We start from the raw sequence: 249,257 nt of genomic DNA on the forward strand, positions 1-249,257 counted from the left end.
CCTTGTCCCTCCATCCTCATTTATGTCTATGCCTTTTAATCTGAAATTGCAAGCTGAGGTAGATGTTTCACAGAGTCCGAGGGCTGTCTGTGCCCCCTAAGCCACATATGCAAGGCTTGCACAGCCTACTTTGTGCTCTGGAAATGGCCTCTGGGGGCCTGGTTCTCATTTGTGAATCAAAGCTTTTTAAGCCTCTGCAATTTCAAATGACTGTCAATAGCATGGGCTGAAGGGAACAACTGTGCTCGCAACGCTTGATGCGTGCACAAGCAACTCGGCACAGGTGCCAGTGGCTGGACTCGGTGGTCTGGCCTGTGTCGCTTCAACAGGAGGATTTCTGATGGCTGTTTCAGGGAAGCAGTTAGTTGGGTTTATGTTTCCAAATTGATCTGTGAGAGACAAGCAGGCTGTACAGAGGTACTGACTCATTTCTTGATCTGAAGGAACATTCTTCACAGACAAAAATAAGTTTCAAAATCGTCAGGCAACAGATGTCATGTTACAGGCAGAAGCATAAGGGATAGAAATCTCCTGTTTGGTATAGTAAAAGGTAACAATTTTACTTTTACCTTTCTCCAGGTGATGGTCTTGGAGCTGGCCCCATGCAGGAGAGGAACGCTGAGCAGGTACGCTCAGAGCAGCACCTTCCTCTGGAAGCAATGGCTCCAAGAGGTCAGCCCTCTGCCATCGTGCTTGCAGTGGCAGCAAGCCTCGAGTTAAAAGATGCTTCAGTTCTGTTTCCGCTGTTTTTTGCCTTTGCAAGAGAATACAAAACCTGAAGCAGCTTTGTTGTTGGGTTCATATTTGATTTCTCATTGCAGAGGGGAACTGTTGTACAGAGCCTGAGCAAAAGCTGTTTCCTTGACACTGCTGCTGACTCCTTGAAAAGGAAATAGGGAGAGACCAAGGAGCCAGGTAACGGCAAAGGCTGAGGGCTGCACTGCAGCTGCTGAAAGACATAGAGAGAAGGGGATGTGTGCCCTGTTATGTTAAATGACTGCCCAAACCAGCAGCCTCAGAGGAGAACCACAGCTGCAAAGGAGCTGCCAAAGAAAGGATGAAAAAAGGTAGGGGACAAATGCAACCCTGGCTGTGCCCTCATCCCCACCAGCCATCCAGACTTGGCAGGCAGCAAGGAATATGTCAGAGCCATTCAAGGGGTATGATGTGTCCTCTGGGGAGTGGAGTAACACCAAGGCTTCACACCTCCGAGGCCTGGTGGCACCGCTGCCACCACTCAGATGTTTGGGGAGCGGTTACATGCATGGCTGATTTGCCATTAAAATTTGTCATTTAAAATAACAAGTAACAATTGCATTTTGTAGACATTGCTTCTCTCCTTTAGATGAATGTCTGATACTTGTCAAGCTGGCGTGGAGTTGAAGGATGGCCGGCAATGAGCGCACATAAAGGCTGCTTCCTCCAGACCTCCGCCATGCCAAACTGAGTGCAGGTCCACCGGGAATTTATCGGACGCTTTAATTTTGTTCTCAAAGGGCATTTTTATTAGCTTTCTGCTAGAAGTATTGAGCTGATTGGAGAAATATTTTTAGGTCTAATTGTCTGTGAGAAATTAAAGAGCAAAAAGGAAAAGGTGGCTTTTGAAAACCACACTGGCTTGCGCTGCCAACTAGCTTGTGTAGTGAGTGATTAAAAAAACCCCAAACAGCAGCAAAAAAACGCCCGCCCAAAAACCAGCAGGAAAAAGGGAGGTAACAGTAGGAGGAGAGTGTGTTGGAGATTCCGTGAGCTCTGTTCCCAGCCGCATGTCGTGAGTGTGAGAAGGCTCAGGTAGCTCACAGGAATGAAACCCTACAGGTCTGTAGCGATGACATACCCCTCTGCTACAGACCAGAAGGTGATTCTGACACAACTCATTACATTTCTATTTCTGACTAAGTCCATTGTTGGATTTAATGAGTAAGTGATGTTTTGAACTGATAAACACCCTGCAGCAAATTTCCCATTTTATGTTGTGACGAACAAGCCAAGAGATTCAGGCAAGCTGTAAAGGGCCTTTAACATACGATTTCAGACTTAATTCAAAGTGGGAGGCACTTCTCACAGCTAGCTTGAAAGTTTCTCTCACCTCCACCCCCAAAATGGAGATAAAGTTTCCACAGACTAAGCAGTGTTATCTCTAAAACAAGACAGCAACTGCTACGAACATTGTTGGTAGTTCATTATCACAGGGAAATAGTGTGTATTAAGAAATAAAAAAATGTCTATTAACTATTTCACTGCTAATCCTTTCAGATAAAAAAATATTCCCTTTGTGTGTTTATCCCACAGTGTGCGCCTTCCTCCTCCTTTTCCCAGAGTACTGAAGGCTTACCTGTCCCACACCCACCTGCTTACGTATCCAGGCTTGACCCTCGCATCTTTGATCATGCAATTATGGGCTCCCCATAGGAAACCACTCGCTATACCAAAACCAGGGAATGTGAGACCAGCATAAAAGAAAAGAAGTTTAATATCAAAATAAATCTTTCCAGGGACTGCCACAAAAGTAGTGCAATTAAGTTTTGCATTAAATTAATTAAAAGTCTCCTGTCAAAAGGTAAACAAAGCTGCCACAAAACTTCTCTTCCAATGTAGGATGATAATGTCAAAGGCTGTTGTGACTTTGTTGCAGAGTATGGTTCACCTTGCAGTACATTACACAGCAGCATGGTAGAGTTAGAAAAACCCAGGTCTGAAAACACTTACTAGTTCATACTCGCAAATATTTTTCTTTTTCCAAAGGCTTGACAGTTGGTGCTTTTCTGTACTTCAGAGACAAAGAAAAATGAAGTCATAACAGCCTTCAGATGGACTTTTATGAGTCTAAAGGCCAAAAGTAATGTCTGGCACAGATTATTTAGCTAGACTGAAGGGGAAACGAATTCCCTCCGAGGCAGGGAATTCGATTTACTATTTCCTTAAGGCTGTCGGTAGAATTGTGAACATGAAAGCCTGCTCTGGTATGTGATGCCACAGGAGGTTTTGCCAGTCTCGCATCTTGGCAGGGCAGACTGACCGTCATGGATAGTGGTCTTCCTGCCTGTCAGAAAGAACAGAAAGGAATTGACTTTTCCCCACAAATTACTTTTCCGGGACTTCGGTCACAGCTTGGTGTCTCTCTGTCCCTCTTTTGTGGAAACTCTTTTCCCAAGATGAAGCCAAGCCCTGGAAAAGGAGCAGAAACTGACAATAATTCCGACTAGGTGAAAGTGATGCTGGTAGGTTGCAGGAAGGCTCTGAAGGGCAGGGTGCCTTTTTGTATTCCCAAGGAAACGAGTCCACGCTGAAGAAAGGTACTTCTGGGTCCAGGTTGCTTCTAAAGTCCCCGGAAGATTCACTGTTTTTCTTTCTGCATATCATGTGCCCGCTTCCCTGTAACTATCGTCTTCCCACAGCCACCCTTGCTATCCTGACCTCTAACTCCAAGGGCACTTACGGGGGTGCGTTAATGCCTCTGTGCAACGCCCCGGATTGGACATTGATGGGAAAATCTATATAAAATAAGTAACTGAATACTTCCGAGGATAATGATGTCTGCGTGTGATTACTTGTTTGGTTGCATTGGCTGAAGCTTTAGCTGCTAACTCAGCAGACTGTAAGTAGACAGTATTGTCTTTTCAGTTCGTTCTGGCTGCAATTCAGGATGTTAATAATAATCTAGACAGCTATATAAGGCTTGGATCCTGGCTATCAGAAACCACCTCTCTCACCACTTACTGTTACAGGAGGTGAGATTGGGGAGATGATCTTGCTGACAGTTCCCTAATTTAGCAGTGATTGGCAGGCATTCATGGTGGAACCTGTACCAAATCCATTATTTATTAAGCTATTACTTGGGATCCAGAATGGGTGTATTTATTTGTAGAAAAGTCTGTGAACATCTTGATTGCTGTTCTAACATATGTTTATGCATCAGAGTCAATGCTATGGGGATGCTTTGTTTTTCAATTAGGAACAAAATATCCCCTAAAAGCTAAACATCAGGCCATGTTATTATCCTCTTTCCCCGACACTTAAGACAGCACTGAGAACACTTTGGCCAAGCCAATGGGCAGCCAAATATAATTTATGGCTTGTTTTAAACTGATTTGTTGACTTCATGAAAGGCCCTGTCAAAAAGAACAGTCCCCTGTGTCCTAACGATGATAACAGTTATGTTGCGTCAGCGCTGAAAAACTCTTGGATAACTGTGAACCTATCCTGAGAAATCTTTTTAAAGTGCCTGAACATCACATTTTCTAAAAAGAAATATGGCTAAAGCTATTGTTTGGTAGTTCATTTTGGTTTTCTTCATCCTTTGTTCGTTTTACTTTCCACTGATTGGAATACTCTCTTGGAAGCATGAAAATAGTTTTCCATATTCCAGGTAATTAAAAATAAAGATGTGCGTTGTTTAAAGGAGATGCTGCTAACAAGGACATGTTTAATTCCACTTATGTACAGTGATAAATTTGCAAGTGATAGCAACATGTTTGCGTCTGCATCAGTATGACTGACAGCGGGAAATATCTGAGATGCGTATCAGCCTTATTTCTCATCTCAGTGTCTCACTTAAGCATAGGGGCAGCCCCGGTGTGCTGCCTGTGGCTCTGTCATTCAAAGCTCCCACACGCAAGGGCAAGACACATGTGCCCTGCCGTGGACTTGGTGCACATCAGACTGATATCTTGGGGAGCTTGCGATCATCATACCCCGGCTCCTTTGCCGCTGTCCTCCTTGCCCCCTGCCCCATGACTGCCCTCCTGGCACAGCCTTTCCCTTGCCTGGCTGCAAGAACAGCGAACACAGTTGCAAAAGAACATCTACTTCATAAGATCTTTTCTCCTCATTCTATTTTTTAACAGTCTTGTCTCTGTTAGTTCAAGATTGTTGTTTCATTGGGTGAAGTTCTTCCTGGTGGAAATACAGTGCTTCAGTCACAATACTTTCTTTCAAATCTTGGTAAGTTTTACAAGTTTTCTCTTGTCTCCCCCCTACCCTTACCTGAACCCGCACCACAGATTTACTGTGTTGCAGCTCTGCAAGTTTTCATTATCCTGAGTATTTTTCTGTGGGTCTTACTTGATGTTGCTGAATATTAGGCTAGCGAAATCCTAGCTTACAGATAAAACAATATCACAGAATTATAAATATGTTCTTGTCCAAGCACATAACAATGAATGAGTCTGAGTGTGACAGTTTAGATCTCTGGTTTCCTCCCATCACCGTGGGAAAAGGAAGCTGCTTCTGTGCTTAGACAGCAGTGATTACTTCCTACATCTGTGTGGTGAAGCAAGGGTCAGCCCCTCCTCGGCCCTGCCAGCTCCAGACAAACAGGGGTGCGGTGGCTCCAGCTCTGCAGGCTGGTATCGGTGTGTGGCCAGGGGCCCTTTGCAGACTTCGCAGTCACACTGGACTAGGAGGGACCTGGCCTTTGGGGAGAAGGGCCTTTGCAAAATTCAAAATAGGTTAGGGAAGGAGGAAAAAATCTTGCAAACTGCTGGGATTGCAAGTCTGGGTGATTAGTCGAAGGACCCCATATAAGCTCAGGTGAAGCAGATCCACAGCCCCATGGCCTTCACAAGGGTGTTTTCTTCATCAGGGTCTGGGTTTTTGCGAAACTGAGAGGAAATAATTGTATTAAAAACGGCACATCTTATTCCTTCTTTCTAGGAAAACACAGAACAAAAATCCAGTCCATTTTGCGGAGCAAAAAAATTAAAGTAAATATTTTAAGGCAGAATATCTGTTTCATGCAATTTCTTGTGGAGAAGAACTCCCAGTATTAATTAATGAGCCAAAACTAGAAGCATTAAAACAAGCAAGACTTCTGTCATTTACTTCAGGCTGAGCAGGTTTTGATACACGTCATAAACAATTACAGTAATTTTCTTTTACCATCTAGACAGTGAAAGTGCTGTGCAACCCACACAGTTAAGTTCTTGTTTTCTCTGAACGAAGTAGATCTCGCTTCTTTTATTGGTAGGTACAGCTGGGCAGAAGGTATGTTGCAGAATTTGGTGTCTTTGTTGAACCAGAACAGAATGCTGGATTTTGGGCCCACAAAAAATACTCAGTGTTGTTTTTTTTTTAATCTCCCTTGGAGGTAAAACTATTCTGTTTGTTGTTGGGTGGGTTGGGGGGAGGGGGGAGTGGGTTTTTTTTGTTTTTTTTTCATGTAAAGGTTATTTCTTGACAGATCGCATTCCACAAATAACAGGAAGGATACTGTGGTTAACATGTGGTTGCAGTTCTGGAAAGTGGCAATACATATTACAATCTGGGATTCTGTATTTTATTGTCTCTCACCAATATCCATGTTAGATCTGCATAGATTGGAAGTAAAGATATTTTAACAAACTTTTTAAACATGTTTATAACTATCAGCCACATAAACTCAGCTTGACCCTAGGAATGTCAAACTGTGTCTCTGGCCAAAGCATCACAATGATAAAAATCCTATTAGAATTTATTTAATAATTCTCTTGATGATGCAAGAATCGGATTACATCTATTTCACCTGTTACGGCTTGTGAAGAGGCTTGGAGTTATGCAGAAGCCTTTTATTATCATTAAAATCATAATTCTGATTTCCAACTACACCATTTCATGCAGTAGCATTTAGTATTTTGAGGCGTGGGATTGGATTTTTGAATGTATTCCTTGCACCTCGTTCTTGAAACCAGTGTAGGCATTTAGGCACAGGAAGGCACTTCCCATAATCGACCCTCTGGAGAAGGCCGGACATGAAGGTGCCTTCTGTGTGCAGGATATTTTTAAGAACCTTTTTCTACGTTACACCCAGTAAAACTGGTTTGAAAGAGCCTTGCTAGGCCAGACCATCAGACGCTACATTCCAGTCGCAGTTCTCCCATCAGCTGCTGGCCTCGATTATCTCCTTGGTCCTGTGCAATATTGCAAAGGTTAAAGCATACGAACCGCTCAGTGGGCTAACTTTATCTTTTTGGGATTTCAAAACAATCTCTTTAAGAGGCAGATAATGGTTTTGCTTGGGAGAGTGAGGTGGCTGAAGCCACGCGAGCTGGGTGGACTAAGGGAGACAGAAGCAGGTCCCCTCGGCAGTGCTTGTAGCGGGGCTCGGCGGAGAGGACAAGGCAGAAGCTTCGGGGTTTTTGAAAGGAAGGCCACGGAGTTCAAAGCTGACGCAACCTCAGGGCGAGCAAAAGGCTTTTTGTTAAAGGCGGTTTTGTGAGTCTTGAGCTCACGCTTCCCTGCCGACAGGCTCTCAGACGTTTTTCCCGCCGGCTGCCCGGGGGTGGCCGCTGGCCGCCCGCGGCCTTCCCGGGAAGGTCCGCCGCAGCCTTCACCCGCGCCAGGCGGGGCGAGGCCCGGGCCTACCTCACAAAGCCACCCCCTGCCGCCAGCTCTCCTACTCGTGACGGTGCCCTTTGCCTTACCAGCCCCAGCCGACACCGGGGCGGCCGCTGCCACCTCCCACAACATGGCGGGGCGGGTCGCTGGCCCGCCCTCTGCCCGATAGGGCCCTTCTCTACCTACCTGGAGGCCCACCTCTATGGTCGGGGCGCGGCGGGCAGGGGGCGGGGCGCCGCCCGGCCCCGCCACTGACGGCGGGCACGGGGCGTGGCCTGGCCGGCGGGGGGGCGTGGCGCGGCGCGGCGGGCCGGGCGCCCAGACTGGCAGTTGGAGCGACTCCCCTTTGTGTCTGGAGCCGGGAGAGCCGTTGGTGCCGTTGGGGCGGGCGGGAGGGAGGGGGCGCGAGCCGCGGCGGGGGCGGACCTCCGGCCCTCGGCTCCCGCCCGCAGCCGGCGGCGGGCACGGGAAGGAGGCGGAGCGGCGCGGAGCTGCCCCTCGCCGGCGAGCCCGGCGCGGGGCGGGCGGGGGGGGGGAAGGCGCTGGCAGCGCGGAGGGGCTGAGCCGTTCCCCGGGCGAGCTGCGCCTCGCTCGGCCGCCGGCCGCGAGCGGAGACCTGAGGGAGGAGGCCGGGCCGGGGGCTTGTTTGGCGCTGTGGAAAGCCGGGGAGGGAGGTGGAGGAGGGGGACCGCGTTCCCCCGGCGCGGGGAAGGGCCTCCGCCGCGCTCTCGTCCGCGGAGGGGAGCCGGCTGCCTTCGCAGCTGGAGCCGCCGAGGAGGGGCCTCGCCTCCCGCCGCCCCGCGCTCCGGGCCCCACCTTTGTCGGGGTGGCCGGGGGTGGCGTCGCTTCTGTGGTGGGGGGCGGGGGGCCGGGGGTGCGCGGTGGAGCCCGCCCGGCGGGGGAGACAGATGGGCCGAGATGCAGCCGCAGCCCTCGCCGTGAGAGCAGAGGGGGTCGCGCCTCTCCGCGGAGGGACTGAGGGGATCGCCGCCGCCTTCCCGGGCGTGTGAGGCAGCGAGAAGACAGAGACCTTTAACGGGATGGGACGCGGCTCTGCCGTAAGCCCGTAGAGCTTGCTCTCCGCGCCTCGGTCAGCCTACGGGGGCTGCCCTGACTGACATTGCTGTAGGCGCGGGCTCGCGTCTGGATTATGTTTCCTTCTCAACCGGGCTCTTTCTTCGATATTGTGAAGCTGCGTGGGAAATAAGCTCGGTTCCCAGCTCGGTGGGGAGCGTGCCGCCGTTCCTCGGCGGGGGGAGATGCCTCGGGGCTGGGAGGCAGAAGCAGGCGCTTCCCCAGCGTCCGCGGAGCGGTGCCGACTCCCGAGGCATGAAGGCGGGCGGGTGTAATGGAGTAAGAGCGAAGACGGCTCCTCTCATCTGCCATTTGCCTTTCCACACGGGATTGTAAACCGAGACAGTTGAGGAAGGCTGTGCGAAAGAAGGAGGAAATTCCTCTCGGCGGGGTTTTTTTCGCCTTTTCTTTTTTTTTTTTTTTTCTTCCCTCCTTCTGCCTCGATCCTTGGCTTCCCCAGGTATGACTGCCTCACTGCAGCACCTTGTGCTGGTGCTCTTGCTCTCCAGTGCCACCCTGCTGCTCAGCACTGCGGCTGGTAAGTAGCCAGTGGGTGTAACGAACTAGCCATTTTGGCAGAGGGAAGGGGGGTGGGGTCCGCTGGTATTTGGGCACATCTGTGTCTCCTTAAAAAGTGGTCTGCATCTATTTCAGCGGCGAAGCCCGATAAAGTTTTGAAATCCCGATACGTTAGGTGTTTCGGAGAATAAAATCTGCTTTATTGTGTAAATGAACTCGACCTGCATTCAAGACGTATGCTTTGCCTAGATCTGCATCTCTTGTCTAATAACTTGGTTCAGTTTTGGAAAAATATATAATCTTTTTGTTTTGCATACCTTGCCCTTTGTAAGGTAATGCAGGAATTTTTAATATATATTTTAATCGTTAGCAGAGCTGTGCCTGTTTTGCTGTGGGATCTTTGGGCACAGCCATTTTTAATTTTATCAGCGTCAGTGCTTTTAGGGGCCTTAAACATGTGTTGCAGTTTTATAACAGACTTAATGTAATGTATATATATTTTTTTTGGAGGAGAGATCTGAAGCAAAAATTTAGCTACTTCTGTTGTCACTTGTGATTATAGAACAGTAACAAAAAACACTGTTGACAAATGCTGAAAGATCTTGAAGAGTACTCTTTTTTTTAACAAGAAGTTGCAAGCATATATGCTAAGAGCATCCTTGTTCATATTTTTGGACACTCTAGACCTATTTTTAATTTTGCTCGGAACCTCAGTGTCAGATATGTAGGATGTTTGGTTGTGACATTGCAAGAGAGGTGTGTGTTGGTCTGGCATCCTTCGGTTTTCTGTCATGATGACAGATCAGCATGTTGGAGCATTCTGAGTGTTACCCAGCTTTGTTAGGCACTAATACCAATTCTTGCAGTATGCATTTCCCAGCGTTTTTGGAAGACTCCTAGGACTTTGGTGTCTTTTTAGTAATTGGGATCCAATTTGCAGTGCTTGCTTTTTTTAGTGTTATTTTGTAGTCTGATCTGTATAATTCATAAATGAATCTTTGTAAGAAAATTGCTGTATCTTGCTAAGATGACCCAACAAGCTGATGGTAGGTTCCATATTACATTTCAGCGAAGTTTTAAAATTGGATTATTTGTCAAAGTTGAAGATACTTGGTGTTATTATTAGGAAAATCCTGGAAATTATACATGTTTAGGGAGTTTCTTCATCACTCTGACTGGATAGTCCCTGATTTTCTTGCTTCTGCTTTTTAAGAGGTCTCTTTTGAGAAAATATTTAAATGAAAAGATTGATGTTGTCTATATCATCCTGACCTTTGACTGCCATTATTTTAGATTGATGTCTGCAGCGTCTCTCTGTGGTAGTTTGAGGAGTGTTTTTCTTTTCTTTTTTCTTCTTTTTTTTCTGGAAGAAGGGACTTCTGAAGGTCAAAAGTCCTGGTATTAAAGCACATATGAATCAAGAATGCCTAGCTCTCAACTTTTCTTTCAAATATAATTTTTAAAAAACATAGGCTTTTTTTTCCCTATTGTGAAAGCTTCAGTGGAATTGTAATTCTTCTGCCCTGATGAGAGAGAAGGGTTACTGAAGGAGCGAGTATGGATTTGAACCAGGCCAAGGGCTGGGCAGGTGCAGTACAAGCCCATTTGCATGGTTTTGCCAATTCACCTCAATATTGACCTGGCAACAGCATTCCCAGTATTTCAGTTCTGGTTTTGCCTTGTTAAAAGGGTATTAATGATGCTAGCTTGTTTGGTTGTTTTGTGAATAGGAACCTATTTTCCCATTGTGATTTATTTCTTAATTGTGAAATTTCAACAATCCACATTTTAAAAAAACCTTGGTCATAATCCTCTGTAAAAGTAATTACATGGATGATTTGAGTTTTAGTTAAAGTAACTAATAGTTGGTTTTAAGTTCACACTGCATTTCAGGAAAAAAAAAGTCTATACATGGGGAAGCTACACTTATGTGTAATTCTGCCCTTTTATGTTCATGAAAGAGCCAACACTCTTTCTTCTCTTCCCCTCCCCCAAAGTATGAATTGTATGCTCCCATCAGAGTGAAAACGCTGCCTTTGTAGCTTTGAAAATCCCTATTAATTCTTACTTCTGATTAGCCAATGGATACTATAGCTCAGCATTGTATAGAACTGAGTGTTTCTAAATGCAAAATCATGGTGTCAGAGGGAAAGTATTTTCATAACAGATTTGTAAGTTTCTGTGTGGAGGAGACTATCTGGACCTCCTTGGGGAGAGCTCCACAAAGACCTGGGCTTAGTATGGGCAGGAAAGGAAAGATGTGAAGATGCATAAAGGAGACAACAAAAAAAATCTTACAGTGGCGTTGTAGATGACAGTTTCACTCGTCATCTGGAATATGAATGAAGAATGAAGGTGGCTCTTCCTTCACCTTTGTAATTGAAGATACAATAAAGAACTAGCTCTAGAGGCAGAATTATTTGCTGATTACTCGGGGGAAAATACTACCGGCTTGCTCCATAAAATCCAGTTCTGCACAGGTGTCTGGTAAATTTGTATTTAAATCATATATTAGTCCTTGTAAAGAGAAATGCTACAGTAAGGACAATTTACCGATACTAGTCTTAGGTAAAAATTTGAGGGGTTTAAGAAGTTATATTGGAAAAAAATGGTTTGTGCCATTTTGTTCTTTATTTCTGAAATGACTTGAAATACCTCTTTCTAAATCTTTTGTTTAGAACTGAGACATATTTATATGCCCATATATTTTAGAGGATTTGGATGTGTTAGTTGTGAGGGTTGTGCCTGAAGAGGTGGTTGGTGAACCTTTGAGCTGTTCCCCAGTATTGCTAAAGAATTTTATTTGGGTGTTCACATGGACTTGATATTAAAGATACAATCTTTCCTCGTTTCACTTGCTTGCTGTCTGTGATATGCAATACTAAACCACTCTTCCTTCTTTATACGTATCCAGGGTAGACAGCATTCCATTGTCTAATGTGTAAATTATTTGCGGAAAGTATGAAGTGAAAATTAAAGCAAACAGAATATCCTTTTATCTTTGGGAATCTTTCCATAAGTCTGTATCTGTGCGGTTCAACAGGGCTGCAAAATTTTCACTGTGAACAGAATTTGGATAGAGATTGAAGTATTTTTTTTTAATGATCATTTTAATTATTAATTAAAATGAGTGAACTGAAGCATCTTTATCCAATTCTGTCTTGCCAGTTAAAGTTACTTTAGTGTCTAAACATAATTTATTTGAAATATCAGTTGTTTGACATGAGGAAGAGCCTCCTTTGGCTATTCAGCTCAGTTCTTCTAATTCAGCGTTTTGAATTAGTAACTGACTCTATGTATCTTGCATATTAAACAGGTTTTTTTAAACCTATCTGCACCCCAATGTCTACTTCTTTATTTGAGCTATACCCATTGTTTATGGCTCATTCAGATGTCATCTAAAAATTAAATTTATTTTTCTGTTTGGCTTGGGAGCTGTCTCAGAAATATTAGCCTAGCAGATGGAAACAGACTGTTTGCTTGGGGGGCACGACTGGTACGCTTGATGGATGACTACACGAACAAGTGCAGCGTGTATGCCAGACTAGGGCTTCATTAACTGTCTAGTTGTGTGAAGAAATAGTGTAGCTGTGAAAGCTCAGGATGCTGCACTGAGCCATTCACCCTGCTGAGAAGAGCCTTTCTTCCATTAGGTAGATCAGCCTGTATGAACCTCTGTGATATCTCATATAAGCTGCTTCCAGTTTCCAAGCAAACTTCAGTACTTCTGTACTGCACTGTGCAGTGTAGGCATAGCCTGTGAGGAAATGGAAGCTGCACTCATCTGATGGCCAAGGAGCCCAAATTTCAAGCCCTGAGACATTACACAGATACCTTGCTTCAGTGTGAATAGTTCTACCCTCAAAGGAACCACATGTAAAAGGTTGGCTAGATTCTCTGCCTATCCTTCTCTAATGAAGGAAGGCAAACCTCGCTTCACCCTGGACAAAGAGGGAAGCATAACTGTATTTCTTGTAGTTATCCTTACGGTGAACTGTATATAAAGTGGTTGTTTTGATGACACCTCTCTAGCATATACTACGAACTTCTCTAAAAAAATCATTTGTTTGTTGACTTTTACATCATTGTCCCCCCTGCCTTTTTATATTCCATTATTTCTTAGTACCCTGTATAGTCAGTGGCATTGTTTCCTTGGCAGATACCACCTTCCTCTGCCTTTCTGACCAGAGGGACGAGAAAGTTGGTATGTTAGGTTCTTCAGAAATGTTTTATTCCTCACAATGGAGAGCATGGCTTACTGTCACTGGAGTTATCTTGTGTTTGGACTCAGTCTGTCTGCTCCATGAGCATGTGCTGTCATTTTCTGAGAAGAATCTAACTTTACCAGCCAGGGCTGTGTGTAAGCGGTGTGTAAAGTTTCATTCAGAACAAAATGTTTATGCCCTGAATAAAGCAGGCTTGGTGATGCTTTATGTTGGGGAGGACAGGAATCTGTGCATAGCTTACAGGCAGTTTTAAGTATTAATTTTATTAAGCCTATAGACTTAGTGGAACTGCTCACTGCTTGAATTTGAATTTAAAAATAAGTGAAATAGAAGAACTGTTCTCAAAAACACTGACATTTCAGTACTCAAACTGATTTTCTGTGGGTTGTTTGTTTGTTGGTGGGTTTTTTTTTTTCTTTCTTTGGAAGTTAAGTTCACAGAAGTGTAAGGCTGGAAGTGAATTCTGTTTCCTCCATGGTCTGGTTGCATAAGTACAGATAACAGTGTTTGTCTAACATCTCTAAAATCTCCAGTGAAGAGGGATTTCACAGCCTGTCTAGGTAGCCTGTCCTGTTACAGGGCTTAATTATCATGTTTTTCATAATGCAACAGGAGCAGTGTTTTCCCCTTCTGTTCTAATGCAAGATTGTTTAAGATATGCCTTGATTAATATGTGGCAATCCATCTGAACATACAGCATGGAGTACACACAGAGGAACATCATTGCCAGGGAACATCAGTCTTGGTAAGTTCGTATGTTGAAGCTTAATGTCCCAAACTTGGCTACGGTAATTTGCCACGGGAAGCTTGAGTTGACTATCAGTGTTTTAAAATGAAATTTTTGCAATTTTAAACTGCTTTTGAAAACTTAGGCTCTTCCTAAAATTTCCATTTCTGATGGTGCCCTCCTAACTTGAGGGGTGTCTGTTAATTGCAGAGCTGGGCTGAGTAGCAGGAGTGGAATCTGATAGGAGAGGTCAGTCTGGGTGTGTGACCAGGACGAAGAAAGTCTAGCAGGACAGGAGAGATTTGAAAGGATCAAGGATTCAGTCTGGTTTACAGTGGAATGAGAACCAAGGCATATTAGACAGCAAGACAGAGATGGTGTCTTATATTTGTCAGACTTGTTTGAAGAAGGACTGCCTGCACTTGTGTGGTGGGATGAAGTTTTTGTGCTGGGGGAGATAAAGAGAGCGCAGTTATAGGTAGCAGTTTTGAAGATATCTGTTCGCTCTTGTAAGAATGAATGAGAGACGTAGTCATTTAGATAATGCCTTTACCCTCCTCCCTTTCCCTCAGTCTCATAAGTTTGGAAACCACCAGGTTTTTGGGTGGTGATGGCATTTTATCCCAAGTCATTGGGGTGTGTCAGTTTTGTCAATTGCCTTCTTGGGTTTGCATCAAGTAATGTTTTTTGTTTTGAAGTCTAAAGCTGTCTACCTTCTGCATTGCTGAGTATATTGTATTTTCTCTTTTGTTTCTTATTTCTGAGAGAAAGGGAGGGAAAAATAGGCACGATGGACACAGAAGACTGTCATTGCTATCTGCAAACGCTTCCATCTCCACCATTAACTTCTGAATCTGATGGCCAATTTCAACCATATGTGAAAGATGCCAAAAGTCTCAAGGGATTAATTTGCTACTGTTTTCATGAAAATTAGGAACAGAATAGAGGAGACAATTCCTAGGTAGAGCTTTCCCAAGGGGAAAGCAGAGCAAAACTCAGCGCATGTAATTCTCTTTGCTTAAAACTGTCTGCCCAGTCAGTGCAGAGATGCTGGCAAGCGTGTTGGTGCATACACCTTTCTGGACTAAGTACAGTATATTTTGTCTTCTGTTAACTCGGCATGCCGTGGAGATCTGGGGGAGAACTGGGGATCCCATTTGTGGGAGGGGTGGGAGTTGGGTAAGAAGTGTGGGAGAAAGGGCATGTTTATAGGCAATTAGTCTGCTGCTTGTGGAACAACTTGTGTTTAACCTGAGACAATGTAGTAGGCAATTTTTTTAACTGGACTTCCAAAACAATGCCCAAATCACTTTACTGAATGGCTAGCATCCATTTACGACTTCACAGTGTGTATGAGTAACTTGCAGTTTATGGTATGCATTGTTTTTCACACTTTCAAAACTGGATGTAATTGACTATCCTGTGCATACACTTAGCTTTAGTTCGGATATCCCACACATTAAACTTCCTTATGATCTTTTTTTCAACGGTGCTGTAACTTAGCCTTTCCTGTGGTCCCTTTGAATGTTTTTGTTACGTATTATACTTGCTTAAACCTGTGAAGTGCATGAAAAACAGTTTTATTATTTGTGTTAAGCCAGAGTAATGGAAAGGCATGTACTGTCTGTCACCTTCTGGGTTGGAGTAAATGGCAGAAAATGACACAGCTAGTGGTATAGTGAACCTCTGAGCTGCTGTACTGACTTGTTTCCAGCAAGTGGGCTAGGTAATGCTAGCAGTGGTGCACAGCAGCTCTTGCTATTATGTTTAGCCAAAAGCTGATAATACATTTATGCTCCTTGTTCTACTATGTATACTTTTTCTATTTTGAGTTGTAAACAGAATGGGTGTAAGAAAATATGGGTAAGAGGCTTTTTTTTTTTTTTTTTTTTTTTTTTTTTTTTTTGAGATGACTGAAAGTATAATTGTAGGTCATGTATGGTAATTGGGCTCCTTAATTTATACATTAGAGAATGCAGCACTTAATTAATACCAAAGTATTGGGCGTTGGCAGTGTCATCTCTCAAGCTGATCATTCTTGGCGTGAAGTACATTTCCCTCTGCATAAGTCACAAAGGTCAGGTTCACCTGGTGTGAGAAGCTTTAACGTAGTTCAGTGACAAGAATGACTGTGTAAACATGCTCTGCTGCTCTTGCTTTTGCCTTATCAGACTTAGTCAGTTTGGCTTGGTTCCTGTTAAAAATAAAAAAAATTTCTTTCTGCAACCAAAGCAGCATGGGTACAGAAACTTGGAACAAAACTTCTGACCATCCATCTTAGAGAATCTTAATTAGGCTTTCCAAGAATTTAAGCTAATCCACAATCCTTTGCCATTCTGAAATTTGTTAGACTTGACAAACATGTATCAGGAAAAATAATGGGTCATGTTACTCTTCAAGCTATTTTCTATAGCAATGATTGTATTAAATAAATGATCTTGCAGGGGTATGTTTATTTGTCCATTGCTAAAAAGTGTTTTGCTTTTGTTGGTGAGGGAGTGGTTCTGTTGCAGTTAGTTTGTTGCTGAACCTACTTGAAAATTAATCCTTCCTTCTGGTGCTATCCTTCAGTCAGTAAAGCTGGTTTAGTTGGGCAGCTTTGTGTCCCTATACCTTCCAAGTTGCAAAAATCTTGACATGGACATACTGTACACTGTAGATATGTGCTAGTATGCTGTGAACTTTGCCAGTCCTTTTATTTGTTTAAAACCTGAAAACCAGAAGTTATTTTTCTGTATTTATTTGCAGACAAGGGACCTTCTTAGCTGAAGATTAGGTTTTCTTATGATTACCGGTTCTTAAATATAAATTTTCATTATATTCAGCTGTCTGAGATGTGAATGATAGGTAGAGCCAATATAGTAAGCTGAAGAAAACTAAGATTGTAGTAGGAAAATTGTAGCACGTATCTTCTTAGTTAGACTGTGGCACCACCATATATATGCAAAGCAGGCACTTAGGCCAAGAACAATCTTTCTGCATTAAAATAATTTCAGTTGCAATCAGAGAGGGATAAAAGGAATCCTGTAATGAAGTTCGTCTGGATGCCACCACGGTGTTGGTTTCCTACGTTAGCATGTTTAAGGTTCTTTTCCTTTACTTCTAGCTGTAATGGCCCAGGCCAGGGAGCTGTAGCTGGAGCAGTTGCCATGATGGAAATAGCCCCACACAGGCCTGGGCTCTGCCAGCTGTAACAGGAGACAAGCGCTGGGTCAGGGCGCACGCTCCTGTCTCGTCTCGCAGGGCTTGCTGCTGGTATTTGAGTAGGACTCGGCTGAGAAGTGGAAGAACTTGTTCCAGCGTTCTGTGCTATTCTTACTCTGCTTTGCAGGCTGGGATGAATGACTCCGTGAATCTAAATGAGTGAAAAAAAGACGTGGAAGCAGTAGGGTAAATAATTTCTCATGCCCACTGCTGCAGTATTTGGATCTCTCTGTAAACTTTTTTGTATAGAACATGCAAATCCCCGATTCTAGTGTGTATGGCATAGGTACAGTGAAGATGACTTGTAATACATGTATGTGTGTGTGTGTCTTTATGTGTATATATCTTTACGTACTCAGTATGTTACCAACATTTGAGCATACCGATCTGCTTCACTGCTAAAACATAATATTTTAATATTAGCAAAACCCTAATATTTTAATATTAGCAAATTAGCTGTTTGCTTGGTGTTCTTGATTTCCAAAAAGTCCTTATAAACAGCTTATTTTGCGTGACTGGTAAACTTTACACTTATTAATTACATCCAGATTCTACCAGGACCTGTTAAATAATTTCTCTTTTAGTCATACTAAGATGAATCTGGCCTAATTAAGTTTTAGTTAAATTTAGTCTATAGTAGTTAATGCTGTTGCAGCAGAACACAATTATTTGGCCACAGTTGTTTAATGTTGTTTTATCTAAGAATCTAGTAAATATTTTTTCGCGCATTTTTCAGTACAAACTTAGATATCTTAAATGGCAAATAGAGACTTTCTTTGCTTTTATTGTTTCCTGTCAGAGAAGTAGTACCATTAATGAAGCTGTCAGCAAATTTAGCTTCCCTTATTTTAAGAAGTAGTGGAATAGAATGTTTGTGTGCAAAACAAATAAACCCCTGACTATTATTTTACTAATTTGTATGCAGACTGTATAATGCTACTTGAAGCTGTGGCCTTTGGGCACAGGAATATGCAGTCCAAATATGACACAATGTAGCAAATGAATTTAAGAAATGGGGAGAAGGTGTGTAAAATAAGGAAGACTAGTGATACAATAATAATATAATAACTCAAACAACTTCATGGTTTCACTTTGAGAATGCAAGAATATTTTCTTTTCCCTTTCCCATGTGCAGGGAAAAAAAGCAGTGAGTCCCTAAGACACTTGAATAATAAGTAGTGCCATAATATATGAGACTGGCAAGCATATTCTGAGCAGAAGTCACTTCACTGAGGAAGCCTAGAGTGTTTAAGAGGGAATGTAGTAAAAGGGATGTTGAAATGGGTCCTGCTGAGGAATGGAAGAGTTAAATGTGAAAGCAACTATTCAGGTAATGTCCTTTGAAGCAGTCACCAAAACGAAGTCCTTCATCTTCAAGCAAGTGAAGTTCTGCAAAAGGAGGCAGATATTGTCAGAGTGATATTGTGGACAACAACTTGATTTTCTCGACTGATTTTGGAAGGGTGGCAGAAGGGTTAGTAACAAAAGAGCTGAGCTGAGAACATAATAAGGCATGCAGAGGAATAAAGAATGGGCTTTTAACGTGGTGTAAACAAAACTGTGAATGGAGTTGGTGATCCAATAACAAGGGAAGAAGATAGGCGGAAAAAGTCAAAAAGCTCCACAGTTAATTAAGGTTATCATTAAAAATTGGGCTACCAGTTGGGAAAAATTGTGAATTGTGTGTAGCACACAGGGCAGTGTGTGTTACACTCTTACTCCTATATGTCCTGTTACAGAAGGAAGCTTGCACTAGCTGAGTGAGAAAGCACCTGGAATTGCCAGTAAGTCCAGAATATGTCCCCCAGAATTGTGTCTGAACTGCATTGTGTGTAGCCAGTACCCATCAAAATAGTAGCAATGGGTTTTTGTTTGAACTGGTAGGAGTGTAAAGGAACAGATGAAAACTAAAATTTTAACTTTTAAAAAACGTTTTTATGTGGCAATAGTGCAGAACTTTACTGAGCATATTTTTATACAAAGAACCTGAATAATCCACAGTTGTACTAACGGAAGTGAGAATTTGCATAGAATCTCAATCCTTTTTATGACTTTACCTCCTTGCATTTGGTTAGGATTAATCTTCCATAAAATTGTAGTTAAATATTTGTGAAAATCAGTGCAGTGTCTTAAGTAATGCTTAATTTAAACAATTGAATGGCTGTGGAGTTTTACAAATAGTACCTATGTTTTAATGTTGCTTTACTACCAACAAGAAGAGATATGGCTCCTCGTTGGTGGCAGGTTTCATGTATTTGTTGTGCATGTGGTATCTTTTCTGCCAACTTCAAATCTTAAAATGTACTTAAATCCATAGTTTTCAGACACCAGGATTCGATGTATATTTAATGACGCTGTTATATATCACTTCCAGTCTTCTGCAATACGTTCATGCATATAATGCAAAATAATAACCAAGCTAAAGATGTCAACAGCCTTTAGCCAGGCTTCTAATTGAAGTTAATCAAGATAATTCTAAATACTGAACTTATTACTGTATCAGCTAACTTGTCTTCTGTATCTGATTACTGAGGGGAAAATGAAAATTTATGTGAATGTTCTGCATTTAAATGGAAATTTAAGTAAGTCACTTTTCTGTGCTGACGTGATGCCAGTTATGAGCCTCTCAATGTTGCTTTTTTCACATATTTTTGTGTTCATGCTATAAGCTTAACACCAGAATCACTTTGGGATGATGAAGTTCAGTACAGTTATATTCTATTTTCAAATGCTTATTATACAAGATGCTGGTGTAATCCCCGTAGCCTTTTTAGTATTCCAATGTTCTGAATACTTTATTAATTTGAAAAATGTACAAATTTACAGTTAATTCTTTGAACTTGACAGAGATTTTGGAGATCAGGCATTTTAGTGAGGAAACACTGAGAAGTAAGCCTATTGCAATATTCTTGCTTCTCCAGATAAAACTAGACATCCTGGCTGGATGTTTATCAGTGTTATTACAGGACAAGGTATTTGTGTCTTGACTCTTTCCCTAGATTTGCCCACCCTTCTCCGCCCTTGGTTTTATTCTTTTTAGGATGGTTAGAATAAGCATGTAATCAATTTACCTTTATGTTACTGACATGTGCTTTCAACATATAATTGCAACTAAATAGTTTAAAATAATCTAGGAATGCCACATACAAAGAGTTATTACTTTTAGCTGAAATATATAATAACAAATGAGGATGACGTGTGCGATGGAATCTCATAGTAAATTCCTTTGTGGCAATTACATAAAGCGGTTAGTTTCAGTGCTTAATTGATAACAGCGGGGCTTGCTTAACTTCCGTGAAGTGTGGGAATACGAGGTGCAGAGGTTACTGCATTCCATCAAGTTTCAGTCTAGACAGAGCATCATTCATCCTGTAACAAACAAGGAGGGCTAGTCACCTTCTCAAAAGTGACCTTGCAGCTAAAGTATGTGCTGTGGTGGGCACACAGAAAGGCAAGTCAAGAGCTCCGTGTGATCACCAGCAATACTCTTCCTAGAGTTAAGGGTCTTGACTTGAAAGGATGCTGCCTGGATTGCAGAATGTTGGTTTCTTCTCGTTTCATAGGGGTGGTGCTTTTTGAAAGATGGTTTAATGAAGTGCTGGACAGTTAATTACATTTGACTGAAGGAAAAGCTTGTTATCTAGTTGAGGTGGGAGGAAGTTTGAAGTACACTTTTATTGCAAAAAGTATTAAGAAACACTATTAGAGGCTCATTTCCCTCCTTTAATTGAGGAGTAGTAGAGTGGGCTTTGACTTTTTCAAACCAGGTTTCCAAGGAAAGGGCTGCTTTTCTTTTTTCTTCTTTTTTTTTTTTTTTAGAGGGCATGTGTCTACTTCTAAGGCATATAAAAATTCAAAGGTAAAATGTGATGTAGCACAAGTTGAGCCCAGTTTTATTAGTTCTGGTGGATTTGTTAGCTTGATTTCTACGTAGACAGTACCAGAATTGGTTGGGGAGGACTGCTGAGGGGAAAAATGGTGGAGCTATTGAGGAAAGTGTGGAAAGGTATTTTCAAGTTTTCTTGGTGATCTGAGGACAAACAGTGAGTAGCAGATGCCCCTGATAGCATAAGAGGCACAAGCAGTGAGATACACCTTGACAGCTTGAGGATAAATGTTAGGAAGTCATGAGCAAAGACATGCAAAGGAACATGATCAGTTCAGATAGAAACTAAATAGTTTGCCAACTGCTTTGCTTTGATTGCCTGTGTGCGTGCTCCTAACCTGCAGTAAGTGTAAGATGGCTCTTGGAAGGAAGTTGTGAGCGTCCACATGCAAAGTTGCTGCAGGGTAAAGTAACTAAATTCCCACTGTAATTTTGTATTTTATCTTATCTGACTTTGTGGACATCATTGCTTCTCCCTCGCCAATTGTTCTGCTTGAGTAGGAGATGATAATCCTTCCGCAGTTTAAGATCCAAGTGGAGCACTTAAAGAAGGGAAGCTGCAAATGTATTTAGCAGAGGATGAGCATAATTCTATAGTTTTGTTTTCACCAGCAAAAGTCACCTAAAAAGTTACCTAAAAGCAGAGCGTTGAAAACAAACATGAAATCAGTCATATAAAACCAAAAAATGTCATTATTATAACTGTCTGTCTGACCTTAATTCAGCTGCTTTGTACATAATTGTGACAGTTTTTATAAAGTATTTTTCCCTGCAGGATCTCTGCCTCATTTGATGGAAAATGGAGTAATTTCAAGTTCTTGCAGAGAATAGACTTTGGCAGTTGCAGACCTTCCTGCTTCTCTCTTCCCCTTGGATACTATATCCCCCAGTTTGGAGGTGGTTCTTCATGTGTGCTTCTTTCTTGATACTCTCCCTTTTTCATTTTCACTTATTCCCCTTTTTTCAGTTATTTTAAAAAGGCATTTTTATTTCAACTTGAACATTGCTGTTTTATGCATTTCTTTGCTTTAATGAAAAGAAATGAGTTGTGTCATGTAACTAAAAAGAGATCTTTGATAAGTGTTCAGATCAACTGGGATGCATAAAGGAAGTGCAAAAGACTGAACTTTATTCTTCCCTAAAGGAATGTTTAGCTTTCCTGACTCTTCTGGTATGCTTTCTAAAAGTGGGACTCTTTTATTTTTCTACTTTTTTTGTCTTGCAGAACACAAACTCTGAGAATCTTGATTGACAGATGACAGATCCTCTGTGAATGTATAATTTGTTCTGGGGCAAATGCAGTGGGGTGAGATTAGAGGCAGTATAGGACAGTCATTGCCTACATAAACTTGTCTCAGTATAGCCCATGAGAGGTGGCTCATCTACTACACTTCTTTTAAACATGCATGAGCTTGAGTAATTAAGGAAGCGATTTCAGATATATGTTTAAATAATGCTTTTGGAAGAATTATATGAAGCTTTGGTTAGGATTTGAGGAGGGGGGCAGTTAGGGTAAAATTGTGTAAAGGGCTATTCTAGTCCTTGGGGAATGTACAGGTTCTATGCCACATATTTCCAAACTATTTCTCCTATAGTGCATTTTATTAGAGGGTTCCAGGACTTTTGAAAGGCAAGCTGGTAATGTATTTTTTCACTATGTGTAGAAGAAAACCAAAATTATTCTCAATGTTGTCAACTACTGCATGGCAGGGGAGGGAGGGTGTGACAGTTGAAAAAGAAAGTCATCATGCTCTCTTGGAGATCTGTATCTAGTCATTAGTGTGGTAGCGGATACCTTTCCTTGTAGTTTTGCTAGCATTTTGAATTCTTGTCTTTGTTTTTAGAGTTGTATTGTGCAAGACTGATGAGATCAGGCTTTGGAAGTTAGCTTAGAACCACTGTAGCCTTTGCTTGCTCTGCCCTTCCTATCCTTCCGGTTTTTATTCACCAAATGTATACAAATGTGAATACAAAGACTGTCCTCGTCTCAAATGTCTCCGTTTGAGGAAGAAGATAAGAGTTCTTCTCTCCTGTCCCATACCTGCCATATGGTAGCATTTATCCAGTTCTGTTAAGGAGTGCAGAAGACTTGTTTTAGCATATGATAATAAACCTCTCATAGCTTTAAAATAAACAGAATTAAACTAGAGTCAGAGTTAACTAGGTCTTTAGCAGTGATAGTCCTAAAGAGAAGCTCTTAAATTCCTCTTTAATGATCCACCTAATATTTGCTTTTGGTCATCAGGAGCTGACAAATCATACAGTGCTGTCGGTCTCTACAGATTCCCGCGCTTGAGTTAAATTGTCTCAAGTGCAAATGATCACACCAAGTAGTGGTGCTTAAGCAGCACAATCAAAATACATTTGTGTGAGAGCTGCATCCCCTTTGCACTTACTAGTGGGAGCACCAGCAGCATTAAACACCAGCAGCTTAAAACTGGATCCCCTGCCTGGCCTGCTGGTTCATGTTCAGCGCCTTACCTAATTCAGGCTTGCTATTTTTGTATGGAACAGAAATAGATGCATTCAAAGGTAAAGTTGCCTGCTGCCCTTCAGGGCAGAAGTTGGTTTGGAAGCAGTATTCAGCTTTCGCTTTGAACCTGTGACAGTATTGAAGACAGTGCATTGTTGCAAGCTGCAAGCTCACGTATTTTGTAAAAGCAGCTGAGGGAAAAGGAAATAGTAGTTATGGCTACATAAGATGAAGAAAGGAAATGGGAGCCTCCCTCAAGTGCAGCCACTAAGCAAGATAGTTAAAAATAGCTGCTTTTTCCCTCTGAGCAATTGTCTAAGTTGCCATAAATGTTGTTGGGAGCTGGAGACAAGTCTCATTCCCTGGATTTTCTGTTCTGAGACACCAGTTGTGTTTTGAGAACTTGTGCTGCGCACACCACTGATTATTGCAGTACAGATGTTTAAAAGAAAAAAAGAAAAAAAAAATCCATTGAGGCCTAACTGTGATTGTAATGAGAAAAAGCATCAGAGTACTTAAAACTATATAGACAATGGATGGAAGGAGGACGATAGTGAGATGAAGTATCTCGCTGTTGCTTAGCATGCCACCAGCAAAGAGGAACAGATATCTGGTTTGCTGGCTTCTGTCCATTGTTGTCCACTTCACCATTTTGGGTTTCTTTCATTACGATCCCAAGCTGATGTTTTTTTGAGACATCTCATAATTGAAAGTTGGTTGTGAAAGCAATGTACTTATTAAAACTACAGTTACAGAGAAAAGTTGTGAAAGGTGGTGATTTTATTGCAAAACATACAACTATTAGATACCATATTTTTCATGAAATTTTGTTTTCAGAAGGTTTAGAAATGCATTTATTAATTTCTTACCACTGTTAACTGCTCTGTTTCAATTCTATACCAATAGTTCAAAAGAAAAAACATTTTAATTTGAAATATATTTTGGAGTGTTTTAACTTACTGCTGTTTGAATTCTGCTTAGTTAAACTGAATTTTTTATAATCATTCCTGACCTCTCAATTTCTTCAACTTGTTACCCCAAGCAGGCCACAGATTCCAAATAGCTGTTGTTTTATATCATCCACTCATCCTCTTTGCCTGTTTGAGCTGCTCCTGTGAAGTTTAATAAACAGCTAAGACAGCTGAACAAATGACTAAATAGGTTTTTTTGGTAGTGTGTACAATTGCCCAAGTATGTGAATATATTTTAATGGTTCAGCAAAGATGTGGTGCTTATTTGGTAGGCACATAGTGGATGTTCCTTATTTTAGATGAAAGTGAATTTTTAATCTTTAGCTGTATCTATATCTAAAGTACCAAATCCAGGTGTCTCTGACATGCTTTCACTGCATTTCTTAGAAGCAGCAGTAAACTATAACATTCCCTATGTAACCTTTTTTTTTCCTTTTCTTTCTACAGTGAGTATCCTTGGTTTTTTATTGCAAGAAAAAACAAAGTGTAGAGACATGAACACATTGCTGAAATTTCATTACTCTTATTTCCTTTTTTCATCTTCGTGTATTTCCTTTGTGTTTTTTCACTTTTTTTCTCTCTTCTGTCAAATGTTGTCCAAGTGCCTGTTCTGCCTATGTAGGAGAAAGAAGAGGTAATTTGAGACTTAGCATTATCCAATTATGTTGCTGGAATGTTTTGGTGTCTAATACTAGTATATATAAAATTACTCTGAGCCCTGCTTTCCCTGTAGATTTTAAGAAACTCCTAGACACAAAGGACATTTGAACGAGCACATGAAACCCTAAGAATGTTTTCTGTTAACCTTTTCTGAAGCTGTTAATTTTTCACACCTCACGTAGTAAGTTTAGCGTGAGGGAATCCAGTGGGCTACTATCTGAGAATAAAAGTGGATTTACTCAGATATTGCCAATTTCTCAGTGCAGTTTGGTGAATTTTAAGCTATACATACTATGACAAAACTTTAAGGTAGTTGTGGCTATTTTTTTCTTGTAACCAACTGATTTCCATTCCTTTCCTATTTGTAATAGCTGTTATTTTTGCTAATGGTGAGCCTTGTAAATTTTCTTCAGGCTTGTTCTGTGAGAGAGAGCAGGATGATTATGGTCTTAATATTAGTGACTTTGGAATTAGGAGACAACATTTTAGGTCATCTTTGGACAGTTGGAACTTCTAGCATTCAAGTTCAAAAAATGAGGATGTAGTGTTATTAAATTCCTGAACTAAAATACGCTAGTTGCCAAACCTTACACTATTGCTGTGTTAAAACCGTAATGAATGGACCGTGAACACTGACCTATAGTTTCTTTACGGGGGGAGAAAGATGCTAACTAGGTGCAGATTTCAAACTGTATTAATGAAAAAGTGCAGTAGAATTAAAAGTGTTGAAATCTGTTGTGTCATACAGATGAATAGTGGATGAAAATAGAAGAAGGTATGCTATAGTATGGGTTCATAGATGAAAAGATAAGAGATCTGTAGCAGAAAAGGTTATTTCAATAATTTACTGCTTTGGAAGCACAAGAAATGCTAGTGAGGTGCAAGAATGCTGATAATATAATTGCGGATAAACTTTTTTCCTTCCTAATTTTCCTCTGTGGCTGAATGGCTGAAGCTTTAGGCACTAGACTGGTGTGAAGAATGAATCCTCCTCACAAGAGCTATGTAATAAAGACCTCTTTAAGCATATGAAAAAAAATATTAAATTTGAGTTAGTCTCTGGAAGAGGTTGGACAGAGGGGAATTGTTTCCTGCTTAAAGTCTTTGTAGATTTCGTAATAAATCTAAGTAGTTGACTTCTGATGTTAGCCTGACACATGCACACAGTTTGTGTGTAATTACCTGTCTGCCATAATATGAAAATGTTCCTTCTCTCAGCTCTGTTTTCCTTGCATGTAGTTTTGTTTGGTACCATACAGAAGAATCTGCAGTGAACCAATTAATTAAAAATACATTGTATCTTAACATTTTTGTTTGTTGATGTAATTCTCTAAATAATACTGAATACAAATATAAGCTGGCTGTTGAAGTAGCTGAATTGTCTCTTAAAACCAGACATGTGAAGCATTTGAATCTCTCTGTTCAGTTAAATATTAGAACTACACATCTTCCTTTCTCATGTGAAAAATTAAGCCTTGCCAGTGATGGGCACTTTCTTTAATGAAACATCTGTAAGCTTTTATTTTCTTTAAAACAAATATTTCCTGCTACTGCTATCCTCATGAATGCTAAAGAATAATAGAATTCTTAGTCTGTGTTATTCTGAGTGCCAGATAACAAGCAGGGAATATATTCTGGTGAGATAGGGCTGTGTTATCTGCTCATTTTTCTGATGAGGAATTGAGGCACAAAGAGTGGCTTGCTTCAAATCATCTTTGGTTGAATGCTGCTTGAGTTCACCACTTGTAGGCTTGTCCTGTAGCCACTGGATAATTCTAGTATCCTCAGTTCTGCCCAAATGATTTCTTCCTATGGGATAAGACCTTATTTTAGTTTCAATTTGGAAATTGTTGCTTGTTTTGTTGGGAGATTTTTTGTTTCCGTAAATGTGCACTGCTAGAAACTTTAGTCTATATACGTTTGCAAAGACTTTCTCCCCTGAAGTGTTACACCTTCTTCTGTAATGCTGATTCTTCTTACACCACATTTCATATCTTATCAGTGTCTTTGGATTAATTAGAGGAGCATTTAATGATCTTAAAATTTTGAGATTTAACTCCAGTGATTACCAGGAAAGAGACTACAAAGAGTCCTAAGGAAGAAGAGAGAAGACTGAAAAATCAGTCTTACAGGCTGTCTTGCATCCAGATACCCTGGTGAGATCTGCCTGCAATAAGGATATGGAAGCAATTAAAAAAAAAAGAAGGAAAAAAACCCCAATGCCAAACCCAAAATTTTATATATTGAAAGCAAGATGTCATTAAAAAAATCTCTTGCTGTATACTTTGAACCTAGCAGTTTACTTCCTACTGTTTCTTACTGCAATAATATTTTTTTTTCCTAAGCACAACATTGTGACCAGAATCAGAATAAATGCCAGGTACCTAGAGGGTGAGAAAGAATCTGGGGGCGGGGTGGGGGGAAGCTGCATCTGCAAGACAGTTGCTCTTTATTGGAGACTGTAAGCATTTCCAGTCTCTTTTCTCTGTTTCAGTTGCATCTTCTCCCTGGCTTTTGATCTTTCATTTGGTTTTGACCTCCTTTGCATTTGTCTACTTCTCTGAGCGGTGGCACCACTGCTGCTTTCTCCACTGGCCTGTGTTGTGTCTTCTCTCTGCTTTTCACACGTTAGCATTCTTAGTATTTTGGTTTCTTCCTATTTTGTGTGCTTCCCTGGCAAGAGCAAGGAGCTTAGGATAGAGTTGTGCTTTTAGTTCCAGTTTTACCAGAGTAGGTTCTTGGCTGCTGGAGGAGGAACTGAAGGCAAGTTCACCTCAGCTCGTTCATAAAGGAGCCGAGCGTATTTTTACCTGCCTATGGAAGCAGCATGTGCAACAATCCAATGTCCTACAGAGACTGTAGAGCATGTCCAGTGCTGCTGGTCTGTGAAAAACTGAGTTTCCAAACTAACGTCTTCTGAAGTTTTTCAGAGGCCTATAATTTTGGTACTTTGTCAAGAAAATGAGCAATCCTCCCTCTATTCCCCTTCCACTCCCCCCCCCCCCCCCCCCCAAAAAAAAAAAAAAAAAAGAGCTAGCCACAAACCAGCCGAAAGCCACACCCTTGGTATGATGCAGCCTGTCTGCCACATCTTAAATTCAGCTTCTTCCAGTTTTAGGGTTTGTCAACAGAATACTTTCAAAAGGTATTTTAATATGGACTTCACAAACTATTTTTTCTAGTCTTACTGTGAGGCATGACAGCATCATTTTAACAGAATCTGTTTTTCACTTCTAAGTAAAATAGTAGAAAAACACTTGCTGTATGAAATCTGTGACCACACTGATAGTTTGGCATATGTTTTAAGCAACCGAAAATAGAGTTCTTCTAAGATGTGTCAGATCCTTAATTACAGGTATAGTTCTAGCCTTGGTTATAATAAATGTAATTATTCCCTCCCCTCTCAATTTAAATTAAAAGTAAGTAAATATAAATAATGTCAACCCAACTGTCCCTCAATGCTGTCCTTAATTGGCTAACATTGAAAACATGGTTAACAGTGCAATTAGTTTAGAAGAAGTCCCAAAACTTGAATTTCAGGTTATGTATGTGAACATACTGAGCTGAAATAATGTGAAGATAAACTAGAACAGGAATACTTGTGGTGGTGGTCAGTTTAACAAAACCAAGTAATGATAAAAAGCCAATGACAAATCAGACCTAGTGTGTTAATGCAAATATTTATAACCTGTTTGACCTGAATTGCCATCATGTCTTCCACTGTTCTGCAATTTTGATGAAAGCTTTCCTTCTGCTTGAATTTATTTTGTAACATTACTAATAAATTTAAAAAAATAAATACAATACTCAGTAAAACAATTTCATGGAGTTTGCAGGGTGAAATCTGTAACTCCTAGTAAAATTTTTTTGAAGATTAGCACTACATTATCTAATGGTGGAGAATTCACATCACTGCTATTGTGCAGCTTGTCCCCACTCCTGATGCTTCTCAAAGAAGTTGCTGGCTGTGGAGTATTCTAGTGACTGCTCTGCGTTGCTTTCTGCTCTGTAAGCAGGACTTGTATTCAGATGAGTGTTTTTAATGGATCCATTCACAAGTTACACGTCTTCATGGAGAGCATAAACTGCTTCAGAGCTGCATGTGCTCCGAGTTTTACAGTCATGCTTTCAAATAACAGCACCTTACATCCCTGTGGAGAGACATTTTTGCGTTCTCTCTGAGACTGCCCCAGTGACACAAACTGTGCATCTGACAACTGGTTTTAATATGAAAGATTGTTCTAAAGGCCTTTACAGGAGGAGTAAAAGTTTGTCATCATTCCTCTTGTGAGGACAATGGTACAGCTTTTAATGGCCTTATGCAGGTGAAGAGGTGCAGCTGGCTGGTGTGGATGAGGTATCTCCTTGCTCCCTCCATATTTTTAAGAGCCTGCATGAGGCAGCTTAGTTTTCCAAGGGAGCCAGCAAGAGATTTGATGTTTCTTAATTGTCTTGAGACTGTTTTCTCTGGGCATGAGACATGATGAATCTTAAAAGCAATGTGAGAGACTGGCTCAAAGATGCAGTGCGGGGAACTGGTGTGGAGCGCCCCCTCCCCTTTCTTTATCAGTGTACTCCATTTGAAGCTTACAGTTGCTGTCTTGAAGTAGTTACCTTTCTTGGAGGGGAGTTTCTTCCTCATCTTGATGAAACATATTTGGTGGTTCCCACAGCAAGCAGAGACCTGCTCCAGGTGTGCCAGACGTTGCCTAAGGGCCACTGATAGGGCGCTGGCTGTTGGGGGGGATTCTGACACTCGTGTTTTAAATTCTGCCATGCTGCAGTTCCAGTCACTGCTTATGATGAAATCATGTAACCAGTAAATTATTTACAGAGGCAGGGCTAGATTGGCAGAGGTGTCCTCATTGTGAAGTGAAAGCTCCCTAAAGCAATGAAACAATAGAGAGTAGAATTGGAGCAGAATTTAAATGAAGTAAAGATTTTATGGCAGGCAGCCAGAAGGCCAGATTGGGTTTTCTGAAGTACTGGCTGGGTTTGTCTTCATAGTCTGATACTGCAGCCCTGGAAGCTTGTAGAGCTTTCTGGTTTTGTGTACAATGTGACTAAAATGTGTGATTGTCATAGCATCTTCTGCTTCTAATAATTGCTACTATGGTTTTGCTTATCAAGAACTTGGAAGAGACTCACAGATCCTCTTATCAAGTATTATTAGCAAGGCTAGGCAAGGCCACTTCCGTTCAAGTCGAGCTCAATTAGAAACTGGGTATGCTGACCACTCTTGGTATGGTTGAAATACTACATTTAAAACAACAATGGCAACAAAACTACAGTCCTCCGTCTCCACCTCCAAACCTACTCCCAGCCTCCACACCACAGGCAAAAACCTGACTGGGAACAAACTTGTTAGCAGATTAAAAGTTCTGTTGTGACTCTCATGCATGGATTACATAGGCCTCCCAGGTCCCTGTGCAGTCCATGTCCTTGTCTGAACAGAACATGGGGCAGAGGTAGCTAGCTGTCTTGGATGGGTATAAGGAAAAAAACCCAGCAGAAAGAAACAACTGTATTTTAAGGGAAATTTCAGAAGAACTTAAATTTCAGTATCTCATGTATATTTGCTCCTTTCAAATTCAGTTACCACAAACTTCAATTTATTATCTAGTATTATCCTTACTGGCTTTAGGTTATGTCAGTAGGTCTCTAAAAACACTCTGTGGAAGTTTTTAGGTATGCAATTGAAGTTAATTTCAAATATTTAACAGTATTTATTGGTATAACTTACTTGCCTATTTTTACAGGGTTTATGGTGATTATGGGTATGATACATTTTCAAAAGTTCCCCCTTTCTAAAATGGCTACTGAAGCATGCAAACTCTTCAGGACCTCTCTAAATATTCTTCATAAACAGTAATGGATACCTTGCCTTGTTTTTCTAATTCTTAACTCTTTGCTGTGATTTCTTTATGATTTCATTAAAAGCAAGTCATTATCCCACAGGAAACAGTTGGTTTCAGAGCTAATATATACCACTGAAAGGAATAATATTAATTTTTTTCTGACTTGTCATGGCTCATGTTTTAGGTAAGACTAGATAGTCAATTTTTGAACAATTCCATGTAACCCTTTAATGAATGAATTAGCTATCTTTGTTATTCTTAACAGCTGCAACTGAGCATTGTTAATTGAATAAACACACAAGTAGTGCATCATAGCTAGAAAATACTTTAAATCCTTTCAGCTACAGATAGTCATCTGGTGGGACAGAATCTGCATTTCAGTGGTCAAGAAATGTAATCTCTGTTTCTGATGGTCTTGTAGCTAGGGCAAAGTGAAAGCTTCAGGACTGGTATGTAAGCTAGGCAATTAACTGGAAGCAAAGGTTAATTTTCACTTGTCATTAATTTAATGCAGAATGGTGCTTGCCAGGGTCAATGCTAGCATTGTGATTTGCAAATGGTGTTACACTGTCACCATTCATACTGTTTTTGTTTTAGTGAGCAGTTTGTGTTGGTAGAATAGGTTCATTGTTACCTTGAAAATCAAGTAGCCCATGAGATAGTCTGTTATTCTATTCCAAAAAGTTTAATATACAATTCTAGCTGCACTTCTTTTTTGGTAGATCAGTTTTATCCAGAAATAGATTTCTCTCTTCCTTTTCCCCCTGCCCATTTTTTTCATTTCAGGGAAAATAGAAGTAATTTCTCTATGGAGATGGTATTTAATGTGGTTTTAAAGGTGCCATATAAATATGTAACTGTGAATACAGAATTTGATTTTTGCACAGGATTGCTTTTTAGGAAGTGTCTGCAAGCAATGATAGCTGAGGTTTGGTCGGTAGGTGCCCTTTGAGGTAGGGAAAGGCAGAAGAGTATTTACAGTTCTTTTCTTACTTGTCCCTAGTTATTTGTTGCATTCTGGCAAGGGTCTTCAGGCACCAGGCAGGAGACTGCAGTTCCTGGAGCTGATGATTTAGTCATCCTTCTACAGCAGCAATCCATGACGAGATCTCTCTCTTCCAGCTTCTATCCTGCTCCTAGCTATGTATTCCTTCCTCTCCCTTGCACTCATCTGGAACCCCTCATTAAGCAGCTTTAAGTCACTAACCTGGCAGAAATTTAAGTAGTGTGTTTGTGTGGCTACTGACCTAGTTTTCTGCCAGACTGGAGAGTTACAGCAGCTCATGGGGGCTCCTGCTGTGGGTCTGCTCCAACACTTGTTAAATAGCAGGAGTATGCAGCGCTTTTGTACCGTGCTTTGAAATTTTCAATGTTACTGGCAATTATTCCAAGAAGGAAATATAGCTCTGCCTGCTCACTGTATTTATTTAGGCACTTCAGGGCTGTTAGATGTTGAAACAGTATCTGTGTATGTACTTAGATTCTGCAAGTGGCTAGGTTCCTTAATACCATGCATCTATAGCCTATTTTAAATTTAAAGAGCCTGTGACACTTCCCTCTGCTGCGGAATGGGCTGTATTTCTTCTTTCATGTTCTTGGACCGAAGTTTCATAGGTGGCTATCTAAACTCACCCCTTAAAACAGACATCAGACTGATGGACATAATTTATGTCTGTTTGTAAAGCATAATTCTTCTGGATATGAGATGAATGATTGTAACAATGTAGAATATTATAATGTTACAACTGAATGCTTCAAATATGAAACTTACTGTAGAATTTTGTAGAATAATTTAGTATTTATGTGATGTGCAAAATGGCTTACAAGGTGTAAGCAGATGAAAGAAATGCTTAGTAATGCAAGATCTGGGTGATTAACTAGGTAAGTTCATAAGATACAAATTTTTAAGACTTGCAGAAAAAAGTGTATCAGTTGCTGTGTATTTTTCGTGTAACAGCTAATCTTCAAATCTGAATTTCCTTCATCTACAGATAAATATATCTGCCTTACAAGCTGAAATATTTGCTTGCTTGTATTTCCATATTTTAGTAACCATTTACGTTAAGTAGATTGAAAAGATGTTCTTAGTGATCAAACACCTTTTTATCTTTCATTATTGTCAAAATTCATTCTCATAAAACTAATTCAGGGTCGTTTTGTTGTGATACAGTGCAGTTGTCTTGCTTTGTAATCTGTCTTTATACATCAGCTCTGTTTGAAACTCTCCCTCTTCACAGTGCCTTTACCTTATCTTAGAGAAAGACCTGAGATGTTTGCATTGGACTACAGCACAAGTAGTCTTGAATTTCATGGATGCTTGTGTATAAGGAAAGGCAAGTCTGATTATTGGCAACGCTTGAAATTCCAAAGTCCACTGGTATTTGTCCAGGTCATTAGGAGTGAAGTTACTCCAGGTCAGCACAAAGAAGGAAGTAACAGATTTACTACTAAGAAATGGCTCGGAAATCTCTGTGCAAAGTAATTACATGCAGGAAGCTGGATGGGAATAGGAAGTCCGAAAAGGCCAAAACTGGTGAGTTACAAGATTTGGGGAGAATCCAGGCACCTGTCACTAGCAGGCCCATCGCTGATTTTTCTCTTCAACTTGAGTGTTGATTGCCCAACAATCCGGATCTGGTTTTGGGTATTTTGGTGTGGGTTTGTTTTTGTTTTTGTTTTTGTTTTTTTTCCCCACAAATAAATTTTTGTTTTCAAACACGTAATTATGGTAAATTTCTCTACTTTTTGCTTGGCTTCTAGGGGTTTCTAGAGGCTTGTCAGAGATGAGTGTAAAATGGTTTTCAGGAAGGAAATCACACTGCTAGTAAATAATCCAATTAAATTTTAATGCAGAGAGTGTGTGGGTGTCTAATTTCTCTGGGACAGCTTCTGTCATTCATAGTTACTGAAATAATGAATGTTTCTCTGTAGTTTGTTTAAAGGGATCTTCAGAGAACCTCTTTGCATATTCTATCAAAATACATGCAAATTGACTACCCACAAGTCCATTCACTGAGCTATCAAAAATGTATTGAAGCACTTCAAAAAAATCTAGCCAAGTGAAGATTTTGTGTCCTGGAGTGGTACCAGTAACATAGCAGATTATTCCTATTTCTCATTTCTTTAAGAGGAAATTTGGAATTTCTTCATGTATTGGTAGACATACTTGATAATAGGTTGCTGTGAAATAGGAGGTGTTGCCTTTCAGCTCCACAGAGGTCAAAGAATGAAGTGCTGTGGAATTTACCCTGCAAAGGTTTAGTAGTTTACTCTTCTTCGTACAATTCTATACTGTAATTACTCAATACAGGGCAAGGGCTTAAACTTCTATGAAAGTCCCATAAAACCAGTATGACAATCAAGTAAATGATTTTAAGAATAATTTCCCCATGAAAAAGTCTTGGTTTTAATTCTTGGAAGTGTGGATAGTATCACACAGTGGGATACTGAAACGATCAGCTGACAATGACGATTCACTCTGTTTCCGAACACTCCTCCAGTCAGCATTTGGTGAGCACAAATTTATGTTTCAGTGATCTGACCATTGACTCCAAAGTATTGGTTTCTCTGCATTTGTAGAATTGTTACATGTTTGATTTGCTTTGAAGGAAGCAGTGAAGCCTAGGGTGCAGTTCTGTGGCAGTTGAAGTTGATCTAAACCTTGAGCTGCCAGGGACCACCTTTCTTGACTTCCACCTGCCTCCCATATGCCCTGCTAGCCAGTTGGCCTTGGCTTCTCTCACGTTGCCAGCACCAGTGCTTCAGTATGCAGTGAGACCCTTCGGAGAGCTGACTTTTCAAAACTAACCTCCCCCTGCTCCCCCAGTTTGTTTTTTTCCCCAGATTGTGTCTCTGAATTGGTTCACTGTGCAGTTTCATGAGTGTCAGCTCTGGCTCAAGAGAAACAGCAGTAAGTAGGGGAGGGGAAAAGGCAAAATGGTGCTAATCCCACTTCAGTTTGGTTTAAGAGGCAGTGTAATGGCCCTGGGGGGGCGGGGGGAGAGAGAGAGAGAGAGAGAGAGAGAGAGAGAGAATTATTCTTGGATTACTGAATAACAGGGTTGTCTACAGTTATTGAGCAGCTGATTAGGAAAAAACCTTTGTCTAACCACAAGTGGTCCATGGAGCACAAGAGAGTTGGTAGTTCACAACGGGTGTGTAAAAAACTGCATTTCCTCAATTAAAAGCTTGGCTTAAGGGTTGATGTTTTGGGAACTTCTTGTCTGAAGAGAGAGAAATTTGGTTTTTTCATCCTCTATTCCCATTGGTAGTTTCCTTGATTTATAGGAGAAGGAGGCTTGTTTAGGGCTTGACTATATTGTGCTTTTTAGTGAGCTTTGGGGCAGACCTTTTCTGCAAGGAAAAAGGAACTGAATAGGTTTGAGCTGGTTGTGTGTGATACACTGACTTCTGTTATCATCTTTTGAATTTCTGCAGTGTTGTTTTTTTTTTTTTTTTTTTAAACTCTGTTTCTGTCACTGGGCAAATAGCAAGTGGTGTGAATGCATAAGTGTTGGGGTTTTTTCGTTTTTTTTTCTTTTGTTTTATTTTAAAGGAACCATTTCTATTTGAGAAGCATTGCTTTGTGGTGCTTCCCAGCCCTTCTCTTTTGTTTCATGTGAGCCTCCCTAGAATGCTTAAATATGCTAATCCCTGGCAGCAGGAGGGTAAAGGCTTTTTAAACTTTTTGGTTTTGTGAGCCTTTGGTTACTTAAGATAATAAGAAATGTAAATAATAAAGATATGTAAATGATGTGCATAATTATTTGCTAAGTGTACTGCAGACATAGATTGCTTTTGTAAGACTTCTGGAATAAAATGGGAGTGATAGTAAGAGATAGTAGGAGACATTTAAACAGCAAACTTGCAGAGCTCTGACAAACTGTTTCTACTACTGAGCTCTACTACTGAATCGTATTTGATGTCTTTTAAAGTGATAAGTGATGAAAAAAGCTAATACCGTTGCTGTTTTAAAAAAAGTACTTGTTTAAATCAAATGGTCAGTACAATTTTATATGAGCTTATACTTAACCTATTTATAATTTAAAGATTTCCTACTGAAGAGTTGATTGAGATGACTTTTTTTTTCCTTTTTTTTTTTTCTCTCTCCTCCCATTTAATCTGTTGCTCCTTTTTGGATTATTTGGTAAAGTGAGAGCTGCCTTATGGACACAAGCTGTTACTCTGTGGTTTTGCATCATGTTTGGATAAGCTGTAAGTGTTACATACAGAAGAATGTGCAAGTAATATCTTAAAAACTTGAGATTTTAAGAAAGTCATTTGCATTTAAGACGAAAATAAGGGACTGATACAAACATACTTGATGCTAGACAGCTCTATGATTTTTAGAGATATTACTGTGAGATACAAGAAAGTGAAGGAAATAAAGACTATTGACTTTATCACTGTATGATCTATTGCAAACTTGCTAAGTGTCAGGTTCAAAATCATAATTCCTTGGGGCACATACAATGGAAAATTAACGAATCCTTAATGTTAAGCACAAAGTTAAGGAAATGCTTATGTTCTGCTGAATACTGGTCTTGAATGTTAAGCCAAACCAAGACATTTATCTTGTGTTCATAATAAATGGCTGGGATTTGCATAAAGTCAGGTTTTTCTTGGTGCTTAATTGCCTTTGTATAAAGTAATGTTTTATAATGGACTTTTATACAGTTGGATAATTCTTTTTTTTTTTTATGTGACCTGGTAAACAAATGTTTTTGGTAGTGAATTATGGACATATTTAACAGGAGCTTGCATGTACTAAGGCTATAATTGTCTATTCCAACCCTAGAGAAAGATGTCAATCTTTTCAAGATTGAAGGAGATCATTGCTAGCAAAATGTTTTGTTGTTGTTGTTTTTAATGCAAGCTATTTCATGCCATTACCTTCCTGAAAAGAATATCGATTAATGACATTAAAGGGTATTGAATTGCATTTAAAATTTCAAATTGCTTGACATCCATATTTGCATTTTAGTTGGGTAAAGCCCATTGTTGCTTTTCTATGAAAGCTGTGATTTGATACAGTTGATTTCTTTTTAAAGGTGGTTGATACACATGTGCAGGGTAGAGTAGAATGATGAAAAGGAGTAATACGCAATACATCTCTGTGGAAGAAAAATTTCTAGAGTTTTTTTTACACAAAATGCTATAATCTCTGACTTGGAGAGTGCTAAGCTGCTGATGCTTAGAAGCCAGAGAAGTGTACTGGAAAATACTATGTGTTTGTGTGTTTAACATCTGAAACTGGTCAGTATTGGAAATCATCCAAAAAACATATGCACTGTAAGTGTAGGGTTTCAGAAATACTCTACTCTGTTACTGGCACCGAGTGAATAGCTGGAGGGAAACTAATATAACAGCCTGAAACCTATACATACCCTGAGCAGTCAGCTAGCTGAAATGCCTTTTCACCAGCAGGATAATCCTTGTAAATGATGTGTGTTAGGTCATTGGGAAAACCCTTTTGTCTCATACTGAAAATGAAGGTCTTCTGATCATTTTGCCCATACATTAAGAATGCCGAGAGGTCAGTGTTGTGCATTTTCCCTGTCTACTCCATGTTAAACATTACACAACGGATTTGTGCTACAGAAGAGTGGCGGTTCAAATAAATAAGTAGTGCAATTTTTGAAAGCACACAGTTGCCCTGTGAAGAAGGAAGACGTGGAAGATGAATGGCCTTAACCTGAAGCCTCACCCATACAGTGTGTTTTTTTGCCATGTTGTCACGTAGGCACTGGGTGCCATCCTGCCTACAGTGGGGGAGGTCCAGTTTCCTCCCAGCTCCTTCCCTCTGCTGCTGCTGCTGATCCTGCTGCTTTTCTGCTTCGTTAGCCTGATGTGGGCATTGTTGATGCCTTTTCACTCTCAGTCTCTCAGTCTGATTCAAAGGCTACTTTAGTGTATCTAAAGGAGAAGGTCTTTCACCTCCTTCTCTCTCAAAATACGGCCTGCATAGCAAATATTCAGTGGTGTGATTATGTTCAGCTGCACTGTTACAAAGGGAGATTTAAATGAAATCCAGACTAAAATTTTAGTCCAGTTTGGTGAGAAAATGATAAATGGAATAACAGGTTTTTCATGATAGCAGCTTGCTAAATTACAGGTTGCTGGATATTGTTGAGAAGAGCAAACATTTCCATCTCCTCCATGCTGTTTTAAGTATGCAGAATCAGTGTCTCTTCTCAAAGATCCTCACATACAGATCCTTATTTTTGCATTTCACAGGTGTTAATTTGTATATATTTCATAGTCTGAAATTAACAAAGTGAGATGATGATGTTAATGCAAACCTTTTCTTCAATTCCATACGGTGGGTTGCTAATTCAATTTAAAATTAGTGATATCAAATACACAAAATCATTATTTAGGTATAAATGTGCTTTTACATTTCAGCTGATAGCAGTGTTATGGACAAATTGAAATATAATTTGTGATTAATGTAGGAATGGATTGTCACAGCAACAGCAACTTAGTGCTTTACCACTTTTGGGTGGATGGAGTTCTTATTTGCTGCCTTTTGGCATTTTTTCTCTCGAACCTTTGCCCTTCTTTCTTGTACTCTTGTCCATGCTCCTTTGTTTGCTGTTCAGATTTCCCACACCCTGTTTGTGCTGTTACTACTGTATTTAATTAAATGTTTTGCTTTTGCAAAATTATCCAAATGCAGTGCTTCGTTGAATAACGTGCTATGAAATGCCTTTCATAGGAAGCAAAGTCTTCTTGCCAAGTGTCAGCTGGAGAGACCTGCACCCTCTTTCCGTCTCTCCCAGCACTGGGGAGATGTTAGGTGTTACCTATAGCATTTATTACAACTCCACTTTGTGCTTGTTAAAGCTCATGCCCATCTTTTATTACGTACAGTCTCTTGCTATATTTATGTAATAACAATGTGAAACACATGAATCTGGTTCCCCTGTTCAGTCATACATGATCAAGCAGTAACCTTCTTCTCCCTTACCTTTGGGAAAAGCTTGCTCCATTTAGACAAGGCTTGCCTGGGTGGAGAGAACAAGTGCTGGTCCTAACCTAGGATTTACTTGGTACGTTCATTAGATATTACAAACAGAATGTCTTTTAATGTAAGCTTTGAAGAATAAGTGTCTTCGCTAAATACTGTATACTTACTGTGTATATATAATTTATGTGTGTAAAAGAAAAGGCTTGGGCTGAGAACTGCTTTCAGCATGTGATGGTAAAGGGAAGTATCAGCAGTAAAGGGAGTAAACTTTCTACACATTAGTTTTGAGCTCGGACAGTGCTGGCATTGAGCCTGAGGAGATGAGGTTCTTCATTGGTTCATTGCTGATAATATACCGAAGTTACACTTTACCGATGGAACTTGGCTGCAAGTGGGATCTCAATGTATGGTTTCGTGCAGGGTGTCTCCCATGTGCAAGTGTCCTTTTTGAAAGGAGATGTTTTGGGCCTTGTTAGCAATGGTTTGGGTTATACCCTGTAATATGATAGTAGGTCAAACTCAGTGAAATTATAATTTTAATAAAGTTTGCAAATTATTGTAGAGAAAAGTGTATTTCTTTCCAAATAAATAAACCCTTAACCCAAATGGGAAAATCCCACTCCATAACTAGGTAAGAGAGAGCACTTTCTGTGCACAATTCATTATATTCTGGCTAATTTTTTTTTTTTTTTTTAACTTGAAACTAAATGTAGAGCAGCTTGGGAGCAGAGAAACTGCTGTCTATTATATAGTTAGGTTGTACCGCATTTTTTTTGTTTTTAAAAACGATCTTGTCAGAAAAGGAAATCTAAAATACAGATATGAAGCATGAAAATTGTTGTAATTTAAAAATGTGGAAGTATGAGTATGAGTGGTCATATATATATTCTCAAGCAAATATATATATGACTGAGTAGTGTGACTAATGTATTATTGTGGTGTTTCTTTAGCTGAGAACTTCAATACTTGTTTAAAGGAAGAATCTCCTCCTGTCTTGTAGAACATGGTTCCTGTTGTAGTGATTTGGGCTATCAGTGATGCTTAGAAAAGAAATCGGAACTCGACTACTGCTGATTGATATTTTTTTTTTTTCCCCCCAAATATTAAATAGGTAGCTGGATTTCTAACTATTTAAATTAGAAGGGTTAAGGGTGTCTTTTGCATCAAATGTTAGCTGACTTGAATAGCACTATATGTGAACTTTGGTAATTGTTATAATGTATTAGCGCTCGCTTTTCTTGGAGAAGAGTTGAAGTGACATTGGATTAGCTCAGATAAAGTCTGGGGCATACGATATTCTAGCATGTCTGTTTGTCTCTTTATTTTGGAAGTAAAAGCCCTGCTGTCAGGCACAGCTTTGCCCGCGGTTCTTGTCTATTTGATGAAGGCTGTTTGCGGTGCTGGAGAGGCGTCTGCAGTGCCGGGGAGTTGCCAGGACCTCATTAAGTGCAGCTTGGACCAGAGCCAGGCATTCAGGGCAGGGGAGCCTCAGCGTTTTCTCTCCCAGCGACGAGAAGCAGTTCAAAAAGGGAGGGGAAGAAAGAACAGACTGCTTCACCCATCAACTGCTGTGTTTTATTGTGCTAAAGGGGGTTAGCTAAGTTCTTGGAAATAAACGTAGGCTGTAACTTCTGCTAGCTGTTGTCAAAGTTGAATGTGTTCCCTCCTGTCCCTTGCCTTTTTCCTTTGCGTTAGTGAGACACAATAACTGTAACAGGACGTTCAAAGGTCTTCCCGTACTCTTAGTAAAATCGACTTCTCTTGTGCGATATTCTAAATCAAATGAGAAATAATGTATGTTAAAGATGTAAACATTGCCACCTTAGAAAAATATGGTCTAGTTTTCACATTTCCTGTTCTTTGTGAGCTGTAAATTATTTCCTAAAAATAAATATTTTAATCCATTCCTTTTCTTAAACTATAAATGATTGAAATCATAATTTCTATAAGGCATAAAGCTTTTCTTTTGCTAATATTAAAAGTATATTGTATATATCAGTTATGGGGAAAACTTCAGATAATTTGTAACTTTTCTGAAATACTCAGTAACTGGGGCAACTGTGTTTTAATAGATCAAAAAAGAATGCTTTCTGAAGTGAAGTTCTGCTAGGCAGAAGGATTTTCAACTCTGATGCCACTTTTTTCCTTCTGTATTTAACCTGTGATTTATCCTAACTGGCTAAGATTTAAGACTTTCTAAAAAACACAGTATCTGAGCAGCACCAATATAAAAAGCTTTTCATTTAAGTGCTACCCTGCTGAATGTTTTGAACAACTAAGATGCAAAACTGTGCCCTGAGATACCTGTGCAAAGACAACCCAGAATAATGTAGTGTAGCTGAGCAATTGTAAGGTGAATTGGTTTTAGCAATGGATTGGATGAGTGTGTTACATGGATGTGTCTGGATCTGTCTCATCTGTCTTTCTTTTGTATTTTTACCCAAAAGTGCCCAGAAAGATTGCAGGGGGAACAGGGGGAAGCATGAAAATGAGTTACAACCTGCTGCCAGCCAGGGCTGTCAGCTGTGAGAAGTACTATTTGCTCATGTTAGCTGACTTGTTTTGCAAATTTGCAAAACCAACTCTTTTTCCAGACTTTTCTTTAGAAATTACAGTCTCCTCATCAGTTTAATAGTTTATTTAGGAAAATGTTGGCATTCTTAGCACAGCTGGGAAACCTCTTCTACCTGAAGAAATAAATGGTGGCTTTTGTTGATGGTTGTACTGGGTATATGGCAAAATTTATACAGTGCTGTTTTCTGTTTTGAGAACAGAACCTGATAATGAGTCAGAATATTCATAAAACTAACACATGGCCCCTCAGACTTCCCAGGACTTGCAATTTCAGCAGAACTCCTTTGTGGAGATGCAGTAGACAGACTGTCATGCAATTTACTTTTTGAGACCTGTAGTTATCTTTTTGTATAGCAGGGAGTATGTCTTGAAGGTATCTGTTACTGTTCTTCAGATGCTGGGCTTATTTAAGCTCATGGAAGTGCTATTGAATGAGATAAATTGTAGTGAAGGAGACTGTACGCTGGTGAAACACTGCTGTTTGTACAGCTGCAGATCAGTTAATAGAGACATAAAGAAGCAGGCCAGAATGGGGATCTGAATAGTCCTATATTGTCTGAAAACTGTACACATCCTTGGTTCGCTGGGTTGACTATGAAGGAGGGAAGCAGCCCGTCCCATACTATGTTGTTAATCATTTTCTGGGAGAGGGGCAATGCAAGTGGCAGTACTGCTGAGTGGTTACAGTTAGCTTTTAAAGCAACATTTGTTTTACAATGCAGATAAATTGTCTGTGTTGTCTGAAAGAAAATGTGCTTCTTGTTTGCTCTTTCAAAGGGATTTAGAATTACTGTAAGGATTGCATAAACTGATGTTGAATCAGTGCAATGGTACTGTCTTTTGCTAGTAAGTTTTAGGAATATGGGGAGAAAGAAGAGTAGAGTGAGATGAACACTGAGCAGTTGGCTGGCACATCAACATATAGTCGATACTTGAGCTAGAGGGAGTTGATTACAATTTCTTGTAGAATATCAGTTTAATTCTTAGGGGGTGCTAGCCTCAGAGAGGGGAGCGTGTACTGATGGCTATTACTCTCTGTAGATTTCTTCTACAAGAAATGGTAGTTCTGCAAGTATTTAAAACAACATAGTCAAAACCTAAAAATTGGAAATATTGCTGACCAAGCTGAAAACCTCAGATTTTTCCCTCCAGTCTAAAAAGGTAAGTTGCTTTGACTATTTCATATGTTAATACTATAGATGTTCAACAGTTACTGATAATGGTATGTAGGAAGAGTATCACTGACCACTGCAGCTTACTTGTTTAGTAACACTAGAATGGGTGAAGTACAAAATAAAATTAAAAATCATCGTGGAAGCTTTTGTTGTTGACTTCTTATTTTTATTAAGCTTGAAAATGACATATATCTTCCACATAGTATATATATCTTCTGAGGTAGTCAGAAGGAGGTAATTTCATTAAAGTTCTGCTTTTTTCATAAAATATCCACAAGTGGGAATTGATTTACTTGAACTTGTTTAGATCACAAAAAAAAAAAAGTTTTAAAGATTCTGAATAATTATGAGCTGAGTCATCTCTAGTTAAAGTTAGGCAGACAAGTACATGTGTCATTTTTCTGTGCCTTGATGGCGTGCCAGAAATGTGTAATCAAATTTGCATGTCTGGATTTGCATTTAGTAACTAAAGCTCCATGTATATAATTTAGAAAATAATTTTTGTTTAGATACTTGATTTAAGAATTTAGACAACAGTTTAAGAAATGTTTCTGGTTGTTATTGCTGTTGATGCTAGTCTCTCTTAGTTGCTTGCAGATTAGATATTGATACTGCTTGAACTTTTTCTCAGACCTGAACTTCATATCATAGGACATCCATCAGAAATTGAAGACACTTCCTCACTTACGATGTTTAAAAATGAAACGTTATTATTCAAGAAAAAGAATTAAAGTTACTTCTTGGACATTTGTCAAACGACAGTGGCAACTTAAGCCTTTTCACTGCACGTTCCTCACTAGTGACTGTCAGATCCCTCACTGCAATAGGTGGACTTTATGGGGACTCCAGATAATTGGCAGCTGAGGTTATCTTGAATGTTAAGGCCCAGGGCTCTAGAAGGGAAATACAGATGTGCATTCTATCTAGTATTTTTCAAATATGGCCTGGACAATACTAATTAATTACTTGACCTGTATGTTTCCCTCCATTATTTATTTTCTTTTCAGAAAGAGAATTCATGCTGTCCCCATTTTCCTATTCTTGAATTCTTTGAGAGGTGTGCCAAGGAAGCCCAAGTGTTTGGGGTCAGCTAGGAAACGGTTTTTCTTTCACTCCTAAGAACTGAGCCATCTGTTAGCTGTGGCAGAAACTTGCGATAAGAACTAGAGACAGTATGCTTTGATGTATTGGTACTTGTCCTCCAGTTCACATAAATGAAAACAAGGGGCTGAATCTTCAGGGCATAACGATGTTACTAGTACATAACCATATTGCTATTTGAAAATCAAGGCTTGTAGGAATCCTGTAAATGCTGGCATCTGTGCCTGCCGGAAGCAATGGTAAACTGCCCGTCTTTCCTTGCACCATACTCCTGCTACTTCATTCAGGCCAGGAAGGTGCAAAAAGGAAGGTGCAATAAACATCAGAAGTTCACCTTGGAACTGAGGGGTGGCTTCTGCAAACTCAAAAAGGGATTAGACAAGAGCCGGATGAATGTTGTCTTAATTATTTTTCAGAGTAGGGGCCAAGCCAGAGAATCTATCAGGAATTTTCATTGTATTCTCTTCCATGTGTTTTTGGCAATGGGAATACAATGGAGAACTGATGCATTGTGATGGAGTGTTATTTTTTACTTGAATATTGTAATGGCAGTTATAGTTCGTAGTGGCACCTGAAATGATCTTTTGGTTGTTCTTGCTTCCATAATGCTGAATTTCTTGCAGAACAGTGGAACCAATCAACAAAATTCACAATGATCTGTCATTCATCCCTGGATGGCTGTATAAAAGATATAAGCCAATGGTGCCTTTACTCCAGTCTTCTGTCTTTTCCTAGAGGTAAAACAACCCTGGATTAATTTACAATCTCCATAGTACTTTCTTTTTTTATTATTATTACTATTTTCTAAGATTTTGATTCAAGGATACACAGCCATTTCTACAAATTGCATCCAGGTAGTTAGGCAGAGTTGATAGGCAGCAGATACAGTGAAATGTTACAAAATACTTTAGATGCAGTGTAGCGAGTCAAAGAGCTGGGCTACCAGAGAAATCTCCTGTGAAGGGTGGAATTCTGGCTCTGCTGAAATAATGTGGCAAAATTGTCGCTGACTTTAATGAGGTCAACCCTTGGGTTGTAAAGGGACTTGAATAAATACCTTGCATAATTCTTTTCTTCTTCTAGTGACATTTCACACAGGCATTTGGGTGCATATGTCATGATATTGATTGTTTTATTTGTTTTCAGAACTGCAAAAATAGGTGACTTTATCTGCGTCTGTGTGGTCTTTGCAAGAGCAAATTCTGCGGCAGATGTCCCTGTTAGTCTTTGGAGGCTTTTTAGGAGAGAGAGGCACCTTATAAAAAGCAAGATAGACATGGCATTTTGTTCCATCTGGAATCTGAGTGTGTTGCATCAAGGAAGCTTCAAGAGCTGCAGTTGCTATAGTGATGCTTGCAGTGATGTTTTTCAGTACTTATTTTCTTTGAATAGAAAAAGTAAAGCTTAAGAAAATAAAAATTGACAGCCTCAGACTCATTTAGTTTTAAATGGTGGCTTGTGTGGACTCTTTTAAATCAGTGTATGCATATGAAGAAAACTGTATAAAATGAAAAGAATGTCTGTTCATCCTACTGCCAAGAGTAAGTTTTGTTTTTTAATAGAGAAAATTCTTTTAAGATACTGCTTGTGCCAGCGTAGGATTAGTATTAGTGTATGCTTCAGCAGAAGGTGATGGGGATGTGCATGCGTAGATCCAACAGGATTCAATTGTTTGTAATGCTTTATAAACAGACACTGCTGTGAGGAGCTTATGTCTGATTTTAGATTAAAACACAGCAAGACATTGCATGTTGCACTTTTTCCATTTCCTCCTCTGTTCCATTGCAACTGGTCTTGATTGGGAAGCCGGTCAGCTGTGCTGAAGAGGAGCAGAGAGACCTCTGCAGTGTTTTTCAGCTTCTGCCTTGACATCATCTCTGACTCTAACACTGCTATTTGGCACTTGACTGGAATTTAACAACTTTAGTACAATTTAAGTGAAGTGTAAATGGTTACATGTGTATACTAAAAAGTTATAGAAGTGAGAAATGTGGATTAGATCTGGTGATGGGACAAGCTCTGGCAGAATTGGGAGCATCGTGCTTGCCAGAGGTCCTCTGGGAGCTGCTGTGCTGGTATTAAGCAGGAAGCACTTTTAAGTAATCTTTCTTTCAGCTGTAAAATCTCTCATGTCTAATAAGCACCTTTTCTTTCCATTGGAGTGGTTCTGGTGTGTCTAGCCTCTACCCAGCATGCTTTCATTGAACTGTTAAGAAATTAGTATCCGTGAGGTCTTTACTCTTCTGTCAAATTTGGTTGAAAATAGCAAGTGGGTAGTGTTTTATGATGGGCAGGAGCAGAGGACAGAGCCTAAAAAAAGAACTTTTGTGCTCTCACCGTCTGGTGTCTCTGGGTTATACAGCAGACCTGGTTAAGGAGGGGACTGCCAAATTTTTGTGCGGGTAGGAGCAAACCAACACGGGAGAAGTCTCCACTGCTGTCATTCTTACTGCAGCGCCGTGCCCGGTCTGTGTTACCGTTCTGTTTGTGGGTTTGGCTGGCAGGCTCACCAGGGGTCACCAACAGGATTCTTCCATAGCGGGTGCTCGTGCCAGTCGTGTTAGTAGCCCTGAGAGGTCTCTAGAACGCCCTCGCCTTCCTTCCCCATAATTCTGGAGTTACACAAGTGTTACCCCATGAAATGAGAGAATGAATTACTTCCCCTGAATAGGGCCATTGATAAGCACTAAGTAATAGGCAACATGACAGTGACTAGGACAGTTTTGATCTTTCTTATTTTAATATTTTTGATACATACTTGGATGAAAGCATGAGTTGGTTCCTGTCTCAGTTTATTTATAGTCAGAATAAAGACACAGTGTAATGACTCAGGGCAAAAATGCCAAAGTGTGGAGGTCAGGTCACAGGCTGAAGAATGCCAAAGATAGTTGCAATGGAGCCGTGTAGTGCGTCAGCTTAATGTGTGTGTTAGTATGGGGGTTTTGTTGGTACTTTTTTAATGGTTAAAGTCCATTCATTATGGACTTACATTGTGGTAGAAATTAATTTCAGCACAAGCTTGGATGGAAAGGAGGAGAGTGACTTTGTGACTTGGCAGCTGCTCATAGGAACCGTGCTGTATGTATAGAGAATGACCTAGAAAAGGTGTATTGGTGCTTATGGGAGAAACTGGCATCTGCTAGCAAATGCATCACAGGGAGAGCAGGCAAGGAAATTATAAGCAGATTGAAAAAAGTCAGTGAGAGAGCGAATGCTGTAGGACTTTGAAAGGTAAGATGGGAAGTACAATGAAGTTCAGCATTAAGGGGAGAAATAGCAACACAGAGAACCTTACTGCTTGAGCGGTGCGAAAGGGATGTCGAAGGGAACATAATAATGAACTCTGTGCTGGGGAAAACCTACCTATGAGTTTAAATGTTGTGGGACGGATTCTGCACTCACTGTTTCAGTAGCTTTTAAAGTCCAAATACTACTAGTATAATGATGGTATTTTATGAGTAAACTCTTCTCAGTGCATTCAGAGATTGCTGAATTTCATCGTACTTATATTGTCTGTATTTGTCAGTTACAACTTAGTAATTTTGCAAAGCCTGCGAACTGTCATGTCTTTGTTAACATTCTTCTGTAATGTCAAAAATACCCTCAAACTTGATTTTCATATAGAAAAATCAATTCTTTTTGTTTAGGACTTTATTTACATTTTTCCTTTGCTTCCTTATTTGGCTTTCTATTGAATCGAAAGAGCTTCAGCTAGAAGGGAATGGTGGCTTTCTGCTGAAAGACTTACTTCTGTAGTTTATGTACTCATTCATTGGGTAGGGAAAGCTTAGTCATGACTGAATTAAATTCCTCTTTTTTCATCCACGGAATGCTTCTTTCCCTCCATAACTGGTGGACACTGGCTTGCTGTCACTGATGGGAACAGTTGCACATTTCCTCTGTTGGACTTTCTTCATTTTCCTTTGCTATTACCCTACAAAGATAACCTGGCCTGGATTTTTGTTTTCTAGTTTTGTGTTCTGTTCTCCTCTTTACAGAGGAGAGACTTGCGTATCTGCCAACATTTTCATTATTTTACTTCCAATTTTGCATCAATACCAGTGTCGTACATCCTTACAGTCCAGTGTTCTCAGAGAGCACTTGCGTCATACTAATTAGAGGGGCAGGAGTGGGGGAAAGGATTAATGAAGCTGAGCCTGAGCTGCTTTTTTCTTCCCCCTGTGAAATCTAACTGATTCTGTTGTTGGGAGCTTCTTTACTTTAATTTCTGTTAGTGTCTTCTGGTCCCTGAATAATCCAGTGACTGGGTAACGTTAAAACCCACATCAATCAAAGTATTTCCTGTTTTCTCATCCTCATTGTCCTCTGTGACGTGAAACTATGATTTAGAAAAAACAAGATGTAATGGAAAATACAGCTTTTATAAATAAAGAAGCCAAAGAGGGTGTGGATGAACTTATGACCCCCTCAGCAATCTTTACTTGGGTGGATGGATAGGGAGGAGGATTTCAAGAGTTTTTATATAAGGGTGAAAAAAGCTTGCAAACCTGAGAGGTTTACCTTTCAGTCTTATGGGATAGAGACAGCAAGCAAGGTTTGGAGAGTAACCACATTGTAAACAAAGAAGCTGAGGCTAAAACTATGGTAAGCTGCTTTTCTTTAACTACTCTGCCTCATTGAGAGCATTTGAAAACTGTGAATGTCTTTTGTTTCATCTCCTACAGAGGACATTCGAAGACCTTTAAATCCCCAGAAGGTGAGGGAAAGAAGACAAACTAGAGAAGAAGCAAGTAGGGGAGGAATAACCTATCTAATCTAAAAGCTTTCTGGAAAGCCATGCTTTGAATAACTGCCACATATTTTTACTTCTGTAGTTACCCCTAGTCAGTTGGTCCTCTCTTGACAGGCTGTGAAATTCTGATTTTAGCTTCCGCTTCTGAGATAGAGACCATATCAATAGCTAGAAACTGCCATCAAGATGATCCTGTTTTTCTCCCTGTACAGAAATCTTAGGATTCAGTGTATAATTCCAAATGACCTAGACCAAGCCAGTGTTAGTCAAAGCAAACCATATGCAACAAAAAATGCCACATCCGAACTTCTGATAACGAGATACAGCTCTATTCTGTCTGCTAAAATTATTTCTTGGTTTACCAGCTACCAGAGGGATGAACTCAATTGGTTACTATTCTTGGGTTTGCTTCAGTGTCATCTGAAAGGAGTGGTTTTACCAGATGAATGAATCACTACAATTTCCTTCCACATCTGAATTTTCTTTATAGTTAATAAATCTTGAATTTTCTTTATAGTTGTATCAAGTTGGAGTGATGCAAACATTCTCCCATTTCCAGTAGTGCAATTCATAAAGTTGTTGAAAGAACATGATTCTGAAGTGTTAGTAAGATGTTAGTAGAAAACTAAAGACTTTTCCTGTTTTTTGGTAAGCAATGCTGTGAGCACTTCAGGATCTTGTTAAATGCTGGGTTCTGCTGCTTTCCTGCTTGGTAGTAGTTCACTCTCCAGTCAGAACAATAATTCTTTCTCATAGCCTTAAGGAGGAAGGTGTTGGGGCATAACAAACTACTTGAACACTCTTTAATAACAAAGACACTTCTTTTATTGAGGGCTATTGGAATTTTATATTTTACAAATTTTTCTATACGTGAACTGAAAAGCTATTTGAAAATGTTTTGAAGATAAAGCTGTAACTTCCAAATTGTTCAATTTTCTCTTTCCATGATTTTATCCTAGCATCTGATAAGACATGAATTTTGGCATTGGTTTAGTTTTTAGTAGGATTTGGGGAGAAGATTGAAAAGTCAAACCTTCACTGGACAGCATCCTTAGCTCTGAATGGCAGTGTTCTATAATTTTCTTCACTTCTTGATTTTGTCAGGTTTTACTGTAAATGTAGTTTATAACTCAAGATTTTCTAAAACTGCATGCAATTTGTATTCCATAAGTTCCATTTTTTAATGTATAATAAATAAAATAATAAGTTAATATCACATTATCCCACTATACCCTTCTCCCTGGCAACAATGGAGTATTCCTGAAAGCACTTTCCAAGTAAGCTAGCTGTCTACAGTCTATGATAATCAGCTGTAATGGCACATAGGCAGCTGGTTTGCTAATCCTTTGATTGCAGTATTAGTTTGTCTCAGAGACTCTGAAAACCTGTCTGATCCTGTAAACGTGTTTAGTGAATATTGTAGAATAAATTATTTCTTGCCTTAAGACTCTAAAACACATATTGAGGTTATGCGTTGTCTATTTTCACTGTGCTTCTGGGTTTTTCCCTTTTTTGATAGCTGTGTTTATGTTAAAAGAAAAAAAAGACATGTCTGTTCTAAAACTTTAGCAAAAAAAAAAAAAAAAAGGACTTAAATTCATTTACCATTGGAAGGATTTGTATTTTAATCACCAGAAATTGTTCTTATCTGGCTTATTACCATGTCAAGTAATTCAGGCTTGGATCAGGATCTCTTATTTAGAAAGAGATTGCAAATAAGATTTCCATTATATAAATCTATTAAAAAGAATGGGAAACATACTTTGCATGTATGTGTGTCTTACTTACAATAGCCAGTACTCTGTACAGCACTATTTTTGATAAACATAGCTTTAGTAATGCATGTGCAAACATGAGTTTTTTTCCATGTTATACTTTCATTTTCATATATTAGAGCCAGTTTGCTAGAAAATAAGTACATGAATTAATAAACCTGATCTGAATTTCTTTAAAGCTGCTATTTAAATGTTTACTGCAAGTTATATTGCTTTCTAATGTTTCTAGTTCAAATTAAAGGAAAAACTTACTTTATTCACTTCATAAATGATAACATTCTCAGTAGTGGCTGACATAGTGCTTGATCGTAAGTTTTTCTTCTAGAGACACGTAAACCAACTAATATTTATTCAGTGTCCCTATAGTAAAAGTATATACCACTTTGTGCTTTTGAAAGACTGAGGTCTTTCAAAAAAGGTGAAAATGTAGAAGAAAAAGCCTCTTTACTGGTAAATTCTGCCATTGTGAAGCCTCTGAATTTATTTTCTTTGTCAGATGAGATTTGTCTTTGTTCCTTCCTTATTAGTCCAAATGCCAAGATGCTATTTGTGCTTATTTCCTGCCCTTAAAGCATGTATGATTCAGAAAAAATGTGAGCTCTAAAAATCATGGACCGAAGTGCTTTTGTGTCTATGTCTGTGGTAGAGAGCTACAGTGTGCATGGGGAAGCCCCCATGCAGTCTGGCTCTGTGCTCACCCCTGGAACAGCTGGTTGGTGGGTTAGGCTCGCTAGTGACCTGAAGAGCCTGATGTTTTCTGCTCACACTACCTGTTATGTCTTGTGAGATGTTTTAACCTGTGCTACCTGGGTGTATATATATAGGGTGAGGAGTTAAGATGGTCTTTTGAGCATAATTGTAGTCATTGTCCTCAAGTGTATAATGCAAAATGGTTAAGCAAGTTGATGACAGTCTTTTCTTTGAGTGTCTATATTTTGGGAGTGCCATTTTACATGTTTCCTGTCATTAGCATCAAGAAAGATTATTAAAGACAATCTTGTACTCTTCAAAATGATTTTTTTGTTTGTTTGTTTCCTTGTCCCCAGAAGTTTTTCTTTGGTGTGATGTACTGTATTTCAGTACATGAAAGCCAGTCCTTGAAACACAAGTGTGTTCAGTAATCTGGGCTTGTCTGCATGTACCAACCATACCCTTTTTAACTGCTCAAGTTTAGAAACCAGAAGTTAATGAAGAGCTTGTTTTGATTAGACACTGATTTTTCTGACTATAGTTTGCAAGAGTTAGCTTATATCCCCTTCTTAGCTGATGAAGTTGTTATTGGTACAACAAAGATTTAAATGGGAAAGAATAAGTGCATAAAGAAAATGTATGAATTGATTTTAAATAGTTCAGTGCTGTGCCCATAACTTTCTACCATTTTAAGCACTGTAACACCAAGAAATATAGGAACTGTGACCTCTGTTCAGTGAGCTGATAACCGTGAAGTCTAGCAGAAGCAAAAGTCAATATTTTCCAGTTTTTTCCAGTTCGACAAGCAGCCATAAATACCTTTAGCTCACAATTCTTTCCATACCTTTTCTCAGTTAAGGAACACAGAGTGTTTGAAGTAGGTCCCAAGTTCCTGCAGCAGCCCACAATCTCTTACTAGTCCTTGATAATACTCCATTCTCTGCATGAATTGCCTTTCACCTTGCATTGGCTAAATTAAGGTGCCTAGGGAGCTGTCATGTTGACTGTGCTCTTGACTCAAGATGGCGATGGTTTGTGGGATATTCTGGGGCATACCTTGAAGATAAAGGCTTGAGATGTTTTTGAACTTAAACATATATTCTTTGAGGAATTCTGAAAAGGTGAGAGGCTTGATACCCTCATAAAGCATGTCAGGGTGGAAGCTAGTTTTCTGCCTTTTGCTCCTCTTGTCATTTTTTTCAGAGTTTAAGATTTCAGATCCAAATAGATTATGCTTCTGTAGTCAGTCAAAACTTAATATAATATATATTACTGAGGGCAAAATATGATTACAGTTTTGGAACTTAATTTCCTTGTAGCTTCAGATCACAGAATGTTTCCCAGTTTTCAAATGTTTCGGTGTATTGCCAGTAGTGTAAGCTTCCTAAAAATGTTTATAGGAAAAATTTTTGTAATACACTGTAGAAGACAGGCTGTATGGTACTGTACTATCTTTCTCCACATTCAAGCTACTGAAAAGCTTTCAAGAAAATGTTTTAGAAATACATGCTTTAGAAATGGCAACCATGCTTGATAGAAAAGTGAGTATGGTACACGTGTTAGGGGAATATCTAGTAACAGACGTTTTTTCAAGGGAATCTGAAGTAGACTCTGAAATAATTGGTTTTGCTCTGGGACGTTAGTTGCATCTGAGTTTGAGGGAGAAATACCACATCATTAGTTTGCTTTACTGTTGCTTTTGCTGCAGAGTTTCCTGTGTTATTCCATGCAGATACTTCACTTTGACAGCCCAGATAAACAAAAGCCAGACACTCATACCCAGAAAAAAATCCCTGAACTCCAGTCTAGGGTAAAGATAAAGAATTCAGGCTTTTTCAGTTCTGTGAATAGACACTGGCCACTGGAAAAGATTATGTGTGACTAAGGCTGTGATGATTTCTGTTCTGACATAATTGCTAAACAGTAACATGAACATACTTTTCTCTGAATGGAGACATAGTCATTTAGGAAGTGAATAATATTTAAAAAAAAATTGGAAAAATGCTAGGTTTGTTTAAATCCTGTAATATACATATTCATGCTTTCAGAAGATTAAATGTAGGCTGGGATTTTTTCCAGGAGACCTGGAGAAGTTGGATGTCCAAAATCCCATCGAGTCAGTGAAAGCCAGCTACTTCCTTCCCTACGTTTTTCCAGAAATCTGGGCTTAAATGACCTTTAGCTTGAGTCAGAGTAATACTTAAATAAAGTGGAAGGTATACATTAAAGCTGGCCTACAAAATAGTTTTCGTTGAAAATGTATCACTTTCTTTTGCCCAACACCATGAGTCTGTGAGTAGGTTCTTTCTGAGCTGATTCAACTGTGTGTAATTGGAATTCCTGTTTGCTCATGGGGTAAAATAAGCAACCATTTCATCTTGAGACAAGAAGATGGTGCAAACTGGACAATGTGATTTGAAGCTACAGAGATGCTTTCTGCCATGTGAACTCCCACAGAAAATTGTCGTCTTCAACTTTATTAAAATTGTGGAAGCTCTAAGATTATTGCAAAACCCAAACATTCAGAGTCAAGAGTAAATGTTTTTATGCTTTGTGCTCCACTAATGTGTTTAGATTAGATTCTCCCTTAAGTGAGTGTTAAACATACTCCATGATTTGACACTTCTGCGGTATTTAATGGTTTAATTGTATAAGTTTTATGCTAATTTACCTCTGCTTTCCAGTATTGGAGCTTGACAGCTTTTTCAGAGGGCTTCTTGACTATGCTTGGACCCTTGCATTTCTACACAGGACACACTGACTGGATTTTGCTTTAATACGGAATGTGAAGTTTTTGGAAATGGGTATGAGCTGGCTATAAGTTGAAGTCGGATTACGAAGATGAGTACTTTAGAGCTAATAAAGTGAATGCTAAAATGCCATGATATTTTACTATTTTTACAACATTAAAAAACCCCCAAACCTGCTGTAATCTCTTGCTGCAAAGCCTTTAACTGTTTCTTAAGTGAAAAGTTGTGTGATAAATGTTGTCAGTCCTGCGTAATCGTTGAACTAAGATGATGTTATTGTTTTTTAACATGCCAGAGTGGGTTTTTCACTGGTAGCAGGTGATTTATTTAGAAATTTCATATTGGACAGATTGATAACCTTCCTCCACTACCTGTTTGTTACATACATTTTGTTTTAATTCTGTCTTGTTAAAAATCAATGGTAATTTAGCATAGGGGAGAAAGATGGAAGGAAGAAACCTGCTGAACTGGACAGACTTAGACAATAAAAACAAATGACCTAACTGCATACCAGCTGAACACAGCTATAAAACAATGTTAAGGAGAATGCTGAATCATTGAGGGAGGTAGATTCTTTTTCTGGTTTAGATGTATACATTCTGGAGGAAATCTTGTAAGGTGAGGGAAGCTCTGATTAGTGGCCAAAGTAGAGGTAGTCAAAGGTCAACTTGTTAGGGCTGTAGTTGGGACTTCAGGACACTTGGTTTTAATTCTGTAGTTTGTCCTTCTCTGACCCTGGCTGAGTAAATGAGATGTCCTCATTACAGATTCAGCTTGAATCTTTTCCCATAGCAGCTGAAAAACGCCTCAGCCTCTTAATGTAAACCGTGAACCAGTATTAACTCTGTTGGTTCAAATTTGCTTGAAATTCTTGAATTTTGTCCCAGCAGATTTTATGCCAAAACACAGGTGTTGCTAGCTTTCTTGCCACTGTATCTTGTGCTCTTACTAGATGGATGAAATTTTGATTCTGTGGTAATGCCCGATTCGGTTGAGGTTTGCACAGCGAGGTGGTCTGGTTGTCCTCAAACATTTAGAAGGTTGTGGAAATAAGGCAGTGATGCAGTTTATGGGCAGTAAGCTCAGGTATTTTTGCATAAAATCTGGCAGCTTTGGGGGACTACGTAATTTGTCAGCTGCTAGCAATAAATCTCTGCCATCCTGTTGCTCTCCTCCTGCATGGCTTCTCTCGCTTAAGATAGGTTCTAAGGTAACACTTCCTTTGAGAGTAAATTTGGGGGAAAGGAGAACAAGGCCTTCACTGAAGAATTTGAGTTGACTATTTACTTTCTGGCCACTCCATAGCTCTCTATTTACGTTAATTCCAATTCATGGAATTCCTGGTATGGTGAATGTAGCAGGGCAGAGACATACAACATCAGGGGGCTGCAAGGGGGGCACGTGTCGGTGGCCCTGTGGCTGTGAGGCTGTGCTAAGAGGGTCAGGACGTCCCAGACGGGGCTGAGAGGAGGCCACGGACCATGTACCGCAGTGGTGCAAGACAGCAGTAGTGCCTGGGTGGGAAGCGAAGCATGAACCTGGCGCACAACATGCGAGATATAACACAGCTGCCATGTGATCTAGTTCTGTTTTATTAATTTAGTGCTAACAGACCACTGGTACTTCAGAATGAAGCTGAAACACCAACATACCCACCTACTGTTGAAGAATACACAATAGGAAAAGGTTGGCGCCTCTGTTACTGCTAGTAGTGTTTATCAGCAGGCAACAATGTGTTAGAAAGGGAGTAAGGAGAGAAAAGAGACTTCAAATTTACTTGCTCAAAGGTTGAATTGAGGAGAAGGAAGGACTGAAGTATAGCCATGTACAGGAAAAAAAGGCACTTGAGTTTTCTAGTCGCATGCTATTTTGATGGAAAAGGGTCTTGTAATGAACATAAATGATTTAGTCATCTGCATGTGCAGTCACTCAATCATTTTGGAATGGATATCAGTACTAGTAATCATTTTAGTTTTGGCATTAGTTCTCAATCAGAGCCTGGCTCTGTGTAATTGCCAGCATTTGAAACTGCAATGTTACACAGCAAAAGCAGACAAAACCAAAATAATTTTCATCAATGAAGGCTAAGGATATGCAGTACTGTGAACAGATTATTCCAGATTTTAACATTGAGTATAAACTGTAAGGGGTTTGTCAAAATATATTTTGCAATATGTCTTGAGGTACATAGTATGTCCTATAAAATATAGGAGGAGCTTTAATAATTGTGATGTTTATTTCCTCTCCTCTTGTTGGAAGGAGAGGAAAGCTTATGACAACAGATGTAAATTTATGAAGCATTTTTCTTTACTCTCCTGCTTCTCTCCTGGAAGTTCCTGTATTTTCTCGTGTAAATTTCCATTCTTTCTTATTCATGTGTTTGAAATATTAATCTAGTGGTTGCATTTGTGGAGCCCACCTGGAGGACTTCTAGCATAAAAGTTTGCTGTAAAGCAATAGGCTGTGCTGTCTGCTCCCTGGCTGTGTGTTGCCTTGTGCTGCTCCTGACCTCTTGCTCAAAAAGTCCCCAGGCCATTTCTGGTTGGTTTAGACCCTCAAGCTCTCATGCCCAGTCCTTAAGCAGACTATTTCTCATCTTGAGCAGTGTAAATACATGGAAGATTACCAGCAGTTTAGCTTTTTTCTTCCCACTCTAAGTTAGTATTAAGGATGGTGTGTCTGTAGAAGAATGTCTTCTTTCAAAAGGCATCTGCTTGTGATATATTTTTACATAAGTGTATACACATTTAGAAATATCTGTAATTAAAACCTGTGAGGAGAAAAAGATGAAAAAAGCAGCAGTAGAGTGCTTGCTAAGTGATGATTTCTTCAGGATTCTGTTTCTCTGTACATCAAGCCAGAATTCAGCTATCAGTAGTTGAAAGGATATACTCAAAGGAGCCTCCTGATGTACATTACTTTAATCGCCTTCCTTTTAATAGTTTGCATTATGAGGACACGTGCTATCTCGTAACCCTGCCTTGAGGGTGATGATGTTTCCCTGTATTGTGTAAATAAAATAACTCCATAGAGAGCTGACAGGGCCAAAAGAAAACGGGTTTTGTGTCTATGGCTGTTCTGATGAAAATCTCACTAATTCAAAGGACAAGTTACAGAAAAAAACCTTAATTGTTTCAGAAAAATCTGTTGCAGCCTAATGAGGTTCCCAGTTGAATGTATGGTGGCCTGTATTTAAAGAAATCCCGTTACAGGCAAACAAATGCTCAGAAACCTTTTTAATTTTTTGTCTTTTCTCAAGTCTTCACCTATGTGGTCATGAAGGCAGTTGGACATAATTACCAACATGGTACCCCTCTATGTGGTCTGTGATGCTAGCAAGTCTAGTCTTGTAGGTTACGTGCAAGTTTGTTGTGACTGTTATCTCAGAGTCTTTTATTCATGACTGTTACATCACAAAAGGTATTGCCTGGCATTAATTGTAAAGTGGCAAATGTTTGTTAGTTTATTTATTCATTTATTTTTAATCCCAACAATTAGAACATGGAGTAGAGTAATTCTTTGTAGCATTTGAGTAACATTTGAGTCCTTTTTCCTTCCTTTCCCCCTCCCTTTGCACTTGATGCAAATTCCATGTACTGCATTGAATAGATGTAAGGTCAGGAAGTGTCAATTAAGTACTAATGGAACTGACTTCCTATGCTATTAATGAAAACATGACTCATGTTCTAAGGATTTGCAGTTGGATTCCTGTAACTTTTGGTATTTCTGTTGTAATTGTTTTCAGTAATTATGTTTTCCTAGAACACACAATGATCGTGGAAGAATTTGTATATTCAAAGCAATAACAGCATATTCATTTGTTTAAACTCATCCTAGTACGGATGAATCGTGTATTCATAGCACACAAGATTTCTGACACAGACAGTAGATGCTCTTGTAATTTTCTTTTGATCTTTGCTGTCCAGCAATATCTTCAGTGGGGAATGAATGCAAATATTCAAATAATAAACACATCTCAGGGTGTTTTTGTAGCGAACCATTACCAAGATCCAGAATTTACATATTTGTGTGAATCGCTTCTCTGTTCCTGAGCAGTTGGAAATTGCAGTATGGTTACAGGGAGAAAATACTGAAAACATCAGTATAGTGTTTTTCCTATAATAACTTGTTTTTTCAGCTTTTTTGTTGACGGTAGAACTGATAAATGCTAAGATTGTAATCGTATCAAAACCTGAGCCCTATGCCAAAAGGAAATTCTTGAAGCCCTGGTGCTTTTTCTTGAGGCTGTATAGTGGCATGGGGATGAACTCCATGCCCCCCAGAGCACTGCGGCAGTAAGAGTGAGCCACAGGATGGACTTAGGAAACTATGGGCAATTCCCAGTTCCTTTATGATTTCAGGAAAGTAATTTAACATAGTCTGTTTCCCCATTCTCCTTTCAGAATGTGACAATAAGGTTTCACAATCTGCTTCAAGTCAAGTCTGTTAATGTCCGTGTGGTGATCAGATACAGCAGTAATGGCAGCCAAGCAGGAAAGCAAAGAACATTTAATGTTTCTTAAATTACTTCTTGAAGCACCCATACTCAATTGTAATGCTGCTTGTGTTTTAAGCATATTTTTTTAAACTGAACAGTAAAGTGTATTTTTTTATAAATATAGGTGTGTAATGGGCTGGAGAGCAGCAGAACTCATTTTGGGTTTTTTCTGGTTTATGATAGGGAAGTGAAGAGCTTGTCCCTTTCTCGCTGGTTTTTCCCTTGGTAGGACTTCTGGGAATGGTGCCTTCCCTTCTTGTCTTTGTTGGAAATCTCTGCTGGATGAGAGAACGGAAGTTTTGAGTTCATTTTATTATTTTTTATGGAATTATTTTGACATAGTTTGTCTGGTACACAAATTCAAGAGGAATGGAAATTAGGCATTTCAGCCTATTTGTTGCTGCTACAGTTGTCTGTAGTAGCAAATTTTTCAGTGGCGTATGACATGTAAGCATTCAATTGCCGTTTGTTTGTTTCAAAATCTCTCTCATTGTCTTTTATTAAAGGTGAATTAGAAAAGACCTGAATGTATGAGTTCTGTGATGAACAAATATAGTTTACTGTGAAATTTACCTTATAAAGTTAATAAAAGTACCGAAAGTCCTTCTCTTGCTTCTTATATATTGTGAAAGAAATAATAAATAGCTGTTTTCCAGTTTTGGAGGTAGCCTTTAATGAGACTTTCTCCTTTTCATAGTTGTAATTTTAAAAATATGAAATTATACTTTTGTCACGTACTGATTTAATCAGATAATTGCGTTTAAGTACTGTGAACTCTCCAGAGCTGTCCACCCACACCTCCCGACCAAAAAGAAGTTGCTCATTTGATTCAATAGATTTATAATCTTTGGAGGAATACATGCATCGTTGGCAGTTTTTTTTCTGTTTGTTGTGCTTTAGACTTAATGATGGAAGAGTTATTATAGACTTACACATTTATAGAGAAACTGCAATCCAAATTAATTTTAATGATATTACTGCAGTTATTTTTGTAATGCTTAACTTGTGCAGGGGTAATGAGATGGATAGCTTGAAAGGACCTGTAAAAGAGTTGGAACAATGTGATTTCTTTTAGTAAGAGCAGGGCTCTGAAAGATGACTTCAGCCATGCTGCAGATGTCCTGTGAAATCTGTGCTGCCACTTATTTTTGTGCTAGGTCTTGGTTTTGTTTGTATGCCAGGACATTTCGTGTATAGCTTGATCTGTAAATGGCTTCTGCATTTTGCCGATTTGAGGATACACTGCTGGTGTATCTTGGGTCTGTGAAATCTGTAAGGAAAGGAGCACTGTACAGTGAACTGTTCATGGGTCCTTAGTATCTGGCGAGCGCATCTGTCTGCAGGGGCTTTGCCCTTCATTTTTCTGACATAGCTAGCAAATGAACTGGATATGTCAAATGGATCAGTTCAAGAGCTTCAGTCTTCATAGGGATATGTAAGTTGTTTATTTTAATTGCTCTTGTTGTTTAATAAAGATCTTAACATTAAGGTATTTCCTTGGGTTTGGATCTCCGTGAACTGAAGACAAACAAGAGAATCCAGTAGTTCTGGTCTTACCCTACCATTTCATCTCCTTGGAGACAAAAATAGCAGGTAGCCCAGCTAAGGAATATTGTTTTTATGTCTGGTTGCTGCACATTGAGTACCTTGAGACCTGTGTCCTGCAAGAATCACAGAATAGTTGAGGTTGGAACAGACCTCTGGAGGTCATCTTGTCCAACCCCCTGCTCAGGCAGGATCATCTAGAGCCGGTTGCCCAGGACCATGTCCAGATGGCTTTTGAATATCTCCAAGGATGGAGTTTTGGAAGGAGCAGCTTCGGAATTGTTTCCAGCTAAGCTGCTACGGAGACCGTTAGTGGCTGCCCTTCACATTGCAGGTGCTGAGCTCCCAAGGGCCAGGTAGATGTGTTTCAGCTCTGAATGTACCATGCATAGCTGTTGGCTTCCATGGTGACTGAAAACTGACGTAAATGGTCATCCATGAGGAACACATGTAAATCCAAATGAGCAACAGTATTTTACCTTGAAGGGTAAGATTTCTGTTGAAATAGGTAAAGTTTAGAACAGGCACCCCAGCACTTCTGTATGTTTTTGTAGTAGTATCTCCATTTCTTTTGGGGAAGGTTTAAGGCATACTCATCTAGGATGGAGGTTGCTTTCAAGGCTGGACTTAGAAGTATTCTAATACTAAAAGTTTTTAGAGCTGACTAGTTTCCACTGCCTGGAAGAAGGCAACCTTACTGCCAAATTCCCAGAGCAGGAATGTGCCAAAATCACACAAAGAAATTGAAGCGGCTCATCTATTCTGTTGTTCTTCAAGACAGTTTCTGGACATCTGAATGCCCTACCCAATTTTCTTCGGCATTACAGCTTCAACAATGAACCTACAGAGGCCATACAGAAAAATAAAGTAGCTTTTGTTAAGTGTCCCCCGTTCTCCAGATGTTCCATGCCATCAGGGAAGGGGCAGGGGTCAGCAGAGTATTGCAGTGGGTACTGCTCCCACAGGGGTTGTACTACTCTAAGTTATAATCGAAGCAGGAATGTGCAGTGATCAGCATGAAAACTCTAGTTGTTGGGTGAGTAACCTTTATTTTTCGTTGGAAAAGTTTCCCAGTGAGATCATCTGGCATTGAATTGTGGCAAGTTAACTTGCATTTTTATTAGTTTTCTAGAAAACTGATAAATGGACACTCAGGTTGCTAGCAGTGGGTGTTGTACTTTCTCATGCTTGTCCTTTCCTCCCCTCTGCAGGTATTTTTATAGGGCATTACTTTTCCTTAAATCAGAAAAGCCTTTGGTAGCAACCGTTGTTTTCTGTAGTGTATGGTTGGACAGCATCTAGCACGACGGTTAACAACTTTTCTTTTTTCAAGTATCTTCTGCATGTTCCTGCCTCTCAACCTTGATATTAAGAGATTTATGGAAAGATGAAGAGACCAGAAAAGTAGACAATTAAAGCTGTCTGTGTCTCTGGAGCACAGACATGATATATGTAACTATATTTCTGAGGAGAAAGCAGAAACAAAGGGGTTTTTTTCTTTTTCGTCTGTTAGTTCAGAAGTTAATTTATTTATTTTTTTTTAAACCTATCGAGGTATTATGAAAGTGGACTTTCCTGGAATTACTCTTTTTTTTTTTTTTTTTTTTAAACGACAGGTTTTTGATAAGGAAACCAAATCTGTGTGGCTGCTTTATAAATTCTGTTCTTTTAAATTTCTTTTTCACAATAAAGGCAAATTATGAAAGGGCTTATCTTGCAGCAAGTTGAGCATTCTGTAAACAACATCTTGGATGACCTTAGTCCCACTCAGCTACCACATGCAACTGATTTTAAAACGTTCGTGGTGTCCCTAGGAGCAGATATGTCGTGTTTCACAAGGCTGTATAATTCTGTCCTGTTCTGTCTTGAAAATTATAGTTTCGTGATAATTTTTTTCTCCTTTTGATTTTCAAAAATTAGTCAGCTCCAGTCTCATTATGGCAGTGAAGTACTGTCCTTTCATGCATTGTTTCTTGGCCAGTCCCATGTCATGGAGCAGAGAATGCAGGACAGATGCTTCACGCCTGGCATACTCAGCTGTTCCTGAGAATAAAACTACGTACGACTGGCAAGTACTGCTTGAGGCAGCATATGCTAGCTGTTAATGTGTGACCTTTTTGTCCTCAGTAACTTGACTAACTCTACTCATTTAGAAAGAAAAAAATTCTATATGAAATTTAGGCCACTGAGTTTCTGAATATGAAGCCACTGCTTTAAAATAAATGTATTTATCACTTTAAAACTCTAGTTCTAGATGTAAAGTGTTAATTGCACACTGATCAGTGTACAGAGAGGTGGGTGAGTAGCATGGACTACTGGCCAGGTTATTGGACTGTGGAGCTGCAAGTGATTGAATTACAGTGGCTTAAGGAGTTCCTGTCTTCTCAGCAGAGAGTTTTACTGGCACTGAGCTGACATGCAGCTCAACTGATCGTACACACCCTACCAGACTACTAAAATATAAGCTAAGTTGTGCTGTTTCAATTACTGCTGCCACAGAATAAACTGGGAGTCACTGACAGACTGCTTTTCTGGATGGTGCAGCTATTTATGGTTGTCTCAGCATAAGAGAATTATGAATTTTGACTCCTTAGTGAATAGTAACAGCCTTAGAAGTGAGACACGTATCTCGGTCTCTTGGTTTGTCTTTCTATTACCCAATTGTCTGTGCTGGTGACACAATGAAACAGCATTGTTGCAGTGAGTCTGCCTTGCTGAAACATGGCTGCTTTGGGGCCCGTGCTGTAGAACGATCAAATAAATAAATCCTCAGTGAGGAGGTACTTTATACAGTACCTTTAATAATTTACAATTACGTATGCTATAATTTTATTTTAAGTTCAAAATCTGTTTTCCCAAAAGACCAATCTACTCCACCTTGCATCTCTTTGCTACCAATGCTTTCGTGGGAGTTAAAGAACTGGATGAAATCTAGTTGTTGGGATACGTAGTACAAATTCTTACTGCGACTGGATGTTTGCTGAGCTGTACTACTGAATAATATTTAAGCACCTTGTAATTACACACCTAGCTTTCCATGCGTTTTATAAAATCATTCAAGGGAAGAACAAAAACATCTAAATATCATATTCACTACAAATGTAGGATTTATTTATCTTGGACTTGATGCCTTTCTGAAGAATTTATTGTTTGAATGTGTTTTCTCTTCTCTTCCTACTCATCTTTAGAAAAGATGACAGAGGCATATCAGTATGGCTGAGTCCTTTCATTGAGGTGATATAAACAAAAAAGCAGTAAATCATATGGGTAAAACATATGAGTTATTAAGATACTGAATTTTTGAAGTTTGTTGATTAAATATTCTTCTAAAAATCAGTATGCTTTTTGTGGGTGGTTTGGTTTTGTTTTTCTTCTAATAAAAAGCCCCAAAGATTTTTCAAGTGATCATGGGTATATATTTTTGTGATCTCTTTGTATGTTTTATCATGTTCCTGCTGGACATGCCACAGGGAGACTTTACATGCAGTGTTGCTCCTGTTTACAGGCAGTGTTTCCCAGAACTGCTGGACAATTGTATGGGTTTTACTCTGCTGTTAGTATTTCTGTTGGTGGTCATTAATGAAGTTGTGTGAAAAAGCCCAAACTGATACATTGCTGAGCAAAAAGAAGTAAATATCAGTGCAACAGCTGGATAACATGTAGAAAAAAGAGATAGGTCAGTAGAAAGAGAGTCGAAAAAACCCTCTGAATTACGTAGGCACTGGGTTGGATGACAGTCTGAAAAAGATCATCTTGGTTTAGGATCTGCAAACAATTAAGTAACGCATGCAGTTACTGAAGAAACCAGCTAACAGTTGCGTAACTTATGCTTGAGGACAAATGATACAGATGATGCAGACTATGCAATGAAATTTTTATTCTGCACCTGTGAACTTTAAACATTTGCACATTCATTTTGAAACATCTGCTGAGGTTTTTTTGTCCTCTTTATGAAAGTAACTTCGGGAGAGACCTAATTTTTATTTCTGACTGTTGGAGTACAGTTTAAAGAATGGACGTATATAATTCAGGATGGTTTTGAATGTAGGTTTCCAGAATACTGTAATAGTCCTTTTATTAAAGTTAATATTTCATGCATAAAATCACTGACAAAAAATATTTTTCTTTCTTTGTCTAAAGCTGCGCAGAGTGAGGAGCGGCTGTGTGCATTTAAGGACCCATATCAGCAGGACCATGGAATCAGTGAGAGCCGAATCTCCCAGGAAAATGGCACAATTTTGTGCATGAAAGGTAGTACCTGCTATGGACTTTGGGAAAAAACACGAGAAGGAGACATACATCTTGTAAAACAAGGTATGTAACATTTCAGTGTAAGCGCAGTAGTTTTGCTATTCTTTTCACTTTTGTGATCTAGCCAGCCAATACGAAGATGCACAGCTGCAAAGCTAGACATTTTGTTTATGCATTGTACAAATGCATAATTTTAAACTTCCCATTTAGCGATTTTAAATATGAACAGAAAGTTTGTTTGAAATAAATGACTTCTAAAAGAGACCAAAGAGATCAATCAATGAAAGAAAAAACACTCCACTTGCTTGTTACTTAGGATGTCCAGAGGAAGATGGCTTTCATGACTCTATCTCAGTAAATGTATTGATGTAATAATAAATTTAAAAATAAGTGTCTCATTAAATAAAAATGTATATTCATATTGATTGGGTGTTTGTTTACATAGAAAATTGCCACTATAGCGCAAAACTGTCACATGTCACTAACTGTCAATTCGCTGCTATTCTGCGGGGAGAGTGATGGGAGGGAGGGGTGAAGGGTTTCGCAGTTGCTGGAGACATGTTTTGATTACCATTCTCAAGGACTCTGCTTTTGGTTACTTGGATAAAAGTTAATGTAGTATAAGGCTGAATGAAAACTGGCATTTAGAAACATCCTGTGAAGTTGTACTCAATGTTGTTGTTTTATGTTTGATCTGGTAATCTGCTGAAAGAAGCAGTCTGACTGCTCACCTCTGCCCCCACGCTGCCTCTTTCCCTTTCAGGCATTTGTGCATAAATTACATTTAACTGCCATTGACCATACTTGGGAAGGAACAGTTGCTGCAGGGAGAAAGGGCCTGCATTAACCAAGAAATAAGTTGTGATCCTGTAGAAGAGTTCAGTGATGTTGACAATGAGGAAGGACAGAATTTTTAGAAATTATGCAAGAGGCATCAAACTATAGATGCAGCCTGTGGCCTAGCGCTAAGAAGGGGACTAGGTCACGATTTCATCTAGACTGTGGGCCAGAGGGTGGTAATATTGTCTGTGGTATCAGAGAAATGGGGAATGGCATACTTCTGCTTAGAAGGCTCAAGAATTCAGGTTTTGTCATACTGAGGTTGACAGCTGGATGCCTCTGATGTTGGCCTTCATTGCTGCCCATATTTCTTCTTGGCTGTGGTAAATTCTGAAAGAAATTCTTCAGGTTTTGGTTTAAAAGGTGATAGTGAAGTCAGACAAGCAAATTATGATAACTATTTTCACCCCACTGTAACGTTTAATTAGGTAATGTATGGATTTCTATAGGTGTGTTTAATTGTCCATGCAATATAATTAATTTTATGCCTTCTTTAAAAAGAATTCTTTAATTTGCCTCTTTTTACAGGTTGCTGGTCTCATATAGGAGACCCACAAGAGTGTCACTTTGAGGAGTGTATAGTTACAACCACCCCTTCCTTGATTCAGAATGGAACATATCGCTTCTGCTGCTGTAGTACAGACTTGTGTAATGTTAACTTCACAGAAAATTTTCCACCTCCTGACCCTACTGATACAACACCTTACAGTAAGTCAGGCATTTCCATCTCTGTCATTTAATGGTTTAAGTCATTTCGAGAAAGATCCTTATTTCATGGTACTGTAAAATGCAAAACCTGTGACCTTTCTATTTATATGCAACAGAAACAGCAAACAGAACAGAGCTTTTCCATGTGAAGTTTATCACATTTGTATATTCCACAGTGCTCTGCAAAGAATGAGTTAAATGCTTACAAGAGAATTGTTTGTATAGGCAACTGCTGAACACAGATTACATTTTCCAAAATGGTCTCTAATCTTGGGTGCTTTGGTATTTGGATGCCCAACTTCAGAAGCCTGTGGGGATATTGAGAAGGATTCAGACCTCTGTTAAAAACAGGCCAGTAAGTTCATTAATGTTATGGTACCTTTGAAAAGTCTGGCCTGCCTATTCAGTCGTGGTTCACAGACAGCTTTGAGCAGTAGAACCGGTCTTATATCAAGCTGTTGAGATTCTCTCCAACAGTCTTATAGTGCTTTGAAATCTGACTTTTCTTTTGCATATCTCTGGTAGATACTAACTTTGGTATAATGTTCAAAGAGCAGTGGTTTGAGCAATGTAGTTTTCTTCCAGATTAGATTATCTGTTATTTATTATAAAATCAACATAGCATATGGATCCAAATCCAGGGATCAGACCCCTTAACCTCCTATTACAGAAGCAAGATCATGACTAGCAGACACACTCTTATGCTGTGTTCCAAGAATTAAGAACCTGTAAAGAAGCTGAGTTAGTGGCCTAATCTAAACATTTGGATAGCCTTTTCTAAATAAGAATTGTGAAAGAGTAATTGAATAGAGGCAGGTATTTAAACGGAGGTACAACTGTTTCTGTATGTCGAGAGTTCTTTATCAATGAAAAGTGTTTTGTGAAATGAAGACGGCTTTAATTGGATAGTATTTACAGCTATAGAATGCAAAAAGAATAGTTTGTGTTTAGGAATGATATTATTTGAATTAAACATTAAGATAGTGAAGATACTGATGCTTTCAAAAGTAGCTGTAGGATGGAGTCTTTGTAAGCAATTTTGGTCAAAATGAGGACTTGGCACACTGAAAAAAAAAAAAAGCAACCTTTTACTGGGAAAGTGCCTACAGTATAAATGGGTAAAGAGAGTTGATAAGACATGGTGCCTTTTGGCTGATAATACTATTTGTAGAACCAGTAAACAGTCGCCATTTGGAATCAGTGTCCGAGCTCGGCACTGTGCAATGCAGAACAGACTCTGCTTGACTCTGGTAATAGTCATCTAATTGGGCTCCCCAAATGTGACTGGAGTTAGTGCTGTGCAGGGGATTTAGACAGGAGGGGAAAAAAGGTGTAAAGATAATTCCTTGTCCCTTTCTGTCCCCCCAAAATAGGAAGACAAGGTTCCTACAAAATTACTTGTGCTCGTGCTTCTCCAAGGGTAGAAAATTACAAGCTGAATTAATTCGGTTATTGGGTGATAAGATCTTCAAGTAATTTTTAAGGGGAATTTTTAATACTGAAAGATCTAGCTTGACTTGCAAAGTGAGGCGGGGGGGCGGAGATTAAATTTGTAACACAGTCCTTAATTCACCCATCTATAATTGAGTGCTGCAGCATACGTTTCTACTGACTCAAACTGTTTTGTGTTATTGTGTCACCTTCCATTTTCATAATATGCAAATTTGGCTTTAGGCATAAGCATAAGCAAAGTAGGATGCTGCCTAGCACAGTTGTCTGTCTGCTTCGACTAGGTTAAGGGATGGAGATGGGCCATTCCAGCAGCAAGGATGGCCTCATTTGCCACTCTGGTGTTTTATTTGTAAAGCTCTACTGCTGCTGCATCTGACAGAGATGGGGCTGCTCCTGGCAGTGTAAATCCCGTACACCTGCAGCACTGTGGAGGCAGAGGATGTTCTAGGAAGCTGGAAGAGTGAAAATAGAGGCAGGCTGTGGCACACAGACCCCTGCAGTATTACTGACCCCTGTTCCAGGCACTGGAGTCTCCATGGTCCCTTTCCCAGCCCTTCTGACTCCTTCTAGAACCCATTTTGGTGCTGTAAGATTTAGTTTTGCCACTTCAACATTGAGGACAGAAGTGTTGCTTTGGCAAAGTACAATTTTTATGGAATTGTTGGGAAGCTTTGAATTACCTACTAGATACCTTACTTGGGCACTCTTCCAGCCTTTCTGTTAAAGTTGTCAGAATGCTTTGAGGACATTAGTAAGCTTAGTTGCACAGGCTGTGGCAGTCTATATTACCATAACTTTTAGATTATTAAATTAAACAGGTTACAGTCATATGGGAAATCTTCTGCAGAAGAGTATAGCCCATGAACTGTAAGAGCATTCTTGCATCTGTATTTTTGATAAGGTATTAAGTATGTTGTACATTGAATAGTTCTTGAGTGACAGAAAGTGAGGTATGTGGCCTCCTAGAACTGTATTTATGGTTCTGTAAATTTCAAAGCAGGTGTGACTAGTGTATGGTTAATTATGTGAAGCCTGATGAATTCAGCCAACAGTTAACTAAGTATTTGTAAATGTTTTTCTGCTGATTTCCAGTAAAATCACCCAGAATAAAAAGTTCCTGAATAATAAGTGGAAATTCAGCTATAGTTTAAAAATGGAACTGAGCCTGAAAACACTGCTGATGAACCTAGTCAATTTAAAACTTCATTATTAAGGAAAATTGTAGGCATTCTTTTAAAAATGTTTCCTTGCAGCTATATGAAAGATCTGTGAAAACAGCAGAATACTGTTAGTCTCTTGAGCTAAATCCATCCAGAAAAATAATGGAGGAATAAAAAAGTTACTTTATACAATCTTTTGGTTGCACTTTTTTGTGGGACAATTAACAGTGGTATATTGAAAAACGTATCTAGACTATAAATGATTCAAGAAGACTAAAGGTAAGTTAATTAAGATCTTAATACATGTTAGATATAACAAATTATTGTTGTCATAAAATATAGCAATTCTTCTCTTTAATATTACACTTAATTTTTATGTCATTTTTGTCTTTTAGGATGTCAAAATATGTTTACCTCACAGCCATATCTGTGTAGAATGGAGTTTTGTTTTTTTTTTTTTTTTTTTTTTTTTTTGTTTGTTCATATTTGGTCAGGGCATAAATATAAGAAATCCAGCCTATCTTTAACAAAACTTTTATAAAAACGAAAAATAAGATTAAGGACAAAACAGCTTCTTGAAGCCTTAAATTTAATCCTTACTGCTTCATAATGTGCAGCTGGTAGTTTAAAACAATCACACATCTGAGTAGTGATAATAGTCTTCTCTTCTATCTTAAAGATAATCCAGACAGATTTGAGTAGTAGTTGGTTGCTAGTCCCTCCAGCTAGAATTTTGCAAATGCTTTAGGATCGGGTGTCGTCTAGAGCCCACAGTCTGGAGGTATTAAAAATGCAAAGATTCAGATATCTGTTTCCTGATGCCAGGAGAAGTAGAGGTTGGGGAATGGTGTTTATTTCAGATCTGAAGATTTGCCTGTGGAGTTTGGAGCTACTGAAATGCAGAAGTTCAAAAACAACTGCTCATTCTCAACCTAAGCTTGCACTTTTGGGGAAAAATATACTTTCTTATGCTTTGCTAAATCACTCATGGATAGATTCATTATTCTTCCATCTTCTATTTTCACAAAAAATTGACAAAGAAAAATCCATCTTAACTTCAGCCAGTATGTGTATATACCCCTTAACTGGACCTAAAAAGAGCCAACTATGGCTTCCTGGATAAATGTTTTGAGATGTGTGTTTACTCTATTGGCTTTGTCAAATATTTATTTTGAGACTTGTTAAATATCTGCCTCTTATATCTGCAAAATGCTTCCTGAATTCTGAGACTGTTTTGAAGATAAATTCATTAGTTCTACAATCACTCATAATGGCCATTTAAATAGAATTTAAGTAGCTGAAGAGGTAAATGATCCCTCTCATTGGTCGTAGATATATTGCTGTAATGAAACATTCACATTAAATAACATCAAGATGAAAGCAACAAAGCCATTTTTAATTATTTTTTTTCCTCAAGGCTGCATTCCTGGCACTGCAAATAAATTAATCTTACAGCAACTGAGTGTTAAGAATATATTTTTGTGTGACAGGTGATGTATTTGCAGGTTATATGGAAAAAATCCCTGGCAGTAACAGTTGAGCATTACTGGTACATACTATTGTTGAAATGATGTAGGGTTTTCTCCTCATAGCAACAAATGGTGGCTGCAATTTTTATTTAGGAACCTATATTAAATAAGAGCACTGGGATTTGGATATAAAGAAACTGTCTCACACAGCAAAGGAAGCTGGTTTTTCTTTATTGTAAAACACTGATAGATGGGTTTATCTTTCCAGGGTATCGTCCTGGCTTTTCTTTGGCAGCCCTCTTGCTACATATATAAAATATGTATATAAAAGTCTGTCTTTAAGTGCTCACAGAATTCTGTGGAAACTTTGAGGAAAGCTACCTAAAAAAAAAAAAAAAAGTAATTATTAATGTATGTGGCTGGGTTGGGTTAATTAAGGTAGTAATAGACAGTTTTTATTTAACTATGGCTTTTGAGAGGCAGCAGTTAGACTCATGTTGCTGTGAGCACATGGCCCAATCTAACTCCCACTGAAGTTGAATTAGGTCATGTCAGGCTAATTTTGGAAAGTTGTAACCCTGCTCACTCTCAGTTGTTATCTTGAACTGCTTTTTTCTGGAGAGCAGCATCTGATACTAGTTTATAATTGAAATGCATTTACTTCAGCTGGTTTCTGCTTGCAGTACCTGATCGGCTAAGTTTGTAGCCAGTGTTCGAGCTGGTCTTTCACTTCTGATCTGCCTAATCTAAGAAAATGGTCTGTAAATAAGCATTTTCCCTTACTTGCACTATATTTTTTTTCAGGTGATTTGGATGTATAGCAAAGGGGAAATTACAAACCTTTGCAAGGTGGCAGATCTTCTGTTTTGAAAGATGGAGGTGGGACTGATCCATATGAGGATTAAAACTTGTACCCTTGAAATGATAGGGAGTCAGTCAGGCACATCTTCCCTTCAGTGAAGAGATAAGGCATTATATGTTGTTAATGTACTTTCACTGTAGTATAAGGCAGGGGAGGAAATATTAAGACAGTAATTAAGGGTCTTAATAGCTCTTTTAAAAAAAAGTTTACTTTGAGACAGCTAAGCATTTGGTGCAAGAGGACAATACTGTGTCTCCCAGGAAGTTATTTTACGGCACTGTAGAAAATGAAGGTGCTGAACTGCTGAAGGAGGTAAAGATGAATGTGCATGGAGATTTCTAAATATGTATCTCTGTTAAAGAGGTTATATGTGGAGCAGGTAATAGAGGGGAAAAACGAAAAGTGGGTTTTTGTTGGGAATAATTCTTTAAGATACTGATATAATGATGAAATATTTTGGATTTTTAGCCAGCTATTGACAAATGTGTATTTTCTTGAACCTTCAGTTGCTTTCCTGTGTGAAATTTTATGCATGTTTAAAAGAAATTCTTGTATTACTTATTTTTTTGCTGTTTATTTGGTTACAGGAAATGAATTAACTGCAGAGGGGGTTGTGACACAGGGTGCATATTGCTACAAACACTTAGTGATAACATTTTCGAAACATGCTAATTAAGGCTATTTCTTGCGTTGTTGCAACTGAGGGAAAAGGTGATAGTAGTGTGGATTAATGTAAGGGAGAAAAAGTAGAAGTGAAAGTAGTTGCAGGGAGCAAAGAAAGTATTAAAGCAATTAGTATAGAAGGTTATGTAGAAATTCAAGTGAAAGCCTTAGTTTCTGTAGAATGAGTGGAACGTTTTGCAAGTCACCAAGATAACTGGTAATTCTCGTTAAGTAACTTCAGTTCAGTGATTCTCATTAGAAACTGATATATCAAAAGCAGAATCTCTTAAAGATTGTCGGTAGCAGCACGTAATGTTTTAACTTCTAAGACATCATAGTCTCCTGAGATTAAACTTGCATCTTTACTGAATTTAAAAGTAAAGCTTTGATGTGCAATTGGAGTCTGAATATGAAGTGTTAGCTGTGAAGGCAAAGCCTACTTAGACAGAAAACTGTACATGTACATTTTTTCTTTTACAGAAACATTTTATCAGGGAGATGAAATTGCAGTGTTTTACTTGCACTGAGATTGAAATGTTTGGAAATGTTTTAAAATTGCTGTTATGCACTAAACCCACAAAATGCTAACAACTGTGTTAAATAAAATAAGAAAAAACATGTTTATTTGAAAAAGGAGAAACATTTCAATTATTACTTTTACCAAAAAACCCGCTTGGTTTTTTATGAGTACGTTCCCTATTGCTTTATCAAACTGCTGTTTGACTTGATAGGAGAGCTGTACAAGGTAACTGCAGAGCTGTGCCAGCAGGAATTAGTACTGTTTTATGACCTGGCAGTCTGAGAACAAGGACCTTTGCAAAGTTCTGTTAAAAACCTGTTGGAATCTAAAAAAGAGCTTTTTTGGATGCAAGGTGGGATGTTATCTTTATCTTGACATTGCAATAGTGTGTTTGTGAAGTGCTAGAGCTATAACTGTGCTTTGTTTCAGAGAGCTAAAAATATTTTACTTTAGAGTCCTTAGAGATCTCAATTCTTCAAGTAGATGTGAACATAACTTTTAGCTTATTCGTTTGATATAATTATCTGATCTGCGTCTTTGTCATCTTTGAAGTGTCCATATTTCTAGTACTACACAGCACATATATTATCAAGATTAAGGTCTAGAATGAAGAAAGGAAACATAGATTTTTCTGAAATATAATCAGTGATTTTTGCTGCCTTCAATAATAGTGAAAACATACATTTTAAGCCAACTAGTATCTGTAAATAGGTGATTCACAGTTCTTGTATCATGTGCAGTTCTTGAGGCACTAATTTGCATCTGCTGGAAATTAGTTGCTTATAGTTAGTATGTTTTATGCACTTCAAAGAGTTTAAAGATCTGCAAATATCTTTGGGTAATACAAATACAGTAAACATTTTTTCCATTTACTGGTAATATTGAGTATTGTCTGACTTTCATATTGCTGTATAATAAATTCAGTATCATAATTAGCAGATAGCTGTTGTAACAATGCACATTGGGGCTTTATTGCGAATGCCTTAGAGACGCAAGGCAAAAGTAGATAAGGCTCGTAAGAATGGGACTCTTTCAGAATGCATTAGCAGAAAATTGGACTGTAAATAAAAAAGGTAGTAGATAAGGAATTGTCTTGCCTCTTCTCAAAGCAAAATGGAGAACAGACAAGGATGCTCTACTTTTTATGTCTTTTATTCAGATGCTGCACTGTGCAATGTAATACATGAACACAATGTGTACAATATCAACATTATTCTAAACAAATCCTGCACTGCTATTTAACGACCCAGATAATTTGAGAAATAGGTAGGAGCTCTCTGGAAAGCAGATTGACATATCGGTACCCTTTTGGGGGACATTCTAGATTGACGGGCTTTCTGAAGTAGTAGCAGTAATAGGCTTCTATAACTATTCCACCTACCCCCAAAATTTTAAGACTGTGTGCTGTAAATCTTAACACTTCAGAGTGAGTTAAGACTATGCCACCATGGAAGCATTTCTCCTTTGAAGACTTGCGAATGGGGTTAGGTAACTCTCCTCGACAAAGTATACTGACTGAATTAGCCAAGATACTGTACATTGTAGTCATTACCAAGCAAAATTAAAACACTATGTTTTATGAGTGTTCTACTTCTCTATGTCCCTGTGCTTTTTCAAACAACATTTATTTTCACATCGGCTTTGTTGATATTCCTCTCTCCCTGTCTTGTCATGCTAAAGGCTTCTTGCAGTGAGCAGAAGTGGCAGAAATGGCTGTGTGCAGGCCTCTCCGCTGCTGCAGCTCCTGACAGAGGGCATTAGCTTCAAAATGCTACAGCTGTATCTCCCTGGGGAGGCTGGAGCTGCTAGGCTTGCTGAGAACACTGCTCCTCATAATCCCCTTTCTCCTGCAATGTTATCCTAGTAGCGATCCTCATGTTTGATTTTTAGCATGGCTCTACTGTGGTTTTCTTTAACAACATTGAAATGAATGGAGTTAAGATTAAAAGGAACAAGAACTCTGCAAAGTTCAGTTATAAAGTACTGCTAGGTGCTGCCAGCTACTACTAATAAATACTCACCCTGTGACCGGTTTTGTCTGTCCCCAGTACAGTAATGGTGAGAAGGGTCTTTGTCCACAGACTACTGACATAGTAAAAGGCAGACTTGGGACTGGAACTGTTAAGCGCAAAACAGAAGATCGCTTACAAATGTTGGGTCTGTTACTGGCTGTTCAGTACTATTAAGCTCATTTGTGCAGAATAGCGTTTAGATCCTGGAAAACCTTTCATGTCTTTTTCTTGCTACTTAATTAGACATTTTCAATAAGCCTCACTTGCTTCTGTCCTACATGCTAAGCTTGCTGACAAAAATCTGATCCTATATCATGGTTTTGCCCAATATGTTTTACCCCCTTGATTTTGGAACTGATACAATTTAGAAAGCAAGCTTTAGGTTCTTGGCATTTGACATCCACTTAGAATAGTCCCGTTAGCCCAGCTGCTTTGCAGTCTTACCCGAGTGGAACTCAGCCTCCTCAGAGGAGACTGAAAGTCCAGACATACGATTAAAAGATGTTGGCTCTTCGGAGTTGGTCATTAATCACTGTTCCTTTTTGAGCCTTTTTCAGTAAAAATTTTTCTTTATCTGGAAAATATTGTGATCCTGAAAATCCAAGACATTACTTAACATTGATTTCTGACTCCTTTCTTTATGATATAGCATACAGCGCATCTTCAGAGAGGACACTATCTGGAGGTAAAACACTAATGATGTTTCAATTCGGTGCAATCTTAGGAGCTGTAGGTCAATAAAGTGTTTGGTTTTCAACAGTGTGATAAGTTCTTTCTAGGAACACTTGAATTACTTTTAGACAAAGCGATTAAACCAGCTGGAATTATGTCAGATGTCAGCGGCTCCTGCAGAGGCTGGTGCAGAGCAGTCTGTGGGCAGAGATAGCTGCATTCCCCCGAAGCCAGGGAGCAAAAGGTGCAGGGCAGCACCACACCAGCCTGGATGCTGGGTCGAGTCTGGCTTGCAGGCGCTGCAGTCAAAGCCTGAACTCAGGACTGTCTGTGCTTATCTTTGTATATATGCACTAGATGATTGTTCTTTATGTGATTTGATTTTCTTCTTATTGCTTTCACAGCTGTGCTATTGGAGCATCTTCTATGGGGAGTATTAAAAAGGTTAGGAGCTGTACTTGATACAAGCTATAGTTTGTCTCTTTCCCTCCACCATACCATACAAAATCTCTGCATGTGAATGGATACTGGGGATCAGGGTTTTAAATTTCCTGTTTTGTATTTAATAAATAAAATGAACAGTGCTGTGTTGCTATGGACACTAATACCTAAGCATTGGAGTTGGGAGACTGAGTGTTTATCTATTTTTGTATGCGACAGAGACTTCCCCTTGTTGCAGTTCTCATTAGGACTGAATTTGTGACAGAAAATCTGACTTTTAATGCCAGCTGTTAGAAATCTGCAGTTGTTTTTTTTTTTTTTTTTTTGAGTTTTAGTTTCTGTGCTTTCAATATCAGAATAGGTATGGATCTTTCTAAATACTGAATGTCATCAGATTTAGGTAGACAGTCCATACATTTCCTTCTCAGGAGTCTGTTTTGATTATCAGTATTTCATTTTGGTATACTAAGATATTTATTCTGTAACACATTTGATAATTTGAAAGAAATCAATCTATTCATTAGTCTTAAAATCTAACTTATACACATTTTACCTTACTTCAGTTCATTTGTATAGTATACTTCCATACAAAATTGATTAATGGAAGAACATTTGCTATACAGATAGGTCTAAAGGGGAGAAGTTAGAAATTCAATCTCTAAGGGCAACAAAAGATACTGAAAGAGGAAAGTGTGAAGACTTTCTATTGCCTTAGCTTTTTTTCTTGTGCCTCAGCTTTTTTTTTTTTCTTGTTTTAGGGTAGAAGGAGAGATTTGACATTTTCTGAGAGGTCTGAGGAAGGACTTCTTTTTCTAAGACATCCGACACCAAATTGCATTGAGACTGAACAGGAGTTTGTGATCCAGTTCTTTTAAATTCCTTTGAAGGTTCCAGTGAGGTGGATTCAGTGTTTCAGCACTACAGTTTTATGCATTTATTTTGAAGTTTGAGCCTACAAAACATTGCATGTATGTTTCTTGGCATTAGGCCAATTATTTTCTAAAAGTTTCTGACGTATTTGTGGATGACATTAGACAGCTTTCGACTTTGGCCTGGATTTTTGCCTTCCTTTAGACTGGCGGCATGAGGCTCATTTAGAAACTGCTTGCAGGCCTGTAAATATTTTCTTAGACTAGCAAAAAATTCCTTGTTCCAGACATTCATATTGACTTCAAAACTATATATACTTTGAGCCAAGGGTAAGGTATCCTTGCATCCTGTATAAAAGCACTTCTCACTTTTGTAACACTTGGACAAGAAATACAAGTGTTGGAGCTGTAGCAGTGAAAGTGACTTTTTTCCTATGCCAAATCAAAATATTCTCATTTCTCTTTGAGTGATGGTTCAGAGCCCTGTCTATTGATTTGTTCACAAACTGGATGCATGTATCTGAAGGAATACATGGCTGATACGTGCTCTAGACAGCTGGCCCATCTATATGGAGCCACTAAGATAATTGTTGCTTGATTGTAGTTCTGTTTCTCCCATTAAAGCATTAACTCACTCTGAAAGTAGTGGTGTAGGATGCAGAAATAGAACTTTAAACCTCAATGAATTAGTACAAATGTTAAAAACACAAGTACAGTTTATATACATATATATATATGTGTCCCTTTGACATTGAAGGTTTTACTGTTTAAAAAACCAAAACAACACACACACAAAACCTCAGAAAGAAACAAATACCAAACCCAGCCCCCCAGCAAAAAAAAAAAAAAAAACCAGAGAAAATAACCCCTAAGGGTGGAGAAAATACCCACATTCACACCAACATGAACTCCTGAAAGGTAGACATCTAAACTGCAGCAAATACAAATTGGTTATATTCTAACTGCTGTTCTGTTTTCCTCCATTTCTATTCTCTGAGGATGTAATTGCAGTGAGTAAGGTAAAATGGGTGATGGTAACTGAGCCACAGTGAATTACACTTAGCAATGTTCTTCCTTTGAATGCAGGTCCAGACACTGCTGCTCTGCACTGCTATGGGAAAGCAGAGAAAACTTGGTGATAACTTGTTGTGAAATAAAGCATGGAAAACCACCAGAAGTCAGTGATAGATGAACATATAGAAAATATTTGAACTGGTTTTTGAAGAAGTTTTTTAATGACCCTGAAGAGTAACTCGAGCTTCTCTGCCTTCATCAGTACTGTCAGCAGCAGATCAATTGTGCACTTGTTAGCTGTGCAGAGGAAGCTGGGAAGCGTCCACCACCACACGTAGGTTTGGGTGAGCGGAGCACTGTACACACCTACATTAGACACTCCCAGCTACAGAGCCATTCATAGCATTTTCAGTGCAAACTAAAAATGTGTGTGGGTGAAATAAACATAGACTGTAAACCAAAAGCATTACACATCTCCTGAGCGCTGCCAGGAGCTCTGGGAGGGATGCTGTCCACAGGCCTTGTGGCTCTTGCAAACAGTGCTTGTACAGGCACACCCGCAGTGAGAGTGCTGAGGAAGATGTGGGCTCACCCTGCTCAGCTTTGGAGGGTTAAATAGGAGACTTCATCTGTCCAGTACTAAGAGAATAGTTAGTGTGTAATGGCAGTGGGAGAGAGTGCATCAAGGGAAAGGTTTTAAACTAATCTGAGATTTCAACTGTATACCTCAGGTATGCTAACATTATTTTTCCTGGTTTTATACAGATCAGTTAAATGGGATTTTTTTTTTTTAATATTATTTTAATTAGAAAACATCAAGCTCTACTGTGGGGAGAAAGTTTTCATAATAGTCTTGGGGTGTTAGATATCTGTTACGAAGACAATAATAACTACATTTTGGTAATGGGGAAAACTCATAAATTGTGAATCCTTAATTTCACTGAATATTCCAGAATAGACCAAGTGAAATAAAGTACCAAATATAGTGGTCTGAATAGCTTCTCCCAACTCTGCTGATCTTGATCCTACATGGAGCTAGTGTGTAGTATTATAATCTAGAACAGACTGCACAGAGCAGGGAGTGGAGGTAAGCACAGTCCTGCATTTAGTAAGAGTCTGGCTGTGTGGTCACCATGTTATGTTTGCTGGGGAACAGAAGTTTCTTATAATATGGGGGAGTGCAGTGCTAAATATTTTATTAGCTGAGATCGTGTGTCACCTAAATGTTCATCAAAGACATGTTCATTTTATCCCTGCACACTTGCATACTAATGTACGAGTAAATGGGTGGGTGAGCATTAAACTGGTAAACTTGGAGATTTTTCTACCAGCCTGTATAAGAATTGAAATGATCACTTTTAGTCATTTATAGTTTCTGCTTAAGCAGGACCTGACAAATAGCCTAGCACATTCAGTGCCACAGTGATGCCAGAAGCATGTCATGAATTTCTTCACTGCCTTAATGTATCTGTAATCATTGTAACGGGTTATGTCAGTAGCAGTGTCTTATTCCCAAAAGTGCTATTGGCATGATGCTGGCTTGTGTTATGATGGAGCCCTTGAAATGAGATTGGAAGGCAGGCTTTTCCATTCATTCTAGATTATTATAAAATGAAATAGTTACCAGGTAGGTGCTGTTAGCTGCAATTTTTTTTCTTTTGGAGAAGCAAGTATGTACTTGCAAATGCCTTTCGAAGTTCGAATATTGGCGTACAGCTGTAATGTGGCTGTATTTTAATTATTTGGTAGAAATGTGCTCAAGTACTTGACAACTTGCTACATTATTGCAGTGAACTGGGCTCCTGACAGACCTTTCCTGGATTTGAAATCTTACAGCAAGTGGAAGTTCAGGAAGAAAAATAGAAAGTGTATTTTGTAAGCATCATAGTAACCATAGAACACTTGGATTTCCTTTTTGAAATGATAGATTGGGAAACAGAACTCTTGTCTAAAACATTAATAGGATGGTACCTGCTCAGAGGCATAACTGATGTGATTACCTGTGAATGGGATAAGCAAGGAAAACAAAAACCCAACCACCAAATCATAGTGCAGGCTGAAAGTGTAAAGTTGATTGAAGTCTTCTGTTTCAATTAGCAATCATAAACCCTCATTTTTGTCCTGGTTACGCGTTTTCACTTTAATGGAGTTTATAGAATTGCATGTTACCAAATCTGATTTCTTTTAAGAGTAGCGTGAGAATGATGGGCAAAAAAAAAATAATTCAGAAAACTAGTAATTCAGGGTGTCTTAAATTTGGGGTGACCAAAAAAGTATGTATTAAAAGTGGGCAAGTTTCACAGTGTCTTTGCTGAAATCTGGAAATGCTTTGATGGTGTCCAGCTGGGAACCAGAAGAGTAATTTGAAAGCCTTGGCTATGAGTTCTCATATTTTGTGATGTGTTTAAAGCAGAAACACCTGTCAGGAAGGAGTCAGTCTCAAGTTTAATTTTATTTTGTTGTTTCACAAAAAAGGTTTCTATTTGTTTAATGGGACTTGAGGTTTTCACCATTCAGTTAACAGGATTTCATGGTACACTCAGGATTTGAGTAAATCAGATTGACAGAAGCCTTCTTTGTATTAATTTTTTAAAAGGCTGCTTTTCCCATTCTAATTTCTACAGTATTTGTGTAAATAAGTGTGTTGTGAAGATACCGATCTCACTCTTACAGTTTAATTGTACAGCATCATTAAAACAGCCGAAACCAATACTCAGGGCTGTCACAACTTCAGGGATTATTTTAAGAACATTTTTAATTACATTGAAAATATGTTTAAAGTAGAACAGTTACAGAAGCTGTATCCTTCAATATGTAAAAGTTTTATTCAATCTGTGAACTTAATCTAGCAATCACGCAGATTCCAACATCGTTAGCAAATCCGTTCTATAGGATGATGAAATGTCTCTCCGTGACCTATTCAGATTTGTGTTGAAATATTTATACCTGGTTTGAAACAAGTTTGTTACTGTAGGGCAGACAGAACGTGTTATACAGGTAAGTCAGCTGTATTTCTCATATACCCGCGGTGTAACACGGATTGATAGCTTTGATACCAACCTTCGTACTTGACTGATGTATATTTGTTTTGGCAGGGGTGTTGTCTTAGATACTGTCCTTCCTCCCCTCCCATGGTGTCCCCTGTTGGCTTTCATACCCAGTTCCCTGCTCAGCATAACCGCAGTTGTACAGCACAGCTGTCAGGGCACTGCTGGGCTGGAACAGGCACCTGGGAGTAGGAGGCAAGGGATGCTTGAGCTGGTGCTTGTGCTGCGAGAAATGAACATCAAACAACGTCTGTATTTGATCTGAAATCAAGTACTTAGATCTGTAGAAGGATTTTGCATAAGTGCAAACTAAGGATTACTATTTATCATTATTGCCTTTTTCATCTTCATGTTATTTTAAAATAATCAGAATAGCCTTTGAAGTTAGGGAACGTACTGTTTTTCCCATTATATAACTAGCTAACATAAAGCACAAAGAAACAAAGTAACCTACCTAAGATCAGGCTATAATATATCAGAGCCAGAAACAGAACCCAAGTTTCTCTTTGCTTTGTATTTCAAGTTAGGGAAAATTTTTCTTTCCTTTAGGAAAAAAATGCATTCACACATATCTAATATATGCACTCGTGTGTCCTCATACACGATGCAGTTATCTGAAGAAGGTCACTCCAGCTGATGCCTTGGAAACAGAAGCTGTGTGTCAGTGGAGACTATTGATTTCATTGGGGTCCTCCTGAGGTTAAAGCTTTTCTCCTCACTGGGCTGTTCTCGCTGTTTCAGCTTCCACCCTGCTGAGTGCTGGCCATGCCTCTGCCTCCTCCTGACTGCTCTGTTGGGCTTGTCAGATTTCCAGAGCCTTTTCTGTCCTTAATTTCCTTCTGCTTTAGGATGTCCCCAAATAGCTGCGTCTCACATCTGTGAAGTATGTTTGAGAAGGAGTTTCTTCCTGCCTAGAAGCCAGCTGACTCTCCATTTAAGCAAGGATAGGGATAGAGGAAAATAGCCTTTGCTAAGGCCTCCCAGCTGGGGAGGAGAGACAGTCTTCAGCAGGAACCAGGAGAGGTTCCGCTGCTCCGCTGGCCTCCTCCGCTCACTGGCTTGGACACGGGATTGCAGCAGAGCGAGAGCAGTGTCTTCAGTGACGGCGCTGTGCTGGATGGGAGCTGATCGAGGAGTGGGAGTGAGAGAGAGAGACTGAGAGACGCTGATGCTGACTCAATGAGAGCGCCTAAGGTCTCGAGGAAAAGAAGGGAAGATACTCTTCACTGTGTTCCTCGGGGACCCTGGAGCGAGATAGGAGGGGGATTTTTGGCTGGCCCTAACTTCCTGGTTTCTGCTTCACCACTCAATTCCTTCTAACAATAATTTCATCTGGGACATACCTGGTAAGACCAACCGGTGCAATGTTAGAGGGTAGAGAAATGTAATGATTTTTCTTATCTTAAAGTTACAAAAGACTTTTAAAATATTTTTGAAGTCCTAAAAAGAGAATCTGGTAAAAGTTAGAAATTATATGGCCATGTAGAGAAGATGGTTGGGAAAAACAGGAGAGTAAGAGGGAGGATTAATGGGAAAATGGGACATGTACTTTCATGTTAGACTTTGTCCTTCTAAACCATGATAGGAAGAGCAGGATCAGATGCATACCTTTTGGAATACCACGGGTGTTATTTGAATTGGCGTTAGCCAGACAAACACAAGCTTTAGTAACCATGAATGTTTCTACAACGTCAGACAGATTTAACTCACAGCCCTGTAGCACATGCCTTCAAATTTAAAATTACAAAACCTTTTACGTGCAAGAATGTGTGCTATACTGAGTTGTGCTGAAAGCATAGAAAAATGTTCTCAAATTAAAGAAAATAGGAAGAGCTAAGTTTTAAAACTAAAATATTTGCTATACGTGTGGATTACCATTGAAGATTACAGTTTTAAGCTGATTTAGGACATTAGCTCTGAAGTACTAGGACATAAACCAGAAGTGTAATGAAAGGTTTTGTCAGTACTCATTCTCACCTTATCTGTTTGTATCGATCTTGGGTTTTTACTTGAACAGATTAGTTGCCTAAAACTGTGCTATAATTCAGATTTCGTTGCATGTTTAGGAAAACGATTTTGGAATAAACACCCCATACAATCATGTCCATTAAATCAGTTCATTTTTCATTGCCTGTTACTAAGGTTGACAGGAAAAAAATATTCCTGAACCTCAGTCAGGGGCGTGCAGCTTTATTGACAGGACGTTAATCCTCCGTGTACCTGCCTGCCCAGGAGCGCAGGAGCAGGCAGCGCAGAGCTGGCGGCAGGCGGAACCAGCGTTGGGCCTCTGCGCCGCAGCTGGCTCCACGGCCGTAAACGGAGACACCCGGCGCTCCTCCAGGGTGCACCCAGCAAGCGCCTGCTTGGACAGGCCCGGCTGCCCCACGCTGCTTGGGCTTGGCTCAGCCTTCCCTCTGAGGAAATTGCTGGCAAGGGGGGATGTGGGTTTGTAGGAGCGAGGGGAGCACGACTGATGGGTAGACAGCATTCCTGGGCTTCGGAGCTCTCGAAGACACAAAAAATGCAGGCACGCGGGATTAGAGCTGCCTTTTCTAAAAGATTTCGTGGTTTGTGGGGGTTGTTTGTTTGCTCACCCATATAAAAATAGGCATTTCAGTGTTTCGATGTCACTTTTTTGGCTGTATTTTTAGTGTCTGGGAACATTACAAACATGAAATACTTAGCTATTGAGCCTGTTGGATTTAAAATAGCTTCAAATAGCTTTAAAGAGGCTTTCTGAAGTACTCATTTTTTTCTGTTGCAGCACGTGCATTTTTTCATCCAGTGTTTTTACAGAAGCTGGAAGAATGCTGTTATGTTCAAGCCTGTGTTACCGTTCGGTTTGATAAAGAAGACCCTTTGGTCCAAGATCAATATAAAGGGACAATGTAGATGTTTTTTTGCAGCCTTTTAATTAAAGATTTTTCTGACTATTTTATTTCAATATAGAAGATGACCCCAGCATGTGGTTAAGTGCCCAAATTAGCTTTCCATTAAGCTTGAAGGCAAGGTTGAGGTGTACTCGAATGCAGTTTGCCTACAGAAGCAAGGTATTTTTTTATCTCTGTAGTAACCAAGTATTTATCGGTATATAGGGAACTTCAGAAAGATAATCTAAATTAGGTTTTGGTTTTTAATTGCTATTCATTTTACATGCATTGTGATTATAAGGGTCTGTTCAGTAGTGTTAGAAATTATGCTGAAGATGCCCAACCTCACAGAAGAAAAGGCAGAAAGAGAAGTTTTGCTGGGTTTTTATCAGCTCAGGAATTACTTCTGTACAAATGTGACAAGCTGCTAATTCACCTCTCTGTATGTAGTCATCAAAGAAAGAGCCATTAGGTAGGGATTGCATAACCCACTTCTCTGCCAAAGAAATTACCACACGTGCTTAATTTTTAAGTTTCGTGTATCAGCACAGCCTTCAGTTTTCAAAACAAAGAAAAAAGGTGAATCTAATACCCTCTGCCTAGCTCTGGATCAGGTGCTTGGTGGCAGCTGGTACCCCTGAGGAGGATGGAGGCACCAGAAGGGATTCCACCCCTTGGACCACCTGGCTGCAGGGGCAGCGACAGAGCCCTCCTCTTTGAGACAAAGCCCAGAAAGCTCAAATCTAAACTGCGTTTTCTGACAGCAGATTTTTAAAGAGATCTGCCTATTGAAACTCTGCCATCACGAATGACTGACTTCTAGTTGTAGCAGGATTCCTCTGGAGTGTGTTATGGAAAATAAATTTTACAGCCCAAGCTGTATGATGTTTTGAGGCGTTCTCTGAGGAAGCAGACGGGATGCATCACAATGCATCGCTGCCAGGTTGTGATGTTACTGCAAGTCTCATGAGAATCTGGTGCTTTCTTACAGCCCAGGTTCCATACAGTGATGTGATTATGTCAAAAATGAATTAAAATTTTAGCTCTCCTGATGTGGAGAAAAACATGAGGAGATGTGTTATAAAGGACACTTCATGACAATGATTATATAAGATTTTATATAAAAAGTTAAAATCAGTCAAATATGATGGTGCTAAGTGCAAAGTGGAAACATATTAGTGACTGTATAAATCTTTTCTTCAAATAATGGAATGATTGGAACTAAGTGCAAATTTTCTGCTTCATCTAAGTCAATAGACTAGAAACCAGGGATTTGCTCTTAAGTCCAGGGAAAACATCCGTTTTCAATTGTGAAGGAAAATTGCTTTAAGGTTAGTGCTTGGCAGGATTATTTTGTTAAAGAATGTTGCACCATCTCCCACAAAAAATTACGGTTCCTGTTGTGCTTTTCATTTGTGTGAGCACCGAGTGCTCAGTCCTCTTCCGTGAAAGTTTTCTTGCTAACTTGATTGTGCGTTCAGGTCCCTCCAAAAATTGTATGTGAAATAGTGTTCCTTAAGTTAACTTTGATTTAACTATTGAAGCTGGTCACATTGATAGGTATCAGGTATTTGCATTTTATACTATCTTATTACAAAATGTGGACATGGATTTTGATTTTATTAATAATTTGTCAAGCACTTAGAGAAGGATGCAGCCTCACTTCAAATGTATGGGCTCATAAATCAGAATTAGGATAATAGTAGTTTTAGAACATGGACCTATAAAAGCTTAGGTGAACAGGAAAAGTTGTTTAGGAAATGCTATTTTTTTCCTTTCATCATTCTCAGCTATACATAGGTTTAATGAAAAACAGGCGATAGCTGCTGCTGGAGTTCATTGTAAAGGTCTGTAGAATATAAGGTATTCCAACATTGTAGTTCCAGCTTAACTGAAAAAGTGAGTTTAAATGCATTTAGTTAAATTGGCGTAGAAGGCTATGTGATTGGGATTCTTGTTTGCATGTATGAAAGTCTGACCTATGTCCTTGTATGTAAAAGGCTGCTAACATATTTCTTCATGTATTTCTTCCTTACAAGTTCTCTGCTTATTTTTTTTCTTTCACATTTTCTTCCCTGTAGTGAATGAATTTAAGATTTACTTTAAATATTTTGAGTCGTTTTGGTATAGTGTTTATATTGGAGGCTTTCTTGTCATTTGCCTCTAGCATGGTGAAGACTGAACTCTTGCTGCGGGACAGTGGATCAGGAATGAGGTAGTGGTCAGTTGGTTGGAAAGAAATGTTGATTACTGTCCAGAAAAGAGGAGAAAAAAAGACCTGATGAGGTGTTTTGGTTTGGTTGGAAGGCACTGCTAGAATGCAGTAAGGGATGAGGGCTTATTTTACACTCTGCGGAAGATTGCTAGGACATGTTTGATATAAGCTACGTGTAGACGGAACAGATAAATTGATCTGTAGGCCCTTGGAAAAGATTGCTAATTGTATGTTTTTTCGAAGGGCCAAGATCTTATCATTGTCATGAAAGTTGTGCAGGGCTACTGTGAAAAGAAATGTGACTTTAAAAGCAAGTAGAATTAATTATACTTGAAAAGTCTCTTTTCCAATCTGCAGAGCATATTTGCAGTCATCTGCAGCTAAAGGCCATATTGCCCCCACACTTCAGCCTTCCATCGCGTGCTGCATTGGTGACTGAACTGTAAGGTTTCCCTCATGCTGCTTCTGATCTCATCCTCAGTATCATTAAGAGTCCTTAATAGAAAAGCAACTTCTACAACAGACTGGCAATGAACATACTGAATCTATCACATCAAAGAAATAGTTGTAGGATGGCGTGAAGACTCTGCTTCTTTTTAAAGTGATCTGTATGGGCAGATCTTTGAGTCCCTGTGTAGTTTTACTGACTTTGATCAGAGTCCATACAGCTGCAGTTGTCTTGAAGAATCAGATGTTACTGTGCTGTGAAGATTAAAGGATGGTGTTTTCCTTATGTGTTGGAGACTAACATTGCTACTTACTTGGTGATATGGCAATTTAAATAAATATTAATATTTTGGTACCTATCAGCTGTAAGACCACTTGGCTTCTGATAGAGGGATACCAGAAATTCTGTGGGAACTTAGGTAGTTATTTTTAAAACTGATTTTCGTTATATAGAATAATTGTATGTTTCTCTAAAATGTTTTTATACAATGCTTATCTAAACTTAAATACACACATATTTTATAGAATTATTTACTACTGTGTGACAAATACACAGCTGTGAGTCATTTACATGAAGAGTAGACAGATTTCTAAAAATGGAATGAAAAGCCTTAATAGCAATATAGAGATCTGGTGGAAACTTATGTGCAAATGTCCTTCATTATATGATCACCCTCATATAAATATATAGGATTGAAACAACATTTCAAAGCCTAAGGTTTCATATTCAAACATTTAAAGATTAGAAGGAAATAACGTCATTGCTTGCACAGTTTTAAGGCCATCTCCGTGTGTGTGTTGTGATACAGCCTTTAATTATACAATCAAATTTTTCCCCGTGGGATTCCTAGTTTTTCAACATGGCTACTAACACTGACTGCCTTTTCTCATGGCTGTCTTAAGATTTCTCTTCATAACAGTGATCTCTACAGTGTCCCAAGGAGCTCTTTGGCCATCATGGTGTAGTGCCTTTGGTATAGTGATAGAGAAGAGTTTTCAGGACAGCTTTCAGCTGCTATAAGGAGGAGACTATCCTTCCTTCTCCTCATTTCCTATTCCATTCACTTCGTACTTTGTAATTGTAGTAATAGTATCAGGGCCAACAATCTGCTGAAAGGTGAAGTAGGAAATGTGAAAACTCTGCATGGGTTCTTCACAGGTCGTCACCCAGGCTGGAATATTTTACCTTCACAGGACAGACTTGGGTGCTTGAACTGACGCAGTAACATTGGTGGCAGTGGGTTAGTTGATGCTTTATCTGCAGCGGCCACAGAGGGAAGATATATCAGAGTGGGGGGAACTAAGGGGATAGCTGTCTGCAGGTTTCACAGTATTTGCTGATGGGAAAGGAAGATACAGGAATTGCGCATCCTCTTTTAGGCTCCCAAGGAAGAGTTCTGTATGTTTACAGAGTCTTTTGCTGTTGGCCGTTATTAACTAGTTTTGTCTCAGTTTTCTCTGATTTCTCAAAGTGTTCTTTGGTAATAGGATAAATGCCGATTTTAAGGTATGGAAACAGGAAGCATATAAAAGAGCCTTTCATTTTTGAAAGTTAAATTACAGAGAAATAAAAGAAGAAGCTTTTTCAAGCATAGGCACAGATTGGAATACTTTTGCATTAATTAGTATTACAAGCTTATGTTTATAGTGGAAAAGTTAATTTGAAGGAAAAATATTATTCCTCCTCATGCCATTAGCACTGTCAGTGTTCTTCATTCTGCGTCATTCCTGAGGAAGGTTAGGAAGGCAGCAGTAGACAACCTCCATATGTGGCAATGTGGAAGCTTAATTTTAAAAAAATTAATTTACCAAAGATATTGTCTAAGTATTTGGAAACTGTTATGGCAGTGATGCCTGAGAGAAGAGAGAGAAATCCCTAATGTGGTAGAAGTGCCTGCAGGGAGTATCCGAAGTGCAGGGCTGGGTTCAGCCAGATGACTCACTTCTGAGTACTAGAAGCATTCTCCTTCACAGTTTGCTCTGAAATACGTTCTCAATTATTCGTGTGTACCTTTGACAAAATTCTCTCCATACACAGGAGCTGTTGTACTCGGGTTTTTGGAACCTGAAAACAAGCTCTTTGTTGATGGTGAGGTCAGGACGCTTCTGGGAACGGTGGCTTGTTGGTTACCAGCTGCTCCCCAGCCAGAAGGATGTTGTCTCTGTTTTAATGAGTTGTGCTTTGTTTCTTTTTCTTATTTAAAAAACAAAACAAAACAAAACAAAAAACCCCACAACACAACTGTCACACTATTTGCTGTGATATTTCTTTGTGATAGGTTTAGTGGACTTCAGAAAAGTGTTGACTATTATCAGAATTACTGGCAGTAATGTTTCAAGATAGAAGTGTATGCATGCTGGGTGCTTTCTAAATGGCATCCTCACACTGCTGCTTGAAGTCAGTAGCCCTGTCAGCAGTGCTCTCCCTTTCCCATCCAAGTGGGATAAGAAGTTGGCTCTTCAGGTGTTCTGGGCCTTACAACAGTTTCTGTTGGTTTTAATTTTTTGTTTTGGCAGATTTTGTTTTAGATCAGGGAGCCTAAGTGGAAGTTGGAAATAAAAACCTTACATATAAATAGCAGTGAAACAAGCAACTACACTAACCTCTGCTTTCAGTTACAGTAACATAAACTTGAAGAAGCTTTGCTGATATCTTCTGTGTACAAGTGTAGGTAGAATTTGGCTCAGCAGTCAGCTCCTTAATTAGTGGATTTTCTAGAGTCTGCAGCTAATTCTGCTCAACATATGCTATTGCTTTTTTTTATGCTATACATTGGTTTGGGAATAATACTGAGATACCAGTGCTCCCAGTCTGAAATTGGAAACCACTGTTGGACAGTTGGTTTTCGTTCGGTGATCCCCAAAACTCAAATGAGATTGTTGAATAGTAGTTATGCATGTTTAAAGTCAGTTCGTACTATGACATGACAAAAAAATACTGAAGCCGTAGGGCAGGAGTCTTGTCATTATAAATAAACTTTAAAAGCAGAGTCCACTGATTTGGGGATGGGATTGTTAACAGTTTCAGACCAACAAAGTCTTACTTCAGAAAGTGTTTATGCTCTGTGATGTATCTGGAGCTACTGATAGGAAGTGTAATATCAAATAAACTTTCATAATGAATTTCTTAATCTTAAGGACTTGTAGTTGTTTCAGACAGGACTATAAGTTCATGGAAGAAAACATGAAAAGAAATTTGTATACATGTGTATTTTACATTCTTATTTAAAAAGTGCCTTGCTTAAAGGTCAGTAATTACTTTCATTGACCCACACTGATGTGCCTTTTGGTGAGTTAGTTAAAATGCATCTCCACATAATACCAAGAGAAATATGGCTTGTGTGTGTATGTGTATGTATATACAAAATATGTATTATTTTACTTAAAAGTAGATAAAAGAGGAAATGTGGACCTCTGCAATGCCTTGAGAGGTCCTATCTGGTTTTGGCTTTGCCAGCATTTCTCATCTAGGCATTTAAAGTCAAGTCAGCAGCTGGTGTAAAAGGCTAAAGATGAAATATATCCAAAGAAAGAGATGGATTGAAAAAATTAATTAGTTAATAAGAGTCTTGTTAAGCTTTGGAAGGTTTTAAAACTGGGTCAATAAATGACATACCCTTTTTGTTCTGTTTAAGAAAGATTGATAATCTGACAACATCAAAAGTTATTAGTCATATGAAGCAGATAGAGGGCAGATAGAAATAATACTTATTGTGGGGGTTTTACAGCCATCTGGGTCTTCTGCCATAGTGTTTGTTTTGTGCTTTTCTTTTTACGTAGATTTACAAGTAAAAGATAGCGAAATTGTCCTTGCTGAGAAATGACTGGCTGTCATATGCAGCATTTTACTCATTCATATTGTTTTGAGCTGCACGTTCCCACTCCATTGAGATGTTCAGTTACCCTTAGTAAGAAATCTGTATTTATCCTTAAATTTATAAATGTTGCTCAACAACCTGACAATAGTAACTCACACTGTAGGACTGACTTGGCTATTGGAATGTTGACACCATCATTTTAAAATGTTTATAAGAATTAACAATTGGTTCAAGATAAGCCAATCTAAGAACTGTTAAGAAACAACTCTGCTTAAAAAAATTAAAACACTCCTGTTGAAGGGCAGGGAAGTTCTCTGAGGTTACTTGGTGGCTGCACAGCTACCTACTAAAGAGAAAAAGCCCCCAGAGGGAATGGTCCATCAAGGAACGAGAAAGCAACAATCCTTTTTCTCTGCGTGTTTTTCTACTGCTGATCGGCACAAAATGTTGTTATTTGGAGATTTTCTAGTAGCTCTCCAGCCTGCATAATGCCACCATTCACAGGTTTCTACCAGGAGAAAGAGCAAGTGTGCCAGTGCAGCCAGAGCTGCTAAATAACCCCTGTTGCTCAGGATGCCCTTGCCCTGGGCCATGCTAGGAGTGGAGTAACAGCAAAATCCTGTTCCAGGGTAGAGGAGGGCCCTCATGATGGAGGCAGGTTGTTAACCCTTTGATTATAAGAGGAAATAAAGTAGAGCAATCAAACTTAGGTATTAGATAACATTTGGCAGACAGTAGTGGAAATGATTACTGTATGTTTAGCAATGGGAAGGTTGTAAATGGCAGCTCCCTAGTTGCGTGGTCAAAGAAAATACAGCTGAGATTATAGCATAAAGCTCGGCCCCTCAAAACCTGCATTTTCTTAGTACATGCTAGGCACTATCTTGAACTGATGCAAAACCCACCACATTTAATATATATTTTAAAAGGTAAGCCAATAAAATGTAAATTCCATTCACAAAAATATGAAAGTCAAAATTAGATTTCCCTGCCAGCAATTACTCAGCTTCTTACACTTGTGTAATATTTCATATAGCTTTGTATGATGTAAGGTTCCTTTATGATGTTGTGTTTTTTAATATATATGTATTTATGTATGTATAAGTTTTGAATTTGAAATATACATTTGTATATGTAGTAATGGTATTTCTTTGGATGGAACAAATTTAATTTTGATGGTGTCATGATTATCGCAAGCTCCCCCTTATTTGAAGGGCTTACCAGATACAAGCTGCATGTTATTTTTGGTGGGTGATTTTTCACATACTTCTGTCATAGCTGAAACTCTCACTGGTATTTTGTTTTACCAGCTTTTTATTATTTCCTCTTACCATTATGGTTATGTAGAAATGGAAGCTGTTGTCTTTTAAATTTGCTTTCTCTTCTTACCTGGTTCTCTTGCATCTATCCACACTGGGAACTGGAATAAGTGAATCATGTTTAATTTCTTTTAAATGCAGTTCAAGCAAAGTGAATTTGTCAGTTTATTCAGCTAGTGTAGACTGGGATAGATTGTATTTCAGTCTCACCTTAAAATTTACCCAATGTTTAAGCCTTGTGTGCATTTTATATTTTGTGGTTTTAGCATCGTGAGGTCTCATTACAGTCTTTTAAGGAGTACTTTCAGCAATATATAAGACAAGTTTAAACATAGTTCCCAAACTTGGTTTTGAAGCCAAAGTAAATGAGGTCTTGTAGTGCCACATTCCAGTGATTCTGACATCAGAGGAATATCTGCAGTAATAAATTTTAATATAAAAGTGGCTGAATTTTTGTATGCCTACAAGAAGCAAGACTAGGATCTGACATGGAGAAGCATTAACTTTACCATTCAAGACACTAACAAATTTTTTCATGAAAACTTTTTCCCCTGCTCTGGAAGAAAAAAAAAAAAAGAAAAAGCAAGGTACTGACATTCTGACAAAAATCAAATGTTATTTTGAAAAAGGCTCAATAAAACTAGTTATTTAATTTTGTTTAGTGTTTTATTGTTGTTTCAGGTTTCCTGATACTCTGCTGCAGTCTGTGGAGATATTTCTTTTTGTGAATTAAGGAGTGAGAGTTATGCTAAAAACTATCTGAGCCCTGACAAAAACCAAATCAATACTCCAAAGTATTTTGAAATATTTCCACAAATGGACTTGTATCTAATGTACATTGTAGATATTTGATACAAAACATTCAGTATTCTTCACATTTGCAGCATTATTAGCAAACTTTTTTGAGATTTCCATTCTGGGAAAAATAATGGAAAAAAAACCTCAACTTGTAAAGGTTACAAACCTGGTTCATACCAGGAAGCTGGATTAAGGCAGAGATAGCAGAGCAGGACTGCATCAACTTGGCCTTGTATGGCTGGGCTGAACTTTGCCAGCTAGAAAGAAGATTGACTTTCTGCTGTTGGTGCTTCTCTCTGCAAGGGAAGACTGGGAAAAGCTGCTAATGAACGTGCGCTCAGCTGTATTTCTGCTGATCGGCTCTTTTGCCATCCCTAGATTTTAAGAGGAAAAAGAGTTTAGTGCAGTGTCTTACAATCCAGAGTACAATTTTTTTTCCTCGTTGTTGTAATAACAGTTACATGTTTTATAGTGCTGATTCTTTCAAATTTACAATTAAAGAGTCTTCATCTTGTTTTCTTTCAGATTCTTCTCATTCTTTTCATCGAGATGAGACTATAGTTATTGCCCTTGCATCTGTGTCGGTACTGGCTGTTTTGATTGCTGCTCTGTTCTTTGGATACAGGATGCTTGCAGGTAGGGTTTGACGATACTGGGTTTTTTTATTGTTCTTTTGACTATTTCTCAAAGTTATACTTATGTCTTCTGCTCTTCCCAGTCTCTACTATATGTTTGTACATAATGCTCCCCTTTCTCCTCTCTGACACTTTATGGTGATATGCCTTTCATAACAGTCCAGAGAGATCTATGATTTCTCCAAGCTGGCATTTTGGGACCCATTTTTCTTCAACAGATCCTCTGCTCAACACAGCTTAAGTGAGGTTGTGAACGTGCTTTATAGTTATTGCCAGTGACGTTCAATTATCAAAACAGTTGTGTAGCAGATAGCCTTAAGTTTGTAGCTGTCAGCACCTTCACTGCTGATTTTAGTGACTCTGAGAAGATTTTACAGGTTTCCTTTTTACTTGTTATGTCCTTGCCTACAATATGTGTTTCTGCCAAGTCCCAGGTAAGTTGTATTTTTTTCACTTGTAGCATGGCAAAAAAAGGAAACTCTCTGATTCCCTCCCCACCCCCTTCCACAGGAGACCGTAAACAAGGTTTGCACAGCATGAACATGATGGAGGCAGCAGCATCAGAGCCCTCGTTGGATCTGGATAATCTAAAGTTGTTGGAGGTAGATGTTCAACTCTGTTTCTTAATCTTCATTTTTATTCAATGTAACACTTGTGGTCATATCACCTCCCAGGTATAGTTACAGAAATAAATGTATCAGTGCTCCTGTAATGTTTTCTTCTAAATCACAGTTTAAAGAAGAAATGAAAAGAAAAAATTAAAAAAAAAAAAAAAAAAAGTTACCATAGTTACATTTTGCCTGGTTTTGTTAGTAATATTGTTGGTATTAGCTAGAACATGTTCTACTTTGAGAAGAAATACTAAACACTGGGAGGTAAGGGGGGAAATTGGAATGTGCTGTATTTCAGCATTGCATCAAAAGGTCCATCTTTTTGCTTGACACTGATCACTTGAAGTACAGTGTCCTACTATAGTAATTTGAAATGCTTTAGTAACACTATTGGAATATAGAATTTATTGCAGATAGAGCAGTGTGTTTCAGTAGTGGTGCATTTACGTATACTCATTCTTCACAGTGGGGTACTCTCTATCTCCATGGCAACTAAAGGCCAACCAGAACTTTCTACTCAGCTTGGTGTTAGACATGTCATCAGAAAACTGCAAAATGTTATGTTTTCAATTGGTATGCTTGATAGAACTTAGGGAATTTTTAAAAGCTTTTAGCCAGAAATAAATCAGTAGAATGACTGAGAGAATTTCAGAGTGGTACTTTTCTTCTTTTTGCCCATTAGAATTCACACCTAGAGATGCAGACTGCAGAGATGCAGTGTGGTCTGGGCTAATGGTGACAGCAGACTAATCGGCAAAGAAGCTTGGGAGCCTTCTGCCAACAAAAAAGTACTTGAGGCAGAGTTTACAAGAGTATAAGGATGTGTATTGTAGAAGCATGCAAAGCCCCAGATGAAATTACTCATACTGATAAGCAGTCTTGGAAAAAGCAGCAACTTCGTTGGTAGAGAGATCTGCTATGGCGTCTTCTGTCCTCTTTCTTAAATCCTAAGGAGCTGACTCCTCACCCCCAGTCACAGGGTGTTGCAGAACAAATTGTCTTAACCTGTGCTTGCCTTTTGACCTCTCTGTGGGTAGAATACATTCCAGGTTTGTACCTTGAAGTGACTCGCTGCTCTTTTGCAATCCACTGACATGGAAGGACTGAGAAATAGCAAGTCTGTCTGTTAAAGGATACTTTATTGTTGAAAACTTTCCTGTTAGACAATTTTATCATCTTTAGAAGCATTACTTTTGTAATCCCTTCTGCTTTCCATTCCTCCTCCAAGTGTAAGTATTTAAAAAGTAAAAAGATTCTGGTCTGTGAAATCCTTACTGTTTCATGTCTAGGTCTTCCTGAAAATTATTTAAATTAAATAGATACTTAAATTCTTATGTAGTTAGAATTTTTTGAGCTTTAGAAACTAGGACTCTTCCTGAAGGTGGTCCTACGTTTTGGTTTAGAGCAGAGATTGCATCTCTCTTTAGTTGCCATGGAGATGGGAAAGGCTGGTCTGTGAAGAATGTCTAACACAGTGGGGGCTAGAATAAAGATTCACAGGTAGTAAGGAATTAATTATTCCTTTCTGTTAAAACCTCTTTACCTCTTTTCGTATCTGTTTTGCACTACAAATGCATATATTGTTATTACTAACCTAAAAGGTACAGCTTATAAAGCTATCCTAAACCTAAAATGTTTAGCTTAATGTCTGTGATCTCTGGAGTTAATTAAAATTGATCACATAAAAGCCATAAATGTTTAGTAGGCAAAAGTTTAATAAGAGAATTAGCAGCACAAACCACATGGATTTTATTGATTCTGTATATATAACTGCTGAATAGGTTATTTATGATTTATTTACTGGGTATTCAGACCATGGATCAATTTAGTAAGATCTAAGTTGGCCTATGCTGAGGTTTCCAGCTCCAAAATAGCTTTTGTGACAGCATTCTAATTCTAGTTTTCAATACAAAATATTCACTATATTCACTATTTTTTATAGTGTAAGTCAGTGTAAAAGTTCACGTACAATCTTTGTAGAGTGAAAACTTGGGTTTTGTCTTCACTTATTATTTAGTGAACTAATTAGTTACATTTTTTCACAGTTGATTGGCCGGGGACGATATGGAGCAGTGTATAAAGGCTCCCTAGATGAACGTCCAGTTGCTGTGAAAGTATTTTCTTTTGCTAATCGTCAGAACTTTGTCAACGAGAGGAACATTTACAGGATTCCACTGATGGAACATGACAACATCGCGCGCTTCATTGTGGGGGATGAGAGATTCACTGCAGACGGCCGTATGGAATATTTATTGGTGATGGAGTATTACCCCAATGTAAGTGCTTCAAAGAAATCAATCAGATTGGTTTAGATTCCTAAGAATAGCCACATAAAAAGGATGTACTTTAGTATTTGCCAGGGTTTTTCATTGTTGCTTCTTGCACAGTAATGTAAAAGTAATCCATATAAATTACAATTTTAATGAACCTTAGTGTGGTTTACTGTAATACCCTTTAAGATTTCCCAGTTAGTGCTACCAAATAGTCTTACAAATTCTTAGCTGTAGTATTTGCTCTTGGTTACCATGCAGGTTTTTTTAGTCAACTGTGCAATATTCAAGGACAGAATTTGACGAGTTGTTTTTACTTAAAAATAATATAATAAATATAAAACTACTTAGTATTAAGACATTATATCTCTGTTATGGTAGTTATGACCTCACTCAGTAGCTGTAAATGGTGGGGTTTTTTACAATGAAACATAGTAGATCCAATATTGTTGTCAAACGAGTTTGTGGTACTATAAATCATGTTGGCTTTTTATCCTGTTATCTTCTTTAAAGCTTTCTGTGGCATACCATATTTATTTTGCTGCACCATATATTGATGATGTAGGACAAATCTTAAGAAGGCAGCCTTACTTTCCAGAACCTTATCTTCAAATCTCCTTAGCTAACTGAATGCTTATATCCCTGAAATTCATTGATTTGAGTTCCTAACACTCTGTGTGTGTGTGTGTGTGTGTGTGTACATGCATAGAAACAAACATGTTTTAAAAATGCACAGCATAAATGTGAATTGCTTTCATGAAAAATCATAAAATGTAATGTATATGGGGTTTATATATATGAAAATGCAAAAAATTACATTTCACAATTTATCTTGGGGGTTTTTGGCTTGTGTATGGGAAGGAACTTTAATTGTTCAGTTAAATAATTTTTTTAATGAGCTTTTCAGTCTCAAGTAAGTGAACTTGTATTTACTCCAGTGTGTAAAGGTGATGGCTGAAGCCTGATTTGTTACGGGGACAGTAGGACAAAAACTGTTCATTCAAGTAGCAGAAAGAAACAGAGCAGTAATAAATAGCAGTAACGATGGCCTGTCTTAGGGTGTTTTAAGCTCTACATATATGCTTGTGTTGAAAGTTAAATGCATATGTGTATATAAGTATCTAAATATATATGCAAATTTAAGGCAACAGCACTTCACAAATATATAAAGAGTATCTAAACTGAAACTTTTAAGTGAGAACACACTTGATCATGTCAGCTTATAAGAGATGGACATCTAAGAAGAGATTGCAGGGACTAGAAATGACCATAGAAAAAGCTCAGTCATGCCCATACCAGATGGACAGTGACAAAGCACGTCAGCTCTGGCCTGCTCTGGCAGAGTGGGCTTATTTTCAACTAATTGAGTTAAGTGAAATCAAGCAAGTATTCTGCTCCTGGGAAGCCATAGCATAACTGTCATAACAGGTGAGCCAGTTTTGCTGTTTTCTTGAATGAAAGGATTTTCATCTGAAATGTAATTTGATTGAAAATTGTGTCTTGCTGCTTATATAAACAGGATCTGTTAACGATCTGATTACATGCACAGATGAGGCTTATGACATCATATCAGATTCTTTCCCGATATGGTATTAAGAACACCAAGATTAGTCTAAAATCAATCCACTGGTGGTTTGGAAGTCATTGGAAAAAGTGCACAGCAGGTGTAATTAATGCACAGTGTGATCCTTAATTCAGTGAGCAGATGTTCTGCTGTATGTGGAGCTAACAGCAGAGAAGGAAGCCTGCTGTGGCAGCCCTACTAAAAGAGAATTGCACTGTTCAAACTGGAGCCATAAATCTTATTTCAATAAGGAGTAACCCATACAAGATGTGCAGGTGAAATACTCCCCATCCAAAACATCATTCTCCCTTGAAATGCTTTCCTTTTCAGAAATAGGAACACACAAACCAGAACACTTTCACACAGATAATTGTTCTTGGTGGTGCCTTGGTGAAAGCAAGACAGATAGGTTTGACCCAAATTGTGTTGTTATCCAAACATGCCTTCAGACCAAAGAAAGTAGGTGAGCAAGTGATAAAAGGAAAGATACGTGTATTTATCAATCAACATGCTGTTCTGATGGTACTCTGAGGCATGCCAGGTGAATAAGCAGTGAGTAAGTTGCAAGCAATGACATAGTAGGAAATACATAATAGCCACAGAATTGTCCACTCAGTAGTCAGACATTCATGTCTTTTTAGAACAATAGAAAAATTGTTGTAAAACACATACAGAATCTTATGATTGATAAAACAAAAACATCAATTTTGTCAAAATTTATAATCAGAACAAATGTCCCCAATTTAACATGTAACTCGTGACTGACAAAAATAATCTTAATTACAAATATATATCTCTCTAAATCTTGACTAAAACTTTTCCTGGTTCATTTACATTGAACTTCACTAAAAGCATACAATCACAGCCCTCAGCTAGCTTAAAAAATACCTGGTGGCTAGCAAGCTCTGCAGCAGAAAAATCTTGAAGTTGGTTTGAGCTCTTTATACAGTGAGTGTTTCCCAGTCACACCATGACAACAGTCCTGTGGCCTCCATTAGAGTGGGCTGGAATCTCAACCCACTAAGCCAAGAAAATCTGTTACCACACCCAAGTTGCTGGCAGTTGGAGGCTAATAAGAGTGTTTGTATTTCTTAAAAAACTCTAAACAATAAGAAAAAAAAAGTAAAATTCTTTAACTCATTTCTAGGTGGATTCTCAGCTTTTTTTTATTTATTACCAAAATCTATTTGAAGTTCATATAACAGCATTTTAAACAATGAAAAAAAAAAAAGCTCATGTAAACCTGTATGAGTGACATTTGGTCTGTGTTTTCACCGAGGAGGTTATCTATTTAGGGGTTCCTTGTTCTGCACAGGCCAAGTCTGAAAAGCTCTAAGACTTTTCTAATTCTATTAACGAGTGTCAAGAACTTGGTTTTAGTTTTAGCATTGGATTAAAAAAATGTCTAATGCTTCAGTCGCTTTAAATTCTGGTATCTCTGTGCCTCCATCTGAGCTGTGCCTGCGTTACATACCTGAATGTAAACTCCAAATGGACTCAAATAGCACATACCAGCTTTTTTTGAACCAAATGTACATAACTAATTTTGCAATAAAGTGATTCTAGTTGCGGCTATGATCAGATGTTACACTTTGGTGCCTCTTTAAGATTACAGATTTAAATAGGCAAAACCAGGGTAGCGTGTAGTCATAAATATTTTGTAACCCATATGCAGAGACAACTGGTCAACTTGTTCTTCATGCATGGGGATTTAGTTTGTTTAAACTAAGTATATTGCCATTGGAGATTATGTGCATAAAAACTGCTCAAAGGTGTCATAGTTTGCAGGATTTGGCTCTTGTTTCACATAGCAGTCTCAGTTTCTAGAGTATCTCAGTATCATAATTGATACCCTTCCTTCTGGTTTTCTTGGAGATTCCACCATTTTTCACATTTAACTTCTCTTTCAAGAAAAGGGGAACGTGACATTCTTTTTTCCTGTTTCTCCAGTGTGTGCGGACTCACTCCTATTCTGAATTGCCTTTGGTTTTTTTTTGTTTTGATACATAAATAGATTATAACAGGGGAGATGCCAGTGAGAGATGTCAAGTATTCTTCTGTAAGTGCTAATGGTTTAAAGACCACTATTTAGTAACCCAGGCTGTTTTGTCTGCAGTTACCTTTCTTCTGTTGTTCAACAAGACTTTTTGAGAAGAATAATTGAAGTGCATGCTTTGCTTTTGTTTTATAATTAATATCATTATTCCTGAAGGCAATCCCTGTGATAAATTTTCTCTTCCCCTTCTTTAGATAAACCAAATGGCAGCACTAGAAATTAATGAAACTTTGGTGCAATCTTGTGTTTTAGAAAATCTGGGTAAACACAGAAGCAGTTGCAGGATTACACCTTTCAGGAGCAATGGATAAAACTGACTCTCCTGAAGATTTTGAGTTATTCAACTGTGGACAATGATTTTAATCCCTTTGTTTGTTTGTTTGTTTGTTTGTTTGTTGGGTTTTTTTTTCAGGGTTCTTTGTGCAAATATTTAAGTCTCCATACAAGTGACTGGGTGAGCTCTTGTCGTTTGGCACACTCTATAACTAGGGGCTTGGCGTACCTGCACACGGAACTACCTCGAGGAGGTAAGGCCAGGAAGGGATGCCAAGATGTTCAAGATACTCTTATTTCTATCAGGCAGCAGATTCCTATCTTTCTTTTTCCTCTGTGACAGTACGGTGAGTAGGAAATGATGAATGCAAATAGAGGTTACTCAGAACTTCTCATATGTTCTTTCCTTCTTAACAATCCCATGTTGTGGGCTGTGTCTGTGACACTTGTGTGAAAACATGGAGTAAGAGCCAGCAGAGCCCCAAGGAAAGGCAAGAGGAGGAGGCAGAGTTGTGCAGTGCTGCTGTATCATGGCAACAGATGACTGAAGACCTGAAGCACTGGATGTCTGTCTAGCAGAGAGCAAACAGATGGGGTGTTCTGTTTGGTTTTGCAGTTCAGACACAAATCACCGAAGCAATTTTTAGTTTCTGTGTGAACTGTATACACAAAGAGAAATAATTAAATCTTCTAACTCCACTGTAGTTTTATTTATTTTTTGTCTGAGGGTGTGGGCCTAGTCTTCACTGTGTACAAACAATACTGCTGGACTTTTAGTGTTTTATTATAGCACAGGATGTGACAACATATTGATTTATATCTTTATATCTCTGCTTGCATGCTTCAGCCAGCATTTCAGCAGCTGAAGTATCGTGATTACAAAGCAGATATTCTGAGATCTGTGATGTATCAGGCTGCAGAATATGGCCTGGCACTGAAGTATTAGCTTTTTGGCAGTAAATAAAAGGATGGTATTATTAATTCTATGTTAAGGTGCTAATGTTTGGATTAAAATTCCAAACTATATATCTCAAATGTTAAGCATCAACTCTACCAAAGAATGACAACTGAAGATGCTGTTAAAAGTGGAAGGCTGAAAATACCTAAATCAGTAATTCCTATGTGCCGTTGAAACTGCAGCTATCATCTTAACTTCATCATTTCAAAATGTGCAGACAGTTGTGTCCATTAGTAGTCAGAAAATGTGTAAACTTTCCATCAGAAAGAAGAGACAGCCATAGACTGGTCTATGAATGCTAGGAAGGAGCTTATGGAGTAGAATAAATTCCACAGTAAAACTGGTTCTATAGTGCTGGCTGCTTTACTAATAAAATAAATTGTATGTAAACTAGGAATAACTGAGGTTATTCTTTGGAAAAGATCAGATCACTTGCAAGATGAACATGTTCAGACTCTCTGGAATAACGTTGTCTATGTATCTTCTGCATAGGTGCCAATTCCAATCATAATGTAAATAGTTGGTGCTGTATTTGACACAGGAGTGTGGATATGAGAGAGAGCATTTGGAATGGCTATCAGGGCTGTGGCAGCAGGTCTGTGCTTAAGTACATGATGTCTCCCCTGCCAAAATCATGCTGAAGTATCCCTTGGAAAGCAGCTTACTGGCAAACATTAGAACTGTGTATAGCAGTAGCCTAATATATTGTATAGATACAGTGAAACTCTGAATGCCAGTTAGTTTTCTATAGATAGCATACTGTGGAGCTCATTGTAAGGAAGCAAAAATGTTAGCTTTCTAAAAGATAAGTTGATTTTCTGTTTATAAAAATAGCGAAGCAGACATGATGAGATTCTCTCTTTGCCAAACAGTAGAACTGCTCAAATATTAACAAGCACTTCCATATGTCCAAACAGACCATTACAAACCTGCAATATCCCATCGTGACTTGAACAGCCGCAATGTACTGGTAAAGAATGACGGAACATGTGTAATTAGCGATTTTGGACTCTCCATGAAGTTAACTGGAAACAGACTGGTACGCCCAGGTGAGGAAGATAATGCAGCCATTAGTGAGGTAAGTACAAATGAAGATAAACCAGTGCATAAAGGTATGCATTGAAGACAATTTAGTACAAAAGTAACACTGAGAAATAGTTGTTTCTATTGTTAGAAGGCGAGTGTTAAGGTGGTACAATTCCTGTAAGGGGGAATTGCTGCAGTATGGGTGAAGAGTGGCTGAAACCTTGATAGGAGGAAACTGGTTTTATTCTCAAAACACTCGGAAACAAACCTAGCATTTTGAAAGGTGATAGATTGGCAGCCCTGGAGGCTGAAGTTTTCTGTGTGAGATATGAGAAGATGCAAGGTAGGTTTGGTTGCTGTGTTGTTTGCAATGATGTGGTACAGGTTCCTTCAGTCTTGTACGGCAAGTATTAACTGAAGACCAAAGGTTCTTTGGTGGTTTTGGTCTTGATTTTTCTGAAATGGTGGCATACCGCATTCTACATCCTACAGCCATTTCTCTGTGTGTCATCTGCAATTTTCTGGACTTCAGAGGGATACATCTGGGAGAGTTAAGTGCATGTAGAAAGACGTGGACCAACTGAGAAAGAACAGGGACAAAATAACAGGGGATGCTTGAAAGAGTACCTTATGGGAAAAGATGAAAGAATGAGGGTTGTTTAGGGAAGTAAAGACAGAGACAGGTCTTTGAATATATAAACAGCTGCTACAAAGAGAAAGGAATCAACTGTTTGCATTCACTGTGGATAGGACAAGAGGTAATGGGATTATGTTGTTGGAGCAAAAATTTAGGTTAGTTACAAAGAAACCTTTCTAATCTGTAGAAGGCAGCCAAGGTCTGGAATGGACTGCTGAGGAAGACTATGTAGAATTTGCATCATTTTATGAATTTAAGGAACAGATTGGGAAAACATCTGCTAGGAGTGGGTTAGAATGGATTCTGGGCAGAAAGACGAAACTGACTTCTTAAGCTTTCTTTTTTAGGATGCTTTGATTCAGAGAGTGGGTTTTTTTGTTGTTTTTTTCTGTAAGCATAAATACACTGACATCTGAATATAGGCTACTGAAATACAGTGAGACTATTTTAAACAAAGAGTAAAAGTTCCTAATGGTTCAGTATATTTGTTGTCTTTGTGCTTTTATAGAAAACCTTTACATTGAATTCAAAGAATGTGTTTCACAGTGCTAATCACCTTCCCTTAGAAAGCTAGTGCTACATTAATAGTAGCTAGTGCTACATTAATAGTACCTAGTGCACAGGTCCTCTTTTTAGGTCTCCCCTTACTGAACAAAGAAACAGGGAAACCACTGTTTAAAATGCAGGGATATGGAATAGTCCTGTGACAAAACACTGTCCTACAAGTACTGATGAGTGATTGATTGAATCTAACATATTTCCTAGTGAAAATGAATAGATACTTTCCAAGGCTGTTAATAACCTTTGACCATGGAAGATGTAGGGGAGAGCCTTGCTGACAGTCCAGGAATAAAGAGAACAAGTTCCTTGTTCAGCAGCATCCTCTTCCATTGTGACACATACCTTGGTGTTTAACAGAGTAATTTCAGGAAAAAGAAACATTTCTGCTATATCGTATTGCATCTGAGAACATTTAGTAAGGGACAAACTTATTTTGTTTTGGTACGTACAAAAAAAGTGGCAGAGTAGGGAAAGGGTTTTATTATGACTAGGCTCCTGATAAGAGTCTAGAAGCTCAGAACATTGATTAGAAGAGAACTGCATTTTCCTTAACTGTAGAAAATGTCAAACAAAGTAGGGTATTTTAAAAAAAAAAAAAATCTCCATAATAAATTGAATTTGGAAATTGCTTCCTGATTTGAAGCTTTGGTTTTTTGTTTTTCCAGGTTGGTACGATCCGCTATATGGCCCCAGAAGTGCTTGAAGGAGCAGTGAACTTGAGGGATTGTGAATCTGCTTTGAAACAAGTAGATATGTATGCACTAGGCCTTATCTACTGGGAGATATTTATGAGATGTACAGACCTCTTCCCAGGTAACTAAAAGAATTGGAAAAAATATAATAGTAGAAAGTGGTACCAGCAGCCAAAGCTACTCCCTGCTATGTAGCTTTTTAAAGTGAAGAAGGGAAGTAATTTTCTCAATTGTTTTTGCCACTAAGTCGGTGCCATCTAGTGTTCAAGATGATTGTTGTCAATACAGTGTATTTGAGTGTGAAGCATGGTTCATGCTGAAAGACTTTAAATTACCTGTTTAAGCAGTTTGCAGGCTTCATGGTAAGTGAAATTTGAGCATTATTATTATTGTCTGGAGTTTACAAACATTGAGAGTTGGGCTGATGGCAAAGGCAGTACTTTCAGTTCTTCGAACTGGTAAAAGTGCCTGAAGTGTCTTTCAGACTTTCCTTGTGAAAGGATGGATGAGAAAGTGCTGTCATTTAATGGTAGCCTTTAGTCAGTCATACCTTTATTTATGCTAGTGACATTGAAAATTCAGGGAAATCCTTCACACCTGTAACATAAACCAAAAGGAAGTAGACTTCTAGAATTTAACATGCGAGATTGTCACAACCACCATCTTCTTCCCAAGATATAGCATATAGAGTTAATCTGACATGCAGCATTTTCTCTGTAGTCAAGCAGCTGCACTTCATGTGCAGAGACTTGTAATTTCGCTGGGCTTCTTCCCAAAAGAAGTATATGAATATATTCAGTCAGCAGTGTTTCATGGAAATTAGGTGTCATCCTCAGGCTCTAAGACATTCTGAATGTGCCACTCAGCCAGCAAAGTTTGAAGATGCTAGCCTTTGAGAGGTTGGTGAACAACACTTAATTCATTTGCAGTTAATTCAGCTTTTTTTGTGAAGTTAGACTTTGGGGTAAAGTGAAGAATGTCTTGATAGACAGCAACTTTGATACTACCTTTCATCACCTGAAAACCCTTGCTCTGCCTCTTAATCTGTGATTATTTTTTTTTTCTTTCTTTCTTTTGCTAACAGGGGAATCTGTGCCAGAGTACCAGATGGCTTTCCAGACAGAAGTCGGAAACCATCCCACTTTTGAAGATATGCAAGTCTTGGTGTCTAGAGAGAAGCAAAGACCAAAATTCCCAGAAGCGTGGAAGGAGAACAGCCTGGTGAGATTGTTTCTTTGAAAATATTCTATCCTTTAACGAGCTATAGGGTATACTTACTTCTTAAAAGCAATTTTTGAATACGTTCTTTTTTTTTAAATTTTGTTAATATTTAAGGATTGGGAGCTGCTTCTGTCTGGACTTCCTAAGCATTGAATTCAGTTTTTAAAAAGCCATTGACATGAAAGCTAGATTTATTTTAAGGAAAAATACTATGATTATTATCGGATGCTGAAGTGTGATACACAGAACATAACTTGTTATATTAATTGTAAGACAGTATCTGTAGTATTATGCATGAAGTGCCCATATGCTGGTTGAGAAACTTAAAGGCATTTTCTGCCTTTTGACATCTTATAAACTAGTAACACCCTAACAAAGTTGGCAAAAATGTGAATATATTCTTCCAAAACTAAAATCTATAAACATTGTAATAAACTTTTTCTGAAGTTGTATAGTCCTCAGAATTTCATAGAATCACAGAATCGTTTAGGTTGGAAAAGACCCTTAAGATTGTTGAGTCCAACCATTAACCTAGCACTACCAAGTCCACCACTAAACCATGTCCCTAAGCACCACATCTACACGTCTTTTAAGTACCTCCAGCGATGGTGACTCAACCGCTTCCCTGGGCAGCCTGTTCCAATGCTTGACAACCCTTTCAGTGAAGAAATTTTTCCTAATATCCAATCTAAACCTCCCCTGCCGCAACTTGAGGCCATTTCCTCTTGTCTTATCACTTGTTACTTGGGAGAAGAGACCAACACCCACCTCACTACAACCCCCTTTCAGGTAGTTGCAGAGAGCAATAAGGTCTCCCCTCAGCCTCCTTTTCTCCAGACTGAACAACCCCAGTTCCCTCAGCCGCTCCTCATAAGACTTGTGCTCCAGGCCCCCCACCAACTTGGTTGCCCTCCTCTGGACACGCTCCAACACCTCAATGTCTTTCCTGTAGTGAGGGGCCCAAAACTGAACACAGTACTCAAGGTGCAGCTTCACCAGTGCCGAGTACAGGGGAAGAATCACCTCCCTGCTCCTGCTGGCCACACTATTGCTGATCCAGGCCAGGATGCCGTTGGCCACCTTGGCCACCTGGGCACACTGCTGGCTCATATTCAGCCGGCTGTCAACCAGCACCCCCAGGTCCTTTTCCACCAGGCAGCTTTCCAGCTGCTCCTCCCCAAGCCTTTAGCACTCCATGGGGTTGTTGTGACCCAAGTGCAGGACCCGGCACTTGGCCTTGTTGAACCTCATACAGTTGGCCTCTGCCCATCGATCCAGCCTGTCCAGATCCCTCTGTAGAGCCTTCCTACCCTCGAGCAGATCAGCCGTCACTCCCAACTTGGTGTTGTCTGCAAACTTGCTGAGGGTGCATTCGATCCCCTTCATCCAGATCATTGATAAAGATATTAAAAAAACCTGGCCCCAATACTGAGCTCTGGGGACCACTCGTGACTGGCTGCCAACTGGATTTAACTCCATTCATCACCACTCTTTGGGCTCGGCCATCCAGCCAGTTTTGTACCCAGCGAACAGTACACCCGTCCAAGCCATGAGCAGCCAGTTTGTCCAGCAGAATGCTGTGGGACACAGCACTAAAGGCTTTACTAAAGTCTAGGTAGACAACATCCACAGCCTTTTCCTCATCCACTAAGCGGGTCAGAAGCTACAGCTTCTAGCAATCATTTCATTATAACTACATTAGAAATTTTATATGGCTTCATTTGATCTGCAATTTTTATTTTCAAGACTATAAACATAGTTATGTTGTTTGTTGTTCTGAATTAGTCTAGCTATGGCTTAGAGCCTTGCTTGTTGCTGCAGGCCAACAAGTTACGGCAAGTCAGCTGAACTCTGGTAAGACTCTGTGTGCTTGCTTTCTTCTGCAGCAAAGGTGAGGTAATGTGAATCCCCTTAGCTTAGGGGGGGTGTTTGTCTTTTATTACAAGCAAAGTGAAATGCAAACAGTTACTGGGTTCCACCTGATACATGGTAACTTTTTTAAGCTAAAATACCTTGATTGTGAATTGACATTTTCATTGACATATTTGTTTCTTATTGAAAAAGATACTTCTAGTTATTCCCTCACTGAAATTAGCCCTTTCAATCTTCAGAGACTTTGCTAGTTGATAAGTATGTAGCTACTGTGCGGATAACGGGGAGCCTAAGGCCTCAGCTATGCTGGTACTTGTAAATATGTATGAAACCATCTTCAGAGAGGAGCATAGCCTCCAGTATTAACACTGTTGTAAAACATGTTGTAACTGAGTTGAGAGCTTCATAGAGAGGTTCTTTTATTACACAGTTTTGACCAGCCAGTCTTGGGGGGGGTGGGGAAGAGAAAAAAAATCCACGCCCAAACTATATAGGAAATCAAGCAGCAACTGTTGTAACTATAGCCATGTTGGCAAATGCACTGTTGGAAGAACCAAGCCTGACAGCTGTTTTTGAAGACAGTTATAACTAAAACAGTTCAAGGTTTGTTTTGTTTTGCAGACTATCCTTTTAAATGTTAATTATGTTCTAACAAGCTGATAGACTCCAGCATTATTAGACACTGAGCTAGTAATGATCCCCATATTTAAACTGCCTAACACATTCTTTGTGTTGTCACTAATTTTTTTGCAAAAAGTTCAAAACAATAATAATGATGATGATGATGAGTCCAGCTCAAAGGATGGATCTACACCATTGCTTTAAGAGAAAAGAAGAATAAATAAACAATCTATAGTTCTCTCATGGGTATAAAACAACCTACTCCACCCTATGTCAGTTTAGGATAACATCTGAATGAGCACTCTAGGGGAAATATTGTAGAAAACTAAGCTCCAGGTAACCTCACCCTGGACCCAGGTCCTAACCTCCTGTATCTAATGCATGAGATAAAAGACTTTTGCCTGTTATTTAAAGCTATACTGATATGTTGGGTTATAGCACTTTCATGCAAATTCATCTATTAGAGAAATGTATTTGCCCCTTTCGTTTGAGAAATACAAATAAAAAGCAATGTTTTATTTTTTTAGGTCACATAATTAAGGCACTCAAAAGATGTGGAATCCTAAAAAAAATTTATGATTACCTATGCAGTCTCAGTCTGCTTCTTGAACACACGTGTTATGATACCGACCTTGATTAGCAGTATTGTTTTTCACAGTATAAATCAACAATCTGAGCAGATGATGTGCGTAAAATAATTCAGGGGCTATAAACTGAGTTGAGATGTTAGCAGCATTCTTGTCTCATTTGCCACAGCCAAAGCAGGGCCCAAGCTTGACTTCAAAGGTCAGGACTGAAGGATATTAGTAGAGAATAATAGAATAATGCAGATTTCTTGTCCCTTCTATCTTTTTTTATGAGTGCTAGAACTTCTAAGTAGTGCATTTTAGTATAGATCTCTTTGAACCTGAAATTAATAGGAAACACATTACTGTGGTAAATGTGAAGCTCTAGAACTTCAGTTTTGTTAACTATCTATACAGTCATCCCTGTACTCCTTTCAGGATCCTTAAAACATCAAAAGGAAAGGATCTGCTAGAAGAGAGACAGTATTAAATTAAATATTGGTTAGATTTACTGCAGGTGAAAACTGTAGGGGAGAGCCTTACAAAGCGGTGAGACAGGAGATTAGGGTGTCCACTGACTGAGATATGTCTAAATTGTGACTAAAGCAGGTCCTAAAAGCGGAATGAAGGCTTTTTATTCTGGGAGAGAAAACGGATCCAGTACGCTATCCTGTCATTGTCCCTGAGGGTACTTTTAGACTCATGTCCCTCAGCTAAAAGGGATGTGGTTGCTTAGCCCCTCTTCAGTCTACTGTGGGAAGGAAGATAAAAGGTTTGCTTGTGTGCGAGCTCATCCCCACCTCTGCCACCGTAGCTGCATCACTAAGCAGCAGTGACTTGCCAGATGCAAGCGATGCCAGGAGCCTGCTCTGTGGGTGAAGAGCTCTTGGCTGGCATGCAGAGCAAGTCCTGGCTTTTGCTGCCAGAGGTGAACAAGGCAGTTCTGGCACAGAGGCAGTCAGCAGGACCCACTGAATGCCTTAGTGCCCAGCTGGGACTATGCACAGGCATTGTTGCTGGAGAGGTTAAAGCTGGGCTGTAGATGTGAGATGTTCTAGCAAACCATATCCTATCCATGGGCCATAGATTGGCAGCAGGGGCCAATAAATGTCTGCCTGTGTTTTGTACTCCGGATGCAGTGGAAGCAGAAGTGTTCAGTGCTTGTAATTTCAGTTGTCTCCTCTCCAGGCCTCTGACCATATGGCAGCACTTTTTGGAGGTCTTGGGCTCTAATCCTGACTGCACCATTCTTCCCACTGTGTGATCCCAGGAAGTGTGTCTGTTTCTGTTTCTCCGTCTGTAAAACAAGGGCAGCAATCATCTCCTCCCGTAGCTCAGCCAAATTCACTGATATTTATGAGGCATTTGGATGTTACAGTAGTGAACAGGGGAAGAAAAGCATGATGAATGAGCAAGGCTGTGTTATTTGCATACAGTGCAGGGAAGCAAGGTGGCGACTGTTAGCTGGATTGTGAGGATAACAATGACAGCATTTCCAGAGTATCATCAGTCCTTAGTACTCAGCCTTCATAAAGCAGGGAGAGTGAGCTGAGCATGCATACATCAGAGAGGGCTAGCTGAAGGTTGTATGGACATTGGTGAATGTAGGTTTTCCTAAGTAATTGTCTTCCCAGTTGGTGTTTGTGTGAGGTACGATAATATTAGTCCTGCATATTGCTGTTATTAGGGCAAACTAGCTTTGAATGAAATTGTATATCTTCTGTGTCTCTTTCTCACCAGTTTGTGACCATTTTCATGCATACAGAATGCTGTCATAAACCAGTAAATTAGAAGCACAAATATAAAGGGAAAATAATTTAAGATAAAGGGGTTTTGTTTGTCTCCTCGCAGGCTGTGAGGTCACTTAAAGAAACAATTGAAGACTGTTGGGATCAAGATGCTGAAGCTCGACTAACAGCCCAGTGTGCTGAGGAAAGGATGGCAGAACTCATGATGATTTGGGAGAGAAATAAATCAGTTAGTCCAACGGTCAACCCTATGTCAACTGCCATGCAAAATGAGCGGTAAGAAGAGAAAACATTTGGTTTTAGTCAGCAGCAAATGCCCAATGCAATGCTCAGCTCACTCCAGGAAGGAAGCTAGATCACGCTGCTAGCTTAATATTTCTGCACCCATGAAGCGGGTGTGTGTTACGTGAGCTGGTCTGCATATGGGTATTGTATGACATGATCCTGATTGCTTGTGTTCTTAAGATCTCCTTTGTGTCCCCAGTATTCAGGCACCTTTTATGTAAACAACTGTACTTCATACAGAGGGGCCTTTTAAACTGAACTTAGGCAAACTGTCTTAACAAGGCTTGCAAAGATAGGAAGTGACTATGAATTGTCTTTAAGGACTCTTGCTAAATGATGCATAAAACTTCCGTTCAAAGTGTTCTGCTAAAAAACGTGAATTTGCAGGCAATGAGAGTTCAGGAAATCACGGAGTCTCAAACCTGTAGCTTTTCAGTTAAAGAACCGCAGGGCCATCATTTGTCATTGTTATTCTGACCCAGGGAGAGAAGTGCTGCACGTTCTCTGCTTACATATGATCCAGAGGGAGTGAGAATTTGCAGAACTGACATCAGTGCTTAATAGTATACACTAGAGATCTGGATTTGAGAGAAGAGTAATGTTGCTCTATATGGCAGAGTTTATTGTCATGAAAAAAATCATGTTCAAATCGTAGAATACCTAAATTGTTAAAATAATAGATTTTTCATGGTTTAGGACCTTGTGACTTTTTCCTAGCATCACTTTCTCTGTCTTGTGTGTTGCATTCTTGTTGCCCTCCTTCAGCATTACTTCTCTGCAACTAGAGCAGTACCTTAGCAGTGACCTGGACAAACAGCGTATTGGACAAATAGAAGAAAATTACTGTTATCAGACTTAGTTGTATAAATAGCATCCATGACAGAATTGCTGTGCTAGTAAAATCAATTTTCTGCTACCCAGGATTTTTCAAGGATGTTACTGAAAGATCTCAGTTTGTACTGTATCTGTCCTTAGTTTATGCATGAAAAGAAACAGAAAGACATTCAGCTCTCTTAAATGAGAGGCTTTATAATATGAGGTGATTTTTACATATATGATCTTAATATCACTTATTTTTTCTTAAAGGAATCTGTCGCATCATAGGCGTGTATCAAAGATAAGGCCATATCCAGATTACTCTTCCTCTTCCTACATTGAAGATTCAATCCACCACACTGACAGCATAGTGAAGAACATTTCTTCCGAACATTCGATGTCCACTACCCCATTGACTTCAGGGGAAAAGAACAGAAACTCCATTAACTATGAGCGGCAACAAGCGCAAGCTCGCATCCCTAGTCCTGAGACAAGCGTCACCAGTTTGTCCACCAATACTACTACCACCAATACAACTGGCCTCACTCCTAGCACTGGCATGACCACCATATCCGAAATGCCTTATTCGGATGAAACAAACTTACATACTACAAATGTCATGCAGCCAGGTGGGCCCACCCCTGTTTGTCTGCAGCTAACAGAGGAGGACTTAGAGACAAATAAATTGGATCCAAAAGAAGTGGATAAGAACCTGAAAGAAAGCTCTGATGAGAATCTGATGGAACATTCACTTAAGCAGTTTAGCGGGCCAGATCCACTCAGCAGCACTAGTTCCAGCTTGCTTTATCCACTGATAAAACTTGCAGTAGAGGTGACAGGACAGCAGGACTTCACACAGGCTGGCAATGGTCAAGCATGTTTGATTCCAGATGTCCCATCTGCTCAGGTCTATCCTCTACCCAAGCAACAGAACCTTCCGAAGAGGCCTACTAGCCTCCCCCTAAACACCAAAAATTCGACAAAGGAGCCACGGTTAAAATTTGGTGGCAAGCACAAATCAAACTTGAAGCAAGTGGAAACAGGCGTTGCGAAGATGAACACTATCAATGCTGCAGAACCTCATGTTGTGACAGTTACCATGAACGGAGTGGCTGGGAGAAGCCACAGCATAAACTCTCATGCTGGCACAACCCAATACACCAACGGCACAGTGCCGTCTGGGCAGACAACCAGTTCGGTAGCGCAGAGGGCCCAGGAAATGCTTCAGAACCAGTTCAGTGGAGAGGATAGTCGGCTGAATATTAATTCAAGCCCTGATGAGCATGAACCCTTGTTGAGGCGGGAGCAGCAGGTTGGCCATGATGAAGGTGTTCTGGACCGCCTAGTAGACAGGAGAGAGCGACCACTGGATAATGGCCGAACAAATGCCAATAACAACAACAGTAATCCGTGTCCAGGGCAAGACACAGCTACAGTCAGTATCCAGAATGTAGTGAGAAATCCTGGGCAGACCCAGACTAGAAGAGCACAGAGGCCTAATTCGCTGGATCTATCAGCCACAAATAGTTTGGATAGCAGTAGTATGCAGTGTAAGTGCCTGCAGGACTTGAACAGTTTCCCTGACACTTTTTTACTTAATAACTACGTATATCTGCTTGAATAGAAAATACTTCTGTCTCTCCTGTCCCTCCCCAAAGCATGCTTGCTAAATCCCATATAAATTTAATTTCTATCAGCGCAATTTCAATCTTCTTGATAAAGTCCTGTCTCCATCAACTCCAGCACATGTTAGGTCCCTATCTTCCTTCCACATACATGGAATAAATTTGTCCCTTTATAACCTGTCTACTCTGGCTCTAGGAAGGGAGCAATTTCTAACTTTCATTATTCCTTGCAAGGCACCTACCTTGGCAACTGCAAAGTATATTGAAAAAGCTTCCTGTTTCTTCCTTCAGGGGCACATTATACCTTCTTTCCCTTATTTTTCCTCATTCTCTTAAGAGTAGCTGGCTCTAAGATGCATTGATTAAAATAATTTATTATAACTACTTATATGCTTCATTACTTTTAAAGCAGCTGATTTTACTGTATTAGCCCAGTCTAGACAGAGGGTCAGGCATTCTCTATTTTGCTATCTGAGCTCCAACAATTATAGCAATCCTTTGTCAGTTTACCATGTACATATTAAAAATTAATCAAAGTAGTTAGAGAAGGAATTGATTTTAATAGACTCCTTCAGAATAACTGCCTTAAAAGTTTTACGGCCAAAGATCTAAGAGTTTACAATGGGGCTCTCCTTTTTACAGTGAGAATGTAATCATGTAGTTACAGTTAAATTGGGTACATCCTCTGAGTTTGACTTTGGGCCTGTTGGAGCTGTTGGAAAGTCCTCCTAGTGTGCATTTTTAAGAGAATGTATTTCCAGAACGCACTGCTGTCTTTGAAAGGTGCTTGCAAACGTCTGACTATGTTTAGACAGGCGCTGTGATACTAGTGAAATAGTCTGGGGTGCCAGGCATGTTTGGAAAGAAAAGGTTTAGAAACAAAACAGAACAGATCTTTCAAGAAATTTAGATGAATATTCAGCAGTGGAATGTTTAAGCCTTCCTTTTAAGTAGGAAACCTTAATTTTTGTCTTAACATGTTGACTTGAGTTGAAATCTTACTGAGGTAAAGAAAAAAGTCTATTGCAGTAACTCTCTTCGATTGAAGGTTAAGTTAAAAGAAAGGGTTTGAAGGTTACATAAAGTGAACATTTTTTTAACAATCAGATTCCTGCTGCTGAAATTTTATCCTTGTTAAACTTGATTTTGCCAGTTTTGCAACCCAACATCCCAAATCCTGACTTAGGATCTTAACAGAGAATGGACCATTTTGTCTTCAGGTGAAATGCTTTGCCAGGTGAAGTAGGATTAGGGGACCTATGATTTAATTATGCTATTAAAAGTTTAGCCTTTGCTGTCCTGTAGTAGCGACATTTTTTTGTACCTCCCATTACAGGTAATATAAGATACTATGATTGCAAAATCCCCTCAAATGTCAAATGCTGATTCTGCTGTTTGCCAATGTGCATTCAAGGTAACACAAATTACTTCACTGAAGTAATTTCTGACAGAGAACAGAATCTCACCCCTTGTTTTAGTGGCAGCTAGTGTAGTTGATATACCTGTCATGCCTCTGCCACATAGTTGCTTTTGTGTGATAAGATTTTGTTCTTTTGTTCTGTTTTGCATGAGTAACAACCCTGGACTCCAGTCTAATCTTACCTTCCTCATAATACTGTTTTCTACTTTGTTTTTGTTTTTTGTTTGTGGTTTTTTGTTTGTTTGTTTTGTTGTTGGTTTTTTCTTCAGTAGGTGACTCCTCACAGGATGGCAAATCAGGCTCAGGAGAAAAGATCAAGAAACGTGTGAAAACTCCGTACTCACTTAAGCGGTGGCGTCCTTCAACGTGGGTCATCTCCACTGAGCCACTGCACTGCGAGGTCAACAATAATGGCAGTGACCGGGCAGTCCACTCCAAATCCAGCACTGCTGTTTACCTTGCGGAAGGAGGCACTGCCACCACAATGGTATCTAAGGACGCAGGAGTGAACTGCCTGTGAAATACTTTAAAAGCCGAAAAATGACCTTTTTTTTGCATTATTTGAAACAAACATGCAGAAGACATTTTAAAAAACTGCTTTCTCCTCCTCTCAGCAACCCCTACCAAGGACTCGCTTTAAATAGATTTCAGCTATGCAGAAAATTTTTAGCTTATGCTTCCATATTTTTTTATTTTGTTTTATTTTTTGAACGTTTTTGCACTTTTATTTAGTATCGCTAAAGTTAAGTCTGTCTGTTTTGACCACGGAATATATATATGTGTATCAAAAATGTGGTCTCAAAATATTTTTTTAAAAAAAGTAACAAAAAAAAGTATCACTGATAATCAGTTTGGACCAGTTTCTTAAGGTCACTAAGATCATAAGCAGACTATAAGACAGGTTTGACTGCAGTGGTGTCTTGTAACCATGTTTTGATTTCTGTGCACAAGCTAGTCTGTATATTTCTATGTTACAAAGTGTATTCTCTTTTGAACCCCCTATTTTTCTTGTGTCATGTTGAAATGTGCAATAGTCTATAGTTCACAGTATGCTTTATTGAACAGTGTGTTTCTAAAACTGCCACATGTTCCCCTTTTTGTATTTGCTAATTTTTCCCTGACAGTTGAGCAGTCAGCCAGTCATGACAGTGAACTTTGCACACCATAGCCAGCTTGGAGCAGCTGCCTATATCGCATTGTGCTCTGAGGTGACAATGCATGAATTTTCCCCAACTTGAAAGGGCTTTTAAAAAGGAACAACAACAAAAAAAAAACAACTGAGCTCAGTACCTTTCCTTTGATCCTTCCAAATCAAAATATGTTTCCTTTATAGTAGTAGATGCCAGCCTGTGAAGTTCTGAGTAACAAAACATTGAACAAATGTAAGGAAACAGTCAGCCATTTTTTCCATTTTATTTCGTGTGCAGTTTCACCCCCTGTATTTATGTAAAACCTTATTTAGATCACTAATGACATACATTGAAACATACATTTTATTCAGAAATCTTAATAACTGTCATACTTAAAAGGTCTAGTGAAGATAGATTGCAAACATATTTTGTTTATACAGAGGAAAAATCATGAATCTTATCTGGCACAAAACAGTTTTGTGATGAGTCACGAATCTTTCCTGATTTACCTCTGCAGACAGTCTGGGGTAAAATCAGTCTGATTACTTATGCAAGTAGTGCATCCTAATTGACTGTTATTGCTGAGTTGAAACTCGTCCTCCCTTCAGAGTTTTGAGAGCCCCTCATTCATCTTGTTAAAATTTATTGCATGCTTTTAAAATTCATGGTTATGAGTATTTGCAGGGGAGGGTTGGTTGGGTTTTTTTTTTTCCCCCGTCTGCTTAGACCCTTCTTTCAGTTTGTATGCACATTGATTTTAGGCATCAGTGAACATGAATGTAATGTCTATTGAGATAAATTGTTTTTTCACCATCTCAAGTAAACTTTACCTTTCTTTGGAATGATTGTTTTTACTGTCTGCTGAAAGAAAATCAATTTCGTTATTGGTTAGGATGCCTAAGAAATATCCTTCCAGCTGAGAAATATTCTTTCTGATTGAAAACACTTCAGTAAAAACTATTTAGATAAACAAAGATACAACACATGTCAGTCTTTGGTACTGAGTAAAGTTTTATCACTTTATCTGAAAACTGGTGATGTTCAAAGAAAGAAAAATCTTTCAGTCAGCCTGCCAAACTCCTGTGGCAGGATACTGGCAGCAAACAATTGCCTTCCCCAGCCTGTCTCCTTTCAGCTGACTAAAACAGATGCTCTGTGCTTTCAAGCTCATTTGTTTCCTTGCTGTTATATTATTTTTTCCCCCCTGAGGTAAACTTTGCCAACCCTGTTCTTCTGTATCTGGTGATACAACTAGCATAATACATGCCTTGCTGCATCTGATTCTTGCTGTTTCCCAAACTCCCTTGTTTATGCTTGATCGCTATGATTTTCTCTTGTAATGCTTCTTAACGTTTCTTAGATTTTCCTAGGTATCTCCAAGAGATAACTCTACAAATCCAGAGTTTGATTAAATGTAGTTGTAGAAATACAAGCCATGAGACACATTTTGGGCTCCCTATGTTCTTTAAGCACCAGTTCAAGAAGTACCTTTCGTCTCTAAGGTGTAATTCTGCTACCCGCCTGTATAAATATACAGTTGTATTTCCTTTCTTCAAAAATCCAGCCTTTCTCTGGTTTTACTTTTAATTCACTCTCTGGCTTCCCATCTGCTGCAATCTTGCATCCCAGATGTTGAAAACCTGCCAGTTGCTCAGCTGGGTTTCAAGACCTGAATCAGAATTTTTGGCATTCTGTTCATAATGCTGGCTGTGGTTTTCTTCTCTTTTGGCCTTCTTTGAGTCTCCATTTGAAGTACGGTATATTGTTTTGTGATGATCGCTGTATCATGCATACTGAAGATTCTTCACTCCTTTCCCAGTGACTTTTTGCTTTGCCTTGCATGTATCATCCATCAGCGTTTCAGAATGTGGGCTGAAAAAAGCATATTTAGGACACTTACCTAACTTGAAACACTCTGGAGAGAGAAAAGTTATTTGCTCTGACTACTGCTTCTTTCTGCTAAGACAGATTTGCACCAGTCTTCTAGCCTTTCTTTTCAGGCCAATCCTTGGTAAGAAATCCAACTTTTTTATGCTCAATGCAATCAAAATCATTTTAATACCAGATGAAAATGTTCTGCAGTTTTACTTAAACATTCTTAAAGCAAACGTGATGGTTTCTTTTCCTTTATCTATTTCTGTCACTTGCTGGAAGGCTTTTGGGATGAATTACAATTAGTAGAAAGTACTGGCTTTGTAATCTACCATGGATAAATATAATTTGTAACATGATGGAATTACGTACTTTATCACAAAATACCCTATAGATTAAATAGAGAAAAACTATTTTTAAAGGTCAGTCAAAATAAACTCTTAAGTAGGTACCAAAATACTGTAATTCTGCACAGCTAGATGAGATCAGATTAGCAGTTTGGTTTTAATGCTTAATTTAGCAATGCCCCTTTTTTGCTCATAGCACATAATCCAATTTCCACAGAATACTTTCTCTGTAAATTAAATGATATTGAATTGTATCTCATACCATGGGGAATCCTTCTTAACCAAACAAAATACATGTAAGAGAGAGAATTCTACAGATCAGCCACATGGATAGTTGATAAATGTACTATAATCAGGGGAAACAAATGTGTTTTATTTCTTTATGGGACTTTTTGTGTTTGATTTTTTTTTTTTAAGAGAAAAGGATGAAAGTTGATAATTTTCTATCGGTTTCTCATGTATATTACAGACAAGATAAATATAGCAAAATGAAAATAGAATGATAGTGTAAATACCTATGAATTGTGCCACTGTCAAATAGGCAACAGTAGAATATTTGCTATGGTAATTTATAATGTATAATTCAAGTAAAATGTTAGAGCAAACATTTGTGATGTTTGTATATATAAGCCAAAATCCCAAATCTTACTGGTTTTAGAAAATGATGTGCTAGTAGAAGCCAGAAGAGTTGCTTAGGTTAATGCATTGTCTCTTTTTCTGTTTCTTATAATAGAGATACTCACCAACATAACATGGTTTTTAGAATGTGAATTCTAACCATTTGAACAGACATGCCTCATAGATTGATTTCCTTCTAAAACTGATATTTACAAGTCAGATTATCTGCAGCACTTCCCCTGAATTTGCTTATAATGCTCTATAGCTTCATGTGCTAAACAATTAGTATTAAAAATGCCTTTCTTGAAACTCCACGATGCACTTAAATTGCACAGCTAAAGGTAAAGGAATTCCTTATCTAAAAGAAAACCAATTGATATTGTCATCATTAGAATATTCTCAGAAACAAAGAACACTTCTGTTTGTGTTTTGCTTTCTTACTGCCTTTCATTTTTGTCTTGTTTCCATATAGAAAATTACCTAATTTTCAAAGGCAACACAGTTTCATTTTCTCAGTGCACTGGGGACAAAAACCAATGCATGGATGCTGGCAGGTTTCAGGAAACAACAAAAAAATCCCCACCTTATAAATATGTTTAGAAAGTATGTATCTTCCCACCTGTCAACTTTCTCTAGAAGAAATCTTTAATCCTACCTGCCTCAGAAAGGAGAATAAGGAAGTTCTGTATTGGTATGGAATAGATTATTGGGCCAAATTTAATAATAATGAATTGTTACTTAAAAAAACTATATGTGTATACATTGTATATCCCATAGTTTCAGTGTTCAATGTGTTTTGCTCCAATGATACTCCTTTTTTAAATGCTAAAAAAAATAGTCCACTAATATAACATTACTAAGTCTATGTTAAGTTTATAATTTTCTTTCATGAAAAATACTCAAAAGATCATAGCCATTCTGCCATTGAAACGTTATTATGGAAAGTTCCAGGCTAATTAGGGAGAATTTTAAAATTCAAGTATCTAGTCAATACAGGAGAAATTAATTATGCTGTAATTTTTACTTGTATAAAAATGATGGCAGTTCCCATTGCTGAAACAGGCCGTTTTTAAGTCATAAAAATAATAGTTGCTGAGCACAGTAGCATATACATGACCTGATGTCTAATTGGAAAATTTGGAGCAGCTTATCAAAGGAAAAAAAAAAAAAAAAAAAGGATTGATTAGTCTATGAAAGTTGGATTATAGACTGGACGACTTAGTATTTTGCATAAATTTGGATTATTTGAATTTTTTTGTCTGGTCTCCCACTACCCATTTTAACAGGTAATACATTAACCTCCTTTTTTTAATGTGCTGTTTATTTTTTGTTCAGCTTCAAGCCTTTCTTCAGTGAAAAAGCTATACATATTGCAGTGAAGCCAAATACATATTTTTTTATGTAAACTCTGTATGTATTTAGATGCATATGTATGTTGTGCGTGAGTTACAGCATTAAATTCTGTGAGTTACAGCATCAGATGGTAGCACTGGTAGCAAGTATAATGTTCTTTTTCATATGCCATTTTTAAGTTGTCTTTAGTGCATCCCAGTAAAATTGGGATCAGACTGTGACATATAGTCCAGTAGTGCAAGATCTCCCATGACAGATTTGTCCCTGATTGTTTAGATGGAATGGATTTATGAGAGAGAGAGAGAGAGGGAGAGAAAGCTGGGAATGCAGATGACAAAATTTATCTGAAGCTGAGTAATTTAAGGTACCTCTCTTGAAGATCAAAAAATAACCAGAATACTTAATACCTGATAATTTTTACAAGGCTTTTTTATGTAGTAGCTATAGTTATGTATGTGGTTGCCATTTAAACATAGCATTCTAGTCCATTAAATCCAATTACATTTTAGGCTTCTATATTGTTATATAAAACTGTAGCTGTAGAAGTACATCCCTTTTTTTGATCCCACCCGTGCCCCGCCCCAGTAGGTTCAGTTTTGATGTGACATAGTAACAAATCAGATTCCTCATTTTGAGGTTTCTTCTGTACTAACTAAAATTGGTAGCAGAACTTTCACTTCTGCAGATAACAGATGAGGCACTCCTGCGAATCACCATGGGAGTTACGTTTGGCAGAAGTGTATCTGAGGAAATCAACATCTAATCGGCTAGTGCTTGAGCCAAATGCTGTTGAAATCAAAGGAGTCTGCCATTGGTTATGAGCAAAGGAGGGTTGGGTTCTGCTGGCAGTGGTTTTAAAAATTTCTTGGGAGGATTAGCCCTGGGAAAGCTAAGGTGGAATGCGGGAGCACATGGGCAAACCTTGGCTACTGACGTCTTGAGGGGTGTTAGCCGATGCCTCGGTTCAGGCTGTTAGGCTAGGTCCGTACCAGTGCAGCTGTGGTTATTGTTGGGAAACGGAACTGCACCAGTGGGAGTGGGAGTGGAAGGTTTCAAGATAAATCCTCATTTACACCAAAGCCCTTTAATGTTGATCTGGGCTTCATGCAGGTCTGATTTAGTGGCTGCTGTGGTGCGTTACTAATATGCATTACTTTTTATGGCCATTTCTATTTATTTCACTGTGGTTTAATACATGTACGTGCATAATAAGCAAGAACTAGTCGGAGTTATGTTAATTTATAACGTAATTGTCAGATATTTTTAAAAGCCTATCGATCAGCAATTGTGTAAATTTGCAAGTCATTCAGTTGGTTAACTTCAATGCATACGTCACGCTTCAACAGACACAGTAACTGTCACAGTAAGGAAGGATTTCTTCAAATCCTGCAGGCTTCTGCAGATATATTACAGGAGCATACATCCATCAGGGGCATAGCATCTTGCCTGGTAACTATTTTAAAGCAGAAATAATTAGCCTTTATAACTTCCTAGTTTCAAGGTCTGACAAAAGTAAATTTTTTTAGCCCATTCACTTGTTTTTAAGACAGAGCAAAAATGTGTGAGGTTTATTTCTAGAGCACTTGATTCACTTTTTTTGTGCTTCAGAACTGTATCATGAAGTATCACACTTCAATCTTGTTTATTCAAAAGGAAAGAAAATAGTTAATGTTTCCGTAGTTTGTAAAAAGTCACAAGAACAAAGAAACAGGCAAGTCCAAGTTATAGCTGACTTTCGTTTGTCACTTTTGAATTTCCTGATTTGTGACTCTCCTCTCTCTTTCACACTGTTGAAATGTATTTAAAAAGGTTTGTATGTAATGTTTCTTGTCTGCTTTTTGTCTCTAGAGGAAAGTGTGCTCTATTCACATTTATATAAGCTGGAATAATATTTTACAATCACTGTTGATTATTTTCCCCCTAAATACAGTATAAGAGGAAAATGAACGTGGCAAAGACTGATTTCTAGGGTTTGGTCTTCTGTAGAAGCTGAAATAAGGAGATGTGAAACTGCCATTTTCCTTACAAAAGACTGTAAAGAGAGCATTACTTTCTGAGCGAGCTTTTCTGGGGAAGAGGGGGAGAAACCCTAGAATATGGAGTCTCATCAGAACCCTTTTGTTAACGGGTATTTTTGGTTTTTCTCTCAACTGACTGAGGAAATATCATGTATGAATTTATAAATAATTGCTTTCAGTTATTTCTTTTGTATAAGCTGCCCAATACCCTTGCTATGCTGTATAAGTTGTGTTTCATGGAACAGTGTGAGTATGAAATAAAAAGCTAATTTTGGGGTTTTAATCATCTGTGGATGCCACTATGAAAGCTGACGTTGTTAAAGCCACTACAGAGTTTTCTATGAATACTTGTAAGAATTGCTTTGTTATATATAAACCTAAATAAAGAGATTGTATTGATACAGAGACATTGGATAAGAACATTTAAAAGGCTATTCTTTAGGTCTAAAAGAAAAGGCTTGCTGTAAAATGGTGCATTATTCCATTTATTAAAGATCATATTAATGACAAAAAGCACTGTCTTTTGTGGGTTTTTCATATATTATTGGCCATGAGTAATAAGACGTGCTCCCAGGAATGAGAGGAAAACCCCTGTTGTAGCTGTGTTTTGTTGGTTAAAGGATAAGGAAATACTTCATTACTGAGGGCTGAATAGGACTTTCAGACACCTTAGGCGTGTGACAGATTGCACACTGCACTGTTATCAGATAATAATGTGAAATAATTAGGGCTTGCTGTTGCTACCTTAATGCAGTGCCTCTGCTTGCTTTTTTTGCCCATTCGCACTGGTCAGCCAGTTAAGATGCTTGTATTGGCAGCTAAATACCGTTTTGTAGGCATTTCAAAGCAGTAGGCCTTACATGGCCTGTTGTCACACCTTGTCTGTTAAGTGTTTAAATGCAGAAAAACAAAAAAAAAAGAAAACAGAGGCATTAAACTAAATGCTTTTCTTCTCCACTTTTGGTTGGGCTGCATTTGAGTAGAGCACAGGATTGATGGCAAACAGCCATGTGGGAGGAACAGAGCAAACAACATACCTTTGCAGGTGGGATAATTAAAATAGCAACCCCCTGTCCTTCCCACACAAACTATTGCACTCTTTCCCCTCCCCATGAGGAGAAAATGTCATGGCATTCTTACAAGCAGGAGCTTTCCCAGCCCAGAGCTGCTGTCCTGTCTGACAGAAGTAGAAGAGATGGATTAAGTCAGTAGAAGGACCCTGCAAATTTCCCCCACTGACTGGCCTGACCCAGGAGTTTGCCTGCTATGCCTCCTGAAGGTAAGGTGCTGGGAAGAGACAGGTCTTCACTGCAGTCTGCTTTGTTTTGCTTCCTGGTGTTTTTCAACTCCTGATGCAAGAACTTCATTTTAAAGGAGCTGTCTGGGATTTTTTACTTTGCAGTGAAGAGCTCTTCCTCTAGTTTCCTGTCTTGCAGTCATGCTTGTGGGGAAATTCAAGCTGAGCCATTAACTGGAATTGCCACCATACAAATGGTAGATAAGCTGTACCCATACACAGGTGACGCTGTTCGTTTGATCTTGGCTTTCTCATCTCCTGTGTGACTATTGGTAAGTGTGAGGGAGTTAGTGTTCCATGGCCTGGTTGCTGCTACGGCAGGCAGCAGGATGCTGAGGCTTTAGGACATGAGTGCTTGTCCCTGTGGAGAACAGAGGGAAATGAATGCAAAATGGTCCCAAGAACTGAGTATTGCCCCTACTATAATTCACCTTCCTTTCCTGACCAGAAGGAAATTACTAAATACTAAATCTTCCCTTCAAACAAGAAACGAGCCCTATCTTTCTTTCCCTTTCTAGCCATGCAAACACTAGCTGAGCTCTGAGGCAGCCATTCTGCCTGTGCATGTGGAGGGAACTCAGTTCTCCTCAGTTCTCTTTCTGGAGCACAAACTGAGCAGTGCTGGCTGTCGTCGGGCTACCACCACACTGCAAGCTCACTTGGGCAATGGTCACCATGGCTTTGAGGCAAAGTCTTACACAAAGTGCAACTAAACTCAATGCCGTGTCACCAGAGTGGTGAACTCCTCTTTTCTTCAGTTTCGCTCCCACTGTTCCTGGGTTTGCTTTGGCCTTGGGAAGGGGTTCCACATTAGCACCAACTCCGCAGCATGAGCATCCCAGACCCTATAGTGCTGCAACACACATCTTGCACATTAAAGCACCAAACACTGTACTATGGGACCTCACTGCTTCCAGCACTTTGTTATACGTGGTTTGGTGGGAACCATCCTGCACCTCAGTTGCTTAGTTATTTGTATTTCTCCTCCTTACTTAATTCTCGTTAATTTATTTTTCTCTATCCACAGTGATGATTTTTGCAAGCAAATAAGAAAGTGGTACAAGTCTTACACCTCTGTGGCCAAAGAACTACCTCCAAAATGCAAAGAGAAGGGAGGCAGAGTGAGTAGCTTCATTTCTTGCTGTCATAAATAAGGAAGAAGCAACAAACCGAGGCAAGTAGTGTATGGTTGAGCACCTGCCTGTATTGCACATCACCTCGGCCCCACAAATGAACCTAGATAGAAACCCCTGGCTACGGGGAGGGAGCATGACAAGCCTTGCTTCCCCTGCAAGCAGGAGGCAGACTCTGTTCCAGGCTGGATCTGCAGCCACCTTGGGGGTTTCTGCCTCAGAAAAAGATTAGGAGACTAGGAGAGTTATTGACAAGGAAAAGGTCCCTCCCTGAAAGAGAGCACTGTGCTTACGTGCAGTGGCTTGCTATTGGCTCAAGATGGCTGACCAACACCAGCTCACAGGAAAGAGAGGCTGGCTAGCCAGGTCTTACTACCTACGTGGGGGGCTTTAAGGACAGGCCTGCAAAGCTCTTTGTGTCCAGAGGTTTCCCAGGAGGCTGTAGCCAGGGAGAGTCAGTGGGGGCCAGGGGGGAACCGTGTGAAGCTCTCGTTTCCCTGGGGCACAACAGGCCTGTTCCCTGCCGCCATGCCCTGCGCGGCAGCTCTGCCTCGGGAGTGGGGGAGAAAGTGGTGGGAGCGGTACAGCAAGCTGGGGAGGGACGCTGACCCGATCAACGCAGAAATAACGAGGGTTCCTGCGCGCCCGTTCCACCTTCACTAGTGCTCTGGATGGAGGGCTGGGAGCGGGGGGGGGGGGCAGCTGTGATAAAAGAAGTAGACGGTCCCGTCCCCCCCCCCAGCAATTATCACTCCTTGCCGACAGCGAGAGCGGCCGAGTCCTGCTCTACCCCGGCAGGTGTGGCTGAGTCTTATCCTCAGGGCATCTGAGAAGCCTTGACTCAGCTCTGCAATAACAAAAGTGTTACTGGTGAATTTTACTAATAGGTTTTTTACTGGGTGCATGAGCTACTTAGGCTTAAGAAATAGTCTCCTCGTAGATTTCCCTGCGTGACCTCATATACTCACCTTGGCCAGCTCTCTCCTGCAGAAATAACAACCACTTTTATTCGGCTTTTGCTTTGCTAATGAGAAATGAAAGTAAAACAACAATAATTATATTCCCCTTTGTTCCAGAGCAGCGATGCAGCTGCAGAACGTACTTTGTGGAACACAGCCACGTCAGTCTTCCATTTGTTTCCATTCAGGGTTTTTCTCCCCATTTACTTCTTGCTAATTCTGATGTTATGGAAATTCTCCACGTGCAGGAGATTATAGACATCTGCTCACTGCCATGACCCAAAGCACGTTCTATTGGATAAGAAGGTTAATTTTCCACAGGCAGGAAAATTCGACTGCACCAAAACATTTGTATCTGTATAAATTCAGCTTTTCATGTTAGCCTGAAAGGTTGTCGTTCTCCATCTAACGGCGAGTTGAAATGTTTTGATTCCTAGAATTTAAACGGCACGCTCGGGTCTTCTGCTTTTATGTCAGGGGATCTTCTTCTTTCAGCTCTCAGTACCAGAGGGAAAGTCTGTGAGAAATCCACAAACGGTGATCTGAGCCAAAGTCATGCTTTGGGGATCACTCATGCCTCTTTTACAAAGACAACAAATAGCGCTGCCCGAGGACAGCTGGTCTGTGGAAGATGATTAAGGAAAGTAAGTCTGTATTTACTATGCAGTGTCTGAGCAAACAGCGTTTCTAGATGGGGCTTGCATGGGCACTGGAAAAATGTTAAGGCTGCAAACATTGAGGAAGGTTGGAAATACCTGATCCAGGTGCATTTCAATTCCTGATGGGAAGGACAGGAGCTTCCCAAGACCCTCTATCACGGTCCAAGCACCTTTTGAGAATGAGGACGTACAATCGGCACAGAGCAGGCATGGTTTGGGCAGATGATGGGCAAAAGCCAGCAGGCAGCATCTCAAGTGCATGAGGTGGATTTGAGGAAGGGGAAAGAGCATGAAGGGAGGCTAGAGATATTTGTTTCAGGCGTCAGCAACACAGTAGGACTCAGCATTGGTCTTGGGCCCTATTTCTTCGTTGTTCCTGCCAAGTGCTGATAGGAAAGGATAGTGTAGGGTGTTGTGATAAAGAGGCTACAGAGGTTATAGGGCTCATTTCACTAGTGTCACTGCTTGCAACAGGCCTGCAAGCAGCTCCTAGGAATGGTACAGGATTTTTTGCTTTCCTCTATCACTTAGTGCAGACTTTGTTTGTGAGAAGTTCATGCCACAGGCTATCAGATTTCCTAATCAGAATGACCAGAAAGAATGGTTTTCATAAGGTACTTTTATGCGCATGCAACTGTGTGCATAAGAAGTGAGGTTAGTTTGTGTTCTGTTCCTGGTTTTGTTACTGATGGTTAGGCTGTGTTTTTTGCAGTGACTGGTATTTTACCAGTCTGCCGTAATATTGAAATTATACCTGTTTTCTCAATCTTTCTCCCTTTCTCCCTCTTTCTCCCCCTCCCCCTTTCCTCTTATTGGAAAGGTAATAATTGAGCCCTGCAGGTATGTTGTAAAGAGTAACTTCTAGCACCTCCAGGTCTCTGGATTAGTTAAAAAATCAGATCTGACACAAATCATTGTAGCAAGTTGTAGGTCTGACTCTAGTCCATGAGGTAGGTGTTGCTGCTGCACACATCAGTTTTCCTGGGGCAGCCAAGGCATGTATGGGTAGCCAGAGAATCTCCTGCAGGAGGGAGGCCTTACTGGATCTCTGCTGAGGTGGAAAGTATTTATTGGGAACCTGCATTTCTGTTGGCACACCAAGAATTTTCTTGCAGGACCATTAAAAATTCAGAATCAGGCCTCAGAAACAGCTGGCTTAAAATCACTATTACGCAGGATAATTTTATTTATTGTTAGCTTCTAGAAAACCAGAATGCAAGTAAATCATGTGTTTGAGCTTTGCCCTGTGATCATGAGGGACAGAAATGTGCTTTCAAGGCACAGGCAAGCAGAAGTCCTCATCTGCTTACATAAGGCATGAACTGAGACCGTAAGTGAAACGTGAGGTATTTGCAGCCAAAGAGAAGCAAGCAGCAGTATCAGAAAGGCTTGATTTGGGCATCGTGTTGACCCTAGCATAGCAGCCAGCCACAGGAAGTGCTCACAGGTTCTTCTGTTGCAAACCAGCAGCAGCCAACACGCTGCAGACTTGGGAGGCCTTCCCCTATTCCGGGCTGGGGTGCAGGAGGCAGGCAGAGGAACTGAACTCTGCTAGGGAGGGGAGGCAGGGAGGGAAGCAGGGGGAAGGGCAGGTTGGTTCCTGATCCGCCCCTGGTGGATGCCAGCTGGGAGACCTCTGGCTCCGTGCTGGCGTATGGCAGAGCTGAGCAGCAGCTCTTGCACATGGATTTTTTCCTCAGCACGCAGCCATGAGGCAAGTGTGCTTAGGCAGTTGCCCCTCTCCTTGGGGGAGGCAGGCGTAGCCCAGCATGCAGTTCAGGGTGGCTGTCGTGCTCTGGTTTCTCCTGCAGCAAACGGGTTTCTGTGAGCTGCCAGGCAGGTTGCAAGCATGTTCAGGGAAGCCAGGCAACACATGAGGGTCTGATGTCCGCATCACTTTCCTTCCACTCCCGCTGCACAAACCTGCTGCTTTGGGCAGGCTGTTGAGGCTTCTTTGGAAAGACTCCAAAGTAGACCTAGTCCAAGGATTTACTGGTCTCTGCTCCAAGGATAAGAGATGACTTGCAGGCTCGTCACTATGAAGGCATCAGCCTAGTCATGCCAACCATGCCTGCTGGAGATGTCTGCATGCTCCCGCTGAGCAGAGTGAGCCTGACACCCCTGGCTGAGCATTGGATGAGGCCTTGGCAGCTAACAGCAGAGGGGCTTGGGGCTTTGCCTAGCTTTGTTTTCTTCATCTTCTCAAAGATCACATCCTCTCTTTCAGCGATGGCTCTCTGGCTCTCCCAAAGTCAGGCTGAATGCGAGGTGCTATGCATGAAGACAGGATGGAACAAGTGAGACAAACTGACATATGGTTGAGATGTAACCAAACTAGTTAAAAGCTCCCCTGCGCCCCGTGGCTGAATGCAAGAAGGATTCAGAACACAACACTGCTTGACCCATTCTTTCTAAGTAGATATTTTCCCAAATCAGAGAATCCCATGCTCCCACTTCATCACACACTCTGCTGAAGTTACTTAGTTTAACTACAGGGCTGGTATGTGTATGTGGAGAGAGAAGCACAATCGTTTTGTCACTGCCTCTCGGTGCATGAATAAGCCATGCCAACATGCTTTTCACAATCTCTTTAGCTTTTCTAAATGTTACAAAAACAAACAGAAGCAAAACAAGATTGTAGGCCTGAATCAGAAGGAGTGAACTCTCTGCTCTCTTAAGTGAGGAGTGTCTATAGTTATATGCCAATTCATCACATATATACAGGATGTTTATTATCCTACAATATGGCAACAAAATATACATTATTGAAATATTGACATTTATCAAATTAATTGATAGTGTCAACAATTGAAATATTTTACAGTATATAGCTCCATTATACTCACAATACAAATTGTGCTGGTGGCTTGTAGGAGCAATCAGTGCTTAGTGTTTGTAAATCAAGAGTTTCCTGCTGTGGTTCGTAACCATTCTTCTGCCCTGAGACTAGAAATACGAAACATGTTACATCTCTATACACAACACAAATACAGACAGATCTCTGTATTATATTTGCAAGCTCTGTAAATATGTGCTAAAAATATAAAGTTTTTGGAAGATAATTTTAAAGAAAAATTACTTGCTTCCTAAAAGGAAGGAAACTTTTATTGTTGGAGGGGAAGAATTATGTGCAAATTATCATTCAGCATCTTTCTTGCAGGACACTCGGGGGAGATTAAACTGTGTCTTGTTTAAATGAACTAGGCCACTTCTCTCTAATGTTACCAAAACCAAAGATTCAGAAATGTGGTGGACAACATGCCTTTTCTGCTGCTCATTCTCCTCCCTCAACAGAACCCAAGACCAGTTGCAGTCACTCTCAGCTGGCGAGAGCTCATGTTGGTGAACCAAGCTTGACTCCAGTTGCACCTCTCCTTCAGCAGCTGGACACTCACAACAAGGTTATTGCTTAGTGTTGCTGCTGTCATTTAACATGTGTTCAGAAAATTGATCTCTATGTGTGGAAAAAACCTGTTGCATGTACGTGAACTTAGCACTGGCTGCTAAAGAAATTAACCTCGTACTTCTCCCAGGTAATTATGTGTGCCATGAACGTGCAGTAGAAACATCTCTCAAGCATGCAGTTAAGTGTTGCATTGAGGAACGGGGTTTGTTTGTCAAAAATGTGTTATCTTAACACCAGCGAGGCACTGAAGCCTCAGGATGTTATTTATACGACAACTTTTCTTAAAGATTGTACCTCAAAAAATGTGGCAGGAGCATATTTTGCTTTAAGTTGTCTTTTGCTTATCGCATGTAGTTTGATTTATGTCCAAGGTCCCACCTGTTGTTTTTTATTGTTTTAATCTTAATACCTTATTTCAATCTGCTTGCCTCCTCAAATCCCCCCAGATATTCTGGAATATTAACTAGCATCTTACAGGTTTTGTGTGAAGCAAATTCTATTACATTTGTCCTATTTTTTTAAATGTCTTTTCCTCCTGTTGATGTTGAACACCCACATGAACAAGCAAACCAAACTCACTCTGCAGGGGAGAGATGAGAAATGCAATGAAATATCCTGGGGCATAATCTAATGCTTAGATTAGACTCCCAGAATCTTTAGTCTTTCAACCTTCAATATTGCTTGCAACAACTGTAGGTAAAAAAACAATTTCAGGCAGTAGATTGCTCCCTTACGTGTGCTGCTTTGCATTAACTTAATTTTGGAATAAGACAAGAACATATTTGAAGCTACTTGGAGCACAGTCATTTTCCATATGGTTTTCTATTATTACTATTATTTTTAACATTTTTCATATATATTACTGTGAGCAGTGAGCGGTTCTACCATAAACTTTCAGTCCTTAGTACAACAAAACTCCCTACATATTGGTTGTTTTGATAGCTGTACAGTGGGATTTGGGTCTATGAACTCAGTTAAACCTCTTTGACCCTTGTTTCTCTGCTTTTCATTCAGGTTTACTATTTTGACCACTTCCCTGACTTGTTTACATCCCTGTTTTCAGCAGGTTGCAGATCTGTTCATGCAGCTCTGCGTGTTTTATCAGTTTGCCTTTGAGGGCAGTCTTGATACGCTTCCAACGTTCGGACTGATTTGTTTGTATCTGCAGCTTTTACTACACACCATATTTTAAGAAGGAACTAACACCTTGCATGCAAGGGGATGTCTGCAATACCTAGATTTAATCTCCAAGCAATGACTACAAAGCAGTACATTTTGGCAGGCCCCTGGTTAGGCGCTGAGTGCCTCCAAGTCAGTGGGAGGTGGGAGTGCTCATCACCTCCCAGGGGCTGCACTTCAGCGTGGTATGTGAGCATACCAGTATCTGCTCAGCTTGTGCAGGCCAATGGGTCGGTTAAAATAGCAGGTAGAGAGGAGCTGAAGATGTGGAGGTGGATCGCGTGTAGGTGGGATCACGCATGACTCCAGTGAGTTTGGAGTCACTGACGTGACTGAGGTCACTAAAAGGCTGGTTCAGGGGATACTGGTAGAAGGCTCACAGCCTCTGTGACGACAATGGGTTTCATTCCTATTTTTTGGATCACTTGGCACCATTCCATTAGGTGTTATGGCCAGAGTAAGAGCATCATGGATGTGAAGAAACCCCAGCCTAAAGGTTCCACATGAAACTGTATGAAATGTGTTGTCCAAAGTTGGCCTGGACAGCGTTTGGCAAAGTCTGAAGGCAGTAAGGAGTGTGACAGCTGAAACAAAACCCAGAGCTTGGGAGGCATGAATTACAAGGAGAGTCTGGGGGGGATCTGGATCCAAGTTGTTCAGGGCTGGGGTTTTGTTTCCGTTTTTTTTGTGTAATTAAATAAAAAGTTTCAAAACTATTTTCAAGTAATTCATAATCCTGCCTGAGTTGTTTCCATTATTTCCATAAGGTGTAGGAGTAAGATCCTGTTGTAACACATTTGTTACAGTTTAAACAAATTAATGTATGAAGTACATGGTGGTTGATTAGGTCTCAGTACATGACTTTACATGTTGAACTTTCACGTCTAGTGCATGTACAGCAATACAACTGCTGATGAGCAGTCTACATAAATGCTTTGCTTTATATTCTCGTAACAACTGTGTGGAGCAGCGCCATTTTTGCAGTGTGACAATAATGTGGGAAGTAGTATAATTGTCACAGATATCTTCTGCATTCAAAGTCGTGACTTGGCTCCATAACGTGCATCATGCAAATAAATATGAATCAATACCTTTAATTTTTGGCCTCTTCAAAACAGTAACAGGAATCAGAATGTGTTCAGAATATTTTATGCCCGAAAAATATCTTTATGGCACACTGTTTCCAAACAACTCCAGTATTTCTGGGGAGGGTAAGCTGTCCAAGGGATGAAAGCCTGCTGAGCAACTGTACTGGCACTGGCTGTGGGTACTGTCACAGCAGCAAGAACCACAAAGAGGATTGCATCTTCTGCTCTTGACTGAAAATTGCAGCAAAGAAGTGAAATAAATGCTGCATAGGTTAACCTGCTTTAGGATAACTGTGTGCTGTCCTGGGCTGCCAACAAAGCAGCAGACAGGTTCCATTTATTTCTTCAGACGTGCCGGGATGCTGGTTTTCCACCTTCTGGGCATTTACCTGTGGAGCACTATGTAGCTCAGGTTCTCTTTTTCAATATATACATGGAGTCACCAAGGGAATTACGAGATCCCTTCACGTCCAATGCTGGCGGTACACAGCCCATCCTGTTGCCTGCCTCTCAGCCATTCCTGGTGAGGAGAGCACTGTCTCCCAGATATTTCACTAATTAAGTGGGTTATCTGGGATTTTGATGTTTTGCCACATTGTACCAGCAGTGCTTGTGACAGCTACAAGAAAAGGACTGGGAAGTGGCCCTATGTGTGTAATTTATAAGGTGACCTAAGTAAATTGCACACTTTAAGAAAGGGATACAATAGGACTGATGGTGATCTGCCAGGCTTCTGGTGCCTTCCCTTGACATAGGCACTGCCAGGGGTAGCCCAGGATAATTCTCAAGACTGGGCACAGCCTCTTGTAGCCAGTTTTGGTTGACCCACCCAGCTATCCTGCAGGCCATATTGCCAGTAGTTACAGTACCTGTGAGCAAGCATAATGTCCTTCAAAAGAAATTTAATTAATCCAGAATGCAAGAGCTAACTTCGTAACAACCTCATCAGGAGAAACGTATCCGTCCTGTTCTCTTTTGCCAGTCTGATTTCTCATAAAAAGCTCTTGACTCTGACAAGAGCTTTAACCTTCAAGGCTTTAGGTAGACCAGTGTCCAGGCAACCTTAAGAAGGGCCTGTGCACAGCCTTGCTTTTCAGGTTTGTTAAACTTGTCAGCCACAAGGATGGAGCTCTTCAAAGGGGAAGTTGGGGCTTTTTAAGTGAAGTAGGCTTCAATCAGAAAGAGCAAAGGAGAAAGAAGGAGAGAAAAAAAAAAACCCAAGCACCACCAAGCTGAAGGAAAGAGAGAACGGTAGTTTGTTGTCACACCATTTGTATCATAGCAATGGTATTCAATTGCAACATGCAACTTGTAGAGCAATATTGGAAAGAATTTGGGTAAGTTCTGGTAGCCCAGAACAGGCACTTGCAATAATGACAGAGAGAAGATTTCTCGATTCTGTCATGTCTTGAAGGTGCTAAAGTGTGTTTACCTTGCATCTAAATAATCCAAACACACGAACTAGGGCCCATTTCATGCATGTATTCAGTTCTCTAATGTATAAATGAGGTCAAGAGGATGCCGGCCGTTACCAAGTGTTTTTAACAGACTGCAGTGAAGACGCAACTGACCTAATGGAGAAGAGTAAACACAGCAATTAAGGGAAAAGGGGGTCAAGTCTGCCCGGATATTACCCACCTATCTGGTGCCATCATCGGCAATGCTACGCCGGTGGCACAGCGATTGGACAAACGGCTGCTGAGCGCTCGTCCTCCCGCGCGGCGCGTTCAGAGCTAAGAACGCCGGAGCAGCCCTACTTCCAACGCACGGCCCTTTCCTTGGGGCGGGCTCCCGGAGGACGTGTGCCGCTTTTGGCTCCAACCACGACGCCGGCGTAAGCCGCGGCCGCCACCCCGGCCGGCTTTCAGGCTTTCCGCGGGACCGCGGACACCGCGACCGGCCCCGGCGCCGCAGCGGCAGCCGGCCCGACGGACCCCCGAGCGCGCCCTGCGCCCGCCTGGCCGCTCGGGGGCAGGATCGCGGCCCTCCTTGGCCCCGGGGACACCGGGGGTCGCCGTGGGCCAGGGGTTCCCGGCGGTCGGAGCTGTGGCCCCGCCTGCGCTCCCGCCCGGCCCCGCAGCGCCGCTGCCCGCCCCCCGCCGCACGCGCCGCGGGCAGCGCGGGGCCCCCGCTGGCGGGGGGGGGGGGGGGGCCGCGTGTTGCTTTAAGCGCTGCCCCCTCCCCCTTCCCCGCGCAGGCTCGGCCACTCAGGAGCGCGCTCCGCAGCCAATGGGCGCGCCGTAGCTGCGCGAGCCGAGCGGCGGCGCGCCCAATGGGAGGGCGCGGGGGGCGGGGCGGGCGGCCGGGGCACTATTGTTGATGAGGTGCACGGAGGCTGCGGAGCCAGCGCGGGTCGCCCCGGGCTGGGGACGGGGCCGTGGCGGTGGCTGCCGCCTGAGGCGTCGGACCCCCGCGAAGACCTGCCCGCGTCTCGTGCCTTCCCCCTCCTTCCCCGCCACCGACGGTCTTCCGCGAGCCCGGGCTCCCGACGGACAATGTCCCACCAGCGCGTGAGGCGCAACGGCTCCCCGACCCCGGCCACCTCCCTGGGAGGGGGGGGCGCGGCGGCGGCGGGTGGCGGAGCGGGAGCGAGCAGCCGCCTCCAGCCCATGCGGGCCACGGTGCCCTTCCAGCTCAAGCAGCAGCAGCAACAGCAGCAACATGGCAGCCCCACGAGGAGCGGCGGCGGCGGCGCGAGCGCCCCGGGCGGGGGTCTCCCACGCGCGGCGCCCGCCTCGCGCAGCATCAGCCCCACGCGCGCGGCGCCCACCGGCGGCGGCAACGGCGGGCGCGGCGGCCCCGCCACGGCCACGCAGACGCCGGGGGGAGGGGGAAGCGGCGCCGCCGCCTCAGCGGCCGCCGCTGTCGCCTCCTCGCGGGGCAGCCCCACGCGTGCCGGCGGGGCGCGGGGGAGCCCCCCCGCGACCCCACCACCTACCGCCGCCTCCTCCCCCGCCGCCGCCGGGCTGCGGGCCCTCGCCTTGCTCTTCTCCGGTGCCTCCGCTGCCGGAGGGCAGCGCTACAGCGGCGGGCAGGGTCCGACACCGGCGGCACTCGCCGGAGCGAGGCAGGAGCTCCCCGGAGAGGAAGAGCCCCAGCTCCCCCGTCTGCAAAGGTGAGCGCTCCTGTCAGACTGCCCGCGCCGCGCACCTGCTGCCCGCCCGGCCGTTACGACCGGGGCGGGGGTGCGCGCGCGCGCGGCCGCTACCCCGTTGCCTGAGGGGAATGGGGAGGCGGGCGGCCAGGCCGTCTCGGGGGACGGGACCGGGAGCGGGAGCGGGACCCAGCGGTCGCCCGGGGGCCGGCCGAGCCCAGCGGCAAAGGGCACTTGCCGGGCGGCTGGGCGAGGCGGCTCGGCGTGGCCGAGTTTCGGCCAGCCCTTTGCGGGGCGGGAGCGCTGGGACCGGCGGTGCTCTGCGCCCGGTGGTGTGCCTCCGAGCGCGCCGTGCTCCCGGGGGAGAGGTGGGGACAGGGGCTGTGCCCAGGCTTGTGCCCGTTCTGATTCTTCTCTGGCGGGCGGCAGCACGTGTGGAGCGTGTATGTGTTGAAGGGCTTGTTGCTTTCGTTGCTGCTCTCTTGCTTCCTGGCTTTTAGAAGAGGGACGGAGAAAGCCAAGCGCGCCATGTGGGGAATTCTAGCTGCTCCTGTGGCACTTCTGCGAGTACTACCAGAGGTTTCCAGATGAGAGTCAGTGGTGTAGGTGTACTTAAGATACTTCGGTACAAGTTTAAGGTGAATTTGGTGTTTGGGGGCTGTTGTGAAGCCTTCACATCTTCTCCCCTTTCTGTGCTTCTCGTGCCAGACGGTACGTGTTCTTGATCCAAACAGTGTCCGCAAGCTTGTGATTAGCTAGCGTTGTAGGCATTACACAGAGATGTAGGAAAAAAGTGTTCAGTGTCTTTCATAGTAGTTACTTTCAGCATGAACCCTGCAGAAGGATGCGGGAACTTGAGTGATGACAAGCTTGTGTTACAGTGAAGGTAGAAAATAGCGTGGGAATGGCACACATTTTGTAGCAAACTGCTTTTTAATGTTTTTGAATAATTAAAACATATCTACTGGGAACGCTGAAATTTAAGCAATATGTGGCATCTGGTTGAGGATAATAGAGGCTTACATATGTAAGTCCTTTTTCTTCTTGAGATAAAAGTTTACTCAAAAATGCGTGAGTGAGGCTTTGTGTTAATGTCCTCAAATCTGTACAAATCTCTGACTTTTGAGATACCAAAGTTTACAGCTTCTCTTTTTCATTAAATTGCATGTGGGAATCTACACAATAAAGTTGACTAATATGCAGAAGTGTATGTGCAGAAATCTAGGACTGACGTGATTCCCTTTAACACTTCTACTTCTCCTAATGTTGCTCCCCCTTTCTAAAATAATGGTTATAAGCAGACTACTGTGTTGGGTTTTTTCTTTTTTTCTATCCTGGCTCTTGAGGAATGATGCTGCCAAATTTGACAGTCATAACCAATTGGTACAGTACTTAAGCTAATGTCTGTGTGACTTAATTTTACTTCTTTTTTTTAATTCAGACATGCCCCTTCAAGGTTACCATATGCCTGCTTGCCTGCAATGTGAGAGAGCAGTGTCACAAAGGCATTTAGGTTCTGAATTAGATTTTCCACTTTCCAGATACCAGTAATGTGGGGTTTTTTTAAGGTTATATTCTGAGGCTTTGGATTGAGGAATGTGTGTATTCTTCATTTGAGATTCTTGTTAATCAGTAATCTGAAAGACTTTATATGCATCACAAAATCCTATCTTCTTCCTGTGAACTTTATAGAAACTCTTGCCCAAGATGCAGTCTCCTGGCCTGGAGAATGAGGAACAGGATGGCTAGCCTTGAGACCCAGGTTCAAAAGCTGTTTGTAAAGGCATGTTGCAGACCACTTAGGGTGGAAAAATTGCACCATCTTCAGATTGTTGCATAGAAGCCTGTTGAAACCACGCTAACTTCTTTACTGGATCTGAGAATTGGCATTTAGAAAGAAACAAGTCATTTGATCGCTGTACTGTGTTAAGATAACTTCACTAGCTTTTTACAAGGTGTGTGAAAACAGAAGAGTAGTGTCTGTTTAATTGCTTCCTTGTGTTTAAATTTCTGAACAGTACTTGTATTGGCCCAAAATGCAAAATAAACCTGTTTAATATTGCTTAACATTTGTATGTATAGTCCAGTGCTTGATAGAGACAGAGTTAACTTCAATTTTTTCTTCATCTAGATGAGAAAACTTAGTGGTAGCTGAGAACATGGAAGTGGAACTTCATTTTTGCTAATGAGGCTACAGTTGTGCAGCCATGCAGGCCACTTCAGGGTATCAGTCAGAATCTATTGCAGAATAACTTGGGTTTTCCTGTTTCTTGTTTTCAGTTGATGATGGCTTTTGCTCATTCCTACATCTGCAGCCCTGTTTTTCTAGATTAAAATGAACCTTGAGGTTAGACAAATGATAGCTTCTTCTGAACTGCGATACTGGTTCTGTGAGTTGTATACTTTAGACTCAACTTCATGTTTTTCAGATTTTCTTTTCTGGGAAGCAGTTGAATAGTTTTGAACATAGTTTTCATCAACCTGCTTAATGCTTGAGAACCCCAACTTGTGAATTTACAAATGTGACTTAATAGCTTCTTTTGGGGTTTTTTTGGTGTTGAAGTTCCTTGGTGGGGGGGGGGGGGGGGGGGTGGGGTGGTGTTGTGTGTGTGTGGGTTGTTTATTTGATTGTTTTGTTTTCTTTTCTGAACCAAATTGCAACTAAACGTTGGAAATACTTAACTGAATTTTCTGTTGATGATGGGATAATTACAAACTGAAAGATTCTATGGCACAGTTTCTAAATTTCTGTGCTTTTCTTGCTGCTTCCCTTCTAAATATGACCAAGAGCCTAGATCTTCCTACTACCCAGTTTTCATCTTTTACTTTCCCTCCCTGCAGTCTCTAGCACTTATTTTACAGACTTCTGCTTCTACTTGCATGTTGATGTGCTCTGTCCTTAGCGTCACTGGTGTGGCCTCATTTCTACACTGCGAGGTCTGTCCTGCGATCTCCAGTTTTGGTTCAGTTTTCACATAAGCCCTCTTTACTTGTCTGCAAACCACCCCTGTTAGAGGAAGTTGTTTTGACCTACTAGTAGACTGTTGCAAAATGAGATAATGTGTATACTCTACCTTTACTGTTATTTTTATCTTGGTTTATCTACTGAGTAAAGATCAAATGCTATCCTGTTATGTTCTTATATAAAACACATCTTCTCAGAAGAGTTCAACTGTTCAACTCCAAAAATGTTATAATGCACCAGGCTGTGTAAACAAGAAGGTCAAGACCAGAGCTGTATCAGTTGTTTACTGACCCTTTCAGGTACCTTGAGGTTGTGAGAGATTTCTCTACTGGATGCTGAACTTTCTGGTATGTTCCAGTTGACTGTATTGGACATTTACACTCACTCTGAAAATAAAGGAGAAAAATTGGTTAGTTTTATCTGGAACTACATTGGCCTTTAATTATTTAGAATAGTATATGGAAGAATAATATTAAAGCATACTTGTATGAAAAGAAATGATGAAAATTGTTATAACAGCATATTGGTAAGTCTTAAAGAGTTCAGATGTGAACCCCTTCTTGGGACAGGGAGAAGGAATGGAACTCCATAACACTCTTATATTTCACTGTAGAATTTATTTATTTTTAAGACTTTGGTGAGTGACACAATAATAACTGCAGACCTGTCAACATGAATTACCAAGGTTTTGCAGTAGTTATAAAAGATATTACTGTAGGACAAGAGAGTACAGAAGGCTTTGTGTACCATTATATGGCTGCTTTGCTTACCTAAGCTATTTAACAAATGGTAGGTATAAAGAAAGTTAATTCATTTTTGCAGCATCACACTTTGGGTTTCTTGTGACCAACACTTCAGGGGAGCTTATTTGGATTAAAAATGTTTCAATTCACTAGAATTGAGTAAGTGAACATCTTGGGCTTTCTGAGGTTTGTTTTTGTAAAGCAACATTAATTCAGTCATTCTCCTACCAAGGGATCATTTTGAATTACTAGAAGCAAAAGCGTGAGTAGTTCTTTTACATTTATGTGAAGATAATAGCCAAGATTGTCTTCCAAAGGGAATACACAGGGTTGTGCTGTGTGTCTGTTTTTAATACTGTCTGAGCCTGTTGAATACTTTCAACGGAACATAAAAAGTAGGTGAAGCCCCTGACATCAGTTGTGTTTGTATGAGTTTTTGGGAAAAGACAGCTGTGCATGGGAGAGATCCCATGAATGTCCTTTCTGAGGAAAAGGCTGACCAAAACAGAACAAAAAGGTCAACTGTATGCCTAGATGCCAGAGAAGCTTGTTGGGTGTCACTCTTTCTCACTTTTTTGGATATCCTACCTGTATAAAAAGCTTCAATTAGAACTCTGTCAGGGAATTTTATGAGGTTAATGGTGTCCCATGCTTTTCCAGTGGCTCTTTTTCCTGCTTGCTAGTTTTGTTTTGTTTTCCCATGGTGTATGTTAGAAGATGTTTCTTTGGATTTTTTATTTTCCCTCCTCAAAACTTTAATTTCAAATATGTAGAAAGATATCAACAGGACTGTAAGATCAATCTTCAAGTTGCACTTCAGCAGTAATCCTTATTTTGTAGGTCTAACAACAGTTCTGAACTTCTGAAGAATTGAAACATGATTTTTCAGAGTGTTTTGTCTCTTAGGACTTCTTTATGTGTAAGACCTTCCCTCTTTCTTTCCTTCTTTTCTTTTACATATAGCAATTTTCTCCCGTGAGGTATCCAATTCACAGGTACGTGTTCTCACACTGTAATTTTCTTTTGCAGTTGTAATTGCAGTTGTAGGACTTGTATGTTAAGAGCCCTCCAAGTCAGCACTCTCTTTCCTACCTTTCAGTTTAGTTATTGGTAAGCATCCATATTTGTTCAATTTTGCTCTTCAGCCACATTGTTAGACTGCCTTAGCTTAAATTGCCTTTGGAGGTGTCTGACTTCACAGTTGCAATAGATATGTGTGATACTGGTTTACCTGTAGCAACTTCAGTCAGTCAGTTGTACTGCAATGACTTGTGAAGACCTGGCAACTTGCTTGTTATTTTCCCACATTATGGACTTTGTTGATTTGTATTGTGTATGTTCTGTTTATATTTTGTTCTATTATTTTGCTTTGTTTGAAGCCAGATTGCAGAAAGACTTTGTTTCTAAATAGATTTAGACTAGTGGTGGATGGATAGGAGGGTTGATATTTATCACAAATACTGGTTTAAAGAGATAATCAGGCCAATTAAAACAGATCTAATATTTAAGAAGTGTCTATTTGATGAAACAGCTCCATTGTTTTTCATCAGCCACAGCTGTTGTAACTGTTATCTCTACGGAGGCAGATCTCTTGTTATGTAGGTCACATCAAGGAAAAATAGCAGCTGAACACTTGCTTCAAGTGTTGTAGAGGAAAGTGCAATGAAAACATTGTATATGTTCCCATTGAAGTGTTTTGAAACAGCAAGGGGAATTGTATAGTGGACTTTGGCAATTTGTATTAAGATATGTTGTGAAGGTGGAAAAGTAAATAAAAATGAATCCAAACATCCTTGCCCCATCTAAATAAAAGTAATTTGAAAACAGAATTCCTTGAAAGACTTTTTAAATCCGAGGAAAAGAGAATACTTGCAGGCTTTGTGCCTTGAAATGAGCAGCTTCGCTTAAACTTAAATAGTAAACAGGCTCTTCAGTTTTCATTCTCTCCGTTTGCCTAGCAAAATATTCTTTCTGCTTTTTTTGTGGGGGGAGGAGAGAGGGTAATAATTTCTGCTGCTTCAGTTTTGAAGCTGTCCGCTGCGGTGGTTTTGCAGATGATGTGACTGACTACATACACTTCCTGATTTTTAATATTTTTTTTTTTCACATCCTTTGTTTCCCCTTGGTAAAAAGAGAGAAGCTTCTTGAAGAGGAAGAATAATAATTCAGAAGAAAAATAAATAAGGAGAGTATGGCAGTTGCTTCTGAGACAGATAACATGTTCGATATAACTTTGGAAGCAAGTGTAATTTGTAAGGAATGACACGTTGCATTAGCATGCCACATTCTCCCATGGTACAGAGAAAAGGAATCGTTTTGAAATCTCCTGATACAAAGATACAAGCAGTGTGCTGTATGGTGGTAGTAGTAGTCAGAGAATTTCTTTGATACAGCGGTCTTAAGTGCATGGTAACTCCAAAACTGAGCTTTGCTGCAATTCCTTGAGAGCAGATCTGCTGTGAGCTCAGTAGTAAGATTTTATCATTGTTGGTACTAGTAGAAATAATAAACCAGATGAGGTTTCTGGACTGCTTTATGTGAACATGGCTGATTATAGTGCTAATAATTATTTCCTTATAGTTGAATTGAAGTATTTTCCACACTTTCATTGTGTACATTTCTAATGCAAAATTTGCATGAGGATATTTAGTATAGAATGTCACTAGACTTACATTTCAAAGACTGGTGTTCTATGAGACTAAGATGTTGTCCACACCACTGAATTCTATACCTAATAGGTTTTATTAATATTTATGTACCTTTAGTAGATTGAAACAGCTTAGAAATTTAATCCTGGACTTCTGATGGCAGTGGTTTTATTTTCTGACTAGCAGTCAGACACTAATCAGGCACAACTTCTTTTGCCCATAAATGAGTTTATGTAGAATCCAAATTGCTGTGTTATTTATGCTTCTAGTGCAGAATTCATCCTAAGGCACAGTCAGGAAGGACGTATGACTGAGTTTTTCCAGTGCCCTTGTAAAGCTTCCATCTGATCTCTGTATCTTGTTTGCTGTGTTCTAGCCATTTGTTTTAGGCCTTTGTATTTGTTACAGGTAACATTAATAAGAGATTCTTTCAGGTATAATTCTGTGGGGACTAGATGAATCGATAGTAAGCTTTGATCATTGTCATCTCTGGATTTTACATCTAGAATAGCTAGTAACAAATAATGTACGAGCATGTATGTATATGTAAACCCTGGGTCTTTCCTGCTTGTTGTTCTCTTTAATTTAACAAACCTCAAAATACTATTTTGAGGAACCTTTCGTCACAGTGTTTACACTTACTACCTTGCAGTGTAGTCTTTTACTGCCACTTTACTTTAAGATATCATTGACAGATGGGATAGATGCAAATTTTTGTTTTTAACCATATTCTTCCTTCTCATGTTACTTCCTGTGCTTGTTATACGTAACGTTTTTCATCAAGGGTTCCTGTTAGTACCTAAATTGTTCTGAAAAGTGATATCAATGTAAACACTAAAAATGACATTTTGCAGAAGGTGTAGTGTCAGGCAAATATGAATGTAGTTACCAAGTCGCATGTAAAGGGAGGAGATGTCTTGATTATCTTGTAAAATGTAAATCATTACCTTATCAAACTTGACTTCTGGATCTAAGGGTTAGACATAACTCTTTATGAATCTGCCATATATTGTATACTGGGTGGTTAATAAAACATGTCAGTTTATAGTGTCCCTTGAATTAGATTAGGTGAAGGGTAAAGGGCTAGTGGGATGAACTCTAAACAGGACATTAAATTGAAAAAGTTCAGCACAGATTTTTTTTTTTTGTCAGCCTTTATGTATGAGGAAACTTAGCTATTTTTATTTCTTCCAAGCCTTCATCATTTAAGAATCCAGTGACTGTTGCACCTTTGAGGGAATAAATGGTGGTGTATGAGTGCCAATGCAACACTTGTGGCGTAAGGGTATTTTTAAGGAAACCATAAAAACACATTTCATTGCTTATTAAAACTGAATAGAGCCTGGAAAAGCAAACTTAATTCCTGTATTAAAAGTATCTTGTTGTATACTTAATAACATAGTAGTTCCAATTTGATATGATTTCTTGTAGGCAATTAAAATAATTAAGCTCTCTGTCTTGCTTTCTTTCTAATCAAGTGTTCTTATTCTAGCTGACAAATCAAGACCACCTTCATCAAGCCCTTCCAGTATTATTCGCCGGACTTCCTCATTGGATACGCTTGCTGCTCCATACCTTGCTGGACAGTGGCCTCGTGATAATCATGGACAAGCTGCCCCATGTATGAGAGACAAAGCCACACAGGTAGGACAGATTTTTGTCTTCAGAGTATTTAAATGTGAAGACAGGATTTAAATGTAAGAACCTTTTCCCTTGAAAACATTCACTTTAGCTTTCTTGCTTGCAAGTTCCTATTCGCTTTCCAATTGCAGGAATCCTACCTTTGCGATTACGTATGTGATTTATTTGCATTCTAAGAAAAGGCTGTGAGCTGTAATATCTGTTAAGAGTTCCACTTTCTTCTTGCCTCAGAAAAACACTAGTGTATTGCACATCTGTTTTCTCATTGTTCTTCCGGTGTGCAGTACACTAGATTGCACTGGTGTTAAGTACTATTTAGTTTAAATGTATACAAGAGAACTTAGTGACTCCTTATATGTATGCCTGTCTTAAAGCTGAATAAAAAAGCTTCTGTAGTGCCTGTATAAAAGTTATTGTAGCCTTTTCTGTGATAGGCTGTTCATCCTCTGATTGTAAAATGCCTTCAGTGTTCACATGGGATCTATGCACCAAGTATAGAATCATATACATTGAAGACCTGACTCCTTGAACTGTGAATGATGTTCAAATTTAGGTCAGCTGCAGAGTATTAAAAAAGTACATGATTTGCCAATAAACTTCAACAGCTTGACAAAATTTCACAAGCTTTTAATGGTTCTGTCCTATGCCACCTGTAAAGACAGAACGAACAGTTGAATGAAACTGGTGTTACAAGAGTTACACACTTATCATGACAATTGTTTTATCATTCCCCTTAAAGGGAGCTGTTGTTACATGGTATTCTACTGTATGCAGAAGTGATTAAAGATGGATTTTTCCGTAAAATATCCCAGTGTTTCGTTTCTCCTTCTGTAGATGCAGTTTAGCTGTGGATTTCTCTAACTCGTAGAGTGAAAGAAAGAGCCAAACATGCCAGATTTTAAATCCCTATTCCTAGAGCATGGTTTCAACAGCAGATCTCCACCTATTCCAAAGAATATAAGCAAAATGCAGTTGGAAGAGAAACTGGCAGCATGTGGGACATACTTGAGTTTGAGCTTGCCTTAGGTTTGGTAACAATAACAAAAATGTGGCCATGTAGGTTTGTGCACTGTCTACTCAAATGTGTAGGATGTTGAGCAGATGATGCATGCAGTGTTGATTGTTACTGTATGGCCTTCTCAAGACCCACAACATTTTGAAGAAAGGACCACAATTCAAAGAGAAGATCAGTAGAACAGTAAGGTGTTTTGTAGGTGAATATGCCCATATGGATAAGGTGGAAATAGAAACTGGTGAAGATAGGAGAGCTGAGGAAGAAGTTCTCTGTGTAGGAAAATGAATTGGAAAAATGGTTAGAAGATGGGGTGAAAAAGGTAAGCAAATCATAGTAAGAAGAGGAGGAGGAAGGCAGGCGTATGATACAGAAGGAATTGCTGTTCATGTTTAGCTATTAAAAGGCATCATTAAAGGGCAGAACTAAACCAGTGTCGGTGCCTTAGCTATTTATTTTCATATTTGATTTCTTAGGATAATACTTTTTTCAAAATAATTATAATTCCATACTACTGCCAAAGTATTTGCTATATTAGTTGATCTCTTTCAGCTTAGTTTCCTGAGTCATGGTTGGGCTTTTCTAATCTCTGTATTTTCCAGTTAGATTAGATATCATCTTTTTTGGCTTACATTTTTCTTTTGTCTTTTTCTTCCAATTCTGAAACATTTAGCTGCTGTGGTAGTGGGGCTTACATATATAACGGGAAATATATTTGCCAAGATTAATGGGAAGACTGTAAAGGGTATTGGATATTTCTGCAGAATAAGTATATTTAGTGGTGATTGATGTTAGTGTACTGCTGAGGGAAATAGAATGATCTGTTTGCACTTCCTAATTTAAAATTTATCAAACCAGTAGAAAATTTTGGGATACAGACATACATCTGTATGTCCAAAGTTTGTGTTGATATGACACTGATGAGACAACACTGCTTTTAATCTTTCTGGTGTGCTTGAGAGCAACCATTTGAGCTAGGGACAAGTTTAAAATGTGATTTACAATAGTTAGTTTCCCAAGATAGTATAGGCTCTCCATTTGTGTTGTTTAGCATTTCTGAACATGTGGTGTTTGGATGAAGTTTCACTTACAAGATATTCTGGCTCCAGTGTGTAATTTCAGATTTCACAAAGTCTGATGTGAAATGGATGTGTTCAGATTTCAAAAGTTTAGGGAATAGGAATTGAGCCTGTTAAGATAAAAAATATTTTCATGCTAGGTAACCAGCGTATCTTGATTCTTTGGGTTTATGGCATAGGGAGTAGAGTCATTCAGGAAGCAGACTGGGAAGAGAGCAATTAGTGACACACTTTGACTTGCAGGCCTTTATAGAGATGCCCATAGGTCATAGCCGAGAACTGCGTAAGAGATCCCAGGTCACGCAGAGACTGTCTATGTATCAGACTCCTGCGTTGACTGATTATTTTGATGAAATCTGTCTATAAAACCAGACTGAATTATGTACATGCAGAATATTTGTTGGACGATGAATAAGTGTAGTATTGAGTGTTCTAGGGTCTGGCTAGAATTCATACATGCAGATATTGTTTTAAGTGCTGCTAAAACAGGTGTTTGTAATCTTGTGTCTTTTTCCCTTTAAATCAAACCTGTTTGGCTTTGCCTGTGGTTGTTTGAAATACAGCTATGTCAAAATACAAGCTAAAATGAGACAATTGCTTTGTATTTTTTAATTCTTAAAGAATAATTCATTTCAACTGCAAAGTTTTTGCCTCTAAGACTTTTTTTTAAGTGTTCTACTATCTGTGACAAATTTAGCCTTAAACTCATTTCTCTTTGTAATTCTAGAACAGGCAGAAGGATGTTGTGAATGGTAACAACTAATAAGCAAGTAGTAGTACTTTAAGAACCTAGAGAAATAGAAATCCCTCTTTGGTTATTGGGTCTGTGTTTCTTGAAAATAAGTATTATAAACAAAATATGGGGAATAAGTAGGAGACTTGCTAAAACAGTATTACATTTCTGTCTTGTAGGTTTCCTATAATTTAATGTCTTATACCTACTCTTGCTCTTAAACGGTTTCTAACTATTTGTTTTGAGGATAAGCATCAAAGCAACCTTTAATCCTTTAAAATAAATCAGATACTAATTTATGAAATAAGTCTTGAATCTTAAGTTAAAGTCTTGAATATAAATTAAATGCAAAGACTGATTAGAGTGTTAATTAGGTTCCTGTAGGCAAGTGTAATGGTTGTGCTGAGTTGGGAAGTTAGAATTAGTGGCTAAAACTTATTGTTCCAAGAGCTAGAGGATAGGATGAGACTTCAGATTGACATTTGAGAATTGATTAGACAAAGATTGGTACTTGGGAATGGGGTTTATCAATTATTCTATTTTATGATGAAGATAAGTGAGGGCTTTTCTGGAAAAATAGATTATAGTGGATTCTAATTTTGCTATGAAATAGGAATTTCAAAGCAACCCTACTAACTTAATTATTCAGATTTGTCCTAGTTAGTTTTTGATTTGGAATGATGAAGATGAAAAAACTACTGATAGTGGAGGTTTCATTTATACAAAACTTTTATCTGTGACTGAAGCCAATGGGAGTTGCAGCCTGTATTTTCGGAGTTAAACCTCCATTTTCCCTGCAAAATGGGGATTAATACCACATCATTGAAGGCCTTGTGAGTTTCTGTGTTCCGAGTACAGATGGGGTAAGTAAGGTCAGCTTGTTGCTTGCAACCTGTTAGTCTCACTGTTGCACACTGTAGATGTGAAGGCTTTGAGGCAAAGTTCTGTCTGTAGGACAAAGTGAGGTATCAATGACTCCTAAGGGTAAGTTAGCTACATCACCGCCGTATGCTAAGAACTGCACTATGGCAACAGTGAATTTAAAGGAATTCACGGTCTCTTTCAGTGTGTAAGCTCCTTCCAGAACTCATTCCCCGTGCTTCATTAGGTATATTTCTTGTGACTGCACAGAGATTCCTGATAGATGTTATTATCCGTCTTCTTAGAGCCTTTACAGTTCACTGCTTTTGAAGGCCGTTCTGGACAAGGCTAGGTGGGAATACAAACTGTCCATAAAGCATGCAGTATTATCACAGGCTTGCCTGTGCATTTTGTTACCTTAAATAAATACAGTTTGTCTTAATGATACTTTGAATTTCTCAGAACTTTTTCACTGCAGTGTGTTTGCAAGTTTCATTATTAAATGTTAATGACTTAGTTGGTTTAGTGAAACTAGTGTAGTATTATCTATGTTGCTTTCTGCTTGGCCTGAGACAACTATGAGCCTGAAGCCCTTTGAGGCATTAATAAGTTAATTCCCTGCTTTGCCATAGCTGTAGTGGTGCTTACATGCCTTACCTTCTTTCTTCTCACTCTTCTGAGCAAGAACATGATTTTGAAGCTGTACTGGCACAGGCTTTCACAATGTTTACACCAAGCTACCCTAGCTAATGTGTCAGAAATAACAAGGTCAGCATCTGTGCAGGAAATAAAATATACCATCTCCCCCAAATTCAGCACTGTTGTACTGGTTCTTTAGATCTCTATAGCAGCTTGTGGTACATCTGGCTGTTAATACTGCCTTATGCTCAGTAACTTGGAAGGGAAACTAGCACATTACTGTATTAGAGTAGGTCTGAAAGTTGTTTTTCTGTGTGGTGGTTTTTTTTTTTTAAATTACATAGTTTCACTCCACTTTTTCATACTTTACTTGTCAGAAGGGCTTCTAGTCAGTGACTGCTTTTCACTCACAGTTCTGAATCTAGCAAATCTTAACACTGTTCTCTCTTCTAATTTGTCTCAAAATATTCTGCCAGAAAGTAGGAGTTACCTTTTTTTAATTAATCCTGTAATCTTCTTGCTGCAGACAGAAAGTGCCTGGGCTGAAGAATATTTAGAAAAGAAGAGAAGCTCACACAAACGTTCAGCATCGTGGGGCAGCAATGATCAACTCAAGGAGGTCAGAAATGCTATTAATTGAGATACCTTTGGGTTAAATTTTTTACTGGTATGCACTGTTGCTGTGAGCTTTCAGGAGGGCATGACTATTGTACTGCTTTGTTTTATTATAAATCGTGCTTGGTAAAAAATAAGAAATAGCTGTTTGTTTGTTGATTTCATATAATAATGCAGGACTATTAAAATTTTTAATCCGAATGTGTGGGAAAGAAAGTGTCAAATGCAGGTGACACTCTTCATGAGAGGAGGAAATACAGCAGTGACCAAACTACTTTAAAATTTCCATGTATTTCAAGTTCTTTCATTAAACTTCCAGAGGATCTTCTGGGCTTCAGTGGAACTGGTAGCTAACATGTCAGGTTTGCAAGAATTTGAGTCTAATTTAGTGCTGGCAATAGTTATGAACATTGTGGTAATAAAGAATTTTAACTAAGTGATGGAATAAATTGATGAAACTGTGTGTGTACCTGAATGTATCTGGTGAAATATAATGTGAATTTTTCCATTATTAGATTGCAAAATTGCGTCAACAATTGCAGAGAAGCAAACACAGCAGTAGGCATCATCGTGATAAAGAAAGGCAGTCTCCATTTCATGGTAACCATGCAGCCATTAACCACAGTCAGGTAAGGCTGTGCCCTTTTGGACATACTGGGTAGCTAATACTATTTTTAACTCCTTTCAAGGTTGTGGTTTGCCTAAAAGGGAACTTAGAAATATGTACTGCTGAATATGTTGTAGCTATAGGTGAATTCTATGAAATAGATCCGTTTGCTTTGACTTCGAGTGTATGTGGTTCCAGATCTTTTTGTTACTTGGCTGGGTTGGCTTTGAACTCCCAGTTTCAAAGAATTTCAGATAATTAGATCCTTCCTTAAAGCAAAACTCTTAAAGTGCATTCTGCAGACTCTACAAAAGGATGACAGAGAAGCTTAATCTAAAGATATAGATTATTTTTTTCATTACACATTGCTATAACGGTTATGAATTTGCATGTAGAATATGGCATGGAACAAACTGGTGGTAAAACGATACACCCAAATAAAATCATAGTTTTTGCTGATCATATTTTGTGTCTTGGCAATAGCACTTGTCTAATCCTATGATGAACTGATTTAGAGAGCTTACCTGACAAAAGGTTATTCAATGGGATTTTTATGTACTCTATTAAAAGTGTTTATACTCTTGATGGCTTCATTCAGCTGTTGTAAGATTATTTTTTTCCCTGTCGTTTATCATGCCTTGAGACTTTAAGTAATAATCACTTCAAAAATTGTGATGGTTAGGCCACCACATGTTCTGTGTGCAGTTTTAGTTTTATCACAAGACTGTTAATGAGGTCAGGTTCACAGAGAGGTAATAGTTTTAGCTCAATTGATAGCATGTGGAAAAAAATTACAGGCTTTTAGACATTCAGATCCTTTTTCAAGTCTGTTTTTCTTGAGTAACTTTGAGAAAAACAATAGGAAAATTTGGTCATTTTTTCAGAAGAAGACTTCTCTTCCCCCCCCTGCCCCTCCCCACTGATATCTCATGAATGTATATTCATGATATACACACATATGTTTTATTAACAGTTACAAAAGGAACGAATTCCTCATGATTGCCTTGCAAGTCAATGTAGTTGAAAGGAACTGTGGAACTGTCAGTGTTGTGAATTGAGAAAGTACTTAAGCTGTGAAGCTGCTCTGCAGATCTAATCGTATTCCCAGTTACTCCTGAAATGCAGTTAGTATTGTTCTAATAAATAGCATACTTTGATACCAGTTAATGAAAACTGTTTCCTTTCTGTTGTTCCATCCTTCCAGAAATAATTTAGGCCAGGGAGGGAAGCTGTTGCGGCATCAGCATGCATCTTGCTCTACAGGTACTTACACATGCTGATAAAGGATGAGAAGGAGAAGAGGAGGCTCCAGGGAGACCTTATAGCAGCCTTCCAGTACCTAAAAAGGGCCTACAAGAAAGATGGAGAGGGACTTTTTACAAGGACATGTAGTGACAGGACAAGGGGTAATGACTTTAAACTGAAAGAGGGTAGATTTAGATTAGATACTAGGAAGAAATTCTTCACTGTGAGGGTCGTGAGGCACTGGAACAGGTTGCCCAGAGAGGTTGTGGATGCTCCATCCCTGGAAGTGTTCAAGACCAGGTTGGATGGGGCTTTGAGCAACCTGCTCTAGTGGAAGGTGTCCGTGCCCATGGCAGGGAGGTTGGAACTAGATGATCTTTAAGGTGCCTTCCAACCCAAACCATTCTATGATTCCATGAAATAAAAAATAGAAAGGAGAACCATACATACAGTCCTGAGCAGCCAGGTTCTTTCGTAGATAGAAGTCAGGTGTCTGAGTGAATCTGTTACACTTCAAGACTAGAAATAAGAAAGTAGAACAGTGTTTTGAATTTCTCCTGCACTGTTCCTCTTAACTCCTACTTTGTATAAAAATCAGTAGCATCTTTTGTCTCAGACCCGAACTTATCCCTGCTGTAGTTCATTTAATTAGGAGTTATGAATTTTCAGGACCTAAGTGCCTCTTGAATTCAGTTTGTTACTAGTTTGAATTCTGTGCTACTAGAAGTATTGTATTTAGGATTTTTTTTAGAATTACATTTTTTGACATAACAATTTAGGAATTACTTCTTCAAACTCTCTAAATCTCAAAACAGAAACTGTTTCCTCCTCCTCTTCTGTACAGCAGAAGAACAGTTTGAATTTGAAACAGGCTCTCTAGTACAAATTCTTACATTTTGATCTGCTTTACTGAAGTATGGGTGCAGTGTAGCATGCTGCTAATCTTAGTGACTGTTGTAGCTCAAGTCAGAACAGTCCAAAATGATGAAAGACGACAGACAAATAAATGACCTAATCCCTTTCTAGCGTTTTTTTGAGAAAGTTTATGAAAATTGGTGAGACGCATTTAAAAAAAAAAAAAAAAAAAAAAAAAAAAGGCAGGTCAAAATACTTGATGCAGGTATTTAATCCAAACCTGTAGAACTTGTTTGAAGATTTGTTCTGTACTTGTGGGCAACTGAGGCATTTCAACCAAAAAGAAGTGTACTGTGGAACTTTTGGTGTAGGCCCTTCACTATACTGGAGAACTGCATGCAGTCTAACAGGTTTGGCTTTGTATTCTACAAACAATGCTAAGCTGTTGTCATTTTAACATAGATAATGTTAGTGGCTTTTAATTTTGAAAGTGAACAGTGATGCTACTACTCTGAAAAATACCCCCACCCACCCACCCCCAAATTACGTATATAACTTTTTTTCATCATAATTAATTTATTATTATGCTCATGAAACTTTGCTTCTTGTATGGAGGTCTTTTGCATTCTGCCAACTTTTAGAGTACGTGAATAAAATATTGCACAACAGATAATTAGGTTTTGGGCTTGTGAAACAAACTATAAAATATAAACTGAGGGAAAGCATCTTTTCCAACATTGTGTTACAAAACAAAACATTGTTTTTCTCTATAAATTTTGTGCCAGCTGTGTCAAGCTACTTGCAAAGGGAGGAAGTTACAGAAGGCTTCAAAAAGAGTAAGTGAAGAGTTTAGATTAATGGTATTTAGAGGCTTCTTTCTAAGTCAGAGTGAAAATCTGTAACTGTAGGCATCAAGGGCAAAGCTCCTAGGCTTTCTCATTCCTTTCTAGGGAACTGCTAAACTAGAATTTCTGGCAGCAGCTCAGTTCCTTCAGGATTTGTGGGAAGGACTGTGTGGAAACACTTGCAGTTAGTGATGAGAATATTTAGAAATTTTTTTACATTCCCAACTTAAAGGAAACTTGCAGTTGTTGACTCTAGAGGGTCATACAAAGATTTCTGAGCTCAAGGAGCTGGATTCCAGACAAGGCCAAGAAAACGTGTTAGGAAATTGCCTCGATAGCACCTTCACAGAGACCAGGTAAACTCTGTTTAAAGTTTTGGAAATGGCTTACTTTTCTAGTTAAAACTAAGAGAAGCAATTCCAGTGGATTTATTTCTTCTTTTCTTCCCTACTAATAAACACTTAAGCTTTGCCACAGTTCTTGAGTTTTATTAAAATTTTTACAGTGGTTCTTACCACCTAAGCTTTCAACTGATTGTTTAGTTGTGCTTCTTTCTTCTGTGGTTGTTTGGGGTTTTTTTTGGGTTTTGGGTTTTTTTTTTAAGACAGAAATCCACACAGTCTCTATAGAATAAGCTTGTTAGCTATTCCTGTCCCTCTACTCAGAATCAGGAAATAGTTGGTGAGGAACTTGATCAAGTCCGTGCTGCTGACTACATCTTTTTTCCAGAGCAATTGTATGTTTTTTGTTTGTTTTTTCATGATGCCAGAAATGTTCTATTCTGCCTCTACAGGAAAAGGGGTTTGCAAAAAGGTCATAGCCTTCTCAGGTGATCTCAGGATGCTTCTGAGAATGTTGGATTTTGAATTAATTGCATGGTACTAAATCTGTGAACAGGAGTCAAACCAATGGAATTTTCCTTTATTCTCGGAGAATGTAATGGAGAAAATAGAATTGAGGCCAGAGCTGAAGCCAGATGGAAGAATAAATGGATTAGGTCTTTCAAAATAATCTTTGTTCCTCAGTGCACTTTGCTGATATTATGCTGCTACTTGACACTATGAACCATCAAGTCCCCTCCTTTCATTTTCCTGGGAAGCATGTGTCCTTAATGTCTTACCAATCGAATGATTGATCCTAAGCAACCACTAATACCGAGACCAACTGCATGCAGTTTGCAGTGTTCGGTTTTTTGTGTCACTCTTACCACCATGCATAGGTAGAACATTCCATTTTTAGAGTGGAATTACCATGATGCATTCAACCTTGAGATGGTTTGATGTTAATATCCGGAAGCATCAAATGATCTTGGATTCTGTTTAAATTTCTGTTGCTTGTTTAAAAATTGGAATAGCTTAGAGCATTTTTCTCAAATGCTTGTGAACAATTTAGATTTGTCATCACCCGTATTTCGTATCTCATGAGTTTAAGCCATACCTGTAAGTTTCAGGATTCTAACTGTCCCACACCAAAACTCCCCGTCAGTGTGTTATTAGGTGAGCACTGTAATTATTATCCTGTGTTTGGCACCTTGCTTCATTTTGTGCCTTCCCAAATACGCAGATGAGTTGTAAAGGTTGGTTGCCTATTCCTGTGTGTCAGGGTCCATCTCCATGCAGACCTCTGTGAAGGCAGTATTTCTAATATCAAGTTTCTTGTTTTGAGGCTGGTTGTTCCACCCCTGTAACGGTACCTCCTTCCCTTTCCAGCCTCTGGCACTCCGGGTTAACAAGTCATCCTCGGTCACGTGCAGAATATTATTTCTCTTGGAATTGAAACGTGCTGTATTGAACCATAGTGAACTCTATTGGAGCAACTTGTGCTTTTCTACTTTGAGCTCTTCAAATAGTACTATGATTCTAAGAATTTCTGTGGTAGGCAATCATATTTAAAAGATGGAGAATTCCCATGTTTTGCTAATGGCTGCTGAAATCTTAGACAAGCATACTTGGATTCTGCTTCCTACTTTATAACAAGTTCAGTTTGTCCTAAGAATGTGTATATTTAAAAACTGCGTGCATAAACAGCCTTTATTAGTGCCTAAACTTGTGCTGATATACCTGTATTATGACTGGATATTGACCTGTATTAGTTTACTGGATTGTTGATCCAAGGCCTTGTTTGGAACTGAATTAGCAGGGTTGCTTTCTCAGACTTTTTTGCACTCTTCTCCAGTGGTTTCTGTTTTCTCTTTTTCATCTTCAGGCAAGGCTTTTGAAAGTCTTTCCAAGTTTGGCCATTGTGAGAATGTTTAGTTTTTGTTGACATAAACAGTCACAAGCATTTCCTGAACAGAAGCTTTTGTAGTCCTTGTGCAAGTCTTTTTTTTTTTTTTTTTTTTTAATAGCTATCCTAATGTTTCAGTAAAGCAAAACCAATATAACGTGTAAGCTTTGCTGCCTTAGAGTTTTGTGATTGTGACAATATGTCTGCATTATGATCTGCACTTAGAATTCTCTTGTTTACATTCATCTCTCTAAGGTAGTTTTTCTGCCAGACAAATTTTGCTTGGTTTTTGAGAATTCGCATGCAAGGTTGCAATGCTTTGATGTCAGTCTATGCACAGTCTCGTTACTTAGAGGGGAAAAAAAAACCCCAAACCCATGAACAAACCACTTTGAAGACCAGGTGAGAATGCTACTGTCCTTCAATCAGTAGAGGAGATGTTCTCAACATAGCACACTAGGCCATAGAGTCTAGAAATTTTACACAAGAATTCTGCTGTGACTTTAAGTGTCGTGCTGTTCTTTGAGTTGAACTAAATGTTTGCAGGAAGCATTCTGTTATCTGTAGTAGTGCCCTGCATAATCACCAGGAGTCTGTGTTGAAGTTTAGGGCAGAATCTTCAGATGTTCTGGTAGCATGTTTTTTTAATGGCGGAGGATGCTAATGGAGAGGATGGGAGATCTCGAGAAGTTGTGGTGTACCAAAAGGGGCTTTGGAAGACTTCAGTAAAGTGTTTTCTGAGAATGGAATTTTCATGTGTACTTTGAAACACTGGATTTTTAAAATGTTAATCTTCCTTCTGAAGCAACTATGTATTAACATTTGTGTTTGGGATTTTATTCTTTCTGTGGAAGTCTTCCTAAATTGTTTTGTCAACCTTTTATTCTTAATATAGTTACTACGTTGGTCTTCATTTCTACCATAGTGCAATCTTGCGTTTGTGGAATAATTTTTTTTCTGCATGTGCCACGTTACTGTAGGTAACAGCAGACTTCCATTAAAACCCAATTTTATTGAAATTACAAGTGGTAAATCCAACAGCGAAGGAAGTGAAATTGTGGTACAGCTCACTTCAGAATGTGAATATATTTTAAAGGCTTCAAAAGTACTTAGATTTAAATGTTTACTGTTAAATTTTCACTTGTAAAGCAATGTCAAGCTGGAGGCAAACCATATCAAGGGAAGTTTTGAGACTAGATTGTTGAAAGCTTTTCCTGCTAGAAATTAGATTTGAAACAAAATTCAGGATGTCTGTGTCTTCATGTAAGGCATCCATTTTAACGCAATTGCTATAGTTTCATGTAAATCCTCGATATTGAGGTGTAGATGTATTCTGTTTAAAGGTTCACTTCTGAGTAGAAATAGTAACTGTGTTTTATAAGTAAATCTACATTGCCTTCTCACTGTCTCTGGTTCTTCAGGCTCCCATCCCAAAGAGTGCTCTTGTTCCTGTGATACCTATTACCAAATCAACAGGATCGCGATTCCGAAACAGTGTAGAAGGTCTGAATCAGGAGATTGAGATAATAATTAAGGAGACGGGAGACAAAGAGGAGCAGCTTGTTGTATGTATCTGCCACCATGATTGCTTTCTATAATTATTTTGGTTTTACTTTCAAGGTTTTTAAGTCATAAAATTTGTCTGGAATTAATTATGCTTTCTTTGATAAAGGTAGTTGAAAAGTCTCTTGGAAAGCAAAAAGGAGGAGAGAGTTAAAGCTTGAATCTGAACCTTTTCCTCTGTGATTACTGTGCCGTAATTAGTTTTCTAATAAAATAAGAAATCTCAGTAAAATAGGAGAAGAGACAAAAGGTCTGTTTTGAAAGTTTTTGTAGTAACTTTTTCTTCTCTTTGCCCATGCTGAACTGTCCCCATCCCAGTTGAAGCATAACTTGCCCATTTTTAACTTTAATTTTATTTTTAGGTATTTTTAGAGGTAAATTTAGTAATAAAGTATCAGAAATACAGGGCACGAAGATGATTAAGGGACTGGAACGTCTTTCATGTGAGGAGAGGCTGAGAGAGCTGGGACTGTTCAGCCTTGAGAAGAAAAAGCTCAGGGGGAAGTTATCAATCAATGTGTATAAATATCTGATGTGCAGGAATGAAGAGGAGGGAGCTGGACTCTTCTCAGTAGTGCCCAATAACAGGGCAAGAGGCAGTGGGCATAAATTAAAAACCATTAAATTCAATCTGAACAGAAGAAAAACACCCCCCCCCCCCCCCCCCCCCCCCCCCGCCAAATGTGTGAGGGTGCTCAGAACTGGAGCAAGTTGCCCAGAGAGGTTGTGGAATCACTGTCTGTGGAGATACTCAAAACTTGACTGCACATAGTCCTGGACAGGCTGCTGTAGCTGACTCTGCTTGAGCAGGAGTGTTGGACTGGGTGATCTCAAGAGGTCCCTTCCAACCTCAGCAATTCTGTGATTCTGTGAAATATTGAAAACTGTTGTCCTTAGTTTCTGAAACCGACTTTATTTTCTGTTGGAGTCTTGTGTAATGAATAAAATTTTCTACTTCAAACTGTTTTATGAAACCCGAAAAACCCCTCAGCATTACTGGATTTAAAGAAATTGCTAACCAGACAAGAGCATCCCTTTGATAGCTTTTATTTTTAACAGCCTCAAGATATTCCAGATGGGCACCGTGCACCACCTCCGTTGGTTCAGCGTAGTAGTAGTACTCGCAGCATTGATACTCAAACGCCTGGTGGAGCAGACAGGGGTAGTAACAACAGCAGCCGCTCGCAGTCAGTATCTCCAACCTCATTTCTTACCATCTCTAATGAAGGCAGTGAAGAAAGTCCGTGTTCTACAGATGATCTTCTTGCTGATTCCAGAGATAAAGGTACTGTGTAACTTTAAAAGTTCAACAGTGCTAAACTTTTAACTCATTGCTATGTGCATGAAGACGTAATAAAAGAGGGGATTTGGAGAAATGGTAGAACACTTTTTTTTCTTTCTAAGCAATCTGTTTTTTTCCAAATTGCTCCAAATACTGTGTGCACACATATCTAGTGCTCTTTAATTGAAGCTGGATAGATGTGACTGAGGAATGTGCTTCCCAAACAAGTTTTTGTTTTTAAATAGTAGATTCTTCAAGTATTTTAAGCAAGTTGCTTCTTCAAGAGTATACAGCAACAGGTGGAATGGCAAAGTAGGCTAGTCCTGTTGCTTGTGTCAGGTATTTTTTAGGATCTCAGACAAAATGGGCAACCTTCCAGCATTTCATACATGCACCTGTAAGAGTTTTAACTGTTTGCGGTTTTTTAATTATTCTTTTTTACCAGAAATCTTCTGAGATATACTAGGAGAATTTTATAATTCAACATAAAACCTGTTCTGGTTTTTAAGGAGTATGGCTTCTGCCCATTTCTTTTGGCTAGATGGTGACAGCACAGGACCATAGATTCAGGTTTGCAGTTACAAACTGAAAGTGTCCAGGAATGAACAGAGATTGCAGAGAAGCCTGAAAATTATATAAGGAGAAATAGAAAGGAGGAAAGGGATTGAGATAAGAAAGCTTATTTGCAAATGAAGACTTGGAAGTGAATGAAAATGTTTCTTTATTTTATAATGTTGGTAATGAAGTGGGTTTCAATTTGGGGGGCATTTAAAGATAGTTATTGGGTTTTTTTTTATAGTGTGACACATTTAAGTAATGAGATACTCTGTTCCTGCAGAGAATGGGAATAATTCTCCCTTGCCAAAATATGCTACCTCACCGAAACCCAACAACAGTTACATGTTCAAGCGTGAACCTCCAGAGGGCTGCGAAAAGGTGAAAGTCTTTGAGGAAAGCTTGTAAGTTGATCTTTAACATTCAACATTCATTACCCATTAGTTTATTGCTTTTTGTGTCAGATGAAAATTATTAGTCCAGTTGCTAAAATCATGCTAACATCATGATCTCTGTTGTTTTGTGTGACTATATACTGGTATATATGTATGTATTTTATTGCTGGAATTTTGTGTTAAAACCTTGAGTACTCTTGAGAGGACTGTTTCTTACCTGGGAGATAGTCGGGGAGGAACTCAAATAATCAGGTACAGAGACATGTAATAAGAAACTGTCATGCATGTGCATCAGCTAATATATGTCACGGCTTGACAGGTACATCCAGTAATCTAGAAACTGAAGACCATATTCTTTTCAGCTACATCTATGTAGCTGTGAAACTTTTAGTGACAGAGTGAATTTGACCCTGGGTATTATTGGATGCTTTGGTTATTCTGAAAAAGTCAACTTTTGCCATCTGGGAATATACTGGGAGGGTTTATGTTTTATTATTATTTTCAGTGGAGTTTTTATACCCTTATGTCACTTGGATGTAAGAATCTTAACCTATAGTTAAAAATTTCATTTCATCACACAAGCAGTATAATTTGGTTATAATTCTCTTATGCCTGTGTTATCTCAACAATGCCATCTGGTATAAGTAGTAATTAAAAAAATTAGAGCTGCCTTTATGTATTTTCCATCTCTGATCTTAGCAGATGTTTTTTGAGAGGTGCCTATGGCCTCTCCATAGCAAGGTGGAAAGGGTTACAGTAACTTAAGTTACCTGTCTATTTTAGAATGTGGAAGCTATGTTGCCAACAGATTAGATAGTCTTCACTTGCTCCAAGAACATACTCTATTGTGATTTGACTTGCATTTGCATTTCTTTTCAGATGTCCTTGCTGCATAGCTGTAGGACTGTTCTGCTATAGAGTGAAACAGGCTTCTACAGAAGTGTTTACATAGCTATGGTAGTTCTTAGACACTGCAGTGTCATGCAAAAATCTTTCCCACATCTGGTACTTGCATTCCACACGTACATGAAATACATGAGTGTAACTATTTAAAGCTCAACCTTTGTTTAACACTATTTCTATTTGAAGTTTACTGGATTTTCATTTGGGAAAAAAAATTTATAAATGGGGCTGAATTTTCTGGACACTTAGAGAATCAGCTAACATGGAAACAGTCTATTTCATGAACAGAATTACTTTTCAGAGTAGAGCATCTCCTACAAGAGTATACTGAAAGATCGGCTTGCTGGGCCTAGTGGAATGAAGATAGAAGGGCATATGGCTGTCTTACAAACACATAGAATCATAGAATCATTTAGGTTGGAAAAGACCTTCAAGATCATCGTGTCCAACCATCAACCATGCCCACTAAACCATGTCCTGAAGTGCCTTGTCTATGCTCTTTTTGAATACCTCCAGGGTGTGGAACATGGAAGAGAGGGGGAGGTTATAGGCTAAAGGATAATGCTGGCAACAAGAAAAAATGAGTATAAATTTGTGATGGTTATTTTCCAGCAGGGAAGGGAGGCTTTGGAACAGATTCCCATAGTTTTGTCTTAGAGTTGAACTAGCTCAGTAGACTTACATTGCAGAGTTAGAGATAGACACAGAAGGCATTCCTGTGCTATCCACAATTTCCCTTCCAGCTCTGTCTTTCATGAAGCATGTCTCTCAGTTGACTGAATTACATGCTGAGATGGCAAAACTGCAAGTCAGGATCTAAATGTGCGTTTCACACTTCCTTCCCGGGTTATAGGTACTTGATCATGAATGCCGCTTTGGGAATACTACATTTTACTCTCTGCATTGAGTTTTTAAGTAAGATGGGCTCATTTTTTACAGAGATTCAGGCCACACTCAACTGAACATGCAAAGGAGGCAAAAGACTAGAAAGGGGGATCCCCCTACGATCATGAACAGCTCTAACATATGCAATATTAAGAACATTGCTATGGCAGCTTTCTTTCACAAGGTTTGCTGTATAACGAGTGTTTGTGTGTGGGGCAGAACTTGTTGGGTTGTGAAAGTTTCTGGAGAATGTGATCAAGAATACTTTCTCATGTATTGGGTATGCCAATTCATGGACAAGGTTTGTGATCTGCAACATAAGTTAGTGTCTTCCTTGGGTTTGGAGACAGCCTGCCCTAAGAACATGCTGTTTATCTCGTAGTATGTGTAAACAAGCAGTTTAAACCATCTTGCCATTTGCCGTATGGTGCAAGTGTCATTAAGGCGTTATTGAGTAGCTAAAATTCTTTAAGTTTAAACCTCAACTTATTTCTGGTGATGTGTTCAGCAATACATACCTGCCATTGACAGAATTTGATTGTTCAATGTAATTTTGAAACTATTGTATGTATTTTATTTCTAGGCCAAAGCCATTGCATGAAATTCCAGCCTTCTACTGCCCTGACAAGAACAAAGTGAATTTCATTCCTAAAAGTGGCTCTGCTTTCTGTCTTGTCAGCATCCTCAAGCCACTTCTTCCCACACAGGATCTCACGCTTAAGGGCACTACACACAGCCTGACTGTCTCCTCCAGCATGACACCCAGTTTGTTACAGCCCATTTCTATGGCCTCCTTGTCTACAAACACAGATCAAGACAGGATCTCTCGTGGAACAAGTACAGTAATACCACAGACCTCTATACTCCAGCAACCGGGACATACTGAGGAAGCTGAAGGATAGATTTAGATTGTTTTGACATTTTTCTGGGCGACTACTGGGGAAAAATTGGAACCAGTTGACTGGACCTTTCTGATCACACTATTTGCATTGTTTTAACAATTTATGGCACTGTCATAATTGAACTGTTTGTATAATTGACAGTTTGGTAGTGCATTGAGAAGTGCAGGAGGATGCAGCAGCTGATACTCTGTTGCACTTTCTGCTTATGAAGGCTCCGGTTCTGTTTCTCTCCTGCTTTTTTAAACACTGGTGTAAAGAAAGACAGTCATAATCCTTTGCCGTTTAAAGGACCAGTTGTTGTGATGCTGTGTGTCCTTTGACTTTTTTCCCATTAAAACAAAAATCTAAAGACCAACCAGCTGATCCCATTTACCATTGTAATCTGCAGAGGGAGGGGCAATCAGATGGTTTTGCAAGATGTCTTTTGTATGAAAATGTGTATTTTGTAACAAAAATTTGCCTTTTCTGGTGCGTAGCAGATGGTGTTTAGAAGATACTTCCCTGGTGATGATTCCCCCCCACGTTTTTTGTTGGTTTTTTTTTTTTTTTTTTTAGGAAAGGTTCTTTTTTACTTGGCTGTTTTACAGCTGCTGGGACCAAAGGATTGCTGAAGTATTTTGGCAGTCTCAAATTATGTGACCTTGCTGAACAGCCTCACCTCTAAACAGAATAAGACAAGTTAATATGTTTGCAACTTCTAAAACAGAAGAGTATCCAAAAAGCAGTGTTAGTATATAGTCTACATTTTTTTGATATCGGAAGTTTGTGCTTCAGGTAAGTCACGTTCTTAAAACTCCTTCCTTCACAGAATTCCCACCAGTGTTAGTTTATTGGCTGGAAAATTGCATTTTAAAGCACTTGCCCCAGTATTGTTCTATTTGTCTGTAGGATTTTTGTGCAGGGGTGGGGAAAAAACATGTTACCCTCTTACTCAGTATTCTTTCTTCCAGAAGATATGCCTCTTGCCTCTTACAGGCTTGCTTGGCTACTTATGGAGTTAGTCAGCCTGAATCATTAATAGCTCTTGGCACAAATTTGCTCTGATGTGACTCATCACTGTATTATAGACCCTGGTCACATAATACTGAAATATCTGTGCATGATTTCCTCCCTTTTTGTCATAGTGGTGTTTTGTGTGTCTGTTGAAGGTGATGGTTTGTCAGGCATGGTATCTGTTACACAGAAGTTTACAGCAGCAGATACATTCTCCCTTTTTGACTAGCAACTTAGGCTGGCATGTAAAACAGAGGATTTTTTGATACCTCGTCTGTCCTGATGTGCAGCAGTTTATGGTTCCTTTGAAATTATAATAAAAAATGAAAATGGGGGGAAAGGCAATTGCAAACGGAAACTGTTCAGGAACTTCAGTGAGGTTTCTCACGTGTTCCTGGAGCGCGTTACTTGGGTTTGAGTAAATACAATATAGATGTGCAAAAAACTTCAGTGACCTGAATACCAGTGTCGTCATCAACTTAGAAAACAAGTTGACCTTGTACCTCTTTTACAGAGTTAGATTCAGTAATTTCAAAGTGTCATCATGGACAGTCTCTGGGTCTGAATATTGGTCTGTTACACATGAGCAGTTCTCACTGGCTTGCATATACATAGCTTCCATGGGTCAGTTGCATACTTGGGTCCCCTCATAACTGCATCTATTTAAAGATGATACTGCAAATATAACAATTTTGTGCAATGCTTAATATGCTAAATTTGGTTGCAAACATTTCACTTGGGAGAAGAAAAAACCCTGCATACCTGTGCAGATAATAGTCATAGTTTTGGTGCACACTTATTTTTCTTTCAAATCCTACATAAATAAGATAGCAACGTACTTTACTCAGCAAGTAAGTGTAAATCTCACTAGCATGTGCTAGTCCTGTGTTCATAGTATAATGAACCCCTTTTTAAAACATTATGCAAAAATTCAGCAAATGAAAAATGTACCAGGAAGTATTAAAATTTTAGACCTGTTAAATTAGCAAACAAGCAGAATTTGGTTTACTCTTCTTCTTCCCATGAAAATAGCTAGGATTATGCAGATGGGACTAAAGAACTCTGTTTTGAAGTAACAGCTCTGATTTACACTGAAGAAGTTGTTGCGGGACAGAGTTTTAAAATAAGCAGCTTTGTGCATCAAATTTGTGTAATTTGGCCAGTTGATAATTCTTTTCTAGGTTTTGTGGATATTAATTGGTTTCTTCTAAAACAGTTACAGTGCAATTTGAAGTCTAAAATTTACTGCTTTAGACAGGTTTGTTTAAACCTGGTATGACTGGAAGATTAGATCCTTCAGGTGAAGGAAGTACTTGTAAGTCTGTTTTCTGTTTCTGTAATGGTAGCATGTAAAGAGCTTCTCCATCAATACCAAACTGCCTAGTGCTTTATCAGGAGATCTTAACTGAATGGTTAAGAACCAAAGGGCTAAAGTTAACAAATAGCCTTTATTACAGCCTTGAGACTTAACTGACTTCACCAAAACTGCATTCTCATGTTTGTTTTCATCACAGAGTGACTCTCCCAAATAGCAGTGGGCTTTCTTACCCTAGGACTTTCTTTTGCACCTGTTGTTGTAGTACTTGAGCATCTCTTTGGTAGTTTACATTGTATGTTATTGGACAATGTACTGTACAAATTAGTGAGCTGCTCTGATAAAAACCAAATGTAAATGTGTGAGGTTTCTGCTTTTTATAAAAACAAACTGCTTTCAGGACAACATTCAGTCTTTTTTTTATATGCAGGACAACTCTACTATTGCTGTGGCAGCTCTACTTTATTATGAATCCACACTAAAGACTCAGAATTAAGAAAATATGACAGCTCTTGTTCTGAGACCAGCTTTTACATGTGTGCATACAAAAATTAGCCTTAAACTTTTTATGTGCTGTCTTGTGCCATAGCAGAGCTGTTAGATAAAATATTTAAATCAATTTCAAAATAGCTTTGAGAGTGCATGGAGCTTTTTAAAAATTCTTTTATGTAAGGGTGGGATATTCAGTTTTTTGGGGGGTTGACCCATGCATTACTCAAGCAGAGTTTTACTGAAAGGGTTCAAGTTCTTTTGGCATACTTTAAATCCTAACTATGCATAGACCTAGTCAGTTCCTTGATTGCCTACTTTGTAGCTTAAAAAAAATTAAAGGTCTATTTTTATGCACAACTTGACACACTTGATATTCTTGTTTTCTTAGTATTTTACACTTCTAGCCACACTTAAAGGCTGGAGGCAGTGTTCAGTAACACTGACAGTTGATTTTGAGATATACTAAATGGTGTTCCTCCAGTTGTAAATTCTGCGTAAGTCACAAGGAAGGAGGTCATTGTTTGTAATGAAGGTCCATGGTGGCAGCTATGACTATTGGAATCCTTTTTTAAAAAACTCAAGGCACAAGGGAAGAGGACTTCTTTGTTAAAGTTTGACCTGCTTCAGCTATTCTTTCCTTGCTTGGTGCCGTAATCCTGTAGGAACATATTTAAGTACTTGGAAAAGTGACAGATACATATACATATGAGTACATATATCTTGGAAAGAAATTCTTGGTTGCATGTACATGTCCCAAGTGAGGAAAAAAGGGAGTGAAAATTAAATATTGCGTACTGTGGAAGTAATGATTGCTGTGTTTGATTTATGTAAAGCAATAGCAGCTCTTAAAAAGTATGTTTAGTCTCAGGGCTATTTTTTGGTTTGTTCTAAAATACAATGTACTGGAATTCAGAATCTGAGATTGTTGGAAAACACTGAAGCTGAGCCTTTTAGGAAGAAAAAAAACAAAATCATATCCGTTAACCTTTCTTCTGCCTCAGGCCTAACTTTGTGTTGCTTATTGAGCTTAACAGAATTCAGTGGTACAGCAATAATTCCTTGCTGAAGTATTACCTGTTCTCTTCCTGCCATCTCTGAAATGCTAACCGATGTCTTCACAGTAACTCATTGCCAGTGATGTCCATATTTCCTCACTGAATGTTTCCTTGCTGAGTATCTGACAGTTTCTCTGTGAAACTGAAAGGGCAAAGGAGAAGGCATAGAAAGTCACCAGAGACTTGCAGTTGCAAAGATCAGTGCTGCAGGGTGACTTCTTAGGTATCCTGATTTCCATTTGACTTATCGAGTGCACACACACATACAGTCTGCATAGGTCTGCTGCTTTTATCTTCATGGTTTGAGGCAGGACTGGTATTTGTAAGAATCTTTTTTTTATGGACAGACTTGCAGACCTGTTCTCATCCAGAACTGATACGCGCTTACACGTATCTCCATAGCAAAGCTTGTGTGTCATTCTTACTTGTTCTCATGAAATGAATATAACCTGCAAAAAAGACCCTTGACATAAAAGCATCCAAACACTTGAGAAGGTCAGGACTGTGCTTTCTCCATATAATTCCATAGTTTTAAGTGTGTGCCGTTCATCAAATGTCATAGCCTAAAGATGTCATTATGGCTTAGACCCAAATGAAGTTGCCATGTATTAAAATAAAAATGTTCACTTTTAGAAAAGGTAATAGAAGGCATGCCTTTCCTAACCTAGGGAGGTGAAAAGCACTGTGGAAAAATTGGTTTCATTGTGATTGAAGAGTTCTTACGGAATTGTTTTTCTAAACCTGGGTATGCAGGAAAAGAAAATGACCACTTATAGCAAGACGTACCTGTATATTTTCTTGACATGAGTTTGTGAGTGTGCAGCAACTCTGAAAATCAGTTCTGCTTTTAGCATTTTGTTTATACAAAGAATGACCTAGATGCATTGTTTTGAAACTGTTACTTTGGTGTCAAGTCAAGTGGGGAGAGAATGTTAACTATTCACAAGTGTTTTGTGAATTTCCAGTCCTGTACCCCAACTGAATTGCAACAGTCTCTTTCTGAATGCTCCAAATGTAAATGGAGTCCTGTTACTGCTTGCTTGATTTCATTGCATGTCATCAGTAAATACTTAAGGTATGGTCTTTGTTTAATAGTTCTTCATTGGGATTTGTATTTGACTACAGAGACTTCTGTAGTGTTGAAAGGTCTGTCTGAATTGCAGAAGAGGACTTGGCCTGATAACACTGCAAGTTAACATTTCTTACACAAATTCCTTTCAAAACAACTCTGGAAAATCTAGTAAGCTTAAAAAAAAGAAAAAAACTTTCTGGACATCTCATCCACCCTAATTGTCAATGTACTGATAGTTAAAGAAGAATATTGCTTGGCTTTATTCTAAATTATTTCATTTATAATATGTGCAATTTTTGAGGGTAGCAGTCAAGGGGTGTCTAAAACTGCCATTAGATTTGCCTTTGTATGAAATTGGCTGATATGTTTTCCTCTGTTACACTGTGATAACTTGTGGAGCTGTTCTTGCATATGTTGTACTGATAGGTTACTTGTTGCATGTAAGGTGATTTTTGTAAGCCAGAGGAGTTCCAGGGATGTTCTGCAAAAAGGGCCTATTCTGAGGTGATGTACACTGGTGTAAAACTGGAGCAGCTCAACTAATTTCAATGGAATTCTTGATTTACACTAGTCTCTTTGCTATGTGTAGTTATGCCAGTACTATTTTGCACAATGTTATTTCGAATCTTGAGTTCTGACTTGTGAACTGTTTCTACTGAAAACAGTGAAAATTTTACAAACTGCAATAGTGGAATGTTTTTGGGATTATTTTTTTTTTCCTAAAATAAAAAGTCATCACTTCAAGCTATGGGCTAATCTTGGATTTATTTTTAGTAGCAAAGGGTTTTGTGTGCTCTGATAGCCTGAAGATTTGCCTGAGGATTTACCCTGAGGGTAGTAGGCATTTACTTCAAATAAAATATATACTTTTAATGCTTTAAGAGGAAGTTCATCAGGATGAAAATCTCTTGATTAATCCATACCTTTATTCCTCTAGTGCATCCTCAGAATAGCCCTGAGAGTCTGCCTTTCCCCATCTTCATCTGCAGTAGGTTTGGTCAGGTCCTGAGCACTTTACGATTCCACTATTAGGGGAAAATGCCCCAAGTCCTAGATTTTAGGAATGGAAGGATTCAGCATGTGTTCTCCTGGGAGTGAAGGTATGGGAACAGGACTGAGGAAAAAAAGACCTGGATTCCTGCTGGTAGGTTCATACTGCTGTTCAGTAAAATGCAACTGCTGAAGCCTACCTGGGAAGGTACTTAGGCTGTTTGTTGAAATAGTCTCATAAGCTACATGTTTCTGTTCGCTCAAAACAAGCTTCTTTCTTCATGAGCAGAATTTGGAGCCAGGGCTCCTTTACACTAGAAATAGTGAGCTAGATAAATTATGTGTTTGGGGGTTTCTTGCTAGCTCATGTATTAAATTTAAGTCTAATTTGTCTAAAAGGCTTGGAGTAATTCCCCTTCTGGAAAATCATTGTCAACTGTATTTCATTCCAGAATGAAGAGAGAGGTAGAAGATTTCCCTGAATCTTGAGGAATTGGAAGGATTTCTAGTGTGTACCCCTCAAAGCAGGGCTAGCTTGTGCTTTTCCATCAGTGGAAAGAGTTGGACCAATACATGGGACAGCAGCATCAACTTCCCAAGAGTGTGCATTTCACAGCCAGAGCCTGTGGGTAAATTCGCGCCCAACTCAGAAACTACTTGGTTAAAACGTAAAAGAGGAATTCACAGACACAAGTCTGGGGTGGAATACAAGAGTCTTTTCTGTATTTGATGCTTGCTTACATTTTATTTTTTTTCACCTGTTCAGTTGCCTGTGGTTGTTTGCCTGTCTCCAGGTGAACAGGACCTGATTCTTTATTAAATAGGTTGTTACCACATTCTCCATTAAACTGTTTCTTCACCACCGACTGCAAATCTAGTATTTATGGTTTCATGCATGTAACAATGATTTTACTGTAAATACATCTGGTGTTTAAATTCTTTTCACACGTTGTATTACACATAGGTAAACTGCAAGACACGTTAAGAGGCTGATGAAGATAATCTATGAAGACAGAGAACTGAAAGAATAACTCTGTGTGGTGAGCAATGACAGTCCTCCCAATTCTTGATGCACTGTTTTCATTGTGAGCAGTTATATTCCTCAGTTAAATAGCTGCTCATTTTGTTTCTTCAGATCGTGAGAGACAGAATCAGGCAGGAGACCAGCTAGGAGAATTTCTTGGGTGTCTCAGTTTTTTTTTTTTTTTTCCGTAGAGTTAGGTCTGATTGCGTAGCAAATTGGTATAGGAGTTGTAAGCCAAGGCTGCTTGTGTTTTATCCTATTGCCTTGTTGTCCTCTTCCTTCCTCTTGGCTCTCTGCTCAGCATTTGGAAGTTGTATAAGTTGGTCATCCCACCCAGACTTTGAAACTTTTCAAGTGTTACTGTCTTAAAATATTCCTTCTGTATACGGCATTTACAGTAGCACTGTTCAGCTGCCAGACGTGTGCTGGTTAAGTGCTGTGTAAAGTAGACTTCAGGTTAGAATAGAGTGGAGGAAATAATTCAGGTGAAGTTCTCCCACACTTCAAGTAGGCTGGATTCATCACCACTGCATGTGCCCTGTTTCCAAGTCTTACTCCTGCCAAACAAGCCCTATTTACCTCCTCCTGCGCTGTCTGTTTACAGAACCCTGTTTCACATACCTGAAGCTGTGGCCCTGTAACTGATGCTTGTACTGATGTAGGAACATATCTGTAATGAGTAACACTTTCACATTGTGGTGACATTGCTTGTAGGAAAGAAAAAATTCAGTAGTAGATTAAACACTAATTACTGCAAGCAAAGTAGAACACTGTTCATTAATTCCTACACTTACGAGCATGGGTACGTAACTGCTGTGATTAGGCTGTTGATTAAGAAACTGTTTGTTACACAGTACGTTGTGGATGCCTTTTCTAACAATAGATGTGTATCTGACCAGTGTAAACACTTGCACTGTAAACACTAATTTCACTGTTGATGGAAATGGCTACTGGGGAGGTTTCTCCGTTTCCTAGCAGCAGGTGCTCCACTACAAGTTTGTGAACAGTGAGCACTGCCAGAATTCATCTGGCTGTGTATGTCAGGCAGGCAGGAGGTGAGAATCTGTTCTGTTTGCACTTCTTCATCTTTCTGAATCTCTGAAGTTAATTACGAGTTAGGGCAGAATTTGACCTGCTGGACAAATTAACAAAAAGGCTACATCCCGGCCTAGCCCAAATCTTTCATGTGGCTTTTGCAAATTCAAGATTTTAATTGTGTCTCAAAAATACTCTTCTGTATACAGAATTCATAGAAGCACTGCTCAGCTGCAAGACATATTTGGGTGATGTGTAGGGTAGATGAGGAGCTACAGCAGAATTTGGTTTACAATTTGCAGGCAAAACTCTCTGTAATTGCTGCAGTGAATACAGTTAAAATCAACTGGGAAACTACAAACTAGGCTGAGCAGTCAGATAATTACGAGTTGCTTCTCTCCTGAGGTGAAGTTTTTGTTCCCATTTTCTCTTTAAATAGAGCAGTTTGTTTAAAAAAAAACCCAAACACACAAACAAAAACAAAACCAAAAAAACCCCAAACCCAAACAAAAGTAGACCACTCTCAACCTTTTGTGAGTTGTAGATATTTAATCCTTCGTTAAGAGGTTGCTTAACAGCATGTTCCTGTGGTATGTATGGAACAATTCCCTTTCCCCACACAGAAAATTATGTTTTCATAATGACTTTTGATGCAAGGTGTAGGCCATGTCTTCAGCCCATAAAGCTGATCTTCAGGTTTCTGGGAGCTGTTTGCTAAGTTCCAACAAATTTCTTCAAATAAAAGTGCAAGGCGATGTCCTTGCCCCAAGAATAGGATGGATGGCGGCATTCTCCTGCAGAAGTGTAACAGCTGCCATCCCAAATCACCAATATCCACCCACACCATAAGCCAAATATAGGGAGAGCGACAGGTCACTTAGTTCAGGAGTCGCAACACGGGGCGATTTTGATCTTAAACTGCAAGCTCTGGACAGCATCTAATGCAGCTGTTCAAGTACCATAGTTTCACAAATGTGTCTTCAGTTCCATTGCTTGTTTAAAGCACTATCGCCTCATTGCCTGTTTTTTTCTTCCACAGTCAAAATAGCCTTTAAAACCCACTGCTGTGCATTCAGAACTGACAGGATCTGAAATGCAAGAGCAGCTAGAGTCTGCATAAACTAAAAGAAATGTTCAGACTGTGTCCTGCAGTGTATTTCTCCATGGCCTAAGGCTTACTGGAGCCCACAGAGGGTTGATACTATTTTTCGTGCTGCAAGAAGGTAATTACAAGTTAAGGAAGAGCTTGACCAATGTCATCTTGTACTAGGCAAATTCATAACAGGGCTACATCCTGGCCTAACCTGGACTTTTTTTGTGTGTGTGTGTTTCTTTGGCAATATCAAGATTTTAACCATGAGATTCCCAAGTTCCCTCATTTTTGGCACACTGGATCTATATTTCTAACTGTAGTAGAAACAGTGCAGAACCTGTGGTCAATCTCACCTTTGTTGCCAAAAAAGTTCCTGTGAAATTGCAGATAGCCAGCAGAATAATTCTAAAGCTTTCAAAATGCAGTTAAAACTGAAAAGTCATGGCTTCCTCAGCATTGGGAAATGATACCATCATCCTATCCACTTTTATGTCCCAAATTCAGTTTTGCTGTCTCAGAAGTGTGAGTCCTAAGCATGTGATTTTCTTGAAGATAAAATAGTTAAAAAGAATCCATTGTATGCCCTGGAGTATTTTCCTGGTACTAGTATTTGCCTGGTAACCCCAGGGACTTTATTTTTAGAAGACCATGGGATAAAAAGTAATTAGCTAGATCTAGTTTCCCCCCACCTTTTTTTTCCGTCTGTGATGTGTCAGAAAACAAGTCTTTTCTGCATTGAATCGTGCCAGCTTAATAGGCTTTCAAACAGCTCTAAAATGTCCCAAACCCAAGGTGTTAAGAGACTGATTTTTCTCTTAAAGCTCATAGTAGGATCCTTTAATGCTGTTCTCCTTGGAACTTAAATGTCCACCATCATGCCAGATGATGATGTATGTATGGAGTGGGATTTAAGCATTCTTTATAATGGTAAAATGAAATTAGTCTGTTTTGAAAACGACTGTAACAAAATACCATAAATATTTGCCTGTTGGATAACTATAAACATTAAGCAGTTCATCTGCTGAATATCCAGTGGCATCTGGATTCAAAAGGAGATCCAGATCTGCAAAAAGGCTGAGCTAATGTTGATACAGCTTCAGTCATATTCCGAACAGCTAGAAAAAAGACAAGACGAAGTAATATTTTTGTTAAATCTAATAAGACCTTTTTAAATAATATTTAAATTGACCTCAGGATATTTGTGTAGGCAAATAATAACTGAAGTATTTTCTTGTCTCTCAACAAACCAGAAATGCTGGCCTAATGTGAATTGATTGGTACATGTAATGAAGTGGGAGATTGAGTTGCTTCACAAGTTGAATGCAACTTAAAGTATGTTACAGATCATCTAGAATTAAGGACTGACTGAAGTAGAAACTGTTGGTGTTTCTTACCAAAAAATATTTCATAATCCAATATAGAACACAATCTGCTTAAACCTTTTCTCCCTCCCTTAGCATGAGTTCCATAATGTGAGACTGAGTACAGCCAGTGTCAATTACTCTGTCATAAGAGTGTTTATGTTACTTTTCTCTTCTCGTACTGGCACATTTTCTGGCACTAGCAGAACTTAAGAGTATGCAAAGTATAGAACAAATTTTCTCCCTGTGCCAAGAGTGTAGTACTGCTGTTTAACATTGTAGCATCTAGTGCTTTCACTTGAAAGTGCAAAAAGTGGTTGACCTCTGAAAGAGAGAAAAATGGATTTGTGGTAACTTCTCAAGTATAGTGGGAGTCTAAATGGACAGTAGGACTGGAGGTCACATGTTGGTTTATTTTTCCATTGGAAATTCAGATGTTGTTATCACTTTTGCTGATAACTTTTTGAGAAGTAATGAGCTTTTGAGAAGTAGGGAATTGGAGATCATCTACAAGCTTAAGATGCTGTAAAATATGAGCTATTAGATCCAGTACAAGACACAGGCTACACTGTGGTGACTCAGTTATTATAAATTAGCACTTATTCCAGTTGTTTGGATTTTGTCTTTTCTTTGAGCAGCTTAAGGAAATAATGCCCAAGTAGATAGTATTGACTGCATCAGGTATTATCCTTTTCTGATTGTGTAGTGCTGGACACTACATATTTCATGTTTGAAAACATGCTCTACCAGACCTACAATCATTGTAAGAATTAAAGATGGTTCTTTTTATTTTTGCAGAAGTACTGACACAGGTTTAAGGAACACTAAATCTATATTTGTTGCATGCAAGACAATCTCACCTAAATTTTAAAATGAATTTTTTTAGTGGATTTACTGGGAAGTCTACAAGAATTCAGTTTAATCTATTCAATCCAAGCCTACTTCTGACTCTTACTTTCTTTTACAGTAACAGCCTAGAAAAAGCAACCTGGATGAGTATTTTAAAATGTATGTTTGAAGAGTGTGCATTCAAATTACAAAATTCTGAACCCAACCGATTTTAGAAAAGCGTTTGAAAAGATCCGGTCCTGTTCCTGGAGAAGAGGGTGGTCCACACATACTTATTTCGTGTTTGTATTAGTCAGTAGTGGAATCGAAGATGCTGAGGCTGCAGAGAGGTCCATGCCTCTGTCCCATGCGACGATGCCTGTGTCTCAGGTTATATGGTGACTGAGCAGCTTCCCCATCTGCAGCAACTGAATTTACTTCTAAATATTTTGACCTTCCTCTCACCATGCACTTATGGTCTGAGTGGTGCAAGTATTGCTGTGCTGTATCATGATTGCTTGGTAATGTAGATTTGTCCCTAATAACACTACAGTAATTTTAGACCAGATCATTTTGCTATGAGAGTCTTGCTGTTGTTCTGAGTGGTAGTAAGACCCAGTCTTCCCTACAGAAAACAGTTGTGGACGTATGATATTTTGCAGATACTCAATCCTGCCATTTTCAGCACTGTGAAGATAAGAAGCCAGAGGAACTGGCTGTGCTTTCTGATAGTGTAATTTAGTCCTGAGATGGCTCCTTACCTTGAAGACTCAAAAATGTATTTTCACTTTGCTGGATGATCTCTCCAATACTGAAAGAATCAGGACTTACTAAGGGTTCCAGATTCCTGGAGTAATATTAGGATGTATTGAGAATTGACTACTTGTCCTATTCTTTCAATTTTCTAGTTGCCAATACATAACTTCTCTTCCTTTAGTTCTCTAGTTGTCTTTTCTCCTGCAAAACTTAACAGTGTGTAAAGTAGGACAGTGGGATGTAGTGTCTTTATGTGTAAACTTATTCAGATAACTGTAGTATAACCTACTTTCAGGAAGAAAAATTAATTTATATAAGTAATGAAGTTTTCATTTGGTTGTTACTAGATTTCAGATGGCATTTCTTAAATGAGTGCATGTTCTCATTTGAAAGGCCAGGGTCTTGAGAAATTTTTTCACGCTTTGGAGTAACTAATTCTGCAAGTGGTGTAGAACTGGCTTGTTGGCTGCTATACAGAGAACAGAGCAAAGGTTTTGCTCTCTGTAGCTGTATTGGGATATTTTAAGCCATAGTTGGTTTGATTCATCCTAACATTGGGTGTGGCTGCAAGGCATTAGCCAACTGTTCCTCTCTTTTGCAGAAGATTATCACACATGTGCCTCTGACTGAGAAGCATTTGAAAATGTATGCTAGCATCTCAGGTTGTGCAACTCATGATCTGGCAGGTTGAAACACTCCCTCCTTCTCCTCCTCTTGCAGCACTTTGTGTGGAAAATGTTAATGATGTTAACATGTTTCAGTACACAACAGTTGGGTTTTTTGAACCATCTGAGCTACAGGTGAGGACTAATGATTTATATGATACTTCTTGTTGCTGTCTGCATTAACCCTAGGGTATTTATTAAGGCTGATCTCATGGAGAAGCTGCCCCATCTACCCTCTCTTCTGAAGAATAGTAATAAGAAATGTCAAAAAGTAAATTTGAGGTGTTAAAGGCATTTTTCTTGAATTTTATTACCTTTTTCTGGGATTAAAAGATGAAAATCATCAGGCTTGCTTATCTGCACATTGTTTCTTCATTGAACTTCTGTCTTCTGAACTTCTGGAATAACTCCAGAAATAAAAATAGGCCTGAGCTGAAAAAACACTGCCAGAAGAGCTGAAAATTAAAGCCAGCAGGCCAGAAGAAATTCCCAAACAAGTGTGTATGCATGGGGTGGGTCAGTCCCATCATTATTTGTTAAAGAAATAATTATATAAAAGTTAGATGACAAGTATTTGCAGTAGTATTGTTTAAAGGTTACATAATTCTTGCAAAAATTGGGCGTTATATTTCGGAAAGTTCCTTTAAAAAGGGTAATGAGAGATTTGCCTTTGAGTCTCCATTGTTTGTAATATCCTCTTTCAGCATGAAAATATTTTCCATTCCCATCAGTTTTGTCATTTTTTTATTTGGCAAAGATGAATATTTTTCCTGAACTTTAAGTAGAATGAAAAATCATTATTTTTGTTGGCTTGCAGACGTAGTAGCTTCCCCTCTAGTAAGACTGGCAGATTTATTTTTAGAGATGTTGTACCAATATATATCTTACACAGTTATTTCGTGAAAGCAGATTAGATGAGCCTACAGAAAAGGTTTAGCTTAGGGCTTGCTTGCAAGATTTGAGTCAGCTATATGTGACAGAGAATATAGTTCTTTGTGAATACGCAATAAGTTTTACTCCATGGTTACACAGCTATCTGCTTAGTGCTCTTGGCTGTCTGCATTGCCCTCTAATCCAGCTCCAAAGGGACTACTTCTGACATTCCAAACTGCTGAGCAGCTTTCCGACAGCTGCCATTGAAATCGGAATAAAAACAAAACTGTTTTCTTTGCCTTCCTCCCAAGTGTGGATCAGGTGAAAACAGAGCCAATTTCTTGTGTGTCCCAACTCTACCCTACTGCTCCATTGCCTGTGTTGGGGTGGTCTCCTCTGATGTGCATCTGTCCCCTTAAGAAGACAACCAAAGACTGAGAGCTGGAGTTGCGCTTTGAGGGAGGATGAACAATAAATCCTGGGCTTTGCAGTTCTAAGGCCTGGAGACATGAGCCTGTGCTTATAGAGGGAACTGCCTGGCATTTCTGGTGAGGTGGTCCAAGATACACAGCAATTGTTCTTTACCACATCACCGTGGTGCTGGACCTTAACCTGTAGTATTCAGGCCTATAGAAGAACTATCTTAGGTGCCTTTTAAGTGTTTAATAACTTAAGGTTTAACTTTCCTGTTCCTGGTAATTCAGTTAACCAGGTAAAAGATTAAGCAGCCTGTGCAATTTGTGTTTTCTAAAAAAAAATTTGAAGAAAATACATAATAATAAAGCTGCTGCTCCTTTGCCTTTATGACTATTTCCATCCATTTGGTCTGCATTATAATAGACACAACAGTCTGGGCACCCCTTCTGCAAAGATCTCGCTTGACTGTAGCTTCTCTGTCCTCTGCCTGCTTCGGCAGCTTGGCCCACAGTAGCCTGAAGGGCTTTTGTAGTATAGAGGGCCTGATGCTGCTCTCTCTTGTCTGCCTCACTAGTGTGAAAACAGCTTGCTCCATGGAAGACTCTTTGCTCTGCATCAAAAAGTTATAAAACTCTGACCTGTGTGGATATGTAGCTGATCACACGTGATAGCATTTCTTTCTTTGCTAATCTGCTGTACTGTGTGAGGGTGAAATTCACTCTGAAGGCAAGTTCTTTCCTATGTGGTTGGATGGGTCCAGGCATGAGGGAACTAAGAGGGTTCAGGTAGCTAGTGATGTGCATGATAGGGATGAATCCACACTGCTCAGTGAACTTCTGGCATGCCTTCATCTGTTAAGGTGACTATGTTAATTGCTGAGATACTATGCCAAGTTTCTAGAAAGAAAATTGCTATACATTCATGTGTCCTACCTATTCCAGTTTCTCTTGTGACAGAAGTTTCTTTAATGAGGTTAACCTGAACAGAATAAGAACGAACTGATCAGAGTGCTCATGATGCAGGTTGTGTTGAAATCTTAGTGATCTACCTGCTGTACAGATGAGGAGAGCCTGCATCTCCCTCGTGCTGATTTTGTATTTGGCCAACGCCAGCTACTTCAGCGGAAATACCTCTGACTTTGTACTGATGTCAGGGAAAGGAGATTACTACTATGAAGGTATGTAACTTTTTTTTTTTTTTAAATTCGGTAGATATAAATTAATGATAAATTAATGAACGTGTCATCATTTACTTGCGTGACATAATACTACTAGGAAATTTAAAACTGTTGTAATGTGAAAGATGATGATACTTACACTATTATAACTAAGGTGAAAAAGAAGAAAAATGAAAGACTGCAAGTTGAAGGAAAAGATTAGAAATTGGCAAATAGTCTTTTTTTTTTTTGAGTTTGGTTTGGGTTTTTTTAAGAATTCTGGGAAGCAGCTATTTCCTTCCTAATAAAACATGTACAGAATGTTTATGATTCTTCTGGACTCCAGCTTATTTTTTTTGCTTACTTATTGACATTTCTGGAAATGTCGTCTTTCTTCTCTCTGCATTCTTCAGTGGGGTTGTTTAAGGGAGACCTCTGTAATGGCTAGGAAAAAAAATGTTTCTTAAGAAAGAACGAACACATTGACCTATTGTTCCATCTCTCCAATTTATTGATTTGTACAGTGCAAGATGTGTAATGATAATGTTCTCTCAAGTGTCTGCTTGTAAAAATAGTTTCAATGATGTGTTTAGAAACTGTTACGGAAATTCTAGTTATACTTCATAACACTGGGACTGTTTATATTTCCTCAGGAAGATGACTATATGCCAAAATTTTGGTCACACTTAACAAGATGATTCCATTTCTAAGTTCCAGTGCTGTATAGCCATGTACTAATTTCATCAGATATTTTTTTAATTCTATAAAAATATTCTGTTATAGATGGAATTCTAATATACAATATGGCCAAAGAGATTTAAGAGGGGAAAAAGTGAGGGAGGAGGAGGGTAAAAGTTTCATACTTCAGTGTAGATTGGCAAGTGAGCACAGGGAATGACCTTCAACATGCTGGACACATTTCAGCTGATTGATTCTAGATTAAATGATCATTCCCCTGTTCTGAAACTTGGCATCTGTAAGAAAGCCATTGCACCTCCTGTGCAACAGAATGGTATGGGTGGAAGTCCACAGGCTGTTCAAAGACTTTGGACATGAGCTGAGCTATTTTGCAGAAATGCAGAAAGGTTACTAAGGGAGGCAAAGAAGTCATTGAACAAATTTAAAACTGGCTGCTGTTTGCATTGTTGTTTAACTGTCTGGATCTACAATATGTGGATCTCAAACAATTGGCTTCCTACTCAATTCACTGTAAAAAAAGAAAAAAATAGTATGAGATACCTCAAGCTTGAAAAACACAATCCAATCTTACAGCCGTTTCTTCATAAAGCTTCATATAGTATAAAAGTGGAAGACTCACTACTGAGCATGCAATTCTCGTGTCCAGATACTTGTGCATGTGATTTTTGGATAGAAGGATAATTGGAAGATTCAAGGGCAAATGAGCACAGAATCTTGTACTTGCTTGGAGGAAGACAAGGAATTAGAGCTCAGCCTTTCCTTATGGTGCTTTCCAGAAGGCTTTGCAGAGCTATTCAGATTTTATTTTTCAAGTTGAAAAGAAATTCTTAAATACTTACTTACACTTGCTCTCTTTCATTGAAAAAGGTGAGTAAACTGTGTAAGACTGCTGTTCAGGAGTGGTCATTCCAGAAGACAGACAGACAAACAAAGGCAGCAGGTCCACACCTACCATGGTAAATTGCATGCTCTGTCATGGGAGATTGGGGAAGGCAGGTGAGCAGGAGCAATCTGGTGCTATGGCAGACACCTGATAGACTGCCAGGGAACATGGCAACAGGCTGCAGTGATTGCCTTAAAGCAGGTTCACCTTCTGACAGGTGCCCCTGCAGCTTCTCAAATTCAGACTTGGTAACCCTTACTTCCATCTGTATCTAAACCCATGAAAATTGGAAGATGCAACAGCAAAAAGAGATCAGTCTTTGACTCTTACTATACAGTATACTACCTGCAACAGTATCTGATTAGAGAATCTATAAATTCAAACCAACTTAGAAATCTATAGGACTGGGATATATTCTATTGTTATGAGATTTTTTACGTGCTTATATAATAAAGTGATTGTGTCTGTCCCAGAGAAACTGACCATCTATTGGAGAAAAGTGTAGAAATACTGAATAGTAATTATAACCTCCACTTCCCGAAACTGAAAACGTACTGAAGATACGCAGGTAATCTTGTACAGTAACCTAGCAGTAGACATGCAGCTTTGACTTTCATTCGTTTTATTTTACAGAATTTTAACTCTATGCACTTTGCACATAACTACACTGTCATCCTGGAGGAGAGTGTTTCAGGCAGAAGACAGGGTTAAGTTTTCCTTCACCCTTTTGTTTGCTCAGAAAAAGCACTTAACAGAGCAACTGCTGGAGAGACAGAAGATGGAGAGACTTTCGGAAGGTAAGTATCTACATGAGTAGGAAAGTTGTTGCACAGCTCCTCTTATGGTGACTTGTTTGGGGTGATAAGCACATTCTTCTGTTTTAATAACAAATGTAGGGGAAAACAGTTTTTTGTTCTCCAGGTGTGGAGGGGATTCTTTTGTTTTTGTTTTGATTGCTGCGCCCACTCATGAGATACAATAGATATCAGTAGCTAAAAAATGCACTGAGATGACATGTCTTTCCCTCCACTTAAATCATGGTGAACTTGTTGGCAACCAGTACTTTGTCTAGTGTAACCAGTACTTGTATGGATAAGTGAACATTTACTTTTTGGAATTACCCATTTTGCTTGCAGTTGTCAGGATACAGCTCCTGGGATTCATCTTTCATCCACAGCGATGCTCCTCTGTATTCCATGCAGGCTTGCTCGAGAGGGTATCAGATATTGTAGTTTTATGGCTGAATATTGGTAGTTCCTGCCCAAGGTGAAACAAGGGTCAATCTGAAAGTAAAGGAAGAAAAAATAGTAAAATACACAAGAGCCCAAGTTAGCAGTATGTTTTGGGGAAACATGGGAGAGGTGGACTGACTGTAACTTACAGCATAGTTAAAATTAAGACTTTAGCCTTCATGTTTGTCAGCATTCACACACAGGCTGCCCCTCATTGCCTTCTTACCATGTGGCAAGAACAATAATAAATGCTGAGCTAAAAGATGGTACATAAATTTGATTTTCTTCCATTCTGTGCCCCAAAGTGTAAAAGTACCAGAGATGCATGTTCCATAAATGCAACTCTGTATTTACAGCAATAATGGGAACCTGTTTGCATGCTCATGGCCAACAGTGCATCTGAACATTGCGAACGCCCAACTTAGGCAATGCCCATTTTTTTAATTGGAACTCCCAGCATTCTGAATATAAATAGAATTAAAATGTCATACAGTATTAATGACTCTTACACTCTTGCCAACTCTCAGTAGGCAAGTGGGTGAATGATCTGGTTTTGATAGCAGGGTGTGTGTCTGTCTACCCAGCAGTAGCATTGAACTCCCCTTCAATCTGTTGACTGAAAATGTCCAATAATAGCTTGAGCGTGTATCAACAGCTATTGCTTATTGTTGACTGGGCACTTCAGCAGTAAGATCCCTCCTACAGAATTACATAGGGCTTTGCCAAGTGTTAGCATATCAAGCTGAAATTTTGGATTTGGTATGTCTCTGTGGATGGGCTTATACTAACATTTGGTCTGAGGTGGTTGTGTAGCCCAACCTGAACAGGAGAAGAATGTGTGGGAAAGAAATAGAGCAGGCACACAGCTTGAACTGTCTTGAATGATGGGGAAGAGAGGTGTGTAGAGCTCCCTTTTATCACCAGATCATCAACACCTGCTACCTTGTACTTTACATACCTCAGAGTTTAGGAAAGTGGTTTTCTCTTTAGGTATAAAATAGCTTTTGCTTTTGACACATGTCCCTCCAAATACCTCTGCACCATATACATGCACATTTTCTGAATTATACCTTCAGTTGAATTAACAGCAGTGGATTGAACTGAGTGAATGGGGACTATTAACTAAAAAAAAAAAAAGTTGAAAACCTTTACTGGGCAGAAGAAGGATAATCCTTCCCTCGACATCTGTCCTTTTTCCAGCTTCACTTGCATTCTGCTCTGCCTGAAACATTAATAAGAGCCCTAGCTTATTTTCTTCCTCAGATATGGCTATAAAAAGAAGTAATTGAGAAATAAAATGTGTGGCAATTCCAATTTATTGACTGTTTTTATCACGAGTACTCTGGAGGTGGCAGAACAAGCACATTGTTCAAACTGATAAGATGCGTAAAAAAGACCTTCGGGTTTTGACAACATTTGCAGTTAGATGTGGTGTACGTGGGGTTGGAGGAGGAATTAATTAAAAAACAAGTCACTAATGTCCATGTCAGACTTCATGTGGAACAATGGTGAAATGATGGGTGTTGGGAAGAAAAAATGGCTAAGGGATATATAGGCATGCTACAAAGGAAGATGAATGTGAATATTTTACCATATTATGAAATCTGATATTTTTCGCTGGTTTTCTACTTAAATGTCTTTAATTGAACTCTGGGGCTTAAGAAGGCATTCCTAGCAATGTAACGTTTCCAGGAATTTTAAAAAGGGAAATTTTTCTGTTCTTTTTCTTGAGATTTACGGAGGCTTAGAAAAAATTATAATATCTGTGATATATATTATAATAATGCCCTAAATAACAAAAAAATGCAAAAAGTTGAAAAGAAATATGAGGGAGTGTGTGTGTGTATGTTTTTATGTATACATTAATGAACATTTTGAAAGAATTCTGAATGTTTAATACTTTTGAAGTGCTCATTATGAACAGCAGACAGCATTTTGAAAGGCTATGCAGTTGTAATTCTAAATATTAATTTCCAAACCATTTCTCATAAATGTTCTTAACATACCCGTAAAATATGGATTTTAATGTCCCAGGTTGTTTTTGTTTTCTTTTTTAAGGATTGAGGGGGAACTTTTCTGTAAACTTTCCACCTTAGTAGTCCTGTTATGTTGTGTGATTTATAATGAATAGCACACCTGCAATTATGTACTACTATGCCAGCATTTAAATTTGTAATTGGAAAGATGTAAAACCCTTTTTAATCCATAAAATAATTTTTTTTAGTATAAGGCAGCATTAAAGTTTTCAAGGATTATAAAGTTCTTCCTTCATTACAATTATAGCTTCAGTAATATGCTCTGCAAAGTCTAGTTAGGTTGACTGTTTAACAAAGGACTTTGTTTTCTTCTATTTGTGAAAACGCAGCATGAATGTATTTTTTCATGAAAACTCAAACCTAATCTGTCAGTGCTCAATCTGAAGCAGTGATTGCCTCAGGAGAGTGTAAATGTTTTAATGTATCCCGATGTTAGAGACTATATAAATATATATATATATAAAGAGAGAGAGAGATTATATATCTCTAATGTTACATATTCAGTATTTATTTAAATAATAAGAATGCTAAAAAGAAGGACAAAAGGAAGAAGAGCCTCAAACTAGAATAAACTTCTTATTGCATACGGTACCATAAAGTCCCTATCAGTATTCCTCAGTATTCCACTAATCAGTACTAGATATCTGTGCAGGCCATCTGAATGGAACAAAAAAAACCCTTCAGAAAGAAATGTTGAGTCATTAGTTTGTGGACCAAATAAGTTAAACTATAACATTAAATTATATAAGCATATAAATAAAAATATGAATTTAAAATTATAAAATTTAGTATATAACAGCATTCTTTTATCTCAGAGCAATCAAACTTCCCAGCAATAAAAAGAAAAGAAACTGCAAGTCAAGTTGAACAAAACTCTTTTTTAGAGGTCATTGGGGTATTTCTGTTGAGAAGGTCTTGTTTCAATACGGTGTTTCACTGGGTAGTAGTACAATATAGGCAGAATCACATTTAAAGACTAAACTAGATTTCAACTTGACATAAGCAGGTGATATTTCTGTTTGAAACAAGACTCGAACTTTACTGACAAGTGCTGAGCGTGTACTTGTAGACAATTTATGAAATATAATTAAGACAAAAGTCACACACACAGAAAAGAGTGGTGTTTCAAGCTATTTGTGCCTTTCATCAAAAGTAATTAGGACCACAGGCACAGGGGGAGAATTAGCTTCTGGACAATGGGTGGTGACTTAAGCTACAGGGGTGCAGACAGCTGGCTGTGCTTGTAGACCATGGGTGATGGTTCTTCAGAGAGCCCTGCTGCTAGTGTAGAAGAGATGCTAGCAACCAGCGCTGCTGCCTGAGCATCAGCTTCCTTTTCACTTACCCCTTGCTCTTCAGGCGCTTGGTAGTTCTAAAGGTGGGGGAAAGAAAAACTAACAGCTGAGACATTTGCAGAATAAACGTAAATGTCAAAAAAGGTATGTCAAAAGCAAATACTGCCTGCCGTAGTGGCCCTAGTGTCATAATGTAGTCAGTGATGTATGTGGGAAGAGAAATACAGTGGCAATGCATCAGGCACCTGGAGTGTCTGCTATATTGGGACGTGTTAGCCTAAAGGTCAAAACCTGATATATTTAAAAGGAGGGAGACTTTTACCTCCTTGATCTTGATACTCCTGTGAGGAATAAAACAACAGATACTTCCCTTGCAAAACATGGAGCGGGTGGCAAAATAAGAAGGGTAAATGGCAAGAATATACTGCTGCAGAGGGAAATAAAAAAGCTTATGTTTCTAACTTTTTACACTAGCAGCCCTACAAACTGCTGTGTCATAAATTCTAAAAAGTAATTAGAGAAGGCCAGTAGGAAACAGTGAAAGCAATACTCGTGCCAACTAAGCAAAATTATTAGCTTCAAATGTGTCTGCCAACATGAGAGATACAATTCAGACATCCCAAAACTGAAAATATTTTTCAGTTGCTGCACTATACTACAGCAAGCTGAGAAAAGATTAGAAATAAAGATTTCTTTCATTAAAACAGACTTCTCTGGTATATAGTTTAATATTCTTGAGAATGATCTGGTCAGATAAAATTTTGTAGCTCATAATCCTCTGTTTACATCTAGCAAGCAATACTATAGATACTGCAGAGATTCAGAATGGTGCATGGTGGGACGGTGCACGGGTTGTAAACTGCTCTCCTTGCAAAAGTGATAGCTTCTTTTTAACATGACACTCCAGACTTATACATTTAAATTGTAGCTGACTAGAGGCTGGTAAAACTGAAACAGGGATACTGTAGCCTCTTCATCTGTTCATCTTTGGTGAGTTTATGGTGGATTCTGTGGCACCAGTGTCTCTGGCAGCATTTTTCATACTAAACATCTGTTGTTTTGATTCTTCTGTTTAAATAGATTGGATTAGAAGGGGAGAAAAACCATCATCTCCTCCCCCTCACCATTCTGCTCCAAAGCTTAGTTACTATGAAGACAAATCTTATTTCCTTCCAGAAGAGGCTTTGCTGACATGCAATATTTGATTTTTTTTGGAAATTGGTTCTGACTCAATTTTCAGCTACATCAGGATACAAGAGCTAATTATTGTAAATTACATTCAGATAGGGTGCATGTAAGCTTCTCTGCAAATCTATATTAAGTCCATTGATTTTGATAGGCTTCGCTGTCTTAACTGACATGCTCTGGAGTTACAGCACTGTAACTGAAACCAGACTCTGCTTAAATCTGTGCTGTTCAGATCTAGGAAACATTGGTTCAGTAGTTTAACTGCAGGAGATAACTACAGGCCATAGTGCAGTTTTCTGAGAAGCAAGAGAGACTGTCCATTGAGGGTCTCTGTATGTATGCTCTTAAACCTAAAGGCAAAACCTTACTATTATTTAATTCATTATTCTTTTAAATGCTATGGATATATTAAGAGGACCACTTGCATGTTGATGTCTTTTGTGTAACACCAAGAACTATACTTGATCCTTGCTCCAAGTATTAAAAACCTGCTGCCAGCAAATTCCAACGCCTCATCCTATGCACAAAGTCCACCAAAATAATGAACTACCAATCCAAGATCTGCTGAAAGATAAGAGCTCATGTCTGAAATTGAGATGTGATCTTAACAAGCACATAAACAGATTCTGGTCCCTGATGGAACTCAGTGAAATTCTGTCAGATTTTGACTTTTTTTCTTAATTTTTTTTTAAGATCAAAAAAAGTTCCCAAATTTGTATGAACCTTCCAAGATTCAGGCTAAAGTTGATGCAAAACCTGAGAGGGAAAGGATGGGGGAGAGATGGAAGTTTGTGCTTTTTAAATTAGAAAACGAATTTCTATATTGACTTTAACAGGGGACATTAGAAGATAGATGTTTGTTGTGAATCCAAACCACATCGTAGTATGAACAACTCTTCCCGCTCATGCGCACCCATGCCACACCTTCCAGACTTTGGTTCAAAGTACAGGTTTTCAGCAGGTGCCTCTGGGTGCCTGCATCCACTGTTAGATCAGCAATGTGCTTCAGGCTTAGAATCACACAAATGAGGGATTTACATCACCTAGTAGCCTTCAATGCTGCAAATATTTTAAAAAAGGAGAGTGTAGCTTATTTGTTGTTGTCATCCTCCTGATCCCCAAACAAGCCCTATACGACAGAAAGAATTGTCCATCTGACTGGCAGACTCTGTGGTAATGCTTTGGTTAATGCAGTAAACTCAAAAGTGCTAAGCTATTCCACCAGATGTTAGTGTATGCAGGGGTGTGCACACAGACGTGGTAATGACACCTTTTAGCTTGGAGAATAATTTAAGAAAGTCCTCCTCTTTGATGCTACATAGATTCAGAAAACAATAATGCAATTCCAACACTAGATACCATTTTGGGGGCTTCTCAAATGATACAAATGACTGAGACTCCCCTGTTGAAAGTAACTAGTACTTGTTAGTGGCAGGAAAAATGATGCCATTTTCATGTATTCATATCCTACATATCAAATCCTACTGACACTGCTTATGATCCTTAGGTTTATCTCTTAATTTGGCATCCAGCTCTGCATCAGATGTTACCGCATATTCATCTTCATTCTTTGGTGAGCTTGTTTCAATTTCCAATATTTCTTCTGCATTTTGTTCACCACTGGCCAGTCTTTTGACCTGTCTTGTATGCAGAAATCCATGAGATAGCTCTGTGTGTGCATGGGTGTCTAACAAACTGGAATGTTTTTCACCAACTGGGATAGAGAAAGAGTTAAAGGAGAGCAATTAAGTCAGTGAGCATTTCCTGAATGCTCTTCCAAGTGATCTCAGCTGTCTTTCATGGGCAGTTTACAGCAGCTGTGGTCTGACTGAAGATCGGAACTTCCCTACTCTAAATTTATAGACCATAGACAATAGAAAGTGTGATGAGGGGGACGCTTTTGGATAAGCAATCTAGATTATTGGGATATTTTGCTATAATTGGCATATCCTCTTTCTCCATACAGCTTTTCGTGAATTCTGGTTTGCATTCAGAGATGCTTTCAAACATTTAAAGAAATTTGTTTGCTAGAATTATAAGCTGAAAGTCTCAGTAGCAATCACAGAGCATTTATGTTGATGTTTGTTTAGCTTTAGAGACATTTAAACTGATACTAAGATCCCCTGTTGGTCACAGGCTACTAGTTGCCCAATGGAATAAACTGCAAAGATATGGAAAGCTGAGATTTTGAAGTTTTGAATATGAATATGTAACTGATACAGAAATTTACACCTTTTTGGTTTGAGTTGTGTTTTCAGCATTCCATACAGTACGTGTCTTGATTTGGACGGCTTGGTAGACTCATCCAGACTGAGCAGCTGTCTTTCCTAGACCAGACTCAGCCAGCTTCTCACTGGCAGCTGAAGAGCCATTCATTTCATGCAATTTACAGGACAATTCAAATTGGTTTTCATGACAATTAATTTTATCCCAAAATTTGCCCCTAATTTGAGATCTCTGCCAACGTGCTTACATCAAACAAAATTGGTGATTCTAACTCAGTTGGGCTTTTTTGGCATAGGAATTGCTACATAAGCTACTATAACTTGTTGCTATCCAACTAAGTAGTCTGTGCAGCTCCTTGTATCTGTGTGCTTCTCTCACCTGAGTTGGCCAAGCAGGAGTCAACTGCAGGGAAAGTTGAAGCTTACGCTGGCATTGGTGCTAACCAGCAGAATAGCCATTCTGTTTGCTTGGATGTTTGGTGAGAAATCAAGGGTAGGTTATAGTTCTGCCTGGCAGAACAGGATCTTTGATCTCTGAAAAGCTGTCTTCCTCAGCCATTTAACTATCATACAGAGATGCAATGAGGATAGCATGACAGGACAACCTGCCACAATCATGCATTCTCAAAGCATGTTCAGTAAAACTTACAGGTAAACAATAACTAATCCTACCAAATGTGAATACCTTTTTTTAAATGTGAATGCTTTTTTTTTTTTTTTAAACAAACAAGGAAACAAAAAGATGCAATATACAAATAATAACTTTAAATGAAGTAGGGTGCTGTTCTATAACTGTGTTCACCCCTAGACTGGGGCACGTTGAGGGCCAACTTGGCAGCCCCATTCTTACAGAGAGTAGAAATCCAAGTCAAGTGTGTCGACCTAGTTCACATTAAGTATTTAATCTGACAAAACCTTTCACCTCTCCCACAGCAGGGGAAAAGAGCAAATACTGAAATTTCAGTGAGATCATCGAACAGACCTGCCCAAATCTGATCAACTGCTTTTTTGCCCCCCCCTTTTTTTTTTTTTTTTTAAAGAAACGTGTTTAGAATCACACAATCTTGGAAATAACTTTGTAGCCTCCATTAATTCAGTGATGAGAAAAGCATTAAAAATTCTGAAATTCTTAAACTTATATCCATGTTTAAGTAACAAGTTGATAATTAGCAAGACTGAGATCAACTTAAGAGTGTAAGAAAAGCGTGTATTTTTCTTTTGGGGAATCTCGGCGTATGCCTATCTAGCACTTTCTGTGGCAGAAATGTCACAGAATATGCCAGAGAAAACCTCGTATCTCAGGAGTTTTCAATAAAAGTGTATTCCTTTTTGTATATAAGTTCTTTCTTCCAAGCTCTGTGAAATATTTTTGTTTAAATTGTAGAAGTCACTTTAAGCATATGTAGTTAGATCTATTTCCTAATGTATGTGTGCTGAAATCTAGGGAAGTATGTTGAGTTTATACGGGAAATCTATCAGCCCATACAAAACTCATTTAAAGGTCATACAAGTTTATTTTCATTAAGGAAAAACCTCACCACCAGGCTATGGGCTGTATGTTGAAAGGAACAGGCAGAGCAGTGCCAGCTGGAGATCTGCATCCTTGCCCCAAGCTCATAAAAAAATGCAGCCTAAGAAAACCCCAGTCTCCTGTCAGCCTGTCCTCTCCTCTCGCCTGTGCCTCCAGAGTGTACGGTGCACTCCTCAGCAGCTCACACCCAAAGAGGGTCCAGCAGCAAAGCATTTGACTGGGGAGCGGTATCTGAGGTGAGTTTGGGGGTCTCAAAGCTGTGACTGACACATGGATTGAAGCTGCCGTCCACAGTGCTGTGGGTGAGCTGACATGCCCTTCCCTGGAGGGGTCTGCGTGCTTTATGGGAAAGGTGCTGATCTTCTGGGTGGTACGATGGTGAATGGCATTATCCACACATGCTGATTTAGGTTGTGTGTCAGTTTCACTGGAACATTTGCGGTTTCCTTCCCCCTGCCCTTGTTTTTTTAATTCAGTCTCCTAACTGAGAGAAGGCTGAGAAATTAAAGATTAAAAAACTAAACAAAATTACAAGAGAGAAAAAACAGCGCTCTGCCAGGGCTGGCTGTAGGAAAGCGATGGCGATCATCCGGAAGGAAAGATGAAGGCCTCAAAGCAAGAAGAAAGCTGAAAGAACCAGCTGGGAAAAAGCAAACACACGAACAGAAAATGCAAGTGTGACACTAAACCAAGGACCAAGCAGGTGAACCATTGTCTTTAACGCTTTTAACATGTGTCTTAATGAGTGATGTTGTTTGAACTGTATTTAGAGGCAGCATATGTGCACTAGTAAAGTTAACAGTTTATGCCAGGTGTCGTGAAAATGATGAAAAGATGAACTAGAACAATTTATTGCACAGCCTCAAAACCAAAGCCACCCCCCCATCCCCGCTGACACAAAAAAATGAGTAAAGCTTGCAGTAGTTGACTGTTGTCTTTATTCCCCTTACTTGTAGTATCACTTTGATGTTTAAGGAAAACTAGCTGTTAGTACATAAAAGGTTTTTGCTGTTCTATATTATGCTACCAGGGCACTACAAATATGCAGAAATGTGGGTTTGGGGGGGGGGGATGTTTCTGTGACTGGAATCACCATCAGCACCTTGATTCTGGAAGACTAAGTTTGTTTTTGACTTAGTTCTCTTGCAATTTTAAAATCAACTCATGCTGGCCATTCTAATTTCAATCATGATTTTAAATGGAAGAACTGTATGTTTGGAGGAAAACAAATATTCTTATTAAAATGTTTCAATTAAGATTACAGATTATCCAAAGAACTGTCAGTCAGCCAAATCTAAAAAGTATTTTTGTAGGTTCTAGGATAATTTATAGACAGTGGTAATACAGATGCATTCCAAAACCATGTTGTACTTACGCTGGTATCACTTCATAATGTTAATATGGTTTACTTAGTTGCTTCTTTCTGCATCTGACACAGTACTTTTCCAAATAAGAGAACCCAAAGTGAGAGGAAGGTGTAAAAACCCTCCTGCTTCTGAACTGTGGTCTACCAAAACCTACCTTTCTAGTTACACTCTGTGTATTTGCTACAGGTAACAAGTGTAGATCTAATGGATTCAGTGTTTGAAACTGAAACAATTAATGCCAGCTGGGATTTCTTAAGTCTAAATAATATTACAATCTTTCTAAGCTAAGCTGACAGTCCAAGTGATGTGACCTTTTTAAAAAGCATTTTTTAAATCTTTCTGGGAAGGCAAGAAAACCGTATTAAGGTTACCTATCTTGCATTCATGAGTCTTTAGACATATGCATATAAGAGAACCCACTTATTTTATCAACTGCTTAATTGGCTGGAGGTGCTGCACAGCTATCTGACTGTGAAATACTACAGTAATTCTAAAAGCTATGCTCAAGCATAACTTATCTGAAGGAAAAACTGAAAAGAGTAATAAAATAAAATTCGTATAATGCACAGAATAGCTCAAGACTTTAGATTAAATCGTCACTGGGAGTCTTGAAGACAAGTGAAGCAAACTAGTTCCCAAACTTCCTTCACTGTCTCGCTTTCCACTAAAAACCTCTCCCAACTTTACTTGGTTAAGACCTTCAAAAGTCAGATATACTCGATTAAGGATTACCTAAAGGGGATATTACTCTCTTCTGGTTTCATACTAAAAAATTATTAGAGATTTTTTTTAAACTTTTATGACTATTAGGCCAATGATTGCTAGAGTAGACTGGCATATCCACAAATGTGCATGTGAAATTATATAGATCTGTAGTAGTGGTGAGGAAGGAATGCTGCATGTTCCAGCACATACTAAATTCCTGCTCAAAAAATGCTTTGTATTTTCAGTAGGTTTACAAAACAAAATACTTATTCATGCCATATTTGTAAGTTCCAGTTTGTGGAGTAAATAGAAGGCAATGTTTTAAAGGAAGAAAGTTTAAATAAGAAAAAAAAATATAATTAGTTGCTATATTAAGGTATGAATAGTGTATATTGCTTTAGAAAGGATGAAGCACATACTAAGAACATGCACACAGATAAGATGATGACAGCAAAACAACTAATTCCTTGTAAGCAGAATTTGTAAATAAAGGTTAGTTTATTAGTTGCAGTACATTACTTGCAGAGCCAAGGGATCAGAGATCCTTCCCCTGTGTACCCTTGCTGTTTTCTCTATGGTTTTGCTGTTTAGGTATTTCCTAAACGGCTTACTCAGAACTTGTCCATATTGTAAACCTGGACATCCATGTTTAGAATATGGATACTCTTTATGAAGAGTTTTCACCCTTCAAAGAAAAATTATTAACCTTGCAACTTAAGCATTTGACTTGGTTGTGCTGTACAGGTCTTAGATTTATTGAAAGCTAAGACATTAGTGGGGATATTCAAGTTTGGTTTCCACATTGTTAAACTATGTTAGATGCCATGTATGTGATGTTAAACCAGCACAAACTGCAGTAATAGCTTTTTCATTTAAATGCTGAATTAAAAGCAAGACCACCAGCAGAGAAAATGAGCATGTTTGAATAGTACTTATCCTCTATCAACCTAAAAGCTATGGCAACTTTTTGTATCCATTCTTTCTAGGAACAAATTAATTTTTCTTCTGCCTTCTCTGTGATTCTCCACTTGTTTGTATACATCTGCTGCTTTTTAGGAGTAAGATACCACATCAGTTGTACTGCAACATAACCTGTACTGTGGTACAATGCAGGCACATTATATAAAGTAATTTACAGCCCTAACTTATGAGCAACAAAAAAAATTGAGTATTTCATCTGTCAGTAGATCTGTCACGTTCCTTTATATCATACCACTTGCACTGCAAACATACTACGTCTTCATCCTAGAAAGAAGCCTGGCTTCATCAATTAAGGACCTAATTGTAAGAACTGCCAAGAGGCATACTGAAAGGAGAGCTGAAGTCTGATTTTTATCTGCAGTGAGGCACTAAACCAATGAACCGTAGCATAAAAGCTTTATTTTTTTTTTCAAGGGAAAGCAGGGAAACTCAAAAAATAATTTAGTCCAGTGAGTAGTTTTTCTGTATGTATTAAGAACAGTTACTCCTTATTAAAGGGCTATACAAATAGTAATTTAAAAGATGTTAATTCAAAGCCATCAAAAAGGAGGAAACACCCTTTGCTTTGTTTCACAGTAATCACGTTTGTAACTGCTTGTTGCCATTTTTCTTTGACAAATATGGATATGGGTTACCAACACAAAAACCAGGAACAGCTCTCTAAGCAACAAAAAACTCTCTTCAGATGTTGGTTCTGTAGGGATGCTAACAGAGAGCCACTGCTGCAAAAATATTAAAAAAAAAAAAAAAAAAAATTCTTCTGGCTGTTGACCTTCATGCTCCAACATCAGAGGCTGTAGCTGGGTATCTGTAGCAGTACAGTTTGTTGTCTGCACCTCCACTCAATAGCAACTGATGAGAGGAAATGAAAACTTTGATTAATACCAGAACTAAGCAAAACCTACAAAAAAGTTGAGGACTCCCAATTTTTTCTCCCCTTTGAAGACATAAGAAGTAGTAACAAATAATGAACTGTTAATGCATGACTAAAACACAGAATCAAAGTGCAGAAACAACATTGTCCCTTACCTTCCTCCTAAAGTTAGAAGCTAAGTTCTTGCAGGAAAATTGCTAAAGCTTTTCTTGCCTTTTACTGAGAACAGGAGCCACACTGAGAATCTTGACATTAACAATTCTTCCCATTTTACACGTGTACCACTACAGTAGCAGAACAGCTTGCTATAGAGGATTATATAGTTTCCCCCCTTCCACCTGTACTACCATGCCCCAGCTGTCAGTTCATGCTGCTGCTTTAATCTCCATGGCAGCAAACGGTACCTTGGAACATGTATTTCCTCAGCAAGGTGTGGTGCTGTTCTCATGTCTCTCCTTGTTTGGAATATCAGTGTAACACCCACTTAATGCTACAGAGCTTACATTCTGTCCTGGTTTTGGCTGGGATAGAGTTAATTTTCTTTCTAGTAGCTGGTATAGTGTTATGTTTTGGATTTAGTATGAGAAGAATGTTGATAACACACTGATGTTTTCAGTTGTTGCTAAGTAGTGCTTAGACTAAGTCAAGGATTTTTCAGCTTCTCATGCCCAGCCAGCAAGAAGGTTGGAGGGGCACAAGAAGTTGGGAGGGGACACAACCAGGACAGCTGACCCAAACTGGCCAAAGGAATATGCCATACCATGTGATGTCATGCCTAGTGTATAAACTTGGGAGAGTTGGCCTGCAGGGGAATCACTGCTCAGGAACTAACTGGGCATCGGTCGGCGAGTGGTGAGCAACTGCACTGTGCATCACTTGTTTTGTATATTCCAATCCTTTTTATTATTATTTTCATTATTAGTTTCTTCCTTTCTGTTCTGCGAAACTGTTCTTATCTCAACCCACGAGTTTTACCTTTTTCCTTCTGATTCTGTCCCCCGTCCCACTGGGCGGGGGTGGGGTGGGGAGAGAGTCAGCAGCTGCGTGGTGCTTAGTTGCTGGCTAGGGTTAAACCACGACAAACTCCCATCCTACTCCTTTGCACAGCAGCATGGGGAAGTGCTGCAGTGTGTATGACAACACCACCCAGTTATCAACCCAGTACCAACCACAGCACAACTAAAACTTCCTGTTCTCTTCTATCTTTAAGCATAAATGAAAAAATAGTCCATGACTGCTTTTAGCCCTCTTCCTAACGACCAGGCATATAAATTGAGTAACTTGCTCTTCAGATTCTTACCCCTGCTTCTGTCCAGTCCACACATAAAACCTTGTCTTCGTGAGCAGCCAAGTCATACAGAGGAGCTTTGCAACTGGTAAAACACAGGTATTTACAGTCACATGTTTGAAGTTACATGAGCAATCACAGAAAACAAAATTGGTCCCTGGAAGAAATACTATCACAATGCTAAACAGATGTGGTCTAGCAGTTATAAACACTTTCAGAGAGTTATCTGTACTCTCTACCATCTGTGATGTTTTCTCTGCTTTCTCCAGAGCTGATGACATCAGTGTTAACCTCTCCTACATCCGCAAAGAGAAAAGCAGCAACATTCTTCATCTGCTTGCAAACTACGTTGACTCTGAAATTTAATCAGTCTGCTTGTAAGGAATATTTTATTATATAGCTTCCTTATTCCATGCATGGATGCTGCTCAACTGTGTGTGTTTTCCAGAAAAGCCATTTATGCCTTCTGAGTGCAAACCGTTTAATTGCTTGGAAACTTGAAATGGAAGGTCTGAAAAGACTATCAAGTGAAACTTCACACTGTTAGGCTCATTCCTTAGTAAAATAAGGTATCTTGTTCTGTAAAATAGAGGAATGGTTAGCAGACCTTCTGCTGTTCCTAATCCCAGTAGCAATGTTATGGTTGCTGCCTTCTCCATGTCAATCAATGTTGCTGTTAATGCCAGGTAAGTCCTGTGTTGGAACATGATACAGCTCTCTCAGATGTTAAGCCACAGGTCCTCTGGTAGACTACAAGTATTTTTCTCCCTTTTGTTAAATGCTTGACTCCTAAAACCTAGAGGATTTTCACAAATTCCACAGGAATTTTCAATGAATGTCTCGGACTGCTTTTGCTATTTCATTAGGTTAACTGACCCTGTAAGGTTACATGCCTTTGAACAGCAAAGAACGCGTGTTTATTTTACCTCCTTGTGTCCCAGAGCTTCACAATGTTGTCCAGAGAACCAGAGATCAGCTGATGCTCATGGGTAGGTGACCACTTCACAGATGTCACCCAGCCTGTGTGAGATGTCAGAGACAGGAGAACCAAGGAGCCATCTGAACAGAAAAAGAGGAAAAAAGACAGACATCAGTAGATGCCAACTGAAACCAGCACTTTTAAGATCCATACAAAACTCAGTGAGAAAAGCAGTCAGCAACTTATTTGCGTTCAAGGTAAGTGCTTCTTCTACCAGTGATTCTAACATCAAAAATCAAAGTGAACTTTAAAGAAAGCAAACAAATATAGAACCCACACAAGTTTGAGGGAAAGGACCCCAAACAAAACTCAGAATGTATTTTCTTGTCACTAAACTCTCTTTTCAAAGACTTTTGAAAAAAGCAAACAAAAAACCGCTTCTATTATTAACATAAAAGAAAAGAATACTGTTAAATTCTGGATTAGATTTATAGAAGCTAAACAAGTAAACATGTCTATGAAATAAATCTGGTAGGCTCAGTCATAAGTTATGCGCAGTCCTCTCAGACATGGCACCCCTGTATCATAACAAAGTGATGACATTTCACTTTAATGATAGTCCAGCCAACTTAGGTGTGAACCTTGCAAAAACAAAAAAAAAGTTCAGGCCTGTGACTGCACAGTTGAACAGTCATTAGTAAGTTTGAAAAAAAAAAAAAAAAACCAAAAAAACCCCAACCCAAAACATAGAAAACCTAAGCGGAGTTAGTTTTCTGAATTATTAGGTGAGAAATCAAAAAAAGTCTTGCACCAGATTACAGAAAATAGACGTAATCTTTGTATTTAATAAAAGCCCCTAAATGGCTTGTTTCAAGCAGAGGGACCAGAAAACAGTTTGTGAGACATCTCCCAACAGGGAGAAGTTCCAATTTTGAAAAAACTACTTTGAGAACACGCATGTTTTAGCTCACCTTTGCTGCGAGGATCCCATAGTCTAATATGTCTGTCAGTGCTCCCGGATGCGAGGCGTCGACACAGTGGTGAGTAAGAGACAGAATTAAACACTTTGTTTCCTGTCTGTCAGAAAAGAAAATAGTAACTTTAAGAGAGGAGCTACTATTTTGCACAACTTTTTTCATTGAGCTGGACTTCAGCTGAACCTACAAAGGATAATGATCTCACCAAAGTTGATTTGAGATCTCCAGTCTCAGCATCCCAGAGTTTAATGGTGTGGTCCCATGATGCACTGCAAATTTCTTCAGTGTCTGACCACAGCACAGAGGACACAGCTTCTGTGTGGCCAGAGAGGGTTGCCAGAGGAGTCTAGAATTTAAAGGTGAGAGGAGATCAGACTGAATATTGTCAAAAAATCTGTTCTTTCAACAAATAAAAATACAAGTCTGATCAGCCTGAGACACATCACCGTAAGTTTTCATATAGTCACTTTTAACAAAGAGAAATTATTTTGTGTGGCCACACTTCTAAAATAAAATCCTGGACAAACCTGGAGCTCATCTTACCCTTGTTAGTCCCAACTGTTCAGTTTTCTGCTTCTTCCGTGGTCTGTTAGCTGCTTCTTCCATTTCATCCTCTTCTTCTGTAGGTACTGTGACAGCAGACAGTCAGACTTGATCTAGAGGTTTTTGAATTGCATTTCCATAGAATGAAGCAAAACTCAGTATTTACAGTACCTAATCTGTCTATGATGCATGAGTATTTTAACCTTACACCTCTGATAAGATCAGTATTATCTTCATTTTGAGCAAGAGGAAAATGAATACAAATTAAGTGATATTCTCCAGGTCATGCAGTTTTAAAATTAAGTCCCAATGAGGTTTTTAAGATCATCCTTACTCATGGAAAATTTCAACAGTAATCCAGGTGTGTGATAAACACAATCTTTCTTGTAGATACAATACCTACATATATACTCCCAAACTGAAAGAATGTGACTTGGAACAGTGAAAGAAAGCATTCAGATCAAATGGGATTAGTCTACATTTCTAGAAAAGACCTGGTCATCTTATTATCCTCCATATTATGGTGTCAATAATAGAACAGGAAAACAACCCACAAACTTTTGATTTGTAAGAAGTCTATACTCAAACCTGCACATTTATATAAATCCATTAAAAAGTAAGTGAAAGAGATGAAGTACTGTTTTCTGAATAAACATCAGCACGCAGTTGATAACCGTATCTGAAATTGTGTTACCAACCAAAACAGTAACTTAATATAGTAATGTATAGCCTTTCAAAGCTTACCAAAAAAAAAAAAAAATTCTAGCTTGCTTTTAATATTACAGACTCAAATTTTCTTAAAGAAAGAAGTATTCAGATACCCATCTTTCAGGTTATTCTAAGTACAGGGTTTTTTTAAGAAAGCCAAGAATCCCAACTTAGGCTTATCCTACCTGCAGACCAGATCTTTAACATCTTATCCCAGGATCCACTGCAGAACTGTATGAACAGAAACATTTTGTTAAAAGTTCATCCAGACAGACCTTGTAAGCCATACTAAATACATCTCCTGCTTGACAAATCAACCAACTGGTTATAACACATGACGAAATGTGCTGGGCTGCTCGAAAAAAAAAAAAAAAAAAAAAAAAATTGGTATAGATCAAATTATTCTTTTTCCTTCCTTTGCAGGAAAGATACCTACAAAATATCTCTTTATTTCCTTCAGCACCAAAAGGTTTTATTTTAACCTGTCTGATAGAGTCAAGCTGGGAGCAGTGACTCCACCTTTGGGGTGAATGCTCTTAACTGTTGAATTCCTGGATAAAGGGAAAGAACATCTTCTACTGCCTGCGTTTTCTCAGTATCACTCTGAAGTTTTTTTCACACCAAAAATACTGTGAAAATTTAGGTCAAATTTGAAAATAGTTCATTATAACACAAAATTCATATGCATTAAAGGTAACATTTAATTAAAACATTCAGCTTCACTCACAGAAGTCAAAAGCCAGCAGTATAATGGCTTGTGCTATCTAAAGTCACCTTCAGCTTTTTGTGATACTAGATGTTAAGTGCATCACTTTGAAAAGATAGCCTAGCGTTGATATAGCACTCCTAATCCTCAATAACCACCATTTATAACAAGACTGGAAACTTATCAGTGTGTCAGTCATAATAGCATGGTGACTAGTACCTATTCAGGGGCAAAAAGATGATTTTTGAGATACAGGCTGCTAACATTGCAAAAGACAAACGTTTCTTTCCAGGAGTCACTCACTTTAGTTCTCGTGCAATCAACAGCTATGGAGTCTACACTGCCAGCATGTCCCCTGCAACAGTGAAGGGCTTTCACTTTGTTCTTCTCCACATTCCACTCCCATAGCAGGACAGTTTGGTCCATAGAAGCACTGAGTAACAGGCACGATAAACTATCTGAGGAAGAAAAAAAGTCATGCTTGCAGCAGACGCAGCTTTCCAAAGTCTTTATATATACTTATTCTAGTCAGAGAAGAAATAGCAGATAGATGGAAACTCATACGTAACTCAGTTTACATCATGTTACCCTGCAAGTACAATTAATATAAGTATACATATCAATATTTGCTAACGAAGCCTGCAAGGTGGATAGAAAACGTACATGTTTAACTATACTCATTACTGTTAAAGGACTATTTTACTTGCACCCATGACTTCATTTCTAACACCACTGACAGACATCGAAATAATTGTAGTGTTTAAATAATAGATAGAGGAGTACTGCCATTTTTCCCCCAATATATCAAACTGTTACTACTGCCCTAATATATACTGACCTTGCTTCACCCATGCCACATCCTTCACTACTTCTGTATGCCCAGCTATTGTCATGATGGATTTCCCCTCCAAAGACCAGATTCGAGCAGTCTGATCATAGCAGCCAGTTAATATCCTAGAGGGTATAGAATTTGAAACATTACTGTCTTTAAAACCAACAATGTTTTTATGAAAAAAAGCCTCAGCCAGAAACTTGGAAAAATATTAGCATAGTAACTGGTTAGCTGAAATGTATTCAAAATATAGCTACTTCATGTGGTTTAAAAAAAAAAAAAAAAAAAAAAGGTTGCAAAAGTAAAAAAATCTTTTTGTTACAGAGCAAAGTTCCATTAAAACCTACAACTGCAATGCTAGTACAGGCCAAAAAGAAAAGCAATGGGAGTACTGCATATTCTGGTATGTGAGACTTAAGATTGCTTATGTCATTTAAAAGAAAAGATAATTTGTTGTTCATGGTACATATAGGAACATTGCCTAGTTGATTGGAAAGTGTATGTAAAAATACAGCAAAAAAGGACAATTATGGTTGGTTGGGTTTTTTTTAAAGAAAAGCTCTGCATAAAGGTACACTATTATATTTGTTGCTAATGAATGTCACGTTTGAAGTCAAGGGTTTAAGCTAAAGAGAGATAAGGAAATCTTGCTGTCCTTTAAGAGAAAGGATAGTAAACAGCATTTGTATTATCCATTTTTATTAACAGTATCTCATGCTCAGTAACTCTAGCTGTTTTCTACTTGTGTTAAAGTCACTGTCAGCATAGAATAGAGGTGTTAAAACTGAACTGCTTACAAAAGCAAGTAGCTGACTGACTTGGCAGCTTAAAAAAACAAACAAACCACCACCAAAACCAGAGCAAAGGTGTGTGTGGGGGAACCCAACAGATTATTAAAGAGACAGAATACCACTCCATCTGACACCATGGAGTCCTCTGCACACAACAGGAATAACCAAGAGAAAACTGAGAATCGGCTTAGTGCGGTACCATTCTTCAGTGGCTTGAACAGAACTGATCCAGTCATCATGGAAGATGCATTCCTCTGGCTGAGGGGCCATATATTTCTCCACATACTCTATTTCCACCACTTCTTCCTGAGCTCACAGACAAAATACTTATTTAGTGTGATTTTAAAAATTTTTTTAAATCAATAACAGTAATATTTAACTGTAGTGGGGTGCAAATATACAAGTTTATTGGGCAAAGATCTTGGTACCCAAGTCCTTTGCCACATGAGTGAAATTAAAGTCTTTAGAAAAAAGTGTCTGAATTACGCTGCTTTCCATATTTTCATCAAATTACTATTAATAGCAAGCTGGAAGCAAAAGCAAGCAATTCCACTCTTCTCAGGTTCTTCTGTATTTACCCATACAACACTGGTGTCTAAAATACTTCACAGCATTTTCTAGAGGTAATACTAACCTCCTCCATTATCCCCCAATGTAACTAATAGAGTAGGAGACAAAAATATATTAATGATTAACTGAGTAAGACAAGAATTTCCCCTCTGATCTCTACACAGACAACAGATGGAATAACTATGTTCTTGCACTGCTCAGTCCCATGCTCTCTAATCACTTCACAGTTCAGAATGGATTTAAAAATACAGGGAATCCTCCTGGGAAAGTCAGAAAAGAAATAAAACTGAGCAAGGAAATCTACCTAGTCAGGATGACAGTGTAATACCTAAATCAGATTGAAGTAAACTGGCTAAGTCTGTTCTACTGTCCAAGATGGGGAGAAATTGAGTATGACTTACTGTGGAGATATTTTCCATTTCCATGTGCGTGACCAGTGGCATACGCAAAAACTGGCCATTGATAAGGAAGTCAAATTCCACATACTTGTGATCTGCTGAAACAAATTGGGAAGAATCCATGTTCAGGTGTCACTATTTATTTGATACCATCAAGAACAGCATCATTCTGTGGTTCAGGAGAATGAAGCCAACAAGAGGTTCAAAAAACCAAACAACAAAACCTCCAACAAAACAGTTGGTTTATTCTCCCAGTTGTAAGTGGGGAGCCCATGAATTCCACAGGATTATGTGAGTTAAGAGAAAGGAAAATTTGCTGTTGGGGTTCAAAGAGTTAAGTTTCCCTCTTATTGTTAACACATTATTTTCTAAACCCTTTTCTCTGTAGCTACATCTAATCAAACGCCAGTGGTGCTTCATCACTGTTCTGCATGGAGCTTGCCACTGGTAGCCCACATCTTTATCATCACTAGCTACAGCCCGGTATTTGAGGCAGCAACAGGAAAATCCTAAGACTTTTTAGTTCCTATTTCTCCCTCTGTAATGGCATAGTTGACAAAGGCCCCGCGTTTTGACACGAGCGTTGCATTGTGCACTGGTTTTCTATTCAAGGTTGTTTGCAATTTCACAGGTTAAAAGCAACTTGCAGAAGTCCCAGCAGGTTAAGATACAATTAGTCTAGTTTCTTACAGAAAAGGGGATTTTTCAACAACGTTGCACAGGTGTCTTTCCCCTGAAAATCCTTCAAGTCAGTCGGGCCCGTTTCAGCCAGCACTGACAGAATGGCCGAGCTCTTCTCAAAGGCTTTCATAAACCCCAAACCTTCGGTTTCATTAGTTCTTTTGCCAGGTTTTGGGGAACGCTTCCATTCCCGCCTGCTGGGGCAGCTGGGTCCGTGGTGCAGGGCACACGCTAATCCAGCCTTTGGAGCGTTTCTCCCGGGACTGCTCCGCAGCACCGACGCCCGCCGAGTTTCAGATCAAGTGCAAAGAGCGAGCCGGACCAAAGCAGAAGGGCAGGACCGGCTCAGGCCGAAGCCTGACCTCGCCGAGGGGCCTGCGGGGACCAGGGTGCTGCTGCTGACTCCGACAGCGCGTTTCTTCGCCCGGGCCGGTCCCCAGCCCTCCCGCTTGCGGCACCGCGCGCTGCGAGGGGCCCGGTTCCCCCGAAGGGCGGGCCCGGCGCGCACGGCAGCGGGGCGGCTTGTGGCGGAGCCCCAGCCTCCGCCCTCGCCGGGGCCTGCGCTCGGGAACTCGGGGATGGAGCGGAGGGAGCTCGTCGCCGCCGGGCAGAGCGCCTCTGAGGGAAAGGCGAGCCCGCGAGGCCGGCGCCCGCCCGGGGCTGCGCCGAGCTCCCGCTCGGGACCAGCGGCCGCCCGCCCCCGCCCCGGCACCTACCGTGGCCGGCCGCCAGCAGCTTGTTGATGAGGTGGCTGAGGTCGGTGGTCTCGGAGGCCGCGGGCACCGAGAAGGGCACATCCTCCACGGCGTACCTGCGAGCACACGGCGCCGTTACCGCCTCCGCGTTGCCCCCCCACCTCAATCAAACCCACCACCCGCCCCGGGCGGGCGCACCCTCACCTGCGGTTGTCGGTGCGGAACCGCGCCGTGAGCTGCGCCATGCTGCCGCCGCTGACCACGTGCCGCGATTAGCCGCGCCCGCCCGCGGGGCACCGCCTCCCCGCCCGCCCGTCGGCCGGCCGGCCGCGCTCCGGCCCCCGCCGCAGCCCGCTTCCCCGGCCCGGCCCGCGCCGCCCGCTCCCGCCGCCGAGCCCCCTGCGCCTGGCGGCCGGTCGCCGCGGAGACCACAACGCCCGGCATGCCGCGCGCGCCCCGGCCCGCGAGCTACGGCTCCCGAGGGGCTCCGCGCCGCCACCTTCCCGGCGCCCTCCGCGCGCGCCCCCTCCCTCCCTCCTTGCCCCGCCGCTCGGCTGGAGGGCGGGCGCGGCGGCGCGCGTGCGCCGAGCGGCGGTCTGCATGGCGGCGCCTGCGGGAGCGGAGGCGAGGTTGAGTAGACTCCTCCGGGACCGTCCTCCGCCGCTCCCCGCGGGAGCTGCGGCGGCCGTGCCGCCGTGGGCCGGGCCGCGCCGCGCTCTTCCCTCGGGGCGGCGGGCGGGGCCCGCGCTTGTGTGTCCCGCCCCGGCGCTGTGGTGCGGAAGGGTTGCGACGGGGGGGGCGGGCCGGGCCGGGGGTCTCAGGGTGAGGGGCAGGCGGTGAGGTGTCCCCCGTTCCCCTCAGGGCTGGGGCGTGGAGAGCGCTTTCCGTGGGGCAGTCGCAGGCCCTTGGGCCGCTGGAGGGGTGTCCCGTGCCTCCCCCGCCACTGGGGGCCGCCGTGCCGCACCCCCGGCCGGGCCGGGCCGGTGCGGTGCGGTGCGGGGCAGCCCGCGGTGCCGGCTTTGCCCCCGCGGCGGTGAGTAGTTCCCCGTGTGGGGCTGCGGCGTTGCTGGAGCGGGCGAGCCGGCGAGCGGGACAGTTGGCTGCTGATGGGGTGGTCTTGGTGTAACTTGGGTTGCGATTCTTTGCACGTAAAGTGACACAGCGACAATAAACTTCCTACTAAAAGTAATAAACCCAACATACAGTGGACCCTAAAAGAAGCTGTAAGTGAATTTGCTTTTTTGGGAGAAAGCTGCTTGTGTGCATAGCTGCTGTGTGCTTGGTTTATGGATATTCTTTCCTGCCTTTTTGACAGTTACTTCTGGCCTCTCGGAACAGCTGAGCTTGTCCTGTGTCCTGACTCAGGTTGAGGCAACTTGTTGGAGTGGGCAGGTGTTGAGTCTTGATGTTTTGTAAGACTCTGAAATCTCATCTCTTTCTTAAGTGTACTTAAAAGATCTAGCATTGTTTGTCAATGTAACTGACGCAGGTGCATTTTCCAGATGCTTGCGCTAGCTACACAAAAGTGACTTCCTTGAGAAACCTTTTAAGTACGAGTCCCCAGATCTTCTGTGTATTCTTAACAGTATCTGCCTGCTCTTCCATGACAGAGATAAGCTAAATCTCAAACCTGGTACAAGTTAATATAAAGCTAATTGTAACTCACTTGTGTGAGGCTATCACTATGCTCTAATTTCCTCCCTGTTATGTTTTACTGTAATTCGTGCCCTTCATAATGGTGGTAGAGAAATGTCATCAGAGGTAGCTTTTTCAGAGAGAGCGTTTAATTGTTGAAAGCTGTGCAATTATCTTAAATCTTTTTATAAAACCTCTGAAACATTTCATGGAAGACCCAAAAAAGATTGTTAGCGAGGCATTCGACTGTATGTGTTTCCTGTCATGAAGTAAAAATTAAAACCAAAATGGGGAATATTGTTGTCAGAAATGCTAAAGACATGAACTTGCACAGTCAAGCTTTGATCTCCTTTTTTTGTTATTGTTTTTTTTTTTTTAATGGGTATGCATTGAAAGCTTGAAGCTTGAAAAATGTAAGAGAGTTCCCTCCCTCCTGCCTCGACAGAGGAGTCCTAGGTAGAATGTGCTTGTTATCACAATGGACTTACCTGTTTTTTAGAGTTTAGGTTTCTTCTTACGACTAAAATCTTGCGCTATTGACTCTGTTTAAAATAACTAGCCCTGGCAGTTTGAAAGGCAGTGTTTCCCTTTGGAATCTGGCTGCATGTTGCCTTCACAAAGAGGCCTTGTAACTGAGGCAAGGCAGAAGCAAGCATTCATACGAAGCCTTAAAATTATGTCAGTCTAGAACTGGTGTATTTTTAGGGACCACTGCTTGTAGTTGGTACGTATAGGTATTACCATAGAATAAAGAATCGGAGGCAAGAAAATGGAGAAATCTAATACTCTGCCTTAAGACAGGGCAGAGGTGTGACTGGCTACTGATAGGATTTTAAAGTAAAGCTAGCTCGAGATTTCTGTTAGTGTCTTTAAAAGTTTATATATTAAGAAATAGTATGGGGTCTTCTGGATTAGAGAGGAGATTGCAGCTGTTAGGAGAAAGGTTCACCTCAGAGTGGGCATTCAAATCCTATTCCTGATGTTATACAAGTTGTGTCTATGGATGACAGTCAGTGAGAACCTAGCGTATGCAAGAGGTGCCCCTGGCTTTGATAGCTGTATTATCATGGGAGTTCTTGATGGCTAAATAAATTGAGATCTGACTGCCTTTTGTGTTTTGCTAAATGATCTTGAACTATCAGTGCGTTTGTCTTTGGAATTGAACCACTGATGGTAATGTGTAGGCTAGACTGCAGTGCATAGTGTTGGCTCTCTTGAAGATCCTGTCCATAAGATCCTGCATAAAATGCTCATGATGGTTATTGTGTTTGCCTGCGCTAGCAGTTTCTGTGGCTGCTTGCTCTCTTTGTAGAGTTGAACCAAGGATAGCAATGGTGTAGATTTCCCTTTATTTTGAGCAAAGTGCTTCCCACATGGAGGCAGGGCGAAGGAAGCAGTCCTATGTGTTAAAATGCGCTAACCCTTGAGTTGGAAATGGCCTTGAAGTGGTGGACTTCATGGAGAGCAGCCTGTAGAGTGCTTTGGCTGAAGCTGCGTAAAAGGCTAAAGCTGAGGCATGGAGAGCTGCCTGTTTGATGTGTGCACTGAGGATACAGCTGTTGATCCCGTTTTACACGAACATTAAACTCCCACAATTCTCCTTTAACTCGTTGTTAAATGTGGGTGTCATGGTTTAACCCCAGCCAGCAACTAGGCACCACGCAGCTGCTCGCTCGCTCCTCCCCCTTCCCAGTGGGATGGGGAGGAGAATCAGAAAAAAAAAGTAAAATTCATGGGTTGAGATAAGAATGATTTAACAACTAAAGTAAAACAACATGTATACTAACAATAATCATAATAAAATATAATTATTGTAATTAAAAGGAATATAACAAAAAAAATTCCAAACAAAAAAAAAACCAAACGAAAACAGAGAACCTCAAGAAAATACAAGTGATGCACAATGCAATTGCTCACCACCTGCTGACTGATGCCCGAGCAGCGATCCGCCCCTCCGGCCAACTCCCCCCAGTTTCTATACTGAGCATGACGTTCTGTGATATGGAATATCCCTTTGGCTAGTTGGGGTCAGCTGTCCTGGCCGTGCTCCCTCCCAGGTTCTTGTACACCTGCTTGCTGGCAGAGCATGGAGAACTGAAAAATCCTTAACTTAGGATAAGCGCTACTTAGCAACAACTAAAACATCAGTGTGTTATCAACATTATTCTCACACTAAATCCAAAACATACTGTACCAGGTACTAAGAAGAAAATTAACTCTATCCCAGCTGAAATCAGGACAGTGGGATGCAATGGTGTTACACTGGAAATTTTTGTGCCATTTATGTAAAGTGTTTATGAAAAGAAGAGATACTTGTATTTTATTTACTCATTCATGACAATATCCATACATATGTATATGTGTACAGGATTTAACTCTTGTTTGGGGAATTTGTTAGCAATATTTATACAATTATAAAATTTATTAACTTTTATATTTGTATTTTCTACATATTATATATTAGTATATATAATTTTATATTTAAAATTTATTAAAAGTATATTTCTTTAAGAGAAAAAAACAATCTTTTTTGTTTGGGGTTGCTTAGGTTAATGAAACCTGGATGGTTAAACCATGAAGTTCATTGTCCGGGGTTATCTGCGTGCCAGTGGTTTGCGTGGGTTAGAACAGTGATTAGACAAAGTCACAGGGCAAAAATGTACCAAGGGCATTTTTTAAACACAGATAAAACTTCAGATGTTTCTGGGCTGCTTGTAAGAGGAAGCTGGATAAATATCGCTGTATATTTACCCTACTGCTGTCGCTTTTCCCACTGAGCTTTATTATTAACCAATGTTAAATACAGGATATTGGGCTACTCAGGCCATTGGTCCATCCCGATACAGCCATCCTTGTGTTCTGTACTCGAGTTCCAGCACGCTCAGGGTACGCGCCATCGGTATCCCTGGAAAAAACTTCTTCAGTTTATCTCAGAGGGTTAAATGTGTTGCTTTGGCAAAACTGACATGTCTTCTTTACATCTTTTAACTGAGGGGAAATGGTGGAGTGATGATGAAATCTAGTTTTCTGTCTTTTTTTCATTTGCTGCTAACATGCTTCAGACATTTTAACTGAAACATCTCATAATTGTTCTCAGATCCAAAGCTACGAAATATTTGGTAAACGTGAGGTAACTTCATTTGGAACTTGGTTTGGAACTTGTCATCACTTGAAAACTGAATGGAAAAATAAATCTGCTTCAGATGAAAGTATTTAGTATATTGAGCATATGAGCAGCTTAACTTCACAATGTTGTTTGTATCAGCAGGATGCTTTATTCAGCTTCAAAAGCCAAGGAGATGTGGATTTACTTTGCCTGTGGTCCTTTATATCTTTGCAAAGCAAAATAAATTTGTGCTTCCAGGGTTGTACAGTTCTTTTCAAGTGACTCTTTAGCCTTTTACATTCTCCTTACTAAAGCTGTAAACAGTTGAAATACCACAGCCAAGAAGGTCCATCTCAAGGAATTTAATATGGTGTGGTGAAGAAGATAAAGCTGGTAGAAGTTGTGTACTAATACAACACTGCCTGTCTTTAAAACAAATAATGAAGGAAAAAATCCTGAACACCCTTCCCCCTCCCTCACCCCAAACTGCAGGAATTAAGTTTTCTTCTGTTCAGTTTGGCATCTTAGGTGTGTAGTCTAGTATGTATGTACTCTAGTAACATAGACGCCAAGTTCATTTGTCATTTTGTCTCATTGCTTATGAATATTTGGGATTGGTCACCACTTTAAAGGGCGTACTGTCTGGGTGAAAGCCTTATCCTGTGGATGTGGCAATTCACTGTCCAATACTATCTGTTTGCTTGAAAGTTTGTAATGGGCAGCTGAGCTCCTTGAATTACTTTTCTTTGGGATAGGAGGTGAATCTCTGAAGTGCCGGGAGCTCTGTCTTTTTGCCTCTTATCACATGATTCATGCCAAATTTAGTTTCAGATATCTGGCGTTTTTCCTGCCAAAGCTTACTGCTGTAGGCTAACAACAGTAATTTTATTTCATTTATATGTTGTTTTATAACCCTTTAAAACAAATGTAATTTACTTCAAGATGGCTGCATGACAGAGTTGGGTAACACAAATCCTGTCTGTTGATTATGGAAGTAGGTGACTAATATTTTTGTAAAACAGTGCTGGCATATCTTTAAATATCAAGTGTTCTCTAGATGTGTATGGTTGTTAGTTGAGTGCTTGTGCACATATTTAGATGAAAATCATGAGAGTGTGTAAGTGTGTTTTGTATCTGTGTGCAATGACAAGTCAAGCAAATTGTCTTACACAAGAAGCTGAACTATACTGGAACAACACACTGAAATTTTTCTGCAGTGGGTAATGAAGTGATAAAGAGGCAAGAATTTCTTGAGGGCTTTGATGTTAGCTTGCAATGGCGTTAGAACTTAGAAGACTAAATTTGCAAGGCCAAAAAAATGTCTTGGTTGAGGCTAAAGTACAGAAGGCTGAAATAAACTTTTGTGACTTTTTCAGGTCATCTTGTAATGGAAAAAAATGGAGCTGACCATGACATTGCTATGGAAGGATCTAATGATTTGTTCGTAGGGAACTGTAATAGTCCAGGAGAGTCAGAAACAAATGATCAGGTTTTTCAGGTGAGGTATGAGTAGCCTGTCTTTGTAGCTGCTTTCTTTACATCCTCTCTGGTGAATTTACAGTATGATAGTCCATCAATGTGTTTTTTCTTGCCTTTATAATAATACATCGTGTCTTTTTAAAAAGTACAGCATTTCCTTCCCTTAGATTCTTGTGCCATTCAGTTTTGAACCGATGAATATCCGGATGTTACATGTATTGACAACTTTTAGTAATTATATTAATAGATCCTGTTAGAGTGCTGAAGAAATATATGTTTTATCGTGTTAACAAAATCCTTTAATAAAAGAATACTTGATGACATGCCTTGGAGTAGGAGGGGTTCAGAACACTTGAAAATCAGGTCAAATTGCTTAGTGACCAAATGTGGCAAGTAAGAATCCAGGGACACAGGACATCTGTGTAGGTATTGGGGAAGGGTAGTCTTTAATGTATTTATTATCAAATATTGCCAGATAGTCCTAGCCAGAGGGATTTCTGTGCATAAATGTTCTTCTCCAGATTACTTCAGCTAGCATAAAATATAATTCAGGTAGTGATTTATTAGTGTGCTTATGGTCTCTACACAATGTCTTTAACACAACTAGTGCCATTTATTTGTCGCTGCTTTTCTGGTGTAGTTTACAGTAACAGTTTCATCACAGAAGATTTATACCTGCAGAACTTTTGAGAAGGTTACTTGGCCCAGGTCTGACTTAATGTTAAATTTAGAAATATTTTTGCCAACTCTTTGGATTTGTAGTTTACAAATTTTTGTAGCAGAAACGTTAGAGTTGCTTGCATGATTGCTGCAAGAGATACAACAAAAGACACTTCTTGCATTGGCCAAATGACAGCCTGACATGATATTTTGCACAAGGGCTGCCTATTTTCCATTATTTTTACATGTTTAATATTTGTGTTGTCAGAGTTTCAACATGACAGATATTTGTGCTTAAACGCTTACATTTAATGAAAATGGGATGTGCTGTAAGAACTTGATTCTGCAAGCTTGATGAGAATAAGGTCTGAGTACCTATTTTTTTGACTTGCAAAATCTGATTCTTGGTCTTGCACTGTATAATTCTTGGACGATTCTTGGTGGTTTTGTGTTGCTTGTGTTTTTTCTGTGATAAAAAATTAAGAAAGCATATAGAGATTTTTGTCTTTGTAGCTAAATGCATGTATCTGAAGGCCAAGTAGAATAGTATCTAGGTTTTCTTTTGAAGTCAAATCAAGTTGGTGGATGTTGTACATTTGGGAGTTTTTTGGTATAAGTTCTCTCAGTTTCTGGGTAGACTTGAGATATTTTGAAGTGATGGAGTGGTTTTGGGAAACAGATTTTGGGCACAAGGGATTTTCTTTCCCCATAGTAGAGAGAGTTTATTCTAGGAAGCAGAAACATGAATACATTTTCAGTATGGAAATGGAAAACAGAAATAGAACTGCTAGTGTTAGCTAGTAGCCTCTTGATCAGAAGGATAGGAGCTCCCTCTGCGTATACAATACAGCACACTGGTTTTAAATGTTCCTTTCTCTTTTTTTTTTAATAGAAATTGCTACTCAAGATTAAAGTACATTTTACTGTTTTTCCTCTGTGAAAGCATCTAACCTGCATGGATTCCAGGGATCCATTGTTTGGACAGAGTGACTCTCCCGCAGCCTTGCCCATCACAGTACGCCTCTCGGGCAGTTCTCGATCATCGTCTGTGCCCGTGCGGCCACCCCAGCCGCAGCCTCGCTCTGCAGAGGAGTTCCACCTGGTAGACCAACCCGGGCAGCCTCTCTATGAGCTGCAGCCCCTAGGAGGGCCCAGTGCATCGATGGTGAGTGTGTCTGAAAGCAGGGGAGATGATGTATTCACAGAGGAGGGAGCTCTTTGAAGAACTCTTTTATATGGTGCTTGTTTGTTTTAACAACTGCTGATTCAGACTTTATCTCTAGCAACAAGGTGAAACTTTTCAGTGGTTCAGTTCATGCTCCAGCTGCCCTTCCTCAGGTAGGCAAATCCTGTCTGCAGCCATTACTAATTTTATTAAACAACAACTTTTGTCATTATCAAGCCTGGATGTTACTGTGTGATGAGATCTCATAGTTCTACCACTGCTGCTTTCTCTATATTCCCTGGATAAGTGTCTCTGTGGATTTTTGGGGGGGATTGGAACATTGGCAATAAGCTAACCCACTATGTCTCTCCCCCCCGCCCTGCCCCAATTAATTTGCTTAAAACATCGCTTTGTAATTCTTAACACTCATTTTGTAAAAAGGTAACTCTCTCACCCAGAGGGTTTGGTTGGCATGTGTTGTACTGTCACTAAAGACACTTCACCCATTTAAAGTGTAATAAATCAGAAACAAGATGATATTTTATGTTACACTAGGTTTTGTAACATTGTTGGGAACAAGTCCTTGGTAATTATGGGAAAATATACTTTAAGGAGTTGTTTAAGTTTTCCAGAATTCTAGGAGATTTTATTTTTATTTTTTTTAAGTCCTGGAGCTTTTCTTCTACCTCCTTTTGCATAAAATGCTGTCCATAGAGGTCAGTTTCTTAGGAGTAAAGGTCAACAATTTTATATGTTGTGATTAATTCTGCTAGTCCATGAACGGAGTTACATTGAATCCAGCTACGAATAGCTTTCAGGCTTTTGACAGCTTTAATAATAGTGTTGTAAGATTCAAATAAATGTGTAATTCATTGTAGAATCCTCTAAGTTTTTTTTATTATTTCCTTTTATCAATTAAAGGGCTATTTTAAAAGAGGGAAAGTAATTTTAAGAAATTGACAGTAAATAGGCAGTTTCCTTATTATGTGAAATTAAGTTAATTTACAGGCCCTAATTCCAACCAAAATATTTCCTGTTCTGGTAATAAGCAAACCCCGTTGTGAACTAGTGCCATTCAAGCTTTGGTGTGATTGCCTTACAGATGATTGTTGCCAGCCAGTCAGAAAATGGACAGGTGCTGCATGTCATTCCTTCTGCCCAGCCAGGAATGGCCCAAGTGATCATTCCTCAAGGCCAACTTCTGGATGTGACCAGCACACAGGGTGAGTTTAATCTGTGGGATTTGAGGGTGTGTGTTCCTGTGGCTAAGGATATCCTGTATGATCTCTTTTGTAGCACCTTGTTTGTATGTGTTTCCTTTCCTTAGTCAGTTATAAGACAAAAGTACGTACTTACTGAATCTGCTTTCTGATTCTGAATCTGGCACCCCACACACCACGTTTTCTGTTTAGCAAAAGCCTTGTGAAATAAGAGCTATTATGTTCACTTTAGATATGCAATGGATAGATTGAGATATCGAGCACAAAGCTGCTTCTTGCCTTATTTACCATTAATAAGGATATTTGTGCCAAGTCAGACAGCTGTATTAGCAGTTTCAGATTTTCACTGTCTGTTTACTTCATTTTGAGTGAAGTAGTTAATTCATGTAACGCAGATAGAAGAATTAATGTTCTTCTGGTCTGTTCCAGAGATCACTGGTGATGATGCATCTTTTGTGAAGCCAGGAATGAAGCACCTAGGTAGAAATTTAGTTCCCAGTGAAGAAAATGAGATGTAACTTTCACTTCATTGCTGATTTTTTTCCCTCAGTGTGTTAATTGTCACATTTTAAGTATGTGGTGAGATGCACAACTAGAAGTGCAAATTTTAAGCTTTTTGCTAGAAAAGGGACATAGTGAAATCTGAAGGCATTGATTATTTATCTGCAAGCCTTGCTGGGTGGCAAAATGCTGTGTACTAGTTTGCATTCACAGAATAAGACTGAGAACTAGATTGTCACGTTTCATTAAACTCTCCAAGGTTTTTTAAAATTTTGCATTTTCTGTATAAAATTCTCAAAATCTGAGCAAATTCTCAAAATCTCAGCACTAGGTAAGTGCTCCTGTGGAATGAGAGCTCAAAGGTAAGACTAGAATCCTGATGCTGGGTGGATAGGAAAGAGTTGGGATTCAAGTCATGATCCAGCCCTTTTCACTTAGAGTTGGAATATGGTTTCATGACCTTGCATTGAAAGGCTTGCTCCTACACTAATGCTCATCCTTCCCCCCCTCTCCATCTACTCTTGTAGGTCTAAAACCACTCTTTGGTTACAATGTAGTCTTACGTGACTTTAAGCCTTTAGTTACTAAAGAATTGCTGCTACTTTTTGTAGGCAGTAAGTTGCAATGCTGAATAGTATTTTTGTATTCCCATTTTTCATCCTACATGGGGCTCCCTGTTTGGAAATAGCTCAGTTTCACAGTATTTGAATACATGTTCTACAACAGTGCTACAGGGTTTTTTGTTTGTTTGTTTTTTTCCTAGAGACTTACTGTATAAAAGACTTTGTACTTATCTGATCTTTAAAAGACAGTTAGGAAGACTTGTTGGTGGTTTACTATGGAGAATAAAGTGGAAGGAGAATGGACTGTCAAACCTTGAGTTTCACTTGCCTGCACATGGTGGTAATGCATGAAATGGCACAGGCTTCAGAGTAGGCCGTAGTGTCTTAAGGTTACATCTGTGTAGAAGGAACCAGTGCTTTGAGCTTTGAGCCAGAGTGGTGGTACTCTGAAATGCATACTTTTGAATGTTCTGGAACAAGTTTTCTAGTGGAGTGATTTCTGTACTGAGTCAATAGCTTATCACTTTCTCAGGATGGGGGAAAGAGGCATCTAAAGAGAGCTCCCTTTTCTTTATGTTGAGACCAAAGTATCAAATGTCTGCTTTCACAGTTTTCCGTTATGTTTTTGTTAACTATACACACAGGTTTCAATCTAACAGTATTGTTTTGGCTTATGGATTGCTCCCTGTTATCAAGAAAGGCTAAAACATTTGTTCTAACAGCATGTCAGATTCAATTACAAGAGGCCTTTTTTTCTTGTTTAGGTGTTCTTTTCTAAGTACAAAGCAATATCATAATCTCCTTTTTTCTTAGTTGAGAAGCAACCAGTGTGTGATTTGCAGCTGAACAAAATAGTTGTGCAATCCTATATGGATTTGTGAAAATGTAAAGCAGAGTAATTTACAAGTTGTTCTTATTATTTGCTTTGTTGTGGAAGGATTCATTAGCAGTAGCATGATTACTAAAGTCCTTGAGTACAACCAACCTTATCAAGTGTATCTTCATGTGTATGCCTAGAGTTTGAGTATTGATCACAACTATTAAACTACTTTATCATCTAGAAATCTTATTTCATATGTCAAAATGCTTGCTTTTCCAACACACAAAGTTTAATCGTAGCTTGTCATTTCCCCATTCTGAGTTCATTTATTAACCAGAAGGCTGCTTTATTTTTGCAAAGATGTTTCAGAAGAGAAGTGTGGTGATGGGAACTTGCAGACTGTGGCGGTGGCTGCTATAGCAGACAGTGCAAGCAGTTACATTCTACATCCACAGGCATCTCTCACCGTATCAAAAAAAACAACCACCAGGTAGGTCAGGAGTTAAAAGGATGAGCAATCACTTTGATCCACTGTTAGTGCTGCCTTTTTTTCCTGCAGTTTGTTTTTGCAATGGTTATCACAAAATTAGTATAGAATGGAGGTTATGAACCCTTAGTATTACTGAATGATGTCTAGCTAACTGTGTTTGCAGGCAGCTTTTTTATGTGCTAGAGCAGTGGAAAAAGCAATTGAAGTACCTGTATTCCAGAAATAGTTGGATATATTCTGTCCAGAACAATAGGTGGGCATTTAAAGTAACAGTGCAAATTACTGAAATCACTCCAACTAGACACTAATACTGCCATCCAAGAGTTGAAAGTGGTCCAGTGAAGGAACTGCAGGGAAAGTTGAAGTTTGAGTGAGCAGAGTTTCTTGTATGAGTATATTAAAACCTATATAAACTATCCTCCTGCAAGAAGAGTTAATTGTAGAGATAGAGATTTCAATAGTCAGCATTAAGAGGAAGAGCCTAATCTTTGTTCTCTGGATAACTTCTTCAGCTTCCTTTGATAAAATATGAGAAAGTAGCTGCTAACGGTGTGTTTCGGTGGAACATGTAGACAGGCAGATTGGTTATCAAAATTTCTAAAGTTAAAATAGTTGTTATGTTTTTCTTCTCTTGATGTCCACTTGATTCTGTCCCCATGCTAAGTGATGTGTACTATTTTAATTCCTGAATACTCTGAAATTCTTTTTTGCCTAAAAAAACCCCGAAACCAAATCATAGAATCATAGAATCATTTAGGTTGGAACAGACCTTTAACATCATCGAGTCCAACCATCAGCCATGCCCACTAAACCAATCAAACAAAACAACAACAAAAAAACTCCCCAAAAAATCTAAAGACAATGTTTGGTCTGTGGACTGCAGGCGGCTTTGCATTGGTTTATGCTCTTTTGAAATCAAGATGTGGAAGAGATTAATCTCACTACAGCACAAATTATATATATTCAAGAAACATTTAAAATGAAGAGAAACAGTTTGTGAATGGATTTTGTGGACACAGTCTGTACCTGTTAGAAAAATAATCCTGGAAAGGAGACATATTTGTATGGACAGGAGGTGATGCACTTGAGTTTTGGAATAATAAACATTGAGTAAGCACTGTTTCTGCCCCAGGGTTTAGGGAATGGAGAAACTAGATACTTATATAAAATAGCTATTGGAGCTGGTTTTCAGTAATTTAAAATATACTAAAATGTGCAGCATTTAAGAAGTGTTTGATATCGGTTTTAATCTTCAGCATTCTACCATCAGTCTGTATAAGAAAATTATCAAGATAATCAACCTATTTCACCATGTTTTGTCTATTGCTGTCAAGCAACAATACTGAGAATGCTGAATGCTCAGAGGACTTCTTGAATGTAGAAAACAGTGGGTTTTTTAAATACTTATATTTACTGTGAATTATTTCAACAATGAAATAGAATATGGGGAAAATGAACCCCAGATTTTTAAAGCAAGTTGATACAATATCTATAGTTTGATCATATGCTGTAGGGTTATACATAATGCACTGGTCTGATATGTTACCTGTAGTTTAGACTAAATTGTTGCTTTCTTGGATGTCTGTATAGACTTCTGCTATATTTTTTTTTATTTTTCAGGGTAGTGGAAGATCCCTTTCCTGTCCCTCTCCAGCCATTGCCACCAAATACGCCTGCATGGGCACGCCGTCTCAGGAACTGTGAGGTGCGCTGCAAAGAATTCTGACTTGATGTTTTATCATCTAGATCTAAGATATTGATCCTATTCCATGAAAGGAATAATTCATAGTTGTAGAAGTTGTGTTCAGGCTTCCTGGTATTATGAAATAGTACTGGTACAAACTGGTACTACTAGCACATTTAAACACATAAAATGCTATGGAATCCCTTCCTTTTTTGGGAATGCTAGCATAACTGACCATCAACAGCTCCTGAAGCAAAAAATGTGCTTCTGAAATCTCAATGCCATACAGCGCTGGGAAAGCCATTGTGCACCATGTTACAGTTCACTCTTGAACTACAGTGCAAGCTCTGTTGTCTTCTGCTGAGCAAACTGGTTTTTGTTGCCCTTAGTGATCCATTAATTAAAGAAGAAAATTGCTTTTGTATGGTCTAAGTCTGCAGCTGTTCATATTAGTTCATATTGTCACATAGAAATCAAAATCCCTGTAACTTGCCAGCATCAAGTCTGGGACTTAGAGTACCTTAATGTCAATGTTTTACTAAGGATTTCTATTTTAGATACTCTCACAGAATTATTTTTTTTAAATTTTTTTTTTGTACCAGCATGGTTACCTGTGCTTGTTTTCTCTTTTGTTGAAAAGTGCTCTGACTTTATTCCCTGTGATGGCTTTTGACCTAAATAGAACTCTCTCTTTATTTGCATATTGTTAGATGTCTGCAGAACTGTCCTGATGACTGGGATGATATCAACAGCTAGAATGCATCAGAAATCACTTAAAAGGAAGGGAGGGGAGATGGGAAGAGTCTTGAGAAATCACCTATCCCTTCCTCCTGCTACCAGACTCTTCTGATAGATGTTTATTTTGGTTTCTCTTAATACTTTTTTAAAGGAAAACTCATACCCTCTCTAGCTGGTTCACCTCTTCAGATATCCCTACCATTTGAGGTTTTTCCTATTGGCTTGGCCACTGATAACTGGAAATTGCAGTTGCAGGGACTTAGAAATTGAATTTCTTTCTGTATCCACTTAGAAATAACTTTTAAATTAACTTAATATATTAATCTATTCCTCTTTTTATATGCCTTTTATTTCATTTAAACAGTACTGTCCACTATTATATCCACTTAAATGTTAAGAGGTGAGAAAATCAATAACATGAATTCTTCCATGGTGGAGATACCATTTTCACAGAATGAGTCACTTAATTCAGTTGGCCAGTGAGTTGTTAAAGTCCAATAAGATCTATAACCCTTATTACTGTGTTTTTAGCACTGTGGCACATATTTTCCTGTCCTAACATCGAGGTAGCTTACCTGAATCATTTATTTTTGGTTTCATTTTATAGGAGGACTTGTATTATGATCTGCTTCATCTATCTGAGTCTATTATGAGCAATTTCACCTGCTGCGTTTAAAATTCACAGCAGCAGCATTTATAGAAGAGTTCTTATTTTTAAAGAAAAGGAAATCAAAATGTTGTCTGTTTGAATGTGTTCTGAGGATGTAGAACATCTGCCTCTGCTGTTCAGCAGAACTAGTGCCCCTATGCATTAATCCTCCCTGTTCCTTTAAAAAAAAAAAAAGTTATTTTGTTGCTGTTCTGCCTGCGGAGTCAGCCCATCCAAGGAGGAATAATTCAAATTCTCTTCCTCCTTGTGTGTTATCAGCAGTGTTACTTTGCTGAGTTTGTCGGTTACGCAGTGTAAATCCATTGGAGACTGCTAGGATGCGTGTGCCTTTTCATGGGCACAGACTAGAGACAATGGGATTTTGAGGTGTCATTTATCTTTCAGGTGTGATTGTCTTGCAGAATGTTTTGTTACTAGTCACAGGATTGAAAGGTCCAACTGGAATTTGGAGATCTAGTAGAGGTGCAGATAATTATATCAACTCACAATTCCAGTCTTTCAGTTACTTGCCAGAATAGAAACAAATGTAAACAGCGTTGAAGTCTGTGAATTTCACAGAAGATGCCAGCAGATGAAGCCATGGTATGGCCCGGGTACATGCTGCCAATTGTGTATCCTAGGGAGCTGGCCAGGACTGAACTCCGAAGGGCAATGACTCCTTTGGCAATTAGTACGGCAGGCAAATGCAGAGCAATATAAGCTGCAGCTGTCCAAAATTAGCACTAAGCTCTGTGTTTAGTGTTGATTCCCTGACTGCCTTGAAATGTTCAGCTTACACTTGCTGTGCGTAGACGGTGTAATGCCTCTGGTATCCTGCTGCTCTTAGTTCACTCAAGGAAAACTGCAGTCTTGATGTGTGTACTTCAGTGTAAGCTTTTATGTACCCTTGCTGAGATAAGGCCAGCAGGGAGAAAAAGAATGCCCCTTTTTTTGGCTTGTAGCTTGGCTGGAGTTAAAGGGTTGGTGAGTATTCGATTACTTTGAGGTAATTAAATTGTTAATAAAAAGTGGATTTAAAAAAGAAATGGTTATTTTCTACAACCTACTTAGTTTTCAGTGGTCTGATCAGGATGCACTTCCAGCATGTATCAGCATAGTGAAATACAGTGTAATTAAAAACTGCATTAATTAATCAACTGTACAAAGCTAAGTTCATTTGTTTGTGTGGAGCAGATGGTTTCACTTGTCCATTTGTTCCTACTTGGGAAGCTCCTAGAAAGCAGGGATTCTATGTGCTGTATGATTTTCTTCTCCTCCTCCCCTCCCACCAATTTTGGGAAAATGATCCATCTTGCGCAGAAGTAAAGCCAGAATAGGAGACAGTGCCGTAACTGTTACTGCTACTTTTCTGGCACAACAGTTTTATCAGTCTTCTCATCTCCCTAGAGTAAGGCCAATGACCTATTTATAGTGACAGGTATAAGATATGGAAAGAAAAATGCTGGTCACGCAGTATTCACTGTGTGGAGTGGTACTGTAATCCCTCTTGCGAAAGGGGGCATCCCAGGTTTCTGTAAAGAAGGTACTTCTGGTACTTCTCAGGCTGCCTTGCTTCTCCTAGATTTTTCAGATCAAGTTTTGGACAGAAATGTTATTTATAATTTCTGGCTAAACAATTGCCAACTCTCTTCCCCACCACAGCTGTTTGAGCGCAGCCTATGCAGATTTTCTTAACTGCTGGAGCAGTGGGCTTGCAGTGCAGTGAGCTGCTGTAGTGTAAGCAACTGGTGTCTCAGAACGACTCATGCAGCCTGTGCATACATAACCCTGTGCTTTTGGGCTTGCGCTAGCACCAGCACCCTGCTGGCCCAGTTCATTCACAAGGTGTTCATTTGTTCTTTGTTGACTTTAGGTCTTGCTAACCACAGACTCAGTGCAGCATGTGTGTGTTGAAGTAGATGCATAGACAGTTTTTAGTGCCTCAGAGATTCTCTGTGGGAGTCAAGTGAAAATGTTTGCCTAAGACGAATTTGTGTAGGAGGTGACTGCAACTGGTGTGCTGGCAGAAACAACAGGAGTGAAGTTGTCCTATGGAAATCAGAGTTGGCAGTAACTCTAATCTTTTCAGGGGTTCTTGGTTTACTTCGGGTCTTGGAGGGCTGACAAACTCCTGACCTCAGTGTGGACTGTTCTGGTGTTAGATCTTATGGTAAATCTATTTGTGAGGATACTAGTATGGGGAAAAAAAACATGAAACACCAAAAATCTGGGCCTGTGTCCTCACCTGCCAGAGTCCCTGACTGCTTTTGTTTTCTTGTGTAATGTTCAGCAGTCAGCTGGGTGAATAATCCTATTATTTCACCTCCTTTCCATGCAGAAAATTGGGGACTCGTACCGCGGCTATTGTGTGAGCGAGACAGAATTAGAGAGCGTTCTAACGCTACACAAGCAGCAAACACAAAGTGTGTGGGGGACGCGCCAGTCTCCAAGCCCAGCCAAACCTGCCACACGGTTGATGTGGAAATCTCAGTATGTCCCATATGATGGGATCCCCTTTGTCAATGCAGGTAACTAACTTTTATTTTAATAACTACTTTCAAAATTTCAACATCAGTTGCGAACTGGCCATGAAGAAGGATCTTTATGGTGTTCCTTAGTGTTGGTAAAGTCAAGGCACAAACATAAAAAAAGAAGAGCTTGGGCACCTCCATGACACAGTCTAAAGGAGCTTGTTTCCCTGAAACCACGGGCTTATGTTTTGTTGTGATTATTTCCTTTTGTCCTTTAGAAATGAATTATTAAGTACCATTTGATGGGGTTTCTTGTGATGAGATCTTTAGGTGGAGATCCCATCTGCTCCATCAGGATGTGAAAGTTCTTGTAAGGGTAAGAGCTTGTTTGAGTATTCTTGCCTAACTTGGAGATCCTTTGAAGAGTTTGTTCCGCAGGAGCCAATAAACTCTTTCAGTGGCACCCTTTAAAAAAACTAATTAAATTTAAAAAACAAAATAAACTGCAACATATGTCAACAGGCAGATTTCTGGTTTTTAAAATGAGTGTGCAGACTTCACAGGTTGGTAATTTAGCTCATGCTATGCATATGTGAGATTACTAAAGAGTTAATTCAGATATGAAATGAACAGGTTTTAATTGTTACATAGAGATCATGAATGACTGGAATGTAGGTTATGTGCTTGTTTTTTTCTTTTTTCTTTTTTTTTTTCCTGAAAGTAACTGAAAAAGTGAAATGTTAGCACCAGTTTTAAAGCTTCAGCCATAAACTGTGAGGCATAAGAAAACTAAGAACGAAGCCAAAACAATTTACACTTTTATTTTTTCCTCAAAATGTATGAGACATCTTTAGCTCCCTCTAAGATTTGCCTGATAAATTAGTTGCCACACAGTATGATATTTAGAGCAAAAACACACATAAATTTTTTTTTCTTTAAAATGTTGTAGACTAATAGAGACTCACATTATTAAATTGTAATATTTTTTGCTTTGCTCAGACCTCCAAACAGGCATTGGGTATATTTTTAACATGTTGCCTTTCCAATACATTTAGGTTTAGTTTATAACTCCTCTATGAAGAGCATTCATTAAAATCCTTTACACCTGTAGAGCAGAGGCTGTAAATATGATTTACTGAACTGCAGTTTAAATCCCAGATTACTGAATTCTGAACCGTGCAGGACAAAAGTGGTATTCTTGAGGAATTCGTCCCTTCTGCATAAGTGTAACCAATCTGTAATACCTTCCCTGCTGTGCTTCAGCTGTGGGGAAATATAGAGAAGCTGGCTAGCTTCCTGTAGTGTAAAACATGCACTAATCATCAAAATCTTGTTTGTTATTTTTAATAAGAATTTTGGATAGTTGATACTTTCATAAAACAAGGGCCCCATCAAATTGCTTTTGAGATTCATATTAGCAAGGACTAGTTTAAAGCTGTTGAATTCTTTTCAATCCTAGAACTTGAATTTTGTTCTTAAAAAAGAGACAAGATATCTGTTTGTTATACATAGTTCTCTTTTAAATTTCCTATTTCTTTATTTGCATTGATTTAAAAAAAATATTTTTTTTTTTAATGTCACACTCTAAGGCAATAAATCATTGGGTATCTTATGGAAACACATTATGTTGCTGTTGTCGTTCTTAAAAAGGTTTTGGTTATATCACTTGTCATATAGGCAGCTCCTTGCCTGCATATTGGAGTATATAAATTATAAATAAAAAATAACTAAACGTGACGTGGAAGAAATTGGGAAGAATTTCTTGACCACTTTAGTGCTATGCCCATTACCCCTTTTGTTAGAGGTCTGACTAGAAGTCGTCACTTACTTCAAGTTAAGAGCTAAGCAGTATTTCTTTAAGCCTGTCTGGTTTTGTGTGGGTATGCCACACTGAAACAGTGTTATTTAGCAGATAAGGTAGGCCAGACTTGCAAGTAAGAATTTATGGGACAGCATGGTCTGAAGTATTGACTTGAGAGAGGAGGCTGGAAATAGCTGCTGACCTTTGATTTCAGATGTGGATTTTCTCAGTTATTTTGGGGATTCTGCTTCTCTTATGTTTATTACCAGCATTGTGCTCCTTTGGTCACTTGCAAGGCTGCTTATCTTGTAAAGCATTGGTGTTCACCAGGGCAGAATCCAGTATTTTTCCTTCATATAAGTTGCAGGTGTGTTGTGAGGTATAATAAGTTTGGGAAGTGCTTTGAAAATGCTCTGTATTCCTTACATGCTGTGAGAGAAGCATTTGCACTGTATTTGAATGCTTGCTACACTTACGTGTTCTGCCTTCTGAAGAGTTTGATGGTAAACAGAAATAACTCTTTTGGAACTCTCATCTTTTCTGTAGTTACTGTTTTACTGTAATACCTTCAGTGGTTGCTTGAATAAATAGAGTGCATTACTTTCCATTCCCAGGAAGCAGAGCCATTGTAATGGAGTGCCAATATGGACCAAGGAGGAAAGGGTTCCAGCCCAAAAAAGCTGGTGAGCAGGAAAGCATCTCTGGCCATCTGTACAAAGCCACTTGTCCAGCAAGGTAAGAATTGTCTATAAAGCTGGAAGAGCTACTCAGCGTCCTAAGAAGGCGTTCTTTCTGTGAGTCTTGACAGAGCACTCTTTGGGGGGGGGGTGGTAGCTGATATGCACTATAGCTCTTAGCTTCATCTCCTTGTTAACTTGAGGTTGATACTCATTTAGAGAGAAGGAGGAAATGCTGTCCTGTTAAACTGAGTAAGGCTGAGATTTGATAGGTTGCCTGGATGCAAAGTAGCAGTACATCAGGATGTGGAGTACAAGTGGGAATCATTCTCTACCTGAGCATTAGTTATTGTGGTGTCCTGTAGTGACCATTTTTGGTCCTAAAACTTTATAATCTTATTTGTTGTTTTTCCTTCAGGCTTTTAATTGCACTCATCTCAGCCAATCATCCTAATTTAGTAGATGTTCTATTTGCTGAAGGAGTTACAGTTTTTCCTGTTCACTGGGGACTTTCTCCTTGTCCAACACTAATGGGTTTTTTTCCTTGTCCTTGAGCATTCTCCTGGGTGCTTGTTCAGTTTTTATTGAGCTAAGAGTGTGTTTACCTGGACAGTTGCAGCTAGGTGTGTATGTGCTCACTTCTGGCTTCAAGCTGGGTGAACTACAGCCTGTTCAGAAATGGTGTTGTGTTTTTACTATACTGAGGGACAGAGGGTTTTTGTTGAGGTGCAAAATGACTCTGGCTGAGTGGCTTCCAGATCGGAACAGAAGCGTGTCTGTCTGCATCCATCTCTGTTGATGTATCCTTAACAATTCTACAGTTCTCTTAGAGGCTTTTCACCCCCTGCAGCACTCTGCTTGAACTTTTTCTATACTAATATCTGATATGAAGTAGGTGGGGGTTTTGCCTTTGCTCCCTGAGGGCAAAGTATACTGAAGGAGAATTTTTTTTTTTATCCCTCCCTCCCTCGCCCTCTTGGCAGGATCTATATTAAAAAGGTTCAAAAGTTTCCAGAATACAGGGTTCCTACTGACCCTAAAATTGACAAGAAAATCATAAGAATGGAGCAGGAGAAAGCATTCAACATGCTGAAGAAGAACTTGATAGATGCTGGCGGTGTCCTCAGGTGAAACTTCCACTTTTTTCTTTATCATGACAAATGAAGCAAAAAAGAGCAATAATTTTCTTGGTTTGATTTATTTTTTACTTAGTCACTTTATTAAGGCTCTTGCTTAATATCAATAGTAAAAAATCCCACAATGTCAATAAGACTTATGTGGCTCTGGAGTATTAATTTGGTAAACGTGTTAAGCACCAAGCTGTGGAACTTCAGCAGATGTTTTCATGCAGGAAATAGATAGAAATAGTTTTACTTGGGGGTTTGAGCTCGTTTATTTTGCGTTGAAAGGTGTGAGAGGGCCCTGAGCTCTGAAAGGCAGTATCTTCCATCTCAGGGGCTGTAAAAACTTAAGTCAGTCTAACCAGGTTGTTTGTGATTGTCAGTCTGTCCCCCCATTTTTTGCCTTTGCTTGAGAATTGTGTGCAGAAACTCTTTCCTTCTTGCCAGGTGGTATGTACAGTTACCCACTCAGCAAGCCCACCAATATCATGAAATGGAAACTTCCTGCCTCCCTTCTTCACCCTCCCATTTGTCTGTGTCTTCTCCTGAGGAGGAGGAGGAAGTTGTTAGAGATGAGAACTGTACTCTGCCTTCCCGACTTCATCCTCAAGTGGCAGACAAGATCCGAGAACTGGTGTCTCAGGGAATAGAGCAGGTCTATGCAGTGAGGAAGCAACTAAGGTACACAACTGTCTGACATGCTCTCAGTCTGTAGTGCTGTATCACTTCTGCATTTGATTAATTTGGTTTGCAACTAAATGGCAGTGCTGATGCGTTACTGAATATATTTCCCATATGTCATGAGAATCTGTTTTTCCCAGCTTTTGTCTCCTCTTTCCATTTTATTATAGGTAGCCACTAAGAGCTGCTGTCTTCCTAACGTTAGTTGAATAAATGGGGATTTTTAATTCAAAACTCTGTAGAAGATGCACAAAGAACTGGGTCAGAAGATCATCTAGCTTGCTCTTGTCTTGTCATTGCAACAAGGGGAGGGAGAAGGTAGCAGTGTCTATAACAGAGAGAGATAGCACAATATATTTTAAATACACACATTTTAATGTCCTTTAACATGTGACAGAAAGTATGTGGAAAGAGAATTATTCAAGCCTGATGAAGTGCCAGAAAGACATAACCTGTCCTTCTTCCCCACTGTGAATGACATCAAGAACCACATTCATGAAGTGCAGAAATCCCTGAGGAATGGCGAGATGGTGTATAATTCAGAAAGTATCCCAGCAATGGTACGTTGGCCTTTGTGTTTCTTTTTGATTTTTGGAATTAAATACTGGAAATCTTATTTTAAATTTTTACCACTTAGCTGTATTTCATCCAAAATGCTCTATGACTTTATATTTCCAGCAGCAATATTTTCAGTGGCATCTCTGGCTGAGCAAGATTGGATTAAATGTGACTAAAACCTTCTGACCTTATTTGGTATTTATCTCATCAGCATTCGATTGCTATTAGTTGGTTGAAAAACTACAATACTAACACTTCATGATGACTGCATTAACTGAAAGCCATGTGGTGTAGAAAAACTGGCATGCATCAGAAAATTTTATTCATGGCTTTGTCATTGTCTGTGTTTTGGAGAGGTTACTACTACTTTCCTGTATCTGAAAAATGGCAATGAAGTATGTCTTGGGCACAGTCTAAATTAGGCCTTGCACAACATTTTGAATGTGTAAATATTAATAAATGCACTTTATAGCAAGTGAAGTAAGCATGAAGTAGGTACTTCAGAATGCTCGGTAACTCTTACGTGTTGTTCCTTAATTTTCTTCCACCTATTGAGTAATAAGGGATACACAGTGATCCTAGTTTTCCCAGTTACAAGGCTGACTGCTGAAGAATTGCTGATTTAAAATCAGCTTTGACAAACTCTACTGTTAAATCATGCTGTCATGAGTCTTTTCCCTCTCCCTACACTGCTCTTGGCCCAGGTGAGTGAGTGATACTTGTTAGTTAGCCAAATGGTTTGACTATTTTCTATTTTAAAGTCTTTGAATTGTCATGAGCAGACTTTAGCCTTCCTGATATAGTGCATGTTAAAAAATCTTTTACAGTAATTTTTTTTTTTTTTTTTGGTAAACCAAGAGCTCCCAAAATGCATGGTTGTAAGAAAGTGTTGTTTTAGACAGTTTTCCTATGGGTCCTGTATTGAGCCTATGTTTCTGTAATAGATAAACTTGCACCCTTTCTGAGAACTGAGATCTTTTTCCTTTCAGCTGCAGTGGACCACAGACAGTGGGAATGTTCTCACAGAGACAGTGACTGTCACATTTGCCTCACCACCTTCAGATGGTAGGACTGCATTAATAACTTAGCTGTCTCCAAATGTGATTTGTTTTATTAGCTATGTCACAGAAGTTCAGTTTCCTTCCAGAGAGGTTGCTGTCATGTTCTGTCACTCAGCTGAACTTAAGGATTATTTTGGTGTGTCTAATTTGGCATACTTTTTTTTTTAACTATTTGACTGCATGTGTGGAAAAATACGTGTAGTCATGATGGGGTTGAAAGAAGTATGAAAATTATAAATTTGGCTTTTATTTAGCATCCTCAAGCGACTGAAGATTTTAATGGGATGGTTATGTGGAAAGAACATCTTGTCTTAGATGAAGGTGCATAATAACACCTGTGTAGAGAGAATTAAATTCCTACTGAACAGCTGTATCTGTCAGGGCACACAACAGCCAGGAGCCAACTGGGTACTTAAGTTCCTTGATGGTTTGTGCTTCACACATGCTTAAACATCTTGCTAAAAAGGACTTGAATGCATATTGGGTTTCCTGCTTCTCACAAAGTCATTGGCTTGATGAGTTCCAGTGCTAGGTTGAGGCCCTGAACAAGGAACGCTGCATTTCTGTTGCCAGAATTGAGAGCACTGTTTTCCATTTTTCCTTAATGCTTAGAATAGAAATAGAAACACAGGTGTTTAGTGGCAGCAGAGCTGTGAGATGTTTTTTCAGTTCTTTATGTGGTGTAACCTCTTTATTAATGTGTGAAGCTAAAGTAGCATCTCTTCCCAGCGACTGCTGAGCCACCTAACAAAGTGTTAAACTTCCTCCTACTCTGCTGCAAAACGAGAGTGTATATAGTGTAGATTTCTACAGAAACTTGATTTTATGTGTTCATGGTCAAAGGTTTGGTTTTTTTGAAGCCACTGGTTACACTACTTTTCCTTTGTTGAAAGTGGGTTCCTACTACTATTACTTCGACTTCAAAACATGTACTAAACCAAAATACGGGTGTTTGTAACTAGGTCTACTTGCTACCCTCATAGTTAGGATTACACATAGGCTGAGATGCTCTGCTAGAACATGGTAACTGATAATAAATTTAAAATGAGAGATGATTGTGCCCTTTTCCCCAGGTTTCAAGGATATTTTGTCTACTGTGACACCAAAAGAACTTTTCTGTGTGTTTGTGGATCCTTTCCCCATCCCTTGTTTAATAGGTTTGTTATGAAACTCATCAGAAAAGTTGTTGGCTTTTAGCAGGGATATGATTGCAGCAAGGTGGAAGAGCCTAACTGTTTGCATACATTAAGATAATGCTGCAGACTTCTTAGATGTTTTTAATCTCAGTGGTACTGCCAGCTTGTTTTCCCATTTAACTGGAACATGGTGGTGGGTACTTGTTGTTCCAGACAGCTGATAGAGAAGTCTACAGGGACCAAAGGGGCACTGCCACAGTTGTCATGTTTAAAGACTTACTCATGTCAACAGTTATCCTCCACTGTGGTTCTTGCCTGAAGAAGTCCTGATGTGTTTGGGTTTCTTTCCCCTTTGGCCCCTGTCACTTCATGACCTATTTCTTATCTTTGTTGTAGCAGGAAATATAAACCCCCAGAGGTTTGGCTCACTGTGTGATTTCTCCTAAATGACTTGGTGAACCTAATTTACGTGGAGCTGTTCCATGCACACCAGTGCATTTACAGTTAAAAAGGCCAATGTTGGGCTTTGTTTTGTTTGGGATTTTTTTAAACTCTTATTTTAGCTGTTGCTGCAATGGATCAATTTGAACAGAAAAGCATCATGTATGCTTGGTGCTCTTAGGGCAAGAATTTCAGTCTTGACAACTGTCAGAGGACAACAGGTAAATTTTTAGGCTCAGTTTGAATTAGTGTCCCTCTTTTTTAAGGAAGTCTTGTTTTTTAGGAAAAAAAGGAATTTGCAATATGAGCAGACTTACTGTGCTTAAACTTGCATGTCTATGTTAATATTTCTATTACTGCGCTTTTATGGAGAGACACAGAATAGTTGTGCCTTCAACAGCTGTGATAGAGCTCAGCAGGGATGACTTTTGGTATGAACTGTCTGAATGCTGAAGAAGGTTCAGGAAGACCAATTATTGTTTTCTTTGTCTTTCACGGATAATTTTCTAAGGCAGTGTAGCCTATCAAATGTGTAAACAACTATCCAGTGACATACTGAATTTTAAAGGAAGCTAGAGAATTGGATTTGTTTAGTTTTCTGCATATGTGCACCAATTCAGTGAACATAAGCAGATACTCTAATTCCAGCATATCTTGTCTTCCTTTATATATGTGGGTATGTGTTTGTACACATTACAAACACATGTTTATAATTATAATACAAGTCTAAGCAAAAAAAGAAGCCTGACTGAAAAAATCGGCTCTCATTAATTTATGTGAAGTGGTAGCAAGGGAAAACACTGACTTTTCAAACTTCTGTGTGTATACGTTTTTTTTTCATTTCAACTTGTGCTGAATGGGGACAAATTTACATTTAAGAAACCAAACAATAACAGAACTAAACCTAGCTGTTTGTTTTCTTGTTGCGCAGAACTCCATATCTCTACGTGATACAGCTTTCTCTGTTCTCTCCTCGGTGTAAGAATCACTGTAACTATCAAACTTAAGTGTGCTCCCTTTTACATCTTCTATGAAGTATAATGACAAGTGAGATAAAGTACCTGGGTGTATATATATATTTGGGGCTTTTTAACTTCTGGCATTCATACTGAATGCCCATGCAGTCTAAGGAGTGGTTAGATTAGGAGTTGAACTATTAGCTTTATTCCTAGGCATGTTGGTGTAGAATACAGCCTAAGGAAAGAACTACCATCTCTTCCTACATGTGAATATTCACATATGCATATGGAATCTCTGTATAGTGTTAAAAAGAGCCTAAATATTTGAAGTAGTTGTGTTCAAGAAGATTTATAGAATGTATTTTATGGTCAGTTACAATAAAGAGTTAGAGTTTGCATATCGGTATATGTGTTGAAAAATGTATCTCCACTCACTTAGATTGCTGGAAACTTTTGTATGATTTCCTGTTAGAAAACTGTTTGCAATTGGCCATTCTCAGTTTTTTTCCATTCACCAGGCTAATCTACATGCACAGGGCAAGGTCTTCTTTTACGGTTATAGCAGTGAAACTGCAAAACAAGAGGCTAAGCAATGTCTGCTTGTGTCTGGATAAATCTTAACCAAAATGTTCTGGGTGGCTCAAACAGGAAATGGAATGATCCCATGGGAATTTTTCTTGCAGAAATTGCTACAAGTGACTCTCAATTTTTACAAGTCTTCAGGAAATGAAGTCCATCATTCTTGCATTAATAAGAATTTTGAGGATATGATGTAATCTGTAGGCTGAAAGGCCTCCAGATAAATGGACTTCTGGTGAGATATTGCATAGAAGTTATCCTAATTCCATGAAGATGTTTGGAAGGGAGTGGTGAGGCTTAGAGGATTTCCTGCGTAGATTTTTGTTTTGGAAGACAGCCCTTTCTTTTGATGGCTGCCTGTTACTGAGCCCTTACTGAGGTGTATGTATTGTCAAATTATTTGATTGCTGCTTTGATAGAAATGTTTCAGCTTTTATGTTATAACTAGAAATTCAAAGTACAGTGTGGGGTGCAATTACTTTGCTCTCCACAATGGATTTATTGGTACTTCTTTTTTCACTCTGAACAGGCACATACAATCTTCCTACAGCATTGTCTCTTTCTCATACCCAGCCTTTTTTCTTTAGCATCCAAGTTCTTCTGCAAAGAGAACAGCATATATGTATATACATGTCTTTTATATGTCTATATGGAGATTGAAGGGGTTTGTTCAGTTCGCAGGGGAGGCTTTTAAACAGGAAGAAGAAATTTGTCATAACTGCTTCCTCTCTGTGGCACTGTAGGGAGCTCAGCAGGGGAGTCAGTTGTCACCAAAGCAGAATCCAACCAGAGCGGGGAGTCCTTACTACCAGAAACAGCTCAGCTGTTGTCTTCACTCTCTTCAATTCAGCCCAAGATATTTGCCCAACTTCAGGTACAGTCAAGTTGTTTACAGAACGTCAAACGTTGTGTGCTGGGAATGCTGAAGGTGAGCAAGTTCCCTCACAGCTAATGACAACACTGGCTAGGTAACGCGGACTTTGAAATAGCTGTCAGCTCTTATGTTGGCCTCTCTTGCATGTCACACAGCATATAGCTGTGGTGCAGGGGATCCCACTACCATCTTCTGACACTTTGAAGTTAGGGTCTTTTGTGAAGGGAAAACTAAGAGGATGAAGGTAGTGCGTTTCTGCCTCAAACCAAGCGTAAATTCATTTTCCACATGGTCCAGTCTTCATAATGAAGATGCTGCAAAACTGAGGGGAGATAATTCAGTCTTATTTATTCCTTTTAAATCCTCCTCCAGCCTCTTAAGAAAATATGTTAAAATCCTAAAACTGCTTCCAGCTCAGATCTGTAAACTTCCAGGTTGAAAGGCTGAAGAGTGGGGATAAGAATGTCATGCTAAAAGAGCTTCTTCTAAAGTTCACCTTGCTTCAAAGCTGGTTCTTTTAGCCTTCTTCCCTAACTACTTATTTGAAAAGCTACCTTCATACTTCCTGAACCCCAATGAAATGCATGATCTCTTCCCTAGAAATACAGTCTGCAGTAAGGTGCTGTTTTACTTGATGTTTCCCTCTCTTTCTCAAGACAGCCTGGCTCCACCTCACTCCCTTTTTTTTTCAAAGCAGTATGCTTAGCTTTTAGTGCCCACCTCTTGTGGAAATGGCCAGTATCAGGAAATGATTTGAAACCGAATATCAATCCAAAATTAGAGCTTTATGGTCATAAGTAGTCTTCTAGATGCTGCTGGATACCATTGTCCTAATTGTTTTCTAATACAACTTTAGCCTAGGGTCACGGGGATTGACTGTTCAAAAGAGATGATGTATAGGAAGTCAGAAGCTATCCAGTTCCAGCATTCCAAAATACATGCCATTAAATGCAAATTCCTCCTGCTGTAAATACTAGTATGTTAGTTCTTCTGCCTTCTCTTTCACAGGGATTACAGCTGCAGTCAACTTTTACCTCCACAAATGGATCAACAGCCCTGATAGCTGTAAATAACCATTCCCCTCCCAGCCCTGCAAGTCTCCTGGATTCCATAGGGAGTGCAATAACCAGCCATTCTCTAGTACTCAGTCAAGGACACAGTCTGCAAGCAGGTGCTGGCCTAACACAGCATAGCACTGCTGCCTCTGCTTTTGGGACTCCGCCTGGCTGTGATCAGAGTTTGGTCACCATGGGCCAGTTGATAGCAGTTGGAGGAGTAGATGACTCCAGAAGCCTAGAAGGAGGAGTTCATCAGATTCTCCTGGGAGATGTACACACTATTCCAGTACAGATTGTGGACAGCCATCCAGCACTTAGTAAGTTGCAGTTTTCCCAATAATATGTAAATAAAGAAAATCTCGTGGATTTTGGTTTTTGTGTGTCTTGAAGAAAGGAGAGAAATGTGTTGATAATGGGGAACTCCAGTGTAGACTTCTTTCAGCTGATTCTAATTAGTTTTTACTGTGAAAACATGTTGAGTGTAAAAAAAAAAAAAAAAACCAAACCCAAAAAACCCCTTTAGTTTTTGCTGTAAAAAGATGACTTCTTAGTTAAACTGCTTATCACTTTCTTTGACCAATTACCAACTTATTTGATGAACACAATATTTTTGCCGAAAATCCTAATATTTAGCTAAAATTATGATCTTCAAAATAATTTTTTTAAAGGAAAAATAAGAATAGAAAATAACCAATACTGAATCTAGTTAGAGCTCTTTGGAAAGAAGTGTGGGGTTTTGGGTGACTTCTTTCTTTGCACCATCCCAGCAGATTTTTGAATTTTTTAATAAACTTTTACTAGGATCCTGTAGTCATCAATATGCTTTAGCAGTGATCAGTTGGAGTTGTACATAATCGCTTGGAATGTCAAACTTCTATTTGAAAATACTTTTAAAAAAAATACACAGTAAACACTATAAATAAATAACGTTCTATCAAAATAGAAGACTCCTTAAAACCATTGTTATCAAATATAGATACAGTCTTTGAATTCTCAGCCATGGAACCTGACTGAGAATGAAAGCTTGCATTCTCAAAGAATGATTTCTAATTCTTGGTGAAGAACACTTATTAGATATGGAGCATATATAGATCATTGTAACATAATCTTTTGACTTTTCAGAGAGTCTGAAATGTTAGCTGTGCAATGCTTTATTATTTCTATATTATCTTTTCTTGTCATCTATGACTTCTAAAAAGATGACTCTTGAGTAGTTTTGCAGGAACATGTAGGTAAAGATGTGCTAGATCATAGCCTACACCTTTGTAATGCCATAGTGATAATTATCTCCATATGTCCTGATGACTTCTGCAGGTCAGCAAAACTTAATTTGTACTAAATTCTGTAATATTCTGAAAATGGAAATATAAGACTACATGAAGAAGTAAAAAGGAAATAAAGGGTACATGAGGAAATATACTGAAATTAATAAGTGTTAAAGTAATATTGGGATATTTTACTGTGGCAGTATGGTCAAATTTAAGGGATTTTCTGCCTGCTGTACTCAAATGTTTGTGTAACTGGTTGTTTTCCCTTTTATAATTGAATTTGACTAATCTTCTAAGAAATTCTGTTTTCATTCAGGGTAAAAGAATTTCAGAGAAGTTATCAAATTTACCTCGTCCATTCAGTTGTTTAACCCATTTGTTCAATCTAGATGTTGATGCCTCTCAAAAATTTTTGTAAGTGATGAGTGTTGTAAGTGAATTTTTAAAGAAGTACTATTAGTTTACACAAAAAGAAATGTAGTCAAATATAAAATTCTATAACTGCAAGGACTAAACTCACTGTTCCTTTGGGATTTCCTTTTTGGTTTTTTTCTGGTCAAGGTCTCAGTCTAGCATCATCAGCCTGAATTTGGAAATTGTGAGAATGAATATTGGTGCCATTCCTAAGTTATGTGGAGGAGTTGCCTATAAAATGCACAGATACTTTTTTTTTTTCAGAGGCAAGTTCTTTGTCTGGAGGAGGACAAAAAACAGTCTAGACTGAAGAGGGAATAATGTTACAGAGCTTATTTGGAGGAAGCGCCATATACTTGAATGTAGCAGTTCAGTCAGTGTGTATTTCAAGATGTTTTTTTCTCCTCTGTGTGTGCATACACTTATGGACATAGGCGCTTGGTTAAAATTATCCTGTACATTCTGGATTTTCTCTTATCCAAGTGCTAACTTAAGAATAAGCTATTTCCTGCAGAAAATATATGTGCAGTCATTGAGAAGTATAAGTGCCTGAAGTGCAAGTCATTCTCTAAATCAACATGCTTTAATTTTTGCAGCAGCAGCACCTCCGTTCCTCCTTTTCCCTGGAAAAAAAAAAAAAAAAGTAAGATGGTAGCTTTATTTTTCCATGGGAAAGAGGAAAGACATCTTCTGTGAGAGTAATTTTGTATCTCCAAACATATTTTTTTTTAGAAGATGTTTTAAATACTCTTACTTGAGGGGGCCCTTACTGCTGTGAATTCATATGAACTTGGAATGCCTTATAGCACAGTAGATGACATAACTGGCTGTCAAACTAAACAGCAGTTAACTTCACAAATGCTTTACCTATTAGCTTGAGTTCCTGAAATATTTTTTCTTTTAAATGCATACAGTTATTGGGGCTGAAGCGTTACCAGTGTAATGTGAACTTCAATGTTTGATTTTTGTTTTCTTTTTAAGCTGAAGAAAATACAGAGGGCATTACCTGTGTGAGCCAAGTTAAACAAGAGCCAAGAGAAAAAGCATTGTCTATGGAGCCAGATAAAATCAGAGACTGCCATAGTTCCTCACCTATTTAAATCTGTGAAGCCTAGAAGGATTTTTCAAATCGGAGAACTCTAAACGTCTTGGAAGGGAAGGCAGGTGCTCCCAAAGTAATGCCATTCTTTTTAAGTCGTATTGTGACATTCAGATTAGGCATATTTTACACTAGTTCTGATGGCCAGCTGTTTTGATTTATGACTGATGTGGCTCGCTGCCAATTCCAGGTCATTCAGTTGCCCTGTGGAACACCACCTTTCTCTTCTGTTTCAAGTTTTGAGTAATTTGGATGCTATCCAAATGGCCCATTTTGGTCAACATTTCTGAAGGTCTTCCACAGTTTAATTCCTTAGCTTTAAAATGTGGATCATGTGCTGGGTTTGCTTTTCTCCTTGAAACCCTCGACTGTTACGGCACTACAGAGACCATAGAATCTGCCAGCTCCAAGACCACAGAATCCAACAGCAAAGTGTATCAATACAGCAATGGTTTTGTGACAAAACGAAGGTCCAAGATGCTAAATTTCAAAGTGATGAAGGATGTGGATGCTTAAGAAAATGCAACTTTGACCTGATCATAATGTTAATGGTGTGAAGATCAAGGAGAGGAGAAAGGTGAGGTTGGCAGGTGAAGTAAGATTGTATGATGAGGAAAAGTGTGTGAATTGTAATGGTGAATGTTTTCAACTTTGACATCTTTAAACTTACGTTCTGGCTTTATAATGAGGTTCATTGCTGCATACACCCTTTGCAGTGGTACTGTATTAGCAGTTGGTCATAACAACTAAATGCAGGAGGCTTGTCTCACGGAAAATGATTGATGCTGCCTTTTCAGTTTTTCTACCTTTTGCTTTATGCACTTACGCTATCAGCTCAGATAAATATGATATAACCTGCTGCTGCTCATGATGTAGGGCTTATGGATGCATCACTAACAAAGAGAGGCCCAAGAAAACAAAGCAAGTAATACAAATCCAAGCAGTATGTGCAAGTGTGCTGTCCCTATAATATTCAGAAAACAAACTCATCTTTTTCAATGGTGGCAGCTTCTAGGACTGAAGTGGTCTGTATTACTTAAAATAATTACCAGGAATCTTTAAAAAACAGAATATGATAAATATCTTTTAGCAATATTTAAGCCAAAGCCATAATAAGTGTCAAGCACTGAGTTGCATAATCTGACAGACATGTTTCTTCAAGAAAAAGAGATACACCTACAGATAACTTGGAATCTGTTTAAAGCAGTAAATTAAATGAAATTGATGCCAACATAGATATCAAGTTAAACAATAACATTGTTTGGTTCAGATGTTGAATTCTTAGAGCAACATTCAGAGTATTTTGCATACAGCAATATCAGTAGTTCTGTTATTAGTTCCTACTAAGTGGTTGAGAACTTCATCATAAAATTAGGTATTTTTTTCTGCATGCTGTACAAGAATGCAATCTGAGGACTTTCTCTTTTTCAGACTTAAAAAAACAAAGGAAAAAGATTGGCTCATTTATGCAGAGGAGAAAGTGTTAGGAATACTACATGAACATAAAGATTAACATTTTTAAATTGTTAAATTTGTTAACATACATTCAAGGCATTCACAAACATCATCTAAATAGTGGCCATTTAAAATTAATTTTAAATTTTCTTTTGAGTGTTTAAAACTAAAACTTTGAAAAGTCTCACATTGAACTTGGGTTCCTAATACCTTTATGTGCAGCATCTGTTAGGTAGGTGCTGTATCTTAGTCTTACCTTAAAATATATTAACTTCTGTGAGGTTAACTAGCACTGTTAATGCTGTACATTTAAAGCTAATGTTTATGGGTTAGCTTAAATTAGAATTTTCTGACAGGATCATGCTCTTATTAAATAAGAGTCAGTATTTTATCATGCAAGTGCATGGAGAATCTCCAGTTCTTTGGAGTCTCTCATACTTAGCTTCTACACTGACTTGTTTTGTGGTATGCCTTACTCATTTCTGGGTAGGTAAAATCCCACAAGGTTCACCCTTTTGTTTTTGTTGTTGTTAATTGTGAAAATATGTCCAAAATGGATGTTCTCTGCTGCAGTTGTAGTTCCGGAGCGCACAGGCAGCAGTCACCTTTTCTTTTCCAACTCAGTAACTATATACCAGAAAGGGTACCTCCTTCCACGCTGCTGTATTCAGTGATTCCATCACCTTTGGTTTTTCTTAAACTAATGTATTCCAAAGTATATCGCCTTTCTCAATATTACTTATTTTTTGAGAATTGTTCCTCATTTTTGAAAATGCTTATTCTCAAAAGCATAAATTACAGGTAAAGATTAGCAGCAAGAGGTTATTTCAGTTTTAGTTCTCTTCAAAGCAGACAATACATTTGTGGTTGCAGTAAAAGCTTAAGGAAAGAGAAGTTACATTTCCATCAGTTCTTGCTTAGTTCCCTCATTAACAGATCTGTTCTTTAACAGTCACTGTTCTTCCCACCGTGAGCTACAGTCTCATCCTGTGCTGAACAATATTTCTGACCGTACTTCTATTTTTAGTTTAGTGCTCACAGCTGGAGGAAATACTCTTTCAGTCCATCTTGAATTGCAGGCTGTGAAATGAATTTTATAATCTACCCTGAAAACAATAGAAGAAAAAGTTGGGAGAAATTTAAAGAAACAGTAAAGAATTAGTTGTTTTTAAAAGCTGGGGACGAGAGTTGCAATTCTGTTAATCAAAAAATTTTATTTGAAATGCTTCTTCAGCCAATACTTGCATTTTTGTTTTCAATTTCCTTCATTTTCACAGAATTTCAGTTCTTCTGTCTTCCAAATACATATTCCAGTTTACTACTGTGTTGTTTTTAATTTAGTGTAACCTTTCCTCTTTAAAGAATATGTTTACATTTGTTTTGTGCATGTTGCTAATGGGAGGAACACAAACTCATCACCCATATCCAGTCTCTATATTCAGCTTAACACCTTAGTTCACTAATGTCCACAGAAAAAACTCTATTATGTATATGAAAAAATCACAAGTAAACAACACCACTTTCAATGCACTTAAATTTGTTTGCATAGAATACTCAAGGGTGATTTTTCAGAGAAGGCTATATAGCTTGGTACAAAGTAGTTGGTTATTACTTTGTGTTGGAATTGTAGATGGTTTTCTGATGTTTACTTTGTTTTCTTGTGGTTGTTGTGTTCAAGCATTTATTTTGCAAACCTAGAAATCCTGAGATTCCACAGTACTGTAAATGAACAAATTATTCTCCAATTTAACCTTATTGTTGGTTACCCGTAACAGTCATTGGTTGGCTTGACAAGAAGGGCTGTGCTTATGTATGTGCATGCAAAAATAATTTTTTGCTAAAATGTAGAGAAGACATAAAAGAGCACACATCCATAGCGCTTGTTCAAGGCTGGCAGTCTCTTGGATGGAAACCAGTAGTGTTAATGAGTCCTTTTTGCGCTGTTCAAAAATCAAGACTTGGTTGTGTGGTATGAAGATTGTTGCAGTTTGTACAAAATTTAGAGGCAAATGTCTGTATATGTATGTGTATATATATATATATATTTATATAGTAACTTAATGTATAATATTCCTATTCAAATGTAAACTACTTTTAAAGTAATGGTCTATGTTGTGGTTATGGGGGCTCATGGGGAGAAGTAGAAGAGCTACATGAGGGCAGTGGTTTCTGGGGATGAAGGAAAACAAGTAGCACAGGTCCAGGGAGACCAGGTGGAAGAAGGTCCTGAAGATGTGTGAAAAGCAAGGGACCTGCAGGGAGGGCTGGAGGGGGCTGTGCTGGAGGGGCTCCGGGGCCTTGGAAAAGGATTACAAGCCCATTGCAAAGGCTCAGTGCAGCTCCTCAATCTATGCAAGTAGTGGATAGGGTGAGTTCATGGTAGTAATTTAAAGGTATGGAAGAAAAGGGAAACCTGTCCTGCCCTCAAACCCAGCAGAGCTGCTTGAGTTTTGGTGAGTACCAGAGGCAGCTAAATGACCTCCTGTAGTCTGAGACACCCATTCTTATTTTCTGTTATGAAGAAGCAACTCCTCTTGGACCTTCAACCCAGGAGCATAGACTCTTTTCCTTTACATGTTACCAAGGAAAATACACCTTTTCTTCCCAACTGAATTAACTTGCTGCTCTCCTCATCCCTCTGGGTGCAGCTCTGCCTACCTCAAGCACACTCAGTATCCACCCAAGTCTCTTCCTTCACGCTCATTAGGAGGTCCACCCAAGTCCCATGCCCTCAGGCCCACCAGTTCTCAATGTTTCACTGTTACACTGTTGAAGTAGCTGGTGAGTTCACTGCACAAGTAAACACTGGTGAGATTTTTTCCTGTCAGTTTTTCTTCCTGTCTCCCCAGGATCCTAAGTCCCTATGTTCCTTTTAATTTCATTCAGTTTTTTCCTTGCTTGCTTTGGGGCTTATCCTCACCTGGATGAATATCAGGCAGCCACATTTCACAAGGCATTTGTTATATTCACAGCAACCAAAAAGATGTGAGAAAACAAGGAGAAGAAGATAATTTCTGCCAGCTGTTAGGACTTTATATTGAGAAACTGGCCAATTGCCTTTCATACCGCTTGAGTTCCTGGTTCTGGCAGTGGATAGTAGCTGGCTGTTGACTTCTCTGTCTGTTGGCAAACTTACAATTTGCTCCCATATGCCAATTTAAACAGATACGTTTTCAGAAGGTTAGGCAGGAAGAATCTGTTCCATTAGGGATAGAAAGTGTGATATAGCTGAGGGTGGTGCTGTGAAAAGTTACTGCTCTTTGTGGATCTCTGATGAGAAAATTCTCCTTGATCTGCCCTTCCCTTCTGAACAAAGCTTTCTTAGGAATAAACTTCAGCACCTATCCCATCAGTAATGACTATCTTCTCCCAGTAGCAGTGCACCTTATTAATGAATGAAAAAACATTGTGTAAAAACAGGCTGTGTTGATTTTTTTTAGATCAGAAGCTATCCAGCAGGTCTATCCAACAAGCGTCAACTAAGGTATGATTTGGGGGGAGAAGAAGGGGAAGGCAAAAATCTAGTCACATGGAAGACGTGTATGTGGGTTGGTTTGGGGTTTTCTTCCAATGTAAGCTGTTACATCTTAGTATCTCATTCCTTTCCTAATGCACATGACAAATGACATGTTTATTTTCTGAAGTGATTTGATGTGTTTTCTGGAGAGTGTTCAAAGGAGTCATCATAAACAGTACAGCTGTATCATAGAAAGTATTAGTAGTGTTTGTCATCTAGGGCCCCATCCTGTTCTAGTACAGAGGTGATTTAAAAAGCATGGAATGATTTCTGAGGACAAATACTGAGTGTCCTTGTCCTAAGGAGTCTTCCCTGGACGGAAAGTTAGGAGCATTGGATGCTGTGAGAGTAGTTGTGTCAACAGTAATCTGTTAGCCTGCACTAGATAGAAGAAAACTCACAAAAGGCTTGCATATGATAACCTCTATGGAAAAAGTTAACTTTGGATGCTTAATAGTTTTAAGTGATACATGCATAAGGGATTATATGTATCTTGGGGAAAAAAAAAGGAAAAAAGAAAATGGAGACATGAATATAGTTGTTTGCATGTAGTTCTTTAATACAGTTTTAATTACAATTAACTGTGGTTAAATGATGCAGATATTTTAGGGCACATATAATCAGATCTTTTAATGTGGATAATTGGAATGCATGTTTTTATTACCATCCTTAGCTCTCTGCAGTGCAGCTCAGTTGGTCATTTGGCATGTACTGGGCTTCTGCTAATGACAGTCTGCCTGTTTAAACAAGAGCATGCTGTTCTAAGCAAATTAAATTTCTTGCTCTTCCTGATCTTTTTTCTAATAGAGATTGATAAGGCTCATAGGAGGATGAATATCTGTTTGTAGTACAATGATTTCATAAGAGTTAATTTCTGGGTCCTCAGTATGAAGGAACTAGAGAATGAAAACTTACATACTGTTGGATCTGCTGTTTGGTCATTTTTCTAATGTACTTGGATTTCTACAGTGGGACAGTGTTAATACAGCATAAGCTACAACTAAAATACTGTTAAAATTTTAGCTCTATCCTTTGGTTAAATGTTGATAGTTCAGTGGCTCCAGGAAAGATGAGAGACTTGCTTCTGTTCTTTTTAGAATGGTCTTTGTCTCTAGATACTGTTTAAAATGTAATTAGGTATGGCAGCAGGACAGCCAGAAACAGAGATGTGTGTGTTGGCAGATCAGTGGGAGAGGGAGGAGTTCAGTCCCAGTGTCCTCATTCCAGACTAACGTTCTCTGTGCTAGTCCTGAATGCACCCCTTGCGAAACAGTGGTGATTTGTGTTTGTGTTCTGACATAGCTGTTCTTTCTGCTTGCCCACTCAAGAGGTTGTACAAGCCTGCAAGGGAGATCACGAAGAAAGTGTGTAAGATCTTATGGGAGGACGTGCAGGAACAGAATGGAGGAGATTAAAGGTTGATGACATGACTTCTATAAAGCCCACATTCTTTGGTGGAAGGAGGAGGATTTTTCAATAGAGAATAAAAGTAAATCTTCCTTTTCCGAAGTATTAGAATTACTGTCTCTCTCTAATCGGCTTGACAAGATGCCTACTGTCAAATCTCAGTGTTTTTATGAGTATATACCAAAATGTTAATGGATACTTATCCATGCATTGCCATGTTTGCATGTCATACTGAAACTGTAGGCCAGTGGTGCCTCCTGACCTTTGTATTGTCTGTGTACATTTTCTTAAAGCAAATGAAAGCTTGTTTTATAAAGAAAACAGTGGAGAGCTTTTGTTTGAAGTCCTTTCAGATATATGCTTTTTACAGAGTAAGCTTTAACTTAACGTAGATAATGTTGTATTTCTGCAGAAATTTCTTATGAGGAAATACTAGTGTATCTTCTAACCCTGTGATAACCTAAAATATCCAAAGCCTTTTCCAATTATTTTTTTTCTTTTTATCCAGAACAGGAAGCATTCCAAACTGTCCTTCAAAACCACCATGTTCAGAGCCTCAAAGGTTTGGCACTTTTGTTCCTCTGTAGGTGATCTTCCATCTGTGCTGCAAATCACTGTGTTCAGGGTCTTCCACAAAAAAAGAACAGCACTTATAGAACCAAACTTGCACAGGGGAAGGAGTGGGGTGGGGAACAGGGATGACACCAGAATCCTTACTTACCACCTCTCCCATCACATGAGGGCACTTCCTTTTAATTTGCATAATCTGACCTGGTCACTTGATGGCATGTCAATAACAATATCTGTAAACCATAGTTTGTTTATAAACATCTGTGTCACATCAAATCTAGATATGACAGATTTTCTTTGTGCTTGGAATTTGCATTGGTTTAGTGAAACCAATGGTGTCAAATGGTCAAGTCTCAAGAATGGACAGAGCCTTCAGCTGTGAATTTGGTCTTAATCTGAGCTCTAACTGACCTAGGGAGAAATTCTGAGGCTGTGCCCATGTGTTCTGCAGCACTTGTTGAACAGAAGAAAAACCTTCAGTTTCTTCCAGCTCCCAAGAAGAGCTGCGTTTGTGTTTCTACCTGATGCAGAGCTGCTCATATTTATCTCATGGAATTCTGCTCTCCAGCTTAAGGGAAGACAAAGGTCTTCCTGTATGAAAACTTGATGGTCAGTGTACATAGTCTAAGTGAATTGGGCGCACCTAGAACAGTCACCCTCAAGCATGCTGTAATTTAAGCTGTGTTAGGAATGGAAGCTGGTACAAGGAATAAGCAACTGAAGAATATAATAGTAAAAGTAGGCATTCGTGCTCTTCACATAGTATCCTCCTCACACAGTGCCTTTTCTTAAACATCTTGAGAGAAACACTGGTCAGCAGTGGGAAGAAAACAAATCTCAATTTCCGCTCCCCCAGCTTACAGTTTAACAGTGGTTTTGCTAATTTAGCCACAAATTCGGCCTAAAAAATATCTTCTATTCTAGATCTAAGCGTACAGTGTTTAATTCCTGAAGGACCGTGCTAAAAATTCAGTTGTGCTTTGTCAGGTCACTGTTCTTATAGACATAAATTTAACTTTTTCTCACAGATGTTTCTTTTAAAGCTAAAATTAAATGGGAGAGAGAAGTGGAAATTAATTATTTATGTTTCTTACAGATGACACTCCTCAGTTTGCTGAAGTGTGCAGGTGTTTCCTCCTTGACTTCTACTTTTAGCTCTTAGTTCACTATGTGTTGGATGTTTTCTCAGGATCACTTACCTCTGAGAGTACTCCAGATAATCAGCAAGAGACCAGAATGGAGAACAGAAGAGGAAGTGAAGTTTGTAAAAAGCTGCTTGCAGGAGATAGAAAGCTCTCAAAGTTACAGCTCAAGATTGCAGTTTCTTCTGGCTGAAGTGGTTCACTTTAAATGGTAAATTTAAAGTTAATTTAAAGATGTGTCCTGCAGTGGCCCCACTGCAGGACACAGCTGAGGTCATCAGTGAAGCTGGTTGCACCTCTGTGAAAGTATATTTAAGAAAGGGCAAAATGCTGCCCAGCAGAGAGGAGTGAAGAAGAAAGTGAGAGAAACAGTCTTCTGAACATCAAGGTTGGAGAAGAAGGAGAGGGAGGAATTGCTTCAGGTGCTGCAGCAGGTATTTCCCTGCAGCCCATGGAGGACCTCATGCCGGAGCAGGTGGAGATTTCCTGAAGGAACTGCAGTCCACAGAGAGGAGCCATGCAGGAGCAGGCTTATGCTGAAGGACTACAGGCTGTGGAGAGCCCACGCAGGAGCAGGCTAATGCTGAAGGACTGCAGCCTGTGGAGAGCACCCATGGTGGAGCAGGGGAAAAGTGTGAGGAGGGTGGAGTGATAGAAAGGAGCTGTTACAGACTGACTGCAACCCCCCATTCCCCTTTGCCCTGCACTGCTTTGAGTGGGAGGGAGGTAGAGGAGTTGGGGGCTGAAAGTGTGAAGTTGAGCCTGGGGAATGAGGGGAGCATGAGGGGAAGGTGCTGTTTTAATTCGTATTTGTTTCTCAGTATTTTAATCTATTTTAATTGGCAATAAATTAAAGTAATTTTCCTCACATCAAATCAAGTACTTGAAATTTATATCTGGACTCAAGTCACAGTGGAAAGTACTTACTGATTTCTCTTTGATCACTGCAAGCCATTATTGCCTTTAATTTTTTAAGTAGGACACAACATGGATCAAATTTTAATTTTTAAGAAGTCATTCTGTGTGTAGAAAGGAGTGCATCTTGTTTGAATCAGGAGTTGCATTTCTGGATGTGTTCTGGTTAGGCCTTTCAAGTTCTGCTTATTCACCTTTTCACTAGAGTAAATCTCAGCTGCAGAGTCTACTCAGGAACAGGTCTAATCCATTACATTTCTGCTGGAAAAGGATACCAGCCATATTTTTACAGGTTTGAGCATGGGAGAATCATTTGGAGGAAAAGATGATGCTCCAGCAGTAGATTCTACTTTATCTACCTTGGTAGTGGTGTTCTTAGAGATGTTAAGGATGCAGCATCTTCACGGCATTATATCTAGCTGTGCTTCAGAAGGGGGCAAAGTTTGGGGTGAGTGGCATCTTTGGTGAAAGCAGTGTTAATCTTGGGAAAAGAAATAAGCAGAGTTTGGGTATGAGATTTATACCCCTGTGCTTTTCAGAGATTATTTTCCTGAATGAGAAGGGAACTTTCTTTAGAAGGTAAGTTTTGTATGTGGGTTCTTATACCACCTACCAAAAATATCTGGCACTGGCCACCAAGGGTGTCTAGACCACCAAGGGTGTCTACTAGGTGACATGACACACTTAATGGTTTCTAATAGGGGCACTGTTTGGAATACAAAATTGATGGATATCTTCCTAGCATTAGCTAAATTAATCTTTAATTTCTTCCCCTCTCTTCACATCTCTCTCTGAGAGGAAGATTCTCTGTTAAAAGGAACATGGTGAATAGTTAGTTGTCTGTATGGAGGACACAAAGCTATTTGTGGTAGATAAAGAAGACTTCTTTGATAATAAATTAGATGAGCTTCAGAAACAATTGCACTGTCATAACTTCATCAAGTAATTTCTTCCAATTATATCACTCACTTTTGATTATTGTCTTACTGTTTGCTTATTGTATAATCTATTCGATAAGCTTTCCTGACTATGTCAAGGCCATAGGAAAAAATGCATGTAACAATTCTCTTTTCAAGTTCTGTGAAAGGGAAAGGAATTCCCCATTTTGGAACTCTTGGGGACAGCCATGCTTGCTTAGCCACCAGCTGCTCTGGAAGAATACATGATTATCCATGTTCCCTAGCTACCAAAAAATCTTTTGCACTGATATACTCCATAAATTTGTGAACTTGAATCAGGCAAAGTGAATTTGGCATCTTTTTTTTTCAAAAAAAAAAAAAAAAAAAAAAAAAAGGCAGGCAAACTACCCTGGAACCAAATTTAGCATCTTCAGGAGCTGTGACCTAGGGTTTATTGGTTGCAATAGTAAAAAGATCAATGTTTTCATAGTGAAATGTGGTTTTATTCAGCCAGTTCAATCTATGAAAAAAGTGTTTCCATTCGTTTTATTTCAGACTTGTGAACTTTGCAAAATTATCTGAGAGATCACTAGTGAGATTAGCTAATAACTGCAAAATGGAAAAGTTTCACTGTGGACAGGTGGTAACAAAAGATACCATAAAGTCAGCCAGCATAATTATCATTAGTAAGGTAAGATCTTTCAGACATTAACTACAGGCTAATACTTTTGGTGGTATGCTGACACTTATTCTGATGCTGCAAACAAAAATAGTGATTATAAGCCATTGCAGAAAGAACTGGGAAATAAAGCACTTTGGAAAGTACCAGTCTGTGGTGGGTTTGGTTTCTCTTGGCTTTGTCATGCTTTTACTTAGTGTTCAGCTCCTCTGCATACCCTGTGTAGGGCCTGTGTTATCCAATCTTTTATGTAGAATAAGTTAAAATAAATTAATAGTTAACACATAGAGCATAATACATAAGTTCTTCATGGCAAGATACATGATATTTCATATATTTTCTAACAGAAATAGTTAAAGTGTTTGAATATTATTGGTAATTATCAGAAGACATTTGAGAGAAACTTCACATGTTCTATATTCACTCTTCTATCTGTGTTTTGCTTTTGGAATTGATGAATTCCCATTTCTTTGAGAACAGTTATTAGCAATGAAGCAACTATTTTCAAATGAGCTATAGGTTCCTGACTGCAGCAGAAATAGCTTCAGGTAGTGAAACTGGAACCATATTTAATTTTGAGTGGCCAGAATTTCTGAAGAGAGGAGGCACTGGAGCCACCTCTGCACTCACAAAAACATTACCTTTTGGTCATAATTTTATAAAGATCAGCAAGGTTTCCAGAAAGGTTTGGATGGCATCATACACAAATATAGTATGCTGTGAGGCAGCAATGCTTCCTGCTTTGTTATGAGATGCCTAAAATACTTTGTGTTCATTATTTAGTGTCTTGCCACTGACATACCAGCAGGATGATACAAAGAAGAGGGTCCGCAACAAATGTTTTGTTTAAACCCAGAAACAGAGGCAACAGCTGGCATATTTTAATTTGTTCCATGGATAACTATCATGAGATATTTGGGGTTTTTCTCTCTATAGCATTGTCTGGTGACAAAAGGTAATTTTATTTGGAGGATTTTCTAGGATCCAGGACCAGGTAGTGCTAATAATGTTACAGATTGTTAATACTGCTGTTTGGGCACTTTTTCAGATTTCCAGTTTGCATAATTTCTTCAGGGGAGTTTTGTCCACACATTCCAGTGGTCATGCTGTTTCTGGGATGTGAAGTATTGTAGCTTTGTTTACTAATTTAGTCAGAAAAGATTTGTTTGCCATTACTTAGATGATTTACAGAAAGGTTAGTACAGATGACTGTCTAGATAAAAACTAGTTTTCCAGAGATGGAGTTATTTAAGGCTGCTGAGAAGGCAACACTGGCTTAAGATGGTGTCCTAGTTTCAGCTGGGATAGAGTTAACTGTCTTCCTAGTAGCTGGTACGGTGCTATGTTTTGAGTTCAGTATGTGAAGAATGTTGATAACACTGATGTTTTCAGTTGTTGCTAGTAGTGTTTAGACTAATGTCAAGGATTTTTCAGCTTCTCATGCCCAGCCAGCGAGAAAGCTGGAGGGGCACAAGAAGTTGGCACAGGACACAGCCAGGGCACCTGACCCAAACTGGCCAACAGGGTATTCCATACCATGTGACGTCCCATCCAGTATAGGAACTGGGAAGTGGGGGCGGGGAATTGCCGCTCAGGGACTAGCTGGGTGCCGGTCGGTGGGTGGTGAGCAATTGCACTGCGCATCATTTGTACATTCCAATCCTTTCATTATTGCTGTTGTCATTTTATTAGTGTTATCATTATCATTATTCGTTTCTTCTTTTCTGTTCTATTAAACTGTTCTTATCTCAACCCGTGGATTTGCTTCTTTTCCCGATTTTCTCCCCCATCCCACTGGGTGTGGGGGGGGAGTGAGTGAGCGGCTGCGTGGTGCTTAGTTGCTGGCTGGGGTTAAACCACGACAGATGGTGAGTACTGACATGTTGAGGAATTGGAGGGGAACAATTTTTTGATGTCCTTGTTGAATCATAGCATTCACCAAGGGCTGATAGCTGAAGGAGAACTTCTTTTGCACAGGTCAGCAAGCATTTATCATGTTTGCCCGCAGAGTAAAAAGTGAACTAGCATTATTAGCTACTTGACCAGCACTTGCTCGGATTCCTTCTTGCTGTTTTAGAATGAATGGTTAACCTTTGGCTACATGAGAAGTGAAATCTCCCAACTACATGTTTTGGCTGTCTTCTTGGTGATAACTAGCTGTGTCAGAAATTTCTAGAAGAGAAGCAGTGGAAAATATTGAAGAAAGACCTAATGAAGTCTGTACCACAAAGAAAATGTGCATCAAAAGTAACTCCTGCTTTTGAAAAGCCCATAGGACGTGTTCTTAAATCCTGGAGCATGAATCAAGCTGTCATTGTGGACCTGAGCATACTCTATCGCAAATCTCCAAAACCCTCTCAGCAGCACCCAGGCAAGTTTGTTCCTGTTAACCCCAAGCAAGGAAAGGAGTCGCTAGTTAAGCCACATACTGAGTTAATGTATAGTGTTATTTTACCACATCCATTTAAAAGGGTTGCTTGAGAAAGCAGTTTAAAAGCACTGATGCAGTCAAAAATTGAAACTCCATTTTTAAAAGTAGAAGTTGAAAAAATCAATCTGTGTTCAAATTTGTAGTTCCCCCTGTTTTGCATTAGAGGGGAGACAGAGGGGAAATAATATTTGCTTGACTATTGCTACTTTCTTACATCTGTCATCCCTCCAGGACTGCCGCTGTGAACTTAAGCATCCATACTGTTTTTTTTCCAGTGGTAATTTACTTTTCATTATGATAAGGAAATATGTCTGTGTCCTCAACCATTTTCACCTGTGTTTTCTTCTGTGGCATACACCTTTCAGGTGAAACATTGAGAGTCTTTTTAAGATTCTGAGATGCTTTCATGTTTGTATAGCCATTGAATACAACTAGGAGTAAAACTAGATGAAACTCTTGTCCCCCTTTCAGTTCAGGTGATAAGTTCTGTGATGTAATTGCTATGATATTTAAAGTATGTTGGTTGATTACAGCTGTAATAAATGCTGTAATCTTTGTAAAATTTATGCTTCCAGGTATTTGGGAGGTTGATACTATTGAAATATGGTAATCGGAACCATAGCACTGTGTTCTGAACATTGCCGGGGTAAGCTGATTAAAGTTTTTGCTGAAACATGAAATATGGAGTAGACATTTCTGGCAAGGTCTTGATTAGTCTCAAGGGTTATTTTTGTAGCATTGAACTTAAAGGTAAGTAATCAAATCATAAAGACATGCTCTTCCATTACATTAAATCTCTTGAGAGATTTTGAGACCTACTTACACTTGCAACAGGTTTATGCTAGAGAAATGTCTCTCTGGTACCTTAGTGATATTCCAGAAGCATAATGATCCTGTAAAAAGTGATCCTATGAAAAGGAAGATAGCTTGGAAGAGATGATTAGTGGAGATTTTCCTGGACTATGTATATGTGTAAGCTACTTGTGGAGAAGTCTTAACGCATGAGGAATACAGGGCTGGAATTTTCCCATGCTTAGATGGGAATCTGTCCATGACCTTCACTGAGATTGGGCCACGTGATCTCTGGAGACCCCCTCCAGTGTAAGTGACTCTGTTCAGTCAATCTGTGTTGTCAAAAGATGATAGAAAATGATCTCTATGTGTATAGAGTGCACTAGCAAGATGGACAGAGTCACTGTAGCTTCTGATTATTCCACATCTTTATCCCCCCATTAATGCCCAAGTCATTTATTGCAGAGTATAAATTGCAAGGAGTGTGCTGTATTGTGCAAGATATCTTGATGTAGGCTTTAGGGTTTTCCATTTTATTTGACCCAGTTTTGTGCTTGAGCAATTAACACACTTCTAACATGCTGCTGTCTGAGGAGAAAAAACTTACCCTGAGAGATGTCTATTTAAATGTACCCAGAGAGATGCTGAAGTCTCTTACTTAGTACCTTGAAAGAAAAATGAGGTGATGAACTTTTAAGTGTCAGGAATCTATGAACTGACATGAGATTCTTCAAGAAATTGGGAACCTAATTATTCACAAATACTAGGCATTTGTAATGTAGGTGCTTAAAGCAGCAAAAGCACCCAACTGATCTGACCTGTTTTCTTCTGTTGTGAATTTAGCTTCTGCTGTAATAGGTAAATGTGATCATTTGCATTCTACAATACTTGTTCTTTAACAGAAAAATATTCTATTTATTAAGTTCTCAATAGATGCCTACCATGTCCAGATATAGGCCAGGTTATTGCTTGAAATCTAAGCCAAACTGGTAACGATCTAGCAATTTATTTACTCCTGTTATGACAGAATCTAGTTTTAGGTTGGTGCCCAGAAGTAATAATGCCTGAGAACAAAAACTAGTACTAACTGATATATCCTTCTTGAAAGTTTCACTTCTAAAGACAACTTCCTGAATTGCTTTAAAGCATGCTAATAGGAAATGTGAGGAAGTTTTTCTTGCTGCATTTGTTCTCAGGATGATAAAGGTACACACACCAGTGTGTGTACTACAAAGAAGATAAATTGACAGTTCCTCTGTTCCTTTTGAAAAAGGGACTTCCAATAAAAAAATTAAAACAATCATTTAAAGTGGAGAAAAAGAAGTCATTCTTTCTAAATACACTGTTAATCTGCAAAGGACATGTCCACAAAGTAGTATTGAGATCAAACATTACTTAGAATGATAATTTAGAATATCCATAGTTACATTACTGTTTTTACGATCTAAACCTTTAACATAGAGAGTACAAGCTAACCATGAACTGATGGGGATAAAGAATAACAGGATATTCTTTGGGGATCTGGGGAGGGTAACATCCCTTGCACTTTATCCTGAAATAATCCGGTACTGGCAACTTTCAGTGACAAGTTATTTGACTAAATGGGCCAGCGGTCTGATTGATTTGTGCCAGAAAGGAGTGTTAACATTGACTTAAGCTACTATGATGAAAAGTACCATTCTTTTGGGGGTTTTAATTTTTTTTTTTAATTTTCTATCTTTATTTACTTGACTTGGTGTTTTAATATATTGTATGAGGAAAGCAGCAATTTTTTAATTTTTGGATGGTGGGTTCTTATTGCTAATTCACATCTTGAAGTTCTAATCTGCATTTATGACATTAGCACTTATACAAGGACAAACAGTGTCAGACAGGATTAGAGAATTAACACAGAGTGAGACAACCAAAACCATTTCTGCTGGCTTTTTTAGATTTTTGTTTGGTTTGAGTGGCAGTAGATAACTGACTTAATAATTATAGGGTCTTTAAGACCCCACTCTTCCCTTGGAAGGTCTGTGCCCTGCTGAAAATTTTTTGTCATCTACAGGGTCAAGCAAAAGAGACAGGCTGAAGGTGCTGCTGTTTGGAAAACAATAACTACAGAGCTATTGAGTGTTGGCAGGGGATGCAACCCTCATCCCTATATCCAGCAGATGAGAGATCAAGGAATGAAATAGAAGATGGACATGAGCCCTGTTTTTCTTCTGGTTGTGCCCATATTAGATCAAAAGACTTCTAGGAGAATTAGTAAGCAGTGCTGCAAGAGAAAGCAGAGATAGGAACTTGGTGATGGCAGCTGGCTGAACTCCTTTAAGTCATCCAGCTATTTCTGTAGCATTTGGAGTGAGAAGGTACTTTCCCAGTCCTTGTTCAGGCTGTTTGGAAGGAATATGTTTTATCCCAGACTGCCCATTCTCTAGTTCTTGGCTTTAGCAGGGCAATGGCCACTTAGGCCAACAGGTTATGAAAGGAGGTGGGTGTTGGACAAGTGTTCTCTGCTCAGACAACAGTAGTAGCAGTTCTTCTGAATGTTGCCCATTCTTTGTGCAGCAGGTTGCTCTGTACACATCAAGAGATAGCAAATTTAGGAAGTAGGTGTACTTCTGGAGGCTGCAAAAAACCTGAAATTTGTGTGTGTATGTATAGCCTCACACAACACAGATACACATACACATGTAATTATGTATATAGTTTTTTTTATCAGACTCAGTCATTTGTTGATAATAACTTGCTATAAACAACTGTTGGCACAAACCCATTTTCAGTCATCCTATAAAAAGCAAATAGCTTGTTTTCATGTGACAGCTTGATGAGAGAAGAACCTTAGAAACTGTTTATAGTATGTACAGCTGTTTTACAAAGACAGTAATTTTAAAATACATATTTCCTGAACTGTTAGCTAACTTGCTTGTGTGTTGAAAGACCTTTAAACGTTTAGCATGGCTGTTACCTTGTGTTGCTGCTTCTGTGCTGAGCAGTCAGTCATTGAAATCTACATTAAGCATCAGTCACATACTCACCAATTTGATTTTTTTTACCATTGAGTAGAGAGTATAGAATCCAAGCTGTTTTAAATCTGACATGCATTATAGAAGAATTAGAGGATTTGTCCTAATTATGTAAATTTAAGAAATGTTAATAAAATCAGTAACAGCTGTGGTCAATGACAGTCTTACTTCGGTGAATGTAAAGAAGTCAGACCCTAGGAAAGGGTCTAAATGGTTTGTGAATCATTAGTGACTCTGCTGCTTTCTCCAGCCAACATCAGAAAGACGTTTTGAGCTGATATGCAAGCGTTGCTTTGTTCTGCAAGCAGATGAAGAGAGAGAGGGATTGCAATGGGATGGCCCGGACATCAGAAAAAGTGGCACTGAATGAAGGAGAGGCAGTGCCAAAGTTCTGCATGTAGATGAGCACTAAGCAATACCAACATTATTAGGCATCATTTCTTCTGGAGCACCTGTACTGCTAGACCTGTGCTTATCTTGGCCTGGCCTGACCTGGTTTTCCACATCAGCTGGTTTTCCTGCACTTCACCCTTTGTGTCTTTTCCCCCTGCCCTGGCAGTAGGGAGGGGAGGCAGGAGGGCACTTGCTCCTCTTTCACTCTTCCTGCTCAGCACCATTCTGTTCTTTTCCTAAGAACATGCACAACAGATTTGCCTGGTATGTGGGTCATTGGGACTCTCTGACCAAAACATGAGTGCATGAAGATAAAGCATCTCAGACTATACAAAGGGGGAAGCAGAGGTTCCAGTACTTTCAGTGCTACTTATACTGCAACTTGCAGCATGGAATGAAGTCTGTGACCCTCCCAGCAAGATTGGAACAGTTTGGGTTTAATAGAGACAGACTATTCTTGCACTAACAGCCTCTTCAAAACTGAAACTTTGTGGTGAGTTTAATAGGTGCTTGGTCTTTCTGGAGTATTGGTAGCATGAAGGAATCATCTTTCACTGATGGACATGTGATGTATGTCAAGGACAAGGCTTTGATATCAAAGACAGGACAGCAGACAGTAGTAGTGCAGAGGAGTCATTGGGAAGTGTTGCAAACAATTGAAATCTGCAATTCCTGTCTGGACTTTTACAGCTTACACTGTTCTCCTCTGAAAGCTGATGACCAGGGTGGACTTCTGTAATTTGTACCTATGTTTCATGAATAAGGATGTAAGATAAGATCCTACCTTTTCCTCTCCTGTGGCCGTGTTTGCCTCATAATTCTTAAGGTGCCATTTCTTAATTATGTGCACACAACCAACTTCAAGGATTTTTATTTTTTTTCTAAATGAAGAAAAGGGGCATAATTACCTCATCTTACTGATATTTTCTTACAACATTTGCTCTCTGTTCCTTTAGGATGGCGAAGGTACCAACTGCATTAATCCTTTTTACTACTAGAGGGAGCTCATGGCTTGAGCAGTCAGAGTGAAACACAGTATCTTGGACAATTTTTGAGGAAACACAGATGGGAAGTAAAGTGGCATTGATGACTATAATGCACCTTTTTCCATCACTGGCAAAACTAGAAGGACTGAATTTATCTGCTTAGGCTTTCAGAGACACTCAAATAATGAAATGCTGTAGCTGCAATTTATTCTATATCTGAGCAGCTCTCTGTCATGGCTGGATTTATCTTCACAGCTTCCTCTGCGGAAATAAGCCCTCTCATATCCCTATTAATACATGGGGGACTGTAACACAGGGAGCACTCATGGTAGCGCAGCTTTCGGGCTATACCTGCCATGGCAAATTCAGTCAGGCGTCAGTCTTGTACATAGCAGGAAAGCAGCACGTAAGTGTTCTTGAGAAGTCCAAATGTGCTGCATTTCTGGGCTCAGCCAGTTCCTTGAGGCACAAATGCAGACCTGCCACAATACCTTCTCACCCACCGTAGCAAGACTTCAGTTGGGAGAGGCTGCTGGGTGGACAAAGCTAAGAGACATGCTTCTTAAGCCTCTCTGTGTTGTGCCCTCTCCCCAGCTCTGGCTCAGCTAGCAGCAATCATGGAGCTGGAGAGAGGCCACTGAGGGGCTGAGCTGTGAGTGCCCACTGTCTCAGGGTGGGGAGAAGCTGAGAGCTGGCATCTCATGCGCGTTCCCGTGAGATAGCATTCAGCAAATACCTGTTCAGTGGGTTTGAGGCAGTGAAAGGCAAATACATCTTGGACTTGTTAAGGTCTTCTCTGAGACAATGAAGGGTGGGCCAGCCTGGTGGACCTAAGGCATCCCAGAAGCACCTCAAAAGATGAACAGCCAGCAGTAGGCTGTAAAGAAGGCTGTTTCTCAATGGCCAGAGGCGAGGAACAGCTCACCGGTTGTCCACAGAGAGCATTGCCAGAAGAGAAGATTGGGAAAGGAAGCTGGCAGGATTTGTACCCTGGAAGAGCCCTACTATGGGAAGGACGTGTAGAAAGAGGATAAGCAGCATGACAGTATTGCTGTGTGCAGGGGCTGGATGATCAGAGAAGAGAGTGCATGCACATGCGAACAGGTGTATGCAAACACACTGTATATATATATATATGCACAAAGAAGTATTTCAGGGGGAATTTTCCAAAGCACCCAGGAGGAGACTTGAAAGCACAAGGTAACATCTTGAAACATGTTGGCAGACTCTTTTGCCACCTCCCTGTTTTTCTGCACTAGGGATCTGTCACTAAAAGGGCAGCTGAGAGCAGATTAGCCGCCAGAGGCTGGGGTCTTTGGAGGCTGAAACACAGCCATACATGAAATGGGCTGGCTTAAATATCTTAGTTAAGATAACTTTGCATAACCAGAGCAAATTTAATTTACATTACAGCCATTTAATCACTCAGAGTTCTTGACATGTGGACTTCTAATCCTAGTGAGCACTACCTGTATCCTGTTTAATTATATTTCAGCAACTCCTTATTCCTTTAGAAGTAGCTCAGCTGTCACTATGACGCTCAGTGAGGTTACTGAAAGTGTCAGGGCAACAGTAAGTGGACAATCATATTCTTTCAATGCCCGAGAAAAAAGCAAAATTAACTGCTCTGCTGAGTTTTGGCAATCAGGGCTCCGTGTTTGTGCAAGGGCAGATCTGCCCGGGAGAGGGCAGTGATGCACAGACGCGCACTCCGGCAAGGGGTGCTGGTGGCTTGCATAAACACGTACTTTTAATAGCCATCTCCTGCACATACAGCTGAACTGTTCTTCTTCTAACTTAGTTTATTCTAAATGTGAAGTGTTTAATGCAAGATAAACAAGTGCAATGCCACTGGATGGAAGTGTGAGGCTTCTTTGACCCTTTCCAGTTCAGGGGTGAGAATTGTTCAGTGCTGTGATTTTTCTCTTTACTTCCACATCAGCAAGGAGGGAGCAGTGTCCTTCTGAGGGGCTTTTGGGTGCTGTCAGGCCAGCATCAGCATAACTGAGAGCCTTTAGCCTGCTCTTCACTGTAATAGCCATGGTGGGGAAAGTACAGTATTTCAGATAGGAAGAACCATACAGACAGGTGGATATTAGATACAACACAGAATAATCACTCAAATGCAAGCCACAGTAGAGGGATTTCAGTGGAATATTACAGCCAGAAACTTGCTCTCCTGCTGGAATAGATGTTGTTCAGGAAGCCATACAAGGGGGCTCTTGCAAAGGGCTGAAGATGAGAAGGCGTTACAGCACATTGACTTCATAGATACCTGAGCTTAAGTACTACAGTTTTCCCAACATTAAGTGCTGATTGCTATGATTAATAGTTCAGTCTAGTTTGTGGAATAGAAGATGCTAGGATATACCTGGGTGCAGAGAGCTGAAGTTTTTCTCCAGTGTCTTGTAACACAATTGCATAAAGCTAGATTGCTTGGGCTTTACTCTTAAAGGATGCAGTAAGTACCAAGAGATGCTGTTACTTGCTCTCTTATAGGTGACGCTGTAGAGAATCCTCTGGCCAAGGCAGTCATGTTCCTTTATCATGTAAGCAGTTCATCTCCATGAACACCAATGGCATCATTTTTATTTAGCTGGATTCCCTGTAAATTCTGTCAGCTTTTTTTTTCTTCTTCTTCTTTTTATTTGTGCCCTAACAATAGAAGTTGAAAAGAAAATGGCTGAGGCTATTATAGCACATACTATTCAGGATTTACAAAATGGTTGATCATGTTCTTGGATGTACTCTGAACATGAGTACAATGATGGATACATGGAGTAAAGAGGATTTTAGCTCTAAGGACAGTATTTGTATAGGAGTTGCAAGCTATGGGGAAAGTGTACCTGCGGGTCATGTTTACGTCCTTGCTTCTCATACCGCAAAGAAACAGAGCCTTGAGGCTGCT

At 39.4% G+C, this 249,257-nt stretch overlaps 4 protein-coding genes and 1 long non-coding RNA gene across 20 annotated transcripts; 3 read left to right on the top strand and 2 right to left on the bottom strand.

The window, feature by feature from the left end:
• The first annotated feature begins 7,693 nt into the window (after positions 1 to 7,693).
• Positions 7,694 to 120,497, top strand: BMPR2 (bone morphogenetic protein receptor type 2). Of its 3 annotated transcripts, none has more exons than XM_030016670.2 (14): positions 7,694 to 8,926; positions 63,883 to 64,056; positions 65,362 to 65,541; positions 91,715 to 91,825; positions 92,335 to 92,426; positions 94,481 to 94,711; positions 98,738 to 98,852; positions 100,474 to 100,634; positions 102,446 to 102,593; positions 103,557 to 103,693; positions 108,604 to 108,776; positions 109,872 to 111,151; positions 112,563 to 112,640; positions 112,916 to 113,029. In XM_030016670.2, exons 1-13 carry the CDS (start codon positions 8,851 to 8,853, stop codon positions 112,610 to 112,612), a joined length of 2,928 nt encoding a protein of 975 aa, XP_029872530.1. In that variant the 5' UTR covers positions 7,694 to 8,850; the 3' UTR covers positions 112,613 to 112,640; positions 112,916 to 113,029. The 3 variants fall into 3 exon arrangements, with proteins under 3 accessions (XP_029872530.1, XP_029872531.1, XP_029872529.1); XM_030016671.2 differs by having other exon boundaries at positions 112,919 to 113,026; XM_030016669.2 differs by lacking the exon at positions 112,563 to 112,640 and having other exon boundaries at positions 7,695 to 8,926; positions 112,916 to 120,497.
• LOC115342470 lies at positions 120,452 to 131,726 on the bottom strand. Of its 2 annotated transcripts, none has more exons than XR_003923776.2 (3): positions 131,138 to 131,726; positions 126,879 to 126,978; positions 120,452 to 121,642 (listed from the first exon to the last, which is right to left on the bottom strand). It is a non-coding gene; the product is annotated as an uncharacterized LOC115342470 (long non-coding RNA). The 2 variants fall into 2 exon arrangements; XR_003923775.1 differs by lacking the exon at positions 120,452 to 121,642 and adding an exon at positions 125,201 to 126,303.
• Positions 131,727 to 132,009: 283 nt separating this feature from the next.
• On the top strand, positions 132,010 to 163,669 carry FAM117B (family with sequence similarity 117 member B). Its single transcript, XM_030016672.2, is given in 9 exon segments — positions 132,010 to 132,629; positions 132,631 to 132,820; positions 140,648 to 140,799; positions 145,647 to 145,739; positions 146,251 to 146,364; positions 152,935 to 153,078; positions 154,136 to 154,361; positions 155,197 to 155,317; positions 157,680 to 163,669. Coding segments are annotated over 9 exon segments (1,788 nt in total). The 5' UTR covers positions 132,010 to 132,200; the 3' UTR covers positions 157,999 to 163,669.
• A 21,464-nt stretch (positions 163,670 to 185,133) lies between these two features.
• Positions 185,134 to 197,715, bottom strand: WDR12 (WD repeat domain 12). 2 transcript variants are annotated; one of them, XM_030017019.2, is made up of 13 exons: positions 197,452 to 197,715; positions 197,269 to 197,363; positions 195,875 to 195,969; positions 195,103 to 195,209; positions 194,119 to 194,234; positions 193,584 to 193,738; positions 192,760 to 192,805; positions 191,867 to 191,952; positions 191,529 to 191,669; positions 191,318 to 191,423; positions 190,354 to 190,486; positions 189,440 to 189,512; positions 185,134 to 188,117 (listed from the first exon to the last, which is right to left on the bottom strand). In XM_030017019.2, the coding sequence occupies exons 1-13, from the start codon at positions 197,490 to 197,492 to the stop codon at positions 188,040 to 188,042; spliced, it is 1,272 nt and encodes a 423-aa protein (XP_029872879.1). In that variant the 5' UTR covers positions 197,493 to 197,715; the 3' UTR covers positions 185,134 to 188,039. The 2 variants fall into 2 exon arrangements, with proteins under 2 accessions (XP_029872879.1, XP_029872880.1); XM_030017020.2 differs by having other exon boundaries at positions 195,875 to 195,966; positions 197,452 to 197,712.
• A 100-nt stretch (positions 197,716 to 197,815) lies between these two features.
• Positions 197,816 to 238,885, top strand: CARF (calcium responsive transcription factor). 12 transcript variants are annotated; one of them, XM_030017011.2, is made up of 20 exons: positions 198,063 to 199,519; positions 203,365 to 203,486; positions 205,071 to 205,292; positions 206,395 to 206,515; positions 208,757 to 208,886; positions 210,507 to 210,591; positions 214,296 to 214,485; positions 216,844 to 216,964; positions 217,890 to 218,033; positions 218,475 to 218,708; positions 219,106 to 219,268; positions 220,256 to 220,331; positions 224,186 to 224,316; positions 225,325 to 225,691; positions 228,038 to 228,732; positions 232,259 to 232,418; positions 233,051 to 233,094; positions 234,456 to 234,616; positions 235,043 to 235,096; positions 236,201 to 238,885. In XM_030017011.2, exons 2-15 carry the CDS (start codon positions 203,376 to 203,378, stop codon positions 228,154 to 228,156), a joined length of 2,214 nt encoding a protein of 737 aa, XP_029872871.1. In that variant the 5' UTR covers positions 198,063 to 199,519; positions 203,365 to 203,375; the 3' UTR covers positions 228,157 to 228,732; positions 232,259 to 232,418; positions 233,051 to 233,094; positions 234,456 to 234,616; positions 235,043 to 235,096; positions 236,201 to 238,885. The 12 variants fall into 12 exon arrangements, with proteins under 12 accessions (XP_029872867.1, XP_029872869.1, XP_029872871.1 ...); XM_030017012.2 differs by having other exon boundaries at positions 232,259 to 232,391; XM_030017007.1 differs by lacking the exons at positions 198,063 to 199,519; positions 232,259 to 232,418 and adding an exon at positions 197,816 to 197,876.
• Positions 238,886 to 249,257: the final 10,372 nt, after the last annotated feature.

This window comes from Aquila chrysaetos, chromosome 6 (assembly GCF_900496995.4).
Source record: "Aquila chrysaetos chrysaetos chromosome 6, bAquChr1.4, whole genome shotgun sequence".
NCBI lineage: Eukaryota > Metazoa > Chordata > Aves > Accipitriformes > Accipitridae > Aquila > Aquila chrysaetos.

What these genes read in the sequence shown, in the direction of transcription:
- BMPR2 (XM_030016669.2), top strand. Translation starts at nt 8,851, where the DNA reads ATGACTGCCTCACTGCAGCACCTTGTGCTGGTGCTCTTGCTCTCCAGT. An exon ending in GCTGCTCAGCACTGCGGCTG is followed by an intron (nt 8,927 to 63,882) that starts GTAAGTAGCCAG and finishes CTTTGTCTAAAG; the next exon opens with CTGCGCAGAGTGAGGAGCGG. An exon ending in ATAATGCAGCCATTAGTGAG is followed by an intron (nt 100,635 to 102,445) that starts GTAAGTACAAAT and finishes TTGTTTTTCCAG; the next exon opens with GTTGGTACGATCCGCTATAT.
- CARF (XM_030017007.1), top strand. Translation starts at nt 203,376, where the DNA reads ATGGAAAAAAATGGAGCTGACCATGACATTGCTATGGAAGGATCTAAT. An exon ending in GAGGGCCCAGTGCATCGATG is followed by an intron (nt 205,293 to 206,394) that starts GTGAGTGTGTCT and finishes ATTGCCTTACAG; the next exon opens with ATGATTGTTGCCAGCCAGTC. An exon ending in GGACAGCCATCCAGCACTTA is followed by an intron (nt 225,692 to 228,037) that starts GTAAGTTGCAGT and finishes TTTCTTTTTAAG; the next exon opens with CTGAAGAAAATACAGAGGGC.
- WDR12 (XM_030017019.2), bottom strand. Translation starts at nt 197,492, where the DNA reads ATGGCGCAGCTCACGGCGCGGTTCCGCACCGACAACCGCAG. An exon ending in AAATGGAAAATATCTCCACA is followed by an intron (nt 195,210 to 195,874) that starts GTAAGTCATACT and finishes CTGTGAGCTCAG; the next exon opens with GAAGAAGTGGTGGAAATAGA. An exon ending in TGGACTGGACAGAAGCAGGG is followed by an intron (nt 188,118 to 189,439) that starts GTAAGAATCTGA and finishes TCCTCTCATCAG; the next exon opens with TTGCTATTGAGTGGAGGTGC.